This window comes from Lepus europaeus, chromosome 1 (genome assembly GCF_033115175.1).
Source record: "Lepus europaeus isolate LE1 chromosome 1, mLepTim1.pri, whole genome shotgun sequence".
Classification (NCBI taxonomy): Eukaryota; Metazoa; Chordata; class Mammalia; order Lagomorpha; family Leporidae; genus Lepus; species Lepus europaeus.
This window is the reverse complement of record NC_084827.1, coordinates 13,555,428-13,764,987: the sequence shown is the minus strand read 5'-3', so window position 1 is coordinate 13,764,987 and position 209,560 is coordinate 13,555,428. Positions and strand designations below refer to the sequence as shown.

At 41.6% G+C, this 209,560-nt stretch overlaps 1 protein-coding gene and 1 non-coding gene across 7 annotated transcripts; both read right to left on the bottom strand.

Moving 5' to 3' along the window:
• Nucleotides 1–33,374: 33,374 nt before the first annotated feature.
• Nucleotides 33,375–170,570, bottom strand: CNOT4 (CCR4-NOT transcription complex subunit 4). Of its 6 annotated transcripts, none has more exons than XM_062195351.1 (12): nt 170,483–170,570; nt 112,801–113,066; nt 100,818–101,015; nt 92,481–92,567; nt 91,300–91,401; nt 90,421–90,546; nt 86,740–86,873; nt 75,657–75,714; nt 73,025–73,274; nt 71,435–71,932; nt 35,472–35,684; nt 33,375–34,773 (listed from the first exon to the last, which is right to left on the bottom strand). In XM_062195351.1, exons 2-12 carry the CDS (start codon nt 112,972–112,974, stop codon nt 34,472–34,474), a joined length of 2,142 nt encoding a protein of 713 aa, XP_062051335.1. In that variant the 5' UTR covers nt 112,975–113,066; nt 170,483–170,570; the 3' UTR covers nt 33,375–34,471. The 6 variants fall into 6 exon arrangements, with proteins under 6 accessions (XP_062051335.1, XP_062051399.1, XP_062051459.1 ...); XM_062195415.1 differs by having other exon boundaries at nt 86,749–86,873; XM_062195475.1 differs by lacking the exon at nt 35,472–35,684.
• A 34,679-nt stretch (nt 170,571–205,249) lies between these two features.
• TRNAC-GCA (transfer RNA cysteine (anticodon GCA)) lies at nt 205,250–205,321 on the bottom strand. Its single transcript has one exon. It is a non-coding gene; the product is annotated as a tRNA-Cys (tRNA).
• Nucleotides 205,322–209,560: the final 4,239 nt, after the last annotated feature.

Sequence of the window (209,560 nt, the reverse complement as noted above, 5' to 3'; positions counted from 1 at the left end):
TAATGTTAGCAACTCGGTGAACTCATCTAAGCCGCCATCGGTGCTCCTTTTTTAATCTGTACCAGCTTCCCTATGTGTCAGATCTCTTCGTCCGATTGGTTTTATGCACAGAAGTCTGGATAGACACTTCAATCTGGTCCTGTCCTTTGCTTTTCCAAACCCTTCCTGGTCCCCCCCGTGCTCTGAAAATAAAAACAAATGAATCCTTGATACGACCAACGGTCCCCTTCATGACTCAGCTCTGAGTCTCACTGTTCACCACTCCCCTGCCATAACACACCGTAGGTATTTGACAAATGGTCGTGGGATCGACTCAGATCATCCAAGGTTACTCAGGAAGACTCAGCCTTGAAATTGTGACTCTGAGCTCTCGGGCCAGACCTTTGTCCAGAAAGAGGAAGCCCTCAAGCGTCCAAGGTTCTGGCTGCAAAACAACTGAGGATCTCTGCGGATGTACTCCTTGGGAGGCCGTGGTGATGACTCCAGTAGCTGAATCCCCACCGCCCACGTAGGAGACTCAGACTGAGTTCCTAACTCCCAGTTTCATCCTGGTGCAGCCCCAGCTGTTGTGGGCATCTCGAGACCCTCTGGAAATTGTAAATGCCTTGGCATCGAGACAAAAGCAGAAGCATGTGACTAAGCCAGGACCCAGGCTAGTGTCACTTTTTGTAAGAAGAGCCTCCTGGCTGAGCTGTGGCTCAGGTCTCATTGTCCCTCCTGACCCAGAAGCAGTCACCAGCACCCTTCACAAGGCTCCCCACCCGGGCTGTCCCGGCCTCTCAAGCTCTTGAATTCAGAGTTGGCTGTTTTCATGAACAGGGCACCCTTCTCCTGAACACTGACAGGGAATTTGCCCTGCACCTAGAATGGCCATGAAATCGCCAATAATTAGCTTTAAACTTGCCCCCGGACTAATGACGGCTCTGGAAAACCCAGCCAGGACACTGAGTATGCTCAAGAATCAGACAACACGAATCCTACAGAAAAAGATTTGGAAGGTACAGAGGCAGAGGCAAACATATTGTGCAGAGTTGCATTTCTGCTTGCCTGTCATTCAGCTGGGTTGGGGGAGGGTGCATATATATATATATACATATATATATAATTTATATATATCATATATATAGATAGATAGAAAGGTGGGCTTTTGAAAAAATAGGGGGAGAGGTTACAGAAATGCATGAATGGGGGTCATAGTGGTGCCGCACCTGCTGTTCCTGTTGAGTCACCCCAGTGTGAACCTGTTGCAGCGGCTCTCATCACAATTCCAAGGACAGAAATCAGCCTGTGTGTGTGAATGGGGCCCAAGGACAACAAAGCAGCTGCAGAAGGGCACGGATCAGTCTTGGAAACAGCCCAGGATCTCACACTACAAAGTTCTGCTCATACCCCAGTAACTTTACAGGTGATCCCAGCCTTCTCCCCAGAGACAATCCTCTCTGCCTGGCAGCAAGAGGGCTACCCAGTGTGATAACATTAGGTGACAAAACCTTTGGCAGCATTTCACCTATTTCACACCCAGCAAACTCTTTGTCCAGGAGACACAAGGTAGAGGAGAAATGGTGAGAAGACCTGAACTTAAATAAATCTTTAAACCCCCATCTAAATGCAAACTGTACTCTCAGCTCTCATTTCTCTGCTGAGATGCCCACCTGGCCCATCAGATGTGTTTTCTCCATTAAACTTTGTGACCTTGCTTACCCCAGGCTGGATGTAGACTAGGAGCTCTCTCTCAGATCCATCTGGAGAAGTGCCCATCCATTCTGATGGATGCACTGCCTCATTATTCCTGGCTGCCTTGCTCGCCACTACTCTCTGTCTCACCTTGGAATTTCCTTTCTTATGGGAAGATAAGAACCTCTGTTCCAGCCAACACCAGCAGATGGCATTTTGCTGATTTACGGTTGATGACAATCTTTCTTCCCTAGCTGTTTCCTGGCAAACGAAGGAGTTTTCTCACTCAACCCCCAGCCTGCCTGGCCAGTGGAAGGCAGAACAGATCTTCGTACCCACTGTCGCTAGTGGGGCTGTACTGTAGTGTCACTGAGGGCATTTGGGACACTGTGTAAGAGACTCCCTCCTGGAGCTTTCAGCCCAGACATCTGTGTTCTGAAACCTGGGGCTCAGAAGTGGGGTGGTCTTCCTTGGCATGAGTTCTCTTAATCTCAGCCAATTCCTCTAAGTCTCCCTAAGGATCTCCAGTGGCCAGGCCTCTGCCCTCTCACTTTCAGCCCCTGCATCAACAAGGCAGGCTCAGGTCACTCTTTGGCTCTGGGGCTGCCTTTTGGGGACTGAGTAGATGTCAGCTAACAGGCAGCAGAGCACTGACCTGTTCCTGGGGAGACAGAGCTGCCATTTGGATCCCAGAAGGTGAGTCTCCCATACCACCTCCCTGGATGAGCCTCCCTGATGAAAGGGAGCCACAACCAAGCTGTCTCCCTCTACCTTCTCACAAAGTCTTTCCCCAGTAATTCCTGAGCCTTCCAAGGATGACTTGACAGAGCAGTGAGTGACTCATTGATGACACCATCATCCTGGCTGGTGCTGTCTTCCTCCCCTTTTATTTCCTTCAGAGCTAAGTCCCCTAGGACAGCTCTGCAGCTGCTTGTGCTATGTATGCTCTCTGCACACATGAAGCGGGGAGCCCCAGAGCCTGGGCACACTGAGCATGCACCAGCCTAGGCTGACCCTTTGGGTGGATGGGACTGAGCTCTGACTCCCTCTCCTTCTCTTTACCAGGGTGCTCCCGCCCGTCTCCCAGCTCAGATATTGGCAGAGGATGATGTGGGTAGGATAGGGAGACACTAGAGTGGGGGAGTCCTGGCTACAGGTGCAACCAGAAAGTTCCATCAGAGCTTCCCCACCCCAATCTCACTGCTGGGACCAAGCAGGACACTACGTGGTAAAGAGAACATGAAGACTAAAACCTATGACTGGGCTCAGCCAGCATTCTTCATATGGGTGGTCCTTTAATTTATCACCCTGCAGCCTGCTGAAGACTCAAGTGACAAAGAACCAGGGTAGCAGCGACACCCAGTGGAGAAGTAGAAACCATCTTACATCCACCAAGAGAAGAGACAGGAGTCAGCCATCCCTCTGCTTGGCCACAGCACTGAACACACCTCCCGCCTAGACTAGGCTTGGGTGCTGTCCATGGTACTGAAACCCTAGAGTGGGAGGTAAACCAGGTTGTGAGGCTGTGACGGCAGGGCCTGACATGGGACATCAGCTTCAGGGACTGTTTCTCTGCTTCAAGACTCAATTTCTGGCCTTTATCAAAGGATCCATTCCCTCTTTATGCTCCAAGGAGAGAGCAAAGGTACCATTCTCAATATACAAAGCTATGACAACTTAGAAACCCAAAAGAGGACATCAGCTTTGAGGCTTTGTTCAAGCATGCCCTTCATTTTTTAAAAGGTTTATTTATTTATTCACTTGAAAGCCAGAGTTACAGAGAGACAAGGATAGGCAGAGAGAGACAGAGACAGAGAGAGATCTTCCATACACTGGTTCATTCTCCAAATGGCTACAACAGGGCGAAGGCTGGGCCAGGCTGAAGGCAGGAGCCAGGAGCTTCATCTAGGTCTCTCACATTGGTTCAGGGGCCTTGGGCTATCCTCTGCTGCTTTTCCAGGCATAGTAAGAGGGAGCTGGATTGGAAGTAGAGCAGCTGGGACTTGAACCAGTGCCTATATGGGATGCTGGCATTGCAGGTAACAGCTTAATTGGTAATGCCACAACTCTGGCCTCCAGTATACCCTTTAAATGGGCATCCCTTGCTTCCAGCCATTCACCCCTGTATCCATAACAGTTGATGGGTATGTTGCAGTGGACAAAAACAGATACATAAGTCCCTGCCTTCATGGAATTTGTCATCTAGTGGAGGAGACAGATATTAATCAAATACTTGTACAGGTCAATACATAACTTCACTATGATGAGTGCCATGGAGGAGAAATGAACAGTGCTGTCAGAACTTATTAAAAGAAACTTCAGCCTAGCCAGGACTGCCCCATCAGCCATCTGCTCGGTCTTCTCTGTCCTCCGTGGGGTCCAATTCCAACTTTTTCTAGCTGGGGGTTGGCAAGTACAAGTCATCTACTTAGGATTCAGCCCAAATTCAGGTACTATAAATGGTCTCACTCTCATCAGAAAGCACTTTCTTTCCTTCCTTCCTTCTCTCTCTCCCTTCCTTTTTCTAATGAATTAATTTACTTATTTATTTATTTATTTATTTATTTGGAAGAGTTACAGAGAAAGAGAGGGACAGGCAGAGACAGAGACAGAGAGAGATCTTCCATCCATCTGGTTTAGTTCCCCAGAGGCTGCAACTGCCAGGGCTGGGCCAGGCCAAGCCAGAAGTCAGGAGCTTCATCTGAGTCTCCCACATAGGTGGATGGCAGGGGCCCACGCATTTGGGCCATCTTCTCCTCCTTTTTCCAGGCCATTAGCAGGGAGCTGGACTAGAAGTGGAAGATCCGGGGCAGGAACCAGTGCCCAAATGGGATGCTGGTGTTGCAGGTGGTGGCTTTACCTGCTACACCACAACACCAGCCCCCAGAGACCTTTCTAAATCATCATAGCTGGGTTCTTAAGAGCTGCACTTAAAGAAGAGAACCTTATTAGAAGACAGAGTGCACTGCTAGGGCCAGTGAGGAACTGGCTGGCTGTCTTTGCCTATAAATTTCTAGTAAGAGAATAGCCTGTGTGCTATGAGCAGGAGTGACTGGAGACAGCACCACTTTTAGACTGCACCTACAACACATGCAGGACCTGAGGCATAAGTGCAGATGGAGGCCTGCAAGCCACACTTCTCCTTATTGAAAGGCACTCAGCCAAGACAACACACTGTGACATGAACACCCAACCCTCCAGCCCCGACACAGACACCTTCAGAACCTGGTAGCCATTTGCATTAAAAGTTGAGACAGGTGTTACCCGGTGTGTGCTTCCTAGCGATGGTGCATCCGTGGCAGGGGCTCCCATAGATGATGCCACGCCAGCGATTCCCAACTGGCAAAGACTCCCTACTCAGTGTGAGCCTGAGCCTGGATCCCAGGTCCACCCTGGCCCTACCAAGCCCCACCCACCCCTCCACCCCTCTTTAGTACTGACAGAGGAAGCCTACAAACAGGCAAGGGAGGGGGGACAGGTGAAGAGAAATGGGAGATGGTCTCATGGGTGTTGGGTGAAGAGATAGTAAATGTGTGTGGATGTGCAGGCCTCTGGCCCACAGGACAAAAGGCTCAGATTCCTCCCACAGCAGAAGCTGGCTCAGGCACCAGCTGTTCACATCCCAAAGAGCAGTGTCCCACAAAGGAGCGTGCTACCATTTCTGTCTATTTCCTTCTCCTGCCTACTCTTTTTTTTTTTTTTTTTTGACAGGCAGAGTTAGACAGTGAGAGAGAGAGAGACAGAGAAAAAGGTCTTCCTTCCGTTGGTTCACCCCTCAAATGGCCACTATGGCCAGCGCACTGCGCCGATCCGAAGCCAGGAGCCAGGTGCTTCCTCCTGGTCTCCTATGCGGGTGCAGGGCCCAAGCACTTGGGCCATCCTCCACTTCCTTCCTGGGCCACAGCAAAGAGGTGGACTGGAAGAGGAGCAACTGGGACAGAATCCGGTGCCCCAACCTGGACTAGAACCCGGGGTGCCGGCGCCACAGGCAGAGGATTAGCCAAGTGAGCCACGGCGCTGGCCATCTCCTTTCTACTCTCTCTTTTCCTTGCTCCACTCTCCGACTGCTTCCGTACACACCTTTCACCTTTCTTCCATGGCCAGTGCCCTGACAAGGCCGCTGGACTTGCCTTAGTTCATCCCAAACTTAACCACTGGCAGTATCCACCTGTTCAAAACTGAACATCAGGAAACCTAGCTGGATCCCAGCTAAATATGAAAAGAAAATGAAAAAGACATGATGCAAACTGGCCGTGATAACGGATACGAAAATGGAAATCCTTCGCAGTTTTCCATTGAGATGTCATCTGATCCGAGAGCAGACGCACCAAGAAGTCGCTTTTTCTGAATCTGTGCCGGAGCCTGCTCCAGGGAGCTGTTCTCTGGGTCTGTGCCTCAGCCCGGCGCCTTGGACGAATACCCGCGTGGTTCGTGGTGAACAGTGAAGATCTGAATGGGAAATGTGCCAGCCCTCTCATCACTCCTGGCAGATTTCTTAATTAACTTGCTGATACTGTCACTGCTTTGGATTGGAGCCCTTCCTACGCTATTTTTAGGGGCTTGTGCTAGGAACCCACCTGTCATCTAGCCAGTCTGTCCTGGTGAGTGACTGGATGTGGGCACCACTGATCCCACAGGATGTGAGGCAGCCAGCCGACTCTCTCCCCACCACTTTAGGGCTCTCAGCCCCGATGTGTTCCTTCCACCTTCCTTACCCCAGAGTTTCCACATCAGCTCTTGGCCTTAAACAGTCCATCAACCAATATCATGGCCCTAAGTAGTCAGCCTAGGAAAAGGGCTTAATAGATTGAGCTAAGCCATGAGGCCTTGCAGCTCCGTAGGGAAGAGGACTGGGTAGCAACTGGTGTCAATGTCGGAGTGGACCAGCAAGTTCTGCCATGTTCCCCAGTCTGACTCTGCACCTGCGGCCTTGGCCACCCACCTGGCACACAGATGCTATAGTCACAGGATTGCAGTAGGAATGTGCCAGCATAAGATTCTAAGAGAACTTTCAGACTCTACTCCAAACCCCTCATTTTATAGAGGAGGAAATCCAGAAAAGCAAAATGACATAATCTATTCAGTAATTACTCAGTGGGTAGAGGCTAAACAGGAGTTCAGGTCTTCTTTTTTTTTTTTTTTTTTTTTTTTTTTTTTTGACAGGCAGAGTGGATAGTGAGAGAGAGAGACAGAGAGAAAGGTCTTCCTTTTTGCCGTTGGTTCACCCTCCAATGGCCGCTGCGGCCGGCGCATCGTGCTGATCCGAAGCCAGGAGCCAGGTGCTTCTCCTGGTCTCCCATGCGGGTGCAGGGCCCAAGCACTTGGGCCATCCTCCACTGCCTTCCCGGGCCATAGCAGAGAGCTGGCCTGGAAGAGGGGCAACCGGGATAGAATCCGGCGCCCCAACCGGGACTAGAACCCGGTGTTCCAGCGCCGCAAGGCGGAGGATTAGCCTGTTAAGCCATGCCGCCGGCCTTTTGAGTTCAGGTTTTCTAACATTCAGTGTATCACAGTTCAACAATGAATATCAAAGCCACTGGTACATAAAGTTTAAGTCCCAGTGAGACATGGCGTGTTTGGCTTCTGGAAGAAGCTCCTGGCTCCTGGCTTCCACCTGGCCCAGTGCTGGCCATTGCAACTATCTGGAGAGTGAACCAGTGGATAGAAAATCTCTGTCTCTCCCTCTCTCTGTAATTCTGACTTTCAATTAAATGAATATTTTTTTTAAATTAAAGAAAATCTGCTCTCAATGTGGTCACCAGTGATCAACTGTCAAATTCCATAGTTATTGTTATGAATGTCTTAGAAAGTACCCCCTCCCATGGTGCTGTGGGGTAGTAGGCTAAGCCTCCACCTGTGGCACCAGCATCCCATATGGGTGCCAGTTAGAGTCTCAGTTGCTCCACTTCAGATCCAGCTCTCTGCTATGGCCTGAGAAAGCAGTGGAGGATGACCCAAGTCCTTGGGCCCCTGCACCCGCGTGGGAGACCCAGAAGAAGTTCCTGGCTCCTGGCTTTGGATCAGCTCAGCTCCAACTGTTGCAGCCGTTTGGGGAATGAACAAGCAGATGGAAGACTTCTCTCTCTCTCTCTCTCTCTCTGTACCTCTGCCTCTCAAATAAATAAATAAAATCTTTAAAATAAAAAGTGCTATGTTTAATATCAGTCTGATTACTTGCCAGGGAAGATTTGTGCTTTTAAAAAACTTTTGTTTGGGGCCGGCACTGTGGTGTACATAGTTAAGCCACCACCTGCAATGCCTGCATCCTATATGGGCACTGGTTTGAGTCCTGGCTGTTGCACTTCTGATATAGCTCCTTGCTACTGCACCTGGGAAAGTAGTGGAGATGGCCCAAGTGCTTGGGTCCCTGCACCCATGTGGGAGAGCTGGATGGAATTCCAAGCTCTTGGCTTCAGCCTATCCCAGCTCTAGCTGCTGCAGCCATTTGGGGAGTGAACCAGTGGATGGAAGATCTGTCTCTCTCTCCCCCTTTCTCTCTCTCTCTGTAACTCTACTTTTTGTCTTTTAAAGATTTGTTTATTTATTTATTTGAAAGTCAGAGTTACACATAGAGAGCAGGAGAGGCCAAGAGAGAGAGGTCTTCCATCCGCTGGTTCACTCCCCAGTTGGCCACAATGGCTGGAGCTGCGCCAATCTGAAGTCAGGAGCCAGGAGCCTCCTCCTGGTCTCCCTGGCAGGTGCAGGGGCTCAAGGACTTGGGCCATCTTCTACTGCTTTCCCAGGCCATAGCAGATAGCAGGATCAGAAGTGGAGCAGCCAGGACTCAAACCGGCGCCCATATGGGATGCCAGCACAGCAGGTGGCAACTTTACCTGCTATGCCACAGAGCCAGCCCCCAATAACTCTGCTTGTTAAATAAATAAATCTTTTTTAAAAAATAAAATAAAAATTATTTTTGCTTGAGAGGCAGAGACAGAGAGAGAGAGAGAGAGAGCACGCGAGCGAGCGAGCAATATCTCATCTGCTGGTTTACTCCCCAAATGTGCACAATAGTTAGTCCTCAGTGAAGGGAAGTCTTTGACAGCTCTAGCATTAGGAGGGTTTAATGAGGGCCAGCGGCATGGCGCAGTAGGTTAATCCTCTGCCTGCAGTGCTGGCATCCCATATGGGTGCCAGTTCTAGTCCCAGGTGCTCCTCTTCCCATCCACCTCTCTGTTATGGCCTGGGAAAGCAGTAAAAGATGGCTCAAGTGCTTGGGCCCCTGCACCTACATGGGAGACCCAGAAGCGTCTGGCTCCTGGCTTCAGATCTTTACAGCTCTGGCCATTGGCGGCCATTTGGGGAGTGAACCAGCGGATGGGAGATCTCTCTCTCTGTCTCTCCCCCTCATTGTCTGTAACTCTACCTGTCAAATAAAGAAGTAGAGAATTTGGGATTCAAATGCAGGCAAAAAAGAAAAAGAGGGTTTGGTGAAAGGTTGGAATAAGAACCATTATGTAATGAAACAAAGCAAAACCTTCATCAACAACATTGTCAACCAAATGCTGCTACAGGGATATACTCGGCTCCCCACCCAGAAGACAGCGGCTTGAGACCACCCCATGCCAGCAGAGAGTACCTCGTCACTCCATGTCATCAGGAAGTAGCTCTAAAGACAGATCATCATCCCTCCACCCCTCCTGGACTTTTGGGGCTGATGTAATCCCATACAACTCTTGCTTTATAAAAAACAAAAGGGGGGGCCCTGGCGCCGTGGCTCACTTGGTTAATCCTCCGCCTGCGGCGCCGGCATCCCATATGGGCGCCAGGTTCTAGTCCTGGTTGCTCCTCTTCCAGTCCAGCTCTCTGCTGTGGCCCGGGAAGGCAGTGGAGGATGGCCCAAGTGCTTGGGCCCTGCACCTGCATGGGAGACCAGGAGGAAGCACCTGGCTCCTGGCTTTGGATCGGCGTAGCTCCGGCCGTGGCAGCCATTTGGGGAGTGAACCAATGGAGGGAAGACCTTTCTTTCTTTCTCTCTCTCTCTCTCTCACTGGCTAACTCTATCTGTCAAATAAATAAATAAATAATTTAAAAATTTTTAAAAAATTAAAAAGGGGGGAAATGTTAGTAAAATGGCCCAGTCTTATCTGTGGCGTGATCTACGCCCAGGAGACCATCCTAGGCTCTCGTCCCCCCAACCCCCACCACAGTTGCTGGCAGCCAGGTGACCACATGGCCCAAGCACCGGTGTCAGCTCCACCCTAATGGGATTCGCTGCTCCAACTTCCCTGCTAACCCCCCGACAAAGATTTAACAGGACCTGTTCCTGAACACATGCTCTCTCTTGATCTCTCCCTCTTACTCTCTCCCCCTCTCTCCCTCCCCACCCCCACTGGGCTTCCCTCATCCGACAATAAACCTTTCCTCTAAAAAAATAAAATAAAATAAAATAACCATTAGGTTCCAAAGTGGGAGATAATGAACGTGCAAACCTGCTTCTCCCTGGAGTATTATTAGCAGTGGACACCAAATTGTATGGTACATAAGATGTCAAACGAAGTTTGCTTAAAACATTCACATGGCTAACAGCTCTATATTTGTTCAATATCATCTACGTTTGTTTCATTTCCTGCCACATCATGTTGTCTTACTTCCTTACATACTGCTTTATTATATTTCATCAACTAAAGGTATTTTCTCCATAAACTGAACTAGGTAACCACAAAATTTTCCACAAACTTTTTACACCCTATTTAAAAGTTTTAAGGACTGTTCAGCTATTATTCCGATGAGTCAATTTGTAAAAAGACACAGTGTGTGATGAGGCTGACAGGTGCCATCAGAGCTGTGTGGATCAGCTGGGGTGTTCTCACTGATAACACATAGCGGGTGTGCGTTCATTACAACTATGTCTCTGTCAAGGTGGAGCCACTCTAATGAGCGAGTTTTGTCTTGTATCTAAAGTCGATACATGGGGCCGGCGCTGTGGCATAGGGGTTAAAGCCGCCACCTGCAGAGCCCACATTCCATGAGGGCACCAGTTCGAGTCCGGGCTGCTTCTCTTCCAAGCTCTCTGCTATGGTCTGGGAAAGCAGTAGAAGATAGCCCAAGTCCTTGGGCCCCTGCACCCACAAGGGAGAACAGGAAGAATCTCCTGGTTCCTGGCTTTGGATCGGCGTAGCTCCGGCTGTTGTGGCCAGCTGGGCAGTGAACCAGCAGATGGAAGACCTATCTCTCTGCCCCTGTCTCTCTCTAACTCTGTCTTTCAAATAAATAAATAAATAAATCTTTTTAAAAATTGCAATACAAATGTATGTTTAAACTGCAAGGTTTTTACTTGCTAGAGAATCTGTTTTAATATAGTGATTTGACTTTATTTATTTATTTTTTATTTGACAGATAGAGTTAGACGGTGAGAGAGAGAGACAGAGAAAGGTCTTCCTTCCGTCAGTTCACCCCCCAAATGGCCACTACGGCTGGAGCTACGCTGATCCAAAGCCAGGAGCCAGGTGCTTCTTCCTGGTCTCCCATGCGGGTACAGGGGCCCAAGCACCCGGGCCATCCTCCACTGCCCTCCCGGGCCACAGCAGAGAGCTGGACTGGAAGAGGAGCAACTGGGACCAGAACCCGGCGCCCATATGGGATGCCGGCACTGCAGGTGGAGGATTAACCAAGTGAGCCACGGCGCCGGCCCCGTGATTTGACTTCTGATTGTTTATAGGTTTTATAAATTTTAGAATAAATTTCTCTTTTTTCTTTAGAATTATTATATTTATTTGAAAGGCAGAGTTACACAGAGAGGTAGAAACAGAGACAGAGAGAGAGAGGTCTTCCATCCACTGGTTCACTCTCCAAATGGCTGCAATGACCCAGGCAGGGGCAGGCTGAAGCCAGGAGCTTCCTCTGGGTCTCCCACGTGGGGGCAAGGGCCCAAGCATTTGGGTCATCCTCTGCTGCTTTCCCAGGCCATTAACAGGGAGCTGGATCGGAAGTGGAGCAGCCCGGATTCTAACTGGCACCCATATGGGATGCTGGTGCTGCAGGCCAGAGCTTTAACCCACTGAGCCACAGCGCCAGCCCCAATTTCTCTTTAAGGCGGCTCAGATTTTTCAACTCTTGTGCACATAAAACTGAGTTGAAGTTCATTGTGCCTTTTCTTTATCTAAATTTTGAGTTAAAACTTCATATGGTAATTGCATCCTGTTCAAACATGCTCGTCTAAATTTTTGAAACTTCGTGGTGTTCACTAAAAGTGGGAATAACAAAGTCAACACAAACTAAGGTCACAAAGTTCAGTGAAACCCTTGAAGTCCAAATCTTTTCTTTTTTTTTTAAGATTTATTTATTTATTTGAAAGTCAGAGGTACACAGAGAGAGGAGAGGCAGAGAGAGAGAGAGAGAGGTCTTCCATCCGATGGTTCACTCCCCAGATGGCCGCAACGGCCAGAGTTGTGCCAATCCAAAGCCAGGACCCAGGAGCTTCTTCTGGGTCTCCCACGTGGGTGCAGGGGCCCAAGGACTGCTTTCCCAGGCCATAGCAGAGAGCCAGATCAAGAGGAGCAGCCGGGACTTGAACCAGCTCCCATATGGGACGCAGGCGCTTCAGGCCAGGGCGTTAACCCACTGCACCACGGCACCGGCCCCTCCAAATCTTGATATTGTGAACTGCACCCTTCCTAGCTTGGTTTCCTCTGGATTCTCCATACTTAACTGACACTTAGCTTTTACATTTTGCACACATTGAGGTTAAAATCAGGCCTCTGCTGTGACAATTCCTATTCTTGGGTTTTAAGTGCAAACTAATGTTAGTGAACATTAGCATCAAGTGGTGCAGATGTGAGTACGCATTTGCTTGATTCCATTTGTTGCGACCTCACCAGTTTTGAACTGGAATTGCACCATTTTGTTGATAAGGAAATTGTACTTTTAAGTTTTCAAAACAATGTTTAAAAAATGCATTGTTTTTGTTTATTTTAAACTCAGTCAAAAAAGACTAAAACGTTCTTTCAAAGAGGCATCTAAGTGTATTCCTAATTTTGTATATGGACTTAGGTTTTGTAACCAATTAAAAAAAAGCTGCTATTAAATTTGATTTAAAAAAAAGTGTGTGCTTTCTTGCGGTACCACAATGGCTAACAGAGTAGCAGATTACCAACCAACAAGGTACTGGGAATGAACTTTCCTAGCCTTCTTTCTGAAAAACCCAATATTTTAAAAATATAATTCATGCACAAGATTGCACTCCATGGAATTCAAACTATATCCCCTTATAAAGTTTGAAGTTTTCTGAAACGAGATTAATTACTGCAAGGGGGGAGATGGGGGCGGGGCCTCTTCTGGGCTGTAAATCACTGGTGCCACATACAGCGGCAGCTGCCCCCCGCCCCCAGGCCTGAAAACAGCCATTCCAGCTGCGCTCCCCAGAAACCTCATTCAGTTTGTTTGAAACTCAATTTTATATCCTTTATAACTGACAGAGGATGACTGTATATATCTAGGAGGTACAATATCCTGCTACGATATCGTGCGGACATTACGGAATGATGAGATCAACCTAATCGAACACATCATCTCATCTAGTGATCACTTTTTCATGGTGAGAACATTTAAAATCTATACTTTCGGTGAGTTTGAAAAATGCACATTATTATTAACAGTAGTTACCATAATGTGTAATAGACCACCAGAACCTGCTCCCCCTCCTAACAGGAACTTGTTTGTCATCCAGCCAGCCCCACCACTCTGCTCAACACCATCTGACTATCCCTACGAGCCCCACTTGTGAGACGGTCCGTTCACTTTTTTTTTTTTTTTTTTTTTTTGACAGGCAGAGTGGACAGTGAGAGAGAGAGACAGAGAGAAAGGTCTTCCTTTTGCCGTTGGTTCACCCTCCAATGGCTGCCGCGGTAGCGCGCTGCCGCCGGCGCACCGCGCTGTTCCGATGGCAGGAGCCAGGTGCTTCTCCTGGTCTCCCATGGGGTGCAGGACCCAAGCACTTGGGCCATCCTCCACTGCACTCCCTGGCCACAGCAGAGAGCTGGCCTGGAAGAGGGGCAACCGGGACAGGATCGGTGCCCCGACCGGGACTAGAACCCGGTGTGCCGGCGCCGCAAGGCGGAGGATTAGCCTGTTGAGCCACGGCGCCGGCCACGGTCCGTTCACTTTTTAACCCATTGGCATTGTGCTTCTGTGTTCCCTCTGGAAGTGATCAATGACCTCCTAGTTCCAGACGCGCCCATTGCGTTCCTCCTTCCTCCTACACTGCCTTTGGTATCGTTAACAGTGATGCTTTTCTCTCTCAGCTCCCATGAAGCTTTTACACTTTTCCTGCTCCTTTCCTTCTGTTTCTTCTCCATCTCACTAGTTGATGTTCTCCAAGGTCCCATTTATGGCCCTCTGCCCCCATCCCACTCCTCCCTACATGATCCCAGTTTCATGCTGCCCTCGTCTCTAACTCTTGTGTTCTCCATCCAGGTCTCCCACGTGGGTGCAGGGGCCCAAGCACTTAGGTCATCTTCTGCTGCTCTCCCAGGCACATTAGCAGGGAGCTGGATCGGACTCAAATGTTCATATTGGATGATGGCGTCGCAGGAGGCAGCTTAACCCACTGTGGCATAACGCTGACCCCATCTAACTCTATCTTTTCCTGAGCTCTAATTGTATATGTGTGTGTGTGTGTGTGAGTGCCTGTATGTTTTTTCACTGTATATTGGACCCCACAAAATCAAATTCATAATTCTCTCCTTACTAAGCCAACACGCACACAGTTGTCCAAATCAAGGCCTTGGTCATCTCTGTTCCCTTGTTGTCCTCTTCATTCAGATATGTCCCGCCAGTTATCTACCAGAAATGTCTTACATCTAAATTAGTCTTACTGGGAGAAAATAAAATAACAATATTTAACTTACCCTTTTCCTCTCTGTCCTCATTATCACGTGCACTTTTTTTTTTAACCAAGACTAGTGCAATAGCCTTGTTTGTTATTATGGTAGGATATATACAACATAAAACATACCGTCTCAACCCTTTTTGAGTGTGCAGTTGAGTGGGAGCAGGCATATTCACACTGTAGTCCAGGCATCCCCACTATCCACCTCCGGGACTTTTCCATCTTCCCAAACCGAAACTGTATTCATGAGAGAGCAACGCCTCATTCTTCTTCACCGCCCTCTGCCCCAGCTCCTGGGAACCACTATGCTTTCTCTATGGGTTTTACTCTTCTGACGTTAGTGGAATCGTGACATTTTTTTCCCTTTGTTTTTTTCCTCAGTAAGTTTTAAACTGGTTTCATAACTTCAGGTTTTCTTCTCTAATCCTGTTTTTAAAAATGTATTTATCTTATTTATTCCAAAGACAGGGAGAGACAGAGAGCTCCCATCACTGGTTCACTCCCCAAAGGCCCACAGCAGCTGGGGTCGGGCCAGGCCAAAGCCAGGAGCCAGGGACTCCATCTGGGTCTCCCGTGTGGGTGGCAGGGGCCCAAGTACTGAGCCCTCACCTGCTGCCTCCCATGGTGCACACTAGCAGGAAGCTGGAGTCAAGAGCAAACCTAGGCACAGCTTCCTACGCAGTGGCTCTAACCACTGCACTAAACACCCACCGTCTCCAATCCTTTCTGTATAGTACCTTTCTAAAATATTTCTCTAAGTTTCTACCTTCCCAGCTTCACCTCCTGCTCTTCCTCCAACAAACTCCAATCATGCCACGCTTCCTGGAAAGCACTTCCACGCCTTCCTCAATGTCTTTATATCCGCCACTGCTCTGGCTTGGAATGCCAGCTTTTCTCTATCCTCTCTGCTCCCAAATCCCCAGTATTCACTTAGCAAACTCTGCTTACCCCTGATAGCCTGCTTTGGTGTGCCTTCCCCTGTGAAGTCAGCCCTGATCCTCCACGTCTGAACCAATCCCTCCCTTCACCACGTTACCATAGCACCCTGCGCACCTTGATTTTGTGTACTTCTCATTAGGCCTTATATTTTGCAATGAAGAGCTTTAAGAAATATTTACATTCCTCTCCCCTTTGAGGCTGTGATTTCCCTAGTGGCCAGGAAGGAGTCTTGTTATCCTTGGCACTCCAGTTGGCAGGCACTCGATAAATTTATGCTAAATGAATAAATAAAACATTCATCCATCTACACTGGGTTAAAACTCAGCCTCCTCTAGATAGACAAGGACATACGAGGCGGTTCCTAAAATGCTTCCTGGGGACAGGATTCCATAATACACTCTGGATATCCTGTTTTATACTGCAAAGGGAGATTTCTCCAAAAATGAAAAGCTGCTCAACTCTGTGCGTGGTGTGTGGTGCATGTGTGTGTATGTGTGGAATAGCAGTTATTATCACAACACCTGGTAAAGATGAGTAGCTCTTTGGGTGTCAAATATAATCAGGAGAACTACTCAAAGCTGTCATCTTGCTAGTCTGAAGCAATCAAACCTAAAGCATCAGTTGTCCCCCAGGAGGGTTGTTCAGCAGGGTTCAGACCTGGGAGCCACTTGGACTGAATGTCTTTCTTGGTGGAAAGTCGGGGGTGCCATTCCCAGGAGTAAACTGGGAACTGCTTGGTGCGCGCAGTCAACAGCTTTATGCCCAAGTCCCCAGCCCTAAGTGTGAGGTGCGGTCAAGGTATATTGAGAAAAACACCCTGCAGAAAATCATTACAGCAATCGCTCTCTGCATTTGCATTGCGCGCTGGTCTTCAGGGCACTTTCATTTGCGATCTTTCAGAAAAGCATTGCAGTCGCCCGAGTAGGACGATTTCAGCGCATAGATGAAGGACGGAGGCCAAAAGTGGTCTTCCCAAGGCCATCAGGTGAGTAGCAACGCTTTGCTGGTGCTCATCAGGGGTCTCCGAATCTCACCAGGCTGTCTGGAGATCTTCAAGGTGAATCTCTCACAGCAGGGTTTACCACTATGTTTATATTCCCAGAATTATTTGAGGTTATCACTAATAAGTGAATTCTAGATTCAGATGGAACTTTGGGGGCCACTTAGTCCAGTGTTTCAATAAAGGCAAGGAATTCCCTTTACCAGTCCTTGGCCATTGCTGGGTCTTTCATAAATATCCTATCATAAGTTTTTTTTAAGATTTATTTACTTAATTTGAAAGGCAGAAGGCCAGCGCTGTGGCTTAACAGGTTAATCCTCCGCCTTGCGGCGCCGGCACACCGGGTTCTAGTCCCGGTCGGGGCGCCGGATTCTGTCCCGGTTGCCCCTCTTCCAGTCCAGCTCTGCTGTGGCCCGGGAAGGCAGTAGAGGATGGCCCAAGTGCTTGGGCCCTGCACCTGCATGGGAGACCAGGAGGAAGCACCTGGCTCCTGGCTTCGGATCAGCGAGATGCGCCAGCCGCAGTGGCCATTGGAGGGTGAACCAACGGCAAAAAGGAAGACCTTTCTCTCTGTCTCTCTCTCTCACTGTCCACTCTGCCTGTCAAAATAAATAAATAAATAAATAAAAAGGCAGAGTTACAGAGAGGCAGAGGCAGAGAGAGAAGGGTCTTCCATCCACCAGTTCACTCCCCAAATGGCCGCAGCAGCCGGAGCTGGGCCAATCTGAAGCCAGGAGCCAGGAGCTTCTTCCAGGTCTCCCATGCGGGTGCAGGGGCCCAAGGGCTTGGGCCATCCTCCACTACTTTCCCAGGCCACCACAGCGCTGGCCCCATCCTCATAAGTTTTTAATTGTCTTCAATGACATCTGCACAAATGATCTAAGTCTTCAAAAAAAAAGCATTCAAATATTTGTGGGTGGTTCCCTTCCTTTCTGGCCTAAATACGCCAGCTTTCTTAAGCTGTGCCTCTCTTTCTTACACTAATAGTAATAGGACAGGTAATAATTTCTAATATTTATTGAAGAGGTAAGATGTTAAGTACTTTACAGAGATTATTTTATTTAAGCTCTACCACACTCTGTTATAACAGTACACATTCTGTTATCCTGATCTGATGTACCACTCTGAGTTTTAGAGATTCAAGTAACCTGCTCAGTGTCGCCCACCTGGAAAATGGTGGAGCCGGCTATTAAATCTAGGCAACTTGAGTTCTCAACTCTCAATCTAAACCATTACACTACAGAGGCCAGCACTGCGGTGTAATGGATTAAGCTGCTACTTGTGATGCCAGCATCACATATTGTGCCATCAGAGACCCAGCTCTGCTTCCAATCCAACTTCCTGCTAATGCACCTGGAAAAGCAGCAGATAATGGTCCAAGTGCTTGAGTCCCTACCATCCACAGGGGAGACCTGGATGGAGTTCCTGGCTCCTGGCTTCAGCCTGGCCCAGCCCTGGCTGTTGTGGGCATCTGGGAAATGAACCAAGGAATGGAAAAACTCTCTCCTTCTCTGTGTCTCTGTATCTGTCTCACCCTCTCTTGGTCATTCCACATTTCTGATTAATTAAAACAGTTCAAGGTTATAAAAACATTTTACTATGGACTCTTTTCTGTTCATTCTCTATCCTTTCCCCTACTTCCAGGGCAAGAAAAACACACTTCACAGGCTAAATAGAATGTGGGCTGGGAACTCTAAGACCCAAGGTATGATCTTCATCATCCACTCAAACATGACTGGAAATAAGCCAAATCATGCCACGTTCTTGTTGAATATTCCCATTCCACGGAGACACCTTAGCCACTGTCACTGTTCACCCAACACTCTTGGGACAACATAGAAGTCTTCATGGCTAGAGACTAAAGCCATGAGCCACCAAGCCCCTGGCCAACTTACAAACTGCAGCTCTCATTCCTCTTCCCCTCATTCATTGTACATCAGAAAATGGGGGGGGGGGGCAGCGCTGTGGCTTAGTGGGTAAAGCCGCCACCTGCAGTGCTGCCATCCCATATGGGCGCCGGTTTGAGTCCCGGCTGCTCTACTTCTGATCCAGCTCTCTGCTATGGCCTGGGAAAGCAGATGGACCAAGTCCTTGGGTCCAATAGGGAGTGAACCAGTGGATGGAAGGTCTCTCTCTCTCTCTGCCTCTCCTTCTCTCTCTGTATTAACTCTGACTTTCAAACAAACAAATAAATCTTAAAGAAGAAAGAGAGAAAGAGAGAGAGAGAGAGAGAGGCAGGAAGGAAGGGGTGGGGACCCACATCCACACTAAGAGGAAGCAACGCCCTGACCACCATGACAAAAACAGCTGGCAAGAAGACCTGAGCCCCCTTTCCCCTCTATGCGTAATAAAAACTTACAGAAAAAAAAAAAGCAGTTTCTCCACTGTACACTTACTGCACATTATATGGTTTGAAAGCACTATGAGGGATTTTTAGTTAGATAAGTATGTTCAGTTTATAATACAAGTACATTCTCACAGTTTAAAAAGAAAAAACAACACAGATAATGCAAGAACTTCTTGACACCCCCTTGCCACTCTCAACTCCACCTCATTCCTCCTTGTAGGGGCAGCTGCTATTATCACTGTGGCACGGACACTCGCCCACCCTGTTGATGCATTTACACACATGCAGTCATACCAATACGTAGCTTTGTTTATTGAATACTTGGATGTTCTATATGTAGTTTTAAAAAAAAGATTTATTCATCTATTTTTGTTTTTTTTTTCTAAATATCTACTTATTTATACGAAAGGCAGAGTTACACAGCTAGAAGGAGAGACAGAGAGAAAGAGAGAGAAGGGGCGGGGGAGGGAGAGATCTTCCATCCACCGCTTCACTCTCCAAATGGCCACCAAGGCTTCATCTGGGTCTCCCACAAGTACAAGGGCCCTAACACTTGGGGCATCTTCTGCTGCTTTCCCAGGTTCATTAGCAGGGACCTGGAATGGAAGGGGAGCAGCCAGTACACAAAGCGGCGCCCATATGGCATGCAGATGGTGGCTTAACCCAGTGCTCCATGACACTGGCCCCTATATGTAGTTTTAAAGGATCTTGTGCATAGTTTCTTCATCATGTGCCTTGTAGATCTTGAGCATAGAAACTCAATTTGCCGGCGCCACGGCTCACTTGGCTAATCCTCCGCCTGCGGTGCCAGCATCCCAGGTTCTAGTCCCGGTTGGGGCACCGGATTCTATCCCAGTTGCTCCTCTTCCAGTCCAGCTCTCTGCTGTGGCCTGGGAAGGCAGTGGAGGATGGCCCAAGTGCTTGGGCCCTGCACCCGCATGGGAGACCAGGAGGAAGCACCTGGCTCCTGGCTTCAGATCAGCACAGCACCAGCTGTAGTGGCCATTTGGGGAGTGAACCAATGGAAGGAAGACCTTTCTCTCTGTCTCTCTGTCTCTCTCTCTCTCTAACTCTGTCAAAAAAAAAAAAAAAAAAAAAAGAAAGAAAGAAAGAAAAAGAAAAGAAAAAAAAAGAAACTCACTTCATTCTTTTAACTTTTTCATGGTGTTTTGTAGTATGATGGCCTACAGAGGAGCTGTTGATGAACATTCAGGCCATTTTTACATCTTTATGTATAGTTCTTTGTGTATAGTTCAAGCAGAGTTGAACTGAGTGGGCATTTTCACATTCTCAATTCATTCTCACAAAAAGGCTGCACTAATTTATAACCACAGCAAAAGTACATCAGCCACACACCTGCCTGAACCTTACCAATATTTTTCAATTTTCTTAATCACAAGACAAAACATTCTCAGTGATCTTTGTCTGCAAGTTGTCTCTGGTCATTTTTAGCTGGTTTGTCTTTTTTAAAGGATTGATTCATAGGCATTCTTTATATATTTGGGAGAGTAATCCCTAGTCTGTCACAAAAGTGCAAATATTTTCTCCTGTTGTTGATCTAATTTTGTTTATGTTGTTGTCATTTTTTTTAAAGATTTTTAAAATTTATTTGAGAGGTAGGATTACAGACACTGAGAAGAAGAAACAAAGAGAAAGGTCTTCCTTCCACTGGTTCACTCCCTAGATGGCCACAATGGCCAGAGCTGTGCCAATCTGAAGCCAGGAACCAGGAGCTTCTTCCCAGTCTCCCATGCGGGTGCAGGGGCCCCAGGACTTAGGCCATCTTCTACTGCTTTCCCAGGCCATAGCAGAGAGCTGGATTGGGAAGATGGGCAGCCAGGACTAGAACCGGCACCCATATGGGATGCCGGAGCTGCAGGTAGAGGATTAATCTACTGTGCCACAGAGCTGGCCCCCCTGTTTTGTCTTATATTTGTAAAAGTTCTAAGTTAAAGTTCAGTAAGTTGGTCAATATTTTTTCCTTTTAGGTCTTGTATTTTATGTCTTGCTTACAAATACTTTCCTTATATTCTTTTGCATTTTTATATGACTGTACTGGATTGCTTAATATCATCTCTACCAATTCAGTACGAGCTATTAGAAAGAGGGAGCCATTTCTGTTTTATCCCCAACTGTATCCCTAATGCCTCTAATAGCCTAGGACATCCATACTCAATAAATGTTTATTGAATTTTTTTAAATGACGATGTGGATGTTATTAAAAAGAAAATACAGGGACTGTTGTGGCACAATAGGTTAAGCTGCCACCTGTGACACTGGCATCCCATAGAGATGCCAGTCTGAGTCCTGGCTGCTCCACTTCTGATCCAGCTCCCTGCTATTGTGCCTGGGAAAGCAGCAAAGATGGAACAAGTGCCTGGGCCCCTGCACCATGTGGGAGATCCAGGTGGAGTTCCAAGTGCCTGATTTTGACATACTCAGCCCTAGCCGTCACGGCCACTTGGGGAGTGAACCAGCTAATAGAAGATCGATCTCTCTCTCTCTCTCTCTCTCTGTAACTGCCTTCAAATAAAATATATAAGCCTTTTTTTAATAAAGGAGATGCAGGCATCTCTGGAAGAAAATCAATATATGGAGTTTGGCTATTGTGAATTTTTTTTTTTTTTTGACAGGCAGAATTAGACAGTGAGAAAGAGAGAGGCAGAGAGAAAGGTCTTCCTTTTCCGTTGGTTCACCCCCTCAAATGGCCACTACGGCTGGCACGCTTATAAAACAAAAATACATTCTGTTCGATTTTACACTTAATTTTGAATTCTAGTGATAATCAACTTCTGCAGTAATCTCAAAATTATTTTAAAAATCTCGAATTTTGAAAGAAATTTTAGGGATCATAGAGAGGTATGACTTACTCAGTGCGGCTCTGCCTATGTGGCTCTTCTGACAAGAGGCTGTGTAACTTGTGTGTCCCCTTGAAGAGACCAACAGTAGGACTGAAGAGTGCCCCCTATTGTTGACTTTTCACGGGCCTAGAGCTCATAGCGAGCACTTTGATACCTTGGCGCCTTCTCAAAGTCCCAACACCATGTTATCTGGCATTTCTATCTGCCAGAAGACCAAAGTAATCCCTAAGACAGGTGAGAATTTCTGGGAAATGTGAAATTATGCTGATTGAGTCCATTTCAGATACACGCCAACCCCCACAGGACTCTTGGTTCTTGTTTACCATTTGTTTTCTCCTTCCTGCACATTCCCAAAGTGTTGTACGTTTTGTGGTTCTCAAGGTCCAAACCCTGACATCACCTCCTGTCGCTCATTCTACTGAGCTGATGGATTCCCTTAATGTTGCTTGTCTTTACCTCGAGGACTTCTCTTATTTCCTACCTTGGAGGGAAAAGAATCCATCTTCCTCACTTCCACACATGCTCCGGATTTCAGCCCTCTAGCATAAATTCGTTTTTTCAAATAATTTTGTCTCCAACTTCTAACGGGCTATGACTTCCTGTGGGGGAGTGAAAGCTCTTAATCAAAACTGTGGTGTTCCTATCCTCATCAAACGTCTTCAGCCTGCACTGTCTCCAACTCTTTAACTCCCAGTCATTCTTCATTCCTCATTTTTCTGCAGTTGGTTTCCTATGCATCCACTGGATTAAAGCCAATCCCTTAAAGATCATCACTAATCTCCTGCCAATAAAATGTAATAGCCCCGCCCCCCAATTGGTCAAAGCGTCCTTTATTCCCTCATTCACTTAAACTGAATGTCAGGCACTATGCTGAACCCTGGGTATACAGTCATCACTCAGTATTTGCAGGCGATTGGGTCTGGGATCCCCCATGGATACCAAAGTTCCCAGATACTCCAGGACCTTGTGTAAAATAACACAGTATTTGCAAATAACCTTTACACCCTTCCATATACTTAAATCATCTCTCCCTTATTTGTGCTCCCCAACACATGCAAATGCAATGTAAATCATTGTTATACTGTACTGTACTAGGGAATAATGTCAAGAAAAAGTCTGTATATGTTCAGTATAGAGACAATTTCTCCCAAATATTTTTGAACCCTTGTGAGTTGAAACCATGCATGTGAGCTCCATGGATAGAGGGCCAGTTACATAGGCAAAAAGAAACACCCAGTCTTTAAGGAGACTACAGTATAAAAAAGGCATAGGTAAGGTACAAAGGGAGGTAGGACCACCTCAATCTGCCTAGGGGTGTGAGAGAAAGCTTCAAGGAGGAGCAGATCTTAAGATAGGAAGTGTGTATACATTCCCAGCCAGGGAACAGATCTGCAAGGAACAGAGGCACAGTCACACGAAGTAGAGAATATTGCTCTGCTGTGGAGAGGGACTGGGTCCCACATCAGCTACTGTCACATTTTATCAGGAAGGTACTGGGGTGAATGAGGGGATCTCTGGGCAGTTTTAACAAAGAATGGCACATCCCATTTTAGATGTGATAAACCACACAAGTGCTAGCTCCTCTGTTGACATCATCAGCTCCACCCCTCACTTCGCTCTCCTATGCATCACACTTCTTAGATTCCTTCCAGCAAGATCCCAGGTTAAATCCCGCTAACAGGAGGCCTTCAGGTGGGATCATAAAGGTGGTAGCTGTGGGCAGGTAGCTGGCAAATGTGGGATGCTGGCAGCCATTTCCCATTTCACTTCATCTCCATTTCCCCCAAGGTTCCAATCTTACCTCTGTCGCCTGGGAAGATGACCCCAGTGCTGTCTCTCTACTCTGGCCTTTCTCCTCTGAACCACACCCACATTTCCACCGATTCCCTGGACACTTCAACCTGGAGCCTCGAACCAATAAACCCCAAAATAAAAACCATCTATATGTACTGCAGTGGTGCCCTTTCATGAGTCCACATTAAAAAAAAAAAGAAAAAACCAGAAAGACAACAATAAAAAAAATGCAACACAATTAAATGGTCCATTTATGTGACTCAAAACTGCAGCCAAGTTCATGGAAAATGTGTATTTCAAAACATGATGCATGGGGGTGGACAAGAAGGTAAGTCTTCACTTGGGACTTTTTTTTTTTTTTTTTGACAGGCAGAGTGGACAGTGAGAGAGAGAGAGACAGAGAGAAAGGTCTTCCATTGCCATTGGCTCACCCTCCAGTGGCCGCCGCATCGCGCTGATCCAAAGCCAGGAGCCAGGTGCTTCTCTTGGTCTCCCATGCGGGTGCAGGGCCCAAGGACTTGGGCCATCCTCCACTGCCTTCCCGGGCCACAGCAGAGAGCTGGACTGGAAGAGGGGCAACCGGGACAGAATCCGGCGCCCCGACCGGGACTAGAACCCGGTGTGCCGGCGCCGCAGGTGGAGGATTAGCCTGTTGAGCCATGGCGCCGGCCCACTTGGGACGTTTGCATCCCATTATTGGAGTGACTTAGACTGATCTAGATTCCTGCTCATGTGCATCCTAGGAGGCAGCAGGTGAGGGCTCAACTACTTGGGTCCCTGCCACCCATGTGGGGGACCCCAGATGGAGTTCCTGACCCCTGGCTTTGGCCTAGCCCAGCCCTGGAGCTGTGGAGTGAGCCAGCAGGTAGAAGAGATCTCCCTCTCTCTCTCTCCCTTCGTCCCTCTCTCTCTCGGGAATGAACCAGAAGATGGAAGTTCTCTTTCTCTCATTCTGCCTTTCAAGTAAATAAAATTAAACAATCGTAACAAAAAATATTCATAGGTTTCAATATTTTTGTATCAAAAAAAATCTCTTAAATCCACTTTCCACAAACTTTTATATAAGCACCCTCATCTACTTCACTCTTATTCAGGTGAAATATTTGACAGCCTACAATGTCGCAGCTAGGTCCTGGGAATATAACATTTAATAAGCTTGATGTGTTTTCTGCCATCAAAGAGCTTACGGTCTAGTGGGAGATCTAGGAGAATTCTGGGGCCAGCATTGTGTACAGCAGGTAAAAGCTGCCTCCTGCAATGCTGGCATCCTGTACAAGCACCAGTTCATGTTCTGGCTGCTACATTTCTGATCCAGCTCTCTGCTAATGACCTGGGAAAAGCCGTGGAGGATGGACCAAATGTTTAGGCTCCTGCCACCCACGTGGGAGACCCAGTGCTGGTCATTGTGGCCATTTGAGGAGTGAAACAGTGGATGGAAGGTCTATCTATCTCCCTCTCTCCCCCTCTCTATAACACTTTCAAAATAAATAAATAAAATAAAATAAAATTTTTAAAAAGAATGATCTAGAACTCTAAGACAGTCATGAAACTGTTTTTCTGTTATCCTTCAAGTGTGCTCAGTAACTTCTCTGGTATTTATGAAAACTTTCTTGAAGGCTTTCCCCTTCTTTCCGTTACCAACTCCCTTATCAGCTAGAAACCTTCACCTGGATCGTTCCTCTGGTTTACTAGAATAGACTTCTTCCTGTTCTGTGGCCTTCCTTCAATAGGTTGATAAAACACATATACACACGCGACATAATTTGCAGTTTTGGGGGTTACTGACAGACCCTCTGTGGCCAACTCCTAGATCCTTTTGGGGTTCTTTCGTTGACCCAAAGAACCCTCAGTCTCTCCTGCCTTCACCACCCCCAGCCTAAAGCACAGTCCTACATGTCTCTCCCCTGTTAGACACTGTCAGTGGTCATTTCCCACAACAGCTGTGTCCACCTCAGCCTCTGGCCTTCTTTTCCCACAAGTCTTCCACACAAACCCTACCTTCCTTCTGAACCAAGACGCAGACCTAAACAAGCTCCCATGTGGCCTCATTTCATTGGCTTTGTTCTTCTACCTCCCTCTGCCCCAGCCCCCAATCTAATGCCCTGTTTCTCCAAAGCTCTCTCCTTTGGGCTACCTTGACACTTGGCCCTTTGCCACTCCGTGTTGTAGAGCTGCCTATCAAAACCTTTTTCGTTTGAGAGCAGAGATCGTCTTAGTTTTGAATCCCATGACATACGTGGCATCACATGGCCAGCCAAAGCTCAGTGTATTTTAAAAATCGTGTGACTAAATTAAACCCAAGTCTCTCTTCCATATCTTAGTCCCATTGTATCCTTCATCCTATTTCCTTTTCAGTATCACTATCCTTCAAATATTTGGAGACAATTACCTTGTCCTTTTCCTTATCTGTATAAAATCCAGAAGATGCTGGCTTTTGTTCATCCAGTTGAATGTAAACACAACTCATACACACAAATAGTCAAGCAGCCTCTAAGGAGCCTCCCATCCCAACTTTGACTCCCGTACAATGTGGTGTCTCTTCACACCCACCACCATTTAGCTAAAGGAAGGCAGGAACAGATAATACCACCCTTATCTTAGTCATTTTGCAAGTATAAACATTAAAGCTGGCAAAGCACTTGGAGCTTTGGAACAAAAAGGGAATACAATCAGTCATGAATAAATCTGGTTCGGGGATAAAGAATCAGTTCTGACTCTGCTATAGACACTGTGACCCAGGACAAAAACTCAGCATATCTACATTTGCACACGAAGGAGTCTATGAAAGCACGGGAATGCATACTACTGCAATAACATAAAAAAGTACCCAGGACTATATTCAAACATTAAAGCTGAAAATAAGAAAGCCACAGACTATTGTTTCACTTTAAGATGCCCCTAATTGAGTTAGTCTTGGAGTTTTAAAATTATTCAGGCTGGGGCTGGTGCTAAGACATACCCAGTAAAGCTGCTGCCTGCACCCCATATGGCACAGGCTCCTGCCCTTGCTGCTCCACTTCCAATTTTACTCCCTGCTAATGGCCTGGGAAAAGCAGTGAGAGGTGGAAGTGCTTGGACCCCTGCTACCAACATGGGAGACGTGGAAGAAGCTCCTGGCTCCTGGCTTTGGCCTGGCTCATCCCTGGCCATTGTGGCCATCTGGGGGGTGAACCAGCAGATGGAAGATTCTCTCCCTCCTCTCTCTCTCTCTCCCCCTCTTTCTGTTAACTCTTTCAAATAAATAAATCTTAAAAAAAAATTATCTAGACCACACACACACAAAATCTATTTGGCTATTCATTTCTATTGGTCTTGTAGCCCTAGTGTCTTCAACTATAATGGTGAGCCATGGGAAAAACTGTGATTTTCACCTACCAACAGCGTCCCAACACACTGTTTCCCTCTCAGATGTATCAAATGCAGAACATATTCTTTAGAATGGCCAATTCTTAGTGGAATTACCTTGAACTTTTGGGCCAAGTTTATGTGCCTTCCCAGATTGCCTAGGTTACCACTAATGCAAATAATTATGTTGCCCTTAAAGTGGTTTAAAAAAAATCACCTACTCATTTCCTTAAGTTAAACTGTTCAGAAACAATTCTAGAAAGTATTTTCTTTTTTTTTTTTTTTTTTTTTGACAGGCAGAGTGGACAGTGAGAGAGAGACAGAGAGAAAGGTCTTCCTTTTGCCGTTGGTTCACCCTCCAATGGCCGCCGCGGTAGCATGCTGCGGCCGGCGCACCGCGCTGTTCCGATGGCAGGAGCCAGGTGCTTCTCCTGGTCTCCCATGGGGTGCAGAGCCCAAGCACTTGGGCCATCCTCCACTGCACTCCCTGGCCACAGCAGAGAGCTGGCCTGGAAGAGGGGCAACTGGGACAGGATCGGTGCCCTGACCGGGACTAGAACCCGGTGTGCCGGCGCCGCAAGGTGGAGGATTAGCCTGTTGAGCCACGCGCCGGCCCTCTAGAAAGTATTTTCAAATGTAATGCTTCCTATTAGGAAAACTGCTTATGAGGGTCTGAAGGCTCAGTCACAACCAAATTAACACTTTGCAACCAGTGCAAAGAATAGAGTAGTAATTTTTTTTTTTTTCAAACAGTTCATGCTAATGACCTGCCTGCCATGGTTCCCTTGGTTAGATCACTTAGGCAGGAGTCACTACATCTGACAAGGAACCAATCTCATAACTATGTTTAGGGTTTATCAGTTTTCTAGCTTTAAAAGTTTATGCATCCAAATAGTAAGATTCTTAAATGATGTTGGTCAAAATTTTATTAAAAACTCAAATAACAGGTGCCGGCGCCCTGGCTCACTTGGTTAATCCTCCACCTGCAGCGCCGGCATCCCATACGGGCGCTGGGTTCTAGTCCCGGTTGCTCCTCTTCCAGTCCAGCTTTCTGCTGTGGCCCCGGAAGGCAGTGGAGGATGGCCCAAGTGCTTAGGCCCTGCACCCGCAAGGGAGACCAGGAAGAAGCACCTGGCTCCTGGCTTTGGATCGGTGCAGTGCCGGCCGTAGAGGCCATTTGGGGGGTGAACCAAAGGAAGGAAGACCTTTCTCTCTGTCTTTCTCTCTCACTATCTATAACTCTACCTGTCAAATTAAAAAAAAAAAAAAAAAACCTCAAATAACATGTACATTATATCAGTATCTTTACGTTTGGGAGAGCACTAACTGAATTCAGCTCTTTACTGAGTTATTATAAATAGCATAAGAATACTTATAACCTATCCTCAAAATACACTTAAGGGTAGGCTATTTTTCCTTCTGCAATTCCTAGAATTGTTCCAATTCAGCTAAGACTAAAAAAGTGGCTCACATCTAGAACACACAATATGGCAGCCAGGGCTCATTGATCAATGGCAAAAGAGAGAGAGCCTTAGACCTCTTTTTAGAGTACAAATATGGGTAAGCTGGTATCTGATTTCATTTCTTCCTAAAATCCACTAAAGCTAAAGGAAGAACACATAAGCAGGGAGAATGAAAGGAGACAACAGCAACAAAATGTGGCAACCCCAGAAGGTGCATGGTAGCGTAGACTCAGTTGATGTGAGAAAGTCCACCTCAAACCAACAGTGGGTTTGGCTGAGACCCAATCCAATTTACATCAGAAAATCCTCAAGGGCACAGAAATTGAGAGTATCAGGTATCGCTAAAACAGGATAAAATGTGTGAGGTGAGGCCAAAAGAAACATAACCAGGCAAGTCGTTTTAAAGTTAGCTCCTAGGGCTGGCACTGTGGTGTAGCAGGAAAGGCTGCCACCTGTAGTGCCAGCATCCCATATGGGCACTAGTTCGAGTCCCTGCTGCTCCACTTCCAATCCAGCTCTCTGCTATGGCCTGGGAAAGCAGCAGAAGATGGCACAAGTACTTGGGCCCCTGCACCCACGTAGGAGACCAGAAGAAGCTCCTGGCTCCTGGCTTCAGATCGGCTCAGCTGTTGCAGCCAACTGGGGAATGAACCAGTGGATGGAAAACTTCTGTCTCCTTCTCTCTCTGTGTAACTCTGCCTCTCAAATAAATAAATAAATCTTTAAAACAAAAGAAGTTAGCTCCCTAGGTTCATTCCCCAACTCCACATAGTAGTGCAACTATGTTTTTCCTAAATGGGCAAATATTTAGAGGCAAGGAACTCCAGACAGAAAAGAACTAAAATAAGAGGGATTCAGTAATATAAATATAAAATATATGCATACATATAAAATATATATAAAGGCAATGACCATCAACACAGCTCTGAAACAGCAATAGGCTCTTACCCTGAAGGCCAGCTGTCTTAAGATTATGGAATCTGACCACCCAAGAGACAAGGCCTTAAAGATACCTCAACAGGCGTTTCCCAAAAGAAAGACCCCCTCAAATTTTCCAATTGGGAGTTTAGATTTGTCTGACCTTAATGTGGTAAGCACACTCATGTTTTCAAAACTTTATTTATTTATTTATTTGACAAGTAGAGTTATAGACAATGAGAGAGAGAGAGAAAGGTTTTCCTTCTGTTGGTTCACTCCCCAAATGGCCGCTACAGCTGGCGCTGTGCCGATCCAAAGCCAGGAGCCAGGTGCTTCTTCCTGGTCTCCCATGTGGGGGCAGGGCCCAAGCACTTGGGCCATCCTCCACTGCCCTCCCGGGCCACAGCAGAGAGCTGGACTGGAAGAGGAGCAACCGGACCTAGAACCCGGCACCTATATGGGATGCTGACACTGCAGGCAGGAGGATTAACCAAGTGAGCCATGGCACCAGCCCCTCAAAACTTCTAATCAAGTTTGTGTCTTATTCATGAGCTGATAACCAAAGATTACCAAGCAACTGAGAAGTCTCTAATATGGAACACAGAACTAAAAGGCAATAGGTAAGATCAACTTGAAGAGAAACAACACAAGAAAACTTCCTAGGAAGAGCACATGATAGAGTTGGAAAATGGAAAGGCTTATTAGAAAGTTCAATATTTGGATAACGGGATTTTCTGAAAGTGAGAACAGAAAAAATAAGTGCAAGAAATTCACTAATGAATTAAGTCTAGAGAACTGAAGGATGTGGTTGCTATATTTACGTAGCCTCCCGTGTGTCCAATGGGTTAAGCACAATGAATTAAAATAGGTCCTCACCAAGGACTTCCACTGTGAAATTTCAGAACACGGAAGACAAACTGTCACAAGCATCCAGATAAGGAGGAAAACAAATTACACACTAGAGACAAAAGTGGCTTTGAATCTTCCATCAACAACACAGAAACCAAGTGCCATCTTCAAAATTTTGAAGGAAGACGTACCTACAATTTAGAATCCTGTATCTACCAAACTATCAACTGAGACACCAGAACACATGCTGCATGTAGACATGAAATTATCTACAGCATTTATCTTCCGTGTACCTTTCTTCAAACTACTAGAGGCTGTCACTACAGCAAAATGAGATTAGAAAACTGAGAGGCCTCTCTCCACAAATAGAGTAGATATAGGAATACAGGAAAAAGAAGGCCCAAGAAAGAAGGGAAACACCAGCAATGACCGCTACACATGGGATCTAAGTATTGTGACTTGAGACATATTGAGCACTACCAGTTCCAAAATTCCCATTGCTAATAGGCCTACAGGGTGCTTAACTCAGTTTGGTCCAGGTTCTTCTCTGTGTTTATCTGCTTTTGATCAAGTCTAAAGAAGTTTGTTTTCCCCTTCACACACTAGTGAATTGAGCAGCTGACCTTTAATTTAAACCTCACCCCCAGCCCCATACCCAACTGTTGTGCTTCAATCTACTCCAAGGGACTGGAGGGAAGCCACTGTGAGGGATGACACAAAAACCGGGGGTGTAGGGGTGGGTGGGCATTTGGTGCAGTGGTGAAGGCATTGCTTGGGTTGTCCACATCACACATCAGGGTGCCCAGGTTTGGGTTCTTGCTCCTCTTCTGTTCCAGCTTCCTGGTAGTGTGCACCCTGGAAGGTAGCAGGCGATGGCTCAAGTACTTGGTTTTCTGTCACCCACATGGGAGACCTGGATTGAGTTCTAAGCTTCTGGCATTGACTTAGCCCAGCCCCAGCAGTGTGTCCATTTGGGAGAATGAACCAGCAAATTGAAGGCATTTGTCTGTCAGTCTGTGTGTCTCCCTGTGCCTTCCAAATAAAATGAAAATAACTGAATTTTAAAAAAATAAAAGAGCAGGGGCCAGCACTGGTATAGTAGGTAAAGCCTCTGCCTGTGGCACCGGCATCCCATATGGGTGCCAGTTCGTGTCCTGGCTGCTGACTTCCAATCCAGCTCCCTGCTAATGTGCCTGGGAAAGCAGCAGAAGATGGCCCAAATGCTTGGGCCCCTGCACCCATGTGGGAGACCCTGAAGAAGCTCCAGGCTCCTGGCCTCAGTCTAGCCCAGCCCCTGCCATTGCAGCCATCTGGGGAGTGAACCAGTGGATGGAAGACTTCTCTGTCTCTCCCTCTCTCTGTAATTCAACCTTTCAAGTAAAAATTTTAAAATAACAAAACTAATTCTACTTTAAAAAAAAAAAAAGAGTAGTTATTGAAAAGGAAGTAGAATTGAAAAGGGACATTTACAAGCCTAAGAGAATTGTAAGTTCTGTTTTTAATATGGGTGGCAAGCACGCAGGTCATTTTTCTTTATTTCTGTTCTTTAAATGACAGTCATGCTAGGGGCCAGCATGGTGGCTTAACACGTTAACCCACAGCCTACGATGCTGACACCCCATTCCAGAGCGCTGGTTCAAGTGCTGGCTGGTCTGCTTCCAAACCAGCTCCTACTAATGGCCTGGGAAGGCAGTGGAAGATGGCTCAAGTGCCTGACCCCTGCCACCCATATGGGAGACCCAGACGGAGTTCTGGGCTCCTGGTTTCTGCCTGGACCTGCTGTTGTGGCCATTTGGGGTGTGAACCAGAAAACACAAGATCTGTCACTCTGCCTTTCACATAAATAATCTTTAAAATCTTTAAAAAATGACTCATGATCTTTGTAAGATCTTCTGAATGTACAACCCATTAAATATACACACAAGATAGTACAGTCTTATAAGCAGAATTTCCCTTCTTTTAAATACAGAGAAGTATTTTTATTGATAGACACATCTTGGGATTCCCCCCAACTCTCAAAAGGTCTTAATTACAATTCACTGCTTCCTGACAATTATTTGTGGGTTGGCCCATCACTTTGCAGGATAATGCAAAGGTTTAGGAGAAGGAAGCGAAACTCAGAGGACAAACAGAACTTGTAGTTTCCAGTGCTCTCCTAACACAGTAACATTTTGCTTAATTTTGTGAAAACAATTTCCTATACACCCAGCCCAAACCTATTTATGGTGGCATTTATTTCAGTTTCTCAAAAACTGTATGAAAGATTTTTTCCTTTTTTTTTTTTTTTTTTTTAAAGCAAATTCAAGGTTAGGTGAGAAAATCAATCCAAAAGCACAGAAGGTAAGATCTACATCTACTTAATTCTTCCCACAAAGATTCCCCTGGGAGATAAGGCTAACACCACACCAACTTCTGAATATAGTCCAAAATAAGACCTATGAGCCACAGAGATTCCAGGAATTTCTGGTAGGGAACATTTAATTTCTATCCTCTTCTCTCTTTTCATCAGTGCTATGGTCATTTGTGCATAATTAGGTGCTCCCAGTAATGGTCAGCTGTTGTCAGGTGCTAGGGGGACAGCCACAACTGTTTCCCCCTGGCAGACAAAGCGGTGCTACTTGTGTGGCATACTGGCTGCTAGTCCCAGCAGGCCCCTTCAAGAGAACCAACATTTCCCAGGTCAACCCAAACATCCCTAACATATAAGGATTCCCAGCTAGGAAGCTTGGGCCTGCAGAATAAAACCGCAGAAAGAGGTCCCCTCTGCTGAAAGCCACCGGAAGAACTCCTGGGGACAACTGGCCTGATCTTCAAACATGGCCATGACTGACAACCAACAGCTTTGTTTCCTAATTTCTTTCTTTCTTTCTTTCTTTTTTTTTTTTTTTTTGACAGGTAGAGTGGACAGTGGGAGAGAGAGAGAGAGAGAGAGAAAGTTCTTCCTTTTGCCGTTGGTTCACCCTCCAATGACCACTGCAGCTGGTGCACTGAGGCCGGCGTATCGCGCTGATCTGGCAGGAGCCAGGTGCTTCTCCTGGTCTCCCATGTGGGTGCAGGGCCCAAGGACTTGGGCCATCCTCCACTGCCTTCCCGGGCCATAGCAGAGAGCTGGCCTGGAAGAGGAGCAACCAGGACAGAATCTGGTGCCCAGACCGGGACTAGAACTTGGTGTGCCGGCGCCGCAGGCGGAGGATTAGCCTATTGAGCCGCGGCGCCGGCCTTAACTTCTTCTTCTGAACCACCCTCCCTACTGCTCAAGATGTAAAAGCAAATGGAAACCACTGAGGACACGTGTCATAAAAAGTTTCAAATCCACATGCAACATAATGGAAAAACAAAAACAAGAACCCAAGGGTCATCATCAAGTTTTCTGTTTTATTTAAGATTTTAGTTTTAATTCTGAAGAAAGAGGTACATTTCCTTGTTTTTAGTTTTAGCGTCAGGTTATAACCAGGTTTCTGTTTTCTTTTCTCCTGTCTTTTCAATACTGCACAAACGTCCAGAAACTACAGGGTAAGTAAAAGCTGCAGGCAAGGAGGTCAGAGATTTGCTCCTGATGGTGATCAATGGCCCCAGAGCAGTGCTATCTCAGAGTGCCCTCATCAGGTGAATTTAAGGTCAAAGAAGATTCTGATAGAGGAGAAAGACTGAAGAAATCACTTATATTTTAGCTCATATATCATGTCTAGGTATTAAATCTGTGGATACTTTTTTCTTTAAAACATTTGAATTTGCTTGAAATCTAAAGCCAAAAATTTTTTCTCCTTTAAAAAAAAAATCACTTCTTCCCTCCTTATAAACTCTTTAGCAATAGGCAAGTAAGTTACTACTACAGATCAGTTTGTCTTTCCATCAACTTCCAATAAATTCTTTTGCTTAACAACACAATCAAGTCCTCCCCATTAACCCGCCAAAAGAGTTAAAAATTAAATTAAATTAAAAGCTTTTTCCCTGCAGTAGTGATAAGCTGAATACAAGATAGATGCCAGGACCACTGCTTTCCCCATGCATTTAGCAATCTCATTTCAGTTAACCTGGTTTCAAACTTCTGCAGTTGGTAACGCATTTACTCGACCTTTCCTATGGATTAATCTTCATTTTCTGCTAAGCAGATCACGTCATTATTATGCGCAACAGACAAACAGTAATTTTCTAAGTATTGAGACTGCCCTTTGATTTCTTTTTTTTTCCTCTCCTTAAAAAGGCATTTTTTAGAAACATTCAACAGTGTCACTCTAATGCTGGATCAATAGAAACTTTTACAATTAAAAAAAAAAAAGATGGTAATGACCCTGTGATCGCATTGCATCTGGGGATAGGGAGAAAAAAAAAAATTGATCAGGAACTGGATTCTTCAGAACGTAAGAGATGAGAAGGGAGCTGTGGGTAGGCTGAGAGGGAGAAAACAGGGTGGGACAAATCCTGCATTTTCTAATGGTTTCTCCTCTTTGCCTAGTGGCGGTCCAGTGTTGAACTCTGTAGTAAATCTGTGGGGGTTTTGCTGGGGGGTCTGAAGGCTGTCTGAAAGCCTGGGGGTGGGGAGTGGAAGCTGGAAGGATTTGAAGGAGGAGGGTAGGGATTCCAACTGGCTCTGTGCAGAGGGATCTGTGTGCTGAAGGGGGCGCTGTGGTGCGTTTGCGACGGAGCAGCACTGGGGCCGTCCATCTCTGTGAGGGCCTGAAGGGATTTTAGCCAGTGTGGAGGATTGTCGTCTTGAAGAGAGTCTAAACTGTTTCCTGAAGATGCTGGAATACCTAAAGGAGAGAAAAGAAAACAAAGAGGAAAAATGGTGAGTTTGTGCAGAAGGAATAAGTCTGCCGAAAAATTTTAGAAAAAACAAAAGGGGTTAGTTTCTCCAAGGAGGAACCCCAAGGAAATTATGACCTTCAACCCCTTCCACGTAAGATCTTTTAAACCTTATGCTCCTTTCATCCTCCCGGCCACAACGACCACGATTTACTATCACACAAACCCTTGACTTCAACTACACAAACTTAGTCCCCCAGTGTCACAGAGGCGGAGCTGCAAATGATTACCAGAAGGTGGTACTTCCCAATCATGCTTTTCCTTCTCTAACAGGGATACATCACAAGATAGCCTTATAATAGAGAGCTTTATTTTAAAAAAAAAAAAAAAAAAAGTGGAGTATGTTCCTTATAAGAAGGCTAAAATTAGATCCTTTTGCACTTTGAGGCCTACAAAACACACGCATGCTGCCAGACATTAACACCTACTTAGACCAAAAGAAGCCAATGAGGCACCCAATGCCTTAGGACTGGACTAGGCTGACAGGTTCACCAAGACTGCAGGACCTCTGAGAATGAGACAAGCACCCCATGTTTGTGGCTTTGTAAAAAGAAACTTTTGTTGAAGAGACTTCTGTCTTAATTTAATCTGTGCTAAAAACCAAATCGATGGCAGTGAGTGGAGCTGAAGGGAGTGAGAGAGTTACCTGTGATGATGGCTGGGTCTGTCCAGCTGCCAGGGCTGTCCCAACTCAGGCTTTCGGTGGTGGCAGTGTTGGACGTTGGTGCACTGTGGTTGGCGTTGGAGGGGGAAGAAGAATTGGGCAGTCCACCAAAGTTGATGTTAATGTTGGGTAGAAGTGCCCTTAGCCCGTCCTGCCATTCCTTCATATTTAAACTCTCTACAGAACTGCTGTTGTCTGGGAGATTTACCAACAAAAAATGAAAGATAAAAAAAAAATAAAAAGCTGACGTTAGAAACATGTGTTGTTCTTTAGTGGTTAAGCGGGAGAAGATTTACTCTTTCTTTACTGAGCATTTAAAATAAGTTGTCCTAGCAAGGTAAACGTGGTTAGGATTTTGCTCGTGAGCTCAGAGCCCCCGAAGTAAGTGAGGAAAACTTGCTTTAGGGGCAGGACAAGGAGTTTCTCGTCTGTCTCGAGCCTCTTCATCATTACGTGTGTGCACGTCACCAGTCCAGGGTAAAGACTCAATGCTCTGGAGCACAATCTGATTAATGCCACATTAGAAAGTGTGTCAGTGAGGCATTTGGCCAGCTGAGCACTACGAAAAACGCAAGTCTGCCAAGTTCACTACAGGAACCTATTTAAGAGCCCGTTGAATGGAAATGTCATTTTCTGAAGGATAAACACAAGTCAGTAGGAAAAGAAAATTAAGTTCTTCCTGATTATAAAATGACAGAAGTGCTTTTTAGAGGTGAAGGACAGTAATGAACAGGCTTCTTTGAGTTTGAAAAGAATATTCTGGTACTGCCACGAGGCAGGGGGCTAAGACATCTCTTAGAATAATTTCCAATACAGTCTGCCCACTGTCCTCCAACAGTTCTGCCTATTATTCAACACCCGACTCCTGGGCTCCTACAATTTTCTGGATCTAGTTATGAGTAACATCAAATAAAAGACACTATCAACGAACAGACTTTATAGAAATTGTGACTAACCTGATCTACCACCACGGGTAAGCCTAACAACTGCTTAGACTATAAGAACATAGGCCAAATTATCAACTGGAGTTTTTGAAAAAAAAAAAAAGGAAACATTTTTGGCTCTACAGAATTGATTAGTGGTCAACATGGAGGGTGATAATGTGGATGGCCGTGATAATGATGTTTTATGAGGCACAGTCTGTCTGACCTGGTGAATCTGGAATTTTCTTTCTATAATTTTGCTTTGTATCAGTCACTGCTGATACATTACATCATGTTTCAGCAAATGAACCATTTAACTTGACTAATCTTATTTATAAAAAGACCAAAAACTACAACCAAATCTGATGAAAGCCATCTCTGAGGTTACTAAGATGAAGAAAAAGTACCTTATGCTTTACAAACAAGACAAAAGGGGAAATACATTCTTCAAACATCTTTTCACAACTGATATAATTTACTAAACCTCACCCTTCTTAAATTTCCATGCTATTTTACATTTGTAGTGCTGTACAATCTGTCAAGGCACTTCCCAGCCGATTACTTCATTATCCCCACAACAGCCCTGTGGGGTAGGCAGAGGAGGAGGAATAATCTGCATTTAATAGACAAAGAAACAGACTGCAACATAATTTCCAAGTTCACAGGACGTATTACTGAAAGCATGAATCCAGATTCTATCTAAAGACTCTTTATTATTTTTATTTTTTAATTTTTATTTATTTTTTTATTTTTTTGACAGGCAGAGTGGACAGTGAGAGAGAGAGAGACAGAGAGAAAGGTCTTCCTTTTTGCCATTGGTTTACCCTCCAATGGCCGCCACGGCTGGCGCGCTGCCGTCCAGCGCATCGCGCTGATCCGATGGCAGGAGCCAGGTACTTCTCCTGGTCTCCCATGGGGTGCAGGGCCCAAGCACTTGGGCCATCCTCCACTGCCTTCCCGGGCCACAGCAGAGAGCTGGCCTGGAAGAGGGGCAACCGGGACAGAATCAGTGCTAAAGACTCTTTATTAAAGTAGTACCAAACTCTCTATGTTGATCTTCTTTGTGTAAACTAATCGAGGATTTTTTTAAATGGGTCAAATATGTAAGGGAAAACCTGCAACCTATGAGACAAAACACACAGAAGTCTTACAGTGAAACACAGAGTAATTACATTATGTCCATTAGCTATGGTTGGCAGGACAACTGGTCATTTTGCAACCAAGAAAAAAAAAATTCGAATCAAAAATAAGATCATTAGAATTTCCCTTTGGCTCCCTAACTGCACAAGACACAAATGAGATCACAGTGACAAATGGAAGTCCTAGATTACCCTCATTTACAGGAAGGTTTGGTGTCCAGGGCAAATTCTAATCTTTGAAGTAGTCATATCCCCAGGTTGAACAACGTAAAATGGTTTCTAATTAATCAAAAAGTGAACTCTACAGAAGGGAAATTTCAAAGAAGGGACATGAAATTCCTCTGAAATTAAAAGAAAAAAAAAAAAGGATGTATAACTATATGGAAAAATTTTCAGGAAGACAAGTGTTCTTGAAGTATGTGGTCACAGTCATTAAAAAGAATCTATAGAGGGACCAGCACTGTGGTGCAGCGTAAGGGTAAGCTGTTATGGAAGATGCTGACATCCCATGTGGGAGCACTGATTCAAGTCCTGGCTGCTCTGTTTCTGACCCAGTTCACCTGCTAATGCACCTTGGAAAACAGTGGAAGATGGTTCAAGTACCTAAGCCCCTGCCACTCATGTGGGAAATTTGGATGGAGTTCTGGGCTTCAGCCTGGCCCAACCCAGGCCACTGGCCATGTGGCAAGTGAACCAGTAAATGGAAGATCTCTTTCTTTCTGCCTCTCCCTATCTCTGTCACTCTGGCTTTCAAACAAAAAAAAATATTAAAAAAAAAATAAAGAAAGGGGGCTGGCATTATGGCATACAGGGTAAAATTGCTGCCTGTGATTCTGATTTGAGTCCTAGCTGCTTCATTTCCCATCTTGCTCCCTGGTAATGGTCCTGGAAAAGCAGCAGCAGATGACCCAACTGCTTGGCCCCTGCCACCCACATGGGAGACTGGATAAGCTCCTGTCTTCTGCATAATCCAGCCCTGACTGTTGTAGCCATCTGGGGAATGAACCAGCGGATGGGAGATCTCTCTCTCTTTCTCTTTGTCTCTGTAACTCTTTCAAGTAAGTAAGTAAATAACTAAATAAGGAGAGAGAGGGAAAGGGAGAGGGAGAGGGAGAGGGAGAGAGGGAGGGGCAGAGACAGGAAGGCAGGGAGGGAAGGAAGGAAAAAGAGAAAAAGAAAAGAGAGAGCAGCAAGCCTATGCAGGGGCCACTGCTTGGTGCAGCAGGTTTAGCTGCCACTGGTGACGTCAGCATCCCATATCATAGTGCTGGTTTGAGTACCAGCTACTCCATACTTCCAAGCCAGCTTCTGGCTAATGCTTCTGGGAAGGCAGTGGAAGATAGTCCAAGGAACTGGGCCCTTGCATACACATGGGAGACCAGGATGGAATTCCTGGCTCCTGATTTCTGCCTGGTCCAGATCTGGTTGTTGTAGCCACTTGGGAAGTGAATCAATGAATGGAAGCTTGCTCGCTCTCGCTCTCTCTCTCTCACTCTCTCTCTGCCTTTCAAAAAAAAAAGAGAAAGAAAAACAAATCTATGCAGACGATGAGCCTTTCTCTTACACGAAATAGAGAAAAAGATAATACCACATAATTCACTCAAATATGTAACTGTATATTTACATAACATTTGCTCTAGATTTAGTGAAATGAAAATTCAGGGACACTTAAGTCTACATTAACAGAATACGACTTGCATTTATATAATATTTATTTGAAAACTGGTATTACAATAAAGACAATAGTGGGGAGTGTTATATGAGAACTCTATAGTTTCCACTCAATTTTGCTATGAACCTAAAACCACTTAAACCATAAACTCTAGTTTTTTATTTTTTTAAAAAGGACATTTGTTCCTTGTAGTAGACTAATAAAAATCAAGCAAGAGTATGTTAGCCAAAGAAATTTAGAGGGGCCGGTGCTGTGGCGTAGCAGGTAAAGCTGCCGCCTACAATGTCAGCATCCCATATGGGCACTGGTCAAGTCCCAGCTGCTCCACTTCTGATCAAGCTCTCTGCCATGGCCTGGGAAAGCAGTAGAAGATGGCCCAAGTCTTTGGGCACCTGCACCCACGTGGGAGACTTGGAAGCAGCTCCTGGCTCCTGACTTCAGATTGGCCCAGCTCTGGCCGCTGCAGCACTTGGAGTGAACTAGCAGATGGAAGACCTCTCTCTCTCTACCTCTGCCTTTCAAAAAAATGAAGGAATGAAGGAATGAAGGAATGAAGGAATGAAGGAATGAATGAATGAAGGAAGGAAGGAAGGAAGGAAGGAAGGAAGGAAGGAAGGAATTTAGATATGGCATGTGATAGAAAAACGAGAAACTCAGATCCTCCCAGATGCACTGTTTATAAGATACCTTGGGGAAATAAGTTAGTTTGGAATTCTGAACAATCTTGACCCCACCTCTCCCCCTCCACACACACACACACACACACACCAAAAAGTCATGTGCCTAGACATTTGGGGAACCTGTTGGTTTACGGTGAAGTCTCAAATGTTAGAGACGTGGATTGACATCTTTAGCTCTTAAATGAGACCATATTCCAAGTAGCTTAGAAGTTGTATCTTCACTTGTTCCCTCCATGATTGCTATGCCAACTGTTGGCATAAAGAAAGGGTAAAAGAAAGGAAGCTGAATTCTTAACCCTATTAAAATAGCTTATCTCAGTCTAGCCCCATCTAAAGTCACCCCATTTATCTCATACTCCACTGCCTCTGACCCAATTTGTTTTGGTTGCAAGTGCCTCTAATAATTATCTTCCCTGAAACACACACTGCATTAATGACATTTTGAATCACATAATGTTTTCTGGAGTTTAGTAGTATCACTAGCCTCTACACATGAGATATTAGTAGCTAGTTCCAAGCCTCCCCGCCCCATTTGTGGCTATCAAAATTGTCTTTAGACATGGCAGATGTCTCCTGGGAAAATCTCCAATGAGGACCACTAACAATGAAAGTTGATTCCTTTATTTCTAAGGCTCTAAATAACAATATAAGTTTTCATGATAAATAGTACAAGGACTTCGTCTACTCACTCAACCTGATGTTAGTTCATTTCACTTTATTTAAAAAGGGCTTTACACTGGGGTTCACCTGAATATGTACAGATCTATAGTTCTAACAGGGGAAACACTGGGCTGAGAACTACAGGTGGGTTGCACAAGGCAGTTCCACAAGTGGCTAGCAATATACCCTGGGGTATATATATCATATTTAGTCTCTTAATATCCTAGCATGCTCACTTCATAACTAGGAACAGCATCTGCCTTACTCTTATAAGGATAAAAAAAGAAAAGCAATTTAAAACCCATTTATTACTTGATAAATGCCTAGCAAAAAAGGCTTGTCTTTTGGTCAATCCTGATGATATGCAGTAAACTTTCTGAAGAAACAAGGCAGGGAATTTCTTATTTGCCAGTGTTCTCTTAGGAACTCATGGATAACACCCATCATTCTCACAGAAGTACTGTATGATCAATCTAATTAATAAGTGCTCTCACCACCAAAACATGGCAGACAAATAAGATACAGGAAAGTACTTAAAATTTCCCACAAGACTCGAATCAAACTAAGTATAATGAAAAATAAGTTGCTGATTATATTTATACCTAAAATAATACTAATTTTTATTTTAAAAGTAATTAGTAACAGTATGGGGGTGGGGCAGCACTGTGGCACAGCAGGTTAACGCCCTGACCTGAAGCGCCGGCATCCCATATGGGTGCTGGTTCAAGACCTGGCTGCTCCACTTCCTATCCAGCTCTATGCTATGGCCTGGGAAAGTAGTAGAAGATGGCCCAAGTCTTGGGTCGCTGCACCCGCGTGGGAGACCCGGAAGAAGCTTCTGGCTCCTGGCTTTGGATAGGCCCAGCTCCCGCTGTTGTGGCCAATTGGGGAGTGAGCCATCGGATGGAAGACCTCCCCCCCTCCCTCTCTCCTCTCTCTGTGTAACTCTTTCAAATAAATAAATAAATAAATCTTAAAAAAAAAAAAAAACAGTATTGGGGAAGGATTTTATTTTGAAATGATTGCTAACATGCTTATGCTAACATGCTTAAATGTTTTATGATGCTAAGACTAATTTTACTTTAGAATATATAAATAGTACGATGCAACACTCTTTTCAGTTTTAAACCATTTGAGGGCAACAGAGGGGACCAGGTTGTTTACAGCAACTTTATTTTTCAACATGGACCCCAAAGACATACAATTTTAAAGTACTTTCAAAGCAATTGTTTACTGAGTGCCCAAAGTGTGCAAGAAACACAAACGCACTGAAACCATGGCCTCTGTTCTCAAGGAGCTTAACGTGCAGACAGTGAGACAACAAAAATACCCCGGGAGCTCAACCCCAGTGATCTGAGAACGCAGAAGCAATGCTCAGGGTTACACTACCAAGAAAGGCTATCTACACTGGGGCTGGCGCGGTGGCAAGGCGGGTGAAGTCATCTTGTACTTAGGTAAACCCTCAACTTAATAGAACCTATAAGGTAAAATACCTAAGAGGAAGTAACTTACAAAGGAAAAGGGTTATTTTGACTTCTGGTTTTGGAGATTCACAGTTCAGGATCAGACGGCCCCACTGGTCTGATCTATGGTGAAGGTGACAGGTGGCAGACTATGTTGGTAGAAAAGACCAGCTGCAAGCAGGAGGCTGAGAGATAAACAGCACACAGTTCTGTCTGTGTTCTCTCCTCAAAAAGTCTCCATGAATTACTGGATCATGGGTGCTCCACTCTAACAAACCAATCCAATCTAATCACTTTCCCTGGCCCCACCTCAGATACCGTAATTGGATTAAGTCAATGCTTAATCTTATCAGATAAAACCAGGGATCAAGTTTTCAACACATGGCCCTTCGGTGACCCGACCAGACTATCATCCAAACCATAACACTTACTGTACATCCTAGCAATTCCAGTTCTAGATATTAACTACAAAAACATAATCCAAGGGGTGCCAGAGCTGTGGTGTAGTGGGTAAAGCCGTTGCCTGCAGTGCTGGCATCCCACATGAGCACCGGTTTGAGTCCTGGCTGCTCCACTTCCCATCCAGCTCTCTGCTATGACCTGGGAAAGCAGTAGAAGATGGCTCAAGTCCTTGGGTCCCTACACCCACATACGTGGCTCCTGGTTTCAGATAGGCATAGCTCCAGCCATTGCAGCCATCTGGGGAGTAAACCAGTGGATGGAAAACTATTCTCTCTCTCTGCCTCTCTGACTTTCAAATAAATAAATAAATCTTAAAAACAAAAAAACAAACAAAAAAGAAATGCTTTAAAAGTGCAGTAAAGAGGCCGGTGGAGCACATGTGAGGGAACAGGCTGGTGAGTGCAGAATAGTAGCATCCATGGAGTTGATGTTGGAGTTACTACATAGGCCCCCCCTTGAATCTGAAAAATCTCACAAGTAAAACTATGTAACACGGAACTAGTCTAAATACTTACTAGGAAGTATACAGAAAGACGTTATAAGCAACGACTACACTACAAGGTAAAATTAGGCTGTATTCTGACCACAGATTTTTACAGAACATCATAAAACAGGAAAAGCTCAATTACTTAGACAGGTGAACCCAGTCAGCATTATAGCAACCAGATGGCCTTTTGGTTCCTCATATTAACTACACTATGTTAATTATTATAAAATGCAAACTGTAGGCAGCAAAAAGTGGGCAAGCCTGCTCCTTATAGTAAGTTGTCACTGGCTAAAAGCCAATGAGTTGTTTCAGTTTGCACAATATCTCCAGCTCAAAGGACAAAGGAAGTTGAAGGGACAGGGCACTAGGACGAGGGCACACATCCTTCCCACCCTGATTTCATGGATTTTATGTATTGCGGTACTATTTAATTTGAAAAATAAAATTTGCTAGGCTGGCGCTGCGGCTCATAGGCTAATTCTCCGCCTGCGGTGCCGGCACCCACAACTAAAATGAAATATTAAGCAAAAACATGAGGCTTACAAGGTATAGGAATTAGAAAGTGAGTTAAAAGATCACCTTCAGGCCGGTGCCGCGGCTCACTAGGCTAATCCTCTGCCTGTGGCACCAGCACCCCGGGTTCTAGTCCCGGTCGGGGCGCCGGATTCTATCCCGGTTGCCCCTCTTCCAGGCCAGCTCTCTGCTGTGGCCAGGGAGTGCAGTGGAGGATGGCCCAAGTGCTTGGGCCCTGCACCCCATGGGAGATCAGGAAGAAGCACCTGGCTCCTGGCTTTGGATCAGCGCGATGCGCCGGCCGCGGCAGCCATTTGGGGGGTTGGGGGGTGAACCAACGGAAGGAAGACCTTTCTCTGTCTCTAACTCTGTCCAAAAAAAAAAAGATCTGCTGCTCTTGGGAGAAGACATAAATCTCTGTATATTGACAACACGATGGGATAGAACACACTTGAAGGAGCCCCAAAACTAAACACACACATCTTATTAATTACAATAGCTTCATGCAACAAAATTCACTGATCCATCAATTTCTTCAGTTTTCACACCTGGGTAAGGGAAGCTGGCTCACACAGCTGGATCTAATCCTTCAGTTTCCATTAGAATACACTACCTCGAGCCACAGGCCTCATATTTTAAGTAAATTTGTTCCCTGAGAGCAATTATACACACCCCCACCCAAAAGTAACCATTGAGAATCACAAATATTCACAAATACTCCTGGGAGAGTTTATTCTGAGCTTCAGTTTTTAAGCTGTAACTAATGGTTACTTCGAAAAGCTTCAATCTACAACCTGATCTTGCTTTCCTAAAAAAAAAGTCTATCCTCTTGGTCTTCACTGTTGTCCTTTACAGTTTACAATCGGAGGCTCCGTGGTTATGTTAAACTTATTTTTCTTGATGCAAGTGACTCTGTATCAGAAACTTAGTTCTCATTATGGTTACACTTAGACTTTCAAATCTTCATGCTTTTTTATATGAACACAAGGACAGCTTGTCTTAGCCTCCCCTCCCCTACGTCATGCATATATAGAGTATCTCCTGCCAGTTTGGGAGTAGAGTCCATCTCCACCAACATTTGATTGCAAGAAAAGTCTGAATTTTCTCAAACCTCAATAATGTATTTCTAAGTGACTCAAATATACATGAACTATGCTAAATCAAACTTTAAATAGCAGACGTAATTTGTCATATTAAAACTTAGAAAAGCTCTTTATAATACAGGTGTGCCACTCTTCAGGACAGCTACGAAAGCCACCCCCAATTGATTCACCAAAATATGCGGACAAGAAAAATATCAACGCAAGTTATGAAAAAATTTTACTCTACTGACAAGAGTTTACATATAAGTTGCTATGACTATGTTTACTATAAAGTAAGACATTTAGTAGATCTGAAAGTAGAAGTTAGACTAGGTGAAAAATTTTAAGAACGCAAATAAAAAGTGGTATGAAAACAAAGAAACAGAAAAAGAGATCAAGCAAATTTTGCTCACATCTGTAGAAGCAGAAATGTCACACATGGAAAAATCTGGATCAGCTAAATATGATCTGTGCTTTCTGGACTTCATTTCCTGTCACTCCTTGTCTAGAATGTTTTCACCATCTCAGTTAATTTTAACTCAATATTCCAAAGTCTCAGTCTTTTCTAGATCATTCTATACAACATTTCTGGTCTGAAGTGTGCTCGTCTGGCAGTGGGATGTGTTGGGGCACTCCTGGGCGTCACTGCTTGCCCCCTTGGCATCGCACCTTCCCCAGCTGCTAGAAGGCCTGCCTGCAGACACTGTCCACATTCCCCAGTAGGCAGCGCAGGAGCTGCTTCAAGCTGCCTGCACGCCTGAAGCGGGTTTCCCCAGCAAAGCCTGTTTAATTCCTATCTGTACAATGCTATTAAGAAATGGTTCTCTTCAAAATGATACAAATCTGTTTGAAAATAGAAATGAGTTACGTTTTGAGGTCTAAAACTTAATGAGAAAGGAACCACTAAGATGATGAATTAATAGCATTTTAGAGGCCAATACATCAACAAATATATTTTTTAAAATTGAATTTTAAAATTAAGTCAAAACTGCTTAAATAAGGGATTTTTAAAAAAGATTTATTTATTTGAAAGTCAGAGTTACACAGAGAAGGAGAGGCAGAGAGAGAGAGAGAGGTCTTCCATCTGCTGGTTCATTCCCCAAATGGCTGCAACAGCTGCAGCTGCGGCAATACGAAGCCAGGAGCCTTTTCCTGGTCTCCCACGTGAGTGCAGGGGCCCAAGGATTTGGGCCATCTTCCGCTGCCCTCCCAGGCCACAGCAGAGAGCTGGATCGGAAGTGGAGCAGCCAGAACTTGAACCAACACCCATATGGGATGCTGGCACTGCAGGCAACAGCTTTACCCACCATGCCATAGCACCGGCCCCAAATAAGGAATATTTTTTAAAAAACAAGCAATTCAAATACCGTGTTCAGGGCAGTAAACAGGTTCTGAAAGACATTTTAGCCACCTTCCTTTTCTAAACACTATTCATTCATTCACGCATGTACTCTGTTACTTTGGTACCAACAGTCTATGGAAGTTAAGTAGCAGTGTCATTTTCACAAATAAGAAGGCTCTGCTAGCTTACAGTTACCCAAGGTTCTTTCAGTTGAAAAGTAACGAAGTCAGAATCAAAATCTCTGACTCCAAAGCGTGTGCTCTCGCCCTCAAGTGCATTAACAGCCAGTCCTTGTTCCGGCAGGACGGATGGGCTAATAAAAAGGGAGGGCAGCCATGTTTAAATAACTACAACCTGTGATAAAGAATGGCGGTATTCCACAGCGAATAAACATGTGCCTAATCTGCCATTCTGCATGCAGGATAGGCAGTAACCAGGGAAGCATTACAGATAAGAGGCTGACATGGAAGGGGAAAAAGGCATTCCTTGTAGAACTGAGGACAATACAGGAAGTGAGTCGCAAAATACAGTAGGAACATTTCAAAATAAAAGTAAGCGAGATTTGGACAGTATGTACCTTCTTTTCTAGAATGTTTCTATAAGGATCTAGAAATCTGTTTTGGAGGAGAATCAGAACATATAATGGGAGCAGAAAGACATCTAGACAACTGCTTTACAAAGAATCTTAGAAAGCAGAATCAAAGGGGAAAATACAAATAGATGTCTATTTCCTTTACAAAGGAAGGGTCACCAGCGTTGTGGCACAAGGGGTTAAGCTGCCACCTGTACTGCTGGCATCTCCACTTCCAATCCAGTTCCCTGCTAATGCACCTAGGAAAGCAAAAGAAATGGCCCAAGTGTTTGGGTCCCCACACCCACATGAGAGACCTGGATGAAGCACCTGGCTTCGGCCTGGCCCAGCCCTGACCATTACAGCGATTTGGTGAATGAACCAGTGCATGGAAGATCTCTGTCTCTCTCTCTCTCTCTCTGCAACTCTGCCTTTCAACTAAATAAAATAAATCTTTTTTTAAAAAATGAGGAAAGGGTTAACTTAAGTTAACCCTAAGATTAACTCTAAATATACATACATTCTTAGTAGCATCACAGACTGGGATCAGATGGATTTTGAACCAGAATAGGTAAGCAACACGGTTAAGTAAAACCAAAGGATTTAAAAAAAAAAAAATCCACATAAGAAATCTGCAAAACTTGAAATGAGGAACTTGGAGGAAAGAAGTGAGCATAAGACTAATCACTGGCTATGCGTAAAGCTCTGTGAGGACATGTAAAGATAATCAAGACGTCTTATAATCAAGGAGAGGATTTAAAGATCAGCAGAACGTTTGTCAGAGTAACTTCCCTCAAAACAAATGAAACATTTGCAGGGACAAGGTGGGTGGCAACCACACTAACATCTTGGAGGTCTCTACCTGCCAGAAGAAAATGAACCTGATAAATTGTTCCTTGCTGACCGTCTCATCTTCCAATGTGAAAACAAGGAGGAAAATTTTTATTCTGGATTTAATTCTGGTTGGCTATTGTGAAAAATAATAGAAGCCTTAGGAGTATGTTCATAACTATGGAGTTTATAGAAGCAAGAGATGAGAGGCCAGAGCTATGGCGCAGGGAGTTAAGCTACTGCTTGTAACACCAGCAGCATCCCATATGGGTGCTGGTTCATGTACCAGTTGCTCCACTTCCTATCTAGCTCCCTGCTAACGTGCTGGGGAAAGCAGAGGAGGATGGCCCAAGTGCCTGAACCCTGGCACACACATGGGAGACCCGGATGAAACTTCTAGGTCCTGGCTTCGACCTCGCCCAGCCCTGGCACTGTGGCCATTTGGGGAGTGAACCAGCAGATGGAAGATCTTTCTCTTTCTCTCCTTCTTTCTCTGTAATTCTGACTTTCAAATAAATAAATCTTACAAAAAAAAAAAAAAAAAGCCAAGAGATGAAAAATTACACTTGAGTTCTTTGGTGGAAGGCATTCTGGCTATTTTTGCTCCCATAATACTACAATTATTTGTTTACTTTTTTTTTTTTTTTTAGCAGATTTTGAGTTCCTCCAAGAAAACAGACTGTCTCTATATAGTAAAAAGTAATTGAACCTGAACCTCCGCAAGGCTCAATGGCTGTAAATGAAAGATAAAGAACTGAGGGGAGTAGTCCCTGGATTACATGCAGCAATGATTCACAGGCCACAGAGGATGTGAAAACTTGACATTATGGCTATGCAGTAGTAAACAACCCTATAAGGAAAAGAAAAACAGAAAAAAATTCAAAGAAGCCACTGGCTGCACAGGGAGAATCTAATGAAATCTGATTTGAATACTTGGGAAAGACGGATAAAGGTATATAACCTACCTGTATGTGAGAGTGTCATAATCCTTATGGATTTAAATACTAATCCATATGATCTAAGGATGCAAAACGTACCGAAGGAAAAATAAAGCTATGTTTGGAATAAGGGGAAAAATTAGAAAAAGCCACTGCTGAGCCTGATATCAAAATATTAAGCTACCAAAAAAAAATAGTAACAGCGTATTTCCATGTTCATTTTGCTTCCTTCCATCTTTATTAAAAAAAAAAAAAAAAGAAAAGAAAAGAAAGAAAAAAAGCACAGTCTTCAAACCAAAAGGACTGACTTCACAACAAAAAGAAGAGAACTGTAAATCAGGAGAGATGCAAAGACAGTAAAAAGTCCTCAATTTAAATGAGTTTAAATCTGTAAGTACAAGATGAACTGTATCTTGGGTTATTAATCCTCATCAATGAGATCATAAAACCACTGTCAAGACAAGTGCCAGAAAGGGAGGAAATGAGGGACTCCAGAAATGGCATACTTAGAACTAGTACTTGGGAAAATTGTGACACAGATTATTAGAGGCTTGACAATTTCTTTATAAAGGAATAATATACCATTGTTCTATCCACCTTAGTGGACATTTTTCCTGGGAAATGATAACAGCATTTTGCTTAGAATCTCAGCCCTTTCCCAACTGAAATATATAAGAAGCTGAATTTTAATTTTGCAATTAAGCAAGTAGCAAAAAAAAAAAAAAAAAAAAAAAAAAGCAGCTTCTATTGACCACTGTTTTCCACTGAAACGGTCTTCCTTCCATATCTGATGGCCCAGCTGTTCTCCTCTTCTGCTGTCTGCTCAGATCATAAGATTTGAAATAGCTCAACTGCCAGCCCACTGATACCTCAAACCCAGAAAATTATACAGTGATCAATGGGAAACAAAAAGAATTTTCATAAGGAACCAATTCTATCCAAGTAATTTATTCTTTGGATAGGCCTCCTTTTTTTTAAATTTTTTTTTTTTTTAATTTGACAGGTAGAGTTATAAACAGTGAGAAGAGAGAGAGAGAGAGAGAGAGAGAGAAAGAGAAAGTTCTTCCTTCTGTTGGTTCACCACCTAAATGGCTGCTACGGCCGGCGCTGCACCGATCCGAAGCCAGGAGCCAGGTACTTCTTCCTAGTCTCCCATGCGGGTGCAGGGGTCCAATCACTTGGGCCATCCTCCACTGCCCTCCCGGGCCACAGCAGAGAGCTGGACTGGAAGAGGAGCAACCGGAACTAGAACCCGGCACCCATGTGGGATGCCGGCGCCACAGGCGGAAGATTAACCAAGTTAGCCATGGTGCCAGCCCCATCTTTGGATAGACCTCCTAGGACATCAGAAGTGTATGTTGAGGGGCTGGCACTGCAGTACAGTAGGTTAAGCATCCGCCTGTGGTGCCAACATCCCATATAAGCATGGGTTCAAGTCCTGGCTGCTCCACTTCTAATCCAGCTCCCTGCTGGTGGCCTGAGAAAGCTGTAGAAGATGGCCCAGGTGCTTCAACCTCTGGACCCACATGGGAGACCCAGAAGAAGCTCCTGGCTCCTGGCTCCTGGCTTTGGATTGGCCCAGCTCTGGCTGTTGTGGCCATTTGGGGAATAAACTAGCAGCTGGAAGACTTCTCTGTCTCTCCCTCTGGAACTCTATCTCTCAAGTAAATTAAGAAATATTTAAAAAAACAAAAAAAGGTGTATGTTGAATTCAGCAAGTCTCAGATGAGATGTGAAAGTACAGCATAAACAGTAGAGATTAGATGAATTTATGTAGAATGTGAGATAGTGTACCAGTCTAAAAGTCTCTAAACACTGCTTAGTTTCTGTTGGCCTACATGGTTATTATATTTGATAAATCCATAATGTTCACTTATACATGTGAAACAGATAGCCATCTCAACAGTTGGCAGAATCAGTAATGGAAATGATACCTATTTTTAAATTAAAATTCTTTCATTCTTCATGTAATAAAAAAACTTACATTCTTCACACAAATGTTATTAATAAAGCTATTAATTTAAAGCTATCACTTTAAATCCATATGTAACCATACTAAATCAATGACATCAATTTTCACAAGTATACATTAAGATTTCTAAGAATGCATTGGGAAAGTACAGGATGGAAAAGATTTAACTAGTAGTGTCTATGGATAAAATGTCCAGTAGTTTTACTACTGGCTTATGATAAATGATATGACAACTGAGTAATGAAACTTCTAAAGAGGTAACACTAAGATCATGTAAACAGATGTGTAATATCTAAATTACACTGGGCAAATCACAATTGATAACCACTTCGAGCCCTGGTTTCTCCATTGACAAAACGGTGGTAAAACCTAAGATACTTTTAAAACAGGGATTGGTAAATATAATGAAAAACACATGTATTAGTAAGAATAGTTTTAATGAAAAAGCAGATTATCTGGTGACATGTGATTATTTTCAAGCATGAGGTTATTATTTTAAGAAATCACTGTCAAGTCAAAATATGGATAGAGGTGAACTGGACTACAGAGAGAACTGGAAATCATGTTAACTGTGGAGAGGTTGAAAGAATTGAGGATGTATCTAGAAGTCAATAAACAAGTGGTAACTTTATTCACATATCTGACAAACTGTACTCAAGAAGCACAAATGGGAAAACATATCAACATTTTGTTTTAAGCAAGAGAAAACAAATAACTTAAGTAGAAAGTACTCTAAGGAATGCTATATCTACCAAAATATTAAGCTCCTGAAACAGCTCAGCAGTACACACAAGAGTTCTGAAAAGCAGGCATTTTGTAGGGGCTTTCAGGGAAGATTCCTCCGTATACAGATTTGTAAATATTACAAATGAGGACTCAGATAACAAGAAAAAAGCATTATGTGAAACTTCAGAAAGGTATGTTTGTGGTGAGGGAGTGTTGGGAAAATAAGGTTAGAGCCAAGAGCTGAGATTTGAGTTCAGAGGTCAGGAAAAAAAGAGGGAGAGAACAAATCATAATGTTGGAGACAGAGGGGTGGATCAGTTCAAGTCCCAGCTGCTCCACTCCTGATCCAGCTCTCTGCTGTGGCCTAGGAAAGCAGTAGAAGCTGGCCCAAGTCCTTGGGCCCATGCACCCACGTGGGAGACCTAGATGAAGCTCCTGGCTTTGGATTGGTGCAGCTCTGGCCGTTTTGGCCACTGGGGAGTGAACCATCAGATGGAAGACCTCTCTCTGCCTCTCTGTAACTCCGCATGTCAAATAAATAAATAAATCTTTGAAAGAAAAAAGTCACAAAACTCCCAAATAAGACTAAAGGTATCCATTTTTCTGAAACATTTCTTTAATTGACAAATTCTTCATAACCCAATTATGAGCTTCATTTTTAGGAAGTATTTTTAGGCACTTTATTTCATTTAATTTCTGGAAAATTTTACTTCATTAAATTATATAACTTCATTATTTTGTATTAAAACTAAATGAAACAGAATAGTCATGGTGATAAACATTTTCAAAACAACAGACCAAGCATACATCTTTAAGAGTGGTATAGCAGGTAAAGCATCTCATATGAGTCCTAGTTCAAGTTCTTTTTCATCCACTTATCCAAACTGATACTGAAATTTGTTTTGAGATTGGATTTTAAGATGTGTTTTTCAAACAAGAATGTATACTTTAAAATTTAGCTGTTTTTAGTATCTCAAATGTGTAATTAAAAAAAAGACTAGCAAAAACTTAAATATATATAACCAAGTGAAGAAAGCCAATCTGAAAAGGTTATATAGTATATGATTCCAAATATATGACATTCTGGAAAAGGCAAAACTGGAAACAGAAAATAAGAAAATAAGTGGTTACCAAATGGCCGGGGGTGGGGAGGGGGGAAGAAAGGAAGGGATGAACAGGCAGAAAACAGAGGATTTTCAGGGCAGTGAAACTACTCCGTATGATGCCATTATGGTAGCCATATGTACAATATATATTTGTCCAAACCCACAGAATGTACAACACCATGAACAAACCCTAATGTAACCTATGGACTTTGGGGGATAGTGATGCATCAATATAAACTCATCAACGGTCCCACTCTGATGGGAGACACTGATAATGGAGGAACATATGGTGGCGGGGCAGAGGGTATATGGGACAACTCTGTAACTTCCATTCAATGTTTCTGTGAATATAAAAATAGCTATAAAGTAATAGTCCCTTTTTAAAAAGGCTACCTTACATTTTTCTTCTTTTTCAATATTTATTCACATACTAGGAGAAATGAAAGCTTTTTTGGTTCCAACTTCAAAGGATGTTTAAATGAAGAAAATGGGGCTGGTGTTATCATGAAGTGGGCTAAGACGCTGCCCTGTCATACTGGTACCACATATTGGCGTGTAAGCGCAAATCCTGGCTGCTCCACTTCTGATACAGTGCTCTTGCTAATGTGCCTGGGAAGGCAGTGAACAACGGCCCAAGGGCTTGGGATCCTACTACCCATATAGGAGGTCCACACGGATTTCCTGGCTCCTGGCTTATTCTAGCCCAGGCTCCATGGTTGCAGCCATTAGGGGAATGAATCAGTGGATGAAGATCTATCTATCTATCTCTCTCTCTCTCTCTCTCTCTCTCTCGTTGCTCTGCACTTCAAATAAATAAAACAAATATTTTTAAAAATGCAAAAAATCCTAATCTCAACACATTCCTTCCAGACCACGTAAAGATGATACTCTTGTGGAGGACAGCATTTCAAAAGCCCCTGATGAATTCAAAGACTTACATGCTCACCACCAGTTCTCTAAGGGGCCCTAGCTTAAAAATAATTTGAAACATATACTTAAGTATTCCTCCTTAGCTATGATTTATTATAGCTGAATTTGGAAGAGACTGTCAAGAGATAGTCTAAACAAATCCAATTCTCAAGTCAGTGTGGAATCTTAAAAAAAAGGGAGCAAGAATAGATGAATACATTTTCACAAATAAATCAAAAGCCTTAATTCTTATTTAAAATATCCTGAAGCTTTAAACTAAACAAAGACTAACATTTTAGCAAAAAAAAAAAATCTGTTAAAAAATCACATTTATTTGAAAAACTGTAAGTTGTAGTCATATTGTTTGGAAGTGTTAGGTGATTTTAAAAAAATGAATTTTAAGAATTGGGTTAGGGGCTGGTGCTGTGGTGCAGTGGTTTAAAGTTCCGGCCTGCAGTGCCAGCATCCCATATGGGCACTGGGTTCAAGTCATGGCTGCTTCTCTTCTGATTCAGCTCTCGGCTATGGTCTGGGAAAGCAGTAGAAGATGGCCCAAGTCTTTGGGCCCCTGCACCCGTGTGGGAGACCCAGAAGACACTCCTGGCTCCTGGCTTCAGATCAGCTCAGCTCTGGCCATTGTGGCCATTTCGGGAGTGAACCAGCAGATGGAAGACCTCTCTCTCTTGGGCTCTACCTCTCTCTGTAACTCTGTCTTTCAAATAAATGAAATTTAAAAATTGGGTTAACTGAACAATGCCAAAGTCTTACAATGTGCAAAATCTTTATCACTTCAACATTTAACAATGCAGTACTTGTTACTCAACCTAAGAAATGAATCTGATCACCTCGTGAAGTTTGGAAATAAGATGAAAGGCTAGTAGAATGGTTACTAGGGAGATAGAGGGCCTGGTATCTTAAGCAAAAGACTCCAAGCAAACGGTAAGCAGCCTGATGGGAGAGGAGTGCTTTCCTTTGAAAAGGGGGAATTCAGGTCCGTCAGGGAGCGTATAGGGCTGCCACACAGGTGGTTTACATTAAGATGTAGTGCTGACCTTCCCGCTAACTGTGGTGAGCTGTAGAGAGAATGAAATTATTTCTTCTTTACCCAAAGAAAGAAAAAGAAACTTGATAGAAAGGTAAGCACAAGTGATCAGATGAGATTCATGGTGATGAAGGACTGAAGCCTGTTAGAAAACAGAAATTGCAGGGTTTTGTGCATTGATTGGGGGTTACATAAAAATCCTTATTTTGGTAATAAGCTTAATTCCAATTAAATAATCAACTGTCACTTTAAAATACAGATGCAGTATTAGGAGCTTATATCTAGCATCACTGACTAGATTGAAAACTCAATATATGTTACACCTGTTGTAGGAACAGGGAAGGACTATGGTTAGGTTGATTAGTGAACAGTAACAGTTTAAAAATAAAAAGACTTATACCTGATAGCAAATCTAACTCTAATTGGGTACGGAGGGAGTACGGTACCTATGCCAGCAATCTATAATCAGAAAATTTAATAAAAGCAAGTACCTTCAATAGAGAAAATCTAAGTGTAACAACAACATGTAAGGCCAGTAAGAAACCTTCCAGAGTCTCCTTTATCTATACTTGGGTACTCAACTCACAGATGGAATAAAGGAAAAAATAAGCAGCCTCAGGGTCAGACTTTTTGCAAATGCCAACATATGACAACATTTAATCACATCGCAACAAAGTGCCACATCGTTATGTCCTACTCCAAAGTCACATCATTTCAGTGCACAAGACTGGCAGTAAAGTGTAAGTGCCCGTACAGTCCTTAGGACAACATCTCACCACATTAGGAAACAGAACTAGACTACGAAAGTTGATTGAAGTCACCTTTCCTACATTTTGTCTTGGAGGCAGTGATGGTATTATCATCTTAAATCCTTTAAGCAGTCCTATTTCATTATGCTGAAAAATAACAATCTCCTTATTTGAAAAAACAGATCAAGTATGCTATCATTCTACACGGTGGGACACTGAGCAGCCTTCCTTTAAAGAAAAATCCGAGAACACACTTGTAGTATGGGTGTAATACAAAGATCTTTTCATTTTGTAATTTTACCAATTCATTTTGTAATTTTTACCAATCTAGTGTTACCCATGTTGGTCCGTAAGTACTCTTTGGTAATGCAGAAAAACCCAGGGTAAATTAAATCCCACCTGTTTTACTTTGTTTTCATTCTGAATTTGGTAATTAGACAATTACTATTAAGTCTACAATATGGGGCCCAGGGCCCTGGCTCACTTGGTTAATCCTCCGCCTGCGATGCCAGCATCCCATATGGGCGCCTGGTTCTACTCCCAGTTGCTCCTCTTCCAGTCCAGCTCTCTGCTGTGGCCCGGGAAGGCAGTGGAGGCCATAGCAGAGAGCTGGATCGGGGGTGGAGTAGCCAGGACTAGACCGGCGCCCATATGGGATGCTGGTGTCACAGGCGGAGGATTAACCTGGTGTCACAGCACCGGCCCCAGTGTCAAACATTTTGAAATCCATGCATACACGGGACTGCTCAGAGCTCACGGAAAATGAATATTATGAAAAAAAATCATGAATGGATCCCAAAATAGTTTTACACCGGCATAAACTTACTTTTTATTCCTATTTTTGGGGGGGCCAGTGCTGTTGGCGCAGCAGGTTAACACCCTGGCCTGCAGTGCGGGAATCTCATATGGGCGCCAGTTCTAGTCCTGGCTGCTCCTCTCCCGATCCAGCTCTCTGCTGTGGCCTGGGAAAGCAGTGGAAGATGGCCCAAGTCCTTGGGCCCCTGCACACTCATGAGAGACCTGGAAGAAGCTGCTAGCTCCTGGCTTCAAATTGGCACAGCTCCAGCATTGGGGAGAGGACCAGCGGATGGAAGACTTCTCTCTCTGCCTCTCTCTCTCCCCCTCTCTATTTGCTTCTTCTTCTCTCTGTGTGTAACTCTTTCAAATAAATAAATAAATATTTTTTAAAAATGGGAACAGTTTCAGTTTTGCCAGGTGAAGTGTTCTGTGCTAATGGCTACACAACAATGTGAATGTTTTTTGGATGGCCCAAGTGCTAGGGCCTTGTACCTTCATGGGAGACCAGGAGGAAGCACCTGGCTCCTGGCTTCGGATTGGCGCAGCGCACCGGCTGTAGCGGCCAATTGGGGGGGTGAACCAACAGAAGGAAGACCTTTCTCTTTCTCTTTCACTAACTCTGTCAAATAAAAAAAAAAGTCTACAATATGGTTATAGTTGTTCCCCCTCCTAAGGTTCCTACAAGATCACAGGGCCACAGTTACAATGCTGATCTGACAACTTATAAGACCTATGACAACATTTGCCAGATGATGGACATTTTGATGCCTTCAATTCATTACTGGCACTAATATTCAGAGTTCAAAGTCTTTGACTAGAAAGAACTACTGTAATAATTAAACTGTGAGACACATGTTTAGGGAAGGCATGTATGCTGAATCTTACAAGTTCTTTTCTCCACTGATCAGATACATACGAAAGCCAATGGAGTCGCTGAGGGCTGAGGCACATTAAATTGATGTTGAGTGCTAGTTAGTGTAGTAAGCCTGCGGTTATAAAGTAAACTGAAAGTATGTTATTGCAAATAAAATTAAAAAAGGAGGGGGGAGGAAGGGAAGTATCCTTATGTTCTTAGAACTGTCCTTGAAATACATGACATCTGTTCTCTTTATATTAATAAACAATATTTAAAAATTAATGTTAGAATGTGACTATAGGAAAATCAGTTTTTCAGAGCCTGGTCTACTATTATTATTTGGGCTTAACAGGAGGATTACTAAAGACTATATTTTATCTATCACAGTTCTGAAGTTGCATGATTTCAAAACAAATCTTTCCTTATTTTTTCTCAGGGTTTTCCTAAGAGTGTGACCTGGGATGGGTATGTTTAGTAGTTGGAGGGGAGTCTGATTGAGAAAAAGCTATAAAAATATTTGTTCAGAAACACATTACCAGGGTATGGTGCATTTAATTAGGGTCTCTGTTTCCGTTAAAAACAAATTAGGGGGCTGATGCTGTGGCATAGCAGGTAAAACCGCTGCCTGCAGTGCCAGCATCCCATATGAGCACTGGTTCAAGTCCTGGCTGCTCCTCTTCTGATCCAGCTCTCTGCTATGGCCTGGGAAAGCAGCAGAAGATGGCCCAAGTCCTTGGGCCCCTGCACCCAGGTGAGAGACCTGGAAGAAGCTTCTGGCTCCTGATTGGTGCAGTTCCAGCCATTGTGGCCATGTGGGGAGTGAACCAGTGGGTGGAAGACCTCTTGCTCTCACCTGTAACTCTGCTTTTCATATAAAATAATTAAATCTTTTTTTAAAAAATTGCGAGTGGGCACTTGGTGCAGTGGTTAGAACACCCCTTGGGATACCCTGAATCCCATACTAGGGTAGGGTGGATGGGTGTGAGTCCTAGCTTCCTGCTTCTGTGCAACGTGGGAGGCAGCAGATGAAGGCCCAAGTACTTAGGTCCCTGCTACCTATTTGGGAGACCTGGATTGAATGCCAGGACCCTGTCTTTGACCTGATCCATGGGAGTGAACCAGTACACGGAAGATCTCTCTCTCTCTCTCTCTCTCTCTCTCTCTCTGCCTTCCAAACAAGTACAAAAAAAAAAAAAATTAAAAAGTCTAAAATTACAGAATTTATTACCCAGAACCTATGAATTAATCAGAACACAGTACAAAAAAAAATAGTTGCAGCAAAATTGCCTGAGACAGTTTTCTGTGCTATACTCCCCAAATGGAGGGTTTAATTTTAAATTATACAAAACCCCAAACATAAGCATGCACAACAACACAAAGTCACACACATAAAGCTTACCTTTGCTCAGAAAAGTCTTACATAATGCTAAAGTGACACAAAGATGGTAAGACTATTATTACCAATTCAGAACTATTCAGACTGTTGCTTCAAACATTTTTACCCAGTCAGAAAATCTAATCTTTAGGTTTCTTGCCTAGCTCTTGCTTTTTCTTTGGATGAGATTATAAAAGTTGCTTGACCCATAAGCTAAACTTGAAATGGAACTGTTGTGCAGAAATATGGAATAACTATATTTTAAAGTTTAATATTTGCCATTCAGCTTACTGAGTAAAACACTGAGGTTAGATGAAGCTGTTATCACACAGTCCCAACAAGGAACAGGCCAAAATTCGCACAGATAAGGATGGGTTATTCATTCTGTTTTAACACTGAGATAATTAAAAACCAGTACTGGGCCAGTGAATTGTAATTTTAAAAGAATTAACTGTATGTAATGTAAATTAACTGTATCCAATGTGAATTTTACCTCTATATTAAAGGAACTAGGTACTTCAAAAGTTATATAAATTAGGCCGGCGCTGCCATAGCTCAATAGTTTAATCCTCCACCTGCGGCGCCAGCACACCGGGCTCTAGTCCCGGTTGGGGTGCCAGTTCTGTCCCGGTTGCTCCTCTTCCAGGCCAGCTCTCTGCTATGGCCCGGGAGTGCAGTGGAGGATGGCCCAAGTGCTTGGGCCCTGCACCCCATGGGAGACCAGGAGAAGCACCTGGCTCCTGGCTTCGGATCGGCGCAGTGCGCCGGCCGCAACAACCATTGGGGGATGAACCAACGGAAAAAAGGAAGACCTTTCTCTCTGTCTCTCTCACTGTCCACTCTGTCAAAAAAAAAAAGTTATATAAATTAAATAAGAAAAACTTTTTAGGGTGTTGCTTTCTAACAGCACAATAGTGTGTCTGAGTACCAAACAAGACCAGAAACAACAAAATTGTTCTAAGCACAGTTTGTTCCAGGGCCAGCCAGGAGCTTCCAGAAACTTTAGAATGATTGTAAGCATGCAAAGCAGGCTAGGAGAATGCATCTCTAGTTGCCTAGGAAGCCTGGACAAGAGGACCCTGGAGAAAATGGATTGGATCTCAAGATCAACAACCTCAAGCCGTTTCATGGAATTTCTAGGTATTTAAGGCCAATTCTCTAGTGGCTAAGATGAGTTAGACTCGCCTGCAGGTCTAGGTACCTAACAGGTATAAACTAGATTTCTGTGTAACTCAAACCCAGGGTAGACTCTCTCTAAAGACCATGAAACAATAAATTCTCTACTTAATGAATCTTGAGTTGGCCAGAATAATTCACAGCTGTTAAGGAAACTAGGTTGGTATGATCAGCAAGGTAAGGCAGCTAGATAAATACTCATGGAAGCAAATGACAAGGCAGTAAAGAGGTTCAAGGAGCAGTAGCTTCTCATTCCATCAGCATGATTTCACACGGCATATTTGAGCAATGATTTGTACTCTGAAGTATTATTAGTTTTTTTTTTCCATTATTACTTTAAAATGCCTCAGCTAATACACACGGAAACAAGGCCAGTGAGTTTTTAAAATATTCTGATGTCAGCGACTGGCATTGTGGTGTAGAGGACTAAGTCACTGCCTGTGGCACTGGCATCCCATATCAGAGAGCCATTTTGAGTCCTGGCTGCTCCATTTCTGATCCAGCTCCCTACTAATATGCCTGGCAAAGCAGTGGAAGATGGCCCAAGTCCTTGGGTTCCTAGTATCCATGTTGGAGATTTGGATGGAGTTTGAGACTTAAGTCTTTGACCCGACCTGGGCCCATCTGTTGACGCCATTTGAGGAGTGAATCAGCAGATTTCAATCTTTGTCACTCTGTCTTTCAAATATATTTTAGAATCAGAAAATTAAGGCTAACAAGAAAAAAACCATGAGAAGTCTTCAAAATGTAACTGGAAAATGCATATCGTGTAAATCTGTGAATTTCAAAAATTTATTTGCAAAGATTATTTTCAATTTTTTCACAGACTTCTTGAAGTACCTTCATATATGTAATATTTTCATTCCTGCCTATTAGATCGTCAGCAACTTTTTCCTAAAGGTTACTACACAAAATATAAGGACCATGAGTAGATTAGTCCCATCATTTCTGGATTTTATTTATTCACCCAGTACATTCTCTTTGTGGTTATTATCAAAATATCTTTATTACCTAATACAACATTTTTAACTTCTCTCTACTCTTCTGCAGTACACAGCTTTTCATTCTAATCTGCTATATAAATAAAGTTGAACGTCCTGATCTAACTATATAAGAAGAAACACTTTTCCTTTATATAGGTGGAAAATCTACATTTAAAAAACAGCTTTTTATTTCAATTCTGAGAAACTAGCTAACCCACAATAAAGGCTCCGTGACTACCAGACCAATCCTATTCCATCCCTACTTCTTTAGCCTCAATCACTCACATGGAAAGTGAGGGTTCTGCCAATCCCTTGTACTTGCTGGGCTAACTTGCACCTGTCTCATCTCATGGCCGGCTTTCCCCAGGCCTTCCCCAGCACTCCATGTCCTCCTTTCTTGCTTTGAGGAAGAAGTTTTCCTTTGGGTAATTTTCAACATACAGGAAACCTGATCCAGAATTCCCCAGGCAATACCATGCTTCCTACAATTCTCTCTCATATATTCCTAACTCTAAGAAATGACGGAAAGGAAATGGGTAAAGAGAACAAGAGTTAACCAAAGCTAGCCTTTCCAACCTCCAGCCCTACTGGTAGACAGCACACTGCCTATAATCTCACCACCCCTTACTTTTGTCATTCCCAACACCAATCTAAAATCACCGAACTCTTTCCATACCAGTGACACCACTAGTTCACAGGAAATCACCTTAATGAGCTCTTCTTGATCACAAGATCAAGCATTTGAATGTTGTCTTCTTGAATATCTTATGGTCTTTCCTTTCTAACAAGATTTCCAATATCTGCTTTTTCAAATTCAAAGTTTGTGCAAAGCCAGAGGAAAACACAAAACCATTCATATTCAGACCTGAAAAACAAAGCTGACCCTCACCTTCACATAGCAACTCTTATTTCCAATGTACTTCAAAGCTGATTCTCACACATTATTTTTTAATCTCCTTTTTTAACAGACTCCTGATTTTCCATTTACCCTCATTCTCAAACAGTAATGCATTCTAATATTATCCCTTCATCTATTCTCATTTTCTGTCATCTCACTTTCTCTTTCCCTGATCTCTCATTGCTGTTTGAACTTAGAGGAAGACATATCCCACCTCTCTAATGCTAAACCCACGACTATCCTGGGAGCTTCTCGCTGCCTGCCACTAAATTAGCCTATTTTCTTCTCAGTCTCTCAATTGGGTCTCTGCTCAGCTTTTGCATCTTAGGTCTCTTCCTCTTATGAAAGCAATGCTAAGCTCTACCACCCAACTAGATACTAACTTATTTTTCTCCTCACATTTGTTGCCAAATGTCTTAAATAAGAAGTCAGCAATTGCTACAAACATATTTTTCACATTTCCTTATTAATTCTATGAATCTGGCTTCCATTCTATAGCCTTTTATGAAAATCACATTTTTAAAGATCATCAGCAACTTGGCCAAACCTAAAAGCTTTTTCATTTCTAATTCATAATTTCTTTTCTAACAATTACTAGTATAGTACAGGCCAATTTATTTGCATGAACCAGCAATGGCAGACTAAAACTGCCTTTAAATTGGTCCAAACTGTGATAATATGTTACAAAACCACTCTTCTTAAAATGCTACAATCAAGTTACATCTCTGCCCAAGAACCTAAAATTCTCTACCAGTGATCACATCCACACCAAGACTGTGCTCTTCTGAATTTTCAAGACGTTAGGAACAACTATCCCAGCGTACCTACAGGACCTGTATACTTAGCTGACTACCTCATTACTGTTCTTCCCTCCCCACTCCTACAGACTGTGCTCATTTCTACCTCTGTCCCCTTTGTTGTACAATGTTTCCCTGTATTTATCTAAATCGAAGCCATCTTTTAAAAATCAAAAACGGCCCACACTCTAGCAGCAGGTGTTCAGCATAGTGGTTAAGATGCCAGTTGACACTCGTGTCCTCCATCAGAGTAGCTAGGTTCAGCATCTTGCTCCAGTTCCTGGTTCCAACTCCAGACTTGGGGAGGCAGTGGTGATGATGCCGGTGACTGGGTTCCTGCCACCCATATCGGATACCTGAACTGAGTTTCAGCTCTTGGCTTTGGCCTCAGCCTAGTCCTGGCCATTGTGGGCATTTGAGTAATGTATTAGTACAGGGAAGTCTCTCTAATATGTACACACACACACACACACATTTACATGTATGTATATTTATCTTTCTCAAATTAAAAAAAAATTCCACACACTTACTCTACAGCCTGTCTTTATCCCAGCCGATAGCAACTTCTTTCTCTAGTTCCATTTTTTTTTGTTTTAGCAACTTCTTTCTCTAACTCCTATCTCCACTTTATCTGATTTGTTCATTAAACATTTCATGTGTGGTTGCCTGGATATATTACTGTCATTTATCCAGCACAGAGAGGCATATAATAGGTACTCATTCAGATAGACATACAGCACTAAGAACAAAAAAACTAGTTTAGCACCAGCCAATTTGAAATTGGCCAATTCTGTAGAATAAAGACATATATATTATTGTTTTGAATTACTGCTTTGTAAGATAATTAAAATATGAAAGGTTCTATTTTTAATTGTATGGTGATCCGTTAGGGACAATTAAGAAGAATGGGAAAATTTTATGGTCAGACAAGAAAAAAAAGTCTAAAATTTACAACTCAACATAGGCTAAGTGTCTCCCAGTTTACTTAGAAGCATAAATAGCACCAGTGGTCTTCATTTTGTAAAATTTTAACATTTCCAATTTGTCCTTTTCTCTTGACTTTCTGAGAAAATGCCTGTGTTGAGAATACCTCCCTATGGACTTGTGTCACAGCACAAAAACACTTCGGCTGTATCTTAAAAACAGGAGCCATCTTGCTAGAAATGTACACAGACAAAATGCATCAAAGTTGTTTTCTAAAGGAACCCAAGTAGAAGGCTCTACTAAACTCCCAGGATGTTAAAGAGCAAGAGAAATGAACATACATATGCATACATTAGAATAAATGAATGTATATCTTTCCTGTTAAGGTTTTTTTCAACTCCCTCCAAATTATTATGTATTTTAAAAACTGAAATAAAAGTATTCAATATCCTGTTGTTGCCATTGACAAAACAGTTACTAAGGGATGAATGATGATTAAGTCTGGACTGTTATGGCTGTTCTTGTGATTAAAATGTATCAAAAATTGACCTTTCAGAAATGTGAAATAAAGCTGCCACTAGACTGTTATACTTCATGATAGAGTCCATATTTTATTCAACTTTGTATCTCTAAAGATATAACTCATGTCACTACATAGAATAGGTACTCAAATAATTAATGCTTTGTTGAAGAGAACATACAAAAGTACCATCTGAAAAAAACCAAAACGCAACAGCAGAATGAAAAGGAAAGCAGCATTAATCAAAATATTTTCTAAAAGAATCTTTAAGAAAAGTAAAGAGGCCCTTGACATTCATCATAGAACTGAAGTCATTCAGTACAGGACTCTATTTCTTATAGATGTTAAAAACATGTCAAGATCTTAACTTTTTTTTTTTTTTTAAATTCAGGGTAGAGGGTGCCACCAAATCCTTTACAAATCTATTATCTATGGGTCTTCTCACTGGAGAAGAAATGGACATCCATACATGCCCATAAACCCGCAAGTATGCATGTACTTTTGAGAGTTATAGTCCCCAGGTTAAAAATTCCTGTTAAGGAAGCCACATGTCACTTTATAATGGTCACAGATGTAAGTATATAAAGTTTCCCTTTTACAAGATGGATCATGTGGAAATTTATCAAAAGCAAATCTGAAGCTAATTTTATTACAACGTCTCAATCTTTATCAGTATTTTGGTTTGAATTTGATGACAATGTGAAATGATGCTTTATTTTATGTGCTGAGTAATTTCCTCTATGCTTTTGTGTAAAATTAATTAATACTATGATTTGTAGACTTAAACAACTAAAATGAAATATTAAGCAAAAACATGAGGCTTACAAGGTATAGGAATTACAAAGTGAGTTAAAAGATCACCTTCAGGCCAGCGCTGGGGCTCACTAGGCTAATCTAATCCTCCACCTGCGGCACCAGCACACCAGGTTCTAGTCCCGGTTGGGGCACCAGATTCTGTCCCAGTTGCCCCTCTTCCACGCCAGCTCTCTGCTGTGGCCAGGGAGTGCAGTGGAGGATGGCCCAAGTGCTTGGGCCTTGCACCCCATGGGAGACCAGGAGAAGCACCTGGCTCCTGCCTTCGGATCAGTGCAGTGCGCCAGCTGCAGCGCGCCAGCCACGGTGGCCATTGGAGGGTGAACCAACGGCAAAGGAAGACCTTTCTCTCTGTCTCTCTCTCTCACTGTCCACTCTGCCTGTCAAAAAAAAAAAAAAAAAAAAAAATCACCTTCATCCACTCTAGGTGGAAATTGAGAAGTTGAAGTCTAATTGCTCAAGGAGCACTTTCTTGACTCTCTGCCGTGCCTGGAAGGAAGCAGGCAGGGAGACAGATACTACCTGGGGTCCTGGCAGGACTGGGCAAACTACTTGACAGTTTTTCTACAGAGGCATGAATGAGAAAAGACAGAGAGAACAACCTGGAAAGAAACCTTGTTTGACAAGCACAAAGAAGTGAATAATAGGAGCTAACTATGTGCTGTGGCTTTGTAAGAAGATCCAGATGATGAAAGGCTTGCAGTGCAGGCTGCAGGAAACTGCCTGCTGGTAAGCATCATTACAAGGAGTCAAGGTTTGTTAGCAAAGCCCAGGAGCCTTAGGCCCACAGGAGACAGAAATTAATATTGGCCTTTAAGAGCAAAACTGAAATCCATAACTAAATTAAGCTCTGATTAATGGCTGCTGGTTAATAAATCTATGCTATTATACTGATACCTTCTAAATTGACTATTTTCTTACAATGTCATTAAAAAACTTTTATATTTATGCTGAATTTTACAATAATAACTCAAAAAATAACTGGCTGTTTCTGCACCCGGTTAACCAAAGCTAAGAATACCTACAAAAAGATTCAGTTTACCTCACTATACCTCGGGATAAAGCCATTTAATCATTGCAATTATATTTAATAGAAAACAAACAGATTTTACATAGAGAAGTAATCTTGAAAATTCCAACCCAATATGATAATAATATCAGCTCCTAGTAAGGTATTTTATTATTAAGTCAGCTTAATTTTGGTATTCACATCACCCCCTTTGTTTTTTCTTTACAAATTGCTTTTTCAAATCTGAAGAAGAGGTCTGACTTTCCCTTTCTTCACAGACGCTTCATTTAGGCAGAATTCATGTTTTCTGAATCAGCATTTGCCCAGTGCTCAGAACTAAGCTGAGTTTCTTTGCTTCATCAGTTTTTAAACTATTTCAAAAAATTTTCTATTATCAAAAACATCACAGTATGTCCCAATAAAGAACTCCACTGTCTACTATGATTAACCCAAGTTACCTATTACAACTTATGTGGCCTAATTTTAGAAGACATCCAATCTCTTCCACCTTACTCTCATCTGGTCAGGTGCCTAATAATACAGTCTTATTATCACACGTCAATATTAAACAATGAAATTTCCAAACAGATACAACACAGAATTACTGTTTGTTCAGGAAAAATGTGGAACTACGTTTACTTCTCACACACAATGTTTATGCCATATTCAAGTTTCTGATGACTCAACTATGTAAGTTGAATATCTGTTTTTGAGGCATTTCCTGGTATACTAGGCAGTGCATTAGAAAAGAGATTATATTGCATTTAGGCTATAATAATTATCTTTTAACCATCTATGTATAATTAACAAGCATTCAAAAAAAGTGCAAATGTGCAAATGAGAACACAACAGTTTCTACATATGCAATGCATAATAAAGGATATAAATCTAGACAACATCCTTCTAAGAATTAAATGACACCATCAATTTTGATTTATATGTATTCTTTCTTCTCAAGTATTCAAAAAATGCAACAGACATTATCTTCTTAATTTCCAAATTTTTCAGAAGAGTATTACTTTTTTTTCACAAATCAGAAAACAAGGAACTACCATTACCTTTGTATATTTTTAATAATAGAGCCAAAATAAGAACAATTCTAGCTAATCTCATCTGGGATCTTAATTAGTACTACAAGTTTATTTCTTTGAGTTAAAAGAGCATCACTTATGAGAAACAATGCCAAAATTATTATGCTAATAAATTTTGTTAAAGGCCTAATGAAATACTTTAGCAGCTAAGAAGTAACACACTAGTTGTAGGCATGAGGAACGTTTATATTGGCTCTTTTGGGTGTATACATTAAATGCAAAATCAGAAAGGAATCATGCAAAAATCCGGTTGCCCATGCAAGCACCCCAGAGTCTAATCCTCTCCTTTCAGTTCTGCTGTCAGGCCACAGTAGTGTGGAGACTTGTAGGCTGCTGTCCTTGTTGTAATGAATGGGAAGAGGCTGACAGTGGCATGGTCGAAACCTTCACCTCTTCTTCCCCTGTGGAAAAGTCAGTCATGGTCTAATTATGGGTGACTAAATTTATTAACAGTCCCTTTTAAAATGATTTCAATATTTGGAATACTGATACATATATAAAATACATGCATAATGTTTGGAATCTGGGTGTGAAACAAGACATGAATTTTAGAATATAAACTTAGCAAGAACCTAGAAAGTAGTTACACTCTATACACACCCTTAATTTTAATACTATGTCAGAGATAAGAACAAATATATATAGATTTAGGTAACAGATACACTTAAAAAAAAAAAAAACAGGAAAGTATTCTTTGCAAAGCCAATTGGATTCCTCAAAGATATTCTTAAAGACAGAGTAGTTTGTGAAAAAAAATTATTTACAGAAGTGAAAAACTGATTTTCAAAAAAGGAAAATTCTAAATCATATATTGAAAAAAGAAATGCTAACTTAGTAAACTGACATATGGCATCTAAAAACCCAACATGTACTTCTGAAATGACTGGAAACAATACAGTGAGCCGACTGAGACTACTGCTGCAATCAGAGAACGACTTATGGATGAACTTAATTCTCCTAATTAGAAATAAGTACTGGACTTTAAGTGACTTGTTTCACATGTGACTCAAAATCCAATCATTGCCATTTAAATTGTTAATATAGAAACAAAATGTTAAGAAAAAATGCCCTACGGTAAGTAAAATTTGAATTAATAAGAAAAAAATCCAATCTTAGACAGCTTTTAAAGTATGAAATAGTAACGCTTATAAACAAATTTTAGCACAATGGAACAAAAACATCTTGGCAGAGAGTTCTTTAAAAACAAATCTGCAACTTTACATTTGGAAAGATAGCTTAATTAACAAAATGCAGAAAAAGAGTCTTTCAATTCACTAAACAGGCTATTCCATGATTTTCAGTAACTTGGCAAAGCTTCTAGGAAACCCATGTACATAGCAAGGTCTATGTATTAGTTCTTAATGAGACCATGACACTAAAGAGGACTAACAAGAGACTGTTCTGTAACTAAAGGCCATATGCCAAAATGTCTCATGAGCAGATACTGCTGATAAAAAGGGACTTGCAAGTTTGTGAGAGCAAAAATCAATTACTAAGGGAAGAAAGCCAAGTTAAAGCAAGTGCCAGTGGTCTCCATTTTTGAAGGAGGGCATCAGTGCTGTAGTGCAAAACCATTTCCCTTATTGAATTTGAGATCTGGATTTTTATAGTAAGCTGGTACTACTTGAATGTGCGACCTACAACATGAAGCATTCTGGAATACAACTTAGCCATTCCTCAGATGAAGGAACTACACAAGATAGGTGACTGTGTAGAATTAAGGTACATGGTTCTAATAATTAGAGATTTAACTATCCACTAATCAAAATTTCCCCCTAAGAATATGTATTTCAAAAATTCTTCTAAACTTTGCAAGCCTCAAAATGCTGCTAAAAAGGTTTTGCCTAATTAAGAAATAACTAACTTTAAACATAAATGTTTTCAATTAGACAAAGGAAATGGATGCATCATTTCTGTCAAACCTCTGACAACTGTTTTTCCCATGATAGGTTTCAGATACACCAATCTTTAATTAACTGAAACAGGCCATTGGAGGGTGAACCAACGGCAAAAAGGAAGACCTTTCTCTTTGTCTCTCTCTCTCTCACTATCCACTCTGCCTGTCATTAAAAAAAAAAAAAAAAAAAAAAAACCTGAAACAAACCAAAAGCAAAAATTTTAATACAAATACATAATAAACAGATGTATGATATGTAGACTGCTGCCACCTCTGATTTGCTCCTGTAAGTCAATGATCCTATCTAAAAAATAAATACACATGCGGCCAGCGCCGTGGTTCAACAGGCTAATCCTCCGCCTTGCGGCGCTGGCACACCAGGTTCTAGTCCCGGTCGGGGCACCGGATTCTGTCCCGGTTGCCCCTCTTCCACGCCAGCTCTCTGCTGTGGCCAGGGAGTGCAGTGGAGGATGGCCCAAGTGCTTGGGCCCTGCACCCCATGGGAGACCAGGAGAAGCACCTGGCTCCTGCCTTCCGATCAGCGCAGTGCACCGGCCGCATTGGAGGGTGAACCAGCGGCAAAAAGGAAGACCTTTGTCTCTCTCTCTCTCACTGTCCACTCTGCCTGTCAAAAAAAAAAATATATATATATATATATAAATAAATACACATGTTTTTCCTAGTGTAGAATGAGTTTGAAATAGTGCCTAAACATATCTGAAACTAGTGGGTCCCAATGAAACAGTTCTCTCCCCATGACTGAAACATTTACGCTATCATGATAATCACTTGAGGATACAAGTCTAGCCCCTTTCAACAGTTCAACTCAAGTAAGTACAGCTGAGTTACAACTGGGGCTAGAGGAGGCAGATATTATCAAGGTATTAAACTGCTTCAAAGTAAACAAAGTTAAGATATATATAGCTTCGCAGATTTTTACTTTCTGTCATTTCTAACAGTTACTGAAAATCCTAAATCACCTGGCTACAATTATACAACTACTCTGCTTTGAGACTTGGCACATTCAGTTTCCTGAGGTGTGCATCAAATATTTATAAGCCATGAGAGGATTCTGGTGTGTCTCTTAATGTCAATTTTAAATATTTTGGCATATTAAAACTAATATTTCTCTAGTCACCAGAGCTTTAAAAATAATAATAAGCTTTACCACAAGTTACCATTTAAATATCAAGCATGTATGCATAGCCAAAAACTGAAAATCTGAAATAACCAGTTCTCCCCACCCTCACCAAACACAACAATGATTAGGAACCTAAAGTTGGTGACTCAATGTTTATCACCCAGGAAAAACTTTAATGTCTTATAGTTGAGTATGTATTAAAGAAAGAAAGCTCACAAAGACAGCACTACAGTCCTACTTTTTTCCATAAAATACTGACTTTAGATGAAGATTTCAAATGACTAACATGAGGACAGCCACACTTAACAAAGTGGTGATTTTTTCATTACATGTGGCATTTCTACAATATCTACTGGCTTGAAATATTTAGGCAAAAACTACTTTTCAGTGCTATTGGGCAACATAACTAAGAAACTGGAAAACAGATCATTCATCAAAGATGGTCATATAAGTTAAATAAAAGTGAAAAGTGAAGACAGCCAAGAACTACAGTCCTGTATCACATCCACGCTCTCTTGCCTCACTCTCAGAATTCCTCTTCTTCCCATCCATTGTACCTATTCAACTTAAGAGGCACCTCCTATTTTAAAAAGCAGTCCTATTGCTTTTTAATGTAATGACATACTAATTCCTGCTTCTATACCTTTATTCAAGAGGTTTCCATCAATATAAAAGGTCTTTCTTTCCCCCTGCTGCTAACCCAGAGCCAAGGTACAGTAATACAGATCAATTTCTATTTTGAGGGAATTCTGGCCCCCCCAAAAGTACACACTACATGGATGTCTCTCAGATTGCAGCACCCTATAAGCAGTTACCAAGTGCATACATGATTTTTTTCTTTTCAACTATAAAGAACCTGTAAGTAGTATACATACTTTATACTTCTTTTATATTCCCTGTATAGCTCTTCATAGTTGGGTAAACAAGAACCCAAATATTCATTGTGATGTTCTAACATTTTATTTTTAAAGTTTAAAACATAAAGGGGAACTTAAACTTTGAATGTTATAATCGATTATGAAATACACTATCAATTAAAATGATTAAAGTAAAAGAAAACAAATACCCTCTAAAATGCTCTCCTGAGAGGAAAAAAAAAAAGACAGACCAGAAAATGAATACCTAGTGTTTCACAAGTCAGTATCAAGAAGAAAGAATCAAAAAATGCCATTCTGAATTACCTACTAACTACCATAATTCAATAGACAAATGTGAATCCCACTGATTAACAAATCATTTCATTAGGTACTATCAAGCTACTGCAAATTAACATCACTCTCTCAAGTATAACTTTACAGTATCAACAGTCACAAATAAAACTCTCTTAACCCAGCTACTTGTCTAGGATATAAACTGCTGTTGGTTCCAAGGAGAATAAAGCCAAAGACTTTATACAGATCTCTACAAATTTCATCTCTATCATGTGAAAAACAAAAGAATGAATGCCTTACTGGTAACAGTACACTGTTCCAGTTTTAACATTGTACTATGCCAGGCCACACCTTAAAGGTCATGACAAGGGGCAAAAATTATCTATATGGATTATGTGACAGAGGGACTATTCTATTGTACTTAAGACAATCAGAAGAGGAATTAACTGTCTTTTTTACATTATCTCTAAAGCCCAAATTAAACAAGAGGACTCTTAACTGAATGATTCCCCGGCACAGAAGGCACTTCATCTAAAACATGCTATGCAGAATTTTAAACCCAAAAGTTCTAAAACCTTCAAGGGTAGCAGTGCAAAGTCAGAAGTGTTCTGGCATCAAACTTATATGGCAAACCAAAAAGTAAAATATTTCTCTCTGAACAATTTCTTTTTCACAGAAAGTATGTGTCTGGGACATATGGTATGGATCTGAAACATTAATCAGAGTTCTCAATATGAAGTCCTTAATAAATATATAGCACAGTTTTGATGTGTGTGTATTCAATCAACATAATTACCAAAAGCAGTTAGAGTGGCTTTATCCCTCATGCTCTCATAGTCATTAAAAATTGTTTTTAACCACTTTACATCTAGAATGTAAAAAACCACATTTTTACCATAGTGTTGGACTTTATAGAACCTCAATTTATGGCCCTTTTCTTCCTACGTTAATATATTATATGAAAGTTCAGTAATGCTATGTATGCTTTTAAGTAAAATGCTTCTAAACAATAACTAGGTATAATACTCCACCATTCCTATAAAGCTCAATATTACAAGGCATCCATCCAATTACTAATTTAAGAAAATTCTTTTTTTAGGTTATGATAAAAACTCTTAACTTTTTTTCATAGAAATTTTCAAGCATAACAATAAGTACTCTCAGTTATTTAACAGGTCCCTCCCTACCCACCCAAAAACCTGAAGGTATGAGTTATTCATGAATTCTCGAAGGCTTTAAATGAACCTACCTGCTACAGGGATCCCTCCCAGACCTGTGTTGTGCTGTGGCGGGAGATTCAAGTCCAAGAAATTACTATTTGAGGTGGGGTTTGCTGTGTGGTTCAAGTGCATGATGCTATTGCGTGGAAAGGCCATCCAAGGATAGCGGGCTGCCTGGCCTGGAAAACTGAATGAATTATAAACCGCTCGGTGCTGCTGAAATGGAGGGAACCTCTGTGGCAAGACTGAAAAGGTACTATTTAGAGAGTTGGCATTTGCAGGTGCAGCAGGATGCAGAAATCCAGAGCCTGGGCCTTTGGCGGTCGTAGTGTGTGACGAGGAGTTCTGGAGAGATGTGGGTGAAAGGGAAGGCTGGTCTTGGACGGATAGTTCCTTTTCAATTAGGTCTGCTAAGGCTTTTCGAGTGACATCAAAGGGGTCAAACCCCAAGTCATCCTCTGGTTGTTTAGAAGAACCAAAGCCAAATGCTGCTTGCCAGTCTGTAGAGGATGATACTGGTATTGTTTCTGTTAGGAAGAAAAACAGCGTATATAATAAAAGAAAAGCTCATTTATATGTCCCACAACAAAACAAAGTATATCCAAAGTCTGTATGATCTCTTAGAATGTTAAAATCATATAATCACAAAAGACTTCATAAATGTATACTTCTAGTAGTGACGTTTTAAGTTACTAACTTCAAAAACTTAATAATATAGATTGATTTTACTAGTTGGGGGAAAAGTACTTGATACCCAAATTATACTCTCAATCAAAACAAACATAAATCATTTAAGTAAAATAAAGTGACAAAAATAACAGTTTTAAAAAGCAAAGCATCTTTAAAAAATTTTTTATTTATTTGGAAAATGAGAGAAGAAAAGTGACCTCTCATTCGCTGGTTTGCTCTCTAAAGCCCACAACAGCCAGCACTGGCCAGGCCAAAGCCAGGAGCCAAGTGTCAATCAGGGACCATCACCTGCTGCCTCCCAGGTTGCCTAGGGACTCTGATACAGGATATGGGCTGCCCAAGCAACATCTTAGCCACTATTTCAAACACCCATCCCTACAGCTTACTTTTAAAAAGGTATTTATTAATGGCAAATAAAATTAATTTAACATATACTTTACAAATTGCTAAGAAAAATGTAATTTAATGAAAAAAGTACTACATGAAATCCTTACAGTTTCTGGTCTGTGCTATAGGTGCTGTTCTCAATGTTACTTTTATGTTACATTAATAAGGCAACATAATAAGCAAATGTGAAATGGTCAAAAAATGTCAAAACATAATTTTTACTGTTATATAACTTATCTCTTTCTGTTGGTGGTAAAAAAAAATCTCAAATTTAACTATAGAAACACAATTCTAATTAAAAAGGTAAGATAATATTTCCCAGAAGGACAAGCTTTTAATTACTGAAGAAATGATATCACTCTCCAGGAAAATCTTTTTTAACACACAATTTCAAGGCCATGCAACAATTTACCTTTCTAATTCATGCAATTTAAATGTTTAATTTTCATAAAAACAGAGTGGATAAAGTATGAAAATATATCCAAACCAATGGGTTTCATGTCAGTCTATTAATACTAATTCTTGGTACTGTTGTTATGTACCTGATGTGAAGAGACTCTGTGGTTCTGGTGCTGTAGGCCAGTCACTAGATGTCTGTGGAGAGCTGGGGAAAGGAGGAAGCCCACTTGGAATAGGGTTGGGATGGCGAAAATTGTCTGAAAACAATGACTGTGACTCTGTTACTGCCCCTTCAAAAGGGGAACGTGCACTGTGATTTGATGAACTGATGGGGATGACTGGATTGGGTTTTGATAACCCAGGTGGTGGTGAAGGCGTATCACTGTTAGATATCTAAATAAAAAAGGCAAAGAAAATAATCAATACGAGTGTATATATTTTAATAAGCCATAATTAAGAAGATCTATAACTAAGTGTATTAGAATAGTGGTCTTCAAATCAGAGTTCTTGAAAATTTTCTCATGAAAGCACAGTTTTAGAAAACCAGTTAAACCATTAACACTATTCTTTTTGAAAAATTAATCTGTCTGAAAACACTACTCTCCTCCCCCTTACAATATTGAGCCTCTCACTCTACAAATATTTCACAGTCTTTGAGATTTTACTATATTTTGCTCAATAGTGAAAACTTGCAGTGACCACATTATTAGAAATACTGGGATTGATGATAGAGTGGAATGACTCTTAAAAACTAGATTCTTTTGCAAACTAAGTTAATTCTCAGATTTTTAGTTTTCAATAACAATAATGGAAGTTCTAACCAACTTGTTCCCAAACACATTAAGAATAAATCTTATGATAACTCTTTGTGATTCTCAGGTATGTAATTCAGATAGAATCCAAAGATTTCAGTGTTACTACTTGTTAGGAAGAGAGGTCAGATTGGTGCCTCCACACCAAATGTAAGGGGCACCACACAAGGGCCCAAATGTAAGGAAAAGAGGTACAGAACAGAGAGGAGACAGAATACAAACTAGCAGCCAGACTGAATTTATTCAGAGAAAATAAATCTGCAGAGGTCGACCAACTGCCATCATGTTCACAGACCGAACACATGGCAGAGACCTCAACCCCAGCAGGCTAGGCCATGGGTGGGCTAGGGGTGGGGAAGCAGCAGGTGGAGATGAGCTTTTCCATACTGGTTCATCAGGTTTGCCCCCTGGCTTCCAAACCTGGGGAACAAAGCAGGGGATGAGGTGGGGAACAATACAGGGTGTGAGACAGAACTAGTCCCTGAAGGAAGGCAGGGTCACAAGAAAACTAAAACGGCTGAGGTTTATGTCCTTGTTCCATCACTGATATAATACTACTCATTCTTCCATCTACTTATTTTTAAGAATAAGATGCCATAGCATTTACATTTTTAAAAAGTGATGGCTGATCAAACTTGCCTTACTTTACCAATAGGTAATATTTATCTAGAGACACATGAAAGCTAATTTTAAAATGGCCCTGTCCATATTAAGAGATGAATTTCCAACAGCATTTAAATGATTAATGCTCAACTTCTGTCAATTCATATGTATACTTGTACATATTGTTTTGATCAACTTCACACTCATAGAAGTTCAGAAAAAACATAATTTAAAACCTAATGACATCAAAAACATTTTTATTTCAACTTAAAAGTTATATTCCTATTTTTATTTGAGAGATGTATATGCTTTTGAAGCAAAAACTATGTTGCATCAAGATAAAACTATATAATGGTAATAGAAATACAAAAATACATTCAAGAAGGAAAACAAAGTACAATTTATGATTATTAAAGAGCTTGTGTATTTTTATAAAATGGATGACAGAGTATCAAAAATGACATGATGAAAATATTTTGATGGGTTATCAAAACACTAAATTTCTTGGATACTTATTACAGAGTATTATACCACTTTTATTTAAACATAATACATATGCTGGAAATTACATTCTTAGTAACTACTTTTGACTTATAAAAAATTGTAATGTCATCTAAATTATGCAAGGGGAGATATAAATTTTCTACTTTTATGGAATTTGTGAGTTAAAAGTTTAGAAAAGTACTATATTTTAGATGCCTAAGTTTTTAACACATAATGCAGGAAACCGGCCATTCTTTATGGATATTATAACTACACTGATTTTACTTAGGTTAAAAATATATATATATATATAAACTAAGCAGTGAAAAACTACCAGAAAAAAGGTTCCATGGGCAACAAGACGAAATGACAAACCATGTTTTGAAGATCAGTACCTAACTTAATTTCATAGTATATACATACAACTTTGAGCAGCTTATCTTATTTATCTCAAAGCTGTCAGTCACTTGGAAGAACTAAGCAGGAAAGCTGTTAGGGACAAATACACTAACTCAGAGAGAAAACTGAAGTTGGAAAGGGACAAGAAGAGTAAATGGTGTAAAAACAAGTTAGCCTGGGATCATTTGTTGTAGGGTCAAAAAGACCAGTAACAGCAGCAGACTCTAAGGACACTGATGTATTATAAACAGTAAATAATGTATGGTCATAATGATTAAAGGGGGGAGCACTACAGGATGTGCAATGTATTCTGTGATGGAAAAGAAAGCCCATTAAAATACATTTATCAAAAATGTCCATCAAAAGTATTTCTACATTTTGTCAGTGTTTACAATATTTGCAGAAAATTCACTTTGATAGAATACCTTGTTTGGGAACTATGGAAGAGAAATAAAGCAATACCTTCTTCAAATCTTACCTGCTGGGAATTATCACCATTCCCTATACTGAGAGAATCTGAAGGTTTGTCAATGGGGCTGTAAAAAAACAAAAACAAAAACAAAAACAAATCCAATAAAATCACAGTAACGGCATTCTCCTACAATAAAAAAAATCCACTAAAAGCCAGAAAAAATAACATTTTGCCATCTTAACAAATGTTTATTGAAGCATTGCGACGTAACACATTAATTAAGTCAGGTATTGAGAACATAAGATCTCCTCCCATGATCTGTCTCCTAAAAAACTTACATTCTAACTAAAAAAAATTAAAACTTAGTTGAGAGACAAAGAGAGAAAAAGACAAAGAGGGAAAGCACCCATCAGCTGGTTCAATTCCCATATGCTCAAAAATGCTGGGGCTAAGTCAGGGTCAAGGCCAAAGCCAGAAGCTAGGAATGTGATCTAGGTCCACTACATGGGGGCACAAACCCAGTTACCTTAGCAATCATTTCTGATTCCTAGGGTTGGCAATGGCAGAAGGTTAGAGTCAAAGCCAGAGCCGGGAATCAAACCCTGTTACTTCAAAATGTGTGATGTAGGCTTCAAACTACTAGACTAAATGCCTGCTCCTTTACATTCTGATTCTCCAAAAATTATGTATGAAATAATAGCTCAGGTAAACTAAAGTACATCTTAAAACAGTCAAAAATCTAATCCATTATCAAGCTTTGTGCATGTGATAAACATAGTCCCCTTTATAGTTTTTGAAATAGTGCTGAGCCATTTTTCCAGGTATTTGGCAGAATGGCATAAAAGTCATTGAAATGTTTTCTATAGGTTTTTAAGAGCAATAAATTTATTTTCATATTTCTATTACTAACAACCTTACAGAAGGCATGTGTGTATGTACACATACACATGTTACACAAGTAAAAAAATTTTGTAAACTGTGGACTGACAAACATTATCAGTTCATTTGCATATAGAGAAAATGCAGTACCATAGTAAAGTAGAAAAAAAATGCTACCTTTCAAGTCCATTTTAACACATCTGACTTAAAGATAAAAGCTTTGTATTATAATATTGATCTGTTAACATCATTTTTATAACAAACTTTAACTTATGAACAAACACAATTACACAATGTGTTGCTCTGATACAACATTATGGCACATACAAAAATGAAGACTCCCAGTACCTCAAAATTATTCAATTCTATGGAAATATATATATATAAATATATAACTTCATCTTTGAAACAGATAACTTACTGTTACCACATTTAATCACTCTAAAAAAACTTTAACAAGGGCAAGTACTCAAATCTGAATCCCAGGTTTATCCCAGGCAGAGAAGCTGCCAGGTGCTCTTTATCCAAGTAGAGATTTACTTAAAAGCATCATATTATTCATAAAGTATCAATGAATATTAGGTGATGTGGGTAATGCAAATAATTTTAGGCTGTAGCTCTGAGCCCATTAAATTTAGAGATATTTGGGTGAATAAGGCAAGTGCACACTAAACATCAGCTACTGTCAACTGTCAAAAGAATTGCTTCAATAAGTGCCAAAGTCTTTAGAAGAAAGTGAAGCTACCACAAGTGGGGCAATTAGGGAAAAATTCCTAAGGGAGTTCACATGTAGTGGTCTTTGCATATTGGAACAAGGAAGAGAAAAAGTGAAAGAAGTGTATGTGTTAAGAGTCAGAGGTCACAGATAGGGAGAGTTAACTAATTGGTTATCAATTTAGCTAACAAATAGGATGGTGTGCATAACAATGGAAGGTAAGGATATAAAGGAATTAGAGGTTAGAGCTGAGAGGAACATGTAAGAACAGAAACCAAAGGATGAAAGCAAGAGACCTACAAACAAGAATGCCAGGTGTCCCGGTCTTGGTTCATCTTCGCAGCTACCCATTAAAGAGCACTCAATAATAACTTTCAACTTGAGGTCAGTCTTTAAATATTTAATACTGAGTGGGTAATATTTTAAAATATGGGATAAAGGATAACTCTTACTATGTTTCTGGATTGTAACTAATCAGAATAATTTATATCCTCTTGTCCATCTCCCCAATTGGTTTCATAACACTGATTTCTAACAACTTATGCTTTACCTGGGAAAGTTTCACAAAAATGTTTAAAAATTTCTAGATCAGAGTCATTAAACCAAAAACAGTTGGTTGAAAAAAAAATTGACATACCAGTAAGCTTACATTCTACTCAGTTTTGTATTTATTCCAAATTTATTTAATAATAATTAACAAATTCAAGGAATATGAAAAGCTTAATGAAGATGAAAGTAAAGATATTTTATATGTGGGCTGTAAGAAGTCAATTATACTTAAATTTGACATTATAAATGCATCTATTTGTGGAAAAGCAGAAAACAAACAAGGCAGATTCCCTGCAGATACATATGTAACTCTAAGAGAAATAAAAAGCATATTTACAAATTCCAATAAAATGTTAACTCCCTAGATCTTTAGTGGTTATATGGAGAGAGATATCAGAGACTATTACTAACAACAAGTCCAAGTTCTCACAATTCAGCTAGCATCAGATGCAGAATGTCCTCATTAAGCTCTGTGTCTGCTTAAGCTGTAATCATATTAACAGATTTGTCTCAACATTCACCCACCCATTTCCATACTAAAAAAAAAAAAAAAAACAGGAAAATAAACTGTACTAAATAAATACTACATTTATTAATGAAAAAAAGACACCTACTCCACAAGAAAGGCTGCTCTCTGGTCAAGAATCACCAGTCCCAGTGTTATCAGACCTAAGAAATAAACCTACAGACTTTCTTAATTCAATGTCTTCTGCCACACTAAAAACACAACTTGCATTGGAAGCATAAATTTCAGTGGAAAGATTTCTGTTCACCAATCAACTGCTCATGAATCCAAAGTTGCCCAGTCAGGAAAGAAGCTTAGAAAGGTCTTTGAAAAGTTGAAGATAGTTTGGTTCAACTTTAGAATAGAAGCCAAAGCAGATAATATAAACTGAACGAAATCAAAGAACGAATGGGGCAAAAACACATCAACAACTATCTCTGAAAAGGCAGAGTTAGTTTTAAGTCCCCCCTATATCAATGTTCAAACAACGAAAACAGTCATCATGCTGAGAGAGCAATGAAGACACTGAAGTGCATAAACACCATACAGTTGACTGGAAAGTACTACATTCAAGAAGGACTAAGAAGCACTAATAAATAGGTAGGTCTCATAATACAAATATGATATCCAGGAGGCAATGTATGTGTAAATCCCTATAGATAAAAATCTATAAAAACTTATTTTTGTAGAAGAATCTCAATAATTTTCTTAGTTACTCCTGAACTGTTCTGAAACTGATGATGCTAATGACAGACTTCTTATGTCTCTTTAAATCTAAATAGTTGGAATCAAGTGCTATGGAGTGCTGCAAGAAACAAATATATGTGCATTTATGTACTTATTAAGAACATAAAGTATATATTCAGACTCCATCCCCAGGCATTCGGGTTCATTTGGTCTAAATCAAAATACTTGCTATCTGATTATCACTGCAATAGATGAAGAGGAACAGTAACAGGCATTAAGTCTCCTCAAAATCTCAAATTAATAATTTCAGAGTTAGAAGGAATCATTAAAATTAAACATAAATTCTCTGTTTTACAGATGGAAAAAACAAAGTTCAAAACCATGTGCAAAGGTAGGAAGAATCACCATGTTCCTAAAGCTGTAATTATGAAGTATGTGAAATATGTAACTGTAAAGCTATATAGTTCTGCATATATTCCTACAGACTTTCTTTTTTTTTTTTTTTTTTTTTTTTTGACAGGCACAGTGGACAGTGAGAGAGAGAGACAGAGAAAAAGGTCTTCCTTTGCCGTTGGTTCGCCCCTCAATGGCTGCTGCGGCCAGCATGCTGTGGCCGGTGCACTGCGCTGATCCAAAGCCAGGAGCCAGGTGCTTCTCCTGGTCTCCCATGCGGGTGCAGGGCCCAAGCACTTGGGCATCCTCCACTGCCTTCCTGAGCCACAGCAGAGAGCTGGACTGGAAGAGGAGCAACCGGGACAGAATCTGGCACCCCGACCGGGACTAGAACCTGGTGTGCCGGCACCGCAGACGGAGAATTAGCCTATTGAGCCACAGCGCCGGCCATACAGACTTACTTCTAAAGGTACAGTTTAAAGATTTGCCATGGGACCCCAAATCCCCCTAAGCTGGGTTGTAAAAATACTATTTTAAGTGTTAAGGTGATCATATGGATGGGATTAAGTGTCTGTTAATAATAATAGAATTAAAAAGGAATAAATGCTCCAACATGGGAAGCAGTCCACACAGCAGACTCATAAAATGACAATCGCTTTAAGTAGCACTCTGATCTCAGAATCAGCCCTTAAGGCATTCTGGTCTGGCTGAAAAACCCATGAGAGCATTTCAGGCATGGAAAGCCAAGACACTGTGGCAAAAAAATGTTCTACACAAAGGACCTCAAGTGAGTGAGACACCAGTGGAAAGAAGTGGTCATCAAAGAAGGAGGTACTTTTCTCTGAAAGGAGGAGAGAACTTTTACTTTGCTTATGGCTTTGTCTAAACACTGACAGAGTTTGTGGATTCAACAGGCTTCCATAGGCTAGGCAGCTCATGTGAAGAGCCTCAGGTGATCATTTACATCATACATAAGAGTGCTAATTGTTAAATTAACAACAGGAATCACTGTGCACTAACTTCCTATCAGGACCTCTATCTCTAATGAATTGTATTATAATTATGTCTAAGTGCAAGCAAAAGATGTATCATTCTTGGGTGCTTTTTTAAAGTTAATTAAATTTCTAAAAAAAGAAAAAAGTGAAATGAACTTCAAGATTCAGCGACTTTGAATAGCCCTTGTCTTGACTGTTGAGAAAAATTTTTTGTGTATGTGCAAATTGTTGAACTCTTTACTTAGTATAGAGTTGGACTTCTTGTGTAAAAAGTTAATAAAAAATGGATCTTAGTGGAGAATAAGAATGGGAATGGAAGAGGAAGGAGGAGGGGTGGGAGGGCAGGTATGGTGGGAAGAATCACTATATTCCTAAAGTTGTACTTATGAAATGCATGAAGTTTGTATTCCTTAAATAAAAGGTTTCTTTGGGGGAAAAAAAAAATGTGCAAACAGGTAGTGAGTGACACAGCTGGGCTTCAGTTTGGTCCTTCAGATGCTTGCCCAAATTCTGTCCTCTTCTAACTTGCTCCAGAGGCAATGCTTGAATTTTACTTCCTTCTATTTCCTTAAAAATGATGCCAGCCAAATTTTGAAAATAGGTTTATGGCTGTTTTTGGTTTTTTGTTTTTTGTTTTTTTTAAATTTGAAGCAAACAAACAAAACAGAGAAGGATCCAAGAAAGATCATTTGTTTGGACTGGGGATCATATAGGGAAAAAAATTCTGAGAAGGTCTAGTTCCATTATTTATCAAATTGGAAAGATAAAAATAGTCACAGGGACTGCAAAAATTCTGTTACACTTTGAACATGGTAAAATTTATATAGGGACAGGTGTCAATATAATGAGCATTTCCAAATTTCATGTGTTCCTTTTCTCACTTAGAAAAATCATTTTAATTTTATGTTCCTCAGAGTCCTAAATAACCCTGATATATTTTAAAATCTGCCACCACAAAGGACATAATTAATTTATCAACAGGTACAACTTGCCTTCACAGAATATATTTTATTTAAGACAGGCTTCAACTACACATTAACATTTAAAGTATTAACTTGTTACTAAAATACGATATCTTAAATTACTCAATTAGCTATTAACAGAGCAAAAAAAATTGTCTCAATAAACCTGAATGGATTGTAGTTAAGCAAATGTGACTTTAATTGTAATTTTCTAATAACCCCAAGACTTATTTAACATGAATGAAAATAAATGCTTGATTAACTACTTGTATGTACAAGAATTAATTATTCTTAATATTAAAGCTAAATGATAGACATAAAACATCCATAACATACCACAGAACGTGGTAGCTTTTACAAATAGTGTTTACTTATTCATTTTAATTTTGTATTTTAGTAATAAATTTATTCTTTAAAAAAGATAATATATTTAAGTTGAATTTAAACAAACAGCTCCTTGTTTGATGTACCATTAATTCTAGATAATAAGATCACAAACATTCTATTTCTAACTGCCCCTCTTTCTCACACTCATTCCATCCACCCAATCAACTGGAACTAACACTTTAGACCAATGGCTGTAACTTTTTTGACTACATGTGGGCCAAGATATCTTTGTTCACTTAGCAGTTTTCCAGAGGGTAAGCATAAGTACAGTAACTACATATATCCCCACAGCACAGAAGAAAATTTAAGAGAAATAAGGAAAGATTCTAAGATTAAAACTCAAAAAAAATTTTAGTAAGTCACTTCTTTTAATGTAAACATCAAATCTTTGCAAATCTAAATTAATTTACCCACTCAGTTTACTAGGTAAAATAGCCCTTAACACATGCAAAAAATAAAAGCAGGGACCTGCCAATTACCTATCCACAAAAATGGAGATCTATTTTATAAAATGTAGTTCATGTGTTCATACTTATACCACTCAAAAATTCACCTTTATCCTATCTAAAGGTATCAGTAGATTAGCACCTTCAAACCAATAATTTGTAACTATTTTTAGGTCATGGCACTTCTCTCAAGAAAAACATGCACACGTGCAAAATTTTACGTAGAATTTCAGAGTGTGCAGATATCCTCAGGCCTACCCATGATTTAACAAGCTCTTTCATAGACTGTTTTCTGCACATCTATTAGCCATCACCTTTCCTGAATCTCATTACCAAATACAAGAGTAGGAAAACATGATTCATGCAGTAACATTTGCATTCCACTAAGTTCATAAGGTATTCTGACTACACTTTCAGTCTATCAGAGCTTATACTTGATTTTCAATAAGAGTATTACTGTATTTTTAAAAAGGGACACATGTCCTCTGAATGCAATAAAATTGATAAATTCCTATAAAAGTCTTCCTTTGACCATTTCAACAGCTAATCCGCTACTGCCACCAATCTGTAGTTTATGGAAGACTCTGGCTTAAAATATCATTTCCTCACGATTTATGGCCCATCCACTATATGCATGCATTAATAAGCCACAAATACCAGATTTTCAAGGTCAAACCAATCTGATTAGTATTTTTTTCCTCAAGGTTTCTCCTAAGAATTTTACCTATTCTAGACTAATCTGTAGTAAAGAGTAAGTCTGTACTTTAAGGCAGAAGAGACTACGGTCAGAATCTGGCCTATCACTTATTTATGTGAATACTGGTAAACTACTTAAGCCCTCTGAAATTTAGCTTTCTTATGAGTAATAAGAGAATAATATTGACCACATAGAACTACTGAGACTATTAAATGAACACTCTTAAAAGATACCAAATTTTTGTTAAATCCTCCTTTCACCTAAATCTACAGCTAAACTGTTTGATTCAAATATTTAGCCATAACCACTTACACTGAGTGATACATAGACCCCATAATTTTTGTAACGAGGCCTGCTCATTCTCCAGTGAACAGCAGCCCATCTAGCCACTATTCCTTTCACAGTCTTCAACTGGTATACAAATAGTATCTCAATCTAATTGGATGTATTTCAAAGCCCCAAACATAAAAATAAAACAACCAGTCTCTAAGCATCACTAACACAAGGCATCTTCACTCCCTACTCTTACCACCTTATTTATTTCAGAGTAACTTCTTTATATAGAAAAATAGCACACCCATAGCTCAAAACTCATATTCATAACAATGGAAGAAGCAAGTAACAAATTCCTTTTTGGAATTTTTACTAAGTGAGATAGCAGTAAGACATTATTATAGAAAATGTCACTTAATTCTCAGTGGACCAGTCAGGGGTCTGTGAAAACTATTACACTCTTAAGATATATACTCTGGCTTAATTCAATAGAAAGAGAGAGAGAGAGAGAGAGAGAGAGAGAGAGAAGAAACCTCGACATATTTCTTCCTATCATCTACTGCTTCTTTATCCTTATTCTGGATAGTGTTAATGTGGAAGTAGAGACTAAAGCAGACCCTCAGTGTGCGTGACAGTGAGCCAAAGGCTTACTTTCTTGCAAGAACTGACATGAAAGAAGGAAACCTGTGGTGCTTACAAAAAAAAAAAAAACAAAAAAAAACACTCTCTGTAACATGGGTCCAAGGACTTGTTACTTTAAAAACTGAGTAACTACATTAACCTCCCTACTCCTCTGCTCCCCAGCCCCTCAGGCCAAGAACACACTTTCAGGTATCATGTACTTATATGCAAAGCATGGATACCCATGTCAAGATTTTTTATAGTTCCAGATGATGTTTAGTAGAACTGGCTTTGAGCAAAGTAAATTTCTCCCATTTCTCCCCAATAACTTATGACTCCAATGACATTCTTCTCCTGCTACCAAGAAAGTTATAAATGTGCTCTGTGGAGTATCTGACTATATAATGAAGGCCAAAATTAACAAAAAAAATTAGTAAATATATTAATAACATCACAAAATAAAAGCTAAATATGTTAATATACCAAAAAGACATTTATAAGCTTGATAAATTTTAATATTCATTTCTACTCTCAAAGGAAAAAGCTCAATAAATTAGGAATAACAAAGTATTTTCATGCTGTGATTAATAACCTTTATCTCAATTAACTGATAAAAATAAAATTTAAGAGTGGATAAAAATTGAGAGATACCTTTATAATAGTAAAGCATGAGTCAAGAAGCCCTACTACTGCCACTTGTCTAATGCTGTTCTTTAATTTTTAGCCTTAGGATTCTCAACCAGAAAGAGTCAGTGAACGATCCAATTCAACAGGAAAAAAAGACAAAAAATTCTTTCCTGAGAAAAAGACTTAAATAAAGAGATATATACCATGCTAATAGTTGGGAGGACTCAATATTGTAGAATTCTTCCAAAACTGGTTTATAAATTCAATGCATTTTGAAACACAAATAATTGACCAACTAATTGGGGAAAGTCAGGTCTCTCTGTAACTCATATAGAACACCTAAACATACAAACAAAACATGGGAAACATATATAAATTCACAATGCATAACAAGCATTACTTTTATCAATCAATCACAAATTAAAATGAAATGGCTCTTTTTAATCAAATTGACAAATATGCAGGAAGAAAAAAATACCTAACACAAAGAAATAGGAACTCTCATATTTTTTTGACTTGGAGTTCTAGTTCAGAGAATAATCAAAATTATAACCAATATTTCTAGGAAAAGATATTCACCACAGTGTTATAAATAATATCACCAAAGTGGGAAAAAATGAGACTGGCTTAATAAATTCAAAATATCTATTAAGGAACTTTGTAGCCATAAAAAATTACGGTTTTTGGACACCACAAAATATAGTAATGTATATTACGTTTTCACATATAACAAACCAACACATTTTGTGTTTAATACTATTATCACATTCATAGGAAAGAAAACGATCACAAGGAAATACACACAGCAAGGAAACACACAAATCATTTTCAGTGATAACCTTTGGGTATTGACATCACATACAATATTTATTTTCTTCAGTATGCTTTCATAAATTTTTCACATTTCCTTCAATAAAAAATACTACTTTTATAATCAGAAAATAACAAATGTTATTTCAAAGAAATAATCTAAACGTAAAATTTTTGTTCTGAAATCTCTAAGGGTTAAAAACCCTGAATATGACTTTAATTAGAATGTCATTTTTAATGAGAAAAATTATGTGAATAAATGTTGAATGCATCTGAAATGAATATTTACTACAACAATCTCATTTTTCTACATAGCACTACAGAAGTAGCAACCAATGAGATAAAACAGCACATGGTTCATCATAAAATAAGCACACAGGGATAGAAAAGAGGAGGTACAATAGATCAAAGAAAACATCAAAGCTCGTCAACCCAGTAAGATCTCTGTTTGGACTTAACTTTTATTCTTAGTTTTGATATAAACAAATTTCAAATAACTTACTATACAGAAACTTTATGTTTTACTCTATAGCCTACTCTATATATGTTTATATACACATATACATAAGTACATATATGTGTGCGCACACATTAGAAATAAGTGTTTAAATTTAATCTTTGATATTTAAATAATCTTTACTATCAAAGGTAATAAACAAGGACTTCAAAAATATAAATACAAGAATATGTTTCCGAGGAAATGAACCATGACAACAATCCATGTAGTTATCGTTAGCTACATTTGAAAGACGGCTCTTACATTATTTTACTAAATAGACACTGGGCTACAGTATTTGACACCTAGAAACATCACTTAAACAAATATAACTTTAGAATATAAGAAAAAACCAGTCTACATGCCTAAATTGATTATTTACTTTAAGAGATTCATTTCACACAAGTTAAACTTATCAAGTGAAAAAATGGAACAAATATACTAGCATCAAACTTTTAAGTTAAGGATAGAATAAAATGTCAAAATTATTATTTATTAATTATACAATTTTTGGACAGGACACAACCAAATATAATCCAAGATATTAAGATCACAGTAACAGAATGAGAGCCAATATCAAAGATGACAAAAGAGTTTACACACGGACATAAGATAGTCCTCCCAGAACCATGCTGGAATGGAAGATAGACTATGATTTGCCTCCTTCACGAGAAAGACTTCAGAGATTCCTGGGACTATACATCCTTGAATATTTGTGTCTCCAAAACACAATGCTTCAGATAATTTCCCGTCTCCCTTTTACAGTGTATTTTTCCCTTCATTACATCTGGAGGAAACCTCAATTAGGAGACAAAAGCCTTTTAAACCCAACATCCCTTAATTTCCTGGGCTCAGGGTGACCTGCACAGCACCATAAAAGGTGAAACCATCCAGAAGCTAGCAGCAAGTATTAGCAGGGAACCACAGGCTACAATATTCAAACCCAGAAACTGAGACTTCACATTTTCCAAACAGCTAAATAGTTCCATGTAAATGAGACTTCACCAGGAAGGATTTTGCCCCACACCCCCAAAAACAATGTAGAACAAAAAGGAAAACTGACAGTAAAAGGGTGAGATGTCTGACTATACTGATATCAGTACTTACGTATCATACCTCTGCAGTGGTGTCACTTTGTTCTTATTCTTATCAACTGAACCCGTAGACAGCTGAAGAAAATTAGGATTTAACTTATATAATTCTTGAAGGAGCTTCTGTTCATATTCTTGGTGCTTACCCGCCTATTGAAAGAAGAAACAAAAACTGCAGTGGAATTCACAAAATAGCTGGTATAAAACAGAGTTACCTTTTCAATTATTAAAGCTATCCTAAAAAAAAAAAAACATGAGTTTTTCACAGAATCAGGGAAACTGATGAGGAGGATGTCACAAAACTCCTAGACCAATGAAAGTTATTCCAACAAAATTATAAGATATATATCCCATAAATTAAAGTAAAGCATCTATCAACTCCTTTATTGAACAGCATATTAAGGAGAGAACATCTCCGGCTAGCTCAAACAACTAGGCCAATGTGAAGCCTACTTCAAGTCTTTCATGTGAGGATTAAGTCTTCTTCTTCTTCTTCTTTTTTTTAATTTTGAGAGATAGAGTTACAGACAGTGAGAGAAGAGACAGAGAGAAAGGTCTTCCTTCCATTGGTTCACTCCCCTAGTGGCCGCTATGGCCAGTACTGCACCAATCCGAAGCCAGGAGCCAGGTGCCAGGTGCTTCCTCCTGGTCTCCTATGCGGGTGCAGGGCCCAAGCACTTGGGCCATCCTCCACTTCCTTCCTGAGCCACAGCAAAGAGGTGGACTGGAAGAGGAGCAACCGGGACAGAATCTGGTGCCCCAACTGGGACTAGATCCCGGGGTGCTGGTGCTGCAGGCAGAGGATTAGCCAAGTGAGCCACGGTGCTGGCCAAGGATTAAGTCTTCTAATAGGTCTTTAATGAGTTTCCTCCAGATTATACAAAATTTATCAATCTCCTTTTTTATGTTGAAATTAACAATAAGTAATACACGGATGGTACAATCTTCATTAGTTTGACACTAAGTGGGAAAATAAAAATCCATTTTTAGTCTCGTCTTTCTTCTGTTACCAAGAGTAAAATAAAAATTAATATATTTAAACTCTAAGCCAATAGTCAGCAATTTACAGTCATCTGTTTTTGTAAATGAACATATTTTATTTATTGCAAAATATTCACACTCATTTACATATTGCCTATGGCTCTTTTACTGCAAGACAGAGTGTAGGGTTTTTTTTAATAATTGACTCACTGATTGACTGACTGATTTGATAAACACAGAGACAGAAAGAGACTTTGCCAGGCAGAAACCAGGAGGCAGGAATTCCATCCACATCTCCTTCGTTGGTGGTGGAAACCCAAGTAGTTAGACCATCACCTGCTGCCTCCCTGCTGAATTAACAGTAGACTGGAAGAACAAGTGGGACCTGATCCCAGGTACTCCATTAGGGGTTGCTGGCATCACAAGTAGCTTTATCACTGTGCTACAACGTACCCCCTAGAATGCTTTTAACAATAACCATACAGTCTCAAACTTAAAATATTTACTAACTGGTCTTTTACAGTAAAAGTTTGCCAACTGCTACTGTACACTCAACAAGAAAATATAAAAGGTAAAGGTCACGGAAAATGGAATTTAGAGTATATTTATTTTGATACGGAAAAAATCTGAAACCCATGCATATATGGTGAAGAATCTTCAAAAAGATCAGGGAAAGTGTGTATTATGAAAAAATAATGCATATATTTCAAATATATTTAACACCAAACTAAACATTTTTAATTACATTTCCAACAAATATTGAACTACGTTTGTAATAGAGTTGGGTAGCTATATTTCAGAAAGTAATATCACAAATGCTATGGAAGAAATTATGCAAAGATTGACTGCAGAAGCTAATCATACACCAATATGAACAGTAACGAATTTACTTTATACTATTTGGCATGTATATTGTAACCAGAAACACATTTTTACTTACCTTCAAGGATGTTAGTTATTTTAAAACTATGATTTAAATCTATGTTATAGCAAAACCAAAGTGAAACAGATCAAAACAAAAGCAATACAACAATAACAAGGGCGATATTACTGAACTGCACACAACTGTATCATGAACACTGCACAATGCATCGTTCCCTGTACCTGATCAATATAAATATTGTTACTAAATTTCAAGTTATGCAGTAATTAGAAAAAATTTTCTGATTTTTGTCATAATGTAATTTATTCAAATTTCCTATCTACACTCAGGAAGTGTTTTAACAAAGAAAACCCTTTACAAAGTACCTTCAAACTCATGTGATTAAGATGAATTCAGGACACTGCCTTGAGATGAATTTTAAATTAAGAAAAAACATATTTAGATGTGGATTCTACATCTTTAAAACATAAAAAGTCTTGAAGATTCTTTCTGCATTCAATACTTCAGGAGGCATTAGGGCTTTTGTTAGCCAAAAGCTCAACCTGACGTTCCAAGGCCTCTACAGGGGCAGTTCATAAGCACAAGTCAAATCCCATTACAAAGAAGTTCCAAGGATTGTCCATACACTAAAAAAAATTGTTTAGTAATACTTTAAATGAGATCAATGAGGGTTTAGAAATACTTTGACAGAATTTTCATTATACCTGTAATAGTATATGTGAATAGAAAAAGTGTATCTTCTACTAAAGTTCAAATTGAAATGATTTTTTTTTGAGTGACATCCAAAATTTAACAAACAAAAAATAAGCATTTATCGGACAAGAGTTCAGCAAGTCACCCATTACTGTCTCAAACTTTAATACTGTTTTTGAATCATTAAAATTCTACTTTCAAGAAACTTTAATGTATTTATTATAATGGGATTTAATCTGTTCTAACTCTAAGTCAAAGAAAAAAAAAGGTAATACTTCATCTTATTGAACAATCTGCTCTTAAAGGAGCCTCTATCAGGCTTTCTTTATCAGGACCTGCAGAATGAAAGGTAGCAGTGAATGCCCCCCACCTTCTAAAAGAGAAGTATTCCTGCAAAAGTCCACAGCAACAATCTGAAGTCCTCATCTACAACAGGGAAGTGCAGCATTGTGCTTTGGTATAATCCTCATTTTAATAGGCCGAATGGTCAATATTTTTACTTGTAAATACATGTTTATACTACAAATTGAAAGGAGACAGGAGAAGAGGAGATGTGAAAAAGTACACAGGATATAGTAAGTCTTCAATTCACCCTGTATAGGATACTGACTTGATGGACACTTTGATAGGACAATCATTTCATAAAAATGTTTGCTTATTAACATCATTTGATAGAATACTATTATATAGCATGTTCTATATAGAGTAGATATTGGGAGGGAAAAAAACTAATACTTACAGTATTCCACTTAGCCTTCGTTTTGCTGACATTTCCCTTACAGCAGCATTTCCCAAAGTGTTTACCTTGATCATTTAAGTTCTGGCTGTATGTGTCCCTCTCAATTATCCCTTTCTTGGATAAGTATCAGCCTATTAAAGACTCTGAGAAGCATCAGAGTAAAGAAATCTGTTTATCTTCATTAACCTAGCATTTTTAAACTTAGTTTGAACCACAAATCCATTTTTTAAACAATATCTGCAGAATGGACATTCCACGGAACATTCATTTAGAAAATGCTATTTCAAAGTAATACTGGTCACTAGAAAATTAAATACCTGGTTTTTGTTTTTGTAATTTTAACAGATAAAGAAAAAGTACTCCCTTTTCTGCAAAGTTGATAAATCACATGACTTTACTACCTGCATTTCCTCTTTTGTGAAGCTGGCCGCCTCATCTCCCAGTTCATGTAGATACATGCAGTCAGGTTTTGGACATTGCATATTCTTTAAGAAATAACTGCAGTATTTTGTTGTACCTAGAGATGCCTGTGGGAAGAAGAGGGGTAGGGAAAAGATGACTCAAAACATAAACTGATACCACATTCAGAATTCCCATGTTTAGTATTTTTAGATCACCTAAAACGAGGCACAAAGGTGACAAAACAAGAAGCATGGCTACAAAGGAGGACTGAACTATTACTAGCAGAATTTATTATAGACGACGGTCATTTGGAAGAACTAACGAGAACCTTTCAGCCTATGGTTTCTAGAACTTGACACCCAAATCTTCTTCCCTAGACACCAGGAGGAGAGACAAAAATCAGTTCTATGTTATAAAAGGCTCAGCACCCCACCCCCCCAAAAAAAAGCAAATTCCAGTTTAGCAAATTCCAATTTCTAACTCATGCCAACCTTCTTTTTACTTCATCAAGCACTGCTTGGTGGAACCTTTCACTACAACCTGACTCAACATCCAAATAGTAAGGACAGCAAATCAGAACCATTATCTATTTCTGATGGGAAGAATAATGTTCCTTTTCATAAAGTAAGATATATGTAAGAATAGAGATTTTAAAAGATTATTCCCTACAAATGAATGTGTTTGTTCCAACCTGGTAAAACAGGACCCTCCATAAGTCAGAAGTCAACAAATTACCTAGCACAGGTTGGTAGGAGTACCCTAAAAACAATAACTACCGTCAAATTTAATATGCAGATGCCAAGTTTTCCTCAACTTACTACATCTTATTTTCCTTATTAAAAAAGGAGGGCTGGGGGGAGAGAAGAGGACAATATTACCTTAAGTGTTCTGCCATCTACCACCACGTTGTTAACACACTGTATGGCTCTGAGGGCATCTTCTGACCGGATATAGGTTACGTAAGCACTGGCACTTGGACCCTAAATGAAAACATCCCAACCAATTGGTATTGCAGTTTCAAATTAGATTACAGTAGAAAAAAGAAAACTCTCCTGCATTCTGCATAAGGAATTTTAAAGGTCTTTACTACTACTACTATTAATAATGACAACAATTAGAAGCAGTTTAAATTAAACACTGTACCAGCTCATTTAAAAGCAAACATACAGGGCTGGCACTGTGGCACAGCGGGTAAAGCAACCACCCGCAGTGCCGGCATTCCATATGGGTGCTAAATTGAGTCCTAGCTGCTCCACTTTCAATTCAGCTCCCTGCTAATGTGCTTGGGAAAGCAGCAGAAGATAGCAGAAATCCTTGGGCCCCTGTAACCATGTGAGAGACCCGGAGGAATATCCTAGCTTCAGATAGGCCCAGCTCCAGCCTTTGTGGCTATTTGGGGGGTGAACCAGCAGATGGAAGACCCTTCTCTGCCTGTAACTGTGCTTTCCAAATAAATAAATCTTTAAAAAAAAAGAGAAATCATGCTTAATGAACTTTATCTGATTTTAAGTAGACTATTATATACAAATAACATCCTTCTCTTGTCTTTTATTAAAGTAAACTAATATTTATAAATAAAAGACCATCTTTGCCTTGTAAAGGTTATAAAACATTTTGAAAAGATATTTTAAAAAATCTCCTTGTCTGCCTTGCAAATAAATAAAAATAAGATTTATAGACACTATATCAAAATATCTCTCAAAAATAATCTTCAACATTATTCTATCTGTGAATATCAGCATAATAAAGATGTTCCTTTTTAACACCTTGAAATCATTAATTATTGACCATTATCTAATATTAGATTGAACTCCCCTTCCCCTTTATGCCATCATTAATCTTTATTTTACGACTTCCCTCTTATTACCAGTTCAGTTTAAGTCCTAGAGGGATCAAATGAGCACCAAAAGTTCCCCCAACCCACCAACAGAGGTCACTACACTGCCTAAGTCCTTGACCCTTAGGCTTTCTAATCACAGAAAACAGATTTTCCTTATAAACAGCCCAGGTCAAGCCAAGACCACAAGGAAGAAAGGCAAAAATCCCAATAATTAGTTACCTGTGAGCCTGCATATGAAGTGCTATTATTGATGACAACTTTGTGTATTTTACCAAACTTCCCAAAATACTCTGGTCGTTTTAAAACCTAGAAAACAAGAAGAAATAAGGCATCAACTTGTCCCCATTTTCAACAATTTTATCCATATAATGGGGACATATATCATTCCTTATTATATCCCTCTTCTTTGAGAGGAAAATAGAGAAAAATAGTTAATTTTTAAATTTTTCTAATATACATGTCTTGGTGGCTATCCGACAGAAAATCAAGGAGTTATGTTTAAAAGCTATTCTTAAACTATTCCTTTTTAACACACTGTAGAAACTGAAACTGAGTTTACTATCAACTATATTCTAACACTAACATCAATAACCTGTGGTAAAAAGATATTCACTACACTGTCATTAACAGATGATTTTTATAAGAAAGTCATTCTTAGGGCTGGTGTTGTGACGTAGTGGGTAAAAGCCAGTAATGTCAGCATCCCATAAGGGTGCCTATTCGAGACTCAGTTACTCCACTTCCAATTCAACTCTGCTATGGCCTGGGAAAGCATCAGAAGATGGCCCAAGTCCTTGGGTTCCTGCACCCATGTGGGAGATCCAGAGGAAGCTCCTGGCTCCTGGCTTCGGATTGGTCCAGCTCTGGCCATTACAGCCATTTGGTTAGTGAATCGGTAGATGAAAGATCTCTCTCTCCCTCTCTCTGCCTCTGCCTCTATAACTCTGCCTTTCAAATAAATAAATAAATCTTAAAAAAAAAAAAAAAGTCATTCTTAAAAAACTGACCAAAATTATGTAGTAGAGATCATCTCTACTCATAGATCCATGATAGATAGTAACATCTGATGTGTTATGTTAAGACATAGTTACAAGCTACAAATTCCAAATCAAAGAGTGCCACCTCAACTTTCTATGTTTTCTGATTTATGAAGCAGTTTCCCACAGAAATTAATTTTACTTTTTTCAGCTGTCTCATGGCTTTTCTTTTTTTCTTGTTTCCTGGCAAATAACTTTTGGGAAACACATTTGTATATCTCCTTTCACTGGGTCACTTCCAAGTAGTTATTTTCCCTTACCTTCTTCACTTGGTGAATCACTGTACATTCTTTCAGCTTCTCTTGCAAACTCATTTAACCTTGATTAATTTGATCAGTATGTAAATTGGTACAAAAACCTCTCCCATGATTTGCAACTACCTAAAATTAAATTTTATTGTTTTTCTAGAATAACAGACCTACTGTGCCTTCTGTCTGTCCAAACTGTAAAGTGTCTCTCAATGAACATTTTCTGCATGCACCTGTTCCAGTTCCTACAAAATACTCCTTTTTCCACTTACATCTGATAGTATTCTCACATAGCAATGATTTAACTAATTGAAATATTAATTTAGAGAAATCTGGTAGAATTAAAACCTGATGAAATAGTCTTTGGCTAGTTTATCATTAATTCTTAACAATCTTCAACCTAATTAATGTAAAAGACTTGATCTTGACAATTTTTAGGTCTTTATATGTACACCACTGTTAAGTTAGCTACAACCAATTCTAACAGATTAAAAGGTAAAGAGATTATATTGGTTTTTAATCTTCTTTCCACCTAAATGCTCTGAAAGATATGATAATATTTTAGCTAATAAAATGACTGAGATTGTTCATAGTGAAGTCTCAGGGTTGAAGTGTAGTAAAGAGTATAGTTTGAAAAAGTTTTCTGGCCAATGGAGTTTGATACTACATTCAATAGTCCAGGTGAATGTGCATCAACTCAGCAAACAGCCTCACAGCTGAAATGCCTGCTCAAAGGGTTCAGGCTGGTCACATGCTATCTTATCTTACATCAGCATCTCTTACCATGCATGAATTTACAGCACTTATCAAAAAGTAGAAGTACTCAAGGAAGCATTTTAGAAATTTGTAGGCACTTTCATGGGGAGATACTGTTAAAGTGATGGGAAGATACTACCAGCATTAACAAGTTGGGAGCCAGGGATGACTTAAAATGCTCAGGCTGGTACTGCACAACAAGGAATCATCCTGTAAAACTTTTAAATGTCTTATAACACATTCATGTAGCCGAGAAACCTGTTTAAGTGAACTAGAAACAGATTCTATATTATGTATAAACACAAATTACTTTCCCAGTTTTGACATACATTAAATCTAGCAGAAGCAAATAATATGTAATTAATGGAAGACCACATGTGCTTTGTTTGAAATTGTACTGAGAGTTGTTTCGGGAAAATCACATCATTGACATTTCATGATACCTGAGTTGCCAATACCTACACCTATAACAATCTGAATTTGCAACTATCACACAGTACATGAGTCAACAAAAAGGTACAAGTATCTTACTAATTGATGAAATAGTGTAAAACAACCGATCAAAAAGATAGGGTATGTGTTGAAGAGATTTCACAAATAAGACCAGTGTAAGCAAATAATGAAGGATAGAATTAAAAGGGAGAGAATGATCCTGTGGGGGAAGCAGGACACACAGCAGACTCATAGAATGGCAAACGCCCAAAACAGCACTCCTGCCTCAGAATCAACCCTTGGGACATTCGGATCTGGCTGAAAGGTCCATGAGAGTCTCACAGGCATGGAAAGTCATGACACGGTGGCAAAAAAACAATCTAAATGAAAGATCCTGGTGAACAAGACCCCAGCAGAAGGAACAGGCCATCAAGGAGAGAGGCGCCTTTCTCTGAAGGGAGGAAGGAACCTCCACTGTGATACAGCCTTGACTAAACAAGTTCAGAGTGGGTGAACTCAAGGGGCTTCCATAGCCTAGACAGCTCATGGCAAGCGTCTCGGGTGATTGCTGACGTCATAAATAAGAGTGCCAATTATTAAATCAACAACGGGAGTCACTGGGTACATGCTCCCCATGTAGGATCCCTGTCCTTAATGTGTTTTACTATGAAACATAAAAACACTACTAGTCAAACAATACCCTATACCCTGTGCGGTTGTGTGAGTGCAGCCTGTTGAAATCCTTGCTTAGTATATACTAAGTTGATCTTCTGTAATATGAAGGTAATTGAAAATGAAACTCGATGAAGGGTGGGATGGGAGAGGGAGTGGGAGAGGGGAGGGCCATGGGAGGGAGGGAAGTTGGGAGGGAAGCTAAAACAATACAAAAGTTGCACTTAAATTCACATTTATTAAATAAAAAAAATTAATAACTATACAACAAACAAAAAAAAGAAAAAAACAACACTTTATCTATATGATCACTAAAAAAAAAAGAAATAGTGTAAAGAACTTCGACATGCAAGAACTTAAACATTCATACATTATCATCTAGTTAAAATGAAGGTTCAGATTCAGTACATCTGAGGCAGGGGATGACAATCTGCAAAAATCAGATGCCAGTGACACTAACGTTCTGGTCCAGAGACCATATCTTCAAGAGCAAGGTTCTAGAGTGGTTGAGCGAGAACATTTCCATGCAGACATAGCCTTTTTAAAATTGTTTCCCTTTTATTTCCTCTTTATTAACTTGAAGTCACTTCACAATAATTAAGAGGTGTTATAAAACATAAGCTTTGAAAAAGTAGGCAGAGAGGGGCCAGCGTTGTGGTGCAGTGGGTTAAGCCACTGACTACAACACCAGCATCCTTTATCAGTGCCATTGAGAGTTCCAGCTGCTCCACTTTCAATCCAGGTCCCTGCTAATGCTCCTGGAAAGGCACAGCAGATGGCCCAGGTGGTTGGGCCCCTGCCACCCACGGAGGAGACAAGAAAGGAGTTCCCGGCTCCTGGCTTCAGCCTGGCCTAACTTTGGCCATTGTGGGAGTACACCAGTGTATGGAAGTTCTGTCTCTGTCTCCCTCTCTCTGTCACTCTGCCTTCCAAATAAATCTTTAAAAACAAGACAAAACAAAAACAGTGAGCACTGAACTGATAAGGTTGATAATCAATGGTTTATGGAAATAGTTTTTAGCCAACATTTGGTGTAACATAATTACACTGACATGTCCACTCTGCAGTCAGAATGGTATTTTCACAGCCTAATCTGCCCATGTCATTGTTTTAAAGGACATAGATCAACCTCCCACTCCCTTAACAATGGTGAGAAAGCCTTTCATGATATGCTATCTCTCACCACTGCACTCTAATCTTCCAGCCAAACAATTTCACTTGCAGATGGAGGTTTTTCCCATCCAAAAGTTACTGTGCCAGAAGCATTTTACCCCAAAGACAGCAGAGGACAGCATACCTTGTACCTCCCCTCCAAGGTCAACTGCTATCCTCTGTGGCTACACAGCACACAATATTTCTCATACTGTACTGTTCTTTCACAAACAAGCCATCTCATTCATCAGAGTTTGTTCAGTGTCTTTGATAAGGCCCCAGCACGTTATAGGTATTCAAAAAATGCTTACTGAAAAACTGGCTCAACATTGAATATAAAGAATTATATGGTTATGTAATACTGGTGGCCTGATAGTACTAACAAATGGCTAGTAGTTGAATAGGCTACCTAGACAAAAGAAATTAAAATAATGTAAACTTTTCATGTTAAATTCAACACTACAGATTCTGTCTAAAAAACTACCAAAAATAGTTTTCTAGAAAGGATGGTGGGGTGTGTGTGTGTGGACAGAGCACCTTGTATATCAACTTATATTCTATACACTCAATGTCTTGGGTTTACTTCAGAATAAACCGGTTTTAGAACATGAAAGGCCATCTGGCAAAATTATAAGCAGCTAAGTGATGTGTCTTAATAGTTAAAATGTCTTACCATATATTCATTGGGAACACATTTATGTATTCATGGACACTAAAGACAAAAGCAAAAACTTGGTAATCAGAAGAATGAGTAGATAAATCAAAGAATGGATGAACAGCCAATCATCATTATAAAACACACTGGAATAGGAATGCTAAGACCACTCAACTATCCTTTGCCTCATTTCTCATTTGTAAAAAATGTTTATGCCTTTAAAGTCCTTTAGTTCCTCAAACAAGATGCTCTCGTGGGCTTCCACACATACTTGGGACACTACTGTCGTTCGTTCTCAGACTAGTGCCTCATTAATTTTTCAAGCCTATAGCAATCTTCCTTTCCTCAAGGAAGCTTTTTGTCAAACTATACTAGCTAACTGTCCTATGAGTACCCTTTACATATGTATAGAACAAATGTAACCATTTAAATTCTGTCTTCCCTATTAGTCTGTTCAATTAAAAAGGGAAAGAGACTGCACCAAGCTTGATAGCTAATGCATCTGAGCATCAAAGTTTCTAGCACAGGGTACTCAAAATATTCAGTAATTAATGTGTAGAATGAATAGTTAAGTTCTTATAAAGCTAAACTTTGAGGACTTAGTAGATCATCATCACCATTTCTAATAAAATCATTGCTTCTAATTACAGTATCTTTTCAGATTTTTTTAAAAAAAATTTTTTTTTTTTTTTTGACAGGCAGAGTGGACAGTGAGAGAGAGACAGAGAAAGGTCTTCCTTTTTGCCGTTGGTTCACCCTCCAATGGCCGCCGCGGTGCCCCGACCGGGACTAGAACCCCGTGTGCCAGCGCCGCAAGGCGGAGGATTAGCCTAGCGAGCCACGGCGCCGGCCCAGATTTTTTTGTATAAGCCAATAAATTAATATATTTGGCAATCTTTGATGCTTTCTGGCATATAAAATTTATTTTCAAAATAAGCTTTAACTATTCCTAAACTTGCCTTTGTTAAACAGAATATAGTGAAATATCAACTTGTTCATCAAGCAAATGTAAGTAAATTATATGGGCTGGCGCTGAAGTGCTGGTATCCCATGTGGGTGCTGGTTCGAGCCCTGGCTGCTCCACTTCCGATCCAGCTCTCTACTATGGCCTGAGAAAGCAGTGGAAGATGACCAAAGTCCTTGGGCCTTTGAAGCTTCTGGCTTCAGATTTGCTCAGCTCCAGCTATTGTGGTTGTTTGAGGGGGGAGTGAACCAATGGATCTCTTTCTCTCTCTGTCTCTGCCTCTCTGTAACTGCCTTTCAAATAAGTAAATAAATTTTTTAAAAAAATAAGTAAATTATAGGGATCTTCTTTGACTTGAAAGATGCAATAACAATTTGAAACTTTTGAATACTCTAATGAAGTCAACTTTAAGTTTTTAAAAAGCAGAAAAAAAGTTATACAAATGAATTAAAAGAATTTTAGAGAAATTCAGAGTGGTAATATTTAATAAAAAACAGGATTTATCTCTGGTTTTTTTCTGTCTCAAGAGAATAAGTGAGATCAACATTTCAGAAAATTCACTGTCTTCTTATCAAGCAACAATGATTTTGAAAGTGTAAAAATAGTAATATGTATATATATATGTATACATATATATATGAGTGATCTTCAAAAAGTGCATGGAAAAACTGTATTAAAAGATAATGGCAGTGCCAGTACTGTGGCATAGCAGGTAAAGCCACCACCTGCAGTGACAGCATCCTATACAGGTACCTCTCTGAGACCTAGCTACTCCACTTCCAATCCAGCTCTATGGTATAGTCTGGAAAAGCAGCAGAAGATGGCCCAAGTCCTTGGACCCTTACACCAGCGTAGGAATCCTCGAAGAAGCTCCTGGCTTTGGATCAGCATAGCCCGTCATTGTGGCCATTTAGAGAGTGAACCAGCAGAGAGAAGACCTCCCTCTCTCTGCCTATAACTTTTCCTCTCAAATAAATAAACAAATCTTTAAAAAAAAGTATTTAATGGCAATATTCTGTGCAGTCTTCTCAGACTCATGATAAAATGCTCTCTCTCTTTAGTCACCACCTAGATTTGTCTCTTTCTGTTTTAACAGTTCTTCAGATTAATATACAGTTACTTAAAATGAAAATAAGAAATGTTTGGAAGTAATAAAAACTCTGCAAATCAAAGACTTAAAAGAAAAGGTAAGAAAGCTATAACTTCAGCTGACGCCATGGCTCACTAGGCTAATCCTCTGCCTGTGGCACTGGCACCCCAGGTTCTAGTCCTGGTTGGGGCGCTGGATTCTGTCCCGGTTGCTCCTCTTCCAGTCCAGCTCTCTGCTGTGGCCCGGGAGTACAATGGAGGCTGGCCCAAGTACTTGGGCCCTGCACCCACATGGGAGACCAGGAGGAAGCACCTGGCTCCTGGCTTTGGATTGGCGCAGTACCGGCCATAGAGGCCATTGGGGGTGAACCAACGGAAGGAAGACCTTTCTCTCTGTCTACCTCTGCCTGTCCAAAAAAATTAATTAATTAATTAATTAAATAAAATAAAAAACAAAAGCTATAACTCAAACATCAAAGCCACTCTGAACCAAGGTCCTTAATTCTTGAATTTCCTCCATGTATATTTACCATGATAGATCCTTCTCCGTAATGTCCCTGACTTTCCTCTCTGATGATCCGAAGTTCTGTATAGTCTTAACTCATAGTACACTCATCAATAAATACTTCTTATCTTCTGTAAATTATTTTTTGGAAAATAGACATTAGATCCCTAAAAGTTCTTCCTTTGGGGAATTTAGCATAGTTAGCCAAATATGAAGATCTCTACCTCAGACCGGTACCATTACTTTAAAACCTCTCAAGAAGTACTTTTACAAGATGCGCAAAATAGAGCTCTTTCCTACTGAGTAAACATTCTGGCTGATCATTAGCAACTCTTTGCCTTCCCAACAATCTACTCAGCACCTCATGATATATTCACATACATAAAGTCAAGTATAAACTCAACATTACTAAGGCTGGCAGTGGAAGGACAGAAAAAGTAGTAATGAACAAAAAAGATAACATCTCTCCTGGCCCAAAACGAATAGTAAAGAACTTAGTCCTTTATTTCACTTCAACAAATTCTCCCTCTTTCTCCAAAACTGGCTTAGAATGAATAAGAGCGATGACACAGTGAAGCAGTAGTTCTGTTAAACCAAGAATTACTACTTGTAGGATGAAAAAAATACAAGACTTTAAGAAGTCTCAAGGGTTCAAGTAACTGTATCTCCACTCTTGGTCCTCATAGGAGTACAGCTACAGGAAAGCATAAACAGAATATTCATGTCACATGACAGCCTTAACAATGAAATAGATCATTATCCAATATCCAGACTATTATTAGCACTAAAAAAATACATCGGAAATTTTAGTTCAACTCCGTAAGTTTTACAACTGAAGAAACTGAGGCCAAGAAAGATTAAGACATTTGAGACAATAATAGGTCATTAATTTCTTAGCAATTATTAGAAGTACTTTCTTAATCTTACCCAAAGTTTAATGTTTTCAGAGGAACCCTGCAGTTGAGCAGGTCAACTGTGATTTCCACATAAGGTAATAAACCAGAAAAAAAAAATCAAATTCACAAAGAAAACAGTAAACAACTTACCTCTGGGTCTGCCAAGCGCTGAGACAGACCTACAACAAAGACGAGGTTTTTTTGTACAACACGCACACTAGCCAGATGTTTGCGATTCTCTGATATTTTCTGTTTTCTCTCATTTTGCTTCTGTTTTTTCTCATTCTTTATCCTTTGCAGTTCTTCCTGGGAGAGTGGTTTATAAACTGCTGGGTCTTCTGGATATGGCTTTAAGCATAAAACAAAAAGAAATTAGCATTAAGTAAATAAATAAATAATATGAGTAACAATTATCTAATTCTAGATGGCAGGTATGTGATTACAAGGGTACTTCAAAAAGTTGATGAAAAGTTAAATTAAAAGGCAAGTTTGGGGGTAGGTGACTGAGCAATCTCATACTGGTATGCTCAGATCTGACTCAACTCCACTTCCAATTCCAACTTCCTGCTAATAATGTGTACAGTGGCAGACTTAATGGCTCATGTGGTTGGGTCTCTACACTCACTTAGGATTCATGGGCTGAATTCCCAAGTCCTGGTTTGAGCCTGGTCCAGTAATGGCTATTGTGAGCATCTGGGGACTGAATCAAACAGGAGCTCACTAACATGTGGGCACTCATATTCTCTGTGCCTCATCTAAATGAATAAATATTTATCTTGTACAAAAAATATTGAAATCTATGCATAAGAGATCTTCAATACAAAAAATATTGAAATCTATGCATAAGAGATCTTAATGAAAATGAGCATCTCTCTGCCTTTCAAATAAAAAAACTACACATGAATTATAAAATTTTGCATCAAAATAAACTTATCTTCTTAATTCCATTTCCCACAGTATGAAGTTGTCTCCTATTCTCCCTTTTCTGAATGTTCTAACTGCTTAAAATATTATTTATTTAATAGTAATTAAAATGTCCAATAAAATAGTTCTGAAAATGTTTAGTTTTGGAGGGCTTGGCTGGCACAGATGACTTTTAACACTAAAACTGAACAACAAAGATTGCAAAGCAAATCAAAAACAGCAGCAAATCAATCTTGGTATTCCTTACAGTATACATCTGTGTATACAGTATACACAGTTTACAGGAAAATTAAGCTTTTAAAGTGCTATGTGGCCAGCACCGCGGCTCAACAGGCTAATCCTCCGCCCGCGGTGCCAGCACACCGGGTTCTAGTCCCGGTCGGGGTGCCGGATTCTGTCCCGGTTGCCCCTCTTCCAGTCCAGCTCTCTGCTGTGGCCAGGGAGTGCAGTGGAGGATGGCCCAAGTGCTTGGGCTCTGCACCCCATGGGAGACCAGGAGAAGCACCTGGCTCCTGGCTTCGGATCAGTGCGGTGCGCCGGCTGCTGCGCACCGGCGCGGCGGCCACTAGAAGGTGAACCACTCTGCCTGTCAAAAAAAAAAGTGCTATGTAAGAGATAAACTATGTTCAGTTTTCTCACCAAAATATGGGTTTTACATGTTAGAATCAAATAGTTAATGAAAACCTACTATGTACTACTAAGATTAATGAAGTAATTCAGTTATTTTTTTTTAAATTTTATTTATTTATTTGACAGGCAAATTTACAGACAGTGAGAGAGAGAGAGAGAGAGAGAGAGAGAGAGAGAGAAAGGTCTTCCCTCCGCTAGTTCATCCCCCAGGTGGCCACAACGGCCGGAGCTGGGCTGATCCAAAGCCAGGAGCCAGGTGTTTCCTCCTCGTCTCCCATGTGGGTACAGGGGTCCAAGCACTTGAGCCATCCTCCACTGCCTTCCCGGGCCACAGCAGAGAGCTGACTGGAAGAGGAGCAACTGGGACTAGAACCCAGCGCCCATATGGGATGCCGGTGCCGCAGGCGGAGGATTAACCTAGTACGCCACGGCGCCAGCCCCTCAATTATTCTTAATACATTTCTAAGAGAGACCAATGAGCAAATAAATAATGATATTGAAACTATTATTTCTACACTTAATACTCATGTCACCTTAGCAACTAAATTAAAAACTACACTTCAGGGGCTGGTGCTGTGGCATAGCATGTAAAGCTGCTTTCTGCAGTGCCAGCATCCCATATGGGTGCCAGTTCAAGTCCTGGCTGCTCTACTTCTGATCCAGCTCCCCTGCTAATGTGTCTGGGACAGCAGTAGAGGGTGGCCCAAGTACTTGAGCCCCTCTACCTACATGGAAGACCTGGAAGAAGCTCCTGGCTTTGGATCAGCTCAGCTCCATCCAGCCATTTGGGGCATGAACCACTGGACACAAGCTTCATCTCTCAGCCTCTGCCTTTCTTTCTCTGTGACTTTCAAGTAAAGAAATAAACCTTTAAAAATAAATAAAGCCCTACACTCAAGTATCCCCATATGTAAAGAGAAAGCAACAACAAAGGTTAGTATAAGAAAAAATAGGGGTCAGTGTTAAGCCTCCGCCTGCCATGCCAGCATCTTATATGGACAGTTCAGCATCCCATATGGACAACGGGTTTGAGACCCGGCTGCTCCATTTCTGAACCAGCTCTCTTCTAATGCACCTGGGAAATCAGTGTAAGATGGCTCAAGACCTTGGGCCCCTGCACCCACATGGGAGACCCAAAAGAATCTCCTGGCTTCAGACTTCAGCCTGGCCCAGCTGCGGCTGTTGCAGCCATTTGGGAAGTGTATCAAAGGAGAGATCTTTCCCTCTATAACTCTGCTGTTCAAATAAATAAATAAATCTTTAAATAATACCTACGTCTATAAAAAAATTTTATAAAGCCATTATTTTTGTTACTGGCACATAGTAACCCCCCCCCCCAATACTCTCAATTTCACTGTTGTAGGTTTTTATCCTTCCCACTAGTGTCCAGCACATAAGCATTCAAAAAGCCAGTTATTATTATAATTAATAAATAATAATAAAGGACAATAGGGCACATTAAATCCAAAAACATATAAAACTGGACATGAAGAGCTCAGGAATGGAAATCATAATTGGCTGGGAAATTGGGCCTATCAGATATATCCATGACAGGCAAAAAAAAAAAAAAAAAGAGGGCAAAGAAAGCTAGAGAGACTATCTAGAAGCCCAAAACTTGATATGGGTTTACCATATTCTGCATTCATTTCTTTACATATTGGAATCAATAAAAAATAAAACCAAAACCCTCTAACTTGAGAATATAACCAGCCTGGTGCTGACAGCAACCAAGAAAGTGAAATTTCCCCTCATATTTCTCAATGTCTAGGTCTCAAACCTCAAGGTCTCAAAAAACTTTGTTGTTTCCCTTTCATGGCAACTTCCAGCTTAACTTACTATTTTTACAGAAAACTTTATAAACTTCACCATATCAAAGAACTATAGCTGGTTAGAGAAAAAAGACTCAGACATAACTCATAATAGTCCTGTAGGCTATAAATACCTATATCATTATATTGCCACACTAAGAAATCTGAATCATTTAGCTAGCTAATTGGTCCTATTTGTCATATTCTAACCTACTTGTGAATAGGAGGAATATAGAACAATAACATCTATTTTGCATGATCCTAAGCATTTTCTCCAGGAACAAATATAAAGTTAGTATGGCATTATAAATACTTGCTAAAAGAACACTAAGCTATACTTTAGAATTGGAATTTAGTCATGCTAATTTTCCAGAAAACTAAAACTCCTATATTTTGGGATTAGAACTATTTCTTACATTTTAAGGAAACAAATGGTTAAAGATCTATTAAAGTTCGATCCATCAACTATACAATCTTCCTCATTTAAGTTTTTCTCAATGATTCCTCTCCAAATTTTCTCTATTCTCCACTCACTTTTCTGAACTTCTGTTACTTATCTTCTTCAAATCTCAGTCTATCACTGCCTGCTCCTAGTTTTGTTTCAAAGTGTGGTCTATTCTCTGCATTTTACCAATCCATAAGTACAAAATTTGAGAATAAGTAATAATTTGATGTTGCCACAACATTCAAGTACATTATCAGTGAACTCTTTACAGAATATTAGTGTAACAAATCACAGGATATAAGGAGAATACTAGGCATGCAATAATAGGATTCTATCAGCACTCAATAAAGCAAAAACTGGTTCTTCATTACAAGTTGAAGTAACTTTGCTGGGATTCAGATTCTCCTGAAAACCAGAGATTTGACACTCGAAAGATTCTTTTATTTGTTACTATCCTGTGAATAGTAATAGAATAACACTGTGAAATCATTTTTAAACATGAAGCAGAGTATGCAAAAACCTAAAACAAATGTATAGAGGTGACAGGAAAAAGTGGGACTGCAATATCAACTCTTATTAATCATATCACTGACACACTATGGTGTATAATACTGGGTTATACTGTTATTACTTTCTCACTGTCTTTTTTGTTATTTCATTTTTTTCTATGGAAATACATATATCTTAGGCTTCAGTCAATTTTGTTGAAACACAACTGTTATGTAATGCAAGATATAAACATAACAATGAAACAAATTATTTCATTATTAGTTACCTTCCAAATTTAGTTTATTCCAGCAACTTAAAGGAAGTTAAAATACTACCATTTTCATCTTAATGTATTTGTGAAGTTGTATCTATTATTAGGAAGAATAAATATGCTAAGTTAACCTAACCATCCACAGCAAACACATAATCAAAGACTTTTTCAACTTAATTTACCCAAAAGCTTTCATTAAAAGTCTTGGAAAGCAAGCATTCTGTAACAGTCCCCGCCCCCCCCACACCCACACCCACACACAAGCCCATGGTCATACATACCTACTATACAAACTCAAATATATTTTAAAAGTCTACAAACTGACTTAATGCAATGAGGAAGGGAGGTTGATAGGTGAGAGATGAAGATATCTAACTGGAATAACTGTTGAGAATGAGAACGAAATTCACAAAGGTTGTAATACCACTACTAAAAGTGATTGTGGGGCTGGAGCTGTGGCACTGTGGGTTAATGCCCTGGCCTGAAGCACCAGCATCCCATATGGGCGCCAGTTCCAGTCCCAGTTGCTCCACTTCCAATCCAGCTCTCTGCTATTGCCTGAAAAGCCAGTAGAAGATGGCCCAGGTCCTTGGGCTCCTGCACCCATGTAGGAGACCCAGAAGAAGCTCCTGGATCCTGGCTTCAGATCAGCTCAGCTCTGGCTGTTGAAGTCATTTGGGGAGTGAACCAGTGGATGGAAGACCTCTCTCTCTCTCTTTCAAAGAAATAAAAATAAATCTTTAAAACAAAAAAAAAAGCATACTCATCTTTGCAGAAAATTCTAACATCTATTAAACAATGTTCAGTATACATGGTCAAAATACAAAACTGTATGATAGCAATGCTCTGTAAAATGGCAATGCACAAGCAGAAGATGCTATTTCAAAACTATATCATGTACCACAGTTCAAAACTCTAAAATACTTACAGAAATACACTGTACTACCTTATACACTAAAAATTATAAAACATTGCTGAAGAAAATTTAGAAACATGAAACTTTTCATTGTATTACTATCTTTTCCTTTTTCAATTTTAGATATTACCACACTATGCATGTGAACTAGGGAATTCATTATTTTTAAGATGTCATTTTTCTACAAAATGATTTGTATATTTATGACAATTTCAATCAAAATCCCAGTATGCTTTCTGTAGAAACTGACATAATGATTTATGCACAAATCCTAAGAGAACTTACACCATCGAAAATACAGTCTAAAAAGAGTAACAATGCAGAAAAACTTGTCATACCACATTTCAAAACTTAAAGTAATCAAGTCAGTATGGTATTGGCGTAAATACAGACATCATCATCAACAGACAGAATTCAAATGCTAGAAATGGATTTATATAGTCATGAGAAAGTGATTTTTCAAGAAAGATCCCAAATCTACTCAAAAGTGAAGGCATAGTCGTTTGTACAACAATAATGCAGCAACAGAATATCCATATTATTTCTTTTCTGTACAACTTTTAGTTTCTCATAAAGTCAATAATTATGCTTTTTCTGGTTATATCTTTAAGTGTTAACATATTACTAATTCAACCAGTAAATTTCTTCCAATTGTACAATGTTTTCATAAAATACATCACTTTTCTGAGTCACCAACTATCCTTTCAATTTCATCTTTTTATAGAAATCTCATTTGGAGCTTTCCGATGATGGATGCTATCATCTTCCCCATCATCCCATGAACCTCTCCTGTGTTAGATCACTTGTCTCCTTTATCTCAGGTATTCATTCTTTCACGTTTGTATGCTACCTATCCGATTCCTGATAAACAGTGCATGCAAGGTTAAAAAGAAAAATGTTTGAAACCTCTCAGGTCTGAACACATCTTTACATTTAACAGCTGAGCAGATATGGGATCCTAGGATGAAAAGTAATTTCCCCCAGAAGCGTCTTCTAGCTTCAAGTATTATTGTTGAGAAGTCTGAAATGATTTTGATTCCTCATCCTTTACATGTGACCTACTTCACATGTTTCCTTCTGGAAACGTGTGAATTTCTAATTTCTTTGTCTACAGTATTCTGATATATTTTTTTAAAGATTTATTTTATTTATTTGAAAGTCAGAGTTACACAGAGAGAGAAGGAGAGACAGAGAGAGAGAGAAAGAGAAACTGCAATGGCCGGAGTTGCACCAATCTGGAGCCAGGGGCCAGGAGCTTCTTCCGGGTCTCCCACGCAGGTGCAGGGGCTCAAATACTTTTGCTATTTTTCATTTTCATTAACTATTATTGTTCAGTGATTGTTCTTTTTTTAAACTATACTGTTCTTGTTTCACAGACATGGTATCTTCTATTATTTCTAAGATGAAAATATTATTTCTGTTGAAGTTCTTATTCCTTGTCCAGTCTCTTGGTTTCCACGTCAATATTATAGGAGGCTACATCAATTAATCACCTATATTCTCACATTCCCTATTTCCAATAGTATTTTTCTCAGAAATGTTGCCCTAAAGGACACACAAAGGCTGTCTGGGAAATAACCAAACAGCCTAGGACCATGAGTAAGCAACCAGAGCCACTAAACATTCTTAGTTTTTATAATCTGTCCAACTTTGCTTTTCAAAGTCTATTAAAGCAAAGGAAGTTTTCTGCAAAATGGGTAGTTTTACCCTATGGAATGAAACAAGAAGCTTAGGCCAGCACTGTGGCTCAACAGGCTAATCCTCTGCCTTGCGGCGCCGGCACACCGGGTTCTAGTCCCGGTCGGGGCACTGGATTCTGTCCCGGTTGCCCCTCTTCCAGGCCAGCTCTCTGCTATGGCCCAGGAGTGCAGTGGAGGATGGCCCAAGTGCTTGGGCCCTGCACCCCATGGGAGACCAGGAGAAGCACCTGGCTCCTGCCTTCGGATCAGCAAGGTGTGCTGGCTGCAGCACGCTGGCAGCAGCTGCCATTGGAGGGTGAACCAACGGCAAAGGAAGACCTTTCTCTCTCTCTGTCCACTCTGCCTGTCAAAAAATAAAAAAATTAAAAAAAAAAAAAAGAAACAAGGAGCTTGCTTCAACTAGTTCCCTTCATCTTTAAGTCTATTCAGATGATCTCAATATACCACCTCACAGTGTGGCCTTCCCCTGCAGGGCTGAGGTGAGTGTAAATGACAGTGTCATAGCTCTCTCCAGAACTAGAAACACTTGTGGCTCTCTCTTTGTTAATGCAATCAATGAGGCTAGTCTCCAGGAACCAAACACTTTCTGGTTCCTTACTGCAATGTATAACTTCATAATTATTAATTTTGTCCCCAGCATACATTCTGGCAAGATTGTGTTGGTTGTTCTGTGTGCTCTCCATGACCCACTCCAACCATGAGAGCTACAGGCAAGAAGGTGTGGTGACTAAGATATCAAGGAGCAGTTCCTAGAGATGTGGTGACGTTAACAAGAAAGCAAAACTCCTGGCCTTATGAATAACTGCTTCAGCCAAAGACTTTTAACCTGGAGACCTAAGTTTGTTGAGTGTTGTAATCAGATTTATATTTTCTTACAAATATTGGAGAAGCTTGGTGCACATCCTTAGACAATCCCTGATTTTTCTATTGACTCTCACTCAAGATCTTGTATCATCTCGTGTTTTTATGAGTAGCAACCCTATATACACTGATTCCCAAATATATTATCTCCATACTCAATCAGAACCTGATATCCAGATGTGAATATTTACCTGTCTACTCACTATTTCCATTTAGATTTCTAAAAGGATTCTCAAACTTAACATTTTTAAAACTGAGTTCCTGTTCTCAAGAAACCTACTCTTGTTGTAGTCTTATCCATTTCAGTTAATGATAATTCTTTACCTCCAGTTTCAGTTCAAAATTTTACCACTGTTCTCAACTTTGCTACTTGTCTATATGGTGATTCATGAATATAAATTTTATTAATCTTTACATGTCTGAAAATGCTTGATTATGCTTTTACCTATTAAATCAATTGAGAATTATTTCGAAGTTATTTACCTTCAATATTTAGAAAAACAAATTTCAGTTACTTTTTTTCTATGGTTTTTAAATGAAAATACCAATATCAATTTTATGCTTGTTGGGGCCAACACTGTGGCACAGCAGGTAAGGCTACCACCTGCAATGCCGGATCCCATGTGGGCGCTGGTTCAAGACCCAGCTGCTCCACATCCGATCCAGCTCTCTGCTGTGGCCTGAGAAAGCAGTAGGAGATGGCCCAAGTATTTGGGCCCCTGCACCCGCGTGGGAGACCCAGAGGAGGCTCCTGGCTCCTGGCTTCAGATTGACACAGCTCCAGCCGTTGCAGCCAGTTGGAGAGTAAACCAGCAGATGGAAGACCTCTATCTCTCTCTTTCTGCCTCTCCTCTCTCTGTGTAACCGTGACTTTCAAATAAACAGATAAATCTTCAAAAAGATTTTATGCTTGTTAATTCATAGTCTATGTGGTTTTATTTCATGAGTTTTTAAACTTTTCCTTTATCCTAGCTATTCTAGCAATGACACAAAGACTTAGACATATTGCTCATTTTCAGTCATACTGCTTCACACTCAGCCTTCTGAAGACAACTGCTTTTCAAAACGAGGAATTTTCTATTATTTCTTGATCACTTCTTCCTATCCATTTTTAGTTCACTCCTTATGAAATTGCTCTCAGCCAAGACTAGAACATAAAGATTTCCTATATTACTTAGCTTTTCTTTCATGCTTTCTATTTTATCTTTTTGCATCATATTATATGAAAGAAAAAAGTCTTAGTACATGTGTTCTTGAATTGTATCTATTCTGCTCTTCAGGTTATCTGAAAAATCTAATTGGTGCTTTTCAAAAAGAAAAATCTTTTTACATGAATATACTATCATGTAAATATACTATATCTATCATCTCTGAAAGGAACTAATGGCACTTAAAGTTCCGTTTGCTTCCTTATGTGAAAATCTTCTATTTACTGAATTTTGTAGAATCACCACTTTTATGATGGTTTTTCTGAAATCCATGCTGATTCTTTGCTGTTATATATCTTCACATTTGAGAATACTGCCAACCTGTCTATACACGCTATTTTCTGTTTACTTCAAGATGCGCCTTCATTACCACAGTGTGTTTCCATTCACCTTAAAGCTCTGGTCCAAATTTATAATCGTGTCCTAACTAGAGGGCTTCTATCTCTACTACATCATACAAGAGGAAGACAGAAGCCATTTGGCTGCTCTGATACCACACTCAACCAACCACACTGATATTTGCCCTGGCACTGCTCTACCTCTCTTCAGTAGTTTTCTAAGCTAATCCTTCCTTCCTAAAACTGAATTCAATGGCTTTCAGTCTTTCAGAGATTCTTCACATGGTTTAATCTTGCCAGAGTACCCTTTTAATGATGATCAATTTTGCTAAAATTCTTTTGCTTTTCTTTTTAAAATCTTCTATTTTTCTATTGTCCTCTATTTTCTAAGGATGAGAAGTAATTCTAGGTAATCTTAAGACTGAAAACATTTTCACTGTGATTTCCCAACTAACTGAATTTTCTATAATGGACAATTTTTTTTTTTTTTTTGACAGATAGAGTTAGACAGTGAGAGAGAGAGAGACAGAGAAAGGTCTTCCTTCCGTTGGTTCACCCCCCAAATGGCCGCCTTGGCCGGCGCTGCACCAATCAAAAGCCAGGAGCCAGGTGCTTCCTCCCAGTCTCCCATGCGGGTGCAGGCACCCAAGCACTTGAGCCATCCTCCACTGCCCTCCCAGGCCACAGCAGAGAGCTGGACTGGAAGAGGTGCAGCCAGGACTAGAACCTGGTGACCATATGGGATGCCGGTGCCGCAGTGAGCCACGGCACCAGCCCCTATAATAGACAATTTAATACATGGGTTTGTATTATTGAGATTACTTCACAATAATCCAAAAGACAGAAATAAACATCAGAAAGCCAATCAAATTAGCAACCTTACAGACTCGGGTGACTTTGAAAGTCACCACCTTCAAGGCTGGCACAGCGGCACAGCAGGTCACCAACACCCCACATGGGTGCCGGTTCAATTCCTGGCTGCTCAACTTCTGATCCAGCTTCCTGCTAATGCACCTAGGAAAGCAGAGGAAAAAGGCACAAGTACTTGGGCCCCTGCACTCATGTGGGAGATCTCCAAGAAGCTCCTGGCTTCTGTCTAACCTAGTTCTGGCCATTGCGGTCATTTGGGGAGTGAACCAGCAGATGGAAGAAGATCTTTCTCTCTCTCTCTCTATAACTCTGCCTTTCAAATAAAATAAATATTTTAAAAACAAAATTACCACCTTCAATGAAATAGTTCAGTATGATTGTTTTCTATGGCTTCTAATAGCTAGAAACCAGTTTTTTAAATGTGATGAAATTTTAAAAATCATAAAGAAAAATATACATTTTTGACCACAATAAATAATAACATTTTAATTTATTCTTCCATTCACAATTCTTCAATTCTTTAAAGTATACTAAATGTACAAAATTATACTACATTATATAGAAATATAGAAATAAATAAGGCAAATTCTATAATAAGGTTACAGATATTTGCAGTAATCCCTAAGAGAACAAATAATGTCCTTTAAGATAGAAATGTGCAGTTCTATCTTTTCTAATAGTTCATTCACTACACTGTAACTATGTTGCAGACGCTTGTCAAAATAACAAAACCCACAGAATATTTTTTTTTTAAATCACCGGTTTTTAGAGTTAGAAGGGGTTTTTAAATACAATAGTTCAGAACAAAGACCTAGGATTCAAAAGACGTATCTAAATCCCAAAGCTACTACTCTTTAAGTTGATAACTCCAGACAAGTTACTTAAATTCTTTAAACTTTTATTTCCTCAAATATCAAATGGAAATATGAATATCAGCCCAGAATTGTTATAAGGGCTCAGTAAGTAAGCAGCTATTATCTTCTGAACTCAGATTTCTCTGTCATTTTAATCCACCTTAGTAAACATCTTTTTTCCTATCGTGCACTAGAAAACTAAAGCCAATTTACCTCCACATGCAATATGAAATGTGTCTTCTAATTTCATAACATTCTATCCAAATCCATTACCTCTCCATTCCTAATCCTCTTAAACAGAAAGCACCACTGACCATATGTCCAGTGGCCACAAGGCCAAGATTTGCCCTGACTCCCAGTGCAATATTCAGTCTTAAAAATATGCTACACCTGGGCCCGGCGCTGTGGCTCACTTGGCTAATCCTCAGCCTGCGGCGCCAGCATCCCATATGGACACCAGGTTCTAGTCCCGGCTTCCCCTCCTCCAGTCCAGCTCTCTGCTGTGGCCCGGGAGGGCAGTGGAGGTTGGCCCAAGTGCTTGGGCCCTGCACCTGCATGGAGACCAGGAGGAAGCACCTGGCTCCTGGCTTTTGATTGGTGCAGCATCGGCCATAGCGGCCACTTGGGGCATGAACCAACGGAAGGAAGATCTTTCTCTCTCTCTCTCTCTAACTCTACCAGTCAAATAAATAAGAAAAACTTTAAAAAAAAAAAAAAAGCTACACCTAATTTTCTCTCCTGAGAACAAAATAGCGTACAGTTAAAAAAAAACTATACAATTACACATAAATAACTACAAAGTTATGTTGAAGCACTTACCTTTCTACATGCAGGACAAAGCCCATTTTCATCAGTGCGAATTCGATGCCAACAAAATCGGCAAATCTGGTAGCCACAGGTGCAAGGGAAAAAGTTGATATCATCTATCTCCAAGGGCTCCATGCAAAGAGGGCATTCCACAGGGTCTTCCTTCGCATCAGGACTGCGAGACATCTTCACGTTTATTAAACAGCAGCAGAAGTTTATAATAATTTAAGGGAGAAGGAAGTTCAGCACAGAGAGCTAAAATATAGAACTTTGAAGACCTGCATGAAAAGAAACAAAATATATCATTTACTCAACAATCAAGAATAACATAATAAATTTGAAAAATACTGACTAGGCAACTTTTGCTATCATCTTTGAATGGATTTCTAGAAATTTTTGCACATTAAAATAAAAGGTCTGCCATTATTAATTTTTGGATTCAAGAAAAATATGAATTAACTTCCTGTCTACTAATGTATAGCATTAGTTAACATATTAAACTGTTAACATTTTAGGGAAATAAGTAAATATTTTATGCTCTAAAATATACTCTACATTGTCTCATCTTTGATCTAAAAGCTATTACTGCAACCCACCACATGATGTATTTCTTCTAAAATGTATTACAATTTACAAACATTGCACTGAAAAAGACTTCAATCATCTATCATTATATATTTTTATTCACTACATATTACTATCAAACTTTTGCCCCAGAAAACATACGAAGACTTTAAAAATTTAATATTCCAGATTATATTATATTACAATATTCTAGATTATTTTATCATATTACAATAATTATATACCAACATGCCAATAAAAACTTATGGGAAAATAAACAAATATTAGCCAAAAGCATTCTTATGGTAATGCTACAAAAAGCCTAAAAGAAACACTAAGAGGGACAAGGACAGATCTTTATATCTCTTTTTCTTTAATTAAATAATATATTTAAGACTATGGATAGTAAAAAATTTTAAGCAGCAATTTAAGCTAACACCACTTTTTAAAAATTTATTTATTTACTTGAAGGCAGAATTAGAGAGAGAGAGAGAGAGAGAGAGAGAAAGTATTCCATCTGCTGGTATACTCCCCAGATGACCACAATGGCTGGAGCTGCACTGATCCGAAGCCAGGAAACTGGAGTTTCTCCCTGGTCTCCCACACAGGTGCAGGTGCCCAAGGACTTGGGCCATCTTCTATTGCTTTCCCAGGCCATAGCAGAGAGCTGGATTGGAAGTGGAGCAGCCAGTACTCGAACTGGCACCTATATGGGATGCCGACACTGCAGGTGGTGGCTTTACCCACTACGCCACAGTGCCGGCCCCTCTAATATCAATCACTGTTATATGAAATCACTATTTTAGGTTAAAAGTTGGGAGCTTACAAACTAATCTGTAATCCATGTAAGTCCCATCAAAGTCACAGTGGTATTTACATAATTGGTCAAACTGATTCTTAAGTTTACATAGGAATAAATACATGAGAATCAAAGTGACCACTGCAGCTGAGGGTGTGGTCAAGTAGGGTCAGCAACATTGCAGGCAGAACTGTAAATTTCTTGTTAGAGATGCCACCTGCCTTTACCTGGCCAGCTCTCCTCCCAGCCCAGCCAAGTCATGAAAGTCAACAGAGTGCCTTCCCCTAGGAGGTTCACACCTCCCTTAGGATATACCCCATGTGAAGAGATAGATAGGTCTGGGCCTCTTAACTTACAAGGCCTAAAGCCCAACAGATTATTATCAAGCCCCTTCTATCAGGTTCTATTTGCCTCTCAATCAGAAAACTTAATTGTAGCTTAGACAGCACCTTTCTTAGCTCCTCTAATAATGACTCTGTCCTTTGTTCTAGACCCTGTCTAGCGTACTTGGGCCTCATTCCTTCGTAATCATAACCTCTACTCTACCACCAATGGCTCTACTCCCAACCTGTGTGTACTGATGGTCCTCTTCCCCACTTAATGCTGTATAATTGTTCAAACCTGGTTAATGCCACTCTTAGGATCATTGGTTACTATCCTCACTCTGTCTTTTATGACCTTGTCTAAATATGATCAGAGTTGGCAAACTTGGAAGGCTTCCATAGCCTTGGCAACTCATGACGACAGCCTAGGGTGGTTACTGGCGCCATAAACTAGAGTGTCAATTTGTTGGGTCAACAACAGGAGCCACTGTGCACTTGCTCCTCATGTGGGATCTCTGTCCTTAATGTGCTGTACATTGTGATTTGATGCTATAACTAGTATTCAAACAGTATGTTTCACTTTGTGTGTCTATGTGAGTGCAAACTGTGGAAACCTTTATACTAAATTGATCTTCTGTATATAAAGAGAATTGAAAATGAATCTTGATGCAAATGGAAGGGGAGAGGGAGCGGGAGAGGGGAGGGTTGCGGGTGGGAGGGAAGTTATGGGAGGGGGAAGCCACTGTAATCCATAAGCTGTACACTGGAAATTTATATTCATTAAATATAAGTTAAAAAAAAAAAAAAAAAGGGAATTTGGGCCGGCGCCGCGGCTCACTAGGCTAATCCTCCGCCTTGCGGCGCCAGCACACCGGTTCTAGTCCCGGTCGGGGCACCGATCCTGTCCCGGTTGCCCCTCTTCCAGGCCAGCTCTCTGCTGTGGCCAGGGAATGCAGTGGAGGATGGCCCAAGTGCTTGGGCCCTGCACCCCATGGAAGACCAGGAGAAGCACCTGGCTCCTGCCATCGGATCGGCGCGGTGCGCCGGCCGCAGCGTGCCTACCGCGGCGGCCATTGGAGGGTGAACCAATGGCAAAAGGAAGACCTTTCTCTCTGTCTCTCACTGACCACTCTGCCTGTCAAAAAAAAAAAAAAAAAAAATGGGAATTTGGCCAGCACCGTGGCTTAACAGGCTAATCCTGCGCCTTGCGGCGCCAGCACACCGGGTTCTAGTCCCACTTGGGGCGCCGGATTCCATCCCGGTTGCCCCTCTTCCAGGCCAGCTCTCTGCTATGGCCCGGGAAGGCAGTGGAGGATGGCCCAAGTCCTTGGGCCCTGCATCCGCACGGGAGACCAGGAGAAGCACCTGGCTCCTGGCTTCGGATCAAGGAGATGCGCCGGCCGCAGCGGCCATTGGAGGGTGAACCAATGGCAAAAAGGAAAACCTTTCTCTCTGTCTCTCTCAGTATCCACTCTGCCTGTCAAAAAAAAAAAAAAAAGGGAATTTGCCATATCAGACACCTAACTGTACTAGAAAACTAGTCATTTAAATAATTTCATTAGTGTAAAAACAACCAAAGAGCAAAAGAACTAAAGAATCTAGACACAGATATATGAATTTATGGGATTTTAATATTTAATAAAGTTATCTGGACTGGCGCTGTGGCACAGTGGGTTAAAACCCTGGCCTGTGGTGCTGGCACCCCACATGGGTGTTGGTTTGTGTCCCAGCTGCTCCACTTCCAATCCAGCTCCCTGCTACTGGCCCAGGAAGGGTTGGGCCCCTGCACCCACATGGGAGACTTGAAGGAAACTCCTGGCTTCAAATAGGCTCAACTCCAGCCGTTGCAGCCATTTGGGGAGTGAACCAGCAGATGGAAGACCTCTCTCTCTGTCTCTACCTTTATCTGTAACTTCAAATAAATAAAATAAATCTTTAAAAATAAACTTATATTACAAATCAAAATAAAATGGACAGTTTCATAAATAATACTGGGACATTAGACTACCCTCTAGAAAAAACACATGGGTGTGTATCAAGCTTACCTTGCAATCAAAATAAATCTCAAATGATAACTAAAGAAGCTATACATTGAAATAAACTGTTCAAGTATTAGAAGAAAAAAATCAATCAAAAATAATCTTAGGATACAGAAATCCTTCCAAGGGGTCCCCTCCCAAACCAAAAACTCAGAAGCTTATAAAAGGATACAATTGACTTAGCATATAAAGAAGAAAACAAAAACTAATTAAAGGCAACTATAAGAGTAAAGGCTATTATATTCACAATATACAGTGAAGTGTTAATGCCCAGAATATATAAAGAAATCTTACAAAGCAGTAAGAAAAAGGCAAGTAAGTAAAAAGGGAAAATGAGAGCAGTGTATGATGGGCAGTTCACAAAAGAATTACAAGTGATTAAAATATATGAAAAGATATTCCACTTCTTTAGTTAGTCAACAGTAAGATAGAATGTTTCCCCCTTTAGCCTATCAAAGAAGTTAGTTTCCCTGGAAAGTAGAAATTATCACTGATCTACTCCCTCTTCACAGGAGGAAATGGAAGCGGACTGGTGTTATGGCATAACTGGTTATGCTGACACTTAGAATGCCAGCATCCCAAACTGGCACCAGTTTGATTCCCAGCTGTTCCACTTCTGATCCAGCTCTTGGCTAACGTGCCTGAGAAAGCACCAGAAAGATGGTCCAAGTGCTTAGGCCCCTGCACCCACGTGGGAGACCTGGATGAAGCTCCTAGCCCCTGACTTGGGCCTGGCTATTGTGAACCAGGGGGTCAAAGAGCCATCGATCAATCTCTCCTCTAACTCTTTCAAATAAAATTTAATTTAATATAAAAAGAGGAAACAGGAGCATACTACTTTGCATTTAGTCAAAGAACTCTTAAGTGGTGCAGCCAGGATTCTATCTTTAAGTCCTAGCTGCAGGGCCTGCTTTGTGACGTAGTTGGTTAAGCCGCTAGCTGCAGTGCCAGCATCCCATATGGGCACCAGTTTGATTCCTGGCTGTTCCACTTCTGATCCAGCCAATGTGCCTGGGAAAGCAACTGAGGATAGCCCAAGTGCTCAGGTCCCTGCACCTATGTGGGAGTTCCAGAACAAACTCCTGATTCCTGGACTCAGCTTGGCACAACTTTGGCCCTTGTGACCATCTGGAGAGTGAACCAGCAGAAGGAAGAACTTTCTCTGACTCTCCCTCTAACTCTTTCAAATTAAATAAAAAATAAATCTTAAAAAAAAAAAATTCTCCTACACAAATACTCAAGCATTTTGCTGTGTTTTGTAACACTGATTTTTTTTTTTTTTTTTGACAGGCAGAGTGGATACTGAGAGAGAGAGAGAGAGAGAGAGAGAGAGAAACAGAGAGAAAGGTCTTCCTTTTTGCTGTTGGTTCACCCTCCAATGGCAGCTGCGGCCGGCGCATCTCGCTGATCCGAAGCCAGGAACCAGGTGCTTCTCCTGGTCTCCCATGCGGGTACAGGGCCCAAGCACTTGTGCCATCCTCCACTGCCTTCCCGGGCCATAGCAGAGGGCTGGCCTGGAAGAGGGGCAACCGGGATAGAATCCGGCGCCCCAACTGGGACTAGAACCCAGTGTGCCGGCGCCGCAAGGCGGAGGATTAGCCTGTTAAGCCACGGCGCCGGCCTTGCAACACTGATTCTAAGAGTAGTAAACTGCAAGCAACACGCTGTCCATCAACAGAGGAATTATGGCACAGCCATGTGTGCTGACTCAGGAAGATGTCTATTCTGTAGCTTCTTTCTTAATGAACAAGACTAAAATTAATATGCAGCTATTTCCATATAAATATTTAAACCCTGTTGATATGTACATATTTTTATTTCATCAGAAAAATGAGACACATGGACAATTAAACAAAATGTTGTTCTATTACAAGAAGTAAGTAGGAAAATTATGTTTTTAAAAATCTGTATTACCTAAATTGTTGTATTTACATGTATTACATTTGCAATTCAAATGGCCAAATGTAAAGCAGAACAACTTTTTTCATTTCCTTTAGAAAAATTAGATTACATCTGGCTTCTGTTAATAATTAGAAGAAAAGGATAATGAAATGGTGTCTTCCTCTGGGTCTATAATTTCAAAAAAATTCAAAATAAAAAATGTTTAGATAAAAGGACTGATACATGCATTTATAAGCAATTCAGTATTTCTGGTTTGTAGATCATATTTGCACTATCACTTTTCCTCATATAGTTTAGAGTTGATTTCTAATGGGCCATCCAACTGAACAATCAAAAATTGCACAAGTCTGTATAAAACACAGGCTTAAAACACCAACAGTAAACTGTACTGAAGTAGTGAAGGCATTCAATCTACACTTCTAATACCTCTGACCATAAGACATTATTCCTTAAGTACAACTCATTAGAGTTTCACTAAAGTAATTTAAGGAATGCTAATAAGAAAATATATTGGAGACTAATTAATATGCTTTCTAGGAAGTAAATTACATAAATTAAAGATGACATATTGAGGTTTTCCTTTTTTAATTAAAAAAAAAATTCTACCAGTATATGGGGGGGGGGGGGAGGACAAAGCAACAAGAAGTTCCTTAAGATAGAACACAGAAGCAAGTACATGCCCACACTTCTAGCACCATGGAGAGATGCCACACAGGCAAGTTACCAAATGATTCACACAGAAGATAAAATGTAAGAGAGTAGTCTGATTGGTAGAACACTTGAACTCAAGGCAAAAGAGCTGACTACTGCTTCATCTCCTCCATTAACTAGCTACATGATCTTGGATAAGACACTCTAAAGGACATTAATTTATTCATCTGAAAATAAAAAAAAAGACATAAACTTGTAGGGAATTTCAAGTATACAGAAGTTTCCTGAATGTACTCCCTCTGAACTAATCTTTTGAAATGAGCTTTAAAATTTTTGTTATCTGAAAGGTAGAGCGATAAAGACAAAGTTCCCATCTGCTGGTCTAGGCTCCAAACACTTACAAATGGGCGGGGCTAAGCAGAAGTCAAGTGCTGGGAACTCAATCCAGGTTCTCTGAAGGGTGGCTGAAGCCCAGTTGACTCATCACTGATGTCTCCAATGATCTCCCTAGCAGGAAGCTGCACTCAGGAGCCATAGCTGGATATCAAACCCAGGCATGGGATGCAGGCATTTTAGCCAGTGTTTTAACTGATGGTCAACTGCCCATTTCTAAGATAAGCTTTGAAATAAACTCTCTCCCTTCCAAATATCTTAGCCCAAACCTTCATTTAGGGAAAAATAATGTGATTTCATAGGAGAGTCAACTAACATACAGAATGAGTTGAAACAAAATGATACATAAAGGTATGACAGAAATACTTGTCTTTCAAATTAAAAAAAATAGAAATAAAAAATCTTTAAAATATAAAAGCAAATAAAGTCGATGACTTCATGGATGGGATGTGGGGTTCTTAGGCTATAAGTTACTCTTTGATTCCATAATTAATTTTGAAAAACAGGGGCCGGTGTTGTGGTGCAGCGAGTTGACGCCCTGGCCCGGGGTGCCAGCATCCCATATGGGCGCCAGTTTGAGATCTGGCTGCTCCACTTCCAATCCAGCTCTCTGCTGTGGCCTGGAAAAGCAATAGAAGATGGCTCAAGTTCTTGGGCCCCTGCACCCACATGGAAGACCAGGAAGAAGCTCCTGGCTTCAGATCGGTGTAGCTCTGGCCAGTGCGGCCAACTGGGGAGTGAACCATTGGATGGAAGACCTCTCTTCCTCTCTCTGCTTCTCCTCTTTCTCTGTGACTTTGACTTTCAAATAAGAAGAAAGAGAAGAGAAGAGAAGAGAAGAGAAGAGAAGAGAAGAGAAGAGAAGAGAAGAGAAGAGAAGAGAAGAGAAGAAAAGAAAAGAAAAGAAAAGAAAAGAAAAGAAAAGAAAAGAAGAGAAGAGAAGAGAAGAGAAGAGAGGAGAGGAGAGGAGAGGAGAGGAGAGGAGAGGAGAGGAGAGGAGAGGAGAGGAGAGGAGAGGAGAGGAGAGGAGAGGAAAAGAGAAAGAGAAAGAGAAAGAGAAAGAGAAAGAGAAAGAGAAAGAGAAAGAGAAAGAGAAAGAGAAAGAGAAAGAGAAAGAGAAAGAAAAGGAAAGGAAAGGAAAGGAGTGGAGCAGCCAGGACTCAACCTGGTGCTCATCTGAAAAAAAAAAAAAAAAAAAACATAATTTTCATTTCGATACATACCATTCTATCTAATCCCCACAGTGATTTGGTAAAACACACTGTACCCTTGGTAAGAGATGAAACTCAAGGAAAACATTTAGGCTAGCAGTTAAGACATGGACCCTGGAAGTCAGTGGTGATGGCTAAAGTAAGTAGGTTCCTGCCACCCATGTGGGACACAGGAATTGAGTTTCCAGCCACACTGCACCTCCTCCCCCAGTCCAGCCCAATACTGGATGTTTCTGGCATTTGGGGAAAGAACCACTGGATAGGAGTTCTCATGTTCTCTCTCAAGCTCTCTCAAAAATTCAATCAAAAAAATTAAGATGAAACTAAGATTAATGTGTTAAAGACACAACTAGAAAATAAGATTGCTAATGCCAAAAGCCCTTTGCCAACACAGTAAGACAGAAGTAAACGTTACTGACTGAAATTACAATTGTATATTCATTTATGGAATGCAAAGGCTCAAAAAAATGGTATCATGTGTTCACAGCATTATAATATCTTACAGCAAAATTGTGTCATTACCTGAGTTCTTACTCTCTATATCACCTCCAACTAATACAATATAAACTCTGACATAAAGAATAATGTTTTTGCTCACCAAAACTCTCACATACTACACATAGCAAATGTATAAAAAATACTCAAAATTATGCTGGAGAAGTCCTTATCACTTATGAAGTGCTATATACATAGTTTTGTGGTTAGGGCTCTGTTCAGAAGTTAGATTATGAAAATAAACCAGAATGTATAGTAGTACAGAATCTATAGAAAATGGTTTGGCAATTAATAAAAAACCTAACTTGTAATATAAGTACAATACTATACTCCTAATATTTTACTTAATCCATGTTTTATAACAATGAAATTCTTGTTTATTTAACAACTAGTCTATTAACATATGACACATCAATCTCACTTCTAGGTATATACCTAAAGAATTGAAACAGGGACTCTGAAAATACACTTGTATACCAATCTTCAGAGCAGCATTATACATATCAGCCAAAAGGTGGAAATAATCCAAGTGTGCGTACACAGATGAGAAACAAAATACAGTACATATCTTAACAATGAAATATTATTCAACCATAAGAGATACCAAATTCTGATACATGCTACAACATGGATCACCCTTGAAAACATGTTAAGTGAAACAAGAAGGAACATATTTCACTTTTAATTTTTATGAAGTATTTAGAATAGGCAAATTCAGAGAAAGAAAATAGAATAGAGGTTACCAGGGCTTCCGGGAGGTAGAATAGTGAGTTATTATTTGATGGTACAGAGTTTGTGTTTAAGATGATGAAAATTTCTAGAAACAGAAGGTGGAAATAGTTACACAACACTCTGAACATAGTTAATGTCATTGAATTATATACTTAAAAATTGCTAAAATCGAAGATTTTATGTTATATGTTTTACCACAATAAAAATATTTTAAAATGTAACATATATATTTAAATACAGTAAATAACAATATTTTCCAAAACTTTAAAAGTATTTCTCACTTAAATTAATAATTTTCTGCCAATCTAATAGCTGAATTTGTAATAAGTTAAATGTGTGTAGCCGGCACCGCGGCTCACTAGGCTAATCCTCCGCCTTGCGGCACCGGCACACCGGGCTCTAGTCCCGGTCGGGGCACCGATCCTGTCCTGGTTGCCCCTCTTCCAGGCCAGCTCTCTGCTGTGGCCAGGGAGTGCAGTGGAGGATGGCCCAAGTTCTTGGGCCCTGCACCCCATGGGAGACCAGGAGAAGCACCCGGCTCCTGCCATAGGAACAGCGCGGTGCGCCGGCCGCAGCGCACCTACCGCGGCGGCCATTGGAGGGTGAACCAACGGCAAAAGGAAGACCTTTCTCTCTGTCTCTCTCTCACTGTCCACTCTGCCTGTCAAAAAAAAAAAAAGAAGTAGATGGAAGATCTCTCGTCACTCCGTCCCTCCCCTACCCGGTAACTCTGCCTTCCAAATAAAAAACAAATAGCCAAACAAACAAAAAGATTCTCAAAAGTAGCAATGGACTGTTAGCCAAATGAAAAAAGCAAGGTAAAAGACTAAGTGTCAGCACCAACATTTCTTCCCATTTTTAAATTAAGTACCAGGGATCGGAGCTGTGGTGTAGAGGGTTAAGCTTCTACCTGCAGTTCCAGCACCCCACATGGGTGCCAATTCGAGCCCTGGCTACTTCACTTCCAATCCAGCTCCCTTCTAATGTGCCTGGGAAAGCAGCAGAAGATGGCCCAAGTCCTTGGGTGCCTGCACCTACGTGGGAGACCCGTAAGAAGTTCCTGGCTCCTGGCTTTGGCCTGGCACCACCCAAGTTGTTACAGCCATTTGGGGACCGAACTAGCAGATGAAAGATCCTCTCTCTCCTCACCACCCAAGTTGTTACAGCCATTTGGGGAGTGAGTAGCAGATGAAAGATCCTCTCTCTCTCTCTCTCTCTCACCCTCCGTCTACCAAAGTATGGAGATATATATACATATACTATGAATAGACATATACTATAAACCACAACTGTGTATATTACCTTTAGGAAGCCAGGAAAGCTTATTTAACGAAAAATATCTACCTAAGAACTTAAAAGTCTCATAAAAGCTTAAATTGTAGCTATACAAAAAAACAACTACATGGGAGTACTTTTTAAAATATATATATTTATATATTTTATTTATCTGAAAGAGTGACAGAGAGAGGAGGTGAGACAGAGAGATCTTCCATTGGCTAGTCACTCCCCAAAGGCTGAAATGGCCAGGGCTGGCCCAGGTCAAAGCCAGGAGCCAGAAGCTTCTTCCAGGTATCCCTAGTGAGGGAGGCCAAGTATTTGGGCCATCTTCTACTACCTTCTCAAGTGAATTAGCAGGGAGCTGGATTGGAAGTGGAGCATCCAGAATTCAAACCAGAGCCCATACTGAATGCCAGCATTGTAGGTGACAGTTTAACCTACTGTACCACAACACTAGCCTGGGAGTACTTTCTAAGTCTCTGTCACTATGTTATTGGTATTTTACTTTCCTAAAATGTAAATCAAAATAAGTATAAAAATCATCTAACATAATATACTACACCCCCAGAGGCAGCTATGAATCTCAGTACCTCAGATTACTGAGGTACTGAGAACCTCAAAAGAACCGACTTCAATAACAAGACAGTGATGTTCAAGCCAAGGGCAATCTCAAAGTCAACAAGGTTTAAAGACAATTTAGGAAGAGATTCCAGATACAAGATAAATGGTAGTTAGTTTACTGGTGAGAAACAAGGAATAAAACAGCTTGAATAAACTCTCCTAAGGTCTGAACAAATCTCCAGCACTGACCTCAAGGTATTGTGGATCTGGGTGAGAAGCAATTTATGTCCTGGGGTATTATTGAAGACAACCCCTCAGCCAGCCAGACTCAGGGAGCTTAAAAGCTGGGTGTGGTCAGGAAAAGAAACAGTACAGGACAGCCCTGCCAGACACTGTCAATCCCAGGAGGCAGGTCAACACATTCAAGTCTGCTCCCTGGCTGAACAGCCACAGAAGAGGTTAAACATTGCAAGGGGGCAATGGGCTCACTAAAACTATCCACCCAGTTACCACACAAATAAGCAAACAGCAATAAATAGTTCTGAAAGGCAAGGAGGGGTTTGGAGACCAGTACTTACAGATATGTTGCTATATTATATAAAATGTTCAGTTTCCAACAAAAAATTATAAACCATACAAAGGAAAAGGAAAAATACTTAAAATCCATATACTAGAAAAAAATGCAGACAAAATACACTGTCTGTTAGAGTGTCAATATTTTGGATGTAACAAAATCTTCAACACAGCCATGATAAAAAGTAACAGGAACCATAATTAAAGAAGAAAAGGAAGGCATGATGACAATATTATATCAAACAGACAATATCAATAAACAGACATTAAAAAGAACCAAATGGAAATCTGGAGTTTAAAAATACAATGACCAAAAAAATTCATGAGAGGCTCAAAGGTACATTTGAACTGGCAGAAGAAATGGCAAATCTGAAGACAGGTTAATACAAATTATGCAAGCTGAAGAGAGAAAAAATATTTAAAAAAAAATACAGAGCCTCAGAGAAACGTGGAACATCATTACACACCTCAATGCATGCGTAATAGGATACTAGGACAGGAAAGAAAAATATTTGAAGAATGAAATGTCTCTATGAAAATGAAGTACAGCTATATAACATAATAGATGAATCTCACAGTGTTGAGCTAAAGAATAAAGACATAAAAATACAACATTGATCATATAAAGTTCAACAAAGAAAACTATTCTGGATGCACACAGTGTGATAAAAGTCAGGACAGTGAATGCTTAGAATGGAAAGAGAGAAATTTACAAATGGTAAGAGGTATATGGAGCAGGAGTAATCTGAGGTACTTGAAGGTTTCTTTTTTTTTTTTTGACAGGCAGAGTAGACAGTGAGAGAGAGAGACAGAGAGAAAGGTCTTCCTTTACCGTTGGTTCACCCCCCACAATGGCCTCTGCGGCCGGGGCACCGCGCTAATCCGAAGCCAGGTGCCAGGTGCCTCTCCTGGTCTCCCATGGGGTGAAGGGCCCAAGGACTTGGGCCATCCTCCACTGCACTCCTGGGCCACAGCAGAGAGCTGGACTGGAAGAGGGGCAACCAGGACAGAATCCGGCACCCCAACCGGGACTAGAACCAGGGATGCCGGCACTGCAGGCGGAGGATTAGCCTAGTGAACTGCGGCGCCAGCCTAAGGTTTCTACTTTTGATTTGGAAAGATGTTACAACATTGTCTAGTTTATAACAAAAGAGTACATGTACTATTTACAATATAACTTATAGATTTCTAGATATTTTTTCATCCTGTTTTCAAAGAAATTGACAACTGTACATTTCCCAAAACTATTTTTAAAACAATAACAAGAATATCTAGTAATTCAGATAGTTGTTGTCATTCTGCACAACCATCAAGTACAGCCCTCCATGCCAATTATATTACTGCCTTATTTCTGTGTTGACTATAGCCTTGAAAAAGAATAAAATTTCATAGGACTCCCTGTTAATGAGGAGAGAAAAAGCAATAATCCTCCCATCCATAACAAACATAACTAAGAGGGATCATCAAGCCCACACTCAGACCCAAGGTAGTGAAACTGGGGCACACTCAAGGCAACAGGTGTCTTAAAAGCAGCTATAAAGAAAAGACCCTTCACCCAATGAAATGATAATCAGGATAACATCAGATTTCTCAACAGCAACAACTAACGGCAAAATAACTGAGAAAACATTACTGACAACTGACAACTGAGTTCCTAGGAAACAGTAACCTTAATGAATGAGAGTAAAGTCTTAAAAAGACATTGAGATAACTGAATTTTTTGACAAGGACTAGGTATTAGATTATATTAAGGAAATGCTGTGGCTTAGCCTCTACCTGTGGCACTGGCATCCCACTAGGGTGCCAGTTCAAGTCTCCACTGCTCCACTCCTGATCCAGCTCTCTGCTATAGCCTGGGAAAGCAGTAGAAGATGGCCCAAGTCCTTGGGCCCCTGCACCCACATGAGAGACCCGAAGAAAGTTCCTGGCTCCAGATCCACTTGCGGTCATTTGGGGAGTGAACCAGCGAATGGAAGACCTTTCTCTCTGTCTCTCCCTCTCCCTGTTTGTAACTCTAGCTCTCAAATAAGTAAATCTTTCAAAATAAAAGAGAAACTACTGTTAATTTAGTTAGGCTTGATAATACTGTGTTTACTTAATTTTTATTTTTATTTTTATTTATTTATTTTTTTGACAGGCAGAGTGAATAGTAAGAGAGAGAGACAGAGAGAAAGGTCTTCCTTTTTGCCATTGGTTCACCCTCCAATGGCCGCTGCGGCCAGCGCATCTCGCTGATCCGAAGCCAGGAGCCAGGTGCTTCTCCTGGTCTCCCATGTGGGTGCAGGGCCCAAGCACTTGGGCCATCCTCCACTGCATTCCCGGGCCATAGCAGAGAGCTGGCCTGGAAGAGGGGCAACCGGGATAGAATCCAGCGCCCCAACCGGGACTAGAACCCGGTGTGCCGGTGCCGCAAGGCGGAGGATTAGCCTATTAAGCCACGGCGCCAGCCATGTTTACTTAATTTTTAAAGTCTTCTCTAGGAGATACGTTCCAAACTATTTATAGACTTTATGATAGATATACCAGAAGAAAGGGAGACACAGGGAAGAGAGAGACATTAACAAGATGTCAATAATCACGAAACTGAGGGGTGAACATATTAGATTTCATTATACTACTTGGTCTATGTTCATGTGTACATAAAATCTTCATGAAAGGGGGCTGGGGTTGTGGGGCTGTGGAATAATGGATTAAGCTGCTACCTGTAACTCTGGCATCCCCTATGGATGTCAATTCGAGTTCTGGCTGCTTCATTTCCAATCCAGCTCACAGCTAATACCTCTTGGAAAGCGGAAGATGTGTACCCATAGGACAGATCCAGAGGAAGCTCATGCTTCCTGGCTTCAGCCTAGCCCAGCAATGGCTGCTGTGGCCATTTGGGGAGTGAATCAGTGGATGAAAGACCTCTCTCTCCCTTTCTCTCTGTAACTCTTTCAAATAAATAAAACCTTTTAACATTTTTTTCATGCTTAAAAAGTTAAACATGGGGGGCTGGTGCTGTGGCTCACTTGGCTAATCCTCTGCCTGGGGGCCAGCATCCAATATGGGCACCAGATTCTAGTCCCAGTTGCTCCTCTTCCAGTCCAGCTCTCTGCTGTGGCCCGGGAAGGCAGTGGAGGATGGCCCAAGTGCTTGGGCTCCTTCACCCACATGGGAGACCAGAAAGAAGCACCTGGCTCCTGGCTTCGGATGGGCGCAGCACTGGGAGTAGCAGCCATTTGGGGAGTGAACCAACGGAAGGAAGACCTTTCTCTCTCTCTCTCTCTCTCTCTCTCTCTCTCTCTCTCACACTATCTATAACTCTACATGTCAAATTAAAAAAAAAAAAAAGTTAAACATGGGGCTGGCGCTGTGACATAGCAGGTAAAGCCGCTGCCTGCAGTGCCAGCATCCCATGTGGGTGCCAGTTGGAGTCCTGGCTGCTCCAATTCCAATCCAGCTCTCTGCTTTGGCCTTGGAAAGCAGCAGAAGATGGCCCAAGTCCTTGGGCCCCTGCACCCGCGTGGGAGACCCGGAAGAAGCTCCAGGCTCCTGGCTTCAGATCGACACAGCCCCAGCCATTGCAGCAACTGGGGAGTGAACCATTGGATGGAAGACCTCTCTCCCTCTCCCTCTCCCCCTCCCCCTCTCCTCCTCCTTCCTCCCTCTCCTTCTCTCTCCCTCTCTGACTCTCCTCTCTGTGTGTAACTCTGACTTTCAAATAAATAAATGAAACTTAAAAAAAAGTTAAACAAAATTAAAGAATGAGGCCGGCGCCGTGGCTTAACAGGCTAATCCTCCACCTTGCGGTGCTGGCACACCCGGTTCTAGTCCCGGTTGGGGCGCCAGATTCTATCCCGGTTGCCCCTCTTCCAGGCCAGCTCTCTGCTATGGCCCGGGAATGCAGTGGAGGATGGCCCAAGTCCTTGGGCCCTACACCCGCATGGGAGACCAGGAAAAACACCTGGCTCCTGGCTTCGGATCAGCGAGATGCGCTGGCTGCAGCGGCCATTGGAGAGTGAACCAACGGCAAAAAGGAAGAACTTTCTCTCTGTCTCTCTCACTATCCACTCTGCCTGTCAAAAAAAAAAAAAAAAAAAAATTAAAAAATGAGGTGAAATTTAAAATCAAGACAAATAAGCAAAAATCTAGCCATTTTAACAGTAAGAGGACTCTAATGATGGAACTTCTGAAGATGTTCCTCAGGATAAAGAAAAATGATCACAGAAGGAGAGTCAGAAATAAGGGATGATGAGGGAACAATACTCTCAAAATGTAAATAAAATGAATCATATATTTCTACATAAAATAACTATGTCTAATTTGTTAGATTTAAGAAATAAAATACTAGAAAATAACAATATGTCAATTGGTAAAGTAGTGGTATAAACTGTTCTATGGTTAACTTTGAGCAATAAGAAGAGGCCGGCAGTGTGGCGTAGCAGGTGAGGCTGCTGCCTGCAGTGCCGGCATCCCATATGGGCGACAGTTTGAGCCCCCGCTGCTCCACTTCCGATCCAGCTCTCTGCTGTGGCCTGGGAGGGCAACAGAGGATGGCTCAAGTCCTTGGGCCCCTGCACCCGCGTGGGAGACCCAGAAGAGGCTCCCGGCTCCTGGCTCCACATCAGCACAGCTCCAGCCACTGCGGCCAGTTGAGGAGTGGATGAGTGGATGGAAGACCTCTCTCTCTCTCTGCCTTTCCTTCTCTCTGTGTAACTCTGATTTTCAAATAAATAAATCTTTAAAAAAAAAAAGAGAGAGAGAGCGAGCAATAAGAATGGTAAAATTTCAAGGGTAACAATAACCCTCTGTACTTCCTGATACCTGAGAGAAACAGTTGCACATTTCTCAAGGAGCCATGCATAGTTACAGCACTGCTTGAAGAAGCCAAAAAAAAAAAAGGGGGGGGGGGGGGGGGCAGCAGCCTTTGTCATAAAACAGTTGGGCTAGTGGTAGTTTGTTTTCTTCCTTATATTTTCCTCTACTTTGAGAAATAAATGCTGACTTTATAAATTAAATAATTTATATATTAATATTTATATATTAAAGTAGCTAAAAATTAAGTACAATTGACAAAGAGACAATAAAGTGGTGAGATTGAAAAAAATGTTAGTGTATGGACAATCAGCATCACCATGTTTCCTATTAATTTAATGTTCTCTCAAGAGGCTGGCGCTGTGGTAGGCTAGGCTTCTACCTGCAGCACTAGCATCCCATATAGATGCCAGTTCATGAAAGTATTATTAACAAGATAAAATCAAACCTGCACAAGATCAAAGAGACTAATTAGTTCTCAAACACACTGGTGCAGACTGTCAAGAAAAAAGAGTTGCATATATTTTTCAATTCAGAAATTATAAAAAGTTTTATTTGGGTAAAAAGTGCCTAATAGAAAATGCCTAGCTTTCAGCTTCCTGATAACGTGCCTGGGATGGCAGCAGATGATTGTCCAAATACTAGGGTCCCTGTCACCCAGAAGATCCAGGCACCTGGCTTCTATCTGGCCCAGCAGAAACTACTGAGAGCATTTGAGGACTCAACCAGCAGATGCAAGATCTGTCTTTCCCCTCTCTCTGTCACTCTGCCTTTCAAGTAAGTAAATAAATAAATAAATAATCTTCAAAATAACTATGATACATGGGTGCTGGTTGGTGTCTTTTAACTTTTTAAAAAATTCATTTACTTGAACAGCAGACAGGCAGAGAGACACAAAAAGAAAGCTTCCTCCAACTGTTTCATTCCCCCCAAATACCCACAAGGGCCTGTACCAGACAAGACTGAGTCAGTGGGGCCGGCGCTGTAGTGCAGTGGGTTAAAGCCTCAGCCTCTGGCAACAGCATCCCATGTGGGTGCCAGTTTGAGTTCCAGCTGCTCCACTTCCAATCTAGCTCTTTGCTATGGCCTGGGAACGCAGCAGAAGATGGCCCAAGTCCTTGGGCTCCTGCACCTGCAGGGGAGACCCGGAGGAAGCTCCTGGCTCCTAGCTTCAAATAGGTCCAGCTCCAGCCATTGTGGCCAGTTGGGGAGTGAACCAGCAGGTGGAAGAAGATCTCTCCTTCTCTCTCTCTGCCTCTTCTTCTTTGTAACACTGCCTTTCAAATAAATAAACAAAATCTTTAAAATAAAATAAACTTCAATTTTTTTTAAAAAAAATGATTGAGTCAGGAACTCCATCCAAATCTCCCACCGCTGCCTAGCCTGCAGCATTAGCTGCAGTCAGGAGACAGAACTGGTTATCAAACACAGGTATTAGGATGTGGAAAATGGTGTCTTAATCTGCATCGTAACCAGTAGGCTAAACACCATCTTTAGGTGCTGGTTTAATTAATCCTTAAATTGCACATATAAATATCTACACACATGCTTTAACAACTTAATAATACAAGCTCATGGCCAACTATGAGGAAAGCAATTTAGAAGGAAACATTTTATCTGGGGCTGGCACTGTGGCGTAGTAGGCTAAGCCTCCGCCTGTGGTGCTGGCATCCCACATGGGTGTCAGTTTGTGTCTGGCTGCTCCTCTTCTCATCCAGATCTCTTCTATGGCCTGGGAAGGCAGTCGGAGGATGGCCTAGGTGCTTGGGCCCCTGCACCTGCATGATAGACACGGATAAAGCTTCTAGCTCCTGACTTTGTATTGGCTCAGCTCCTGCCATTGAGCCCACATTGGGGAGTGAACAGCAATTGGAGGACCTCTCTCTGTCTCTCCCTCTCTCTCTCTTTGTAAGTCTACTGCTCAAATAAATAAATAAATAAACAAATCTTTAAAAAAACAACAAAAAGAATGACTGTCTAGGTATTTACCTTAGGCAGGTTTCTTTTAAATAAATATTTTAAATGACTGCAGGGAATTTGTTTACGATTTTTTAAAAAGATTTTTATTTATTTATTTGAAAGGTAGAGTTACAGACAGTGAGAAAGAGAGACAGAGAGAAAGGTCTTCCTTCCGTTGGTTCGCTCCCCAAGTGGCCACAACGGCCAGAGCTGCACCGACCTCAAGCCAGGGAACAGGAGCTTCCTCCTGGTATCCTATGCAGGTGCAGGGGCCCAAGCAGTTGGGCCATCCTCCACTGCCTTCCTGGGCCACAGCAGAGAGGTGGACTGGAAGAGGAGCAGCCAGGACTAGAACCGGCGCCCACATGGGACGCCCACACCACAGGCAGAGGATTAATCTAGTGCACCACAGCACCGGCCCCACCATTTTTTAAAAGAGCCAAAAACATATATGCATGTAGATTCTTAGATCAAAGTCTTCTTCTTAATTGTGGAATGGAAAATATATTGACTCATCCAGCTATTGCCATTTTAGGAAGTGAAAATCTCATTAAAAACTTTAATATTGGGGCCCGCATTGTGCAGTACCAGGTAAAACTGCTGCCTGAGATGCTGGCATGCCAATATACGCTCCGGGTCAAGCCCCAGCTGCTCTAGTTCCAATCCAGCTCCCTGCTGATAGCCTGGGAAAGCACAGAAGGACGGCCCAAGTGTCTATGTCCCTGCACTGAGCTGGGAGACCCAGATGAAGCTCCTGACTTTTTGGCTCTGGCTCAGCCTTGGCTGTTGTGGCCATCTAGGGCATGAATAAATAGATAGAAGATCCCTCTCTCTGTGTAACTCTGACTTTCAAATAAATAAGTAAATTTTAGGGATTAAAAAAACTAGCACTCACTGAAAGAGAAGAGGTTCTCAACTAGGGATCAGTAAGTATCCCTTGTGCAAAGGGGCTAAACAGTAAACATTTTATACTTTGTGGGACATACAAACTGTTGTAATTACTCAACGTGCTACTATTTAAATGCAAAGGCAGTCATAAACAATAAATGAATGAGTGTGGTTGTGTTGCAAAACTTTATTTATTCTAAAAGTTAAATTTCACTTGATTTTCTCATATCACAAAACATCACTCTTTTTTTGATTCTTTTTCCCCACAACACCACTAGAGGGAAGATCCGATCAGTGAAACACAGTTTATCAATCCTTCCTGTGTTCTAAACCAACATAGAAACCTCATTAATTTGAGCATAAGTCTAAATCACAGGCCTCATTCAAACCTATTTTTCTTCACTTTCTTTCTGGAAAAGTCTTTTTAATACATGAAGCAAATGCTTCTCTCTACTCTAAGCATTAACTGTTACATATATAATCCCATCCATCTCGTCATCAGACTGTTTACTGTACCAATCATAATATATTTTACAATAAGCCAGTAAATGTTTCTGAGTCCTGTGAGCCGTCCTAGCAAATTAACCAAACCTAAAGAGGCAGTTGCAGGAACCCTTCTAACCAGTCCGTACAGATGACAAATAACCTACTACTTGCAAACCTGTATTTGAAGCAGAGGAGGGAGCAGTCTGTGGGACTGAGCTATAAGCCTGTGGACTCTAACTCTACCTCCAGGTAGACAAATGTCAGGATTGAATTAATAATACAACATTCAACTGGTATATGCTGGAAAACAGCTTGGTGTGTGGGGAGAAGCCCCCCACATCTGGTCACAGAAGTATTCCGTGTTGAAGATGAAGAGTATAATAGCAGAAAACAACTTTATTTTCTTTTACCCATGCTGATAAATTCACTCTAGCAAGTTATGAGAAAGAAACTACTAAAATGCAAATTCGAAAATGCGAAAAAGTCTTCTGCATCTTCATACTCAATAGAAAATATGACAAATTAAATAATTTGATAACATAGGCTTATTTTCCAATTAGAAAAAATTAGGATGTAAACACACTACCAGAGAAATATTGACATGAAACATTCCTCTGCCAGAAGACAACTACAATAAAACCAAGACCATTCTGAATCATACATGTAAAAGGATGAAGGAAAACCCTTATTGAACTGCATTTTTACTGGTTCCCTGCAAAGCTTAAATATAAATATAAAATCCTCTTGTTATGCTCCCTTTTCTTTTTCTGAAAGTTTCCCAAGTCTTATGCTTTAACAACAGGTCTTACCATGTTTTAGTTCTTGCTTTTTAGAACACGAAGGAACAGAAGGAACCCAGAACAGAAACCTAGGCACGTGCAAAAGGAGAAGCTAGCTGGCAGAACCAAAGACAGAGAAACACCAGAACCTGAGCATACCACTGCCTCTTCAAAAGCAAAAGGTTACTTAAACATGAAAATCCAGAATTAAAAATCTATGTTGTCATGCTGGCCTTATTTCAACCCTCTCCAATCAAGATTGCCTTGCTGGGCATTTCTGCACACCAGCTTTCCCCACCCACAAGTAAGGGAGCCAGATCTGAGACATTCTCCCACCTCCTTATTCTCCAGTAATAGTAACACTTTCTCTCCCAAGGGACACAGCCTCAAGGATTGTGACTGGGTGGTGGACAGGGAACCCCTCCTCAAAACTATCCCCAAAATAGTAACCAACACTGTTTTCACAGCCTTACTGATATTAGAGGCCTCAGTAAACTTCTAAATAAACACACTATTTGTAATAAAAATACAGAAGAAAATTACCTATACACTTAGAATTTGGTAAAGTTCTATATCTCACACAAGGGAGAAATTTGGTTGGTAGTAAGGAATTGAAGGAGAGAAGAATAAAAAAGCAAATAATCAAAACAAATCATCAAAATTAAGTTACCATTTGGTTACTCAAAGACAATTTTTTTCACATCACTTTTGCAATATGGTTAGATAATCAAGAGTTCAGAATTTAGGTGGAGGGTGAGGGTGAGCATTGGAACATGGCCAGAGAAGTTGATCTCTTCTTGAGCTTGGTTTTCTGAGGGAGCACAGACCACCACAAACAAGGAAAACTTAAAGCTGCAAGAAACTAGTTTGAGTCAGATCTTCCCAACCTAAGCTGAACTTTCCTCATTTAAAGCTGAATTTTTGGGGTCAGTCCTGTGGTACAGAGGGTTGAAGCCCCAGCCTGCAGCATGGGCATCCCATATGGGCTGGCTGCTAATGTGCCTGGGAAAGCAATAGAATATGGCCTAAGTACATGGGCCTCTGCACCCACATGGAAGACCTGGAAGAAGCTCCTAGCTCCTGGCTTCAGATCAGCTCAGCTCCAGCCATTGCAGCCATTTGGGGAGTGAACCAGTGCAAGGAAGACATCTCTCTCTTTCTCTGTAACTTTCAAATAAAATAAAATAAATCCTTTTTAAAAAATACTGAATTTTCACCTAGGGGATTATCACCATTTTCTGAACACACAATCTGTAAAAATGTATGTTGCTTATAGGTATAAGGGAAACTCTCCCTCCCTCCTTATTTTTTTTGTTTTTCCTTAACTTATTTTCATTTGAAAGGCAGAGCTACAGAGAGACAGAGACAGAGGCAGAGAGAGAGAGAGCTCTTCCATCTGCTGGTACACTCCCCAGATGGCCTCAAATGGCCAGAGCTGAGCCAATCTGAAGCCAGGAGCTTCTTCCAGGTTTCCCACAGAGGCCTAGTGGCCTAAGGATTTGGGCTATCCTCCACTGCCCTCACAGGTCCTAACAGAGAGCTGGACCGGAAGTGGAGCAGCCGGGACTCACACTGGCTCCCATATGGTGTGCTGGCTCTGCAGGCAGCAGCTTTACCAGCTGCACTGCAGTGCTGGCCCCTCTCCCTCCTCATGTGCTACATTTTGGACATTCTCCTAACTCTTGCTATAAAAGCACTGGCAAGGCCCAGCCTTGAGGCCCAGTGGGTTAAACCACAACTTGCATAACGATAATCCTGTAGCAAGTCCCTAACTGCTCTGTTCAGATTGGAACTGAACCTGGAAAAGCAGCGGAAAATGGCCCTTGCAACCCACATAGGAGACCTAGATGGAGTTCTTCGATCCTGCCTTCCACCAGGCCCAGACCTGACTGTTGCAGGCATCTGGGGAGAGAACCAGCAAGTGGAAGGTATCTCTCTCTCTCTCTCTCTTTTTTCCTGTCCTTCTGCCTTTCAAATAAATAAAATAAATCTTGGAGGGGTCGGGGGGAGAGCCCTGACAAACTGCTTCTCAGAGAGGCAGTTTCTTTAGGGAACTATATTCTCCCACTTTCCTTTACTTAAAACAAAGTAGTTTAACTTTCCTCTCATCAACTCACAGGAAGCTGATTATTTGGTGACACCTCAAGTGAATGGATCCCCTGTGGCCCACTAAGAGTTCTGATCTTTTAAGTGTAGAAGTATAGAACCATTACCTTCCATTATAATTACTGCAAAGACTACAATGTGAGTATTAACAAGGGGAAAGTGTAAAAAATGGAGCTAGATATAGTAATAACAAGCAGTCATGATAACATGCTACACACAGCTCTAAACCATGTTATATTCTAACATGTAAAAGCACCTAAAATTCAGTAGTGGCCAGAACATCAGCACATACCACTTCAATAATTTTTTGAGACAAGGCAAAAATGTCAAGTTGTTTGTAACACCTACAATACTTCTAGAAAGCTTAATACAAAAAAAAAAGGAATTTGTAGAATGAGAAAATCCTTTTTCAGAGAAACAGAAATATGTAAGACTACATTATGCACAGATCTACAAACTAAGAACCACAGAAGAATTTGCCTGAAATGTTCCTAGGTAATAATCCAGGCTGTAAGTTACTGGGTGGAAAAAATTTGTAGCAAAATTAGATTTAAAGAAATGTGTAAGCCAATCTCTTGAAAACATAGACACAAAAATCCTAAATATAAGCAACATTAGCAAAATCAAATTCAACAAATTAGTTTTCACAGAGAATTTATAATAGAAAATTACTTCTCATCCCGGGGGGAAGGGGGAGAACTGCCTTTCAAAACTAAAAGATCACCTGATAAAACTCATTACTTGTTCTTATAAAATTACTTAATAAACTAAGAATAAAAAACATAATAATGGATAGCTACCCTAACACAATCTAATGATGAAACATTAAAGGAAAGGGATTCCCACTAAAATCAGGAATAAAACAAGATGCTATTATTACTATTTATGTTATTATAGAAGTTGCAGTCAATGCTAGACCAAAGTTTATAAATTAAACAATGTTGGGGCTGGCACTATGGTGTAGCGGGTATCCCATATAGGCACCAGTTCATGTCCCGGCTGCTCCCCTTCCAATCCAGCTCTTTGCTATGACCTGTGAAAGCAGTAGAAGATGGCCCTGGTGCTTGGGCCCCTGCACCCACATGGGAGACCTGGAAGCAGCTCCTGGCTCCTGACTTCGGATCAGTTCAGCTCTGGCCTTTGTGGCCATTTGGGGAGTGAACCAGCAGACGGAAAACCTTTCTCTCTGTCTCTCCTTCTCTTGTCTGTAACTCTACCTCTCAAATAAACAAATAAATCTTTTTTAAAAAATTAAACAATGTTATATATAAAGAGCAATTCAAAACAGATCAAGTAGAAGACAAACACAAATTACATATATCAAAAATGAAGGAAACATTACCATAGATATAAAAAATATTAAAGCATAAATAAAAGACAAGAAACTGCATGCCAATAAATTTAATTACTATCGGGAAATACTTAAAATGTTGTTTGGTGAAAGAAGCAGCAAATGAAAACCTCCGTCTCTTTGTCTTTCAAATAAATAAAGCTATATTTAAAAAAAAAAAAAAAAAAAAAAAGCACAGCTATCAGGTGGGACATTCAGCCCAGAGGCTAACACACCAGCTGGGACATCCACATCCCATCAATATGGGAGTGCCTGGTTCAAGTCCCATCTGTGCTTCTGATCCCGCTTTCTGCTAAAATACACCCTTGGGGGCCAGCGCTGTGGCATAGCAGGCAAAGCCACCACCTGCAGTGACAGCATCCCATATGGGTGCCAGTTCGAGTCCTGGCTGCTCCACTTCCAATCCAGCTCTCTGTTATGGCCTGGGAAAGCAGTAGAAGACAGCCTGGCTCCTGGCTTCAGATCGGCGCAGCTCCGGCCATTGCAGTCATCTGGGGAGTGAACCAGCAGATGAAAAACCTCTGCCTCTCCTCTCTCTCTGTGTAACTGGCTTTCAAGTAAATAAACAAATCTTTAATAAATAAAAAACATACTCTTAGAAAGCATCAGATGATGGCTCAAGTCCTTGTTTCCTTGCTATTGAAATGTGGGAAAGCTGGATTGAGTTTCAGGCCACTTGCTTTTGTCCGACCCAGCCTCATATGTTACAGGCATCTGGGGAGTGAACCTGCGGATGGAAGATCCCTGTCTGGCTCCCTCTTTCAAATAAAATGAAAATATTTTTTTAATTTTAAAAAAGGGTAAGAACTTATAATGTAAATAATCATCACCTAAACTTCTCTACAATTTTTATCCAACAATAGAGTGATTACACCTGAGGATCAGAGAGTTATTCTAGCTATAACATTAATTGTTTTTAACATTTCTATGAATTCTAGTTTTATCTTTTAAATCATGTAATTTACATGCTGGTCTATGACTGAATAAGCCTGTTTCATCATTATGCTTTCAATCCCTTATGAGGAACATTAATGCCTCAGAAACATGCTTTTCCTGATGTTACCTCTTCCAGTTTGATATGCAAAAAAGGTAAATTCTCCATTTTTAAAACCCAAAAGTTATTTTAATTGTTGTATGACTGAACGATTTATTTATTTGAAGGTGAGAGATACACAGAGAGAGAAGGATAGACAGAGATAGAGAGGTCTTCCATCCACTGGTTCACACCCTAATTGGTCGCAACGGCCAGAGCTGCGCCCATCCAAAGCCTCCTCCAGGCCTCCCACATGGGTGCAGGGGCCCAAAGACTTGGGCCATCTTCCACTGCTTTCCCAGACCACAGCAGAGAGCAGAATGGGAAGCAGAGCAGCCAGGACTTGAACCGGCGCCCAACTGGGATGCTGGAACTGTAGGCGGCGGCCTAACCCGTTACACCACAGTGCTGGCCCCAAAGTATATATATTTTAATACAATATAAAATTTCATATGTAAGCTGGACAAATTGTCATGTTACTCAAAACAAAGATTAATGGCTATTGTTGGTTTAAATGCTATACACAAATGTCTAAGTAGACAGGCAAATAATAAGAAATAATTTTAAATTTTAAAAAGAATTCACAGAGACTGGCATTGTGGTACAGCTGGTTGGGGAACTGCCCATCAACACCAGCATCCCATATGAGCACCGGTTCCAGTCTGGCTTCCAATTCAGACACCTGTTAAATGTGCTTTGGAAAGCAGTGGAAGATAGCCCTAGCGCATGGGCCACTATTACCCATGGGGGAGATCTTGGAGTTCCAGCCAGGCTCCTGGCTTTGGCATGGCCCAGCCCCAGCCATTGCTGCCTTTGAGGGGTGAACCAGAGAATGGAAGACCTCTTCCTCTTTAAACCTACCTTTTTAAAATAAAATAAATAACTCCTTTTCATAAAACAAATTAAAAGAATTTACAGACTCAATATTCAGGATAAACTCTTATCCCTCTATTTATTTATCCCTATATTTCCATTTCTGAGACAGCATTTCAGTTTTCTGTAAAGCTTACTTTTATCATTCACCAACTAAATTTTTCCAGAAAATTGAAGTTTATCAACTTTAAAACAGCAAATCCTACTAGGCACCTACTAAGCATTAGATATAGTACTAGGTATTTATGCTGCTACTTTTGCTGCTGTTGTTGCTATTTGGGAGAGAAATATTAATAATTAATAAATACACCTACCATATGCTTAGTAAACTTAATCCACTTACACACAAGCCAATTTCAGGTTCTTCCAGATTTAAAAATACATCAGCTAAGCTCTAAACATAGCTGTGCAAACTACTCTGCAAATCTTTCTACTACATGCTGCCACGAGTTTCCCTATCATCAATGTGAGTCAACCATCTTAGTAAACAGTTCATAATGTAAACACATAAAACTTCTAGAAAATCTGAATGTCTGAGGAAAACATAGGGTGAGAACTGTAAGAATAGAGGAAAGAACAAAGAGAAAATAAAAAGGTTGGTACTTTAACTGAACTCTGCAGCCTACTTCGTTTTCATCTCCTTCACAAATCTTAAACTCATTTGTCAGCTTGTCAGCTTAGAAAAATTAAGTACATAACAAATTGCTTTATTGTGCCTATATAATTTGTATACTTAATTTGTAGCCCCTGGAAGCAAAGGAATAATATGCACTCTTCCTGTTTTCAAAGAAACCACAGAATTCTTCCTGAAATTTTTCCTCAAATATTACACATTTATACCTTCCCCAGGCTTTGGTTTAAAGCAAATATTGGTACATTTTCTACTTTCTCCTTATAGCATACTAGCAGGTAGTTCATTACATTTCATGACGATTTGAAAATCCCTTGCCTTACTCTTAATATCATACTTTTCCTTTTCCTTTTTAAAAATTCTTATTTATTTTCATTTCATTTGAAAGGCAGACAGACATAGACCCATATAAAGAGAGATCTTCCACCTGCTGGTTAACTCCCTCAGCAGCCAGGAGTGGGCCAGGCTAAAGCCAGAACACTGCAACTCAAACTGGATCTCCTAGACTGAAGTAATCTGCTTCCTCCCAAGGTGCAACATTAGGAGAAGCTGGAATCAGAAACAGGAAACAGCCAGGGCTCAAATCCAGGCTCCAATATGCAATAGGGACATCACAAGCAGCAATTTTTATTTATTTATTTATTTATTTTTTGTACAGGCAGAGTGGACAATGAGAGAGAGACAGGGAGAAAGGTCTTCCTGTACCGTTGTTTCACCCTCCAATGGCCGCTGCGGCCGGCGCACCACGCTGATTGGAAGCCAGGAGCCAGGTGCTTTTCCTGGTCTCCCATGGGGTGCAGGGCCCAAGCACTTGGGCCATCCTCCACTGCATTCCCAAGCCACAGCAGAGAGCTGGACTGGAAGAGGGGCAACCGGGATAGACTCTGGTGCCCCGACCAGGACTAGAATCCGGGGTTCTGGTGCCACAGGTGGAGGATTAGCCTATTGAGCCACAGCACCGGCCACAAGCAGCAATTTAACCACCACACCAAGCATCCACCCCTAATCTTCAGGTTTATGTTTATATTCCACCCAGAGAAGGGCACAAAGAAAATGAAGAGGATACAGACCACCAGCTGGGGCCAGTGTGTGGCACTGCTGGTAAAGCCACTGCCGGCAACACTGGCATCCCGTATGTGCTCTGGTTTGTGACCCAGCTGCTCCACTTCCTATCCAGCTTCCTGCCAACAGACAGGGAAAAACAGACGATGATCAAAGTGTTTTGGTCCTCTGCCATCTTCATGGGATACATGTTTGAAACTCCTGGCTCTGGGTTTGGCCTGGCCCAGTTGCTGGCCATTGCAGCCATCTGGGGAATAAACCATTAGATAGATGATATTTCTCTCTCTCTCCTTCTCTCTCTCTCCCTCTACCTCTTTATAACTCTTTAAAATAAATAAATCTTCTTTAAGTGCAACTAACTTCTTAGAGACTACAGAGGAGAATGAAAAAGTATATGAAGAAAATATATTCAAGAAGGGTAGAGAGAAATCAGGAAGGTAATGACAATAGAGATAGAGAAAACTTTAAAATAAGTGTGACTCTGCTATGGCCCAGGAAGGCAGTGGAGGATGGCCCGGTGCTTGGGCCCTGCACCCCATGGGAGACCAGGAGAAGCACCTGGCTCCTGGCTTCAGATCAGCGCGATGCGCCAGCCGCAGCGGCCATTGGAGGGTGAACCAACGGCAAAAAGGAAAACCTTTCTCTCTCTCTCTCTCACTATCCACTCTGCCTGTCAGGAAAAAAAAAAAAAAAAAAAAAAAAGTGTGACTAGTACTTTTCTAGAGGTATACACTAGATGATAATGAGAAAGATAATGAGAAAGCTGGTTTCAAATATGGCTCGCAATCTGTGACCCTCAGGGATGCCCATGAACATATAAAAATATTTACTGGGTATCTAGTATATACCAGGCACCTCTCTAAGCGTGGGAATTACTTAGATGAATATAGTTAGAGTTCAGAGGAAATGTGAAGGCCGATGGAATATAAATTTGAGTCAGATATACTTAGTACTTAAAGCTTTGAGGAAGAATGATACTGCCTATACTTTCCATTTAAAAAGAAGGCGAAGAATCCTTTTTTCTTTTTTTAAAGCTAGTTTGGGTCAAGTTTTCTGTCATTTGCAAAGAGTCCTGACATATTCTCCTCACTGAGTCTTCCTTTTAATCTCACTTTTAATCCATTCGTCAGAAAGAAATCAGAGCAAAAATTGTAAATGTGAGGGTCGGTGCTTGGCAACCAGGGTTAAGTTACTGTCTGCAGCACAAGGATCCCATTTGGGCACCAGTTCAAGTTCTGGCTGCTCCACTTCCAATACAACTCCATGCTAATGCAGCTGGGAACACCGTGGAAGATGTCCCAAGTTCCTGGGTCCCTGAAACCCACATGGAAGATCCAGAAAAGGCTCCTACTTCCTGGCTTTGGCCTGACACAGTCCCTGTTGTTGTGACAATTTGGGGAGTGAACCAGCAGATGGAAGCTCTCTCTGCCTCTCCTTTCCTTCTGTAATTCTGCCTTTCAAATAAATAAATAAATAAATCTTTTTTTTTTTTTTTTTTAAATAAAAAGTAGGGGGCCAGCACCGTGGCTCACTTGGTTAATCCTCTACCTGTGGCACCGGCCTCCCATATGGGCGCCAGGTTCTAGTCCCAGTGGCTCCTCTTCCAGTCCAGCTCTCTGCCTGGGAAGGCAGTGGAGGATGACCCAAGTGCTTGGGCCCCTGAACCCGCATGGCAGACCAGGAAGAAGCACCTGGCTCCTGGCTTCGGATAGGCACAGTGCCAGTTGTAGCAGCCATTTGGGGAGTGAACCAACAGAAGGAAGACCTTTCTCTCCGTCTCTCTCTCTCTCACTAACTCTATCTGTAAAATAAAATAAAATAAATAAAAAGTAAATGTGATATTATATTCTATCTCAAATGCTTTTGTATCTTTATCTTGTACTTAGGTAAACCCTCAACTTAACAGAACCTATAAGGTAAAATACCTAAGAGGAAGTAACTTACAAAGGAAAAGGGTTATTTTGACTTCTGGTTTTGGAGGTTCACAGTTCAGGATCAGACGGCCCCACTGGTCCGATCTATGGTGAAGGTGACAGGTGGCAGACCATGTTGGTAGAAGAGACCAGCTGCAAGCAGGAGACTGAGAGATAAACAGCACACAGTTCTGTCTGTGTTCTCTCCTCAAAAAGTCTCCATGAATTATTGGATCATTGGTGCTCCACTCTAACAAACCAATCCAATCTAATCACTTTCCCTGGCCCCACCTCAGATACCGTAATTGGATTAAGGTCAATCCTTAATCTTATCAGATAAAACCAGGGATCAAGTTTTCAACACATGACCCTTCAGAGATCCAACCAGACTATCATCCAAACCATAACATTTACTGTACATCCTAGTAATCACAGTACTAGATATTAACTACAAAAACATAATCCAAAGGGTGCCAGCACTGTGGTGTAGGGGTAAAGCTGCTGCCTGTATGAGTGTGGTTCGAGAACCAACTGCTCCACTTCCCAACCAGCTCTCTGCAAGAAGCTCCTGGCTCCTGGCTTTGGATCAGTGCAGCTCCAGCCATTGTGGCTAATTGGGGAGTGAACCAGCAGATAGAAGACCTCTCTTTCTCTCTGCTTCTCTGTAACTCTGACTTTCAAATAAATAAATAAATAAATATTTTTTAAAAAATTAATAATCCACGGGGCTGGTGCTAGACAGCAGGTTAAGCTACCTCCTGCAGTGCCAGTATAGTCCCAGCTGCTCCACTTCCAATCCAGGTGTCTGCTAACGTGCCTGAGAATGCAGTAGACAATGGCCCCAGTACTAGGGCCTCTGCCACCCACATCGGAGTGTAGGAAACCTGGAAGAAGCTCCTGGCTCCTGCCTTTGACTGGCCCAGCCCTGGCCATTGCAGCCATTTGCGGTAGTGAGCCAGCAGACAGTAGATATCTGTCTCTCTTTCTCTCTCTAACTCTGCCTTTCAAATAAACAAATCGTTAAAAAAAAAAAAAAGATAAGAAAACGTAATCCACAAAAGGGCTTATACACACTTATAAACAGCTTAATTCATAACAGCCAAAAACATAAATGTCCACCAATATGTGAATAAACTGTAGCATATTCATTCAGTAGAATAATACTACAATATTAACCAGCAATACAAAGGAACTGCTGATAGATGTAACAGAGACAAATCTAAAAGCATTGTGCTAAGTAAAAGAAACCAGCCACAAAATTATTCCATTTATAGAAAATCCCTAACAGCCAAAACTAAGCTCTGGTGACAGAATCAGAACAAAGGTTGGCTCTGGGTGACAGGTACTGAGTAGGAGGTCCTAAGAGGGAGCTTCCAGGGTAACGGAAATGCTCTAAATCTTGATGGAGATGTGGGCTACACAGGAGCATGCACTTGTCAAAACTTAACTCTTAAGATTTATATTTCATTGCATTTAATTACACCTCAAAATTAAAAAATAATTTAAGCCATGAACAAAAGCTCTACTTTTCTCTATGCCTACAGAACTCATACAATCAAGCTTGCTCTATCAGAATTTAGTTCCACTATTCAGCTAATGGTGAAGACTTGGGAAGCAAAAGCACACAGTAGGGGGTGGAGGGAGGAGGAGAAGGACAATGAGAGGGAGACACGCCTACAACTGTAAACCCTGAAATACTCAAAGCAATTATCTTGTTATATAGTAAACCTTTCCCCTATGGCAACAGAAGGGATTCTCATTGATTAAAAAGAAAAAAAAAAAGGTCACTATACATGGCAAATCATTTAAAAACCTTTCAAACTACTAAAAAAAAAAAAAAAATGCTCTGCTAGCCCATATATTAGTGCCTTAAAGGCAGCTTTCCTATACCTAGTACAGTGCTGGAAGCATCTGTAATACACATACATCAACACCTTGGTATATGAAATATACTAAGTAATCTTCACTACAAGTAACTTGGCAGACAGTATTTCATAGCATTTAACTCTTTCACCAGCTTTATAAGATAGGGACCAGCACTGTGGTGTAGCAGGTAAAGCCACCACCTGCAGTGCTGGCATCCCATGTGGGTGCTGGTACGAGACCCCGGCTGCTCCACTTCCGATCCAGCTCTCTGCTATAGCCTAGGAAAGCAGTAGAAGGCCCAAGTCTTTGGGATCCTGCGCTCACATCAGAAGACCCGGAGGAAGCTCCCAGCTCCTGGCTTCGGATCGGCACAGCTCCGACCACTGCAGCCACCTAGGGAATGAACGAGCAGATGGAAGACCTCTCTCTCTCTCTCTCTCTCTGCCCCTCCTTCTCTCTCTTTGGAACTCTGACTTTCAAATAAATAAATCTTTAAAAAAAATAATAATTAAGGTAATGGTTGCCTCCAAAGAAAGTACAAAGGGAGAGAAAAAAATGAAACTATTCAATTGGCTAATTATAAAAACTATAAACAAAAGGGTTTAAAATAAATCCTTTAAGGGGCTGGCGCTATGGTGTAGCAGGTAAAGCCGCCACCTGCAGTGCCAGCATCCCATATGGGAACCAGTTCGAGTCCCAGATGCTCCACTTCTGATCCAGCTCTCTGCTATAGCCTAGGAAAGCAGCAGAAGATGGCCCCTGCACCTACATGGAAGACCCGGAAGCAGCTCCTGGCTTTGGATCGGCACATTGCAGCCAATTGGGAAGTGAACCAGTGGATGGAAGACCTCTCTCTCCCTCCCTCTCTGCCTCTCCTTCTCTTTCTATGTAACTCTGACTTTTAAATTAAAAAAAAAAAAACTTACTAAATAAATAAATACTTTAAATAAAAGACACAAATGGGGTCGGGTCGGCACTGTGGCACAAGCAGGTTAAATCAACACTTATGATGCCAAAATCCCATAGTGGATTGCCAGTTCACATATCAGTTGTTCAGCTTCAGATCCAGCTTCTAGTTAATATGCTTGGGAAGGCATTGGAGAATGTCTCTAGTTACTTGGGCTCCTGTCACCCATGTAGGGGGGATCAGGATTAGTTCCTGACTCTCTGCTTTGGACTGGCCCAGAAAGGGCTGTTGGCAGCCATCTGGGGAGTAAATCAGCTTATGGAAGACCTCTGTCTTTGTGCATTTCAAACCAACAAATAAATATGTTTTTTAAATGCAAATAAAATTCCTTGTCTTACTGATGTTAAAAAAAAAAAAAAGATTTCCCTTCCACAGAATCTAGTTTTAATAAAATTGTTGGCTTAAAAGTTTGAATAAGGGGCCGGCGCCATGGCTTAACAGGCTAATCCTCCGCCTTGCGGCGCTGGCACACCGGGTCCTAGGCCCGGTTGGGGTGCCGGATTCTATCCCGGTTGCCCCTCTTCCAGGCCAGCTCTCTGCTATGGCCCGGGAAGGCAGTGGAGGATGGCCCAAGTCCTTGGGCCCTACACCCGCATGGGAGACCAGAAGTACCTGGCTCCTAGCTTCGGATCAGCGAGATGCGCTGGCCGCAGCGGCCATTGGAGGGTGAACCAACAGCAAAAAGGAAGACCTTTCTCTCTGTCTCTCTCTCTCTCACTATCCACTCTGCCTGTCAAAAAAATAAAATAAAATAAATAAATAAAAGTTTGAATAAGAATCAAAAATTATCCCACATGGGAAAGTAAATACAGATTCACTCAATCTCCTACTTAAGTGTTCTTTGTTTTCTAATTAATGAACTAGTGAATGCTTTGTTTTAAAAGATTATTTCTAAGTTTCTCTTAATTAAGTTACTTAGTTTCAAAATCATATTCAAAAACAATGACAAAAATTCAGTCCGGCATTGTGGTGCAGAGGATTAAGCTGCCGCATGCAACACCTGCATCCCATATGAATACCAGCTGGAGTCCTGGCTGTTCAACTTCCAATACATTTCCCTGCTAATGTGCCTGGCAAAGCAGTGGAAGATGGCCCAAATGCTTGGGCCCCTACTACCCACATGGGAGAGCCAAATAGAGTTCCTGGCTTCAGCCTGGCCCAGTCCCACCTATTGAGGCCATCTGGGGAGTGAACCAGTGTATGGAAGATATCTCTCTCTGGTTTCTCCCTGTCTCTCTGTAACTCTGCCTTTCAAATAAATAAATCTTTACTTAAGAATTAGTAAGAAGTACAGCTTATTTTTGGCTAAATACATAAAAGTTAACAAATATAACAAAATAATCTTCATTAACTTCCCTGCAAAATATACTGTGGCATTACTAACTTACTTTTCAAAGAATTAAAAAGTAGGGGGCCAGCACTGTGGCACAGAGGGTAAAGCCGTCACCTTCAATACCAGCAATTCCATATGCGTGCCAGTTCAAGTCCCAGCTACTCCACTTCCAACCCAGATCCCTTCTAACTCCCTGGGAAAAGCAGCAGATGATGGCCCAAGTCCTTGGGCTCCTGCACCCATATGAGAAACTCGGAATAAGCTCCTGGCTCCTGGCTTCAGAAGATTTCTCTCTCTCTGCCTCTAACTCTCTGTAACTCCGCCTTTCAAATAATCTTTAAAAAAAAAAAAAAAAGATTAAAAAGTAACTTTTTACACTGTCCTAAGCTGATAGAGACAAGTTTAAGCACAAATCAATTACAGGATAAAAGTAGCATATTATTCTATTCAGATATGGGGGGAAGGGAAGAAGAACCAACTCCCCTGTTGCAAGAGTAGAACAGTAGTGCTCCTTCCAGGGACACTGTTATTTCATTATGCTGATATACAAAATGCCGCATAACAAAATGCTTTGGTTATGTGCTAACATTTCTCTAACTGCTTTGGACTTCTTGTTCCTATTTAATTTCTATACAAAGTAACAGAAAATGCATACAGAAGTAACTTTCTAAGATCATGTTACAAAAAAAAAGACCATGTTACTGGGGCTGGGGCTGTGGCATAGTGGGTACAGCCACTGCCCGCAGTGCTGGCATCCTATATAGGCGCCAGTTCAAGATCCAGCTGCTCCACTTCCAATCCAGCTGCCTTCTAGCTCCCTGGGAAAAGCATTAGAAGATGGCCCAAGTCCTTGGGCCCCTGCCCCCATATGAAGACCTGGAAGAAGCTCCTGGTTCCTGGGTCCTGGCTTCAGATCAGCCCAGCTCCAGCTGCTGCGGAAATTTGGAGAGTGAACCAGCAGATGGAAGACTTTTCTCTATCTACCTCTGCCTCTCTGTAAATATTTCAAGTAACTAAATAGATCTTTAAAAAAGAAAGACTATGTTACTACTACATGGAACATTTAAAAACAGTGATATATAATTCTAAAGAAAATACATTATAATTGAAGTGCTGATTGCATTATAAATTGGTTCAATCCTTTGGGAAATCAATACAAAGCAAAAAGTATAACGATGATAGTAGGGTAATATACTGATTCAATAATCTCATGTCTGGAAATTTAGCCTAAATGAATAACTAAAAGAAATACCTTGCATAGTAGGCAATTAATACAATTTAGCAATCAATTTAAATGAGGTGAAATCTAGTTTAAGTCAGTATAGATATCTGTATTTGGGACATCCAAATAGTCCATAAGTGTTATCTGTATCATAGAATAATCACTGGAATAAAACTTTATCAAAACCAAGAACAAGTAACAACGAAGCAAAATTCTACATTTCAAGATCTTATAAATGGTAAAGTAAAGCTCCATTAAAAAAAAAAAAGTCAACATTAAGACCAGTACTTTCAGGGTGAACAGACAACTAAATTCAGCAGTAGTGAACAAATTCTCAGACTCACTGAATGTGACAACAGAGTTAGTTAGCAGTCCTTTAATATTTTTTAAAGATTTATTTGTTTATTTGAAAGGCAAAGTTACAGAAGGAGCAGGGGGAAGAGACAGAGGGAGAGTTCCTTCATCCATTGGCTTACTCCCCAAATAGCCGCAATGGAACTGGGCCAGATGGAAGTCAGGGCCAGGAGCTTCCTCCAGGTCTCCCATATGGGTGCAGGGACCCAAACACTTGGGCCACACTCCACTGCTTTCCAAGGCACATTAGCAGTGAGCTGGAATGGAAGGGGGGCAGCCAAGCCTTGAGCCAGCGCCCATAAGGATGCCAGGCAGCAGCTTAACTCATTACACTACAACCCACCCCTTCATTTTACTGCGTTAAAGAGTCTCTCTTATATGTTCTTTGGTTTCTATTTCAACAGAATGACTAGTGCAGGTCCTAAACAAATCTATGCCGACTCCATACTATAGTTTCTCTCTATAATTCAACATATACAACAGTTCTATTTAATTTTCCTTTCTTCTACAGTTTATCAACCTTGATGATACATATGAATTGCTTATGTATCCTTTCAAAAATGAAGATTCTGATTCAGTGGGTCTAAGGTAGGGTCTGAAATTTTGCATTTTTAACATGCTCCCAGATGCCAATGCTTAAAGCCATATTCAAGTCACTCTACGGATTAAAATTCTTTAGATTGGCCACTGTCTTAGTTGGCAAACAGAGATGTGGACACCAGAAGGCTGAAACACCAAACACATTGTCCTCTGCAGACAGGAAGCTGTCTACCAGGTGGTTAAATGATGGGTCAGGAGTAATGTTCAAATCTGACTCCCCAGTCAGAGGCCTGGCCAGAGTTTTTGGATTAGGTAGGAGAGAGCCAGCAGGCAGAAACCCTGATGAAGCAAATTGAGGGGCTTGGAATCAGGCCACACAGTGTTACGTTAAAAGCAACTCTCCAAATAAAGGCTGAACTTAAAAACATATATATATGATTAGACTCATTATTAAAAACTAAGATGGTGAACTAGTAGTAAAAGAATGGGGACATATGCTCAGAGGTTTTTTGAGTATGGAGCCTCCAGGAAACCAGAAAAAAGGGGCAGACCATTACCACCTCCTGCTCCAGATTTAAATTCTTTCCTGGTACCTGAGTCCAGAAAATGTACATATATTCTTTCCTGGACTCTTCTCTCTACTTCAATAAAACTACATGAACACACTGCCTCACAGAATGCCCTCCTTGCTCTCCTTGTAGGCCCGCCATCCTCTTGCAGATAGTGTTCTCCAGTTCATGTCAACCTCCTTTTTGATTTCCATAAATTCAAGTACTATCTTTCCACAAGATGACAAAATTAACCCACCCACATTCTGATTACCCCTTTTCTGAATTTTTACAGTACTTCCCCATGAAGCATTTGGTGTCTGTTGTCTTACACTATTAGAACCACTGCAGGGGCTGGAGCTGTGGCGCAGCGTTTTCGTTAAAGCTCTGGCCTGAAGCGCCAGCAGCCCATATGGGCGCCAGTTCGAGTCCCAGCTGCTCCACTTCCGATCCAGCTCTCTGCTACGGCCTAGGAAAGCAGTGAAGATGGTCTAAGTCCTTGGGGCCCTGCACCCATGTAGGAGACCCAGAAGAAGGTCCTGGCTCCTGTCTTCGGGTCAGTGCAGCTCTGGCCGTTGCGGCCAACTGGGGAGTAATCCATAGGATGGAAGACCTCTCTCTCTCTCTCTCTCTCTCTCTGCCTCTCCTTCTCTCTCTGTTTAACTCTTTCAAATAAATAAATAAATCTTAAAAAAAAAAAAAAAAAAAAAAACACTGCAGAGGCGCTCATCTTGGTCCCATGAAATAAATGCCTTGGGGACATAGATTTTCCTATTACTAGCAATATGCTTAACATACAATTTCTGAGTCAGTCTAGTTTTATCCAGAGATGGTTTCTGGAAGAATAACAAAAACATATTGCCGTAATTCCACCAGGCAAGTAATATTTCAAGGTCAATTTGCCACTAGTATAAGCACAAATTATACTGCCAACATAAAAACTAGTCACTAATTTTAGAACACAGACTACCAAATGTTGTTTAGAACTATACAAAATGTCAAGAGACATGGAGCATAAAGAATTCCATAAGGTGAAAATAAGAATAAAAATAAATTGCCAAAGATACAATACAAACCACCAATAAGGAACATAAACCAAATAAAATGGGAGGATTTGCATAGGGAGAACTAGGTGGTATCCTAGAAAGACTAGGGAGTAAAATGAAGAAGCAGAACACATTCAAGGGTCCATGGAATATTCAAATATAATAAAAATGGGCATAATACAAAATATACCAGGCGTAATAAAAAACAAATGTCACCAAACTTCAAAGAACTGAAATCAGAGTACGTTCTTGGTAATAGTGAAATCCAATTACAAATCACAAAAAGAAAAACAAGAGGCAAATCTCCACAAATGTGGAAATTTAACAATTGTACCACTGAATAATTGATGGACCAAAGAGGAAGTATCAAAGATTTTTTTAAATGTATAGATGAGTGAAAATGAAAATATCAAAATCTATGTAATACAGCAATGCAGAGCTGAGAGGAAAATTAACAGTACTAAAAATGCTCAGATTAGAAAAAAGTCTCAGATCAAAAATTTCAGAAATCAAGAAACTACAAATAGAAAATAGGCCGGCGCTGCGGCTCACTAGGCTAATCCTCCACCTGCGGTGCCGGCACCCCAGGTTCTAGTCCCGGTTGGGGCACCCGTTCTGTCCGGCTGCTCCTCTTCCAGTCCAGCTCTCTGCTGTGGCCCAGGAGAGCAGTGAAGGATGGCCTAAGTCCTTGGGCCCTGCACCTGCATGAGAGACCAGGAGGAGGCACCTGGCTCCTGGCTTCGGATCGGCGCGGCATGCCGGCTGTCGCGGCCATTTGGGGGGTGAACCAATGAAAGGAAGGCCTTTCTCTTTCTCTCTTTCTCTCTCACTGTCTAACTCTGTCAAAAAAAAAAAAAAAAAGAAAGAAAGAAAAAGAAAATAATAATATAATATATAATAATATAATATATAATAATATAATACAGAAAAACCAATGAAACAAAAAGCTGGTTCTTTGTAAAAAGAAAAAAATCAACAAATTTGATAAACCTCTGCAAGAAAGAGAAAAAACACAAACAACAAATCATTACAGATCCTGTAAACATTTAAAGGATGATATAAGAATATTAATAATTTGAATAATCCTATAATCATTAAAAAATTGAATCATTGGTTGGCGCCGTGGCTCAACAGGCTAATCCTCCGCCTTGCGGCACCGGCACACCGGGTTCTAGTCCCGGTCAGGGGGCCGGATTCTATCCCGGTTGCCCCTCTTCCAGGCCAGCTCTCTGCTATGGCCCGGGAAGGCAGTGGAGGATGGCCCAAGTGCTTGGGCCCTGCACCCGCATGGGAGACCAGAAGAAGCACCTGGCTCCTGGCTTTGGATCAGCACGATGCGCTGGCCGCAGCAGCCATTGGAGGGTGAACCAATGGCAAAAAGGAAGACCTTTCTCTCTGTCTCTCACTATCCACTCTGCCTGTCAAAAAAAAAAAAAAAAAATTGAATCAGTAACTTTTATAAGCACTGTATTTACTTAAATTCTTTTTCTTTAGTTTATTGAGAGGCAGAGCGAGAGATGGACCAATGGACAGAGGGCTAGCTTCCATCTGTACTGGTTCACTCCCAAAATGCTTACAAGAGTTCTGGACAGGACAGGCTAACTCTGGGAGCTGGGAACTTTATCTAGGTCGGTCTCCCACAAGGGTGGCAAGGATCCAACTGCCTGAGCCATCAACTGCTGCCTCTCAGGGTGCACATTAGCAGACAGCTGAAATCGAGAGTGGAGCTGGGATTCAAACCAGGCATCCCAAGCAGCACCTTAACTTCTAGGCCCCTGAATTTATAGTTTAAAAAGCTCTTCAAAAGGAAATCTCTTGGCCTGTATAGCTTCACTGAAGAATTTTATCAAAATTTTAAAGAATTCTAGTTTTACATTATCTCTACCATAAAAAGGGAAGGAATACTTCCCAACTCATTTTATGAGGCCAATATTACCTTAGTTTCAAAATCAGAGGCAGGCATTTGGCATGGTAGTTAAGCAGCCTCATAGGATGTCCGCATCCTATATTTGAGTGCCTGGCTGCAGCTCCTGACTCCAGCTTCCTGCTAATGCAGATCCTAGGAGAAAGTGATGATGGCTAGAGTAATAATATTCCTGCCAGCCACACAGGAGACCTGGGCTGACTTTCTAACTCCCAGCTTTGGTTTGGCCAAGCCCTAGCCCTTGCAGGCATAAGAACAAACGAGTTAGGGGTCAGCGCTGTGGCATAGTGGGTAAAGCTGCCACCTGCAGTGCCAGCATCCCATGTGGGCACCAGTTGGAGTCCTGGCTGCTCCACTTCCAGTCCAGCTCTCTGCTATGGCCTGGGAAAGGAGAAGAAGTTGCCCCAAGTCCTTGGGCCCCTGCACCATTGTGGGAGACCCAGAAGAAGCTCCTGGCTTCTGGCTTCAGATCAGTGCAGCCCCGGCCGTTGTGGCCAATCAGGGAGTGAACCATCAGATGGAAGACCTCGCCTTTTCTGTGTAACTCTTTCAAGTAAAATAAATCAATCTTTATTTATTTAAAAAAAAAATAAAATAACAAACCAGTTAGCTCTCATACATGCTCTTGCTCACTCGCTTGCTCTCTCTTCCTTTCACATTAATTATTTTAACGGGAAGGAATCCAATCTTCCATTTAAAGCAATTTTCTGGGCGCTGACCAACGTTGTGACACAATGGGTTAAGCCAACACTTGTTATGCCTGTATCCCATATTAGAGTGCTGGTTCAAGGCCTGGCAGTTCCACTTCCTGCTAATGTGCCTGGGAAGGCAGGGGAAACTGGCCTAACACTTGGACCCCTGCAACCCACATGAGAGAATCAGATGGAGTTCTTGGCTCCTGGCTTCAGCCAGGCCCAGCCCTAGCTGCTGCATCCACTTGGGGAGTAAACCAGAAGATGGAAGAGCTCTCTCTCTTGTCACTCTGCCTTTCAAATAAATAAATCTTTAAAGCAACTTTCCAGAACAGCCATCAACTCAGACTCTCCCTTCCCAATTTCCTCAGGAATAAAGTTATCTTCCTTTGTGCATACTGGGAGAAGGGAAGGGTAATGAGAAAAGAGCCATGAACCATGCCTGACAACTCCCACACAGCAGGCACACACAAAAACCTACATTAAATGTGCTTGCCATGGGAGGCGGAGGATGTAGGCATTCAGCTAGAGATTAAGATATGCCCATCCAGGCCAGCACTGTGGCACAGTGGTAAAGCCACTGCCTGCAGTGCCAGCATCCCATATGGGCGCCAGTTTGAGTCCCGGCTGCTCCACTTCTGATCCAGCTCTCTGCTATGGCCTGGAGTAGAGGATGGCCCAAGTCCTTGGGACTCTGCACCCATCGGGAGATCTGGAAGAAGCTACTGGCTCCTGGCTTCAGATCAGCCCACCTCTGGCCATTGGGACCATCTGGGGAGTGAATCAAAGGATGGAAGACCTTCTCTCTCTTTCTCTGCCCCTACTTCTCTGTGTAACTCTGACTTTCAAATTAATAAATAAGTATTTTTTAAAAAGTACAAGAAGGAGAAAGAGGTTTTTATTAAAAAAAAAAGAAGAAGAAGAAACTAGAGCCACCTCTAATAATATCAACTCAGGAAGTTTCACAAATGTAGAGTAAAATCTCTTGCCATCTATTTTTTCAAAGGATCAGTTCTGAAAACTGTATTAATAAAAGACTATAAAGGAGAGGGGTAGCACACAAGAAACCTGGTAGAGGCTGCTGCAATTACCCAGCAAGAGATGATAGTGGCTATGGAGATAATGAAAACTGGTTGAATTCTGGGTATGTTTTGAAAGTAGAGTCAACAACTTCATGATGGAATGAATGTGGGATGTGAGAAGGAAAATGACTTCAAGATTTCTGGCCTGAGCAACTGGAAGCTGCCAACAACTGAGATGAGAAAGGCTATGAAAGCAGAGCAGGTCTGAGAGGGCATGTTTGGGAGGGAAAGGCAAAAATTCCATTTTGGACATGTTGAGTTTGAGAAATTTCATAGACATGTAGAGATACTGCAGAACCAACTAGATATACAGATCTGGAGTTCAGGAGAGAGATCTGATTTACAGAAATAAAAATCATGAACATTTAGGAAGTATTCAAAATCATCAAACTTGTAGAGATCACCAAGAGAAAGAACATAGATAGAGAAGATAACTAAAGATCAAGAGTAGGTAAATAGTTAGATCCAGCAAGAAAAACTAAAAAGGGGCAGCCAGTGGGTTTTGAAGAAAACTAAGGGAAGGAGGTATCATAAAAGGCAAATTAAGTAAGTTTATCAAAGATGAAGATGAGAGGCAGTCATTTGGTATAGTAGGTAAGATTCCACTTGGGACATCTGAGTCCCAAATCAACATGCCTGGGTTAGAAGTCCTGGGTTCACTTTGGATTCCAGCTTTCAACTAATCCACACCCTGGTAGGCAACCTGGTAGGCAACGGGCGATGGCTCAAGTAGTTGGGCTCCTGCCACGCACATGGGAGATCTGGACTGAGTTCCAGCCTCCTGGCTTTAACCTGACCCATCCTTAACCATTGTGGGCATTTGAGGAATGACAATGCAGATGAAAACAGTGTTCACTCACTCTGCCTACCTTTCAAATAAATAAAAATTTAAGAAAAAGGAGAAAATAACTTCGTCAAATGTAGACTTTCACATAAGATAAAATTAGAAAATGATCATGAGGTTTAACAATGTCATTACTGGGTGATCTGAACAATACTGATCTTCGTACAGGAACAAAAGTCTGATTGGAATAGGCTTAATAGGCTCTCAGTTCTTTACTGAGATGCCTGGTCAGGTGTACTCCCTTCATTTTTCTCTTCATTAAACTTTGCTAGCATGTTTACCACTTAAAAAAATAAAATAAAATAAAAAGAGCACAGAAGAAGGAAATTAGAACAAGTTTATTCAGACAATGCTTGAAGGGTTGTTTTGTCACAATGGAAACAGACAAGCAAGAAAGAGTGATCAAGAAAGGCACGCTTATGATGAAAACAGAGCATGTTTCTATGTTGTAGGAATAATCCAGAAGAAATGAATTGGTGATGCACAGAGAAGCAAGAGTGGATAGAGCGATGTCCAGAGTCAATTAAACGGAATGAGATCTAATGCACAAATCAGAGGAACTGAAATTAGATAGAAGCATGGACAGTTCATCCATATAAACAGAAAGAAAGCAGTGTGTGAGTACAGATGTGGTTGGTATACAGATGTGATGGCAAAGTCTGTATAACTGCTCTTCTGACTGCTCCTATATTCTCGAAGGTCTATCAACTGAGAGTGACTATGAGGAAGAACAATGGGAACTGAAGAGAAAGGAAGGATATACACTAAGTCTCTTAGGAGAAGGCTGAACAGTCCAAGAAATGGGTGTGGAAAGTACAGCCCGCAGGCCATACAAGGCTCACAAAGTCATTTGTTCTGGCCCTGCCAAGGCAACTGCAGGCAGGACTCAAAATCCAATAAATCTATAGCCAGCTAATTTTTAAACTGATAAATTTTGTATGGTCCACAAATTGTGTTATTAATATCCAAATGGTCCTCAGCAGAAAAAAAGTTCCCCTGAGCTAAGGAAACAGAGGATGACTGCCAGACAAAATTAAGGGTCACCTGAGGTGTCTTACCAAAACTGTATTTTCCTCACGTTCAGCTTCACAGGTGCATGAAGTGCTAGGGATCTGATTTCACTTGGACTGAGGGACTGACAATAAGTATGAAGAGGCAAGAAAGGAGCTAGGGAGTTGAAGGCACCTGAAACAAAAAGAATATGACTGATCCTGAAATAAACCTTAGGTAAAGAGTGAAGAAAAGAAATCAAGGGAGCAGAAACAGTGGAAAAGGAGGGGCCAGTGCTGTGGCTCAGCAGGCTAAGCTTCCGCCTGTGCCACCAGCATCCCATTGTGGGTGCTGGTTCTTGTTCCGGCTGCTTCTCTTCCAATCTATCTCTCTGCTATGGCCTAGGAAAGCAGCAGAAGACGGTCCAAGTCCTTGGACCCTTGCTCCTGCATGGGAGACCTGGAAAACTCTCCTGGCTTCTGGCTTTGGATTGGCCCAACCATGGCCATTGCAGCCATTTGGGGAGTGAACAATCGGATGTTAGACCTTTCTCTCTGTCTCTCCCTCTCCTCTCTGTCTGTAATTCTACCTCTCAAATAACAAAATAAATCTTAAAAAATAAATAAATAAATAAAAGGAAAGGATATTGAATCAGCAGATTAGAGGTCTCAGTAACAGTAAAAGATTGTTGAGTTGGGGTACGAAGTGCAGTGAGCTGAAAAGCCAGATAGTGATCAGAAAGGGAGTTGAATGAAATAAAAATCATGAAGGGGTTCAAGTTATTGGTAATATCAAGATGTAAGATACGACCACAGAGCGGCTGAAATAGGTTAGAAAACAAGATTATTCGAAAAGAAGATTTTCAGGACCTTAAAGACCACAGTATAAGAAAACCCACAGACTGTATATATTGAAATTACAAAGAATTAAGAGATATAGAGTCAGCAAGAATGACACTGAGCTAGGAGCTAAAGTAATCAAGAAAAAAAAAGGAGTAACCCAGAGTGCAAGAGATACCAGCACACATGGGGACTTATGGACAATATAACCTATTAACAGATGAGTTTCAGAGAAGAGAAGTGAATGGTGGCCAACTGCCCCATCTCCAGGTTCAGTAGAACCATGTTTCTTATCAGTGCAGGAGGTCAGAGTAGGGAAAATATACATTTTAGTCTCAATGCATAGGATTTCCCATTGATCCTGTATAGCATAAGAAAGGCAAAAAAAAAAAAAAATGTAATTACCAACATACAAGAGAACTCCAGGAAAAGCAGTGTCCTCAGAAAGTAGAAAGTAGAGAAAATACTCAAAGAAACAAGTATACAAGAAATTTTGCTGATGACAAACTGTGAATTCCACTGGGTTGTACAATGGCAAGATTTCAAAACTTGGAGGAGTGAAAACACAGGAAATATGCAAAGCCTTACTGAGATCAAAGTGTGAGACATGAAGTGTCACTGGGGAGACTGGTAGTAACTAACATAAAAAGAAAGAGGACACAGTGAAACCAATCCTTGTGGATTTCAGGGAACTAGCAGTACCAAGTCTTATCAATGTTGGTGCTCTTTGTCAATGCAAGACAAAAGTCTGGGGAAACATACTCTTAGTTTCAAAGCAAAAGGGATTCCCCTTAGTCCCCAAAACGTCTGACCACACCACCAAGTCAAAAGATTCTTTCTTCATTCTCATTTTCCCTGAATGCTGTATTAGACTTTTTTTTTTTTTTAAGACTTATTTGAAAGAGTTACAGAGACAGGGAGAGACAGAGAGGGAGAGATCTTCCATCCGCTGGTTCACTCCCCAGATGGCAGCAATAGCCAGGTCTCCCACTTGGGTGCAGGGGTCCAAACACTCAAGCCACCTTCTGCTGCTTTTCCCAGGCTGTTAGCAAAAACTGGATCAGAAGTGCAACAGCTGACACAGAAACCAGCACCCATATGTCAGCGTTGCAGGTGGTGGCTTTACCTGACACCCCACAACACCAGACATTTCTTCCCTTCTTGAAACCTCCTTGACTACCTAGAAATAACACTCTGCTGAATCTTCCCATCCCTGTCTCTTTGACTTCTCTCCCAAAAATCTTTTCCTTACTTTCTGATACTTAAACTTTCCCAGCTTCCTGTCACTCCAATTCTTCCTTTACCTTTAAAAGATAGGGACTTCAAAACTTTAATCTGTGGGGCCAGCATTGTAGCCGCCTGCAAGGCCACCATCCCTTACAGGCACCAGTTCAAAATCTGGCTGCTTGACTTCCAACCCAGCTCCCTGCTAATATGCCTGGGAAAGCAGCGGAAGATACTCCAGGTGCTGGGGCCCCTGCACCCATGTTGGAGACCCAGAAAAAGCTCTGAGCTCTTGGCTTGGGCCTGGCACAGCTGCAACCATTATGGCCATTTAGGGAGTAAACCGCGGATGGAAAATATTTCTCCTTCTCTTTCTCCATCTCTCTCTCTCTCTCTCTTCCCTGTGTGCGTCTTCCTTCTCTCTGTAACTCCGCCTTTCAATATATAGAAATGAATCTTTAAAAACAGAAAGTTTAAACTGAGCCCTTTGTATTTCTCTCTAAATTATCTCAGGCTCTCTTAGAGTTCATTCATCCAGTATGTATTTACTGAGCACCTACTATCTACTAGGTATTGTTTGGGTCACTTTGGATAGACTGGTGAACAAATGAGACCAAAAAAGTCCTCTATTAATATAAAAAATAATTCTATGACACCAAACCATCTCTCCCTAAATACTATTTTAAACATATCACCCCTCTAACTTTAAAAACAAAACAAAAAAGCTTTTGCAATGCTTCCCCTTATATCAACTACATCTAAATTTCTCCATCTTAGTTTAAAACACTCAATAATAACTTTCTGAGGCCAGCACTGTAGAAGAGGGTTAAGCCATCTCTTGCAAATCTGGCATCCCATACTTGAGTGCCAAATGGAGTTCCAGTTGTTCCTCTTCCAATCCAGCTCCTTGATAATGCACCTAGGAAGCAGTAAAAGATGGCCAAATACTTGGGTCCCTGACAACCTGGCTTCAGCCAGGCCCACCCCTGGCTGTTATGACCATTTAGGGAGTGACCCAGCAGATGAAAAATTTCTCTGTCTCTCCCTGTTTCTCTGTCACTCCACCTTTCGAATAAATAAATCTTCCTAAAAATAAAATAACCATTTTGTATCCTTTCTCTCCAGGTTCATCTTTCATTATTCTCTCATTCTAAAGCTATCCAGGCAGGCCAGTCCTTTGACTCTCCTCCCAAATGCGTTGCTTAGATTTCCACTTGGTCAAATTACTGAAAACATCAGAGCTAGCTCACTGGTGTAGTGGGTAAAGCCGCTGCTACAGCACTAGTATCCCAAATGGGCGCTGGTTGAAGTCCCAGCTGCTCTACTTCTGATACAGGTCCCTGCTAATGCACCTGGGAAGGCAGCAGCAGATGGCCCAAGTCCTTGCCCAGCCCTGGCTGTGGTGGCCATTTGGGGAGTGAACCAGTGAATGAAAGATTTCTTTCTCTCTCTGCCTCTCTTTCTCTGTCACTCTTTAAAAAAAAAAAAAAAAAAATTACTGAAAACATATGTCCAGTACCTAGACATAAAAGTACACTGAATATAAAGTAAGTCTTCAAAACTGAATGTCTAACACTAAATACAGGGCTTAGTATGTGCCAAACACTATTCTAAGTACTTTACATAAATTAACTCATGTATTCCACATAACAGTCCTTGGACTTCTCACAAATGTGAAAACTGAGGCCAAGAGAGGGTTAAGTAATTTGGCCTAGATCTGACAGATAATAAGTGGTAGAGCCAAGATTCAAACTCAGGCAATCTGATTCTATGCTGCACACACTGCATACTCTCAGCAGAAATTTAATAAATAAAAATAAGAATTCAAAGGGCTTGCACTGGAAACTAAAGGCTACTGAAGACTACATCCAATTATAAAAAATCATTTATTCCGAATACTGAAGAATACTTTATTTAATATCATGCCAAGTTCTTAATGTTATAAAACGTAAAGATACAAAATAAAAAGCACAACTCATAAAGATGAATACACCATACTATTATTCAGAGTTCTCCAAAGCTACTGAAAATATTGCTAGACATGATGAAAGAAATAACAAAAATAACATTCTTTTGTTAGCATGTATATATTAAAGTACTTTACTCTCTCTCTCTCTCTCTCTCTTTTTTTTTTAAGATTTTATTTATTTGACAGGTAGAGTTACAGAGAGAGAGGGAGAGACAGAGAAAAAGGTCTTCCATCTGCTGGTTCACTCTCCAAGTGCCCACAATGGCCGGAGCCGAGCAGATCCAAAGCCAGGAGCCAAGAGCTTCTTCTCAGTCTCCCATATAGACACAGGGGCCCAATCACTTGGGCCATCTTCCGCTGCTTTCCCAAGCGATAATAGAGAGCTGGATTGAAAGAGGAGCAGCCGGGACTGGAATTAGCACTCACAGAGGATACTGGCATCACAGGTGGAGGCTTAGCCCACTACGCCTCAGTATTGGCCCCTACTCTCATTGTTTTTATCATGATCAAAATGGATGTAAATAAGATGCAGACAGAAAGTATCTACCTTAAAGAAAAACAGAGGGTTTTTTTTTTTTTCATTTTTTCTTTCTTTCTTTCTTTAAAAAAAAAAAAAAAATCACAACTAGGAATAGGTCCAGTACAACAGAAGAGATTTTAGAAGAAATTCCTGGGGCCAGTAAGTACTATGGCGTTCCAGGTTAAGCAGCCTCCTGCAGTGCCAGTAACCATATAGGTGCCAGTTTGAGTCCCAGCTGCTCCTCTTCCTGTCTGGCTCCCTGCTAACATGCCTGGGAAATCAGCAGAGGTTGACACAAGTCCCTGTGTCCCGGCACCCACATGGAAGACCCAGATGAAGATCCTGGCTCCTAGCTTTGGACTGGCCCAGCACCGGCCATTGCAGTCATTTGGGGAGTGAACCAGAGGATGGAAGCAGTCTCTCACTCACTCTCTCTGTAACTCTGCCTTTCAAATAAATAAAAATAAATCTTTAAAGAATAGAAAAGAACTTCCACTAGGAAGGTTTAGGTTCCACTAAATATCTTAAACTATATAGGCACAGTTAGACCTACCTACATAGCTACAGAACCTTTTAAAAAGTTTCAAAAGACTGAGAATTCATGGAGCTATTTTTAATTGATTGCATAAAATTAAAAACTGAAAGGCAGAAGCTCTTCCATAAAGCAATCCTGACACATGAGCAGATGGGGCGCACCATATTATTATTAACTACTCTTTCCATTTCCCCCATCCCTTCCAAAGGAGTAAAGTCGTCATTTGTCAGATTTTGAGCTAGAGAGATTAAAATGCACAAGCCTGGACAGGGACACTAGTTTGATTTATAAAAGTCTAAACACTATTGCCTTTCTAACTAGTAATAATAGTCTGAGAAAAGAAATCTTAAAGTATATAGCTAAAGGCAGTAAAGGAGACAGTGCCATCAACACCTTAAGCACAAGAACCGTTATTAAAATGTGAAGCCTTCCCACTTTATTTTCTGCCTCTCTTCCCTTCTCCTGAGGAGATAAAGCACCTACCCTCTGGCTATCCCAGAGACGCCCACAGCCATTCATACAAAACCAGCTTCCTCCCAAGCACTGTATGAACAAAGAAAACTTCGTAAACTACTAATAATTTGAGATTAATTCAGTTTAGTCTCAAATTCCCAAACTATCTGGAACAGAGTTTTAGAGCATTGAGTCATTTTCTCTTGCATCTCTGTGACACTCAGAAATGACTGCATACTTCAAAAAAGATTAGATAAAAATGTCTTGGGACAAGACTGGATTGGTAGCTGCCAGTGAAGATATTCTCATACACTAAGGTTCAGGCCGGAGCTGTGGCACAGCAAGTTGAGCTGGTATATGGAGCACCAGCATCTCACATGGGTGCCAATTCCTGTCCTAGCTACTCCTCTTCTGATCCAGCACCCTTTTAATGTGCCTGGGAAAGCAGAGGAAAATGGCAAACATGCCTGGGCCCCTGCCATACACGTGGGAAACAGGAAGAAGTGTGGGCTGTTGTGGCCTTCTGGGGAATGGAAGATGGAAGATCGATCTCTCTCTCTCTCTCTCTCTCTCTGTAACTCTTTCAAATAAATAATTAAAAAAAAAATACTGCATATTTGATATTAACTTCTCTCCCAAACACTGGGAGCAATTAGAAAGGCACATAATCCTTTCTAATATTCTCCCATACAAAAGGAACCTCAACTCAACCTTAAATCAAAAATCAACACATTAAAGCCCCCATTAAAACAAATCCCCAAAGAGAAGGCAGTGAGTTTTTACTGTAATGGTCATACTTAATAGTACACAAGACCAGCTATAAGTTAAAAATAGCTCTTTATGTTACAAGTATTAGGAACACTAAGAATAGGAGAAATGACAATTTAAAACAGATTACAAGTTTCCTTTATCCAAAATGCCTGGGAACAGAACTGTTATAGATTTTGGGAATATCTGGGTATACATGAGATATTTGAGGATACAACCCAACTCTAAACATGAAATTCATTTATGTCTCCTATATATGTCTCCTTATACACAAAGTCTGAAGATAATTTAACATGGTATTTTTAGTGAGTGTGCCTTTTGACCACAACACACACATAACATGAAGTCAGATGTGGAATTTTCCACTGTGGCATCATTCAAAGCTCTGAAAGTTTCAGATTTTGTATCTTCTATTTAGGGGGTACTCAGCCTGTTACTTCCCAATAACGTGCTATATTACTGAATCATATTTATCATTATTAAAATTTAGCAACTACTTAGAATGTAACAAAAGGAAAGAAAATGGTTAGTAAAATTAACTTTTACAATTATAAACATATTGGGCTTGAGATAATTTCAGACTTGGTGGTGAAAATCTTTGAGATCTACATGGTAATTTAGTAAATGAGGAATACCAGAGATATTGAAGGATGCAAGAAGAAAGTAAGTACAACACAATACTATTCATGTAACATTGACAAAGTCAAAAGAAATCTAATCTTTTTTCTAGCTTTAAAGTAAAATTTTCCTTCACAAAACAAAAAAAACATACTATCGAGACACATAAGGCTTTATAAAGTTGGCTTCTCAGTGGATTGTGGCACAGCGGGATAAAGCCCCGGCCTGCAGCGCCAGCATCCCATATGGGCACCAGTTCAAGCTTTGCTGCTGCACTTCAAACCCAGCTCCCTGTTAATGTGCCTGGGAAAGCAGTGGAGAATGGCCCAAGTCCCGGGCCCCTGCACCCAAGTGAGAGATCCCGAAGCAGCTCCTGGCTCCTGGCTTCCAATTGGCTCAGCTTCAGCTGTTGTGGCCATTTGAGGAGTGAACCAGTGGATGGAATACCTTTCTCTCTGTCTCTACCTCTCTTTGTAACTCTTTCAAATAAACAAAACTTTAAAAAAAGAAAGAAAGAAAGTTGGCTTATCAAAGAGTCAGCAAACCAAAACAAATAAAGGAGTATCTTTAAGGGTCTCGGAACTAAAAAAAATAGTTACAACCAAAGCAAGCATAGATATTTAAACACGGGCATTTTTATATTGTCTTTGAAGAATAACAATAATATAAAAAGTAAGCCAACAAATAAATTTTCATTTTATAATATCCCTACATTCTTCTTTAGCCTGCTAATCTAAACTCATTTAGTCTTACAGGAGTTTGGATCTGGCAATATTTAATGCCTCACTTATCAGACTTTTCTGCCATTCTTTCTGCTCTAACCAGGCTATTACTAAACTTTTAAAATACAAGTAATATTTACTGGTTATGGTAAAATCTACAATTCTCTCTTCTGAACTAACACACAGGAAACAGATGAGGCATCAATTTTTTCTTCTGTTCAATCTCTTACTATCATAAATTATTTATTTTCCAGGCTCTTATTCCCCAGTGAATAAATACCTAAAATTATTCAAAAACACTGGCAGGCGCAAGTGGTGCCTATCATCTACAAGGTCACATGGGAAGCCTGCATCCCATCAGAGTGCCTGGTTTGATGCCCAGCTCTGCTCCTGAGTACTCCACTGCTAAGGCTATAGGTGATGGGTCAAGTTGGGTCTCTGTCATCCATATGGGAAACCTGGACAGGGTTCCCAGCTCCCAGCATCAGCCTGGCCCAGCTCCAGCAGTTGTATGCATCTGAAGAGTGGACCAGCAGATTGAAGCTCTCTGTCTCTCAGCTTCTCAAATAAATTGAACTTTTTTTTAAGAAGATTCAAAAACACTGGTAGGGAGTCTCCTAATGAAGTTCTCTGAGCTGTTATCTGAGTAATCATCTATTACTTCATTTCCAAAACCTGGGCTTGGATAACAAACTGCAACTTACTATCCAAGACAAATATACCAGGTTTCCTCAGTCCTCTCAGCTCCCAAACTAGTGTCACAAATATTTGAGTATAAGAAACTGAAGGAAAGACGGAAGCAGCTAATTTCAATTCTTATACAATTTCCACCCCTAATCTCTCTCAGAATGGCCCCTAACCTTAAGCCTGGTCTTTAGTTTTTCAAACAAATCTCAACTGTTGGGGCCAGAGCTGTGGCATAGCTGCTTAGCCACCATACCATGTGGGCACCAGTTGGAGTCCCAGTTGCTCCACTTCCAATCCAAATCCAGTTCCCTGCTAATGCACCTGGGAAAAGTAGTGCATTGGGCCCCTGCACCCACACAGTGGAGACCCAAAAGAAGCTCCGGGCTTCAGCCTGGCCCAGCCCCAGCAGTTGCAGCCATTTGGGGAGTGAACCAGTGAATGGAGGACCTCGCTCTCTGTCTTCCTATCTCTCTCTCCTCTGTAATCTGGCCTTTCAAACAAAGTAAATCTTTTTTAAAAAAAAATACAAAACACACCAAAAATTGAAAAAACATGAATTGGGGGGAAAAAACTAAACTATTGATTGCAAAATACACTGCACACTCCTGAAAAAGCAATCTTTCATAAAAAAATCACGTTGTCTTCTGTTCCCTAACAACCTCTTCTGACTCCTCATTATTTAGCCGAAAGAATTTAACATGACACTAAATACACCTTTCGTAATGTAGCTCTACCCCGCTTACACAAACTTACCCACCACCATTCCCCAAAATTAACACTATTCCCCAGAGATCAGACTCCTTACATCCCCTCACATCACGCTAGTCCCCAAGACCAAGTGTTCGCTCCCGTGTCAATCCCACGTAAGGAATGTATGGAATGTTCTCCTTTGGGAGATGCTCTGACTATACAGATAATATTCTCTAATCCAGTCCCACTTTCTCCAGAAAGCCTCTCTCCTAGAACCTTAGTCTAAAGAGTCTCCCAACAAACATACAGAACTGAAGACGATGTATTCCTTACATTATTTATATGCTGCATTGGATAGTGCTACTCTATTACTTTAACAGTGTTCCCAACAAGATTGTGCCACTTTTCAATAAATGCGTCAATAATAAACACCCTAAGACTACTTGAAAAGCTGATTTAATAATCTTGATTTTAAAAATCCAGATTTTGTTTTAATCAAGAGTTATAATATAAATGAAATAATGTGATGGTCAAGATTTGTTCCAAAATAATGCACGACAAAGAGTCAGAGGAGGAGGGATAAAGTAAGTGGGGGTACAGATAAAACTAAACTGGCTATAAGTTAATAAAACTTTGAAGCTGACTGATAGGTACATGGCAGGTCACATCCACTTTTGCACTGTCACAATTTTTCACACAAAGTTTTTTTTTAAAAAGTAGTAATAATGTCTTTACTTCATTTTAAATGACAAAGCCAAAAGACATCATAATACTTGCTTCACTCAACAAAATGTAGGTCCCCATCAAGAATAAAGAAAAAAGTTTCTGGAAAGACTTCATTTGACACAGAACTTGCAGTATCCTAATTCTCATCTAAGAATTAATGAGAGTAAGTTAGAGGCAAAAATAAAACCAAAATGGAGGGGAATTTCTATTAAAAGACAAATTAATCTTACCACCAAAGTAATACATTTTATACTACAAATTTTCAATTATGGCATTCACAAAATGGTCCACTGAAATTAATTGCTGAAAATAAAAAACATCAGAAAAATCATAAGCAAAATACAGGAGGCAAGAAATCTTTAAAAAGTGAAAAAGTTGCCACAACCAATGTTTAATAACCCTATGTAAGCATCATTTCAGGAAATTCATAATACAAAGAAATTTAACAGGGAATCGGTCAATAAAGTCTTAAGTAATCAGAAAATCATACCTCCTCTTTATTCCAGATATTTGGCTTAATGATAATGTACCTGCTGAGGTTTAAGGAACGTTCCACCTCTGATATTTCAGTCCATGGTTACTTTTCACAATTTAAACACTACTTTCCACTAAAACATCATTTACTAATTCCTTCCCAAAGTAGTAATATGGCACCTACCACTTTTATTCTTCCACTTGCACTGCTTTTTTCACCTTGACTTCCCCCTCCACCCCAAACTGGCAGGCATTCTGATTATTCTGATCTTCAATTATACTCTATAATTTCTTTAAAAACTCAAGAGATAAGATTTTAGCAAACATAACTTAGAAAGAAATATATGTTGGGACAATATCTGACATATTCACCTATACAAATAGTAAGGTTTATTCAAATAGCAATATATTGTTTGCCCACCATCTGGTACAATTAAAACAGGACAACCCCTCAGGGTATAAACAGTTTAGTAAAGAAGCTATGCTTACAGATAAGCTTCCTATCTGTAAGTTAGGTTTTTCTCACAAGTGAAAGTAACCATCTTTTTTAGTAGCATGTAATTTAATTTCTCTCTTCTGATAAAAAACAAACATGCAACTAGAATCTCAAACAGTGTTGAAATTTTCCATAAACAGTTTTCTGATTGAAAAATAAAAGAATCACAACATAAAAAAGAAACGTGTGGGTACAGGAGCCTGGAGGTAAGACACCCAGATCTATGGGAGAGTGCCTGATAATTCTGGCTTCGGCTCCTGATTCCAGCTTCCTGTTAATGCAGGAAAACTGAAAGGCAATGGTGACCACTCCAGTAATTGGGTTCCTACTACCAACCTGGGAGACTTCAATTGAATTCCCAGCTATGGCCCTGGCAGGCCCAGCCATTGTGGCCATTTGGGTAGTAAATCAGCAGAGGTGAGCACGCGCTCCCTTGCTCCCTCGCTCTTCTTCCCCCTCTCTCCCTCTCAAGTAAGAAATGTGTGACAGAATCCATTAAAGTACTGCACTGAAAAAGTAACATTTACCATATAATCTCCTAGAACAAAGAATCCACGAAACTAGATTAAAAACATTTTTGAAATAAGTTCTTTTAGAAAACCACTAAATACATGATTTTAAAAGTTCCACTTCTTTCCTTACATCACAAAAATAAGTCAATAAATTATACTACCTTTATAATTTGCATACTACCAATTTTTGAGAAATATATATTAAATCTCCAGAAAACTGTCACACTTTATTCAAGAATGGGTACTTGCAGATTTTTCCTAACATCTTTGAGGGAACATAAAATTTATAAAATCTCAGAATGTGTTAGCAAACCTTATCCAATACATACTATTCCAGTGGGATGAAAACCATTTACAAGATCCATTTAGATGAAGAAATCCTTTGAGAAAAGTATGTAGTACATTCTAGTTATACTGTTTCTAGAACAGCAAATATCTCTAACCTATTTCCCAACTGTTTTCTTAGGTACTAACAGAGTTGCATGTAACTTTTCACAAAAAGTCAAGACAGTATTATAGCTACTGAGAGCAAGCTAACTGAATTTTCAGCAGAAGCTGAAGTTTTACAAATTAAAACTTTCTATCTCACCTAGATGGTCTATAAAAACAATAACATTGAGTCTTAAAAGTCACATAAGTGTTATCTTCAGCCACATAAAAAAAATCACGAGAATCAAGAAAGCAGCTTCATTTTAAACTGGGAGTAGGCAGGAGGAAAAGGGGAAGACCTTGAAAACCAAACTACTTGAACTGAGAGGATGTTCATTTCATTCTCTTAAGACATAAAAATCACTTTTAAAATAAAACGCCCTGATGTTAGAAGTTTGTCCTCAGGTAACTAACTCCTTCTTTTCCAAAATAGTGAGTTGAAAGCTATCACTAGTACTTCCATTTAGACTGAAGTTGAAGGACATTGCGAAACAATTTTATCTCCCTGTTTGATTTTAACTGTCACATCCTAACAGAATTAAAGATTTGTCTGTGCAACTTTCTGAAAACAAATTTTATAATAATCTATCTTTAAGTCATGTTCAAAATTCTTCTTGTAGAAATAACCTATTCATTTGAAGAACTCGGCTGTTGATTGTGGCATAGAGTATTTCAAATTACCAAAAGAAACCATGAAAGTATGAAATTGTAATGATCATAACATCACAACTAAAAAACTATACAAAAATATTAAAAAATCTCAGCTCCCTACTTTTCATCCAAATGTCAAAAAACTTTAGGTATCTTCTTTAGGCAGACTGAAGATCCAAAGTAAGTTCATTTTTTTTTAATTCAGAGGGCTGGAACTAAGAATCTGATGACTACCAGCAAAAAGTAAGAGGGGAGAAAACTGAGAAAATAATTAGTGAAGTAAAAAAGCTTTACCAAAGAAAAGGATGTATTAAAATCATTTCCTCCTTCTGCCAGACAAACAGTCCTCTCCTAGAACACACTGCTACAATCCAGCCAAGTATGACTGCCAAGGGTTTTTAAACCTGTGTATGGATTGTTCAAAGTAGACAGCTTCTCCACCAGCATGTGATCTTACTGAGGAGATGAAGAGCAACTGTAGTGAATACACTTGTACTGATAAACTGCATTTGAGCAATATTTTTTTAAACCTTAAATTACAACCTAGGACAAGGTTTGTTATATAAATTATTTCCAATTCTCAAGAGTAGGGATTTATTTAGTTTCCCCAAATCAGGACTTAAATAGTTGACAGGAAAAAAGAAGTTTTATAAACAGCTTTTCTAATCTTAGCTTACTTTGGGTAAAACAGACCATTTATCACAGTCAAGCAAATATAATGCCAAGTTTAAGATTGAAGTCTTACAGGTAAAATTTGCAAAAAATTACAGTAAGCCAGTATTGCGCAAAAGTAACTAAAGGGAAACTGTATTCTATTTATATTTAAAGTATTCTTACTTTTGCAAGTAAGAGATGGATTCCTGCATGAGATTGTTACTATAAACATTCTTACATATATCTTAAGAACATAATGTCTTATTTAAACTTGACATGTATGTATCTTATCTACGTAATCCTGTTTGCTTTTCTGGTAATTCTTTTTCACAGTGGGTCTGCAGGAGAAAGGCTCTTTCTTTCCATTATGCCATTAGTCAGTACATTTCAATTTTGCTTTCTTCAAAACATGGACAGCGCAAGCCACCTCTCGCTTGTAGTTTTCTGCTCCCTATTGCAGACAACAACCACAGGGACTGTCACCAAATACACACAGGCGTACAGCTTTGTCATTACTTTTCCCAGCCCCCTTCTTTTTTAAGGAAAAAAGATATATATATATATATATCTAGATAGATATATATATATGAGAGATTTAGGCTTACAAAGACTACAGATTTTCCTCTGGCATACATAATAGATTTTCAAGAGAAGATAACGTTTTGGGATAACTACCACCCTAGAAGTGTCTAACAGAACTTTCCAAATCCACTGTGTAAACCTGATATTAACTGGAGAGGAATTTTCCACTGAAACCATAAATAAAATATGTCCTCAATGAAGCTGAACATCAATATCACTCACTTGGTCAATAATCAATTCTGGGCATAGAAGGGGTCTGTAACTCACATCTCATCAGAATACCATCTATATTTGCGTGTGCAGTTCGCAGGCGAGCCTGGGGGTACACCAGATTTATCTTATTTTGCAATGCTCAGGCTACTATTTATTGGTATCATCAGAGCCCACATTAAGTGTCCTGGGGAGAGGCAATTCAGAAGAATACTGAGCAGCATGGAGAAAGCAGTGCAGAGGGGGAAAGCAAAGACAACAGAGCGAATCCTCGACAAACAGATCGCGGAAAGCCAAACGTAGACGCTCCTTCCCCAGCAGCCCCCACTCCCATCGCTCCACAGTGTGCTACCTCGCTCCAATCACTTCCCAACTTCCTTCACTCCTCCAGGACCGAGCCGGGGCACCCCTCTCTCCCGAAGTCTGTGTCGGAAGACGCCGTGTAGCCAAGAGGAGAGGGACGGGCAGTTTCCCAGCTGAGGAACAGGTGGGTCGGAGGGAGCAGCACCACGAGCTAGACTCTTAGGGGCGGCTGCGGGATGACAGATGCGGTTCACGAAGCCAGGCTGCACATCGGAAGCCGCTCCACTGAGGCAGACAGGCCCGGGGGGACCGGCTGGAGGCGCCGTAGGGGGCGAGGGCGAACTCCAGAGTGGCAGCAGCGGGGCCAGAAGCCAGCAGCAACCACACGGGTCAGAGTGGGAGGGATGGCTCTGGGCTGGGGAGACCGGGGCCGGCGCGAAAGGACGTCAGAGAGGGGAAAAGGGGCCGGGGAGACAGGGAGCACCGAGACCCAAGGATCCTGCCCCTAGAAAATCGCCGCCGGGGGAGACGCCGGGGAGCAGGAGCCGCCTCGCCCTCCCCAATTAAAGAAATGATCGAAGGGGAGTCGGCGCTGGCCGCCGCGCTGCCTCCTGCCCCGCGCCCTTTTCCTGGTGCTAACTGCTGTGGCGTAGAGGGCTGAGGGAGAGAGAGGAGGAGGAGGAGGAAGGCCGAGGAGGAGGAGGCTGAGGATGAGGCGGGGGGTGGGGAGGGAGGGGGGTGCGGCCTGCACAGTCCCAGCGAAGCCTCCGCTCTCTCGTAGCCGGTCAGCCCCGGGTTTCCCCTAAGCCCAGCCCCGCACAGACTCACCCGCCTGCCTTGCCTCGCTTTTCCCTTAGACGACTCCGCGCGCTGCCGCGTCCTCACAAGAGACCACTGAACGAGTGTCGGGGAGAAAACTCTTCAGAACCGGGCCTGATTGCTTCAGCGAGTCCGACCTTTACGGCTGAGAGGGAGACTCTCAGCTTTCGGTGGGTTCCACAGCCAGACGGGCCACCATCTTACATTTGGGTAAGACTCCTCTGGCCTCCAGTGCGCAGGCGCACGCCGATCCAGCCGGGAGGGGCGGGGGAGGGGCGGGAGGAGCGGCCGGCGGGCGAGTGGGAGGTTGCGGCGGCCTCTCCCGCGGCTCCCTGGGAGTTGTAGTCCTCGGAAGGGGTACCCGCCCAGGGGCAAGCTGGGAGTTGAAGTCCTCAGCCTTGAGGGCGGACGGGATCGCCCACCTCACGTGGCTGTTAGGCTGACGCCTTTCTTCGTGTTTTGCTTCCTCCTCAGGCGGCGTGTGCTGCCCAGATGTCATTTGTTCGGCGCTTGTCGTTAGCGATTCCGTGTGCTGAAATGCGGTAAACCGAAACTCGGGGCGAGCCTAGCCAGTCTGAGGGGCGCCGGGGACCTGTCCTGGCCGCCGCGCCCAGCTGAGGGCTCTCAGAGGGCGGGGAGGAGGTGGAGGCTGAGCGCGGGATTCGACCCGGGGCGAGAGCTGGAGACCGGCGTGGGTGTGGGCGCGACCCCGGAGCCTGAGCTCGCGTCCCCGGCTCCGCGCAGTCCCGGAGGCACCGCCCTGGAGCCCAGCCGCCGCGCGAACGCTCCTGAGGAAAAATGTCCTGTGCGGGTTGCGTGGACTCCTGAGGAAAAATGTCCTGTGCGGGTTGCGTGGACTCCGAATACCGTGTGCTTCGGGACTTAAGAACACCGTGCGGACTTCGGTGCGCGTTAGCGTTGGGTCGGGGTCCTGTCTGAACCGCCGGGTGCTCCCAGCGCACCGGCTGCACGCCCCGTGGGGGGGGGGGGGGGACGCGACCCCAGCCCCCTCCAGCACCCAGAAGTGCGCAATCCCAAAATGCTCCCTCGGCTTGGCCCCCTCCAACTCTGGTGCAAGTGGCGCTCGGAGCAGTCCTTTTAGCGTGTGAAGTGTATCTGCCCGTTCGTACAACTAATACTCACGGAGCTCCTCCTATGTGCCTGGCACCGTGTTAAGCTTTAGGGATACAGCGGTGACCAAAACGGGGTCGCTATTCTAGTGTAAGGTAAGGGTGGGGTCAGGGACAGGCAGCAATCCATTCAAAAAAGACATTCTTAAAATGCGTGGTGGGGCGTAACTGATAAGGAAAATGTTTAAAACAAAGAAGGGGAGTAGGGAAACACCTTGCACTTTTAGGTCTATGAACCTAATCTTACAGTGACAAGCCCTCGTTTCAATATTTAAAAAAAAAAAAAAAAATTGGCTTCCAACCCAGAGACAATGATTATTTGGTGCAAATTTAAAATATGAAGTAAGTTCACATTTCACTGTAAACTTTAAATTACAAAACCAAAATGGTTAACTAGTAAAGAAACTTGGGAAATCATTTGGATTCGTCTTTAGATAAAACTATACATTCAGTATAGGTGACCCATAATTTTTTAGCCATATGTTTGTTTTTCTTGATAACCAATTTTATAGTGACATATAAATAAAGCAATGAAAAGAGCAAAATAGAATCGTCTCCATTATTGAAGATTAGAACCCCTAAGAACTGAAAGAGGAGTGGGTGTCATGGCACAGCAGGTTAAACTGCCACTTGGGATAGCCTCCTCCACACTGCAGTGTCTGGGATCCACTTCTGCCTCCACCTCTGACCCAACTTCCTGCTAATGTGCACTCTATGAGGCAGTAGATGATGGCTCAGGTTCTTGGGTCCCTGCCACCCACATGGGAGACCTGGATCGAGCTCCTGGCTCATGGCTTCAGGCTGGCCTGGTCCTAGCTGTTGTGGGCATTTGGGGAATGAACCAGCAGATGGAAGAATTCTCTCACTCTCTCTCCCTGTCTTTCAAATAAAATAGATAAATAAGCTAAACACACACACACACACACACATATAAAACCACTGGAAGGGATAAGCATCACCTGATCCAGTGGTGATCTTATTTTCCCAAAAGTCCTTTGAAAAATATTTTCACAGTGTCTCTCTTATTTGCCTAAAATGAAATTCATACATAATATAATTACATACACACATGATTTTGTTTTTAAATACTGCTCTATTTAAAATATACAAGGGAACTATATTAAGATGATCTGCGTTTCAGTATATAAATGCTCAGGCATGTCTGAGAAAATAAAATTAAGGCAAAATTTTCAAACATAAATAAAAATCCCATGCATATGGAAGCTATAAATACCAACAGACACTGGTATGGTGTTTTGGCCACCTCTGATGGACAATATTCACCTGTCTTCAGTGTTCCCTATAGGTGCATTCCCAGAACGTTCACCCTGCAGTAAAACCAAACATATGTGAAATGAGTTGCCTTTTAGGTTCAGATAATTATAAGCAGCTTTCATCTACAAGAGATATTTAAAAAGTCCTGAGGAATGCATGCTGGGAAAACAGTTTCGCATTTTGCAGGATGTCTAGCAGACCTTGCACCTGTAGGTACCAGGCCAGCAGTACCTCCTAGATTATCCAACACTAGGGGGCAATGCCACACCTACATTGAGTGTCATTCATTTATGGACACTGACAGGAAGTGACAGTTCCTAAGTCACCAAAGAGTGACCGGGTTACCACCCTTTCAGTTCAGTGCTCCTTTTACTACACTATATTTTACCATTTCCTCATATACATATGTTTGCATGTATAACTTGATGTAAGCTTACTACCCATGTGACCCTAAAAAGAATCTTTTACCTTTAGACATTGTCCCTGGTGTTGGCAGGTCACCGAAACTGGTCAGCAGAGCACAGTCTCAGTCCTCGTAGAGCTTAGTACCTAGTACAGAAAGCAGAGATTGATCATTCATATAAATAAATACAAATATTTAAAATTCCTTGGATATGATCACAAGTGGTGAATACCAGGAAGACGTGTTTTTGGGATATGCTATACAGAAGGATTAGAAAGGAACCTGATTTAGGTTAATGGAGAAGATCAGGTAAGATCTAAGAAGATAAGATCAGAGAAGATCTATACCAGGTTGAGTAGAAATCGTGGGGCTGGCAGTTTGGTGCAGCAAGTTAATGGTCTGAGTCCAGAGGGAGTTCCTGACTCCTGGCTTCAGCCTATCCAGACCTGGCTGTTGCAGCCATCTGGGGAGTAAATCAGTGGATAGAAGATCTCTCTCCCTCTTTCTCTGTCAGTCTGTCTTTCAAATAAATGAATCTCTTTTTAAAAAAGAATGGAAATTATTCAAGATCAAGAAGAGATTGAAACAAAGCCAGGGGTGGGAGGTGTGGGTGGTATTGTAGCATAGCAGGTAAAGGTACCACCTGCAATGCTGGCATCCCATATGGGCTCCGGTTCATGTCCTCACTTCTGATCCAGCTCCCTGCTAATGGCCTAGGAAAAGCAGTGGAAGATGGCCCAAATGTTTGAACCCCTGCCACACAGGTGGGAGACCTGGAAGAAGCTTCTGACTCCTAGCCATCTGGAGAGCGAACCAGCTGATGGAAGATCTCTCTCTCTCTCTCTCTCTCTCTCCCTCTCTTTTTTTAACTCTGACTTTCAAATAAATAAATCTTTTTAAAAAAACTCATCAGAAGGTGAATTGTAGACTTTAGTGATCAAAGGGATGAATAGTAGGAGGTGAATCAGAGAGAGGCAAGAACCAGACCATCAACAGTATTGTAGGCCATGATGGGAAAATAGCTCTTTTTCCATGGGGAGAAAAAAGAAAGCCTATAGAGGAAACAGGAATCTGACTTTTATTTTGAAAAGACTATGCTACCCAATGTCCTTCAAAGGGAAAGTTATTATTTATTTCAGTACTTCCATTCTTTGAAATATTACATGATTATTCAAAATAGACAAAGAAAAAACTACACGTTGACCTGCATAAATCGAAAAATTTGGTAAATATGATACATCATTACGTAAAAATAATAAGTAAATTATGTTATAATATGCTGTGTATAATGTAATTTGTCTTTCAAAAAACGTAAAAGAACCAGTCCAAAAATACATTTCTGTATAATCATAGAAAAAAGAATGGAATGATTCATACACATCCCATATTTAGTGTGAGGTTGGTTACCTGGGAGCATTACAATTGGAAAGAGATAGACAGAGAACATAGCTGTTCTTTATAAATTGCTGTGTTGATTTATTATGATGTGTATGAATTAGTTTTATACATTTTTAAAAATAAGTCACTGCTGTAGATTGGAGAAAGATGAGAATGAAAATGGGTCAACTAATTAAAAGACAATATTTCAGTCACTCATGTGATGGCTTTAATTGTGGCAGTAAGAAAAAAAGAGGTGATAAATTGAAGATATATTTGTAGAGATTGAATAGGATTTGGTGATGAATGGATATGAAGGAGTTTTCATGAATGACTCAGGTTTTCTCACTTAAATGACCTTGTAAATAGTGCTCATTTGGTTAAAGAAAAATGGTGACTATTACAGTAGCATCTGGAAATTACGAAGACAACTTGCTTTTAAAAAAAACACAAGATTTTGGAGAAATAATAATTGCTCTTTTGAGATTGGTGAATTTAAAAATCATAGACCCAATTTAGTGCTTTTTTTCTCTACTAATGCTCATCTGCTTGGGTTCTGCCATAGAAATGGCACACAGTTGATTTTACCCAGGTTGTTGGGGATTATTTAACAGGAGAGGGTTAATGGACAACCAACACTATGATTGTTTCCTGATTTTTCAACCTTTGTAAAATTATTGATAGGTTTTAAATCAATAAAATTTTCAAGTTATATTCTTGGGATATAATCTCAAATATAGTTCTACTAGGATATAAAAGAGAAGAGATCAGTCTTAAGACCTTTGTAATGGCCAGATTTTTTTAAGGTTTATTTATTTAAAAGTTTATTTATTTAAAAGTCAGAGTTACAGAAAGAGAGTGAGAGCTAGAGTGAGATCTTTTATCTGCTGGTTCACTCCCCAAGTAGCCTCAATGGCCAGGGCTGAGCCAGGAACTTCTTCCAGGTGTCCTACATGTGTGGCAGGTGCCCAAGCACTTTGGCCATGTTCTGCTGCTTTTCTCAGGCTATTAGCAGAGAGCTGGATCAGAAGTGGAACAGCCATGACACAAACCCGCACCCATATGGGATGCTGGCATGCCAGATGGCAGTTTTACTCACTATGCCACAAGGCTACTGTGACCAGATTATTTTAATATTAGTAAACACTAACACAACTTTATTTGTGGGTCTTTTTTCCCAAAAACCCATTAGCTTCTTGCTTCATTTTTTTTAAGTTTTAATAATTAAATGAACATTTGAGTAGTAATTATTGGGAATATGTTAGTAAACCAAACACTAGTTTCTCAAAGACCTTAGGGTTTACAAGGAAAGACAGACTACAAATAAACTAATAACACAAATTACAGATAGTGTTATCAGAGTATTAGAAAGGAAAGGGGCAAGAGTGATAGAAATATCGGGAAGAGATTTACTTTAGATTGAAAAGCCTTTCTGAAGGGATGACTTAATCTGAGATTTAAAGGATTAGAAGTGATATCCAACTAAAGATGGCCCATGCCAAGACCCTGGTGCAGAAACAAGGTTGGCATGTTCCAGGAACGGAAAGTTAGCCAGTGAAACCGGGGGACAGAATGGAAAGGCAGAGGAGTAGGAAATGAGGTAAGAAATTGGGCAAAATTCAGATTGTCCAGGGCTTTACATGAAGTCTGAGTATTATTGAGTAGAATAAGAGATAATGGAATGGTTTGAAGCAGAGGAGTGACATGACTGTATTTATCTCTTCAAAAGACTACTGTGCTGGCCTTGTGGAGAATGGGTCAGGGCTGGGTGGGAGGCAGATGCAGAGGTGGGAAGACCAGTTGGGAAGCCACTGCAGAGGTGTAACCTGGAGATGAGGTTTGGACCAGGGTAGAGCTGAGGCAGGTGACTGAGGGATTTGCCTCAGGCACAAGATTTTAGTGAGTGCCAAAAGACTTGGTAAATATTTTGATAAAAATTTTTAAAAATCAAAATACAAAAAATGAACAAAGTATTAAAATATATAGTAAAAAGATTCAATCCTGAAGTGTTGCCTCACCTCCCTTACCCTACTCCCAGCCTTGGTTCCAATAAGACGTTGGGTAACTGACTCTCGGGCTGTACTTTACTGGTTTGATTTTTTTAAATTGTTCAGATAAGAAAAAACACAAATGATCTACTAATAGGTGCCCTACAGGGCCGAGCACTATGGCATAGCAGGTTAAGCCTCTGCCTGGGATGCCAGCATCCCATATAGGCACCAGTTCGAATCCTAGCTTGCCCTAGATTCCTGCTAATGTGCTAGGTAAAGCAGCTGAAAATGGCCCAAGTGCTTGGAACTCTGTAGTCATGTGGGAGACCCAGAAGAAGCTCCAGGCTCCTGGCTTTGGTCTGGCCTGATCTTGATTGGTGCAGATAGAAGATTTCTCTCTCTTTCTCTCTCTCTCTCTCTCTCTCTCTCTCTCTCTCTCTCCTCTCTTCTCTCTCTCTACCTCTACTTTTCAAATAAATAAAAACCTTAAAATAATAATATCTGTATATATGTGTATACATAAAACAACTAACTCCATCTAAACTGTGTGCATGCATGTGTGTATATATGAATTTTACACAGATATGCCAGGAGGCTTTTTTTTTATTCAACAGGTAGAGATATAGACAGTGAGAGAGACAGAGAGAAAGGTCTTCCTTCCGTTGGTTCACTCCCCAAATGGTCGCTACAGCCAGCGCACTGTGCCGATCTGAAGCCAGGAGCCAGGAGCCAGGTGCTTTTTCCTGGTCTCCCATGCGGGTGAAGGGGCCCAAGCACTTGGGCCACCCTCCACTGCCCTTCCGGGCCACAGCAGAGAGCTGGACTAGAAGAGGAGCAACCGGGACTAGAACCTGGCACCCATATGGGATGCTAGCGCCACAGGTGGAGGATTAACCAAATGAGCCATGGCGCTGGCCCCTAGCAGACTTTTTTTTTTTTTTTTTTTTAAGAAAAAAAAAAAAAAGATTTATTTACTTGAAAGGCAGAGTTAGAGAGAGAGAGGGAGAGACAGAGAGGGAGATCTTTCATCCACTGGTTCACTCCCCAAATGGCTGCCATAGCCAGGGGTGGGCCAGGCCGAAGCCAGGCACCTGGAACTCCATCCAGGTCTCCCACATGGGCAGGGACAAGGTATTTGTGCCATCTTTCCATCTTCTGCTTTCCGAGGTGCATTAACAGGGAACTGGGTTGGAAGCAGAGTAGCTGGCACTTGAGTTGCAGGCTGCAGCCTAGCTTACTGTCCCACAACGCCAGCCCCTCTGCCAGGAGCCTTAATGCCAGTATTAGTCGCAAGAGCAAAAGCGCTAGAAACAACCTAAATACCAATGTCAAAGAATGACTTTCAAAAACAAAATATAGAGCAAAGGAAGTTGCAGATGAATATGTAACAGTGTGAAACATTTTATGTAAAGTTCAAGAACTGGCAAAACTAAATGATATTGCCCAGGGTTACATATAAAGAATGAAAATTATGAAGAAAAGCAAATAAATGTTTTATAAAAAATTCAGATTCTCCCAAGGGGACAAGGCACATGACCTTGGAGGGTTGCATAGGATCTTTAAGCAGCTAGTTCTGGCCTATTTCTGAATCTGTGTTGTAGATGCTTAGGTGTTCATGTATTCTTTTTTTTTTTTTTTTTTTTTTTTTTTTTTTTTTTTTGACAGGCAGAGTGGATAGTGAGAGAGAGACAGAGAGAAAGGTCTTCCTTTTTGCCGTTGGTTCACCCTCCAATGGCCGCTGCGGCCGGTGCATTGTGCTGATCCGAAGCCAGGAGCCAGGTGCTTCTTCTGGTCTCCCATGCGGGTGCAGGGCCCAAGCACTTGGGCCATCCTCCACTGCCTTCCCAGGCCATAGCAGAGAGCTGGCCTGGAAGAGGGCAACCAGGATAGAATCCGGCGCCCCAACCGGGACTAGAACCCGTTGTGCCAGCGCCACAAGGCGGAGGATTAGCCTGTTAAGCCACGGCGCTGGCCATGTATTCTTATTTTTAAGAGACACAAATGCATTTTAATTTTTAAAATTTATTTGTGAAACAGAGGAAAGAGATAGAAATACAACCTATTCACAGGCTCACTCCCCAAATGCCCACAACAACCAAGGCTGGTCCAGCCCAAAGCTGTCAGCTAGAAACCCGATCTAGGGCTCCCAGATAGGTGGCAGGAACCCTGTTACATGAGCCATCATTGTTGCTTCCCAGGTTCCTCATTAGCTGGAAGGTTGGATGGAATCAGCAGCAAAGCCAGGACTTGAACCAGGGACTCCACAGTGGGGCACAGGCACCCTAACTCCTGGACCAGATGCCTGTCCCACAAATACATCTTGAACTCTCCTTTTATGACATAGAGCACTTGAAAACAGTTACATTTTTTTAAAAGATTTATTTATTTATTTGAAAGTCAGAGTTACAGAGACAGAGAGTTCTTCCCTCTGTTGTTTCACTCCCCACATGGGCACAATGGCCAGGACTGGGCCAGGCTAAAACCAGGAACCAGGAGCTTCATCTGGGTCTCCCACATGTGTGGCAGGGACCCACATACTTGGGCCATCTTCAGCTACTTTCCCAGGCCATTAACAAGCAGCTGGATCAGAAGCAGAGCAGCCAGGACACCAAGTGCCACCTGTGTAGGATGCCAGCATCAGCTTTACTCACTACACCACAGCGCTGGCCCCAAAATCAATTCTATTATTAGGGACAAGGTCACAGAAAATTTAGTTTCCCTTGTAGAGGTTATGATTACAAAGGAATGAGGCCCAAGTACGCTAGACAGGGTCTAGAACAAAGGACAGAGTCATTATTAGAGGAGCTAAGAAAGGTGCTGTCTAAGCTACAATTAAGTTTTCTGATTGAGAGGCAAATAGAACCTGGCAGAAGGGGCTTGTTAATAATCTGTTGGGCTTTAGGCCTTGTAAGTTAAGAGGCCCAGACTTATCTATCTCTTCACATGGGGTATATCCTAAGGGAGGTGTGAACCTCCTAGGGGAAGGCACTCTGTTGACCTTCATTACTTGGCTGGCCTGGGAGGAGAGCTGGCCAGGTCTGAATTTTTAAAAATATTTATTTATTTATTCATTCATTCATTCATTTATTTATGCGAAAGGCAACAGGGAGAGGGAGAAAGAGAGAGAGAGACAGATCTTTCACCCTCTGGTTCTCTTCCCAATTGGCCAAAACAGCCAAGTCTGGGCCCGGCTGAAGCCAGGAGCCAGCACTTACGTCCTGGTCTCTCACAAGGGTGGCATGGGGCCCAAACACTTGGATCATCTTCCCACCTTCCCAGGCACATTGTCAGGGAGCTGGATCGAAGTTGAGCAGCCAGCACTTGGCTTAATCTACTGTGCCACAATGCTGGCCCTCAAGTCTGAATATTTTTGCCAGTTAGTTTTGCCAGTCGTTCAACACATAGTCCCTCTTTGATTCAGTTGTTCTTATTCAATTTCTTCACTTATGAAATAGCCACTGCTATTGCTTTCCCTGGAAGGCAGCAGTAATGACTCAGGTGCTTGGGTCCCTATCAGTCATGAAGAGACATGCGTTTGGCTCCAGTCTTCTAGCTTTGACCTGGCCCAGCCACAGCTGTTGCACACTGGATCTGGGGAGAGAACCAACAGTTGGAAGATCTCCTCTGTCCATCTCAGTCTCTCAGCCTTTCAAATAAAATGAAAGTACAAATTTTAAAAAAGAAGTAGGACCTCTGGGAAATTATTAAGATTAGATTTTGTGGCTAGGGTAGAGCCCCCATGATTAAATCCTGGCAGCTTAATAATAATGGAGACACATAGCTAGATTCACTCACTCCCTGTCTCTTGCCAGGTGATGCCCTGTGCCACCCTGGGACTCTGCCAGCAAGAACACCATCACCAGAGGCAGAAGCAATGGGGATAATCTTTGTGAACTTCCAGAACCATGAGCCAAAACAAACCTCTCTCCTTTATAAAGTTGGGGTGCCCTAGATCTTTCATTATAGTAACTGGAAGCTAAGTAGCCCAATGTTTCATCAAATCCAAGTCCCTTTATTCTTTCACTAAAGGCAAACTTTATAGCTTCGAGGCATACTTGAAGCACTTACTAAAAAGCATGAAAGATATAAAAATATAATAGACATTTAACTGGAATAGAGTTAGAACTTAAAGAGGCAAAATTGAAGCCATTTCTGCTGAAGGGATACTTGATCATTCAAAAAAGGCATCTGAGAGACAAGGCTCATTCTCCAAATGCCAGCAAAGGCTGGAGCTGGACTGGGGCTGGAGCCAGAAGCTGGAAATGCAATTCAGGTCTCCCACAGGGAAGATAAGAACTCAGTTACTTGAACCGTCACCACTGACTGCCAGGGTCTGCATTGGCAGGAGTCTGAAGTCAGGAGTTGGAGCTGGGAACCAAGCCTAGTCATTCAATGTGGGACATGGGCATCTAACTGCTAACCTCACATTTTAATCCAATCTAATGATCCTTATCTTTTAATTGAGCTGTTTAAGTCACTCACATTTAACATAATTATTGATATTCTCAATATCAATCTACCATACTGCTAGTTGTTTTCTATTTGTCCCATCCTTTTTGTTGTTGTTCTCTTTATCTGCTTTCTTTTGTATGAGGTGTATTGTATTATTCCATTTCATCTCTACTGTTAACTTATAAATACACATATTTTAAAAAGTATTTTAGCTGTAAGAGTTGTAGTGCAGTGGCTTGATCCACTGCTTGGAACATGCACATCCCACAGTGGAGGGCCTGGTTCAAGTCCTGGGTACTCCATATTTCCAATCCACTTTCCTGCTAATGCACCTGGGAGGCAGTAGATAGTTGATTGATAATCCCAGATGCCATGTCTTTTTATCTGTCACACCATTAAAAATCAGGGACAGGCATTTGGCCTACCAGTTAAGATACCACTTGGAATTCTCGCATCCTATTTCAGAGTGCCTAGTTTTGGGTCCCAGCTCTGCTCCCAATTCCAGCTTCCTGCAAGTAAGCATCCTGGGAGCAACAGATGGTGGCTCAGTAGTTGGGTTCCTGCCACGCACGTGGGAGCCCTGGTTGGAGTTCCTGGCTCCTGGCTTTGGCAGACCCAGCCCTGGTTGTTGTGGGCATCTGGGGAGTTAACAAGAAGGTGGGATAATCTCTCTTTTTCTCTCTGCCTTTCACACAAATTTATTAAAATTAACATGTTAAAAAGGAATAAACTCTTCTCATAAAGCACTTGGATGGCCACTGAAGGCACAGCCTGAGTACCAGCTCGGACAATACATGATAATTGTAGGACGCCATCCTCCCAGACACAGGACATGCATTAAATCAGGGTCCATGCAGTCAGCTCAGGAAATAAGGATGAGAGCAGGAGTGGCCCCTTTACCATTACTTGCCATGACCCTCTGGGGATTTTCTGTTCCCATTCTGAAATACAGGACTCTGGAGGGTTAAAGATCCCAAAAAGGCCATTTGCTTGCCAGGGGATGTAGCAAGGGTTCCATGGAACTGTAAGTTACTGCTGCCACCAGCACGCTTTGAAACCCTTATGAACAGGGAGCCCCAGGCGAGAAGAATCACCATCTTTCGAGGGGTGACTGATCAGCTTAGCAGGAGGAGCTGGGCTGCTTTTACACAGTGGGAGCCTGGGAGTGTATGCATGGAGCTCTTGGGTGCGTTTGATACTCCTGTGCCAGTTTTAATTACGAGTAGGCAATGCAGCATTCCAGGCCCAAGGAAGCTATAATTTCAAAGAGCTCTGACTCCTCAGGAATGAAGGTTTTAATTGCCCCTTCAGGAACGTCTCCAAGACTGACCAAGTCCGTGACTGACGGGGAGAGTTTGGAGTGGATAGAGGAGGTGGAGAGAACGGAAACCCCTTGCAGCTTAATGGGAGCTGGACTTCATCCCATTAGTCTGCTCTTCTAAGGCAGCTTTCACAAAGACTGGTAGAGAATACAGAGGTGCTGTTCCCTGAGCATGCATGAGAAAGTGGATTTGTGCCAAGCATGGGGTAGACTGTGACAGTCATGAGGCTCCACTTCACAGAGGTCCCTTCGAGAAAACTGGACACGCTTGACACACGGACATACCTTTGAATTCACAACGCTTGCTGGTCATGACCAGCTATGACTCGCAGAGTGACCCAGGTGAAATGAAGGAAACACTCATTGAGGTGAGGAAGTCAAGGAAGTGAGGAGCCATGGGACAAGTGTTAGATTGGATAGAAAGCAGTGGGCAAGTGGAGGGAGGAGAGTAACCAGGATGGTTGACAATAAACAGTAAGGGAAGGAAGTGATACAGCCAAGTTACATGAATCTTGGAGATACAGAGAGGTTTATAAGACAGTTCAGTAAAATTTTGAATGCAAACAAGAAGAGCACCATGATATCATTGTTCCCTGAAGTATGTGGAATATAAGAAAATAAGCACCCAGGAGCTGGCATTGTGACAGCAGGTAAAGCTGCCGTCAGGGACATCAATATCCCACGTGGTTGCTGGTTCAATTCCCGGCTGCTCCACGCCATTCTATCTCCCTGCTAATGGCCTGGGAAAGCAGTGCTTGAGCCCCTGCACCCATGTGGGAGACCTGGAGGAAGCTCCAGCTCCTAGCTTTAGTCTGACCCAGCCCTGGCTGCCGCAGCCATCTGGGGAGTGAACCAGCAGAACAAAGACCTCTCTCTTTCTCTCTGTCCATAAATCTGACTTTCAAATAAATGTAGCCTAAAAAAAAAGAAAGAAAAGAAGCCCCTCTGTTTACAGTGACGTGGTGTGGTATACATTTTTATTTTAGATAAGAGCAGTAAATAAAGAGACTGATGTAGAAAAGTGTTGAGAGTATTTATTGGTCATAGAGTCAAACTACTAAAGGACATAGTTTGGGAGATGGACAAAGAGGCAAGCAAAATGACAGAAAGACTAAGCAAGCATTATGACAGTGAAAAGTCATTGATTGACAATACATATTTTTAAATGTATAGTTGTAAAATCTTGCTTTTCAAAGTCCCTGCCATCAACCAGCATCATTGGCACCACTTGGGAGCTTGTTAGATGTGCAGCACATCTATTAAACTGGAACCTGCAGTGAAGCAAGATTCCCATGTGTTTAACACGCATATTAAAGTGTGAGATACTCAAGTATCATAATGGGCCTTTTTACTTTTTCTTTTTTTTTTTTTTAAGATTTTATTTGTTTATTTGAGAGGTAGAGATATAGACAGAGAGAAAGGTCTTCCATCCACTAGTTCACTCCCCCAAATGGCCTCAACAGCCGGAGCTGAGCTGATCCAAAGCCAGGAGCCAGGAGCTTCTTCTGGGTCTCCCATGCAGGTGCAGGGGCCCAAGCATTTGGGCCATCTTCTACTGCTTTCCCAGGCCATAGGCAGACAGCTGGATCAGAAGAGGAGCAACCAGGACATGAACCAGTGCCCATATGGGATGTGGGTGCTGCAGCAGGCAGCCTAATCCACAACACCACAGTGCCGACCCCTCTGATTTTTTTTGATTTTTTTTTTTTCTGGAAGCATATTTCTGATAATTTTTCGTGACTAAACCTAATTTCCCCGCTTTGCATTCCTGTGATGTAGGTGATAGAATCAACATAAATGGAGCATCTGCCCATGCACTGGCCAATTGAAAAATCAAAGCTCCATATCAACAATGATGGGTTAGGGTTGTCCTAAGACCAAGTCTCTCATTAGCGATTTTCCATCCCCTTGACTCCTTGGTCTAGGGAGAAGTGCTCTGAGTTAATTCTATCAGATTCCAGAGACTTATGTATGAGTTCTCAGCAGGAGATGTTCTCATTGCCACTGATGTTGAGTCTGGAGACTCTTAGCACCCATTTTGTTACCACACAGACGTGAAGCCTGCATTGAGATCAGATCTCAAACATGAAGAGAACTTTAATGACACTGTTTGAGTCCACTGATCTGTCCTTGGACTTAACAGTCAGATGATTCTGTGAGCCAAGATAGTCTCTCTTTTCCTCTAGCCAGTCTGACTTAGACTTTCTGTTATCTGAAACCAAGACATCTCTCTGATCTTGGTCATAAATGCCCTTAATACTCTGCCCCGTGTCCGCCCACTGGAGTTCAGTTCCCAGCCTCCCTGTAACTGACGTCACTGGAAGCCTGGAACAACCCATAAGTGTTCAGGTTAAGTTAATGCTCCAGGGCAACCCTACAACAGCAGACTTTTGGAACTGGAGAAGAAAAAGCCCCGTCTTCCTGACCTCCTGCTGGGGGAATTCGGAGGCCTGTAACACGTGGTACCCCAGAAGGTCCTCCATAGATCCAAGCACTGGATGCCCCCCCACAATAAGCTGAGCAGTAATGCATTTCTCTTTGTATTTCACTTTCCATGCTTCCTCACTTGTACACCTTGGGGTCATCTCCTTCATAACTAGCTCCACCCACATTCTTACCTCAAGGTCTGCTTTTGAAGGACTTTAAGTGAATGCATTAGGTGTACAAGCACAATCAAGATCAGAACCCTCACCCTGAGAAGTTTCCCTATGCACCTTTGTAGTTGTTCCTCTCTCCCCATCACCTGCCTCCAGCAGCCATTGTCTTGCTTTCTGTCACTATCACTTTGCTTTTCTAGAAAATGGAAACTTGATACAGGACAGTTTCCATCTTTCTGCTTTTGTTGCCTGGGAGTTAACAGAATTTATTAGGTATGCTCAAACTGCTAACTTTATCCAAGAAGGACCTCAGGGAGAAGCTTATTTGTGTTTTCTGTTGGAGTCCATATAAGTCTGAGCACTTCCAGGAGACTGGGGGATAGCCACCTGACATTTATCTAGAATATCCCAAGAAATCTACCGAGAGAGATGAATCTCTAGGAAAGGACATGGCATACAAGATTGTAACAAAACCTTAGTCACTGGAGAGGAGGGAGTGCTACCGAGTCAGTCTGTTACTCAGATTTGTGTCTCGGTCCATCCCCCTCCATAAATTCCTGTCTGAGTCATGTGGGCACCCAAGTGCAGGTGTCTGTACTGAGCAGAGGAAGAAGCATGAGCTATGAGTCAACACTGAAAGAGCAGTTTCCCAAAATTTCTGTGTGATATTGATATGCAAGCATCATGTCTTTAATATTCATTCTTAAAGTGTGATATCCAAAACAGATTTGTCCGGAATGCAGAGCAGTTTTGGCACCTTGAAAATTCAGCGTACTCGCTGGGATGAAGCCCAGAGAGGGTGGAGGAGGCAAGGCAAGCAGAGCAAGTGACAGCTTGGTGAGCACAGCACCTCCTTCACATGGCTTGGCAGGCAGCGGAATCCTAAGCATTCCTGCTGCTGGGGTCTAGGAAGTAGACAGTTTAGCTCAGTGATAAGAATGAGGGCTTCAGAGTCAGACAGATCTGGATTCAAACCCCAAGTGTCATTCCATCCTACACATAGCGGGGTGCTTGACAGAACACATGTGCCCAGTGATGGTGGGTATCCGATCTATAACCATTCTGTCTCTGGTTCAACAGATACTTGTTGAAGACCTAGAGTGGATCAGGCACCACTGAGGATATGCCAGTGAGCAAAGCACATGAGTTCTTTTTTGCAAATGGATGAAGTGCAAAAACCTGTATTTGTGCCAGTGTTAAAAAGAATCATTCCTCCATTGTTTGATGGTATTTTATCATTTCCAAGTTACAGACCCATTGCCACCTCTCCACCAACCTCCTTTCGGACAGTTGGATTTGTGCTTGGTATCTTCGCTCAGAAAACTCTGATTATTTTCCTCTGGACTCTTTTTCCCCATTTCTGCACTCAACCAGCTCGCATTTGCTGGAGAGAGCAGAACTCAAACATTTATTGTCCCATAGTCCTATTAACCCCTGCAAAAGGAAAGAAAGTTGTTTAATTGCCAGAAGCCAATGCATTCCTTATTTTTCCCTGTTTCCCCCACACACACACTGGTTTTCCATGAAGAGACTAAATATACAACCTAGTGTTAGGGGTTATACCATTTAGTTCCCAGTGCTGGGGATCCTTGCCTATGTGCTTATTTCTATCAAAGGCCGACACCAACCAAAATTATTTTCTTACCTTCAAGTTTAGTGTACTAGCCAGGGTTCTCAAATACGAAGAGCAACAATGGATCATGGCTAACATAAGTAGAAAATAAACTATTGGAAGGATATCAGATGACTCACAGAATTGGCTGGGAAATGGAGAACCAGGCTTGGAAAATAGGCAGGAACCAGAAGGCTGACAGCTGGAGAGGTCTGGACATCAGGACAAATGTGGCTGGCGTCATATCCAACACCATTGTTCTGAATGGGTCAGATGGGTACTGTTGTATCTGTTGCATGCTCCAAACAAATAAAATCTGACAATTCCTTCTTGAATCACTCACTCTGAGTTCTCAAAAGAGCATCTAATTGCAGAGCCCACATCATGCTTGTCCTTTAGCTGTCCAGAAATGCAGACAAAATTTGGTGGCATGTCGATGGGTTACCCTCTTTATTGCCCCCAGCTTCCATGACTGATCCTCTTCCAAATCTTCTAAGAAGGTAGAAGGATCAGAGCTGAACATGATTGAGATGCAAAATTATATATGCAGACAGGCTTCCACGAATTTCATGCTGACCTTTGTTTGGGCCCAACATTGCAGACCCGTCTTTTAGAATACTATGATGATTATAATTACTTCTTTTTCATCAGGACTTGCCCTTAGCATCGTTGAAACTCCCTTGCTCTTGTTGCCCACCTTTCACTTTGCCATGTTTCTCTGCAACGCTATTTTATCCTTTGTTTTCGAAACTAAGAACCTCTAGCTCCTAACTTTAATGATTTCCAATCTGCAGTCCTTTATTTTATGCCTTTTCTAGATTTGGGTCTTCTTACCCTGGAAAGGTTCGTGCACATCCAGCTGAAGTTATTTCTCCTCAACCATCACATTCTGCATCCCAAAAACTTAACTTTTTTACTTTAAGATTTATTTATTTATTTGAGAAGGAGAGACAAAGAGAAAGGTCTCCTATCCTCTGGTTCACTCCTCAAATGGCCACAATGGTCAGAGCTGAGCTGATCTGAAGCCAAGAACTAGGAGTTTCTTCTGGGTCTCCCATGCGGGTGCAGGGGCCCAAGCATAAGGGCCATCTCCTGATGCTTTCCCAGACCATAGCAGAGAGCGGGATCAGAAGAAGAGCAACTGGGGCACGAACCGGCATCTCTATGGATGCCAGTGCCACAGGTGGAGGCTTAACCTACTATGCAACAGCGCTGGCCCAACACTTAACTCTTAAACCATACTATTCATAGAGGTATTCATTCCTCCCTAATCCAGTTTTCTTTTGCATGTTACAGACTTCTAATTTCTACCATATTTCTTTGTCTTTCTAAATTATTACTTTAATTTTTTTGAATTTCTTTTTTCCACTGCTTTACAGTTTTCAAAAATGTAAGTAACCCAAATAAGGGCCATCTTTTTTTAGTGTTTATCTGATGTTATTTTTCCCTAAAATATTAGTGGTCTGTATGTATGTTTAGGTATATTTTTTCAATATTGTTTAAAATAGCAGAAAAATAAAGTCTAACTACCCATTTCCTTAGACTGGCTAAAAAAATTATGGTAGATTCATGTAATGGAATTCTATATAATCATTTAAAAATGATAGATTTGTTTATACTGTATAGAGGCATACTCAACATTTCCTGGTAAGTGAAAAAGGAAAGATACAGAAGTATGCATATGGTGTAGTGTCATTTGTGGGAAAAGATTGACATGCAAAAAATATGTCCAGAAAGATACATAGGAGACTACAAGTAGTGATTACCTCTGGAGAAGAATCTGTTGACAAGGAGGAAAAGTGGAAGGGAGACATTCTTTTCACTGCTCAGTATGCTTCAAAAATAAATAAGTTATTTCCACCAAGGGAAAGTCCATAGATGTAGACAGAAACTGTAATAATTGATAACTCATCTGAAAGGCCTTGAAAAATTATTTCATATAAAGACCATTTGGTTCATAGTTAAAATATTTTCTGATTTCTCCTCTCAGTTTGATTGCCACTACAAGCTTTGGGGAGAATAGGATTTTTGCTTTCACTTTGGTCTCTTTGAAGAGGCTGATCTGCATATTTGAGGAGCCCTTGTAGAACATAGGGGCTGGAGACTTAGCTGTATCTTTCCTTCTATGTTATTCCCAATACTTAGCACCTACAATTGCTCCAGGCCAGTATTACACATTGAAATGGTTTGTGTTCTACAAACAGATTTCAGATTCTTGGATGAGAATAAAGTTAAATAAATATAAATCCAAATAGGTAACTCTTGCAGTACCCTTGAGTACATAGTTCTGTGTGATTTTCTCATTCCAAGTCCTTGAAATATCAGTAAAGAGACTTGAGAATTAAAAAATAAAGGCTCTTGTATATTTAGGCACATCTCCTTACAAATTATGCATTTTTTCTCCTACTATTCCAACATTTGTCAAATAGTTTTTAAGAAACCAAGATATTATTTTTATGGCATGAGCTTTTATAGAACAAATCAAGTATGTAATAGACTATCTTAGCAGAAATTTCTGTTTAAATATTTTACATATATATTTAATTCTATTTGAATACTTTTTATAATTTACTTGGGAACTTAGAGATTTCAGCAAAATAATGCTGCAGATTTGGGAATAAATCTTAGCTTTTTTTTCCCCATTGGGCACCTTGTTGATATCTAGCAATGCCATGAGGATCCAGTTCTTTTCCAAAGATTTAGAAAACTGTTTCCACTTATAGACATTTGTAGAGACTCAATAAAAAGCAGAGTAAATGAGACAGAAATATGTGGTACTTCACTCAGCCAAGTTACAACTGTAATGTTCATCTTTCCAGCAGGGGAGGCCAGTGAAAAATAACAAACCCAAGTCAAAAAAGCAATCAAGAGGCAGCTAGGAAAACTAATTGACCACAAAAGCCTTAGTAACTGCAATGCCAGAATGACTGCACTGATGTGTGGTACAGACAGATATTCATTCATTCATTCAGCTTCATAGTTAAGGACATAGATTCTGGAGCCAAATTGCTTGGGTATTATCCTGACTTTGCTACATATTATTAATGTATGATTTTGTTCCAATCACTCATCATTTCTCATCCTTACATATTTAGTTTCCTCATATGTCAACTCATTCATCTTCATAGGATTGTTTAATATTTGCTCTTTGAATGGTACCTGACACATAGTAAACTTAGAAGTATACAGCAGAGTAATTTATTAATTAGTTCAGTCAGTATGTATTGAAAAACTACTTGGCCGGTGCCGTGGCTCAATAGGCTAATCCTCCACCTTGCGGCACCGGCACACCGGGTTCTAGTCCCGGTTGGGGCACCGGATGCTGTCCCGGTTGCCCCTCTTCCAGGCCAGCTCTCTGCTATGGCCCAGGAGTGCAGTGGAGGATGGTCCAAGTCCTTGGGCCCTGCACCCCATGGGAGATCAGAATAAGCACCTGGCTCCTGCCTTCGGATCAGCGTGGTGCGCTGGCCACAGCGGCCATTGGAGGGTGAACCAACAGCAAAGGAAGATCTTTCTCTCTGTCTCTCTCTCTCACTGTCCACTCTGCCTGTCAAAAAAAAAGAAAAATTACTGTGGTCTGTGCATTGAGCCTTATGCTTAGATACAATAGTGAATGGGGTAGTCACAGCATCTGTCGCCATAACTCTGAGACCACAGTGAAACACAATTAAATGAGTGAGTACCTAAAATGTCAGAATTATTTTGACAGGGATGTATAAGGAGTTATGGGAACACAGTGTGGAGAAACCTCCCCTCTGCAGGTCAAAGGAATGTCTGGCTGTTCTAGGAAGGTGCACACCAGAAAAGGCAGTATAGTATATGGTCCAGTGGTCCCGGGAAGCCCAGCCCTCTAGGTTTGTTTCATGGCTCCATCATTTACTGGTTGTGTGGCCTTGAGAAACTTACTTAATATCTCTTAACCAAATATGTCCTTACCTGTAAAATAAGAAATTAGATAGAAGTGCGTAGTTTCTTAGGGTATGGAGAGGATTGAATGAGTTTACATGTTTAAAACACAGTAGTGTAGTGTCTGGAATATGGTAAGCATTAACTAAGTGTATTTTTTAATGAATAATTAGGAAGGTGGAGACAGAAAAATGGATATATAGAGACCCTATCAGCTGATTCATCCCCCAGATGCTTGCAATGGCAGGTGGGAGGAGGGGAAAGCAGACTGTAGGGAATTCAACTACTTGGCCAATACCCCTGCCTCCCAGGGTCCACAAGAGCAAGAAGCTGGAATCAGGAGCTGAAGCTGGGGAACAAAGCCAGATGCACTGACATGGGACACAGACATCTCAACTGGCAACTTAAACCCTAGTGTCTCGATAATAAGTATTCTTTCAGTATTATGTTAGTGTATGATGAAATATAGTAATATTTTCGTTAAAAAGATGTTATTTATTTATTTAAGAGTAGAGTTATGGACAATAAGAGGGAGAGACAAAGAGAAAGGTCCTCCACCTACCGGTTCACCCCCCAAATGGTCACAACAGCTGGAGCTGGGCCACTCTGCAGCCAGGAGCCAGGAGCCTTTTCAGGGTCTCCCACGTGGGTGCAGTGGTCCAAGTGCTTGGGCTATCTTCTGCTGCTTTCCCAGGCCACAGCAGAGAGCTGGGTTGGAAGAGGAGCAGCCGGTGCCGATATGGGATGCTGGCACCGCAGGCAGAGGATTAACCTGCACCACAGCGTCGGCCCCTATAATAATCTTGTTGCAGGTGATTATTCCCAGTTCTTTTCTTTAGCTAGAATGGTCCCCTCCTATGTCCCTCTCCATTTACAAGACTGGTAAATATTTTAGAGCATTATATTTTTCTTTCAGCTTTTGCTTAAGTCAATGGTTTAACAAAATTTCCTCCCCCGCCTGCCTCCGTTTTCAGTCTACCTGTCGGTACGGGTGTGTAAGGGGACTTCTAGGACCATCATTGTGCTGCAGGTTAAGCTACCACCTACAATGAGGCATCCTATCTGATGAGGCATCCTATATGAGACTGGTTGGAATCCCAGCTGCCCCACTTCTGATCCAACTCCCTGCTAATGCACCTGGGAAAGCAACAGAAGTTGGCCCAAGTGCTTGGGCTCCTAGTACCCACATGAGAGACCAGATGGAGTCCTCCCCAATGCCACCAGGCTCCTGGCTTTGGCCTGGCCCAGCCCTGGCTATTATGGACATTTGGGGAATGGCAAAAAAGCAAGGGGACTTCTTTGGAAATGTCAAGCAAAGTCTAGGAGCTGGAGCCACTGCATACACAGATAATACCAGCAAACCTTGCAATGTATTTTGGCTGGTCTCTTCTGAGAAGAACACTGAACTTGGAGTCAGACAACTGAAACATTATGCCTATCTGTGCCACCTTCTGCATGGTCATGGACAAATCACTTAATTCGTCTGTTCTTCAATTTTCTCATCTGGAACACAGGAGAATAACAATACCCCATTTACTGAGTTGTTCCAAGGACAGATGAAATAATATAAAGAGGATGAAGGACTTAGTAAGCTGCGAAGGATCTGTTCAGTTACAAATACGGCCACATGCATTTGCCTATTCTAGTATCTGGCTCATTTTTCCATATAATTGGCCTCTTCTCTAGGACTTTCATGTTGCCCAGTAAAACCTGAACCATCTCCCCCCAACCCCCATCTCTCCAAGCTGTGGCTGCTTACCCTAATTCCACGTCAATCCAGGAAGCCTATCTAGGGTTTAGTTTCTGGGGCTGCGGGTTATGGGAAGGTTTGTGGGCATAGGAAAGAAAGTGAAGTTGCTTGTTGCATCTTATGCCACTTTTCCATTCTCTCTCCTTTAATTCATGAAAAATCGTTGATCCACTCGTCCAGCAAAAAGACAGAAGAGGTAAGAAGAATTTTCTTCCCCACCTTTTATTTGGATTTTTTATGGTCCTTTATTTATACTCATATCAAGCAGAGAGTCACAGTATATTGTGGTTATGTGTTGATGTATCTGTTATTCCTATTGAATGTATTTTTACATTTTTTGTGAAGGGTTCTCAGTGAATATTTGTTGTATTGAATTTATTGAATAGACTTTATTATAATTGAAGCGATTCAGAGCTCAGTATATTTCATACACTCAGATCAAATTATTTATTCGAAGAGACTTTCAAGGGAATTAAAAATAAAGATCTTGATCTATGCACTTTTGTGCAGAGAATTTTGAGGGAGAAAAATAACTCCGGCTGCAGGCAACAGTCTTTGCTATGGTAAGAATTGGAACATACAATCTAGGTGTTTTTGAACTTTTGGTAGAATTGTACTTCCGTCTGGAGTATATACTACCTTCCCTTCCCTCCTGTCTCCAATTTTAGTCTTGGCTTAACTGAGTAGAACACACTCAATAAGCAACATTTACAGGAATATTTTCCTAAATCCTGATACTTGATATGACCTGGTGAGTTCTTCCCCACCAACTCTGAAGCCATCATGGCATATAAATATGAGGACTGCATGACCAGCCTTCCCCCAACAGTTTGATTTAAAATATTCTATCTCAGTTGTAGACTTTGCTGCAATTTTGGTTCATATTTATGGAGGTCCTGTAATAAAGAGCTCATGTGAGAAAAACAATATGTAATGTTATTTTAAAGGTACTACACTTTATCTACATTTTCAACTACAAATGTAGGATAGGAAAAGTATTTGTGTTTGAACAAATTTAAAAATTTCATCAGCAACCAAAATTGCAAGTTAAGATGAGATAATGTAAAAGGACTTCCTAATAATAAATATTTATAAATCTTAGTGTTTGGTGTTGGTGAAGGTTGAAGAATTAGTATATTTCCTGGTAGAAATGTAAACTGGAAGAATCTTTAAAGCAGTTTTGCAATATCTACCAAGAGGATTTAAAAGTTTACAGATAATTACTTCTAGGAAATCTTCTTAAAGAAAGTGAACAAAGATTTATACATAAAGATGTTCATGATATCATTTATAACAATGAAAAATAAAAGGAAACTAAACATTTAGTATTAAGAGGAAGTTATATAAATTTAGGAGTGCACTAAAGTATCAGTTAACTTTTTCTTACAATAGCAAAATAACTGAGACAAGCTATCTGGATTTTATTGATATGCACTAGAATAATATGCTGACTTTGCGTTCTTAGCACATAGATGCTCTGTGAATGAAATTAACTTTGTTAATCTGCTTTTCTGGTACTATAACTGAACCACAGAGTGGGTGCTACAGTGTGGATATGGAATGTTTCCCAAAGGACCTTGTGTTAAAAACTTGGTCCTCAGGGTAGTGCTATTGGGAGTTGGAACCTGCAGGAGGTGGGGCCTTCCACAAGTCACTGATGGTGTGCCTTGGAGGTAGCTCTCACCTGACCTCGGGAGTTTTTGTGAGAGGGCTGCTATAACAGCTTGAGTTTGGCCCCATCTTCTCTCTCTATTTCCTGGCTTGCCATGAGAGTCTTCAGAGGACCTGCCACGAGACCCTCACCAGAGCCTGCATCATGCTGTTTGGGCTCTCGTTCTCCAAAACTGTAAACTAAACCTCTCTTTTCTTCATAAATAGCTTGTCTCAGGTATTTTGCTGTAGTAACAAAATGTTGGCTGTTACACAGGGTAATTTTGAAGAACAACGGTTTTTGAAATGCACAGTTCTGGAAGCTGCCAAGTGCAAGAGCTTGACACTGACATCTGGGGAGGGCTGTCTTGCTGCATCACACCTGATGGAGGGCACCCATGGTAAGACAGCAATCCTGGTCCCTTGGGTCTCTTTCCTACGTCTTATAAAGCCATCAATGCCATCATAGGGGCCTTGCCCTAATGACCTCCTCTAATCCTAATTACCTTCCAAAGGCTGCATCTCTGAATACCATTCACATAAGAATTTTGGGATTAAGTTTCTAACACAGAAACTTAGGGGGACACTAACAAAGTTGAAAATGGTGATATTTTTAAAAAATATTTACTTATTTATTTGAAAGGCAGAGTTACAGAGAGAGAGAGAGAGGCAGAGGCAGAGAGAAGGAGAAAGAGAAAGATCTTTGATCAACAGGTTCACTCCCCAAATGGCCGGGACTCAAACTGGCACCTGTATGGAATGCCAATGATGCAGGCTGAAGCTTTACCCACCATGCCACAGCACAAGCCCTAAAAATGGTGATTTAAATAATATTTAATAATGAATATAATGCCTATGATGGACTATTACATGCAGAACATAAGAAATAAAAGGAATATATAGTATTAATAACAAATATATTTTTATAAATGTAGAGTTAAATCAAGACTTCTAATTATAGGATTTGGGGATTGTGGCTAATTTTAGTTTTTAGTCTTTGCAACATTTTGTGTTTTCTAAATGCTCTGTAATGAGTATATATTAATGTTGTAATCAGAAAAATTAATGAGTAATTATGGAGACTTACCAATGAACCAGTCTTAGTCTGTTTTCTGCTGCTATAAAAAAAACTGAGACTGTATACTTTATAAAGAAAAGAGTCTTTTTTAGTTCCCACTTAGGCAGCTTGGAAGTCCAATATGAGGCAGTTCCATCTGTGTGGCCTTGGTGGAGGCTGTCATGGCAGATGGCATTCCATAAGAGGGAGCACCAATGGAATTGATCCCATGGAGTCAGGAAGCCAGAGGGATTCGGGGACCAGGACTTACTCTCTCTCCCTCCCTCTTTAAAGATTTCATTTATTTGAGGGGTGGAGTTTCAGATAGAGACAGTGAGAGACAGAGAGAAAGGTCTTCCACCCACTGGTTCACTCCCCCAGATGGCCTCAACAGCTGGAGGTGAGTTGATCTGAAGTCAGGAGCTTCTTCCGGGTCTCCCACCTGAGTGGAGGGACACAAGCACTTGGGCCAGCCATCTTGAAGAGCTTTCCCAGGCCATAACCAGAGAGCTGGATTGGAAGAGGAACAGCCAAGACACAAAACAGTGCCAGCGCCATATGGGATGCCAGCACTGCAAGCAGATGCTTAGCCCACCACGCCATAGCGTCACCCCAGGTCTTCTCTCTCTCTCTTGTCAAAGATTTATTTATTTATTTGAAAGTCAGAGTTACACACAGAGAGAAGGAAAAGCAGAGAGAAAGAGAGAGAGAGGTCTTCCATCCGCTGGTTCACTCCCCAGGTAGCCGCAATGGGCAGAGCTGCGCTGATCAGAAGCCAGGAGCTTCGTCCAGGTCTCCCACACGGATGCAGGGGCCCAAGGACTTGGACCATCTTCCACTGCTTTTCGAGGCCATAGCAGAGAGCTGGATCAGAAGTGGAGCAGCCAGGACTTGAACCAGTGCCCATATGGGATACTGGCACTGCAGGTGGCAGCTTCATCCGCTACGTCACAGCGCTGGCCCTATAGTCTTCTCTTTTATGACAACTCACTTGCACAGGAACTAACTAGAGTCCCCTGAAAGCTACATTAATCCCTTCCAAGGGTGGTGCCCCTCCAATGACCTAACTGCCTTGGGCCAGGCCCCCCTCTTAAAGGTTCCATCACCTCTTAACACTGTCACACTGGGACCCTTGGGGGATACATTCAAACCACAGCAAAACCAGATGGGGTGAAAAAGAGACATCAGGAGCCAGCTGCTAAAGAAATTCTTCTTGGAAAGAGTATGGCAGGGGGCCACTCTGCAGACCCATGAGAAAAAGATTAGTTTTGCCTGTTCAATTCATAGACAACAGTAAAGGGGCCGGCGCCGTGGCTCGCTTGGCTAATCCTCCGCCTGTGGTGCCGGCATCCCATATGGACGCTGGATTCTAGTCCCAGTTGCTCCTCTTCCAGTCCAGCTCTCTGCTGTGGCCCAGGAGGGCAATGGAGGATGGCCCAAGTGCTTGGGCTCCTGCACCCCATGGGAGACCAGGAGCAAGCACCTGGCTCCTGGCTTCTGATTGGCGCAGCGCCAGCTGTAACGGCCATTTGTGGAGTGAACCAACGGAAGGAAGACCTTTCTCTCTGTCTCTTTGTCTCACTGTCTATAACTCTACCTGTCAAATAAATTAAAAAAAGAGAGAGAGAGAGAACAGTTAAATACTGAGAACTCAGAACCACACACCCACACACTGGCACTGTGGCATAGCAGGTAAAGCTGCTGCCTGCAGCTCTGGTATCCCATAGGGACACCTGTTAGAGACCAGGCTGCTCCACTTCTGATGCAGCTCCATGTTAATGTGCTGAGAAAGCAGCAAAGGTCGGCTCAAGTGCTTGGACCCCTGCACCTATTCGAGAGACCTAGAAGAAGCTACTGGCTCCTGACTTCAGATTGGCTCAGCTCTGGAAGTTGTGGCCATTTAGGGAGTGAATCAGTGAGTGGAATGTCACCCTGTCTCTCCTACTCTCTCTGTAACTGTGCCTTTCAAATAAATTAATTAATTTTTTTTAAAAAAGAACTCAGACCAGGTAAGCCAAGATCATGGAATATTTTGTTTTTCTTCTTCTTCTTCTTTTTTTTTAAATATTTAATTTACTTGAATGGCAGAGTTCAGAGAGGGAAAGACAGAGAAAACTTCCATCTGTTGGTTCACTCCCCCGAAAGAGCCACAACAGGCAAGAGTAGGCCAGACCAAAGCCAGGAGTCAGGAGCCTCTTCCAGGTCTTCCATGTGAGTTCAGGGGCCCATTCTCACACTGCATGCTATCTGTATGTGGGGTAAGGCTGACAATGGAACCACTAATCACTTCTACAATGGCCCTAAGACATAAAACTCACTCCTGGTCCAGTAGGTATTTGTTGAAAGGTCCTGTGCCCTGGGAACCACCCGCAGTTCATCTTAGCTTAGGACAGTATCTGGGCTGACTTAGGTCTCTGCAGTGACCATTGCTCTCCGGCCCACATCAGGCACTCCAAGATGGAACGTGGGTGTCTTACCCAGCTTCTTAATCACTAGGCCAACACCTGCCTCCCTATTTATTTATTTGTCACAGATATTTTTTTAAGTACTTCTTAACCTCCAGGCTGTGGGCAAGGTCCAGGAACTATATTGGTGCATAATACGCCAGCAATACACTTGTGGTTGATCAAGTTTGGCTTATTACTCATTGCTGTGAAAGAGAACACCCACAATAGGGATCCATGGGAGATCTCAGGAAGAGGGTGTTAGAAAGGAGTTAAAGGATTTGGACTTTGGTTAGGTAATTCTGGGTAGGGGCAAAGAAGCAGAGGTTCAGTCTGTGTGTGTAGACTGCTTTTTGTTACAGTAGTGAAATACCCGAGGCAGGCTAATCTGACAAACAAAAGAAGTTTGTTTAGTTCGAAGGTCTGGAGATTCAAGGGCAAGGCACTGGGATGGTCTGAGCTCTGGTGAGCACCTCGTGATGGATAACTTCCCAACAGTGTGTGGGCAGAAGGGGCGGGGGGGTGGGGGGGGGAGAAGAAAGCACAACTTGAAACAGGAATCCAGAGAGCAAGTCCGGTGTCAGCCTCAGGCTTTTCTATGAACTTGCTCTTTTGAGAACTGAGCTAAGCGTCTCACAAGAACTACTCTAATCCCTTTTGGGGTCAGCACTCCCAGTGACATAAGAACCTACCACTGGGCCCACTTCTTCTTTTTTTTTTTTTAAGATTTTATTTTATTTATTTATTTATTTGAGAGGTAGAGTTACAGACAGTGAGAGGGAGAGACAGAGGGAATGGCCTTCCTTTCCATTGGTTCACTCCCCAAATGACCGCAATGGCCAGAGCTGCGCCAATCTGAAGCCAAGAGCCAGGTGCTTCTTCCTGGTCTCCCTTGTGGGTGCAGGGGCCCAAGGACTCGGGCCATCTTCTACTGCTTTCTCAGGCCACAGCAGAGAGCTGGATTGGAAGAGGAGCAGCCGGGAGTAGAACCAGCGCCCATAGGGGATGCCAGCGCCGCAGGCAGAGGATTAACCTACTGCGCCTCGGCGCTAGCCCCTGGGCCCACTTCTTAATGGTCCAAGAACATTGTCACACTATGGGCCAATCCTCCAACATGTGAACCTTTGGAGGAGAAACTACTTCCAAGCCTTAGCAGTCTGGTTTAGATGCTTTCAGAAAACACAGGTAGTTGTATGACTGAGGGTCTGCTTGGTTCTTTCCTGAAGGGAAAATAGACCAGAGTGAGGTCCCAGCTTTAATTGGGAAAGTGGCAGTCATTCATGTTAGTGGGAAGGGTGATAACAGGTATTTTGTAGTTTGGACAATGTCATGTCTTCTCTGTATTTGGACATGATTATAGAGCCATCTTGCCTGGTCTTGATTCATCACAGAGTGCTCTTGTTACAATGTTGCTGTTCTATGGCATAGTTTATGTTCCACAGGAAAATATCAAAACCAACCTGTGATAACTGAGCCAGCTCATAACAACACCAAGGCCCCAGTGATTGTATCAGGCTAGCTTCTGTGTGTCAGGAACAGCTTCCCTTTCTCACAGTAAATATAGAACTGTATGTTATGCTAAGTGCTCTGCAAAAGGAATAAACCGCAATGACAGAGAATCCAGCAAGCTTGGCCTGGGGTCCATTTGCACAAGTTGATTGCAGAAAGCTTCACTTAGGAAGTAATGTTCAAGACAAAACTGGACACACATTATATTTGCTTATATAAATGTATATCCTAAATGTAAAATGTATTTTTAAAATATTTATTTGAAAAACAGAGTAACATAGAGAGAGGGAGAGACACAGAGAGAAAGAGATCTTCCATTTATTGGCTCACTCCTCAAACGGCTGCAACAGTCAGGGCTGGGCCAGGACAAAGCCAGGAGCCTGGAACTCCATCCAGATCTCCCACAGGGGTTCAGGGGCCCAAGCACTTGGACCGTCCTCCACTGGTTTCCCAGGGGCATTAACAGGGAGCTGGACTGGAAGCAGAGCAGCTGGGACTGGAACCAGCACTCTGATATGGGATGCCAATGTTGCAGGGACAGCCTAATTTGCTGCACCACTATGCCTGCCCCTTAAAATATTTTCTTATTATAGCTGCGCTGATTCGAAGCCAGGAGCCAGGTGCTTCCTCCTGGTCTCCCATGCAGGTGCAGGGCCCAAGGACTTGGGCCATCCTCCACTGCACTCCTGGGCCACAGCAGTGAACGGAACTGGAAGAGGAGCAACCAGGACAGAATCCGGAGCCCCAACCGGGACTAAAACCCGGTGTGCTGGTGCCGCAGGCGGAGGATTAGCCTAGTGAGCCGCAGCACCCGCCTAAATATTTTCTTATTATAGCTGGCCATAAGAAAAAGAAATAGAGTGGCCAGCGCTGTGGTGTAGCGGGTTAAGCTGCAGTCTGTAGTGCCAGCATCCCATATGGGATCAAGTCCTGACTACTCCACTTCCGATCCAGCTCTCTGCTATGGCTTGGGAAAGCAGTAGAAGATGGCCCAAGTGCTTGGGCCCCTGCACCTACGTGGGAGACCAGGAAGAAACTCCTGGATCCTGGCTTTGGATTGGCCCAGCTCCAGCCACTTCCAGCCATTTGGGGAGTGAACCTATGGATGGAAGACCTCTCTCTCTCTCTCTCTCTCTCTCTCTCTCTCTCTCTCTCTCTCTCTGCCTCTCCTCCACCTGTGTAACTCTGACTTTCAAATAAATAAATAAATCTTTAAAAAAAAAAAAACCACTGCATAGGTCCTGCATTATGGCATAGTGGGTAAAGCTGCCGCCTGCAGTGCCAGCATCCCATATGGGCATCAGTTCCAGTCCCAGCTGCTCCACTTCATATCCAGCTCTCTGCTATGGCCTAGGAACCCAAGTCCTTGGACCCCTGCATCTGCGTGGGAGACCCGGAAGAAGTTCCTGGCTCCTGCCTTCGGATCAGCTCAGTTCTGGCTGTTGCAGGCAATTAGGGAGTGAACCATCAGATGGAAGATCTCTCTCTCTCTCTCTCTCTCTCTCTCTCTTTCTGCCTCTGCCTTTAAAATAATAAATAAATATTTTTTAAAATTTTTTTTAAAAAAGAAAACCATTGTGTGATGAAGATATCAACATAGGTTAAAAGGGTAAGAATAAGTTGGATTGCAGTCATTCAGGTCCTTCAAGTAAGAAGTTGTGTTTTATTTTAAGTATTGGATTAATCAACATAATATTGTTGATTTTCATTTTTGACTGACAGTTTCACTAGGTTGAATCTAATGAAGTGAAACCCCATTGAAAGGTCTAACTAGGGGAGTTCTAGGGAGAGGTTAGGGTTAGGGTTAGGGTTAGGGTTAGGGTTGGCTGCTGAGTAGAAGATAGATTGGAGGCAGATGAGAGGGCAGGGAAAAGATAAGTAAGGATACAATCAGTTTGAAACAAAGTTGTTCTAGCGTGCAGTCCTTAGATTTGTTGGTTTTGAGATGTGTTTTGTTAATTACTCAGCAGAGTATGGGCAGTAAGGACTTGACTCATGCTAAAAAATGTGCAAAATATTACAAATAGTAAAATCAGAGTGCCAAATTTTAAAATTCATAATAAATAGAACTATCAAGCATACTAAATTCTGTGTTAACTGGCTAATGAATCTCTTCCCATGAAAAGCTAATTTTTTTAAGGATTTATTTATTAATTTGAAAGAGCTATAGAGAGAGAGGGAGAGACAAAGAGGGAGAGAGATATTCCATCCACTGGTTCACTCCCCCAGACAGCTGCCATGGCCAGGGCTGAGCCACGCAGAAGCTAGGAGCCAGGAGCTTCTTCCAGGTCTCCCACATGGAGAGCAGGGGGCCAAGAACTAGGGCCATCTTCCACTGCTTTCCCAGGCCATTATCAGGGAGCTAGATCTGAAGTGGAGCAGCCAGGTCTTGACCCGGTGTCCATATGGGATGCCGGCACTGCAGGCAGCAGCTTTACCCACAATGCCAGGCCCAGAAAGCTAAATTAAAGCCAATAGGTTGTTCAGTGAGATCACAAGAAATGAAAGTTGGGGCAGTGCTGTAGCAGAGGGTTAAGCCACTGCCTGCAGTGCCAGCATCCCATATAGGTGCTGGTTCCAGTGCTGGCTGCTCCATTTCTGATCCAGCTCCTTGCTAATGAGTCTGAGAAAGCAGTGGATGATGGCCCAGGTCCTTGGGCCCCTGCACCCTCATGGGAGACCCAAAAGAAGCCCTTGGCTCCTGGCTTCTGATAGGCCCAGGACCAGGCCCAGGCCCAGCCGTTGCAGCCATTTGGGAGTGAACCAGCAGATGGAAGATGTCTCTCTCTCTCTTATATCTCTGCCTTTCAAATAAATAAATAAATCTTTAAAAAAAAAAAAGGAAGGAAGAAAAGTAACTCAGGGTATTAGTGACAGCTGTAGGTAGCAAACTTTGTTGACATTATCACTATTTGTAAATTTTACGTTTTTACTGGTGATGTAGTAGTTTAAACTCAAGAATGACTGGCCTAGAGGTTAAGACATGAGTTGAGGGATCAGCTCTGTGGCACAGTGGGCTAAGCCTCCTCCTGAAGCTCTGGTATCCCACAGGGCACTGGTTTGAATCCTGGCTGCTCCACTTCCCATACAGCTCTCTGCTGGTGGCCTAGGAAAGCAATGGAAGGTGGCCCAAGTGCTTGGGCCCCTGCACCTACACAGGAGACCTGGAAGAGGCTCCTGGCTCTGGTTGCAGATCGACACAGCTCTGGCTAGTGCAGCCATCTGGGGAGTAAACCAGCAGATAGAAGACCTTTCTGTCTCTCCTTCTCTCTGTAACTCTACCTCTCAAATAAAGAAATAAAAATCTTAAAAAAAAAAAAAAAAAGGCATGGGTTGGGACACCCAAATCACATATCGAAGTACCTGGGTTTGAGTTCCAACTTGTCTCCTGATTCCTGTGAATGTGCTTTGGGGTGGGGTGGGGGGGCGTGTTAATGGCTCAAGTAGCTGGGTTCCTGCCACCCACGTGGGAAATCTGTTCTGAGTTCCTAGCACCTAGCTTCAGCTCAGCCCGGCATTGGTCATCATGAAGATTTGAGGAGTAAACCACTGGATAAGAGACCTCTCTCCCTCTTTTTCTCTTTTTGTAATAAGTAAATAAAAATTTTTTAAAAATGTGAGAAGTGGAGGGCAGTGTTGTGGTGCAGCCAGTTAAGCCACCACTTGTGACACTGGCATCAATATCTGAGTGCTGGTTCAAGTCCCAGCTGCTCTACTGCTGATTCACTTCCTACCAACGCACCTAATAAGGCAGCGGAAATTGGCCCAAATTCTGGCCCCTGCTACCGGTGTGGGACACCAGAACAAAGTACCTGGCTGTTGCTTTTGGTCTGGCTCAAGCCTGGCCCAATGTTGTGGCCATCTGGGAACTGAACCAACAGATGAAAGCTCTCTCTCTCTTTTCTGCCTCTCCTTCTCTGTCATTCTCCCTCTCAAATAAAATAATATTTTTAATGGGGCATGTTTTTTTTTGTTTGTTTGTTTTTTTTTTTTTTTTTTTTTTACAGGCAGAGTGGACAGTGAGAGAGAGAGACAGAGAGAAAGGTCTTCCTCTTCCGTTGGTTCACCCTCCAATGGCCGCTGTGGCCGGTGCACCGCGCTGATGGAAGAGGGGCAACTGGGATAGAATCTGGCACCCTGACTGGGACTAGAACCTGGTGTGCCAGCGCCGCTAGGCAGAGGATTAGCCTATTGAGCCATGGCGCCGGCTGTTTTGGGTATTGTTTAGAATGCCACTTCTGCTGACCACAGTTCTAGTCCCAGTTCTGCTCCTGATTCCAGCTTCCTTCTAATGAACATCCTGGGGAGCAGCAGGTGATAGCTGAAGTCCTTGGGTCCTGTGAGAGACCCAGATTGAGTTCTCAGCTCCTAACTTGAGCCTGGCCTGGCCCTGATTGTTATAGACATTTAAGGAGTTAACCAGCAGATGGGAGATCTCTGTGCCTGTCTCTGTCTCTTTCTCTGTGTGCATCTATTTGACTTTCAAACAAATAAATTCAAATTTAAAAAGAATATAGCTTAGGGGCCGGCGCTGTGGCTTAGTGGGTTAAGCTGCCGCCTGCAGTGCCAGCATCCCATATGGACACCGGTTCAAGTTCCGGCTGCTCCATTTCTGATCCAGCTCTCTGCTATGGCCTGGGAAAGCTTTAGAAGATGGCTCAAGACCTTGGGCCCCTGCACCCACGTGGGATACCCGGAGGAAGCTCCTGGCACCTGGCTTTGGATTGGCTCAGCTCTAGCCGTTGTAGCCATTTGGGGAGAGAACCAGCAGATGGGACACCCCCCCCCCTTCTCTGCCTCTGCCTTTCAAATCAATATATGAATCTAAAAAAAAAAAGTGACACTGGGAGTGGGCATTTGGCCTGGCATTTACGATGCCTGTGTCCCACACTGGAGACCCTGGGTTTGATTCTCAGCCCTGGTTTCTGACTCCAGCATCCTGCCAGTAAGGACTCTAGAAGACTCTAGGAATCTATCAGTGGTTGTGACTCAAATAATTGGGTTCCTGCCACCCGTGCAAGAGTTTCTGGCTGCCAATTTTGGCTCCTACCCAGCCTCTGCTATTGCAAGCATTTGTGGGGTGAACCAACAGAAGGGGGCTCTGTCTGTCTCTGTGTCTCTGTGCCTCTCAAATAAAAAAATGAACAATTTTTTTTAGTTTGAAATTTCTTTAGAAATTTCTCTTTTTTTTAAAGATTTATTTATTTATATTTGAAAGTCAGTATTACACAGAGAGAGAAGGAGAGGCAGAGAGAGGTCTTCTATCTGCTGGTTCATTCCCCAGTTGGCCCCAATGGCCAGAGCTGCACCAGTCCGAAGCCAGGAGCCAGGAGCTTCCTCCAGGTCTCCCACACGGGTGCAGGGGCCCAAGGACTTGGGCTGTTTTCCACTGCTTTTCCAGGCCACAGCAGAGAACTGGATTGGAAGAGGAGCAGCCGGGACTGGAACCGGCACTCATGTGGGATGCTGGCACCACAGGCGGCAGCCTTACCCACTATGCCAAAGTGCCAGTCCCAGAAATCTCTTTTTTTTTTTTTAAGATATATTTTATTTATTTGAAAGGCAGTGTTACAGGAATGAAGGAGAGACAGAGAGAGAGGGAGAGATCTTCCATCCACTGGTTCACTCTCAAAATAGGTGCAATGGCTAAGGCTAGGCCAGGCTGAAGCCAGGAGCCAAGAGCTTCTTCGTGAGTCTCTCCCTGCCGTTAGCAGGGAGCTGGATCAGAAGTGGAGTAGCAGGGACTGTAACTGGTACTCAGACAGGAAGCCAGTATTGCAGGCAGTGGCTTAACCCATAATGCCAGAACCCCAGTCACTACACTAGAAATTTGCGTAGGCAATTTACAAAGTTTAAAGGTACTTAATATCTTTGTTCTTCTCCCAGAGTACATAGTCATTTTAATACCTTATCTTTGATCATTTTATTCCTTATGCTATTGTTGATCAGTATTTAAGTTTTATCTCAAAAGACCTGTATTTAGATGTTATTAGTAGGTTTACCTGCATGTGCCCATCTTTTTGTTCAACATTCCTTCTTGTGTCCCAGTCTGCCCATAAAGGATCATTTTGCTTTTCTCTAGCATATGTATTTTTCATTCTTTTTTTTTTTTAAGTAAAGGTATGTTGGTGGTAAACTCTCAGCTTTTGTCTGTTCTGGAAGAACTTTAGTTGGGAATAGAATTCTAAGGTGGCTTTGATTGTTATTAGTGACATTTAGAATGGGTCACACATGATCTGTCAAGAAGTTGGCCAACAGGAAAGGACCCCAGATTTCTGATCACTTCTCATGGCCAAAAGGCTAGGGGGCACCCGGATTTGAACCGGGGACCTCTTGATCTGCAGTCAAATGCTCTGCCCCTGAGCTATGCCCCCAGCTGCATCAGTGAGGCCCAACGCACTCCCTTTCCGAGTGCAGCCAGAGCCAGCGTTTCTGCCTGCGACCTGCTTCTGGCTGGGTCTCTGAGTCACCAGGCCTGCGGCACTGCCCACTCACTCCTTGCCTTAGAGGAAGCAGCAGGTTTCCTTCTCCCAGCTCCTCAGCCTCTCCACGTTCTGTCCCTGAATGAGGACAGTGCCCGGGGAGCGCTCCCTGACTGCCGGCAGGGTCTGTGTGACAACCATGCTGTGGTTTCTGAGCCCCTGGAAACAGAGGCTCAGAACGCCCAGGGGCCTGCTCAAGCCACATCCCCTGGAAGGGAGAAGCTGTAGCCTGCATACTGGATCGCAGCTCTCTGGATAAAGCCACGCCTAGGACACAGGCTGGTTCTCCCTGAAGTCAGCCCTCCTCCCCTGCGTGACAGGAGCCTCTGAGGAAGGGACTCTGTGGGCCCATGGCCACCTCCTGTGTTCTGCCTGCAGGGACCGGCAGGGCTCTGTGGATCGGTCTCACCCTCTGCCAGCTGGCTTCCTGCCTGCTCCTGCCAGCGGGCTCTGCGGTCAGGGAGGAGAAAGATCCGCTCCTGCCCGCCCGCCTCGGGCTCCCCTCGGTGTCACCTGCAGCGCCTGCCACCGCAGACGGTGCTCGCCAAGTCACCGCCTCCTCCCCAGAGACCTGGGCCTTCGCTCACAGATGCTCCTTGAGCTTCCAAGATGTTAACACTTTCAACCTCTTCTAGCTGCTCCCCGGGCCCGAGGGGGGCTGCTTCCATGGTATTTAGTCTTCCCGCTCAATCCTCTCCCTCCTGTTGTCCCCCAGGAAGGTCAAGTCCTAGCCCCCATCACCTCAGACTGTGACTTTATTTGGACACCTAAGGTCATTGCAAACGTAAGAGTTAGGAAGAGGTCCTACTAGAGAAAGCATGGTGAGCCACTAATCCAATATGACTGGTGTCCTTATAAGAAGAGGGGGAGGGAGGTCAGTGCTGTGGCACAGTGTGTTAATTCTCCACCTGCAGTGCCAGCATTCCATATGGGTGCCAGTTTGAGTCCTGGCTGCTCCTTTCTGATCCAGCTCTCTGCTGTGGCCTGGGAAAGCAGTGAAAGATGGCCCAAGTCCTTGGGACCCTGCACCCATGTGGGAGACCTGCTCCTGGCTTCGGATTGGCACAGCTCAGGGAGGGAAGCACCAGATGGAAGACCTCTCTCTCTGTGCCTCTGCCTCTCTGTAACTCTGCCTTTCAAATACATAAATAGATCTTAAAAACAAAAGGAATATAGCTATAGCTCTTCTGGGATGGTGTTTAGAGGCAGCTAAAATGTTCTAGTATTTGACATATCACCATGGGCTTTCTTGCAATATGGCCTCCTACAAAACCAGACTGTCCCAAACTCCTGGTAATAGAATTGGATCCTTGGAGCCGGCGCTGTGGCATAGCGGGTAAAGCCGCTGCCTGCAGTGCTGGCATCCTATATGGGTGTGGGTTCAAGTCCCAGCTGCCCCTCTTCCATTCCAGCTCTCTGCTATAGCCTGGGAAAACAGTGGAAGTTGGCCCAAGTCCTTGGGCCTCTGTAGCCATGTGGGAGACCAGGAAGAAGCTCCTGGCTCCTGGCTTCATATCTCTCCCTCCTTCTACCTCTGTAACTCTTCCTTTCAAATAAAAAAATCTTTCAAAATAAAAACAGAAACAAAAGTATTGAAGCCTTTACGTTAAGAAGTTGGGAAGGCACCAAAATTAGCATATGGTGTGTGTGCTTAGGCAGGGTTTGTTCTTTGAGGCCTAGAGCTCTGATGAGGTTGTGTAAAATGAAAAAAACAAAACAAAACAAAACATGTCGGGCCTCTGGTGGTTCCATGTGTGCTAAACGTGTCCAGACAGGATCAAGCATGCTTTCCTTATGGAGGAGCAGAAAATCATTGTGAATGTGTTGATGGCACAAACACAGAGTCAGAGAGATAAATTATAAAATGAAGCTTTTGAGCAATTAAAAAATCAAAAGGCTTAAAAAAGAATATAGCTTCCAGAACTTTTTTACAACTCAGAACATAACTTTTTTTTTTTTACTCATATGAAGCCATCATTTTCTGCTGTACTCAATATTTTCCCTTTTCTTTAGTTAAAAAAATGAGGAATCAGCTCAGTTATTTGATTTTAAGATTTTCTTTTGGGTCACCTTACAATTTGAAAATTGCTGTGTTAAATCTTCTTAGTGCTAGCTGACATCACATTATGAGAGTATAAGTTGGGACGATGCACTAAGCAGTGCCACCTGCAGCCTCTGAGTGAGGCTGTCCCTGATAAAACCTTCCTGGCTTTTGGCTTTCAAAGCCTTGGGCCATCTTCCTAGGACTATCTTAAGTTATCCTACAAAGCCTGTTGACTGTCCTCTTCCATTGTAGAGTTCCACGAAGTGTTGGTTTCCAAGTCTCTGCCCAGCCCTTAGGTGAACCAAGTCTCTGCCTAGCCCTTAGGTGATGAACAGTTGTTTGAACTGCCTCTGGTTCTGGACCTGGCCTTGCCTTCGCCCTGTTGAGCAACATGGCCCTTCCCAATCTGAATGCAATGGAAGCAGAAAACAAGTCACTTGCACAGCTAATAGGCCAGTGCTCCAAGTTTTATTGAGGTATTCAGACCATATGTCAGGGTCAGCAAATATAAGGTTAGATATAAGGTTGCAGTTTCTCCTCCAGGACTGCTTGAATCATTTGGTTGAAGGTAATAGAGTCTAGCAGAGGACTCTGCAGTAAAAATCATGAATCAAAGTACCCAGGGTCAGCAGTGGGCCAGCAGCACTTGGAAGTGAAATTTCACCCTGGAGAGATTCAGCCTGCTACTGAATCAAGCTTCCTACCTGCACAGCAAACAGCCAGGTGATATTCAAGTTCCATTAGATCATTCAGCAAGTTAGAGGTGGGGCAAGGCTGAGATAGATTAGAGACTGAGAAAACCAACACCATCTACTGTAGGGAGGACCTGATTTGGGCGTTGTCATCTTTTTATCTTTTTATTTTTCTTTTTAGGATTTATTTATTTACTTGAGAGGCAGAGTTATAGACAGAGAAAGTGTGAGAAAGAGAGAGGTCTTTCATTTGCTGGTTCACTCCCCAAATGGCCGAAGCTGGGCCATTCCAAAGCCAGAAGCTTCTTCTGGGTCTCCCACACGAGTGCAAGGGCCCAAGGACTGTGGCCATCTTCTAATGCTTTCCCAGGCCATCAGCAGGGAACTGGATCAGAAGTGGAGCAGCCAGGACTTGAACTGGTACCCATATTGGATGCCGGCACTGCAGACTGATGCTTAACCTACTACAGCACAGTGGCAGCCCCTGTCATATTTTTAAAAATTAATTTATTTTGAAAGGCAGAGTGACACAGAGCAAGGAAGAGACACAAAGAAAAAGATCTTTCATCCACTGGTTCACTCTAGAAATGGCTCCATCCTGGAACTACATCCTGGGCTCCTATATGGATTGTTGGGGCTGAATTACTTGAACCATCCTCTGCTCATTCATAGGAAGCTGTATCAAAAACAGAGTAGCCAGGGGGGCCGGCACCGTGGCACACTAGGTTAATCCTCTGCCTGCAGCGCCGGCATCCCATGTGGGTACTGGTTCTAGTCCTGGCTGCTCTTCTTCCAGTCAGCTCTCTGCTATGGCCTGGGAAAGCAGTAGAAGATGGCCCAAGTCCTTGGGCCCCTGCACCCGTGTGGGAGACCAGGAAGAAGCACCTGGCTCCTGGCTTCGGATTGGCACAGTGGCGGCCACTCTCTCACTGTAATTCTGTCAAATAAATATATAAAATAAATCTTTTAAGAAAAAAAGAGAGAGAGAGAGAGAGAAACAGAGTAGTCAGGACTTAAATCAACTCTCCTAGAGGAGATACCAGCATCATAAGCTACAATTAACCCACTGAAACAGACACCAGACACCAGCCCTGGGTTTAGTCTTTTTTTAGTTTTTTGACAACTTATTTTGATTTTCTCTGAGTAAAAAATGCTGTTCTAATGGGGCCAGCATTGTGGTGTAGCAAGATAAAATGACACCTGCAGCACCAGCATCTCATATGGGGGCCATCAGTGCTGGTTCCAGACCCAGCTGCTCCACTTCCAATCCAGCTCCCTGCTAATGTGCCTAGGAAAAGCAGTGGAAGATGACCCAAATGCTTGAGTCCCTACACCTACATGGGAGACCTGGAAGAAGCTCCTGGCTCCTCCTGATTTTGGCCTGGCACAACCCTG

Bases quoted from the DNA above. Each gene is read 5' to 3' on its own strand.
- CNOT4 (XM_062195351.1), bottom strand. From the start codon at position 112,974: ATGTCTCGCAGTCCTGATGCGAAGGAAGACCCTGTGGAATGCCCTCTT. The intron at 101,016-112,800 runs GTAAGTGCTTCA...TTATGCTTAAAG, and splicing joins TTTGTCCTGCATGTAGAAAG to CCATATCCAGAAGACCCAGC. The intron at 92,568-100,817 runs GTAAGTTGTTTA...CTTGTTTTCTAG, and splicing joins AGCGCTTGGCAGACCCAGAG to GTTTTAAAACGACCAGAGTA.